The sequence below is a fragment of the Danio aesculapii genome, chromosome 24, assembly GCF_903798145.1.
Source record: "Danio aesculapii chromosome 24, fDanAes4.1, whole genome shotgun sequence".
Lineage (NCBI taxonomy): Eukaryota > Metazoa > Chordata > Actinopteri > Cypriniformes > Danionidae > Danio > Danio aesculapii.
Window position 1 is genome coordinate 41281056 of NC_079458.1, and position 288358 is coordinate 41569413.

General features: G+C 36.9%; 3 protein-coding genes across 5 annotated transcripts in view; 2 read left to right on the forward strand and 1 right to left on the reverse strand.

Annotated features, from left to right (window-relative positions):
* Positions 1 to 34316: 34316 nt before the first annotated feature.
* On the forward strand, positions 34317 to 176924 carry nrp1a (neuropilin 1a). 2 transcript variants are annotated; one of them, XM_056450351.1, is made up of 17 exons: positions 34317 to 34927; positions 37239 to 37413; positions 80879 to 81060; positions 103841 to 104068; positions 111774 to 111929; positions 120311 to 120477; positions 138572 to 138727; positions 145137 to 145281; positions 154536 to 154867; positions 156799 to 156943; positions 162648 to 162758; positions 165193 to 165249; positions 170332 to 170475; positions 172559 to 172836; positions 173307 to 173403; positions 174070 to 174123; positions 176436 to 176924. In XM_056450351.1, exons 1-17 carry the CDS (start codon positions 34861 to 34863, stop codon positions 176720 to 176722), a joined length of 2781 nt encoding a protein of 926 aa, XP_056306326.1. In that variant the 5' UTR covers positions 34317 to 34860; the 3' UTR covers positions 176723 to 176924. The 2 variants fall into 2 exon arrangements, with proteins under 2 accessions (XP_056306326.1, XP_056306327.1); XM_056450352.1 differs by having other exon boundaries at positions 34318 to 34927; positions 162648 to 162737.
* A 12568-nt stretch (positions 176925 to 189492) lies between these two features.
* itgb1a (integrin, beta 1a) lies at positions 189493 to 237727 on the forward strand. Of its 2 annotated transcripts, XM_056450192.1 has the most exons (17): positions 189493 to 189756; positions 215072 to 215138; positions 215395 to 215480; positions 216837 to 217056; positions 217242 to 217412; positions 217731 to 217969; positions 218706 to 218861; positions 220532 to 220627; positions 221115 to 221204; positions 223224 to 223364; positions 223550 to 223752; positions 224401 to 224639; positions 226601 to 226823; positions 229165 to 229397; positions 229914 to 230080; positions 232580 to 232657; positions 234403 to 237727. In XM_056450192.1, the coding sequence occupies exons 2-16, from the start codon at positions 215072 to 215074 to the stop codon at positions 232655 to 232657; spliced, it is 2409 nt and encodes an 802-aa protein (XP_056306167.1). In that variant the 5' UTR covers positions 189493 to 189756; the 3' UTR covers positions 234403 to 237727. The 2 variants fall into 2 exon arrangements, with proteins under 2 accessions (XP_056306167.1, XP_056306168.1); XM_056450193.1 differs by lacking the exon at positions 232580 to 232657.
* A 7673-nt stretch (positions 237728 to 245400) lies between these two features.
* The window catches only part of si:dkey-192l18.9 (F-box/LRR-repeat protein 7), a 49401-nt gene continuing 6443 nt past the window's right edge, over positions 245401 to 288358 (reverse strand). Inside the window, exons 2-4 of the mRNA XM_056450342.1 lie at positions 285375 to 285464; positions 251826 to 252392; positions 245401 to 247955 (exon numbers count right to left, since the gene is read on the reverse strand). Of these exons, the coding sequence (XP_056306317.1) occupies positions 247219 to 247955; positions 251826 to 252392; positions 285375 to 285464 (1394 nt within the window). The 3' untranslated portion in view covers positions 245401 to 247218. The remainder of the gene's footprint in view (positions 247956 to 251825; positions 252393 to 285374; positions 285465 to 288358) is intronic.

The window sequence follows — 288358 nt, forward strand, 5'->3', positions numbered from 1 at the left end:
GGAAAACAGGCAGGTGTACATCCAGATCCCCATTTCTTTATCTCTCCTGTGCCCCAAGAGATGATGGGATCGTGCTTCACCAGCCACGGGCGCCCTAGAATGATGTCCATATTTGCACCCTCCAGAACCAGAAATTGAATCCTCTCTTGATGTAACAACCCCACTTGAAGAAGGATGTCTTCGCATTGTCGATGGATACGGGTCGAAGATCGAGTGCACTGGGTTATCGGTTGTATCTGGTATATATGCGAGGACGCCTCAGTACGGAGGTGGAGTTGACGACAGAGGGATTGGGAGATGAAGTTCCCTGCTGACCCGGAGTCGATGAGGGCTGTGACAAGGAGAGAAATAGAGGCAGTAGTTATTTGTACGGTGGTAGTAAGTGGTTTACATTGTTCAATATTCGTACTGAATACACTCACTGAAGTCCGAATGGGACGAAGGGGACACTCCATACGGGTGTGTCCACTGACACCGCAGTATAGACACAGACCCCGGGTCAGCCTCCTCTGTCGTTCCGCTGATGTCAGTCTTCCAGACTCTATTATCATGGGTTCTGGTTCTGGAGAGGCTGTTGACTCAGGCGATTGGAGGAGTGCAGACGAGGGGGTGATGGTGTCCTGTTGATAGGAACGGAGACGATCGGAACATCGGAGAGAATGTTGGATGAATCTCTCCAGACCCATTGTATCATCTAATGTGGCCAGTTGGATTCGGAGAGTGGGTTCCAAGCCGAGCCGGTACGTGGTCAACAACGATCTCTCATTCCATCCACTTGCAGCTGCTAGAGTGCGAAACCGGAGAGCATATTCCTGTGTAGATAGAGTACCTTGCTTTAGATGATACAGCTGCTCTCCAGCGGCTACTTCCCCATCAGAACGTCCAAACACCTCTTTGAAATACTCCGTGAAGGTAGTGATGGAATTCATGACCGGCCCGGCTTGGTTCCAGATCGTCTCAGCCCATTTAAGTGCAGGTCCAGAGAGTAGAGATACGATGTAGGCGATCTTCGACTTATCTGTGGGATATAGAGAAGGTTGCATTTCGAATATGAGGGAACATTGTAACAGAAAACCATTGCACTCCCCCGCTCCGCCTGAGTAGGGCGCTGGTCGGGCCATGGGACTGGAAGGAAGGGCCGAAGAAGAAACTGTGGAGGCGGAAGTGCTCGGTGCTGGTGGTGCGTTGGAAAGTGGAGCTGGTGGCTGTAGAATCCGCTTCAACTGGTCCACCAGCTCTTGAAGGTGATCGGGGGTGCTCATGTTGTCGTCGTTAAAGGTCCGGGCTTCTGTTATGAAGCGGACAGGAGACAGAGGTAAGGAAACGTTAGGGTGTTTATTAAATGACAACAAGGAGCACATGAAGGATAGCCAGGAGGATCAGGAATGATGTTGGGGTCTTTTCCTCCGTGGCTGGGTAACAGGAATACACGAGGATGGACAGCACACACCAGATACAGCTGACAGAGGATGACACAGACTTGGAAGGACTGGAAGACAGGACGATTCGGGAGGACCAGGAAGACTAGGAGGAATACAAAGAGAACAGGTAAGTAAATCGTTTGTTTTAGCTGAGGATGACTACGCTGAGTGGTCGCTCAGTTGTCCGCTTTCGTCGAGACGAGCCCGGACAATGAGCGACTGGAGTGCTGTGCTTTTATCTGGTGCTCGTGAATGTGATGCAGCTGTGTGCTCATTAGAAGTCAGGTGATGGTGATCTTCGTGAGTGGGGGTCGTGAGAGCCTGACCAATCCATGACACCTGTGGCCTATCTAAGTTTCAGGAACAGCAAATAATAACTTGACTTCTAGTTGATGATTTGGTATCAGAAGTGGCTTATATGAAAGGTAAAGGCCTCTAGATGCTTATTTGAGCACAATAAAATCTGATCATGTCTTGATTATTAATGATTTCATCAGGACAGTAAGGTCTGACTCTGCTTAGACTAAAGTCTCATCACTGAACCTTCAATAATGTCCAGTATAGAATATGTGCTCATGCTGCAGTGGAAACAGAATGAATATTGTGTCGGACTCCATCATGAGCTTGGAGGACTGCATCCATACATCTCTGACATGACTCAAATCACTGATTAATAAAGTTTTCTGGAATGGCAAAGAAAGCGTTCTTGCAGGACTCCCAGAGTTCATCAAGAGTCTTTGTGTTCATCTTCAACGCCTCCTCCATCTTACATCAGACATGCTCAATAATGTTCATGTCTGGTGACTTGGCTGGCCAATCCTGACCTGTGCTTTCAGGAGCTTTGATGTGGAGGCTGAAGTATGAGAAGGAGCGCTATCCTTCCTTGAGAAGGAGCTGCCCCCTCCTTGCACGCCCCCATACTGAATGGAACCCCAAACCATGATTTTTCCTTCACCAAACTTGACTGATTTCAGTGAGAATCTTGGCTCCATGTGGGTTCCAGTAGGACTTCTACAGTATTCAGTTCAACAGATGATTCATCAGAAAAATCCACCTTCAGACACCTTTCCAAATAATTAACTACAAGTCAAGTTGACAAGACAACTGAGATCCACGACAAGACTTTTTTTTTTTTTTTTACTATTTTTTGCGATCTATAAAGTCAGTTCTATGAATGATTCGTTTTGCTCTTTTAACAAGACTACAGTTTTTCATTAACCATTAAACTAAAATAATATTTATTGAAAGACTCTAGTAACACTGCAGGTACACATTTATTAATTAAAAATAATTGGCATAATAATATAGGGCTATTTCATTATAATTAAGATACTGTAGTTCTTATTAATATTTAAATACATTTTTAAGTATATTTACTAGGTTTGTTTTCATTTAATTACATGTGATTTTATTGCACATTAACTCAAATCAATACATATTCTAAACTAATAAATATTATTTTAGATTATTGTGTGAAAGTGTGTTATTATTGTTTTAATAAAACCCTGATGTAAAGAATCTTAAAGAGTCTTCAGAAAATGTTCAAATGCTGCTCCGTTTTCTTTGTTAATCAGGGGGTTTAATTATGCTGTTTCTGAGGAACGGCTGAAAGACACTATTGTGAAGCTGACCAGATATAAGATGTAATGTCATGAGTATTTAATAATCATCAGGCCATCTGTGAGGGAGACTGAAGTGATGAACACCTGCTGCACATTCCTCTCATTCCTCCTCTGAAATATGAGCAGCAGGTTTTTTCTGAAAGTAGCATCTAATAAAATCTTATATGAACATATTGATGACTTCCCAGTAAGGTAGGAGACCATAACTTCTGCATCTTTGAAATCAGTGTTAAAGGGGACCTGTTATGCTCCTTTTACAAGATGTAAAACAAGTCTCTGCTGACTCTAGAGTGTGTGTGTGAGGTTTCAGCTCAAAATAGAGTTCTCTAACTCTCTGATACTGCCCCTTTTAGGCTTTGAGCTAAATTGCGCTGTTTTGGTAATTGTCGCTTTAAGTTCAAATGAGGTTGTGCTCTTTTTGAAAGAGGGCGGAGCTACAAACACCTGTGTGTCAGCATAGTGACAGATTCAAAATTAGGACTGTCTATCTGTGTGAAAAGTGGAAATGTGTGTGTCAATGTGTCAGAATGCATCATGGAGACACCGCTGTTTATGCTAATGAGGTAGAGATGGTCACTAGTGGGCGGGGCTTTACACTCTAATGACACATAAAAAAGGGAGAATGTCAATCAAAGTGTTTCTGCAGACTGTGTTTATCAAGTCTGATTATCAAGTCTTTATCAAGTGTGATTGCATATGGTCATACACCAAAAACGCTTAACAATCATGAGGGGGGGTCTCTCCACACCACCACCAGTGTACAGCTCCACTTGAATGATGCGACGGTAGCCACAGGTCAACGGCGCCAGTGCTTCACCACACACCAGCTACAGGTGGAGTGGAGAGACAGTGATGCAGCCAATTCGGTGGATGGGGATGACTGGAAACCCATGATGAAGGGAATTTGGCCAGGACACCGGGGTTACACCCCTACTCTTTACGAGAAGTGCCATGGGATTTTTACCAACCACAGAGAGTCAGGACCTCGGTTTAACGTCTCATCCAATATATATCTCGTGCATGTGTATATATTGTATTTAAACACTTTTGTTTTGTGCAATCTGATCACAAATGGACGACTCTAAACACAGATTGAACAGGGAATCAAATGTTTTTTTCTAATTTTGACCAATTCCAGAGGTGAAATGTATTTGCTTTTGTAGTGTAGTAATATTCAAACTTCCACAAAAGACCACATACTCTCCATCTACCAAACATGTGATCGTTATTTGTGGAAGTATTGTGAGAAAGCCATTAAATCAAGAGGTTCCTATTTGTCTACATTTGACCAAAACATGTGGATTATATCAGAAATCGTTCTCTTCATTTACGTAATTTTCATTTGTATATAAAATATCATTCGCAAATTAAACGTAATTCTTATTCACTTGTTTTATTGCTCATCGTAAGTTTTGTAATGGGTTTTCAATAGGCAGAAAATGTTCAGTTTCCTGGAATTAACATAGTAAAATACTTCTGTGAGCTACTGTGAGCTACTGTGGACAAACCAGCATTTCCAGCATGTTGTGAAACATCTGAAATATTGTTTTGCTGATTGTGAAAGGCCTTAGTTGTCAGTCTGTCATCACAGTGCTTCAGTATCATTCTTCTTCTGTTGTTATTCCCTCCAGAACTGTCTTGAGCATTTGACTATGCTAGGGTTTTCACGATATTGGAATTCGGTATCAATCGATACTGAAATAAAGCGCTGTTGAGCGCATTCATAAACCGCGCTGATTTGCCATTGGGTTCACATGCTCAACAGAAGTGACTGTGATTGGCCGTGAAGGTCACCAGGTTACCAAACTCACCGCTGTTTACTGAGTGTACCACAGATACAGTGGACACCGGAGCGTTTTTAAAGTCACGTCAATCAGCTGGTTTGTCTAAAAGCTGACATATAAGCGATCCGCTGATGAATCGCGACATTGTTGCTATATCTGTGGTTACACTCAGTAAACAGCAGTGAGTTTGGTAAACTGATGACCTTCACGGCCAATCACAGTCATTTCCATTGAGCTCTTGAACACGATGGAAAATCGACGCTGTTTAGGATCACGCTCGATATCGCTTAATTGTTAGCGGAAAATTGATGTTTTAAAATTAAAGTATCGATTGATACCGAATTCCAGTATTGTGCAACGCTAGTCTGCACTCCCAAAGAGTGTCTCACACCTCTAAAAGCCACCACATTCAGCGCGTTCATTGCATTTCGTCTTCTGAGGCGCAACTCATTTATTAGAGGAGAACAAACACCACAGTGGCAAATCCCAACGCATTAAACTACACTTCTCTCAGCAGTATCTATGACAGTGAGGATTTAGTTCTGTTTTGTTTCTCATTGGATGGAAACAGATCTTCAATCGCTAATCCTTAATGCGATATTCCAGTTTTCTGCATAAATCAAATTCACATCTTTGGACGGAAATCTATTTAATAACGAATAATCCTTTTAACATTACAGAAAGATCATTTGTTCATAGCTTGGAAAGGTATTCCCTATTAAATGAGTAACCAGAAAACTTCTCCATTTCTCCACTGAACACCCAGAGATCACAGGTCGTGGATCAGACAGCAGCTTAACCCTTGACCTCCGTTTGTGAATCTTTAAAACTTCCTGACCTGCAGGTAAAGGTGTTGCAGTGAAGCTGGATCTCCCTCCAGTGCATTAGCGCATCTCAGAGAGCGTTTAATGTGGTTTGGCTCTTGTTTGTCAGTCTGCACCTGTGGACTGCAGCTTTAGGAGATGTCCTGAAGTCTTTAGCGGAGCACAATTATCTTCTGGAAACAGTCATGAGTTCAAAGCCGGCTAATCCTGGCTTTGATTAGCATTCTCCTCTGTTTGACTTCATACCTGCCTGCCGTACCAGCATCTGTGCACACTAAACACTCTCAGTAACACCTGCAGCATCTTCTGTCCAGTTCAGCTCCTTCATCACGTTCAGACGTCTGTTTTCAGGGTTTTGAGAAGATCATCCAACTGTTCCACATGTTGCTATTGAGATAAGGCAGCGGTTCCCTGAGTAGGGGTCGAGGGGGTTGCTTGGTGATGACCAAAAATCAAATAAACTTTAACTATTAGAATTACTGTTGGTTGTTGGTTGCTAAGGTATTGATGTTGGTTGCTAGGGTATTGATATACTGTTCTGTTTGGTTGCCAGAATGTTAATGTGTGGTTTCTAGGGGGCATTTTGTATGTTCTGGTTGTTAACTCGAGTTTTCAGTTTGGTTCCTATGGTGTTGCTAAGCTGTGCAGTTGCCAGAATCTTGAAATGTTGTTGCTAAGGTGCATGTTTAATGTTAATTGCCAGACTGTTACTATACTGTTTTGTTTAGTTTGCATAATGTTGATACGTGGTTACTAGGGTGCATCTAGGATGTTCTGGTTGTTTAATAGGGATTTGCAAGGGTTTTCAATTAAGTTGTCATAGTGTTGTTAAATTGTTCTGTGTGGTTGTCAGAATGTTGTAATGTGGTTGCTAGGGTGCATGTTCTGGATAATTATGACAATGTTGCTATACTGTTCCATTTGGTTACCAAAATGTTGATACGTGGTTGCTAGGGGGCATCTTGGATGTTGTTGTTGTTGGTTGCTGGGGTGTTATTATACTGTTCCATTTGTTTGCCAAAATGTTGATATGTGGTTGCTAGGGGGCATCTTGGATGTTGTTGTTGGTTGCTATGGTGTTGTTATACTGTTGTGTTTGGCTGCCAGAATGTTGATATATGGTTGCTAGGGGGCATCTTTAATGTTGTTGTTGTTGTTGTTGGTTGCCAGGGTGTTATTATACTGTTCCATTTGTTTGCCAAAATGTTGATATGTGGTTGCTAGGGGGCATCTTGGATGTTGTTGTTGGTTGCTATGGTGTTGTTATACTGTTGTGTTTGGCTGCCAGAATGTTGATATATGGTTGCTAGGGGGCATCTTTAATGTTGTTGTTGTTGTTGTTGGTTGCCAGGGTGTTATTATACTGTTCCATTTGTTTGCCAAAATGTTGATATGTGGTTGCTAGGGGCATCTCAGATGTTCGTATTGGTTGCAAGAGTGTTGCAATACTGTTCTGTTTGGTTGCCAGAATGTCGATATTTGGTTACTAGGGTGCAGCTTGGATGTTCTGGTTGTTTACTAGGGGTTTGCTTGGGTTTTCAGTTAGGTCGTGATGGTGTTGTTGAGCTGTTCTGGGTGGTGTGTGTCTATTTATGAATTAATGAATTGATTTATTTTCCTCTTCGTGTTCTCCGAGCTCCTCAACCATCCTGTTTTTTCTCAGGAGGTTAGGAGGTTATTCGCTCCTCTGAGCCTGGAAATATTTGCCCTCATCGGCATGACAATACGCACAAAAGAAACAATTATTCCATATCTCTCTATTGAAAATGACTTCTGATGCGTTCGCTAATTAAGCACATCCAGCAGGTATTAATGAGTGCTTTGTTAAGCGTCATTACAGTGTTTCCACACTAGTGGCTCTTCAGTCTATGAAGAGCTGCTGGCTTCTACATCACAGTAATGGAGCCAATCATTTCCCAATCTGCAGAGCTCTTCTCCTCCAGACGCTGTGATGGATCGTTCAGGAAGTGTCCCATAATGCATTGCTGCTGCATTTCTGCTTTAAAGGTGATCTGATGGAGCGGCTCTTCAGGCTCGCAGCAGGACAGAAGCGAAACACTGAGGAAATTGGCTGATGTGAAGAGCATGTTCAGATGATTGCATGATTACCAGTGTGTCCTCCTCTGTGTTTGTCATCTGGCCAATCATGAGCTCATTCTGTAGTCACTGGCTGTACGCTATACACTGACAAAAAGGATTCCCTGAATTTACTCAATTCTTTTCACTTCAAGTTTATTTGTACAGTGCTTTTCACAATAATTATTGATTTAAAGCAGCTTTACAGAAGGTGCACATTACTGCATTACAATCCAAATCAGAAAAGTAAAGGTTATTAGCTACCATACCTTTATTAGTTACTAATAACTTTAATTAACTAGTAAGTTGTGGTTAATTAGTAAGGGTTTTGTTGATTGTTAAGGGTGGTTTATGAGTTGTAATGTCAGGTTTAGATGTTTAAAAGTGTAAAAGTTACAGATTATCAACCTGTTGACCCAGTTTTGGACCTGTTAAAGATCCAGTTGGGCCGTATTGAAATAATACAAATCCATGCTAAGCTAATTCTGGTCATTTTTCCAGCACCCTGCTCTAACTCATAAATGAAACCAGTTTCATTCCAGTCTCCAGTTTCACATCTGCTATTTTGCTCTTACTTCTGCATGTGTGATGTGCCAGTCTGTCTGGGTGATTTTGGTCATGTACAGTAATTATGACAGCACATGGTAATTCACTGTAAGCTGTAAGAGTGAGCAGGACTCAAGGAGTAAAACTCCACTGCAAGCTGAGACTTTCACACTCAATTAGCGAACGCTGTCTGTCTTTCAGAGCTCGTTCATGGATCTAGTGTTTGTGTTTTCGAAACACTCGAGTGTGTCGTGCAAACATCGACTTGCAGAGAGAAGATTAGACTAAGAAAAAGACTAGATGTGCGTGAACGTCTTTATGACATCTGGATTTGATCTGCTAGCACTTTGTGCTTTGACATTTACGCTGATTTGTATAAAAGCTTCTGCTCAGTGAATAAAAGTAAATGCATATGAAGGGTTAATTTGCTTTGTTTTGATACTTTCCTACTTAATGGATTTGATTTAGTGTTGTTGTTCTGGAGAACTTTACTGTTTAACCCTGATAAGACATTCAGATCTGTTATTTTAAAAGGCATTATGTTTATTAGACGTAACCCTTGAAAAAGCAACACAGATGTTACATGTTTAAGTCAATTTGGACCCTGTATGTGTGAGTGAACATAACGTCAAATCTATGAAGTTAAGACGAAAACAGATATGAGGATTATATATATATATATATATATATATATATATATATATATATATATATATATATATATATATATATACTGTTAAAGTCAGAATTATTAGCCCCCCTTTGACTTTTTAGATTTCTTTTTAAATGTTTCCCAACTGATGTTTAACAGAGCAAGAAAATTTCCACAGTATGTCTGATAATATTTTTTCTTCTGGAGAAAGTCTTATTTGTTTTATTTCGGCTAGAATAAAAGCAGTTTTTGATTTTTTTTAAACCCATTTTAAGGTCAATATTATTAGCCCCTTTAAGCTATATTTTTTTCGATAGTCTACAGAACAAACCACTGTTATACAATAACTTGCCTAATTACCCTAACCTGCCTAGTTAACCTAATTAACCTAGTTAAGCCTTTAAATGTCACTTTAAGCTGAATACTAGTGTCTTGAAGAATATCTAGTCTAATATTATTTACTGTCATCATGGCAAAGAGAAAATAAATCAGTTATTAGAGATGAGTTATTAAAGCTATTATGATTAGAAATGTGTTGAAAAAAATCTTCTCAGGGGGGCTAATAATTCAGGGGGCTAATAATTCTGACTTCATCTGTATATATATGTCTAGCTGATTTTTCAACAATTATTTTTATAAAATTACTCATTTACTGAAAGAAACAAACAGTTTTGAATAACAAAAAGAGGTAAAGGCTGTGATACTGTGCTAAAAAATGAAAAATGTGTATGTATTTTTATTTATTTATTTAATTTAATTTAGATTAGTTTTATTTTACTTTACTTTTTATTTTTTATTTAATTAAACATTTTTATTTAAATTAATTAATAATTATATTATTTTTTTATTTTTAAATTTATTTTGATTTATTGTATTTTTTTAATTTGGTTTAGTTTTATTTTAATTTAATATAATTTATTTTACTTAATTATAATTTATTTTCTTATTGAATTCAACTTATAAAATAAAATAAAATGAATTATTAATTAATTTAATACAATAATAACTTTTATTATATTTTAATTTTATTTAATTTATTATAGTTTAGTTTATTTTTTACATTTTATTTAGTTTAGATTTATTTAATTTAATTTATTTATTAAAGTGGGCAAGGTATGATTAAAATGAAATAAAAAGGAAAATGCACAGAAATTATGCATTTATATCTTGGCCGAAAGTCTCATGACCTTTTGTCTTCAATTCCAGGTTAGACAGCGTGGTGAAGGTCTCTGGTTCTCCACTGGCACAGACTTCTGACAGCGGGTTTATTTGGGCAGCGTCGGGCCACAGATAAGCAGGGTCTGCTCTCTGGAAGGCTGACAATAACAAAAGGCCTCTGTCAGTCAGGACTCGGAGCAGTGTCACCGTCAGACGTCCAGCAGATAACAGCACCGAATAAATGGAGCATTCTAACAACTCCCTCACTCAGCCCTTCCCACAATCCTTCAGTGCCAGGTAAGTGAATGAAGCGTTCACAGAGAAAACATCCAGCTGACATTTGAGCTTCCACTGGTTCATTTCAGTGGCAGTGTCCAAAATATCACTCCAAATTGTGCCAAACACATCCTTCAGAGTTTTATTCGGTAAATGATTCACTTATTCAAATGATCCATTTAAAGTAAGTCTCCGGTAAATGATTCACTTTTTCAAGTGATCCATTTAGAGTGAGTCTCCAGTAAAAGATTCACTGATTTAAATGACCCATTTAGAGTGATTCTCCAGTAAATGATTCACTGATTTAAATGGTGCTTTTAGAGTGATTGTCCAGTAAATGATTCACTGATTCAATCTGTCTGTTAGAAGTGATTCTCCAGTAAGTGATTCACTGATTCAGTGGTGTGTTTAGAGTGATTCTCCAGTAAACGATTCACTGATTCAAATAATCCATTTAGAGTGATTCTCCAGTAAATTATTCACTGATTCAAATTGTCTGTTCGGAGTAAGTCTCCAGTAAATGAGTCACTGATTCAAATTGTCTGTTCAGAGTGAGTCTACTTTGATTTATGGTTTTCCCATCATTCCTATCATCCAAACACATCATTCAGAGTTTTTATAAGTCTCCAAGAAATGATTCACTGATTCAGATGTTCAGTTTAGAGTGATTCTTCAGTAAATGATTCACTGATTTCCGCAAATGCAGCCTTCACTTTCTCCATAATGGATTCATTACTGGTTCAAATGATCCGTGTAGAGTGAGTCTCCAGTAAATTATTCACTGATTTAAATGATTTTTTTTATCGAGTCTCCTGTAAATGATTCATTGATTCAAATGATCCATTTAGAGTGAGTCTTCAGTCAATGATTCACTGATTCAAATGTTAATTTTATCAAGTCTCCTGTAAATGATTCACTGATTCAAATGATCAATTTAGAGTGAGTCTCAAGTAAACAGTTCATTGATTCAAATGGTCAATTTCGAGTAATTCTCCAGGAAATGATTCACTGATTCAAAATATCCATTTTGAGTGAGTCTCCGGTGAATGATTTATTGATTAAAATGATCCATTTAAAGGGATTCTCCAGTAAATGATTCACTAATTCAAATCATCCGTTTGACTGATTCTTCTGTGAATTATTCACTTATTCAAATGATTTGTGTAGAGTGAGTCTTTAGTAAATGATTCTGATTCAAATGATCCGTGTAAAGTGATTCTCCAGTAAATTACTCACTGATTCAAACTGTATCTTCAGAGTGAGTCTTCAGAAAATGAATCAATGACTCAAATGATCCTATCAGAGTGAGTCTTTAGTAAGTGATTCACTGATTCAAATGATCCAGTTTTTCCCAAATGTTTTCCTATCATTAATGCAGCATCAATAACACATTTCATAAATGGCCCTCAAACATATTGGCGCTCAAGGATGACAAACGTCCACACATGAATCCTCATGAAACGCAGCCTTCACTTTCTCCATAATGGAGGTCAGCACATCCATCTCGCCCGTCTGCAGCTCATCAGACATATGTACGACATACATTACAGCTCGTTGTGTTTTTCCTCCGAGCGCCGCTGCCATGTGTCACTGTCAGGACCCGAGCCCCGAGTGATCAATAAAAGTCATGTTTGCTGGGTCAGTCAGTGGCCGGAGTACAAATGATGACGAGAGAGACAAATTAAGAGACTGTCACGGCTGCGTCTCCCTCAGATGAGCATGATCTGCAAAACAAAGGGTCACATTCGTCCTCATTTGTACATCGATTCAGAGTATATCTCAAAGATAATGAATGGGTTAACAGGGCCCGCATCTGGAGTCAACAACACACATGCTTTAGAGAACGCAAGTCTAGACTGATAAAGCTGACAGAGACGTATCGCTGAGTCAGAGGAGCATGGGCAAAACAAATGGGGTCAAAGAGGGTCAACAGCATCACTGTGTCAATCACTGCTGACGTCTGACTTCACTACAGACATGATTCACTCAAAGGTGAACATAACCAAACACCCGTCAGTGCATTACAGGGGTTCAGATATTAAAACAGTCCCTTTAAACCAGTCTCTCAGGCTTGTACGTGCAGCTACTGACCTTTTTTTTAACTGTTTACGGAGATTACGATTAATATTTATATTTGGTAGCACCAGTGAAATTGTGTCAGACAGACAGATAGGTATGTAGACAGACATAGATGGATAGACAGATGGATAGATGGATAGATAGATAGACAGACAAACAGACAGATAGATAGACAGACAGACAGACAGACAGACAGACAGACAGACAGACAGACAGACAGACAGACAGATAGATAGATAGATAGATAGATAGATAGATAGATAGATAGATAGATAGATAGATAGATAGATAGATAGATAGATAGATAGATAGATAGAACCATAGATAGATAGATAGATAGATAGATAGATAGATAGATAGATAGATAGATAGATAGATAGATAGATAGATAGATAGATAGATAGATAGATAGAACCATAGAGAGATAGATAGATAGAGAGATAGATAGATTGATAGATAGGCAGACAGACACATAGATAGACAGGCAGGAAGACCTATAGACAGACAGACAGACACATAGAAAGACATAAACAAATAGACAGACACACGCACACACATAGACAGGCAGGCAGACAGACACTTATACAGCTAGATGGACAGACAGGTAGATAGATATATAGACAGACGGGACAGCCAGACATATAGGTAGACAGACAGGCGGACAGACACATAGATAGACAGACAGACAGACAGACACATAGACACAAAGGTAGGTAGATAGATAGATAGATAGATAGATAGATAGATAGATAGATAGATAGATAGATAGATAGATAGATAGATAGATAGATAGATAGATAGATAGATAGATAGATAGATAGATAGATAGATAGATAGATCGGAACAACGGACGGAAAAAAACCAGACAGACTGACACACACACATAGACTAGCGGGCAGACAGGCAGACACATAGACAGCTAGATAGACAGACAGATACATATATAGACAGACAAACACATATACAGACAGAAAGATATATAGACAGACAGACAGACACAGGCAAACAAGCAGGCAGGCAGACACATAGACAGACAAACACATATACAAACAGATACATATATAGACAGACAGACAGACACATAGGCAAACAGACTGTCAGTTGGACAAGCAGACAGACAGACATATACAAACAGATAGATATATAGACTGACAGACACACACAGACAGACAGACAGGGAGACAGACTCATAGATAGATACATAAACACATAAACAGACAGACACCTAGATAGACAGACAGACAGATCCCACTGCTGTCAGTATTCCAGCCGCAGATCTCTGTCAGTGTAAGAGCAGCTTCAGGCTCCGTTCCAAACGATGAGGCTTTTTGACACAGTGACACACAGACTGTTGGCCAGCGCTCTCATATTTCACAAAAGGCCCTGTGAAGCCCCTTCTGAACCGTAAAATCACAAACGGGACGCCCTGCAGTGGAGTCAGACGGCCGAGTGTGCATTAGAGACGCAGCCTGAGCTCTTATAATGTCAGAACACGAGGAGCTGATGGCCTTCAGACAGAAACTCTCCTTGTGCCAGTTTCTCTGACGTCCTCATAATCCACTCAGGCTTTAGTAAAACACACTGACTCGTCAAACGACTTATAATTGGGCGTAAAATGTGACGAGGACGCAGAAGTTGTTCAGAGAATGAAGCTAAACATGCAGAAAATTGAACTGCAGTGTGTGTAAATCACAGCCACTGAGTGACCTTTAACCCCATCGCACTCATTCTACATCTTTCTCTCTTTTACTTGAGCTCACTCACTTCAGTCTCTCCTTTTTTCCTCTCTGCTCACCTCGAGACTTTGTTGAAGCTGTATTTTATAAAACTGTCATAAGTTTAGAAATTTCAATTAAAACTTTGTGTGTGTGTGTGTTCCCACAAGTATAGCAATACCAGTACATTTTGACCTTGTGGGGACTTCTGTTTTTGGGTTATAAATAAGACGGCTCATAAATCAGACAGAATCAAGTTTTTGGAATATGTAAAAATTCAGGTTGTTTCGTGTGAGGGTTGGGTTTAGTAGTGCGTGTGTGTGTGTAGATGGGTGGATGAATGGATGAATGATTCGATAGGTGGATGGATGAACGAACGAATGAATAAAGAATATGATTGGTGGATGAATGATTAGATGGATGGATGAATGAAGGATCTATATGATGGGTGGATGAATGATTGAATGAATAAATGAATGAATAATACGATTGGTGGATGAATGATTAGGTAGATGGATGAATGAATGATGGATGGGGGATGAATGGTTGGGTGGGTTGATGGATAAATGAATGTATGAATGAATGAATGATTGGATGTGTGAAGGAATGAATGGATGGGTGGATGATTGAATAAATTATTGGATGGGTGGCTGGATTAATAGATGGGTTGATAGATGAATGAATGAATTGGTGGATGAATGAATGAACTAACAAATTAATTAATGGTTGGATGGGTGGATGAATAAATGATTGGATGGATGGATGGATGAATGAATGGATTGGTGGGTGAATGAATGAATGGTTGGATGAATGAATGATTGAACAGGTGGATGGATAAATGAATGAATTAATTAATTTATTAATTAATGGATTGGTGAATGAATGAATGGTTTAATGGGTAGGTGGACAGATGAATGAATTAATGAATGATTGGTGAATAACTGAATGGATGGATGGATAAGTGGATAGATGGATGAATGGATGGGTGAATGAATGATTGAATGAATGAATGATTGAATGGATACGTGGATGGGTAAATGAATGGTTGGATGGGTTTATGGATGCATGGATGAATGAATGGGTTGATGGATAGGTGGATGAATGAATGATTGGATAGGTGGATGAATGAATGAATGAATTGATGAATGAATGAACGAACAAACAAACGAATGAATGAATGGTTGGATAGGTAGATGGATGGATAAATGGATGAATAAATGAATGGATTGGTGAATCTATAAGTGAATGAATGGTTGGATGGGTGGATGAATGAATGAATTTAAGGGTGTAAAGTGAAGTTTAATTCTCTTCCTATAAATGCTTCATTTCTCAGGGTTTAATATGTCTGTCCTGTGTGGAATGGCCTGCAGTGTGTTGTGAGGGTTCAAACAGGCTGATTAGTATTTGAAAGTCATGTGTGTGTGAAGTGAAGCGAGGCTGAGGAATAATAGACAGGCGGCTGAAACATATTCACAGCTGAAGCGCTCTGACATTACGCTGCCACATTCAATCTGCTCCGGCCGCAAGACAACAAACACAGCAGATACTGAACACTCTCTGAGGAGCACTGCAGCTCTGCCTCTGCTGATAAACCAACCTGTATGTGGGGGTGTGGGTGTATGTAAGTATCAGTGTGTGTTTGTGTGTGCGTGCGTGTGTGTGTCTTCAGGAGGGTCTGCATGTCTTTGTTTGTCTGTCCGGGTGTGTTGTTTGTCAGGGGGGGTTTGTTTACTCAGAGTCTGCTGTAACAGTAACTGTAGACATTCTGACTACCAAGCTGCTCTTACTGTCAGGGTGTACTCACACTATGTACAGTTGCCTTGAACCGGGCCGAAGTACACTTGTCCCCCCTCCCGTCTCCCCCGATGGCCCTCACTCACATTGCATTTGCACGCTTACGTCATCGATGATGCGCGGTTCAGTAAGACGTGCTTTCGCTCAGCACAGTGGAGATTTCTTTATATTGTTTTAGTGGTTTGAGATGCAGTGACACACAGTCAGATATTTCACCCAACAGATCTGACACTTTTGACGCTCATTACCAATCAATAAGTCCTCGTGCTGCTGGAATTAGGAGGTTTGCTTAAGGTGCAGCTGCCATGCAGTGAGGGGTTTGCGTCTTTAATCTGTGACAGTTTGCGCTCATTGAACAGTAAGAAGGATTAATAAACACATATGGAACTGTCTCTTAAAGGTCACGTCTCGTCTCGTCTTCAGTTTCAGGTTCAGGTGTGCTTTGCACTCACACTACAAGCGTACCTGAGCCCAAGTGAACCACGCTCTGGCACACCTCCGGGCCAGAGCCAGCCAACTGAACCGCACCTGAGCCCAATTCAGAGCACTCACGCTTCTCAAACGATCCCGGAAAACGGTTTCGTATAGCATAGTGGGAGTGCGTCCTGAAATCTTCTGACACTGCCAGAACTTCATCACAGGAAAAATCTGATCGCAACGTAATGTGAACATGTCAGACCAACGATCAGAGATCACTGATTTTAGCCTAGGATTTCAGGAATCTTTTAGGATTTCCCAAATTTGTCTCGGATGACAAAATGGTGGCTGAAATCTCAGTAGGGCTTTAGTTGAGATGACTAGTAAAGTTCATTTAGTTCAGCTATAAATGTTACACAGCTAGATGGTTTTACAGTTTGGTGTCATGGATTTGCAAATGTGATTTATAATGGAAGTCAATGGGACAAAAACAGCCACTAACATAACCAAAGGTTTTGAACAATACACAAGGGTTAACTTTTAACCACTCAAAACACACACACACACACACACACACACACACACACACACACACACACAGACGCACCTAAACCCCCTGGTGATTTAATCAAGTTATCTCCTCCATCTGATGTAAGCGATCTCTCAGTAAAACAGTGGCTGATTCTCATGACCTGCGACAGAAAGCCGACAGGAAGGGATCAAACATTAGCCGAACCCTGAGCGCCGGGGGTTTGAGTTCTCCTGTTTCAGCTCTAATCTCTGCTGTATCTGTTAATCTGTGCTCTCGGAGACTGTGGTCAGTGTGTGGACTGTGATGTGGTCAGGCTCGGACACCTGCTGTGATAATGACTGAGTAAACACACACATGCTGGACGGAGACAATGAGAGACCGGCTGCTGATCTCAGGACAGCACAGTCTCTCCAGAGCAGAGTTATTTTAGTAAAGCAAAACCAAAGTTGTTGGTCATATTGGCATTTTTATTTGCTGAAATGAAAGCAAAAAGTGACAATAAATGAAATGAAAGTAACAAGAGTCACTGGAAAAAGTGACTGAAATAAAATTATGATTGGCATAAATAAATAATCACATTCAGAAATAATAAGCACTCGTTTATAACCTGCGGCTTTTTATAGACACAGACGAGCTTTTACAGACAAACAGATCAGCAGGATTATATATATTAAAAATATTCATACATTCATTTTCCTTTAGCTTACTTCCTTATTTATCAGAGTTTGCCACAGTGGAATGAACCGCCAACTTATCCAGCATATGTTTTACACAGCGGATGCCCTTCCAGCTGAAACCCAGTACTGGGAAATACCCATACACACTCATTTGCTCACATACACTACAGCCAATTTAGTTAATCAATTCCCCTATAGTGCATGTGTTTGGACTGTCGGGGTAACCGGAGCACCCGGAGGAAACCCACACCAACACGGAGAGAACATGCAAACTCCACATAGAAACACTAACTGACCTAGCCAGGACTCGAACCAGCGACCTTCTTGCTGTGAGGCCGCAGTGCTGACCACTGAGCCGCTGTGTCGCCATTAAAATGTATAATATTATATTAATATATATTTATATATATATATATAAATTATTCTATATAAACTTAAAACATGCTTTAGTCTTTTCTTCATTTGCCAAAAGATTATAAACATAACTACATTAACAGTGTGATCTTTAATATGAAGCAATTCCTGGTGAATAAAATTAATAATACTATTATTCACATTGACACTACAGTTCTGAATAGCTCTGTGTAATGTTACTACTACTAATACTATTACTACTAATAATAATATTCATTTGTTTTCCTTCAGGGAGACACAGCAAGAAGGTCGCTGGTTCGAGCCTCAGATGGGTCAGTTGGCGTTTCTGTGTGGAGTTTGCATGTTCTCCCTGCGTTCGCGTGGGTTTTCTCCGGGTGCTCCGGTTTCCTCCACAGTCCAAACACATGCAGTACAGGTGAATTGGGAAGGCTAAATTGTCCGTAGTGAATGAGTGTGCATGGATGTTTCCCAGAGATGGGTTGCAGCTGGAAGGGCATCCGCTGCTTAAAACATATGCTGGATAAATTGGCGGTTCATTCCGCTGTGGCGACCCCGGATTAATAAAGGGACTAAGCCGACAAGAAAATGAATGAATGAATGTTTTCCTTCAGCTTAGTTTCAGAGATCACCACAGCGGAATGAACCGCCAACTATTCGACTGCATTTACAGCATATGTTTTATGCAGAGGATGCCCTTCCAGCCACAGCCCATTACTGGGAAACACCCATACACACTCACATTCATACACACTCATACACTACAGCCAGTCTACTTCATACAATTCTCCTATAGCGCATGTGTTTGGACTGTGGGGGAAACCAGAGCACCCGGAGGAAACCCACGCCAACACGGGGAGAACATGCAAACTCCACACAGAAACTCAAACCAGTGACCTTCTTGCTGTGTGGTGACAGTGCTAACCACTGAGCCATCATGCCGTCTATAATAATAATAATACTAGTAATAATAAATATTATTATTATACATTGAATCAATTCTATAATATGTAATTTTACATACACTTCTGTATAAATTAATTTAGTTAATTAACATTATCTGTTTTTTTCTTAATCCTCTTAAACGTGTTGATACATTAGTCTGTCCTCTGAGCGCTTGGTTCAGTCCTTTCTCTCTGTTGTCTCTGTCTTTCGTCTCTTCTAGCTTGCACTTTTCTGAGTAACTAAAACTTTTCAGCACAAGTTATGGTTGCCTGATTTATCTCTTTGGATGAAGGCGTCAGCTAAACACATACATATAAACATCTGGATCCGCTACTGGTCTGGTGTTTGGAGGGTTTAGTTTTGATTCCTTTTGCATAGTAAAGTAGATGAGCTGAACTTCTCCACTCCCAAATATCATACCCATTTCTTTCTGACTTGAAGAAAGATCAAAAGAGGATCCGTCTCATTTGCAGCCCGACTCTGTCTCCTCCATGAGGGAAACGTTCAAAGGCCGACGCTCACAAAGTGATGCTTCACACTCCGAGTCGGACGGATCAGCAACAAAAAGCCACGCATCTCTTCAATCTGAGCTGAAACTGCTTCATCTCAGCAGCAAACCTCCGACATCACACTCTCCTGTCAGACGCACCTCTGCCGCTCTCATATTTATGAAGTTTCTTTTGACTTTAGCTCTTGCATACGGATGTGTGAGTGGAATATTTCACTCCCGTCTGTCTCTTTTCATACGTGCAAAATGTCGACGAGTGTGCCGAAATGTTGCAATGAAAGCAATCCTCCATTTCATGTTGAGGTTTCGACTCTGCTATCCAATTAAAGGGAAGGTAAAGCTTGTGCGGTGTAATCCTTTGAGCGCCGATCGTTCCTTTCAGCGTCAATCATTTGATTAGGCATCAAAGTTTTGCTCGATGAAGACAAACTCCATGACAAAATCAGGTCATTTGAGTCAGTGGGCGCTATCGTGTAGCCAGATGCAACACTAGTGCTGTTAATTTTTTTTGCTAGTATCAGGCTGGCGCAGGTATCGTTTTCACTTTCCGTGACTCGTTGTTTAAATAGCAAATACATTTGCACCTCTTTGTGCACCAGTGGGTTTGCTGGTCTGATTAGGAGGTGTGTTAAGGTGTATTGTTGTTGCGTTTCTATTTGGAGTCAACTGAAATAGACTGTTGACCAACTAAGAACTGCTCCAAAGTCAAAGCTGCAGATTTGAACAAGTATTTTTAATTGCATTAGTGATAAGCTGGTCCAAAATGCACATGCACGTTGCTTATTACACATGCAGGGATGCACAGCAGCACAGAAATATCTTTATTTTCAGATGCAACACAAGTGTTTGTAGCTAGTTTCGTGCTGGTTCAGGTATTATAAATGCCTAAATAGCTAATATATGTGCACCTATTTGTGCACCAGTTGATTTGCTGGTCTCGTTGGGAGATGTGAAAAGGTTGTTTTTTATTTTTTAGTTAACTGAAAAGGACTCCACCTTTGTCCAACTAAAAAGTGCTCCAACGTCAATGGCGCAGATTTTAACAAGTATTTTTAATTGCATTAGTGATAAGCTGGTCCAAAGTGCACATGCACGTTGCTTATAACACATGCATGGATGCACAGCAGCACAGAAATATCTTTATTTTCAGATGCAACACAAGTGTTTTAGCTGGTTCAGGTATCATAAACCATTGTTTAAATAGCTAATGTATTTACACCTATTTATGTACCAGTGGATTTGCTGGTCTGATTAGGAGGTGTGTTACTGTACGTTCACACCAAAAGCGGTGAGAGCGTCAAAGTAGCCGGAAGTCATTCATTTTCAATGAGAGCCGGCGGCGATAAACGGTGAGGAGCAGCGCGGCGCGTCTTCGCCGGTGTGGGCGTCGAGGAGAGTTGAAATCAAGTCAACTTTATGGTAATGAGCTATGACACGGTTCGGCAGCAAGCAATCAGAATGAAGAAGTCCAGCGCTTGAGAGGAGTTTAGAGAACACAGACTTGTGAACTTTGGTTCCGACCACAGTTGTTCCCAGGGGTTTGATTATTGCGGTTGCCGGATTTCTAATTATTTACAATGTTTTCTTACAGGAACATGCATTAAATAAGTTACTGGTGAGTTACTGATGTGCATTAATATATATTTAACTTTAAAAAAGCGGAAATCTCACGCGACAGTACAAAACAGTATAGCTGCTTTAGTATATTTCAGACATATGGACACATTGGATAATTAAGTGGAGCAAAACCGCACCACATGCAACTTGATCTTCCATTGTTAAATAAATTTGATAAGAAGTGCGCAACATTTTAGAAAGCATGTTTTATGCAGGAATGTAACTGATATGCTGCAACGGCTCCTTTAAATATGAGATCAATGTAGCGAATTTTGACGCTCTCGCCGTGCAGCGTTGTCGCCAGGGCGGCCAGAGCGACCTTGAATGCTCTCACCGCTTTCGGTGTGAATGCACAGTTAAGGTCTATTGTTGTTCCATTTTTATTTGGAGTCAACTGAAACAGACCATTGACCAACTAAAAACTACTCCAAAGTCAATGCCGCAGATGATTGTTATACATTTTTAGTTGCATTACTGATGCAAATCAGTACAGGTGCAAATGTGTGTGCATCTTGCATATTACACAAACAGGGATGCACAGCAGCACAGAAGTATCTTTAAATATGAAAAATGTAATGATTCCCAGCAGATTAACATCAAATTGACATCATCAAAAGACACGTCAAAAAGCTCGTTAATTTGGTGTCAAAACCTTGACGTCTGTTTGACATAAACACATTGATGTCCTTTTGACCATCAGAGATTGACAAAAATTACCATATTTTCCGCACTATAAGGCGCACCGGATTATAAGACGCAGTGTCAATTACGGGGTCTATTTCTGTACTTAACCCATACATAAGGCGCACCGTATTATAAGGCGCACGCTAAAATACACTGTCTGCAAAAAAAAAAAAGGTAATGGAAGCAAAACAGTTTAGTTGAACTTTATTGTACTATTTAACAATACACTCACATTATTTTTTTAATCAGTCTTCTCCCACAAATCCATCAAAGTCCTCATCTTCTGTGTCTGAATTGAACAGCTGGGCAGTTTCGTCATCAAACACGCCGGGTTCTCTCTCATCATTGTCTGAGTCAGTCTCATTGCCGGGTAGCTGTTCAGCAATGATGCCGGCTTTTGCGAAAGCTCGGACAACAGTTAAAGCAGACACCTTAGCCCAGGCATCCACAATCCATTCACATATGGTGGCGTAACTCGCCCGGCGCTGCCTACCAGTCTTAGTAAAAGTGTGTTCGCCGTCTGTCATCCATTGCTCCCACGCAGCTCGCAACTTCACTTTAAACGCCCTGTTTTGATTGGTTTATTGCTGCTGCGTACGGAGTGTACGTTTTACGTCTCTGTGTCGGCGGGAAATGCTCCGACAGCCAATCAAGCGGAGCGCTTTCCAAAATCACACAACAACATTTTTACAGATTTTTGAACTCTGTGCACACATAAAGCGCACCGGATTATTAGGCGCACGGCCGTTTTATAACAAAATTTAAGGCTTTTAGGTGCGCCTTATAGTGCGGAAAATACGGTACAAATATATAATACATGTAAACTACCTTGATGTCAAAACGACATGTAACATTGGCCTAAAAAATTTATTACAGGACTGTCCTGTAATCAGTTTTAACATGTTTCTTGTTGCCAATGTTAGATGTCAGTTTGATGTCATTTTTAAGGTAGTCAATTGACATCAAATCAATTAGCATTTTTGGCGTGTTTTTATTGTTGTTTTGGCATCAAGGTGCAGCAGAGTTCTGATGTAAAACATTAGTATTATCTACATAATAAAAAAATAGCTACCATCTCCTTCAGCTCAGGCTTTGATCTGTTTCCTCACTAGTGAAGCGTTCAGTTTTTCTGCTTATGAAGTCCGCCATGTAAATAGCGACTCCACCATGGCACGAATGTAACTCCTCTTAAAGGTAATGAGAGGTGAAACTCCGAGTGGTTTAATGCACATTATGTCCAAACACACTTATATCTCATGCGCCTGGTACGTAGAGCGTTTTTCCTGTTTTTAAAATAGTAAAAGTGTAGTCGGACACACCCTAAGTACATCTACAGCGTGCGCTTTAGACCGTGTGCTTACACTATTAAAATAGAGCCCAGTATTTCAACTGCAGTGAAACGTGCATCAACTGTGAGATTCATAGCAGTCGCCTCGTTACTGCAATACCACGGTAATGGTGATGTAAAACAAAGCACACTCGCGCTCCCTTCATTTCAGCTGTGTTTCTCTCTCCGGATGCCCTGATTTTGTGAGCGCCGCTCTCCGTCTTGATCTGCTGGGGTCCCAGTGGATCAATAGACTCTGGAAGTTTTTTTTTTTTCTCGATCTCTCTCTTCTCTTTTCTAATCAAGGGATTCTCGGTAGACTTCGCATCTACGCTAAGAGCAAAAAGCTGAGCGGATGAAAGGAAACACCAGCCTCTGTGTGGATTTTACTGATAGCTCTGATGAAGCCCTTAAAATAGCTCTTGGAAGTTTGTGATATTAAATGAGTTTGGGGGATGTTTGCCGAACTCGGATCACACAGACGCGCGCACATAAACAAACCTCTGACAAAAATGTAATTAGAGTCAAGTAGTGCAAAACAGTCTTTTTCTGCTTTCTGGAGACAGCGCAGTGATTTCTGGCTGTTTCTAAATGGTTTTATTTGCAGAGTAACTTCATACTACAGAGCTGTTGAATGCTTGATTCTGATTGGCTGATGAGAATTCTGAGGTGCGCTGTTATTGTCAGTTCCAGCAGGTTTTGAGCTCCATATCACTACACTGACTGATTTATTTGGTTTAATGAGTTATTTCAGCTACAACAGTCCAAAATCACATCAAAACCCAACTCAAGGCTTTAAATTGGATGTGTAAGGAACTATTCCTACACACAGGAGCAGTTTGAGGACAAAATCCTGACAAATTACGTCTCAAATACAACAACTAAACAGTGGAGAAGCTGTAGAGACCAGAGTACTTTTGTAAGGTAGTGTAGATTAATATTGTGAATGTGTAAGAGCACAAATACATTGAGCAACATGTGCAGACAATTAAAAAAAGCATTTATTATGAAAATAGCATGATATCATCAGCCACTGCTTTTATTATAAAAACATAGCGTCTACTATAAACTTCTAATGAATCATTTTTGGGATCTACTTCAAATGGTGTATTTAGAGTAGCGTTTATTATGTTTACCAGTTCAACCGTTTTATTGCAATAGCGCACCAACTGTGGTGTCTTAAATAAAACATTTCTGAAAGATTAGGAGAAAATCTGAACATTTCCGAATACTCCGAGGTCAAACATCCTGCATGTCAGATGATGCCAGTGCTGTCTGCCAGTCACTTATATTAGCTTTTATGGTGCCGTTTCAGCCCAGATGGAAGTGAACATTAGAGACTTCATGCGGTAAATGCTATTTCATTAGCAATGGCGGTCCAAAACCTCAAAAACAAACAAACCCGGTATTTGATGTGGCTTCGGCATTGGCAGATATGGGGATCGGCACACCCTCTCATTTAGAGGCTAAAATTATCACCACTTATTAAGAAAATTGACAACGATTCAAATTGTGTGGCCGTTTTATTGCAATGCCAATTTTTCCAAAACAAATCACCGCACTTATGCGTAAAATGCTAAATTAATACAAGGTTAGGGGCGGCATAGTGGCTTAATGTTTAGCACTGGCCTCAAAGCAAGAAGGTCGCTGGTTCGAGTCCAGGCTGGATCAGTTGTCATTTCTGTGTGGAGTTTGCATGTTCTCCCCGTGTTGGTGTGGGTTTCCTCTGGGTGCTCCGGTTTCCCCCACAGTCCAAACACACGTGCTATAGGGGAATTGATTAACTAAATTGGCTGTAGTGTACGAGTGTGTGTGAATGTGAGAGTGTATGGGTGTTTCTCAGTGCTAGGTTGCGGCTGGAAAGGCATCCTCTGCATAAAACATATGCTGGAAAAGTTGGCGATTCATTCCACTGTGGTGACCTCTGATAAATAAGACACTAAGCCAAAGGAAAATGAATGAATAATACGAGGTATTTAGTAAACAAAAACTAGTAAATATTTATTTAAAACAGTGAGTAAAATGCAAAACTACACTAAAAAATGTTTGCTGTTTGTTCAAACTACTCATTTAAAATGAGTTGAAACAACACAGTTCATTTTTGTGGGACAACTTAATTGTTTTATGTCCAGTCAACTTAAGTTTGTAAAAACTAAAAAGCTAACTAAACTAAAAATTTCAAAAAACAATTATGAAAGGAAATAAGCTAAACTGAATTACAAATAATAGTATTAAAACTAACAGCAAATTAAAAAATGCAAAACTATACACTAAAAAAGTGAGTTTCTAAACAATTCATTTATGTTGTCCCAACACAAACCTGTTAAGTTACCTGGTTTTGATCAATTTAAGTGGATTGAACATGAAACAATTAAGTAGTCCCAAACAAATCTCAGGAATTGTGCTGTTTCAGCTCATTTTAAATAAGTAGTTTGACCAATTATGATTTTAATGTACACTGTAAAAAAGATCATGACAAAAAGTCAAGATAACAAATACATTTATGTTGCTAATTTTTTTTTAAAGCTATACAACGTTAAACTTAATATTTTTAGTCTGTTTGACTGATGTAAGGACATGTTCTCCCTTTGTTGCTGTTGGTGTCCTCTGGGTGCTCCGGTTTCCCCCACAGTCCAAACACATGCGCTATAGGGGAATTGGTGAACTAAATTAGACCTAGTGTAAATGTGTGTGTGTGTGTGTGTGATTGTGAGAGTGTATGGGTGTTTCCCAGTACAGGGTTGCAGTTGGAAGGGTATCCGCTGTGTAAAACATATACTGGAATAATCTGTGGTTCATTCCACTGTGGCGACCCCTGATAACTCAGTGACTAAGCCGAAGGAAAATGAATGAATGCATGACCGATGTAAGTTGAGATGACGAGTAAAGTTATTTGATTCAACTAAAACATTTAAGGCAATAGTGTTTTTACAGTTTAGTCATCTTAAGTCAGACCAATGCCTATTTTTGTCCTTTTGAGTGGTCTCTTGTGAAATGAAAGAAAAGATGCATTAAGCGAACCCAAATGCACTCAGACAGAAGGAATGTGTGCTTTTGTTCTGTGCTAATTATTCCTCAGGAATGTATGAAAGATAACTCGGGATGGGAAAGAGCAAATTTGTTAAATGGACTCTCTATTGTTGTGCGGAACCGCCAGCGTTTTAGATACGGCAGCCGCGGAGTCTCTGAAATGACTTGATCTTATTGTTGCAGAGCCTTTATTACCCCCTGGAGAATAGACTTGAGTCAAATACAATCTTATAGAAAGGCTTCCTCACTCATTCTCCTTCTGGAGCGTCCGCATAAGTGCCATGCATTGCTAATAGTGATTGGTGGTAAACTGATGAGGTGCCTTTGTTTAAGAAACATGTCATTAGATAAGTGTGCAGTCCTTAAATTGAAGTGCTTTCCCAAATCTTATCAGAAAATAGACTATATTAAAAATGGCAATGATAAAGAACTGTAAATATGCTACAGTAAAAAAAAAACTGAAAAGACTATATGAAAAATATAATATATATATATATATATATACATGGTGAATAACCGTAAATTAATTTTCCCAGAATTCCCTTCACTTTTTCTGCTTTTTTGGCATAAAGTCTAGAAGGGATACAGCTGTGGATACTCGCATCCATATTTTAGCATTAGATAAGTGCTTTCCCAAAATCTTATCAGAAAATGGACTTTATTTTATCTTCATTCAGACACACTGTGCACTGTACAAATTTAGACGGTAAAGAATGGTAAATAAGCTACAGTTAAAAAAAAAAAAAATATATATATATATATATATATATATATATATATATATATATATATATATATATATATATATATATATATATATATATATATATTAATAAAAAGTGTAAATAATTCTCATTAACTTCTGGCCACAGCTGTATCTCTTCTAGCAACACTTGCTTTCTTGTTGACATTACTCTGCTTACTTTTATTCTCTTAAATTCCCGTACCCTGAGAGTTTTCACATCTAATTTTGATAAATGAGGATTTGCTTTAATTTTATGTGTGTGACTGTGATGTTTAGTCTATATATATATATGAGCATTAATTTACATCACTGTATGCTTGTGCTCAACACATCGTTGTTTTTTTGTTGTTGGTGTTACAAAGTTATATTGTGTAGATGTTGGTACTTGAAAATATTGGTGTATGACAAAAAGCATGAATGAAATACAGTAAATCACCATAAAATGTTCTTCAGTGTGATTTTGCTCTTAATATTAATCGATATGTGTATTAATTCACACCTTTGCCAGCCTTAGGTAATTGGTAAAACATTTAACACGTGCACAAACCTACATTACAGCTTTAACTGATACACACTATTGCCTGTGGCGTGTTTAATGGAGGCATTGATAATCACTTCTGTTAAACCAATTTAAATGCTAAATCTATTGTGAAATGTGTTGTGCAAGAAACATGAATCTTGCTGGTCAATGATGGAAAATGCAGGATTAAAAACACTTTTAGCAACAACAACATGTCACTGATAGTTTGATTGAAATTTTGATAAAAATAGTTTGTTTGTTCTTCATTTTGGGTTTGAGTTGAAGAATACACACTCACTGATTGTCAAAATGAGCCTGATGTGATCAAAATGTTTGTAAAGTCAACGTTTCCTTCTGTGTTGGCTGATTAGCACATGCAGAGTAATGCATTTACACTTCCTTTTTTCATAAGTAACAATAGGTCAGTGAACTGGACGAATGTGGCCACATGAGCGCTAAAATTCAATTCATTTCATTTTCTTTTCAGCTTAGTCCCTTTATTAATCTAGGGTCGCCACAGCATAATGAACCACCAACTTATCCAGTATATGTTTTACGCAGCGGATGCCCTTCCAGCTGCAACCCATCATTGGGAAACACCCATACACTCTTATTTACACACTTACACTACGGACAATTTAGCTTACCCAATTCCCCTATAGCGCATGTGTTTGGACTGTGGGGGAAACCGGAGCACCCAGAGGAAACCCACACCAACACGGGGAGATCATGCAAACTCCACACAGGAATGTCAACTGACCCAGCCGAGGCTCGAACCAGCAACCTTCTTGCTGTAAGGTGACAGTGCTAACCACTGCACCACCACACTGCCCCACAATTAAACTGTGATTTAAATAGATATTTAGTTAAATTTATAACTCTAAATATGTATATAGATATTATTTTCTTGAGTGGATTTAATGTATATTCCAGACAACAAAACCCTTTATTTTAAAAACCCTTAAATTATTATGACAAATATTTAGTTATATTGATGACATTTAAAAATAGTAAATATTATTACTCATAGTAAGTTCATTATTTAGAATCATATATTATTATTATTATTATAATTATAACTTGGTATGCCAGAAGTGAGACCTTTTGTATCATTATTATGGCTCAATATCTAATCATTTCAACTTGAATAATAATTGTACAATTTTATTTTGAATTTTAACTCATATTTTTGACTTTTTGTCCATTTTAATTGATGGTTGTTCATTATTATTTGTATTATTATTTACTTTGTGCCATATTATATCTTAGTATATCATAATTATGATTTATTGTTTAGTCATGATCTTGGTTTTTATTTCAATTCAAACATTTTGTCATAATTTCACTTTTTTATTTAATAATTGTTTTATCTCTTGTATAATTTAGATTTTGTTGTATTTTTATACATGAGATTTATATACGTATTCTGTCATTATTTGACATTACTTTGATTTCCTTTGTTCAATATTACAACTTTAGATTTCAGAATCGAGGCTTTGTCATGACAATTTATTTCTCTCATAATTTGATCATTTATTTATATAATTTAAAACATTCACATAGAGCTATTAAGTCATGTTTACTATATCACATTCTTGTCTCATAATTCAAACACTTTGTCATAATAGGCCTATAACATTAATAACATAATTAAGAGGGTCATAATTATGATTTGCCAAAGCCTGATGGTCTATATCATGTGCACTTCTCAGTATGCAGTATAAAGAAGGCTAGTGTTGCCTTATTGCCTTTTCACCTTGTTATGTTGAAGGTTTTGACTTGTGAATATATTTTTAATTATTACAATTTTTTGATGCTTCAATAACAAACATACAAAAATCGAACCTTTATTAAATAAAACATTAGTAATAACTTAACAGAGCAAGTTAATATAAATACACTGATAATACTGATGAAATAAATACATCTAAAACAGTAGAGAATAAAATATATAGATAAATCAATCAGTCAATCAATCAATCAATAAATCAATTACAGAGGAAAGACTCATGGATCAGTGATATTTCCAAAATAATTATCATAGTATACTTAGATTCTCTCACTTTACTTGCTATGAACCAGTCTAAGAGATTTAATAAATACATCAATATCAATTCATAAAATGTGAAAAAGAAGGCTGCAAATATTTGTTTGTTAATAAAATGTTTCCCGCCATGTTGAAGGTCTTGACTTATGAATATTAATTCGTCGTGACTGGACGCTTCACAGGGGTTACCAAGCAACGTCAGCGTGGCCTGATTAATATTCATGAGCTCAGCCCTTCCCTAGCCCTTCCCTGGTTCCCTAGCGGTGTGAGCGGAGCGGCACACCGGGAGAAAGTGCGCACTGAGCAGCTTGCGCTTCCATCCAGCACCGCAGTTCCCCTACGCGAACCATCGGAGTCACGAAGCCCACTTTTGTGTGTGTTATGTGGCTGTAACTTATCTCAGAAGTCTGAAATGAAAACGCAACCCTGCAGTGAGAGGAATTCGGCCAGCAAAGCAGCACATATTTCATGAGATTTTACATTTGTCTCCCAGCGTTTGGAAACTTCTCATTGAGCTTATAGGCTTACCTAGTGGAAAATATCAAATCCGATTCAATGAATTAACACTGGGTGCATTTTCATGCAGAATTTAATAGACTCGGAATAGAGAAGTTTGATGGACTTGTCTGTCACTGAAAGTTTGTGGTTTAAAGACGTGAGAACACTGGTGAATAGTGTCATCTGGCAGTGCGCTGTTTAATGAATATACTCTGTACAAATGATTACACTGATGCAAAATAAAGCATAAATCACCACAGTTCTGCTTTGGAGGGAGATGTTAGTAGCTAATTTGAAGCTTCATATCATAATCACATATATAGTAGCTCATAATTATGATTATACTTTGATCGTTTAAATAGTAATTAGAAATAATTTAGATGTTGTTATTATTACACTGTAAAAAATACTGATTGCCTTAAACTCTTAAGCTAAATCTAATTAACCTTATGAGTTCATTGAACTTATATTATGCTAAACTGATTTTAAAAAGCTTGCGTAAAATTACTTTAGTACTTGATTAACTTAGTTTAATAAGTTACAATGAAATTAAAACATATGTTGTCATGACTAATTGAGCAAATAATTTTTTTACAGTGTACTTTGTCAGTATAAGTACATTTTAACCCCTAATTTGTCATCGTTTAAACATTTTCTATCATTATATAAAGATAAAACAGATTTGTGCTGCTAGTTCAGTCTACTTATTTATAATGAGCTGAATCAACACAATTCTTGACTTTATGGGGGGCAACTTAAATGTTTTATGTTCAATCACTTACATTTGTAAAAACAACTTAATCATTAATATAATATAATATAATATAATATAATATAATGTAATATAATATAATATGCTGTAATATAATATAATATAATTTAATATAATATAATATAATATAAATATAATATAATATAATATAATATAATATAATATAATATAATATAATATAATAAAATATAATACAATATAATATAATATAATATAATATAATATATTATAATATAAAATAATATATAATATAATATAAAATAATATAATATAATAAAATATAAAATAATATAATATAAAATAATATAATATAATATAATATAATATAATATAATATAATATAATATAATATAAAATAATATAATATAATAAAATATAAAATAATATAATATAAAATAATATAATATAATATAATATAATATAATATAAAATAATATAATATAATATAATATAATGTAACATAATATAATATAATATAATATAATATAATATAATATAATATAAAATAATATAATATAAAGTAATATAATATAATATAATATAATATAATACAATATAATATAATTTAATATAATATAATATAATATAATATATTATAATATAAAATAATATAATATAATATAAAATAATATAATATAATAAAATATAAAATAATATAATATAAAAAAATATAGTATAATATAATATAATATAATGTAACATAATATAATATAATATAATATAATATAAAATAATATAATATAAAATAATATAATATAATAAAATATAAAATAATATAATATAATAAAATATAAAATAATATAATATAATAAAATATAAAATAATATAATATAAAAAAATATAATATAATATAATATAATAAAATATAAAATAATATAATATAAAAAAATATAGTATAATATAATATAATATAATGTAACATAATATAATATAATATAATAAAATATAAAATAATATAATATAAAATAATATAATATAATAAAATATAAAATAATATAATATAATAAAATATAAAATAATATAATATAATAAAATATAAAATAATATAATATAATAAAATATAAAATAATATAATATAATAAAATATAAAATAATATAATATAAAAAAATATAATATAATATAATATAATAAAATATAAAATAATATAATATAATAAAATATAAAATAATATAATATAAAAAAATATAATATAATATAATATAATAAAATATAAAATAATATAATATAAAAAAATATAATATAATATAATAAAATATAATATAAAATAATGTAACATAATATAATGTAATGTAATGTAAAGTAATGTAATATAATAATTGAAAATAATTTAATTGATTTGTGTTGGGACAAAATGAAGGAATTGTTTCAAAGCCAGTATGTTTTTTACAGTAGTATGACTTGGCCAACTTCATTTCAGTTTACATCATAATTAAGTTTTTTTTATTAATGTTCCAGCTCCATCAAATAAGTCCTCACACAAGTCCATTTGATAATCATCTAGAGGTTAAAGATTGACAAAATGACCACAATACATGGCAAAGTGCAAGTAGAAGACATGGAGGACTAACAATAATAATAATACTATTAATAATAAAGGCTATTAAAAGTGCATATTAGCAATCACATGTAAACTTCTGTTTTCTAGTAATATCCATTCTATAGTTGACATTTATTATGATTCATAACTTTGTCTTTGAAGGTGTCCCAATGCCTATACATGCACTAAATCCACGTTTAAGAAACAAATAGGAGACAGTGCTATAACCTTCAGTGACTGATCATTTATAAGCCAGCATAAAATCATTAGCAGGGCGGATCTTCCATCATGCGCTCTCAGAATGAAAGCATCTTTAATAATAATGACTGCTATATTTGATTGTCCTTTGATTAAAGGCAATAACTTTTGCTGAACCCACCGTTTACAGTGTGAATATACACGCATAACAAAATACAGGTCACAATTCATGCTATTAACTCTGGCTTATTACTTGCCTATTATTAATATATTAACTGTTTACTATTAGTTCTGCATGCATTATCCATACCAAAAAAGTAACCCATCTTCTACCTTAATAAACAGCTAATTAGTAGATTATTAAGCTAGTTAATGGATTGTAACCTATAAAGTGTTACCAAAATACGTAGGAGCACTCAAATAAAAATAATCTGAGTCGTCATAATGCAACGTTGGATCAAATACAGACAGCATTGGGTCAGATATGGATAGCATTGGGTTATTATTTTTGTAAAAATTGGTCAATAAGGTTTTCATTAGCTAATGTATTTACTAACATGAACTAATAATAAACAACATTTATACAGTATTTATTGATCTAGTTCAACATTTGCTACTGCATTATATTAAAATACAAATGCATGATTGTTAATATTAGTTAATGCACCTTAACTATGTTTGTTTATTATTTTAATGTATTGTTTATTGTTTGTTCATGTTAGCAAATACATAAACTATCACTAAATAATTCAACTTTATTATAGTGTAACCAAAAATAATCTATTACATTTAAATGACATCTTCTTTAATCCAATGTTGGCTTGATTTGACCTCATTGGATAACAACAACCCAGCATTTTAATAGTGTGAGTTATGATTTTAACTCCTGACTGTTTTATATTAATCTGCATGCTTTGGTTTTTTTGTGGAGAGAGGATAGAGTGTGCTGTAGGCGGTATTTTTTGGCCGGGGCAGCCTCGCGGAACAGGGCGTGATACGGAGCATGGAGCCCGCGGAGATCGCAACTTCTCCCGGATTCCTGATGAATGAAGCCCGCTGTCCGCCTTTTCTCCGGTGCTTGAATATCCACTGCATGAGCGAGTGCGCGGTCATTACAGCAAAATCTCAGGCTGACTCTGTACTGCAGGACCCTGTGTTTGTTTCCTCGCGCTGACCGCTTGGTATCGCGTAAATGACGGATACAATGAGAGTTGCTGAACGCTGAGTGTTATTCGGAGACGCTGATGTTTATGGATTTGACTGGAGATAACGGCGGTCAGCGGATCGTACTGTATTACTGCTGGATGTTAACGGGGGTGACAGCTTGTAGGCAAGTGCTGATTGTTTGTCTGAGCAGAAAGGACTCGGTTGAAGTGACAGGCATAATCAGTTTAGCATGAAGAAAAATCGATGTACGATCAACTTATGTAGAGTCTCACCGCGCAATGCTGTAATTTGTATTTGTGCATAAACTGCAGTGGTAAGCAGACAAGATTGCAACAGATTTCAGTGTGAAAGGTCTTTATAATGCAGAATGCCTGGCATATTTCCATGTTTCGCATTATCTGCATCATGTTAAATGAAGTTCGGGAGTAAAACATGCGGTAATAATACGAAATATGTGCATGCGTTTGCGTGAAAATGCATTGGGAAATAATGTAGATACAATTCAGAACATAAAGGTGCACATGCTTCAATCTAGATAGCTGATCTAGTAGTTGTTGCAAACTAGTAGTTGTTGCGTGTATTAAACGTCCATTGTTGCACCGCAATCTCAACATAAAGAGCGCTTCCAGTGCGCGCGAGGGTTGGACGGTGTCTCGCGGAGAGCTCGGGGTCTCTGTGCTCTTTTATACGGGAGGCTGGGCTCCATATAGGTCGGGCTTTTGCATATGTGTAATCAAACCAATGAGAATCCCCTGCGCGTCTGGCACACGGCAGAGCAACAAACTCTAGGAAGAAGAGAAGCGTAATTTAGGGGGTGTATCCCTTGTTTAAGACGCTGTTATGGCAAAGCCAATCGCCAGATGTTTGTGTTCCTCACTCCGATTTTGAGACTAAGCAGAACGCCGGGTTACTACGCGGAGGCTGAATCTCCTATCCAAGCCTCACTTTTTTTTAGCCAAAGTCTAGCGATCTCTCTTTGCTTTGCGCACAGGATTACTCGTCTATTTCGCGGAACTGCAACCATTTTTTCCCTTTTCTGTCATTCTTTAACAGGGTGAAGGAAATGGCAAAGGAGAGAGGATCGGGTCTGGGAGAGCGCAGAGGAAACCAGAGCTGAATGGCAGGATGCGAGCGACCTGAAGACGCACAAAACCGCACATTTCTACAGCTCTCAGACCCTTTTTGCGCGCTCTTTCGGTTTCCTTCCTTACACGCGAGAGGAATTACCCCAACACGACCATCTGAGGATTGTCTCTTGTTCTTCATTTTTTGCACAATTTTTGTTATTTTTTCCGCACTCCGAACTCTAGGATTCGAGGATGCATTGTGGATTAGTGTTGATCCTCTTTTCGGGAATCTTTCTCATCGTCAGTGCTTTCAAAAATGGTGAGTGTCGGCTGAAACTGACGGCTGTCTATAATGACTTTTTCTTGGGATTAGATGAGGGGAAAGCCTTTAAATGAGGGGTTGCGACTTCGGGCTGGTCACCTGCTCTCACCTGCCGCCGCTTTCTGGCACTGGATGACCAGACAAGACCGTTTCACAAAACCGCGCTGAGATCCAGCTCTTATTTGTTTCGCCGTACAACAAAACTCGCGCTCTGATTGTGCCCAAACATTATCGTATGATGCATATATATTTAATTAAGATAGTTAAGATTTAAGAAATAGTTATTATTATGTTTTATATCATTCATTTGACTTGTTTTATTACATTATGGGTCTGAAATTATGAAATGAGCCCATAGTGTGCATGCGATTTGATATTTAAAATGTTAGACACTCGTATTTTAAAGTATAGGCTACAGTATAACCTCTTTATTTGTAATACAGATCTGCTACTCAGTAGTTTAATGTTATAATATGTTTAAATTAGTAATTTATAAAAAAAATAGATAGATAGATAGATAGATAGATAGATAGATAGATAGATAGATAGATAGATAGATAGATAGATAGATAGATAGATATGTATATTTATATTATAAAGTGCTACCTAAAGTTTTCTGTTTCTCTGAAGTTTAATGTTTTTGACCATAATCTTAAGGAAAAAAAGCCACATTAAAACACAAAATATTCCAGAGAATCATAATAATGCTGCAATAATACATTTTTAATTAGTTGTGAATGTAGATGTAATAACATTGTTAACTTTAGTAAAGTTATGCTATTATTGACTAGGCTATTTTAGATGTTTTTATATATGAAGTCCTGCATTTTTCCTCTTATTTTTCTGTTCCTGTATCTGATTTGTGCGCCTGCATTGCTAAATCAGATAAAGTCTGTATCTTTATCATGCCTGTCCAGACTAAAAAGTCCTGAAGAGTTTCTACTGACTTTTTCTCGGGTCACTTTAATGTAGATTTGGACACAAGATAGTCGCCAAATCACTTTAAGCACGTGGAATAAGTCATGCATGTTTTGCACTACATTATTAAATTAAATGAATGATTAAATATACCACATTTGGGCTTTAAAAGTTGTTATAGATATTAATTCACTTTTTGGATTATTAACCTCCTGTTAAAAACATCTAAGGATTATTCATTAAAGTATATATACATTTATTCCTGTTGAAATAATGTTACACTTTACCTAAAGTAATACATCTGGATCATTTATGTACTCTTAACCTAGAAACTCAAATATCTTGACATGTTTTTTTTTGTTGTTGTTGTTCTTGCTTGTATCATTTGTTGACAATTTTGGACAATAGATAGTCACCAAACCACTTTAAGCACATGGAATAAGTCATGCGTGTTTTGCACTACGTTATTGAACAAAATGAATGATTAAATATACCCAATTTGAGCTTTAAAAAGTTGTTATATATATAAATTAACCACCGATTAAAAACCTCTAAGGATTACTCACTAAATAATATACATCTAATACATTTATAATTCCTGTTTTAACATGTTACACTTTGCCTAATGTCATACATCTGAATCAGTTAGTTATCCTTTATGTATTCTTAACCTAGAAACTCAAATATCTTGATCTGTTTTTATTGCTTGCATCATTTGTTCACAAATTTACATTGAATATGTTCATGTTTATTCTGACAAAGTGTTTGTGTGTGTAAACATCTCCATCAGACCTCGAGCCATGCGCTTACTCTGTACGTTTGTTTGTTGTTGATGGATATGAGGAAATTCAGTGTTGATCCACTGTGGAAGGGACCAAATAAATGAAATATGTAAGAGACAAAGGTCACGCTTCCCTCCCACATAATGACATTAAATCTAGGCGCAAATATCAAGCCTTTATTTAGTGCTCAGAAATGGGTCAGAAATGACTAGAGGAGATTGTATCTCTCTTAGCGAATATTTGGAGAGAAGCCGGCACAGTCATTCTTATGTCAAACCACAATAGTGCTATTGTATGAGGTGTTACAAAATAAACCATTCAGGCAATGTGATGTTGAACATGCAATGTGGGAAAGAGATACTAGAACAAAATACAGTGTTCAGTGTGTTAAAGAAGATGCTTCTATTATTGTAGGTCCTAACTTTAAGTATGAATTATTGGTTGATAAACAGATATAATCATGTGCAGTAGTGAGACTGATTTAATCTTTCTCAGTTTCATTGTAATACTGCATTATAAGGAAAATACACCTCGTAAAGCATCCAAAAAGCAACATGTTGGTATTGTATTTCAGCATGCGTGATATTGTGGCCTTTCTGTTGTTTCAGACAAATGTGGGGACAATATCAGGATCACTAGTGCGAATTACCTCACCTCGCCCGGCTATCCTGTCTCTTACCACTCGTCTCAGAAATGCATATGGGTGATTACAGCTCCAGGACCCAACCAGAGGATTTTGATCAACTTCAACCCACACTTTGACCTGGAAGACAGAGAGTGCAAGTGAGTGTTGAGCGTTCAGTATTTTGTGTGGAGCTGCGCCACCTGCTGGTGCTGATGGGGTATATGTAGGACATTCATGTGGTGGAGCGCAGAGAGACTCATGTGTGCGTGGTGTTGGTTAGGGATAGTTCATCCAAAAATTTATTCTGCCATCATTTACTCAGAACAAAACACAGTTGTTATACTTGTACCTAATTAACTAATTTAAGCCTTTGCATTGTATATTAAAGAGATAGTTCACTCAAAAATGAATATTCTGCCATTATTTACTCAAAACAAAGCCATTGTTGTTAAACTTATATCTAAATAACCAATTTAAGCCTTTGCATTGTATATTAAAGGGATAGTTCACACAAACAATAAAAATTCTGCCATCATTTGCTCAAACAAACCACTGTTGTGCAACTTGTACCTATTACAGCCTTTAAATTGCAATGTTAAAGAGATAGTTCATCCAAAAATGAATATTCTGCCATCATTTAACCACTGTTAACTTGTCTAGTTAACCTAATTGACCCATTTAAGCCTTTACATGGCACATTAAAGGGATAATTCACCCAAAAATGAATATTCTGCCATCATTTAACAAGAAGAAACCACTGTTATCTTATCTAGTTTACCTAATTATCCCATTTCAGCCTACTTTAAAGGGATAGTTCACCCAAAAATGAAAATTCTTCAGTCATTTGCTCACCCGTTTAAAACCTACTTAATATTTCCATATTATTGAAGTCGGAAGCATTCTTCAAAACATCTTCTTTTGTTTTCAGCAGAAGAAATAATCTAATAAGGGTTTAAAACCACACGGGGGGAAATAGAGAATGAGGCAGTTTTCATTTTTGGGTGAACCATCCCATTAAGTTCTGATTTCACTCAGATTTGTCACTTTATTTTAGGGGTTCAATTCTCGCTATGAGCAAACCATTCACTAGGATTGTTAGCTAAATAAACTCATATTTATCTTCTTATTATTAGTCATTAATGGAGTAGTTGGGTTTAGGATTAGGGAAATAGAATAAGATCATACTTATATATAGTAATAATAATCAGCAAATATCTTAATAATGAGCAAATAATGCTTAAACAAAATAATTACCATTAAAAGCATTCTTCAAAATATCTTCTTTTGTGTTCAACAGTTGAAATAAACTAAAATAAACAAGTTTAAAACCATATGAGAATAATAAATGAGGCAATTATCATTTTTGGGTGAACTATCCCTTTAAGTGCTGATTTAATTCAGATTTGGCACCTTTGACATGTTTATTTCTCCATAAATGTGTTAAAGGGACACAATGTGAGTTTCCTTTCACACGTTGTCTTTTAATAGTTTTAAAACAATGAGGTATTGAAAGCTGGTTTCTTATTTTTGCGTCATGATTCAACATGTGGTTTGGTTACTGTAACTTGTTTTTCACTGAGTCCCATTTTAATTTCAATTCTATGTATTAATAAACCCTTATGTATGACTTTTAGCTCAATAAACTGCTCATTTGTTGCTTATTATTAGTTATTAAAGTAGGTAGTAGTTAGGTTAAGTTATTGGGAAAGATCAGGAATGAATAACATCGTATTATATAAGTAGTTTTAAACAGTTGATATTTTAGTATCAAAGCAAGTGATACCCCCATAGTAAATAGTGGGTATATACCTGAACTTAAGTGTTACCTCTATTTTTTCTTCTATAAACATGTTTAAAATAAACGAGCTTCCTTTCACACATTGTCTTTTGGTAGTTTTGAAAGCATTCTTCTAATATCTTCTATTGTGGTCAACAGAAGAAATAAACTAATGAAGGTTTAAAACCAAATGAGGGAAAATAAATGAGGCGATTTTCATTTTCAGCTGAACTATCCCTGATTTCATTCAGATTTGGCATCTGAGACATTTTTATTTTTCTGTTAATGTGTTAAAAGTGACCTTGAAAACCACATGAGGGAAAATAGATAACGAGGCAGTTTTTATTTTTGGGTGAACGATTCCTTTAACTGCTGATTTCATTCAGATTTAGCATTATTCTTCTATGAACGCGTTTAAAGGGACACAATGTGAGTTTCCTTTCAGAAGTTGTCTTTTTGGTAGTTTTGTCAAGCGAGTAGATAAAACAATGAGGTATTGAAAGCTGATTTCTTATTTTTGCATCATGATTCAGCATGTGGTTTGGTTGCTGTAGCTTGTTTCCACTGTGTCTTGTCTTTTTTTTGTCATTTTATTTTATGGTACAATTCTTGCTATTAATAAAGAATAAATTATGAGTTTAACTCAATAAACTAGCTTGGTTTAGTTTTGAAGGTTTAAAAGAAAAGGTTTAAAACAGCATGAGGGAGAATAGATAATGAGGCATATTTCATTTTTTGGGTGAACTACCCCTTCAACTGCTGATTTCATTCAGATTTGGCATCTTTGACGTGTTTAATTTTCTATAAATCTGTTAAAAGTGGTTTGGTTGCTGTAGCTTGTTTCCACTGGTATTGGGAAGGATGTGGGATGATTAAGATCATACTTTATAAGCATTAATAATTACTTTATAAGTACTAATAAAAAGCTAATACGCCATTAGTTAATAGTGGAAATTGGTTTGTAAACTAAAGTGTTACCTTTATGTTTCCTACTGTAAACGTGTTAAAATAACCCAATGAATATTTGTGTGTTTCCCTACACTAGTTGTCTTGTAGTAGTTTTGAAAGCATTCTTCAAAATATCTTCTATTGTGTTCAACACAAGAAATAAACTAATGAAGGTTGAAAACCGCATAAGGGAGAATAAATAATGAGGCAGTTTTCATTTTTAGGTGAACTGTCGCTTTAAGTGCTGATTTAATTCAGGTTTGGCATTATTTACATTTTTATTTTACTATAAATGTGTTAAAAGGGGCGCGTATGAGTTTAATTTCACACGTCGTCTTTTGGATAAAACAATGAGGTATTGAAAGCTGATTTCTTATTTTTGCGTCATGATTCAACATGTGGTTCGGTTGCTGTAGCTTGTTTCCACTGAGTCACATTTTAATTTAAGGTGCAATTCTTTTAATAACCCTTAAGTTCGACTTTCTGCTCAATAAACTACTCATCTGTTGCTTATTAATAGTTATTAAGGTAGCAATTGAGTTGAGGTATTGAGAAGGATCAGGGATAATTAAGGATCATACTTTATAAGCATTAATAATTACTTCATAAGTACTCAGAAAAAGCTAATATCATAATAATAAACCAGTACTATGCCAGTAGTTAATAGTGGGACTTGATACTTAAACTAAAGTGTTAAAAAAGAGTTATCTCATATAAACATGCTAAAATAAATCAATAATTATTGGTGTGTTTTTATTTGAGATTCATTTCGCATGTTGTCTTCAAAATGTCTTCCTCTGTGTTCAGCATAAGAAATAGACAAGTAAAGGTTTGAAACCACATGAGGGAGAATAAATAATGAGGCAGTTTTCATTTTTAGGTGAACTATCCCTTTAAGTGCGCATTTCATTCAGGTTTGGCATTATTTACATTTTTATTTTCCTTTAAATGTGTTAAAAGAGACACAATATGAGTTTCATTTCACACGTTGTCTTTTGGATAAAACAATGAGATATTGAAAGCTGATTTCTTATTTTTGCGTCATGATTCAACATGTGGTTCGGTTGCTGTAGCTTGTTTCCACTGAGTCCCATTTTAATTTAAGGTGCATTTCTTTTAATAACCCTTAAGTTCGACTTTCTGCTCAATAAACTACTCATCTGTTGCTTATTAATAGTTATTAGGGTAGCAATTGAGTTGAGGTATTGAGAAGGATCAGGGATAATTAAGGATCATACTTTATAAGCATTTCCTATAAATGTGTTAAAGGGGGCGCAGTATGAGTTTAATTTCACATGTCGTCTTTTGGATAAAACAATGAGGTATTGAAAGCTGATTTCTTATTTTTGCATCACGATTCAACATGTGGTTTGGTTACTGTAGATTAATGTATGTTTGTGTGTTAGAGTTTCCTTTCAGACATCGTCTTTTAGTAGTTTTAAAAGCGTTCTTCAAAATATCTTCCCATTTTTGGGTGAAGTATCCCTTTCACTGCTGATTTCATTCAGATTTGCCATTATTTTTCTATAAATGTGTTAAAAGAGATACAGTGTGAGTTTCCTTTCACACGTTGTCTATAAAACAATGAGATATTGAAAGCTGATTTCTTATTTTTGCATCACGATTCAACATGTGGTTTGGTTGCTGACCCATTCTGCTTCTGGTTGCGTGTGTTTCCTTTGTTTAAGCCGGCGGGTCTGAGGGACGTCATTGTGCTGTTAGAGTGTGTCCGACTCTGTTACTGTATCCCCTCCACCCAGATAGTCTTCCGCCTGGAGTCTTTTGTGTTCACTGAATGCCTGGTATTAATGGCTCCGTTTATCAGGATCTTTACCTTTTTATGGCTCTGTAAACCTACAGAGATTTACAGCCCCAGATGACCCCGCGCTGTCTGCTCATAGGGGGTCCGTCTCTTCTGAGAGTTCAGGTTTCGCTGCCCAGAAACGAACAGAACAGACCCCCCTCCGGTCACACACACACAAATCTCCAACCAGGGGACACTTAGAGTGAATGGAGTGTGGATAGACACATGGTGGGGACATAATGAGCCCTCCTAATGAAATTATCCTGCAAAGGTTTGGCGAACAAGACAACTTACAGAATTGCAAGTTTAGCTCTCGAGGCAGGACGTGGATATAAATGAGTTTAACGTGAGCTCTTTAAACATGTGCTCTGTTTGGGATTATGAAGTCTTTCCTGTTGAGTTTGTAATCCCAAACAGAGCACACTTTAAAAAGAAAGACTTCATAATCACAGTGCTTTGCATTATTTTTGCACAAACCGGACACTCAGTTAGTTTGTGTTTAGGTCAATGTCTTCAGGTCTTCAAAATCCATTACAATGCATCTAAACCAGCTCTTATTTGGGGCCTGACATCGTAAATCCTTCAGTTTAGCTACTCCTACCCACCAACCATTGCAACTGGATTTAAATAACTTTTCTGCTGAAAATATAAGGCCCTTACCTAATATTTTCAGCAGAAAAGTAGTTTAATTAAAGTTACAATGGTTGGCGAGTGGGAGGAGCTAAACTAAAGGATTTACTTTATTGCTTAATTTAATAATAATTTCATTACAGTTACTAATAAAGGACTTGCCTTAAATACTGTACATGTCTTTATGCATGTATATGTTGTTGTTATTGACATATATTAAATAATAACCCTATTTTTGAACGAAACAAGGTTAGATTTGCCAGATAATTGCAGATGCTTAGGAAACAATCAAATGAGTAAGACATTTGTTATATATCAAATGAGTATTTTCATATTAGTCAGTAATATTACTGTAATTAATTTAAAAACTGAATAAATATAAATGTACACACATTTGCACAAGTAAATAAATAGACTTAATGATAGGCTAAAAATCAGCGTAATTCTGCATGCGCAGATTCGGTGTGGGCCTACTATTCAGTTACTTTCCATACCTAAAGTTACTATTCAATACTTTTTTCAAAGCATAGGATAAGTCATTTAAATTCACTTTCAATGATTAATAATTACTAACTTTAAGTCATTTACCCAGCAGTCTATTTTTAAATGAAAGCGATTTTGTGTTTACATTTTTCCCTGCATTTGTAAAAAACATAAGTGGTTTCATCTGTTCTCCAGAAACGCTGTTTGTAGCGTTCGCCAAATGTCCGTGCATGGTTTTGCATTATGCCTTTACATGTGGTCACGGTTCATAAAATAGCAGTGCAAGTTATGTTAAGTGCTAACTTGAAGACACTCATGCCCTCAGTGCTGCGTTTTCTGCGGGAACTCTGCTTCAGGGCTTTTTTTTTTGCCATTCTAAAACGTGCTGCGGTTGTATTTCGTCCCTCAAGGCAACATATGCTGTTCACTGGGGTTCAACACCACTCTATAATCTCTCCACTTCAATCTGTCATCCTGAACGGCTTTTGTGGCCATTCAAACAAACTCAAAGTGGTTTAGTCATTTGGTTGGTGATTGGCTGAAAGTTATAAGTGATATAGATTGACGCTATATATGGTTTTAGCATCGATATCGCAATGTGATCATGTAAACAGGCAGATCAGATTTATTGAGGCATTCCGTTTTGGATGTCATTAAACTGGTCAATGTGGTACTTCTCCGCAGTTTAATGATGTAGAAAGAAGAGTGTGTGTGGAGACGCAGACACGGTAAACAACAACAACAGAGGAAACATGGAGGAGGAAAGTGGTCAGTGGTCGACGGCAAAAGTTACCTGCCTTGCAAAAAGAAATCAGTCATTAGAAATGAGTTATTAAACTATTATGATTAGAAATGTGTTGAAATAAAATCTTCTTTGCGTTAAACTAAAATTGGGGGGGAATATATATAGGGGGCTAATAATTCTGATTGACGCCCACCGCCACAACCTCTATCGCTAATTCGATTGCGAGAGCAGATAGACATCTGCTGGGTGGATCTGGTTTCTGCAGATTAGGCGGTGTGTTCTTGACTCCCGGATTCAGCTGGACACACATTAAGGGTTTCGTGCATAATGGAAACCGTTGATGGCCGAAATGGTTTCTTTATCAGATGGACCGCGGAGCGAGGGAAGCTACAACACACGCTTCAGTGCGCCGCTCGCAATCTAATTAGCAACAAATGCAACGCACATGCTCAGCATAACATGTCCGTTATCAACAAAGCAAACAAGAAATGCTTCATGTCCACTTGTGGAGGAAAAAAAACAGCTGGCGGATCCGAGTGCTGCACGTGTGGGATGTCAGGATCGTCTTGTTTGCAGTCGGAGTGAATCTTTGATTGAGAGAGGATTTAGTATATATGTGGACCACAACATCTGTCATAAGTGTCCATTTTTGGAAATTGTAATATATAGGGTTTAAATTAACATATATATATATATATATATATATATATATATATATATATATATATATATATATACACACACACACACACACACACACACACACACACACACACACATATATATATATATATATATATATATATATATATATATATATATATATATACATATATATATACATATATATATATACATACATATATATACATATATATATATATATATATTTATATATATACACATGTGTGTGTGTGTGTGTGTGTGTGTGTGTGTGTATATAATTTAAAGTGCATATAAAGTTATCTAAATCAAGTTCTTAGCAATGCACAAAATTAAGTTTTTATATATTTTCTGGTCCGTTACAGGCTAATCTTTAAACAATCAACAAATAATCAACAATTTAATAATCATTAAAAACAATTATAATTTACTATTGACAAAAATATACTAGATCAGCATATGACTGGTTAATATATATTCATTCATTCATTTTCTTTTCAGCTTAGTCCCTTTATTAATCTGGGGTCGCCACAGCGGAATGAACCGCCAACTTATCCAGCACATGTTTTACACTGCGGATGCCCTTCCCATCACTGGGAAGGTTTATTTATGTGTATATATATAAATCTGAATTATTGGCCCCCTTTTTATTTATTTTTCCCAATTTCTGTTTAACGAAGAGAAGATTATTTCAACACATTTCTAATCATAATAGTTTTAATAACTCATCTCCAATAACTGATTTATTTTCTCTTTTTATGATGACAGTAAATAATATTTGACTAGATATTCTTCAAGACGCTGGAAATAGCAGCATTTAGACGCCATTTTAGCTTTCTCTACTATAACATTACAGCGCCTCTGGCCACGCCCCTTCACTGCAGGGTGTATGTGCGTAACCTGAAGGGTTTATGACATCATTAACCTGGATGTATTTTTTGTAATCCTCAAACTTTGTTCGCTGTAGGCTTTGCTAAGCTAACTCTGTAAAAGCCAATGTCTCGATTTGCATTGAACTTTAAGCGTCTTACATTCAGAGATGTTGTTTATGTTCACACAGCTACATTACACATTAACTACAGTTTAACATATGATATCATAGCGGACCACCCCTTTAACACATCTAAACTGACTTAAACCACTTTAAATCCTCATTTGAGTCATAATCATTAATAAATACATTCACATTTATTCTGCTTCACTTTTAGGAAGGTTTCATGCAAACTGTGTAAATCAGATTATTGCATTTTTCCTGAAAGGATAGCAGCATTGTTGATTATGTCACACTGGTGTATTTAGTGTTATTGAAGCAGATGGACTTCAGTGAGGTCATGGTGTGTGTGTGTGTGTGTGTTGTGTCAGAGGCCGCCCTCTGCAGATAACACATTCCTCTGACAGCACTATGAATCATTGATGCGCCCCAATCCGCTGACCAAACAAAAACTGGAAACATGTCCTCCTGATTGTTAGATTCCTGTCTTGAAGCATCGGATGGAGGAATTGTTGAAACGTGGCAAAGGACAGAATGCAGCTTTTTGCTCATGAAAGAGATAAGAGCTGCTGCTTGAAGCTATGTTCTTTGTACCTCATCAGAGAACGCACAACAATAGCCAGTCAGTTTGAGCTTGTGCATGTGTGTGTGTGTGTGTGTGAATAGTAAACATGGCATTCAGAAAATGCAAGCTCAAGAACACTCCCAAAGGAGGTCAGTAAAAGGTCTCTGCAGTAACCCTAATCCTGAAAGCACAGCTTTACAGTGAGCAACCTTCAGCGCCGCCCTGCTGGGTCAATCCACAAAGTGCCACACGTCCTGCAGTGAAAGCAAACACACTCAGGGCTCGATAAACAAAGCACACATCCTGTATCTGTGCTGCTTGGAGACTCAGACAAAGCTGATTAGTCATGGAGACGCTAACAGTAGATGCCTTTGATTTACATTAGCAGGCAAAAAGTTGGAAATTTGTGCAATTAGCATGTGAAAAACTGGGATTTTAGGTATGAATAGGGTTCATTTGGGTTTTAATGTGAATTATATGATGAGCACTTGTGTTCGTTGTTTTGTTTTACTTGTCATAGCCTGACAATATTAATGGTTTTAAAAAAAATCCACTTGTGGATAATAAAGTCAAGTCAACTTTGGAAACAATGCGATCATTTTTACATAATGTTTCATAATAAGATTATTTGTACACAACCTACACACATAAAGTCTGCTGAAATGATCATTTTAAAGTGATATTTCAGATGGCGTTTAGAGGCTTTTGCATCTGAACTCTTCATTTTTAAGTGTATTTCCTATAGAAACACGCTCAATGGCTCTGATGCCACTCTATGACTCCGATGCCCTGCTGTTTCTGTGAATTAATATTATGACCATGAAACCAAGGCGAGAGGAGAAAGGCTAAAACTGTAGATCTCACTGCTGTTTAAATATCAGTCCACTGAGCAAGGACGGGATCCATTGTTTTGTGTGGGCTCCAGTGGAGCAGGGGCCCTCGCGGGTCTCCTCTCCCCCACCGAGAGGCACCATAGCTGGGCTGGGAATGGCTGCAACTCCCCCTCCTTCTTCCAGATACCCAGTGGTGCGAAGTAACAAATTACAAATACTCAAGTGACTGTGTCTGAGTAGGTTTTGTCAGGAAATGTACTTTACCTGTAGTTTTAAAAATGTGTACTTTTACTTGTCTACATTTTTAGTGTGGTTCTTTTACTCCACTATTTACCTTCAACCTGCAGTCACTAATTTCTAATACTGATTTCTTTTCTCTTTGCCATGATGACAGCACATAATATTTGACTAGATATTCTTCAAGATACTAGTATTGATCTTAAAGTGCACTTTAAAGGCTTGACTAGCTTAATTAGATTATAGTTATAATTAGGTAATTAGGCAAGTCATTGTCAATGTTTTTTGTTTTTTCTTGTCTATGGTGATTGGCTAAAGTAGAATAATTCCCCTCCAATCAAATGGCATCATACAGAATAACCCCAAGACACAAAATCAAGTTACACGCAATGACCGAGAGACTTTAATGGACTGCACTGATGAGAAAATGACGATTGTCCTGAAAGATTCACTGAATGACTACAGAATGTTACGTTTTCACACACTCATATGCACAAATTGCATGTTAACGCATCAACCTTTTGCAGTGTAATACTCTGTTAAAAGCTCTATTTTTTTAGTCAGACTTTTAACAAAACCGTAATATTTACAACAGATACTTTTACACTACTTGAGTAATGCTACTTTTTCTTGAGCATGATCTTTCAGTACTGTTTCCACCGCTGCAGATACCTGACACTGACCCTCTCCACTCCTCCACAATGAATAAACAGAAAGTCAAGCGTATGAGCATGAGCATCCGTCAGCGGTTGTCATGGAGGGGAACACTAAAGAAGTTTGGTATGCAATGGAACTCCTTTCATCCTCAATGATGAGGGTTTTAATGCTTTGACCTCTGGGCAGCGGAGGAGGCTTGAGCTGACAGAGATTGTTTTAGATACTTATGGCTCTTGTTAACAAACATAAGAACAGTGATCCATTCTCAGAGAGGGTAACAGGGATGCATTCGTAGGATCAAAAGCGGCGTTGGCCATTTATTGAGTTGTTGAGGAGTCTCTGGCTCATCTTTTTTAATTAAAGAATCTAAAATTAAAATGTATCACAGTTTCCATGAAAAAAAAGTAACGTCCCTGGTTGTTGTAGGAATTATTACTAGTGATTTTCAATTTTCCTTCTTTAGTAGACAAAGCGCAGCTCTCTAAACATAATCCAGGACATGGAATGGAGATAAATTGAGAAATATATTGAGTCACCTCCACCGCAAATTATTGTACCTCCTCACACTCACACACACAATGGACCTTGTATCTTATTGCATTTAAAACAAAGATCAGGGATATTAGGGTTGAATGTATTTAATCTTACAGGAGTAATATAAGTTCTCATGACCCAGTCTCAATCAGTAATTCAGTTTGTATTCCAGTCCTCTTCTGGAATATCCATGCACAAAAACGCATCTTAATACGAAGTGCGCTGCTGAAACAGGTGTAGCGCTCCTGTTTCATTTCACAAAGATGCCACTTGTCCCCTTTTACAGTTGATGTGCTTTGTGTCAGACAGAAAGCAGAGCGCAGAGCAGGGATTTGGCCATCACGCTGAGATGTTTGCTGTGTTGGGAGGTTGTTTCTTGTCCCTAGACTGCTTCTAAATCACATTTGTTCTGGCTCTGCATTGAATTGTGGGTATGCAGGCGAAGGAGGCGGCAGCTGCCACATGAAGAAAGAGCGAGGTGGTGTTACTAAAGGCCAGTCCAGACAGAGAATGAAGCATAAACATTGGAAAACACACACACACGAAAAGTGCCCACATGCTGTTGCTGTATAACGATGATGTGTGTGTAATTTCTCTCATTGGGAAGTTTACACTACAGTGATGCTTTCAAAACATTGCTGAATTTGGTCTAGCCTAAGATAGCAACAGCACATGCAGTAGTGCGGTTATTTGTCTGTTTAGCCAATGGCAGAGAGTGGGAGTATCTGTGTCAAACCTGTTGGAAAACAGCAATTATTACGCCATCTCCTTGAGGCATGTGCATTTAGAGGTGATCTTAAATATACTGTATGCATTTAGATTTGAGATACAGTCAGGTTTCAGTGGCTACTGTATGTTTACATGCATCAGTGTTCGTCAGTCTAAATTAATTGAATCTGATTGCAGATCTGTTTAAATGAACTCTAAACACTGTAATCTGATTCAAATCTACGTTTCAGTTAAAGCATTCGTGTTTAAGGATGGTTAGTATGTTATAATAAAATAAGCTTATTATTTTAAGATGTTTAAGCAGACAATAGTGTCTTAAAATAGAGATATTAGTTTTGATTCTGCACGCGAGTTTTCTTTATACACATTAATAAGAACAATATTTAATCAGTTCCTCTAGAATTTTGCAAAAAAATATCAGATTTTTTTGTGACTAAAATGATCAACCCAGGCTAATTATGGATATGTACCCCAATATACATTTCTGGAGAGCATGAAATGCATATCAGGAGCTACGTTTCTTTGCAGTTTTTGTTTTCACGAATCCACCAGAGGCCGCTGTGTATGCTTTTTGAGATCTTACATTTCTCTCGCGAGTGCCATTCGCGCCTGCTGTTCTCCTGTAAATCCACCAGAGGCCGCTGTGTATGCTTTTTGAGATCTTAAATTTCTCTCGCGAGTGCCATTTTCGCGCCTGCTGTTCTCCTGTAAATCCACCAGAGGCTGCTGTGTATGCTTTTTGAGATCTTAAATTTCTCTCGCGAGTGCCATTCATGCCTGCTGTTCTCCTGTAAATCCACCAGAGGCTGCTGTGTATGCTTTTTGAGATCTTAAATTTCTCTCGCGAGTGCCATTTTCGCGCCTGCTGTTCTCCTGTAAATCCACCAGAGGCTGCTGTGTATGCTTTTTGAGATCTTAAATTTCTCTCGCGAGTGCCATTTTCGCGCCTGCTGTTCTCCTGTAAATCCACCAGAGGCTGCTGTGTATGCTTTTTGAGATCTTAAATTTCTCTCGCGAGTGCCATTCATGCCTGCTGTTCTCCTGTAAATCCACCAGAGGCCGCTGTGTATGCTTTTTGAGATCTTAAATTTCTCTCGCGAGTGCCATTCATGCCTGCTGTTCTCCTGTAAATCCACCAGAGGCTGCTGTGTATGCTTTTTGAGATCTTAAATTTCTCTCGCGAGTGCCATTCATGCCTGCTGTTCTCCTGTAAATCCACCAGAGGCCGCTGTGTATGCTTTTTGAGATCGTAAATTTCTCTCGCGAGTACCATTCGCGCCTGCTGTTTCCCCGTAAATCCCCCAGAGGCCGCTGTGTATGCTTTGAGATCTTAAATTTCTCTCGCGAGTGCCATTTTCGCGCCTGTTGTTCTCCTGTAAATCCACCAGAGGCCGCTGTCGCCTGACTGACTGACTGACTGACTGAAGAAATACGTTTCCGTTAAAAACGTTTCCGTTAAAAACATAAAAACGCCTCTTCATCCACATGAAAATGCAAAAACGCACTGTGATGCATGTTAAGAGCACGCCAAACCAACAGGGGGCGATAATCACACTTCTATGCGGGGTTCACACAAACCAGAAATGAACTATTTGCGTGAACAGAACCGGATTACCGTCCTGTGGGCGAACAACATGAGATCAGTGATGCGTTTGCTGTGAATGTGCAGATTTTTGACTCATTTGTGTCTGCCGCGTTTTGTTTGAACCCAGCCATGTTGGCCAATCAGAAAGGAGAAAACAGCACATGCTGATGTCGTGGGGCGTATATGTGAAGTTTATTTATAAACTAATTTCGAGAGGATCATGTGCTTATGATTAATCACGGCTCGTCCCACATCAGCTCAAGATTGATTCACAAATCAGATGATTCCTAACGCACTATAACTAACTTATCTCAGTATACTTACCTTGAAAAATCCCCCCTTCCACCCCTACTCTCCCTGTTTTCCAGATGGGCGACATGGCGGCCCAGTGATTAGCACTGTTGCCTCACAGCGAGAATGTCTCTGGTTAAAGCCCCTCCTCCCACAGTCCAAAAAACATGCAAGCCAAGTAAATTGAACATACCAAATTGATACCATAGCTAAGCTCTTAGCAAGCCGTATATCTCTTCTTAGCCATCCTATATCTGTCATTTGCCAGAAATTAATCGGGGTAGTTGATTGAGATCTACCTGAGCTCAAACTCCCCTCTCACCCTGCAAACGGGAGGGAGCCCAGAGCTCGAGGATCTCATAAGCTCAGTGCTCTCTCCTGGGACAGCATGCCAAGCAAGCTTTATTATCAGTCATCAGCTAAGTGTGAACTCTTGAATGTATTATAGCATCCACACGAACTCTCTGTGCCTGAAGTTTCAGCGAATCTACAGTGTGTTTTTGTGTTTACAAACAGCGAAGCAGCATAGGAAACAGTGTGGTTTTAAAAATACCCGTGTTCATGTGGACAGGGCCTTAGCGTGGATGTACAGTAGGAAGAGAAAAATATGCATTTTTAAATGAAAACGTGTTCGCATGGACATAAAATGGTGTGTGTGTGTCAGGGCGAGGGGTTTTCCGCCGCTAAAGCACTTCACCTTGGCCCGTGTGCTGGAAGGACAGGCTGATTGAAACGCTCTCTCTCTGGGTGACATCTGCTGTCCTCCTGCTGTTCTGTCACTGGCTTGATTCATGTCCTCCTGCTTTTCTCGCTCTCTGAAAGCCTGGCCACTTCAGCTCAGCGGGAGCTTATCTATGAGGGAGGAGAGAGGGATGAAGGAAGAGACGAGAGAAGAGTGTTAGAACGCGAGTAGATCAAGAGGCGGAGGGCGGACCGGATGAAAATGGGGGAGTAAAAAAATATCAACAAGTATAGGATATATGGGTTGTTGACATTACTGCTCCGGTTGCAGTCCAAACTCATGAGCTGTAAGTGAATTGGATGAACTAAATTGGCCGTAGTGTATGAGTGTGTATGTGAGTGTGTATGGGTGTTTCTCAGTACTGGGTTGCAGCTGGAAGGGCATCCGCTGTGTAAAACATATAGGAATAGTTGGCGGTTCATTCCGCTGTGGCGACCCCTGATATATAAGGGACTATGCTGAAGGAAAATGAATGAAGGAACACGACAGTACATTGCACGACACATGAGAAAAATGAATGTAATTAGTATCTATTAGTAATTAATATGTCTAATATTTCTAGTATTAGTATTTTCTTCAGTGGAAATCTTGTTATAAAAAGTGCTGTTAGTATTGATTATTTTATTTATTTGTGTGGATAATCTCAAAGCTGTCCTATAGTTTGACTGACTATAGTGTAGTTCAGCTCTTATTAATAACATGGGAAATCATCAAGTCATTATCATCATCAATATCTCAGGCCTGATATTACTGGTGGCTGTTTTAGTAAATGACAGTGTGTGTTATTATTTAATCTATCTATTTCTAAAAAACATTTACAGTTGGGTATTTTTATAAATGTTTATGAGGATAATTTGGTAAGAAAAGTAATCTTGTTTTTTCTTTGACATAAGATTATTTCTCCATTGGCAGATTATTTTGCTTGTCTTAAAGAAAAACTCACTTAATTTCGACTCATTAACTCTGAAAGCACGACAATATTTTTGTGTGTCTAGAAAGTGCTTCTTCTTTTAAGAATTTGCAGATGTTTGGACTAGAAACAAGACAAAAACTCAAAGTAAGAAAAGCATTTTTGCTTTGTAAGCACCACTATATGGAGGATAAGTGTCCAACAATCAGGATAAATCACTCTCACAGTATTTTTATGGCTGTTGCTAGATCAGATAATGTTGCGGCTGCAAGTTAATGAGAATTATTGATATTATTTATTGTATTTTATTAACGTCCACCCCTAGCCTAAACCCAACCATCACAGTAATGTAAAATAGTAGTTGTACCGAGTATTATTCAGGTTACCTATTAAATTACCCAATAAATTGTCATTTTTAACGCATACAACCCTAAACCCAGCCGTCACAGTACTGTAAAAATATTAATTATTGTTATACAGTGTCATAAAAAATTTTCCTATTATGATGTACATATCGCACTTCCGGTCAGCCACGTATCTGATCCAGACTTTACCTATTATTATATTATTAAGAGTTGTTTTCCTTCATTTTTGCTCTCATGCCATAGGATATTTTTACAAAACAGCTCAATAAAAAGTTGTGTACACATGTGAAAGAACTGAAGTTATGATATATATATATATATATATTTAATCAAACATCAGTCTTTAAATGACATAAACATAAAAATCTTTTCATTTTTGCTGCCTATTTGTCAACTACCCATAGACAAGATGTGATTGTATATATGTCTTAGACTTAATTTGGAACATGTAAAAAAATTTAATAAATAAATACTGCAAATAATACAACTCAATACAAAACAAATTGAACTCATACATGTCCAAACAATACTACATCTACATCAATGATAAATACCAGTCCATATCAATAATAATAACAACAATCCATAACAATAATCCACAAAATAATCCTCAAATTAACTCTACAGTTTTGTCATTTATAAATAACTAAATAAATCTTCGAAGAAAAGCAGTGATAAAAATCAATCAGGAATTAACAAGGGAATTCCCGCATCACATTAAAGCACGAAAAACATGAGCAAATCTCAAAACTCCCCCAGTGACAGAAGAACGATGAGGCTTATGAGGAGAATTTGGCAGAGACTTCCTGAGCTTTCAACACAGAGGAAAAAAGCTGTCCGAATATGGAAGTTTCTGAGAGCCGTCACAGCGGAGACAATCCTGTTGCTCATTTCCTTTTTTGTTCCAGCTCAGATGAGCTAAAGCAGGTCTTTATGAGTTGCATGATTACAGAACAATTTGTTAATCTCGACGCCGGATTAAGATTTTAAGACTTAACTTGGTCATATGATAAAAAGCTGATAAGGAGATCCGTTGGCGACGAGACCCTTTATGGACCGCTGTTCTCCTAAATGTATATAAATATGTATTTAGTTTGTATATTGATTTCAGGAATAATACTCTCCTCACAGCAAGAAGCTCGCTGGTTCGAGTCCCGGTAGCCAGTTGGCATTTCTGAGTTTGCATGTTCTCCCCGTGTTGGTGTGGGTTTCCTCCGGGTGCTCTGGTTTCCCCCACAGTCCAAACACATGCGCTATAGGGGAATTGGGTAAAACAAAATTGGCTGTAGTGTATGAGTGCATGTGTGAATGAGAGTGTATGGGTGGTTCCCAGTATTATGTTGCAGCTGGAAGGGCAGCCGCTGCGTAAAACATATGCTGGAATAGTTGGCGGTTCATTCCGCTGTGGCGACCCCTGATAAATAAGGAACTAACCCAAAGGAAAATGAATGAATGTTTGATTTATGTACAATACAGTTTGTAAAGTAATATTTTAAATGTCTTTTAGGGGATAAACTATATAAGAAACTTACTTAAGACACGGCAAGTGGATCTATATGGATTTGCATTGTAAATCTTAGTTTTTATTTTTATTTCATGTTATATTTTTAGTTACTTTTCTCTAATTCTGAATTCTAATTCTATAATTCTGCATAAATCCACTGATTTATTTATTTATTTATTATTATTATTATTTATTTATACTAAATACTGTAAAAAATGCTTATAACTATGATTATAAGTCTTATAATCAGGCCCAAAGAAACATTTTCCTTTAATTCTACACAGAAATAGCAAAAATAGTTTATTTTTTCCACTGGTTGCTAGCCTTTATGTTTCAAGAACCAATAAAATATGCATGACTCTTTAAGCAGGAGATGAGACCATGAGCAGACAATGGCATGCATGTATTTTAATACTCTTTTTAATCTGATAAACTCACCTCCCTATTACCATCCGGTGTAAAGTTCAGAGGAGGAAAAAACAAAGAGCGCTTTTAATGAGCATTAAATATTCTTAATAACACATTCTGAATATAAAAAAAACATTATATATTTTAAAACACATCTGAAATCACTGATAATTTCCCCCTTTTTCTATCTTTTTCCCAACATTTACCAATTTAACACCAATTTCCCTGAGTCACATACAGTCACCAAAGCCCCTGCAGTGCCCCATTTACTATTCAACATAAAGAAGATTATTAACATGTTTATAATATGTATGTTGGATCACTACACACGACTCCACTAAAGATTTAAACATGTCATTGTTTATATTTTCACCAGTATTTTTACATTGGTGAGATTTTAAAATCATAAGTTTAGCTTGCCCAATTAAACAAAAAGATAAGTGTACATTGTTGATCATATGAAAGACATTGTCAAGAATGAGGCAACACAAGCACATTTAAATAGCACGTTTCATGCACAATGGTAAATCATAACAGGAATAAAATAAACATAAACAACAAGGAATAAACATAAACAATTATTAAAAACAGATTAAAATGTGTTAAAACAGGTTTTTACAACAGGAAAACGAAAAGAAAGACACAATAGTGCTGTCTGTCGGACGTAGCACAGTGCTCATTCAGTAATATGGGGAATTACCAATGCTTATGAAGCAAGAGATTGTAAGATTGGTTAAAGATCTGATTTCATGACAACCTGTTTTTTGAAGCTCCCCTAGAGAACATCAGAAGAGCCTAAGCTTTAATTGATGTGGTCCTGTTGGAGAGCTAATGCAGCATGTCTGCACACGCTGGCCTTGTTTAGTTTGCTGCCAGAGCCGCAAATGGCCCTTTATTTGTGATTGATGGGGCTCCTGGCCAACTATGGTTCAGCCCACACCGCTCTGAGCTCAAGGGACTGGTTGGATGGGGAGTTGGGTTTGACAGGGTTCAGCTCTACTCGGGCCCCACGCTAAGATGGTAAAGTGAGTTTTTCCAGGTTGTGTTTTTGAAATTGTTTATTTGAAAATGTATATTTTATTTCAATCCAGAATATATTTCTAAATATATTTTAGAGTAAAGAAAATATATTTTCAATTTTACTGTAGAATGTGCAATGAGATCAACGTATTTATTATTTCAAATGTATCTAATGTGTAATTAATTATTATTATTATTAATAATAGTGACAATATCAGTAAAATATACATTATTTTAAGTATGTTGATTGGTTGATGTGCAAATAAATATTTTCTTAATGTTACATATGAGATTATTTTCTTGGATTTAAGTATTTGGAGGGTGCAAAATATTTTAAAATAATTTTAAAATGTATGTATTTATAATATATTTTCAAAATTTATTTATATATTTTTTATTGTATTTAACAACATGTAATATAATATATTTCGTAAATTTTTTATTTATTTCTATTTTTTAAATAAAAGTAAATAAAAAAATTTTATATTTTAAAATAAGTAATTAAAAATGTAAAAAAAATTGTATTTTAAAATGTATTTTCAAAAACTTACTTATAAAATTGTCATTTTATATTTAAAAAAAAAAAAAAAAAAAAAAAAAAAATATATATATATATATATATATATATATATATATATATATATACACAAACACACACACACACACACACACATATATATATATATATATACACAAACACACACACACACACACACACATATATATATATATATATATATATATATATATATATATATATATATATATATATATATATATATATACATATATATGAGTCCCTATGTGTGTGTATGTGTGTATATATATATAGAGAGAGAGAGAGATAGTTGAAGTCTGAATTATTAGCCCCCCTGTTTATTTTTTTCCCCAATTTCTGACATAATTGTTTTAATAACTGATTTATTTTAGTTTTGTCATGATGACAGTAAATAATATTAGACTAGATATTTTTCAAGACACTTCTATACAGCTAAACTGACATTTAAAGGCTTCACTAGGTTAATTAGGTTAACTAGCCAGGTTAGGGTAATTAGGCAAGTTATTGTATAATAATGGTTTGTTCTGTAGACATTTTTTGTAGTACTTTTGTACTACAAAGTAATTTTGACCTTAAAATGGTTTTTAAGAAATTAAAACTTTTATTCTAGCCAATTTAAAAAAGTATTAAAAGAAATAAAAAAATTTAATTATACTTTTTTACCTTGTGGGTTAGAGGAACTCTGTTGTTGTGAATTTAGACTGTGTGATCTTGTTTTCAACTAAACTTTCATCTCATTCTCATTGGTTTACTCCAGTCCCTCTTGGTTTTCTGGGTGTCAGTGTTGGTCGTGAGTTTGATGGCTGGAAAGAGACAGTGATGAATGGGGCAAAGGCTCTCTGATTGAGTTGAAGCAGTTCACACGCCGCTCGCTCACTCGCCCGCCCCTTTCGTTTGCTGTTCTCTTAGTGCTGTCTTTCAGCAGATCGGTGTGTGAACTGGGGGTTTGTTTGTGTGCGAATGTGGTATTTTTCTCACACTCTAATTTGCCATTAAATAGCACGTCTCCAAAGCTGCAAACTGACCTGCTTTTAAATCAACCCCTCAGTGGGATATTTGTGGTCTTGTAATGTTTCAGCCTCAATGCCAGCTTAGGTCTGTCAGTCCCTCTTTTTTTAGCATGCATAGTGAGCTAATTATCTTTCACGAGGTCTCCAAGTTGGCAGCGGCGGTGAAGGTTTGTGAATGGAGGGGTCATTTTGCCCTCCAAACTTTGGCATCATCTTTTGGCATCGGCGCTTTGGTCAAACTGCAGACACCACACGTATGCCTGCACACACTTTGACACCAGCACATTGTGCCCGGGCCACAACAGAATGCACCGCAATTGCAATGGAAAGAAAACAACACACCACCTGCTTGTCTCAGTGTGTGCCCTCTGGAGTGTGCAATTCCAGGAACTTACTTCCTTTTTGAGGAGAACGGATGCCCTGTTGGGAAGTGAAGGAGATAAAGTAAGAATGTGTGTGATAACGACACACAAAGTGTAAGGAAACTTACTTTAAATCGGCTCATTGTTTAATGGGTAAGTGTTTTGGTATCACTTTACAATAAGGTTGTATCAGGTAAGGCCTATATTAAAATGAACTAACAATACATTTATTAATACAGTATTTGTTCATTTTAGTTAACATTAGTCAGTCAGTTGTTCAGTGTTCGTTCATTATAACTCACAGTGCATTAACTAATGTTAACAAGCATGAGTTTGGATTTTAATAATGCACAAGTATTGTTCATAATTAGTTCAGGTTAGTATATACATTAACTAATAAATCCTTGTTGTAAAGTGTGACCCATGTTTTTGACAAATTTGTGACTAGCAGAACGGATAACAACATTTAAACTTGCATCCCCCAACATTAGCATTGATTGGGGAGGTTCTTTCGTCTCCCAGGGATGAATCTACTTAATATGCACGGCCAGTTATACCTTGCAAACAAAAAAAGAACTGGTTTATATGTATAAAAGTTGTATTCCTGCTTCAGAAAGTGTGAATATATATTTTAATGACAAATTTGTTACAAGCAGAACGTATGATAACTTTTAAACAAAATTGTACTGCTGGCGATACGAGCTGTCTTTTTAAAGTCTTTGCATCTCCTTCTTTCTCCAAACATTTTTTCCCAACATAAGCATTGGTTAGGGAGGTTCTTTTGTCTATGAATCTATTAAATATGCATGGCCCGTTATACTCCTTGACACGACTGTATAGTAAATATTCTAACTATTCCAGATCTTATTAAGAAATATTTAGTATGTGCTTCGTTTCTGTGACTTTTATTTCCCTAAAACATATTAACCACACATAATCTTCATTATTTTTTGATGACAAATTTGTGACAAGCAGAACGTATGATACCGTTTAAACAAAAGTGTATTGCAGGCCATACAAGCTGCCTTTTAATGTTCATGCATTTCTTTCTTTAGGCATTTCTTTCCCAACATTAGCGTTGATTAGGGAGATTTTTTGTCTCCCGGGGATTAATCTACTAAATACACTTGGCGCATTATACCTCACAAATAAATAAAAAAAACAGTTTTACAGGTTTAAAAGATTGTATTCCTGCTTCAGAAAGAGTGAATATTTATTTTTAATGACAAATTTGTGACAAGCAGAAAGTATGATAACGTTTAAACAAAATTGTACTGCAGGCTATACGAGCTGTCTTTCCCAACATTAGTATTGATTGGGGAGGTTCTTTTGTCTCTCAGGGATGAATCTGCTAAATAAACATGGCCCATTTTACCTCCCAAACAAACAAAAACTGTTTTGCAGGTTTAAAGGATTGTGTTCCTGCTTTAGAAAGAGTGAATATATATTTTTAATGACAAATTTGTGACAAGCAGAACGTATGATAACGTTTAAACAAAATTGTATTGCAGGCATTACAGGCTGTCTTTTTTAAAGTTCATGCATTTCTTTCCCAACATTAGCATTGATTGGGGAGGTTCTTTTGTTTCCTAAAGATGAATCTACTTAATATACATGGCCATTATACCTCACAAACAAACAACTGGTTTAAAAGATTGTATTCCTACTTCAGGAAGAGTGAATATGAAGATTTTCACACAACTGTATAGTAAATATTCTAGATATTCGATATGTTATTCAAAAATATTTAGTATGTGTTTTTCTGGCCTTGTCTCTGTGACTTTTATTTCCCTAAAACACATTAACCACACATAATCTGCATTATTTTTTAATGACAAATTTGTGACAAACAGAACATATGATACCGTTTAAACAAACTAAAAAATTACTCAACAGCAAAGGTGTTGAAATGAATATCAGACCATCGACAAAGCAAAGATCTCTCTTTTGTCCTTTCCCTTCCTCTTATGTAATCAAAAATCAGCATCTGTGTGTCTCAATTCCTCATGTCGCTGTTGACCACTGTTCCCTTGAGATATGATGCTGACTTGGCCTGCTGTCTGCCGTCATTGTACACGTCTGGATGAGGAGGAAAAGGGGGGTGTGGGCAAGGAAAGCAAGTTAATTGAATTACTCCCAGTGCAGTTATAAGCACAGTTTGCTCTGGAAGAACGACTGAGCTGGAATATGAAACATTAGGGGGAAACTTGAAGTGACCCAGGACACAGACCAGGGGGACCTCATGCACTCATCCGTGAGCCCGTAGCTCATTTTCTCTCAATCTTTCTCCTCCAGTCTAACTCTCTTTCTTTCTCTCATGGACGCCACCCACTGGTTTACCTCTAGTTGACCTCCCTAAGCATTCAGTTCACTACTAACAAGGGAGCATGTATTAGTCTGCGGTATGTAAACGACCGATTGTCCTGTGTCATTCTGAGCAGTCATTATTATTCGGGTCTGATTTAAACTCAGTATCTTCATCATCTCATTCTGGCTGTGGTAAATTGGATTTGTGGCTTGTTTTATTCAATAATGCACTTAGATATACATCTATAATAACTGTCTGTTCTGTCCTCCTTTTTGCTGTAAGACTGGTGACACGGGTCAGACATTCTAGCCTGCGGGATCTTGTTATATATCTCCAAATAATTAGTATCGTAATTAGCATAGCAAAAGGTATTACCTTAAAGTTGACCCCGCACAGAGCAGAATTAGATTCAGTCCTCATTAGCCTCACTTTCTAGCACTGCAGAATCAGCCCAAGGGTGCGAGACATAGGGGTTGACTGGGTGGGGGTATTTTTAATGAAAGACGGTGCACATCTGCCCCCTGACCCAAACCAACCACCTCCCTCCCTCCAACTCAATCCATGTCTTTTCTATAGCTGGACTTTTCATCTTCTTAACCGTGGTCTCATCTCCAGGGGGCTGGGGCCACTCTGGCTCCGTAATAATACCCCCTATCAGATGTCAAGGTGGGACAAATGGTGGCTATTCTCTTAGTAATGGCCAGTGAAATAGGCTCCTGACAGAGACCGAATGAAGACCTGTGTCCCCTCAACACCGTATAGTGCAATTTCTTTTTCCATTGTCCTATTCATGAACTAAAGTGGATTTTTTTTTGTTCTCGCTTGAGGAATGATATTGATGAAATGATGTGATGTTTTGATACTATGAAATTGGATACACACTGTAAAAAATAAATATTCGTTACGCTAAAAAAATGATGCATTGGATTTATTACTATTTTTAAGGTAAGTGGTTGCAAATCATTTATATGGGCTGAATTGAAACAAACTAAGTTTTTAACATTACTAAATTTAATTTGTTTAAATTCAGCCCATATAACTTGTTTGCAACCACTTACCTTAAAAAAATAGTAATAGTAAATCCAATAAAAGTGTCAGAAGGTGGATTTCTCTGCTGAATCATCTGTTGATCTGCATCCCAATCATCACCAATACTGCAGAAGACCTACTGGAACCCACATGGAGCCAAGATTCTCATGAAAATCAGTCAAGTTTGGTGAAGGAAAAATCATGGTTTGGGGTTCCATTCAGTATGGGGGCGTGTGAGAGATCTGCAGAGTGGATGATCAACATCAACAGCCTGAGGTATCAAGACATTTGTGCTGCCCATTACATTACAAACCACAGGAGAGGGCAAATTCTCCAGCAGGATAGCGCTCCTTCTCATACTTCAGCCTCCACATCAAAGCTCCTGAAAGCAAAGAAACTCAAGGTGCGACCAGATTGACCAGCCCAGTCACCAGACATGAATATTATTGAGCATGTCTGGGGTAAGATGGAGGAGTCATTGAAGATGAATCCAAAGAATCTTGATGAACTCTGGGAGTCCTGCAAAAAGGCTTACTTTGCCATTCCAGATGACTTTATTAATCAGTGATTTGAGTCATTGCAGAGATGTATGGATGCAGTCCTCCAAGCTCATGATGGAGTCAGACACAATATTCATTCTGTTTCCACTGCAGCATGAGCACATATTCTATACTGGTCATTATTGAAGGTTCAGTGATGAGACTTTAGTCTAAGCAGAGTCAGACCTTACTGTCCTAATCAAATCATTAATAATCAAGACATGATCAGATTTTATTGTGGTAAATCAAGCATAATCTAGAGGCCTTTACCTTTCATATAAGACACTTCTGATACACAATGATCAACCAGAAGTCAAGTTATTATTTGCTATTCCTAAAACTTGGATAGGCGACAAGACTTTTGTCAGGCAGTGTGTTTGATGATTCATGGTAGTTTCTGTTTATTTACAGTTACGAATTGCATTATGGGACATTTAATCTCTGTTGATTTTTGATGATGAAAGTTCAACTGTGCAGTTTAACTTTGATATTTTAGTAGTTTGAACCAACATACAGTATTGCATAAGGAATAGTATATAGAGGATTAAGTAGGGGAAATAACAGAAAAAAGCACTGGCAGGGTTATTACCAGGGTGTTGAACCACAATTTACAACACCAGCACCGACAATATATCACTTCAAACTCATAAAAATGACAATAAACGTCACTTTTCTAAACTTTTCCACATTAAAAGTTGCTGGAGGAAAGATCAAGGTCCTATAATGCAATTCAAAAGCAACAATATACGACTGAAAACTGTTTATTTTAGACTGTTTATTCATTCATTCATTCGTTTTCCTTCAGCTTAGATTTATTAGTGGTCACCACAGCAGAATGAACCGCCAACTGTTCCAGTTTATGTTTTATGCAGCCATACACTCACATACAGTACACACACATACACACCGGGCATTTTAGTTCATCCCAATTCCCCTATAGCGCATGTGTTTGGACTGCAGGGGAAGCCGGAGCACCCGGAGGAAACCCACAAGGAGAACATGCAAACTCCACACAGAAACGCCAACTGACCCAGCCGGGACTCAAACCAACAACTTTCTTGCCGTGAGGCCACAGTGCAAACCACTGAGCCACTGTGCCGCCCTAGATTAAACATTAATGATATGAAATATATCTTTAGCTGAAAACTATTATAAGATCTAAAATCATACAGCATTGATTTTTAATTCCTCTGATCGATTAAACAATGACCCAACATTGCGTTCATCTTAGCGCTCATATAGCCGCAGCTTTTACATATTTCATGAACCATTCAACACCATTTAAACTCTCATCCAGCTCATGACTTATTTTTCCAAAATTGCAGCAAGTTTGCAGCAGCTTCCTTCACCATGTCAGTGTTATGTTGAGGCTAAATCTCGGAGGTAAAATTAAGCCAATTTAGCTCAGCTCCTCATCATATCCTGTCAGTGGATGATGATACACAGATATCCATCCTGATGACAGAACTTCCTCGAGCTCCTTCAGCTGTGTTTATACTCAATCATTTGGGATTGGTACATTAGCAGAAGTGTGGCACTCTGATGTAGCCTAACCGAGCTCTACGCTGCGGCTCGCTTAGTGTACGCGTTTCACTTAATCAGTAAATGCATATTAGCCATCTTGCCCCCTGGGCAGAACTCTAATTAATTGCTCTTGCTCCTTCCTCAAAACGAGAACAGGATGTTGGAGTCTAAATGAGGGCATTTTGTGGGCTAATATGCTTTCTGTGTTTCTTCGAATTCCAAACTATAAAGCTTTCTGTTTTCCAGCAACATTGCTTTAATGGACAGTGGCGGATGATGGAGTGAAAGGAAACTGAATAGTTTGCTGACGTGCATCATTGTAGAGGGGAATTAATAATGTAGTGGTAGCACCACAGTGTCCTCTTTGTCTTGTTGCCTTCTCCTCGCTTTTCCTGACCGAAAATTAACATGTTTGGATTTAGTCAGAAGGGAGGACAACACTGGAAACAAAAATCAAACATTTTCTAGATCCGGGGTGCCCAAACTTGTCTTATCAAGGGCCAAAAACTAAACTTGAATAATAGTGGTGGGCCAGAGCTAAATACACCAAACCGTTAAGTTGTCAATGTAATTTACTAATTTATTATTATTATTAATTATATAATTCATTACATTATTACTTTAACACTATTATTACTATTATTTCCCTAATTTAGCCAGGAGATCACATTGAGACCGTACTGTCTCTTCTTTCAACGAGAGCTGGTCAAGACGGCAGACAGCACATAAAGTTTCACACAAAAATCATACTAATTTATTTAATATTAATTTATTATATTTAAAATACTTGAATTTTATTAAAATTATGCATTTTTGTACATTTTATAATTAAAATCTTACAATTTAAAACATGAACAATCCCATTTATAACACTAAAAATATGCTTTGCCTTGATTCGCTTGCTGATGTCTTCTGCAATGTCGCTATGCATTAAGTTTCTGTATTTCATTTTTTATATCTGATTCATTCATAACATTTAATTAAAACTTTTAATTTCAGTTTGTTTTTTGTAGCTCAGCAGTTAAAAAACATAGTTATGTTAAATTAGAAATGACAATCTCTGTTAAAGACATTCCCTCGGAAATTCCCCATCGTGCTCCCACTCTTCTCAGATAGTATGGAGGGCCAAATCAAAGGTTACCGTGGGCCAACTTGAGTCTGCGGGCCCTACTTTGGGCATCTCTATTCTAGATCATTCAAAATACTGGTTTGTTTTCAGAAAAAAAAAAACTGAAATGAAAGTTTTTCCTTTAAAGATCCCATTAAGTGCTTTCAAATGTGCATTTTTATTTGATGTTTGACATTATCTCAACCGGCGGGACATAGTGTAGCTCCTCCCCTTTAAAAAAAACAGCCAATAGCATTTTGTTTCACTGCTGTGCTAGTGAGAGAGGTTGAGGTCAGGTGCATTAAATGCGAAGCATCTTAAAGGGGGCGGAGCATGTCAGACACTACAGAGCATTTAATTGGTCAGAAGATGTAATGAAAAACTCAAGGTATGAGGTGACGTGAATAAACCCTTTGATCTATTTAGGTGGGAGTGACAAACTACAAGCTTTACATGTTTAAATTAGTTTTATGTCTTCTAAATTTTGGTGTGCACTAGATTATAGATATCATAAAAACAAACAATACTGATACTTACATCTTTATTTTAATTTCATGTGACCTTTAAGCCACTGAGGTCTTCTGTATCACAGACAATATGAGCTGTCTTTTTTTAAACTTCTCACATTACTTCCTTCAGGCTAGTGACCACCTCCTACCCAACATTAGCATTGATTGGGGAGGTTCCTCGGTCTCCTAAGGATGAGTCCCCTTGCATACTCCCCTCGTGACAAAAAAATGGTACAAAAACATTGTATTCTTGCTTCAGAAAGAGTGAAATTAAGGATTTTTACATGATTTTGTTGTAAATATTTTAGCCAAATATTTTTTTCCAAAAGTCTATTAATATTTAGTGTGTTTTTTGCTTTGTTTCTGTGACTTTTATTTCTATGAAGCATACTAACCATGCATAATCTTCATTATTTTTGGTAATGCAAGCATATACATCCATCTTTGTTGCATATCATTGTGGCAATAAGCACAAATGTCAGAGCATATCCAAAGGCCCCCAAATCCTCTTAGACCCCCAGAGGGTTAAACAAGGATAATAATCAGTCAGGAATAAATTCATCTTATTTCAAGCCAAAAACAAGATTATTTTGTTTACCCAATTTGGCAGATTATTTAGCTTGTGTAAAGCAAAAACTCGATTAATTTTGACGTGTTTTTCTGAAAACAAGACAATATTTTTTACTTGCCCAGAAAATGCTTCTTGAATTAAGAATTTTTAGATATTTTGATTAGAAACAAGATAAAAAGTTGAAGTGTTTTGGGGTTTTTTGCAGTCAAGTGATTGTCTCAGAGGTATGAACAAAGAAAGAAGATCTTTGCTAATGCTGTTTCACTTCTGATTGCAATTTTCAAAGCTTCAACTAAAAAGTGCTGTAATAGCGTTCATCTTTTGCTGCTGTTTTATTTCATCCTTTACTGCTACCTCTTCCACAGGGATATTTTCCTAATAAAGCCTGTAGTGAAACTGCTAGCGGTGCAGTATTGCAGTAATTCCCTCAAAATACTGGAATTCATTAATGTGATTGTTGGGAATCCGCGTCTCTCTCTCTCTCTGTACAGCCTAATTAGCAGTGCTAATGAAAGCGGACACACTAAATCCATCACTGTTAATCATAATTGCCGTTTATGAAAGCGTGTGGCGTGGTCTCCTGCACCGCACCCATTTCAAATTGATTAGCATCTAAAAATACGTCTGAAAGATTAAGCGTGATGCCCGAGACCTCTCCAAGATTGTGGCTACTAGGGCTGGGCTGCTGTAATTTACTTTTGCAGGATTGAAAAGTATTGAACCGCTGGACATGTCCACACCCTTTACCACCCTTTTATAAATGGTGCTATTCTGATCATTTAGGGTCAGGAAGAAAAACTACACTGTAAAACAAATGCTGTATTTAAGTTGGGAAAACATGTACAGATTAAGTTGACTTGTACAATTCTGCAAATGTAAGTGGATTGAACATAAAACAATAAGTTGCCCCTCCAAAAACCTCAAAAGTTGTGTGGTTTAGCCTCATTTTATATAAGTGGTTTGAACAAACAGGATTTTTCAAGTGTAAATAATCCTCGCTGCTGCTGTATCCCTTCTAGCAGCAACCAAAAGTGATGCCCTTTTCAATAGAGCGAGTTTCTCATTAAGAACATCATAGTGAAAAGTGCTATACAAATAAACTTAAACCTGTTTCAACCAGTCATTTCAATAGAGACAGGCCAAAATAAACAAAAGCACCACTAAGCCGTTACTCGGTTATCATAAAGCTCCAAACTGCCTTCATAGCAGTAGCCTGCAGTCATAGCCGTCCCTCTGCACGCTGCAGTAGTCACATGTAAACTAATAACTCCATCAGGGACAGTTTTCATTCTCTGTACTGTTGTAACGGACTCTGGTCTCAACCCCAACTCCTTTTTGTGTGTGTGTGTGTGTCGGTCTCACCAGCGTTTTGAGTGACAGCAGCGAGGTTATTATCCTTCCAAACGCAGCTTGCGGCTGCAGGAGCCTATTACCGTTGGCTTGGTTAACGCTTGTCACATGCTATGGAGAACGGTGGACAGTTTTGGTGAGCGAGCTGCTGCCTTGTCCCCTAAAGGCTTGTGCTGTTAAAACAGAAAAAATCCAGCTAGCTTCGTGCAAAACGTTAACCTTGCTCAGCATGGGTGTCTAAGTGACGGTGTGTTGGGATTTTTTTTGCACATGATTTTCCTGTGTCAGAGTCCCTCAATGGTTTACAGCCTCACAGCAAAACAAGGGCTGCTTCTCAATTCCAAGAACGCAGAGAACGGACTTCTTGTGGAGATTAGTCTTGCCAAGTTAGAAGCCTTGAAAGAACTCGGGAGACTGTGAGAACACAGAACACGTCCTGTGAGAAATTCACAGATAATCATGTAACCTTCAGGCATGTTTAATGGAACAATTAATAAAACAATACAGCTTTAATACAACGATCAGTTTCTGTATATATAACATGCAAAAAAGCCTTACAAATAGACTTTGCACAAAACTAATAAAACAGATTTTAATATGAAATTCAGTAAATAAACACCCTAATGCAGGCATGTCCAAGCTCGGTCCTGGAGGGCCGGTGTCCTGCAAAGTTTAGTTCCAACCCCAATCAGACACACCTGGGCTAGCTAATCAAGCACTTACTAGGCTTTTTAGAAACATCTGTGCAGGTGTGTTGAGGCAAGTTGGAGCTAAAATCTGCAGGACACCGGCCCTCCAGGACCGAGTTTGGACACCCCTGCCCTAATGTGTTTATGCTCTTATTATGATTTTTTTTTCATGTTAATGTTTACTTTCACCGTTTCATTTAGGGAAACTCTTGAGATAAATAAGAGATGTCTTGGAACTTTAAAATTAAAAATACTGCACTTCCCACCTCCTTTATTCAGCTGCAATGACTTGTGGGACTTCTAGCGTGAGTACTGAAGTCTGCATCGATGCATCTTCAATATTAAGAACGCATCAGGGTTCTGTCGTGGTTTCTGAACTGGTAACCATGACAGAACAAACAAACGTGCATGGTATTGGAACTGAACGGTTGATGATGACTACATGAACACGAGGATGCAAAATCACTTAAGAATGCATATTAAGAAACCGTCAATGCCTTTGTTAATTAGAGGTTCTGTCTTGTAATGGTGGCTTGAGAAAGGTAACACACACTATGTATAGTGTACTATATTGGATGCATCCACACTAGGCTATCCGAATTGTGCCTGGGTGTGTATCTTGGTTTGTTTGACAAGTGTGAGTGTTCCGAATCGGGCCCAGGCGTGGTTCAGTTGGCTGGCCATGAGCTGGTTGGAAGAGGTGTGCCAGAGCGTGGTTCAGTTGGGCTTTGGCATGCTAGGCTTGTAGTGTGAATGCAAAGCATGGCTAAGCCTGAAACTGAAGATGCGGCATCACATGTAAGGAAATATTTGATATGGATTTATTAATCATTCTTACTGGTCAATCAAAGTGAACTGTCGTAGTTTATTAAAGACACAAACCCCTCACTGCATGACAGCTGCACCTTCAGCAAACCTCCTAATACGTGCTGAGGACATTTATGCGTTAAGCGTCAAAAGTGCTGGATCTGTTGAGCTAAATATTTGACTGTTACTGCATCCCAAACGACTAAAATAATACAAAGCACTATAACTAAAGCATTGTCCGCCATGCTGAGCGAGAGCACTTCTCTTCCTGTTAAACTGAACAGTCACATCATCGATGATGGAAGCGTGCTCCGGCTCAGAATGTAAAATGCAATGTGAGTGCAGGTCATTGGGGGAGAGGGGAAGGGGGACAAGCATGCTTCGGCACAGTTCAAGGCAACTGTACATAGTGTGAGTACACCCTTGTATTACATAAATGTCTTCTTCTGAGACTAATTTCTAAACACATCTCCTCCTAAACTGTTCAAGCTACAACTAACTCCAAACAGGTCTGACTCTGGTTGCTATAAAAACGGATGTGACTTGCGGTTTTCCAAAAAATGACCTGGAAAAATCAGAAAAGTCCCATAGACTTAACATTGGACCAAACTTTCTGACCTTATTACTTTGCACCAGACCATCACACAGACTTCAGGCTGGGCTCATTTAACTCAGACTACCAATCTGCCAATCATGGATGACCTTTCAATTTAGTAGGTAATGTTTGGGTAATAAGGGGGTAACAACAATATATTCAGCACGCAATGAACCCTGGAAGTAAATAGAATTTACAGTGTACTGTGCACAGTTTATTACAGGTTATTATTACACAAGCATTACAGTTTGTACCCTTATACCTGCACATATGTTCTTTATACTTATACTATACTTACAGAGAAGTGCAGTTAGCGTGTTGTAATCTAAAGCGTTACCAATTTGTGTGTATGATTGATTGGTGAATGAGACTCATTATGTTTTACTCGTCAACAAAAAGCTTCTTGATTTAGGAATTTTTAGATATTTCGTCTAGAAACAAAAGAAAACTTCCAAAATAAGAGCTCTACTGCTATCAAATGCTCTTTCTTTAGGACAATGATGACTTGAACATCCCCTCCTCTGAAAGGAAGAGATGAGAAAAGAGTGATTGTTTGCAAAAGGGCACGTCGAACCCAATCTTTCCCAGTAGTGATGGATAAAGTGATCTGCTCTATTGTAGATCATGCCAGAGATTGGCGTCACCTTGGTCATATTTCATTTCCTATGCTTATGGGGTGTAGGTAACAGCGCTGTGAGTCTATGATAAATTGTTAGCTTGTTCTTGATTGTCTTAACCCCAGGCGTGCAAATAAGAGCTACTTTTCCCATCTGACTGTTCTGGATTGCGTGGCCATTACTATCCCTGCAGACACACTTGTCTGCTAACATTGCGAGGCAGTGAAGCGAAGGGCTCCGAGAATTAGATTCATCCTTTTTGGTTTAATTTCCCTCTTGGATTGGCAGGCTATTTTCACTACTATTATTGTGTGTGTGTGTGTGTGTGTGTGCCTTGTATTCCAAATGTCCCCAAAGGTATAGCAATACCAGTTAATTTTGACCTTTTGGGGACATTTTTTGGTCCCCGTTAGGAAAGTGGCTTATAAATCACAGAGAATTAAGTATTTTGCAAATATAAACGTGCAGATTGTTTCCCGTGAGGGTTGGTTTAGGAGTAGGGTTGAGTGGGGAAGAGAATATACCGTCTGAGCAGTAAAAAAAAAAATGGTCTATGGGAGGTCCCCATAAATATATCTGTGTATGTGTGTGTGTACTTGGTTTACGAGGAAATTTGTATAATGACATGGGTATGACCTAGTTGTAATATATTAAGGTGGTTTATGAGGACATGACTGGTTGAATGTCCTTATAATTCGAGATACATAACATTTGTATTTATTTAATTAGTATAGAGGTAGAGCCATATAACCAACTGTCTTTTACTGTATAAAATGTTACACCTGCGGAGAGTCCTTGTAAACCACCAAAAACAATGTGTCTTTGTGTGTGTGTACTTGTTTTGGTGGTTTATAAGGAAATCTGTATAATGACATGGGTATGACCTGGTTGTACTCCATCCATACTCCAATCATCCTGTAAGGTGGTTTACAAGGACATGACTGATGTGCTCATAATGCAAGATATTTAAAAATTGTATTTAATGGGGTCTTTTGACAGTCATATTTAGCCAGTTTTATATATGTTATGCCTATGAAGAGTCCTTGTAAACCAAAACCAGTGTGTGTGTGTGTGTGTGTGTGTACTTGTTTTGGTGGTTTACAAGAAGACTGTATAATAGCATGGGCATGACCTAGATGTACTCTATTAGGGTGGTTTATGAGGACATACCTGATGTCCTCGTAATTCAAAATGCTAAAAAATCATATTAAATTGTGTCTTTTGACCCAAAATCAAATCAAAATTGGGCTGGGTATAGGGGGTAAGGCTATATAATAAGCGTTTATTACTGTATAACATGTTACACCTATGGAGAGTCCTTGTAAACCACTAAAACCAATGTGTGTCTACTTGATTTAGTGGTTTACAAGGAAATTTGTATAATGACATGGGTATGACTTGGTATACGAGGACTTGCCCAGTGTCCTCATGATTCAAGATGCTTAAAGATATATTCAATGGGGGCTTTTGACATTCAGATTTTGAGGGTTGGGTTTAGTATAAAATACATTAGGACTATAAAGAGTCCTTGCATGCCAATAATACCATCGTGTTTGTATGTGCATGTGTGTGTATTTGTTAGACGGGGCCTCACAGTTCCTAACATCAGTCCAGTTGTGTATCCCGAAAGATTCTGAACAGTCAGTGAGGTCGAAGGCAGAGCAGACAGACAGAAAGGGAGGGAGGACATTAAAAGCAATCTGTCTGCTGTCTCTTCTGGGGTCATAAAACGAAGCAGGCGGAGACCGGGTGGAGCGAGAGCATGCTTATAGACCCGCGGCAGGTGGAGAGGTGTCTGCTCTGAGAAATTGGGACTCTGTACTTGATGAAAATGCTTTACACCTTTCTTCTTGGCTTCAGGGGCCAAACTCCATTTTAAAATTGGTCCCTGTTGCTTTACTTGCTCTGTTAACAGCAAACTCCATCTCGCAGATCCAGACCCCCGCAACTTCTCAAAGAAATAGATGAACAAATACTGTTCTACACAAAGCACTCTGGGAAAAAAAAAAGTCTTTTGCTGGATCTGAAATCACCCTCATTCACTATCCCCTACATTAGTCCCCTAATATAGTTATCTTAAAGGAGTGAATGTAAACAAGTGAGGGAATTGGAGCACTACTGAGTGCACTGAAGGGATTTGATTTTGTTTGATTTGTTGGTTGATAAATCCCTCAGATGGGTTGGATTTTACACGTCTTGTTAAGACTCTGTGATATTTACTTAGCAAGATGTCTATTAGTAATGAAACAAAGTATTTTGATTTCTGTGTTGCTAATTTAATAATTAAATAATAATTTGAGTGTAGAAATAGTGCAGAAATGTACACTAGCTATGTTTCCATCCGCGTATTTTATGCAAATTTTGATCAGTCGCATTAAAAATTGTTAAATGTAAACAACAAGATGTGCATACGCATAAAATACACATAAAAACGTATGCGCACAACTGAGTAGAATACACTTTTTAGTCATTTAACGCTTTCTATTAGTAACGAAACAACATATTTTGATTTCTGTCTTGTATACAACATATACACTTTAATGAAATGATAATTAGAAACGTACACTAATAGGATTCCATTGTATACGCCATCTAGTGGTTAGACACAGAAATTCATTCGGCGTGTGAAATCTTAGTGCATTATGGGTATTTTCTTGCTGTTGAGTGTACATGGGTTACACACTTGTTATTGCAGTGCATTGTGGGATTGATTGAGTTCACTTCAGATCATCCACTACGCATTAGGACACCATTAGAAATGGTTGCTCCCTCAAACAGTGCGCTATTTAAGCATATAGGGGAGTGATTTCAGATACGGATTTTTTCTGAATGTAAAATACCCTTTGCAGTCAATCCCATAATGCCCTGCAGATGATTAAACAGGGCCAAGTTGGCGCTCAGCATCCACTCAGTTTACAGAATGAAAGCCTATGCCGAGTAGTCTTTAAAAACAGGAATGAGAATGTGGCTAGCATACTTAAAGCCATTTTTTTTTTTGTAAGCAGCCTTGAGGCGACTACTGCAGCTCCATCTGCATCTTCTTCTAATACCTCCCACTCCAGCTTTACAAGGTCCATCTGTGTTAGGGAACAAGTGCCGCGCCTGAACAAAAACACAAAAAAACAAGATTTCTGAAAGTGAAAAGACTTTACATGCATGTAAAGAAGAAGCCTGGCGCTTTTCAAAGGGACAGTGAAGAGGATGTCGTGTAGTACGGTATAATATTCCCTCCGATGTGACTACGGTTGTGTGATTTTCAGACTGACTGCTGAAATCTGATAACACACCTTTGATTCTCACGGCACCACTGAGGAGGAAACCACTTCTTAACCCCCCCAAATCTTTGGCTGGATAACGCCTGCATCAATTTTTCAAAAGTCTGGTCACGCTTGGGTTTACCTGGGTGGGATTTAAAGTAGAGAGAGAGAATATCTGTGTGTGCGTTTGTGAATATGTGTGTGTCATTCAGCTAAACATAAGAGCGGGGTGAAATTACCAGAACAGACGCATCTGAACAAGACTGATGCTCTCCATCTTGAGCTGGGACGCTACTGTCAAAGATCTTCACACATTACTGCACCTTTCCCAGATGTATTCGCACCAATCCTCCATTCAACATGCAAATGCACGGCTTTTGAAGAGTGAGTTTGGTTGGGACTTGGATGTTCTTGCTTAGTCAAGTAATGCTGATGCTACACAGTGCAACCTTTTGAGTAATGTTGCTGGCTAACTTTGGGAAATGATGCTATAAATGAAAAACCAGGTGAGACACAGGACAAGTAATTAGGGCAAAGGTTTACAGATACAATATTGTTGTCCATTTTTAATAGGAAAGAAGGCAAAATTGCCTAGCAATATTGCTCAAAAAGTTGCCTTGTGTATCATCAGCATAAGAGATTTTGATATTGAGGTAGCACTACAGTATAGGGACCAATTCTCTTTATTACTTAGTGGCTTATTACCTGCCTGTTATTAATATATTGTCTGTTTATTAGTACTGATTCAATCCTAATTTGATTAAAAATAATTCCTGACATTTATATAGTGTTTTCTGGACATTCAAAGTGCTTTACACATTGGGAGGATCTCTTTATCCATCACGTGATGGCAGCCATATTGGGCCAGACCGCCCCCCACACACCAGCTGATTGGTGGAGAGGAGACAGAGTGATGAAACCAATTATTATATGGGAATGGTTAGGAGGCCATTAAGGGCAAATTTGGCCAAGCTGCAGAGGTTAAACCCCTACTTTTTTTCGAAGGACATCCAGAGATTTTTAATGACCACAGAGAGTCAGGAGCTTGGTTTAACATCTCATCCGAAAGACGGCACTCACTGTGCAGTATAAAGTCCCCATCAATATACTGGGGCATTAGGACCCACACTGACCGCAGGTTGAGCGCCCCCTGCTAGTCTCACTAACACCACATCCGGCAGCAACCTAGCTTTCCCATGTGGTCTCCCATCCAGGTACTGACCAGGCTCAACCCTGCTTAGCTTCAGTGGGTGACCATGAGAGAGTCCCTAATCCTACTTAATACCTAAACCCAACTACTGCCTTATTGACTATTAATAACAAGGAGTTTATTGAGGCCAAAATCACAGTTAATGTTTCGTTAAATCAAGAATTGCACCTTAAAATAAAGTATGGCCAATGTTGTATATACTGTATTGGGTGGCTGTAACAACATTCCTACGAGATGTGATAATCTACCTCTAAAATCAGAGAGCAAGTGCTTGCTTGATAAAGTTGTTACAGCTCTACATCACAAAATAAAGGCCTTAAGACTTTTAACACTCTTTACGAAGACCACAACTCCCATGATTCCACACTCAGTCATTGCTTCATCAAACTAAGTTGTTGTTTGTTGTGAATACACGCCCTCTAGTGGACTAAATCACATACTGTGCCTTTAAAGTCTACAAATTGATATCATATTTCCACATAGTGCATATTTTTGTAGTCTGCAATGTAAACAGTGGCTCAAAGACTAAATGAAATGAAATTAAACTTGACAAATAAGACTCTACATTCTCACGGTGGTCTTAAAGGTACAAATTAAATTAAATACGGTAAGAAATTCTGGTACCATTCATTTCTACATCTGGAACAACCTTATTTGATTACTGGGTTAGATAGATATAAACACCCCACATGGAATAAATACTACAGTAAAGTACTTGAATTATTGTGTTGTGGTCTATATATAGTTACCATGGTAACATAACAACTACAGTAATATAAACAAATGACCCAATACTGTAGTTTTCTACAACTATAGCGTATATTATACCACAATACACCACAGTTTACTGTAGTAGACACCACATTATAGTTCATCAGTTCGCTATATTTAATACAACAGTATGCTGAAGCATTAACAAAGAGTATGAAACACTGTAATACACACAGTATATTACACTATACAATAGTATAGTTCAAAAACACTATAAATTACTATAGTATTTTTTTCACATGGGTACCAAATTGTATTTTCACTCTAATGGTAGTGACCATGTAGATTCATTTGGACTTTGGTTATATGTGAACTGATCTAACATAATGATCTTGATGATCAATCTAAACTTTTCCCTCAGATCTCTGTATCATTTGACCTGTGTTAGGTTACTCAGGCTTAGCAGAATCCTAGGCAAGCCAGGATGATGACAGAAAACAAAAGAAGTCTTTGGGAGAGTTAATGACTGTGTTTTATGGCCACTGTGCTGTGAAGGCAGTGAGTAAAAAGCCGTAAGTGCATTGGCTGGATTCCTGTGTAAATGTAGCATGATGAGACTGAAGGTACAGACTGATAAAGCAGAAGAGGAGAACAGAGCTTGTTTGTGTGGGTGCATGAGTTCTGTTTCCACAGCTGGCCTTAAGAGGAAGAGGGCAGGGAATAAAAAACAGAACAGCAGGCAAAAAAATGGCAGCGAGCACAAAACGGTAGACCCAGGCCAAACAGAGTGAGGTCATCACGCCGCAAACGTCATGTTGCTTGAAAAGGCCAGTGGGGCTGTTTGTGTTTGCACGTGTGTTTGTTTTTGTTATGCTCATGTTTTTCTGAGTCACTAAAAAAGAATAGATGCATCAATATTTATTTAGAAATGGAGTATTTGTTTTTAATATCTGTTTATTATTTTTAAAGCATTATATGTTAACGTTATTCAAGTATAGATTTTTAAACAAAAATGTAGACAGTGGCATGTGTTGTAGTACTAGTAAAGTTAAAAAAATGTGTGTTTACACAATAAAATCTAATATAAAATCAAAAATAAATACAATATAATTATTTTTATTTGCTTTATTCCCCCTAAGGGTGGTCCAATTGATTCAAACTAGCCTTAACCATTATACACTGATATATTTACACTGATAATAAGAGTCATAAGGGTCTCCAGTTAAGTGACCTCAATTTAATTGAAAAGAAATCTGACCATGCACAGATCTAAATATAATGACACGAATGTAAACAATTTCAGTTCAATTTAAATAGCTCTTTTTAACAAGGTAGATGGGTTTGTCCATGTTTGACCCAACTATTTGGCTAGAGACCACCCAGTATTTTTTCATAAGTTTAAGTTCAATCGTGCAGCATAATTTTGCTCCCCTTTATCTTACATTTGTGTGCCATTTTTTGATCATTTCAGTGCTCAGGTACCCATTAATTCCCAACTGTTGGATCTATTTCATTCATTATAATCAATTATTTGGCATTTTTGGGCGTTCTGTACACTCTAAAAATCCTGTGTTGTTTAAAACCCAGTGTTGGATAAAAAGATGGACAAGCCCAACATTGGGTTATTTTTTTCCTCAGTTAAATTTAAACCACACTTTTTAACACAATATATGCATTTGTCCATATTTGACCCAACATTGGGTTACAAAAACACAGCATTTTTTAATAATGAAGTTCACATTTATTATTAAGTTTAATTCTAACTGTGCAGCATCATCTTGTGCCGTTTAATTTTAAATTTGTGAGGCATTTTTGTTAATTTCAGTTCTCATTTCTCATTTATTTCAGACTCTGATTGCATTTATCTAATTTTTAATAATCAATTATTTGGATTTTTTTACTTTACATTTCAAACCCAGTTACAAAATGAATTCCTTTCAATTCAATTTAAATGAGACTTTTTTTTTATATAATTATTTTTTGTTGAGAGAGAACAGGTTACAGACAGGAAAATATTGGGAGCAGAGAGAAGGGAATGGTCGGCAAGGCCGGTTCCCTCAAGCCGGGAATCGAACTCTGGTCGCCGTGAGCACCATGGTGCTAAATGTCAGTGCATTTAACCCCTAGGCTATTGGTGCTGACTAAATGTCTATTTTTAACCCCAACAATTGGGTTTCCCATATTTTTTAAGAGTGTAAATGCCAGCGCAGAGTGTGGTGTTTTACTCCGGCATGGCCTGTCTTTACCTGTCCGCTTAAATGTGTGTGGAGTGTATGTGTAGCATTAGAGCGGTGGCGTCTCTCTTCTGTGCTGTGACTGATGGAGTTTCCAGCTCTCCTCCATCAGACCAGCCAAGCGCAGAGACACGGGTGAAGTCATCTCTACATTACCGGCCCCTCAGGGGACACAATTTCAGAGCGGCACGCTTCTCATATTCGTCCCAACCATTCACACACACACGCACACACTCATGCCGTCCCCAACGGTGTGAAACAAACCCACCTTTATAACACTGAACGCACAGTATGAGACGTGGCCCAATTTTAACGCTTCCCGTAACCCTCTGGACACACTGACACACAGACATACATTCTGCCGTCTGCCTTCATTACAGTTTCACACATTTCCTAGCCCTCCTGAATTATTATTTTCCCCGGATTTCTGTTTATCAGAGAGAAGATTCATTCATTCATTTATTTATTTTATCTCTACCGTGATGACAGCACTTAATATTAGACTAGATATTCTTCCAGACACTAGTATTCAGCTTAAAGTGACATTTAAAAGCTTAACTAGGGTAATTAGGGTAAAGTTAGGGTAATTAGGCAAGTCATTGTATAACAGTGGTTTGTTCTGGAGACAATCCAAAACAAAAAAGTCTTCATCCACGTCATCTTCACAATAAAACAACAGCATGTCCAATAGATGAATAAACATCACCATATTTTAAAAGATCATGCACCCATTGGCTAAATTCTCCATCAGTCATACTGGAAAGTAAGTTACTGGCTAAATTCTCTGACAGCATATGCAGAACATTAAAACACACGACTGCTTTGTTTAGATTTTAATAACTATAACTGACTTTTTATTCAGTTTGTGGTCTCATTTTGTTTGTGACACTGTACGCTATGACATTGTCAGACTTTTTTACTAGAAAGACACTATTTTTGCCCGTGAGTAACAGTAAACAATGTAAACAACAGGTCTAGGGAAGAAATGATGACATAAACAAATGAATAACCATTCATAATTCAACACTCGTGTGATGGTGGACTAATGTGTTTGATGGGATGTTATTCTGAGGATTCTTACCTTTCGAAATGAACCCTTATCACTTACAATGATAAGTATGTACTCCATATTGGGCTGGGAGATATGGCAAAAACGCAATCTCGATAATTCTTTTCCATAGTGATTGATAACTCTATATATATGCTTAGAAATAAGTTGGTAATGCTTCTAGATTTAAAAGAGTACCCCAACAATGACTGAAGCCACAAAATTTAGAGGGTCCATTGAATAGGATAATATTTCCGGGCAATACTTTTCGGTGGCCGAAAATTCAACACATCTCCAATATCAACACACTTTCAGATTCCCATTGTTTTTAGATTCCCATTGTTGTACATTTCTGCTGTGTGATCGGCTCTTAGATCAAAGTCCACAGCTCATCATTGTTATCGACATAAATTTTATGGCGATTCGATATAATATCGTTTATCGACCCAGCCCTTACTCCATATCTGATGAGTGTTTTCTGTATGACTTACACAAATTTAGCAAATACATTCTCTCATTGAAAAACAATTAGCTACAATGGCTGCTTGAGGGTTGTAGCTTTAGACTGATGTATAGTTTGTCAAGATTACTCGTGCCGTTTTTGATGTAATCTATTCTTAAACACTGACATGTACAAAAACAGCGCCCCAGTGCATCCACATCCTGACGCTGGTTAATTAGGGTAAAGTTAGGGTAATTAGGCAAGTCATTGTCTGGAGACAATCCAAAACTAATATTGTATAAGGGGACTAATAATATTGACCTTAAAATGGCTTTAAAACAATTAAGAACTGCTTTTATTCTAGCCGAAATAAAACAAAGAAGACTTTCTCCAGAAGAACAAATATTAGGGGAAATACTGTGAAAATTTCCTGAATCTGTTCAACATCATCTGGTAAATAGTTGACTGTATCAACTGTATGTGTAGCAGGTGGAACAGTCCATTTCCCAGAGCGGGGGGGTTTTCATATCATGCACATAAATCTGTTGATCAGTGTTGTAGCGCTCCTCTCCGTTTAATGAATTGATATTATGCATTAGCCAGATTTTGGTTTTGCATCCCTGATGAGTTTCAAGAAACCAAACCGCGATTCTTTGAAAAGAAATAAACCGTTCAGCTCCCCATGATGCTTTGCTCCCCTTTCCTCCCGCCGTTCCGGGTGTCAGGGGTGATTAAATGCCATGGAAACAAGACCCTGCTGTCAATCATCCCGCGCTGGATTGAAATGCAGCATTATTTGATCAGTATGCAGAGTGTTTCGCACAAACAGACTCAAGACAGACGGGAGTTCACTTCAGCTTTAGGTTTTCAGCTGAGGCAGGACCACCCACCCACTCTCGTCTTGTGTTACAGACACAATATTAGCATGTGTGTGTGTGTGCATGTGGGTTTTTGTGTGTGCACGTGCTGCAAACTGTCGCGACTCTATTATGTGGCAGCACAAGCCAATAGCTTTAGGGTTGAAATTCTACTTTGAGGACAACTGGAGCGTGTGTGTGTGTGTGTTTGTGTGTGTGTGTGTATAAGCAACACCTACTGTACATCTTCTCATAATATAAAGGTTGTCTAAACAAGCATATTCTGTCAAATGTATTTGAGTATTAATATCTTCCAGCATTCATATGCTGCAATTTATCTGCTCGGTTTTTAGCAAACACACACACACACACGTTAGTTTGTTTCAGTAACAATTAAGTATAGTCAGGTGGACTCACTCGTCCACACACAACCTAGTGATTGTTTTTAGAATGGTGGCTCAGTGGTTAGCACTGTTGCCCTACAGCAAGAAGGTTGCTGGTTCGAGTCCTGGCTGGGTCACTTGGCATTTCTGTGTGGAGCTTGCATGTTCTCCCCATGTTGTCATGGGTTTCCTCCGGGTGCTCTGGTTTCCCCCACAGTCCAAACACATGCGCTATAGGGGAATTGATCAACTAAATTGGCTGTAGTGTGTGTGTGTGTGTGTGTGTGTATGGGAGTTTGCCAGTACTAGGTTGCAGCTGGAAGTGCATCCACTGTGTAAAACATATACTGGAATAGCTGGCGATTCATTCCGCTGTGACGACCTCTGATAAATAAGCGACTAAGCCGAAGAAAAATAAATAAAAAATATATATTCCTGAAAATGTCCATAACACTCTAGGTTCACTCTTTCAACTACTGTCAAGCATTTCTCACCATAATACATGTTTTATCAAGACTACGGCTGCATCCGAAACTGCCTACCACTCAGTAAGAACTGCGTTTGAATTTAAATGTACCGTTATAAAAGTACTTTCTATACAGTATGAATGGAATTCAGACGTACTACATCTGCCATTTTGTCACGATCACGTGACCTACCCGCATCAGTTGCATCGCTTCACTCTCATTCATGAATTCTTTCGTGGGGCATCATGGTGTAGACATGATTATAACACTGAGAGCACGAGGATGGATGTTTTTAAAAATACATTGGCAGGAGGCACTTTATATTGAACTGAAGATCATATCTAATGTTTTAAATCTACATTTTTTAATGCATTTTTTATCATCTCTTATGGGCCCTTTTTACAAGACGGTTATGATGTGATTAATGATCATCAGCATCTAAAATGCTTTAAAGTTTAAAGGTTGTCCAAACATGCGTATTCTGTCAAATGTTTTTGGGTATTAAAATCTTCTAGCATTCATATGCAGCAATTTTTCCGCCTGTTTTTAGCAAACACACACACGTTAGTTTGTTTCAGTGACATTTATGAAGAATTTGAGCTCTTAAGACAGCATAAGGATAGTCAGGTGCAGAGGTGGAAAGTAACGCATTACGTTTACTCACGTTACTGTAATTGAGTAGGGTTTTTTTGTGAATTTGTACAATTTGTAGCGCTTAAAATCTGTAATTTTACTTTTACTTAAGTGTGTTTTGCCTCAAGTATTGTACTTCGCTACATTTTAAATCATATCCGTTACTGTGGAAAAAATAATTAATTAATTAATTAATTAAGTGAAAAAGTAATGCAACGGGGGAGTAGTAGTACTTTTACTTGAGTAGAATATTTTACTCTTTTCACCTCTGGTCAGGTGCACGCACATGCACACTCACACACACAGTTCCCCAAACAACCTAGTCACTGCTGTGATGGTAAATGTTCAGATGAATGACGATGTGTGTGTTTCTCTCTCTGCAGATATGACTATGTGGAAGTGAGAGACGGTGTGGATGAAAGTGGGCAGCTGGTGGGCAAATATTGTGGAAAGATCGCTCCGTCTCCGGTGGTCTCTTCGGGAAACCAGCTCTTCATCAAGTTTGTGTCCGACTACGAGACTCATGGCGCCGGATTCTCCATCCGCTACGAGATCTTCAAAACGGGTACGGAGAAAACATTCACAAACATCCACTTTATGAGACGAAAGAGGCCTATTTAAGTCCATCATGAACCGAAAGCTGCGACTGTATTTATTTATTTTTAATTTTGTGACGCAGTTCCTAAAGAAACAGAATTTTAAATAAGAAAACAGTGGCCGTGGCATGTGGAAATGAAGAGTGGGTTGGGGGGTGGGAGTTCCAGTGGGCCCCTAATAGTATCCCCCAAAACGGCGTGGGCCCTTAGAATTGTCCTGCGCCCCTGGTTGCAGAGAGTAGGGTTTACAGCTAGTGGTTAAACTAGGTATTGCAGTCCAAATTCAAAACATTGTATGTTTTTTTTCCACCTGGAACCCTTTGATAATGACTTGACATGCACACATGTTGCCAGATTGACGACATCAACATATAGCAAGCATGCCTGTTTATCGAGACCTACCTAGTGGTTGAACCCAGTATTGCAGTCTGAATTCAAAGCATTGTACGGGCAAGGTTTTTGCCAGCAAGGTTTTTGTTCACCCAGCCCTTCTGACGACAATAACACTAAACATATGCAGGTTGCCAGATTGATGACACAAACAGGAGCAAATGTGCTTGATGATCAAGTGTTACACTGTAAGCTGCTTTTATGTTTTTAATATCTATATTATTTGCCAATTAAAAGCCACCTAATGTGCATTTTTATAACTCGGTCGCATGTTTGGCCACATTCATTAAGAGCCTTCATGACTGAAACAAAATACACTTTGTTTTACATCATGGCAACCCGGGCTGCTGAAATATTATTGGCTAAAGTAGTAGTGGGCGGAGCTACAGAGATCAAATCAAAGACAGACAATGAAACGCACATCCTCAAAGCAGAATAACTGACTGTAGCATTGTTTCTCAGATGAACAAGGATGTTAGCATGTTTCTGAAATATCTGCACACACATGATAGTGTTTGAATGCTTTAGAAGAGTCAAAAACATATAAGGAGAGACATGAGCGAGGGAAAGCCCTTTCTGTTTCTCTCTCGGTCAGAGGACAGATCAGCTGATAACACTTGTAGACCTTCAGGGTCTCTCGTTCGGCCCCCAGAGACTCACGCTGGTCTTATCTGGAGATGTCACGGCAATAAGCAGACATTTCCTGTTGTTCAGAAGTGTTTCCTGTGTTTGAGGTGAACACTCGGAGAGAAAGCATGTGAAAGTGTGTGTGTGTGTGCGTGACCCTGGACAGGTGCAGTCCATCATGGGTAAATATTGACCCTGAGTGACCCAGAGTCTGACCTCAGGATGAGACGGATGTCCCATTTTAATCTTTATTGTCCGTTTGTGAGCAGTTATTCCCATAAAAAAGAACAATTGCAAGTGAGATCGCTGCGGTATTATCCCAATTGTTACTCGGGAGTGAAATTATTTAGAGAGCAAAAGGAACCAATTGAACAGTTCCAAAATCAGCTTTATTTTCCGCTGTCTTTCTGATCACCAAGGCTGTATTTATTTGACCAAAACATGCATAATACATAATATTACAATTAAAAATAGCCGTTCTCCATTTAGATGCATTTAATAATTTAATTTATTCATGTTTTTCAATGCTGAATTTATGCCAGTTTACTCCATTATAGTGTTATGTTCAATCAGAAATACTCTTAATATGCTGATTTGATGCTCTCTTCTGATTATAATATACGTTGAAACAAGTTTTATTTACCTTTCACAAGTCTGTGATGTATAGAAAGTCATAAAAATGTCATTTTTGGTCAATTTAATAGATACTTCTGAAATAAATGTCCTTAAAAATAAGCAGTATTTCTCATTAATGTTTGAACAGTACTATATGTGATCAATTATTGAACTTATTAGCCTTTACAGAAAATCCCCATTGCCTTCACACAATGCAATCACATGTTAAAGTCAATTAAAAAAAACACACCCCTTTCCTATATTTCAATAAGGATATTAACATATTTTTTTACAGTTATGGAAATTATTTTATTATATGTATTTGGTCTTTAACATATCTTCTCTTTTGTGAGCAGTTATTCCCATATAAAGAACAATTGCAAGTGAGATCGCTGTAATATCCCAATTGTAACTCTTAAGACAGCAATGATATTATTCGGAGAGTGAAATTAATTTATTGAATAGCTTTCAATGTTATTTTTCTGATCACCAAGGCTGTATTTATTTGACCAAAAATTCAGTAAAAACTGTAAATATTATTGCAATTTAAAATAGCAGTTCTCTATTTGAATGCATTTAATAATTTAATTTATTCATGTGTTTCAATGCTGAATTTATGCCAATTTATTATTGTCACATGATCTTTCAGAAAGCATCTTAAAATGCAGCTCATTTCTGATTTTAATCAATGCTGAAAAGAGTTTTTATCACTTTAATGTACTTAAAAATATGCAGTACTTTGTGAAAAGTTTGAACAGTAATATATATATATATATATGAGAAATTATTCAATTTATTAACCCTCACGGAAAATCCTTTGGGATTTTGTAACATTTTCATGTGAAATGAAAGTGATCATGTTTACACAAACGTCCACATTTGTTCACTTGTCAGATAAATTAATTAATAATAATAATAATAATAATAATAATAATGCATTACAAAATACAAATACAACTTCAAAATAATAATAATAATAATAATAATAATGCATTACAAAATACAAATACAACTTCAAAATAATAATAATAATAATAATAATAATAATAATAATAATAATAATAATAATAATAATAATAATGCATTACAAAATACAAATACAACTTCAAAATAATAATAATAATAATAATAATAATAATAAAAATAATAATAAATATAATAATAAAAATAATAATAGTAATAAACACATTGGCTTCAAAATCCACCCATTTCCTATATTTTACATATGATTATAACTGTGATTGTACATGTGAATTAAATGCTTTTTTAACAGTACAGGAAATTATATTATTATATAGACTTCTTATTTAACATATCTTCCCTTAAGCGATTTTAATAGAAACATTTTCTGACAAAGTTGAGTCCTGTGAAGTCTAAAAGAGCCTCCTCTGAGTAATAAATGTTCCTGTGGGTTCCCTTCCCCCAGTTTTACCCCACACACTTTGGCTCATCAATAACATCAATACGTCTCCCACAGTATTCCATTATCTCAGTGCTGGTTTTCTTAAACTCATCTTCCTGATGTGTCTGATTGGAAATAAGGTTCCTCTGGAGGGAGCGCAGTCGTCTGAAACATATCGACTGGGGCTCGGCCAGACTCTTGGCCCCGTGTTGGGTGTGTTCCTCCAGCAAATACACTGGTTTATCAGCATGGGTGGCCGTAAAGTCCTGTGTGAACAACAAACAGATCAGATGGAGGGATTCTCTGTGACGAGCAGTGGTGGAAGGAGTAAAATCAAGTGCAGTTAATTGGCAATAAATGTAGTGCAAAACATTAAACATATCTATTGTAAACACTATTCAAAGTATGAGTAAAAGTAGCCAAAGAGTAGTGAGCACACTGTAAAGAAATGCAGGTTTCCACACACTTCATTCACATTGTCCCAACAAAATTAAGTTAATTGTTTTGACAAATTTAAGATGATTGAACATTTAAATTAAGTCGTTCAAAAAATTCTCATTGTAAATCAGCTCATTTTACATAGATAGTTTGGACAATTATTATTATTTTTTAGTGTAGTGAGTATTACACTGTAAATAATACACAATTCCTTCATGTTATTCCAACACAAATCGATTAAGGTAACTTAATCGTTTTTACAAATGTAAGTAGATTGAACATAAAACAATTAAGTTGTCCCTCCAAAAAACTTAAGAATTGTGTTGTTTAACTCATTTTAAATAAGTAAGTTCAACAAGTCATTTTTGAGTGAAAATGACTCCTCTTTATACACTGCAGATTAAAAATGCAGCTTACACATTTTAAGGGTGTTTCTAAGTGTAAGTTAAATTATTTGCCATTCATGGCTGAAACATTTAAAATTTGAGATTAATTTAATGTGAGAACACTTAAAAATAATCTTATAAAGTAGTGACTGCTGGTTGGAGGAAAATATCACAGTAAAAATACAGATACAGCGAACTCAACTAAGAGCGAGAGTGCACAGTTTTAAAACTACTTGACAAAGTGCAATTTCAGCCATCAAAAATGAGCTAAAGCAACACAATTCTTGAGGTTTTTGGGGGACGACTTAATTGTTTTGTTGAATTCACTTAAATTTGTAAACCAACAAGTTAACTTAATCATTTTTACTAATTTAGGCAGATTTAACATAAAACAAATAAATTGTTCCACAAAAAACTGACAAATTGAGTTGATTCAGCTCATTTTAAACAGGTAGTTTGAATAAGGAGCAATGTTTTTAAGTGCCTTGAAAATTACTCCTCCTCATTCTCTGCAGATTAAGAATGTAGCTTACATCAGTGCCATTTTAGTGGGTGTTTCCAAGTGTACATTACATTATTTGCATTCATGGCTGAAACATTTAAAATCTGAGATTAATTTAATGTGAGAACACATAAAATAAACTTATAAAGTAGTGTCTGCTGGTTGAAAGAAAATATCTCAGTAAAAATACAGATACAGCTCTAAAATGAACTCAACTAAGAGTGCAAGTGCGCAGTTTTAAAGCTTTCTACTAAGCAAAGTACAACTCCTGCACTCAAAAATGATGTTTGCTGTTTGTTCTTATCTAAATTGAGAAGAAACAACACAACTCTTGACTTTGTTTAGGGAGACAACTTAATTGTTTAATGTTCAATCTACTAAATTTGTAAAAACTAATAAGTTAACTTAATTCCTTCAAGTTTTCCCAAAACAAATGGATTGTGTGAATCCCAGCATTTTTAAGTGTGAGAAAATCACAGTAATTTGTGTATTTGTAACTCGCACACAACTCTGCAAAGCGTTCAGTACCTTTCTCAATTAGCAGACAGCGAAAAAACAAATGAAGGGATCTGAATGTAATGGCGAAGAAAGAAAAAGTGATTTAAAAGCCTTGTCAGCAGCATCTGATCTACATACGACATGCAAGCAAACGTGATTATGCGCAGGTGTTTGAACAGGTGTTCAGGTATTCAAATCAGCCGTCATTATAAGACTGTAACACCATTTAAAACTTGCCATTATACTCATTTTGGGCTGCTGCGTTCGGAGAGGTAAGCTGTGGATTAGAGCGGGTTTCACACACACATCCGCAGCGTGTGGGCTGATTCGCTGGAAGCAGCATTACAGTAGAATATCTAATTAAAGGTACGCTCTGTGTCTTGTGTTTTATGGAGCTCTCAGATGGCGAAACTGATTTCAGAACAGGCATCGTCAACTTAAGCAGCTTCGGTATGTTTTTAAAGCAATTAGCCATGAGAGACAGGGATTTAATGCCACCCTGTCTGTAAGAACAGCGTTTTATCATGGTTAAAGCACTTTAACACACATCTAAAGTGGATTATTATTGTTTGTTTGAAATGTCAGCGACAGCGATATGGAAATAATAAGACTGCAGTAGTCTAACCATTTTGGCTAGCAATATAGATGATAGAATAGTTTTATGAACTGATAGATCGATAGTAGATGGATAATAGATAATGTAATCATGGATTAATGGATGTATGAATGGTAGGCATGGGACGATAACCGTTTTCAAGATATACAGTATCTCCATCAGAAAAGATATTCAAAGATGCCATTTTAAATTGTAAAGAAATCAGTGTTTTTGAAGCTAATGAAGACAGAAGAAGTCAATAGTTTATTTGAATTATTTAGCCTGACATGTTTACTGCTCCAAAATATTATAAATATTTCTCAAAATAAAATCTATTGTGTTCAAAGGGGGAAAAGTATTTTTTTTTTTTACCCAGACATTAAGAAAGAATATACTTTAAAGCAGTAATCACAATACCGTCAAATCCTGAAATCCTGAAAATGATATTTTTATCCAAGGTTATCATACCGTCAGAATCTTATACCGACCCATGCCTGATGGATGGAGGGATGGATGGATGGAAATGAAAATGCATTTTGGAGTAGAGTTGAGTGGTTGAATCGATGGATGGATGGATGGATGGATGGAATGATATCATAAAATAATCATGGATGGATGGATGGATGGATGGAAATGAAAATGCATTTTGGAGTAGAGTTGAGTGGTTGAATCGATGGATGGATGGATGGATGGATGGAATGATATCATAAAATAATCATGGATGGATGGATGGATGGATGGAAATGAAAATGCATTTTGGAGTAGAGTTGAGTGGTTGAATCGATGGATGGATGGATGGATGGATGGATGGATGGAATGATATCATAAAATAATCATGGATGGATGGATGGATGGATGGATGGAATGATATCATAAAATAATCATGGATGGATGGATGGATGGATGGATGGATGGAATGATATCATAAAATAATCATGGATGGATGGATGGATGGATGGATGGATGGATGGATGGAAATGAAAATGCATTTTGGAGTAGAGTTGAGTGGTTGAATCGATGGATGGATGGATGGATGGATGGATGGATGGATGGAATGATATCATAAAATAATCATGGATGGATGGATGGATGGATGGATGGAAATGAAAATGCATTTTGGAGTAGAGTTGAGTGGTTGAATCGATGGATGGATGGATGGATGGATGGATGGATGGATGGATGGAATGATATCATAAAATAATCATGGATGGATGGATGGATGGATGGATGGAATGATATCATAAAATAATCATGGATGGATGGATGGATGGATGGAATGATATCATAAAATAATCATGGATGGATGGATGGATGGATAGAATAGATTTTGGAGTAGAGGTGGGGTGATAAATGGAAAGATGGATGGATGGATGGATGGAATGATATCATAAAATAATCATGGATGGATGGATGGATGGATGGATGGATGGAAATGAAAATGCATTTTGGAGTAGAGTTGAGTGGTTGAATCGATGGATGGATGGATGGATGGAATGATATCATAAAATAATCATGGATGGATGGATGGACGGATGGATGGATGGAATGATATCATAAAATAATCATGGATGGATGGATGGATGGATGGATGGATGGAATGATATCATAAAATAATCATGGATGGATGGATGGATGGATAGAATAGATTTTGGAGTAGAGGTGGGGTGATAAATGGAAAGATGGATGGATGGATGAATGGATGGATGGATGGAATGATATTATAATATAATCATGGATGGATATAAAACGCATTTTGGAGTAGAGTTGGGTGGTTGAATTGAAAGATGCATGGATGGATGATGAATAGAATGATATCATAATATAAACATGGATTGATGGATGGATGGATAGAAAGAATGGATTTTGGAGTAGATTTGAGGGGGTGAATGGAAAGATGGATGGTTGGATGGATGGATGGATGGATGGATAGAAAGAATGGATTTTGGAGTAGAGTTGAGGGGGTGAATGGAAAGATGCATGGTTGGATGGATGGATGGATGGAATGATATAATAAAATCAGGGATGGATGGAATGATTTAATATAATCATGGATGGATGGATAGAAAAAAAACATTTTGGAGTAAAGATGAGTGGATGAATCGAAAGATGGATGGATGGAATGATATCATACTATAATCATGGATGGGTAGTTGGATAGAAAGAATGGATTTTAGAGTAGAGTGGATGAATGGAAAGAAGGATGGATGATTGATTGATTGATTGATTGATTGATTGATTGATTGATTGATTGATTGATTGATTGATTGATTGATTGATTGATTGATTGATTGAAAGGTTGTATGTGTTGGATTGATAGAAAGTACAGTTTTAGAGTAAAGTTGGTTGGATGGATAGATGGACGGACGGATGGATGGACAGATGATAGTCATAAATAAAACTTGATATATAAGCAGTATTTACATTTCTCTTTGCCTTCAGATGGAATGTTAGGTCTTTTAGTTATGTTTTAATGACTAATGAGGATAAAAGTAATGAAGAGAATGAGAGAGCTGATGTGAACACCACACGAGGAGGAGAGAATAAACAGAAGCACAAGAGGAGAGAGGAATCTATTCAGGAATAAAAAAAAAGTGTGAAGGTGACAAAGAAAGTGAGGGAGAGAAGATGAGGTGAAGAGAGGGCGAGAAAGCCTGGAGCTACACACACACACACACACACACACACAGGGAAAGATAAGAGATGAGAATCTTTCCACCACAGCTATCTATGAATGCAATCAAGCCTGACCCAAGCACTAACCCACAGTGGACAGCATGGATATCTAACGAAGAGCTGTCCTCCCGGGCTTACACACACACACACACACCACACCATGTTCTTTCTCTGAGATTCCTCACACCAGCCTTAACAAGGGCTTTCAGAAGAATTTTAGAGTCTTGCGTATCCCGTCCGTAAAAAAAGAGGAGTCTGTAGTTATCATGTCATCCTGCCATGCCATGGCATCCCTAAAATGGCCTTTCTTAGGGTGGAGGGAGACGTGCGTTTTTAGCGAACAGCTCTGCAATTTTGACTGTGAAGAGATGCTGTGGTGTCACCAGTGAGCTGGAAGCTGTGGGTGTGGGATAAAAAGATGGATGAGTAAGTTACACTCTCACCAAGACACAAAGGTAGTGTTTCCACCTCAGAAGGAGAGGGTTTGCTCAGATCTTTAAATCTGTGCATACATTTATATAGAGTGAAGTTAGCCCACGTTAACCTTTGATTTTGACGTTAATCTTCCAGCCGCAACCTTATCCGATCTAGCAACAACCCTATTGTTATGTTTAGTTTCTGTTCGTTGGAGTTAGTTTCCCGTTTATAGTTTGTTTCTATGGTTACTCATGGTGATTTGTTGATTATGTTCACCTGTGTCTGATTTAGTTATTTAGGTCTGACTCACAAAGAGACGTGCTTAGCTGTATACACATATATGGATAATGCTGAAAATGATGCCTTGTGTTTACATGTGAACAGCCACTATGTATAATTTGTGAAGCGATGACATCATCAGCTCGTAAATCAGATTGAATAACTGAACTTAAAATGTTTACATTACTATTACTCGAAATGATTGAATATGCCGATGCTAAAATATAATATTATTCAATATATAAACATTTGCTGTGCTCATACTTATTAGTGTTTAATTGATTTGAAAAGCAGTCCTCAAATGTTTTGATTTAACCTAGCTTGTCGGGTATTACAGTGTATATATTACCTGGATTAGCCTGTGTTATTAATCAATTTTACTGTTTGTTATCAGGGAATAGATTAGATGTTGCGGTTGACCAATTAGAATCAAGTTTATTAATCAAAATATTCCAGTAATAGTAATTGATTGATCTTGCCTTGTTTATTTTAGTGTGCAATGGGCTATATATGCACAGCTAGTGTTTATCAGCCAACAATAAACTTCCGGTGAAAGGTTGATGTGATTATTTTCAATTTCATACGGTTTCTTTTACAGCATCGATGCTGTAATGTAATTAAAATACAATCCATTGAAATAGACTTAAGCATTCATTTAGTTCTTCATCAGCAGCAGCAGGCGAGCACAGAAACTCCATTGAAAACTGGGGTTAACCAAATTTCCACTTTTTTTTTTAAGAAATAGCACAGAGAAATGTAATTTAATGCAGTGCTTTTTGTCCGGTCTGAGACCTACTTTATATCGTATATAAATCAAGCAGTGAAGATCACTGAGTTTTAAAGAAATCAGGTCTTAAATGGAGAAGTTTTGTAGTGGTGCAACAGTTAACTGGAAGGGCTTAGACTGGCTGACTGAAAATGAACAGTCTCTGCTCATATATACCCCATTGCAGGCGTATTTTTGGACTTCTGCCAATAAAAAGGCCTGTTTTCCCACGTATTCCCGAATATGGTGCGGAGTGAACTGGCGAAAGTCTGTGTCATCGTCACTAACTAGCCCATTCATCATGAAGATGTTATCTGAAGGTCTTTACGATGGCACCTGTGTCAACAGCGCAGGACAAGCATTGCGTGAGGAGGAAAGTTTGCTCATTGTGTCTTTTATAAGTTTAGTTGCTTTACACAGACCAGTGGCATAGGTCACATCTGGCCCAGTATGCATGACATTCTACAAGGCCTTCTTTTAAATAGCTAATGAAATCCAAGGCAGAAACTGTCTTTCTACATGCTGACCATTGATGTAGAGTCGGGCAAAGTGTAATCCATTACTATAATGAGTTACTCTCTTTCTAAAATAGTAACTAGCTGCATTATTTAGTTACTTTTTATGGTAAGTAATGTTAATGCATTCGCTAACATTTACTAATTAGACTTTATTATAAACTGTTGTCATTACTTTACTAGTTAATTTGTTAAAACATCTATTTACTTTGAACATGCTTATACAACAGAGTAATACACTAAGGTTTTGTTTTATTAAATAGTTTTATACCTGTTAAAAGAAATCTTTTCTGCAGCTTAGGTCAATATTGTGATAATATCAGCAATATTAATGCTTTAGTGATTAATCGCAACAACAGCATTTCATACCGACAGAAGCCTAGTCAGCATCTGTATAACACACTGCAAAAAAATGCTTTTCTTCGTTTTTGGTCTTATTTTAAGTCCAAATATCTCAAAGTGTTAAATCAAGAGGCGTTTTCTAGACAAACAAAACTTATTTTCTTCTTTTCAGAAATAATGTGTCAAAATGAAGTGATATTTTTTCTTTAAAACAAGCTAAATAATGTTGTTTTTGCTTTGAAACTTGATTATTTAGCTTGTTTAAAAGAAAAACTCACTTAATTTAGACTCGTTTCTGAAAACAAGACAATATTTTTTCTTGTCTAGTAAATGCTTCTTGATTGAAAAAAATTGTAGATATTTGGACTTGAAACAAGTCTAAAACTCTAAAGAAAAGCATGTTCTGCAGTGTAAGCGGTGTGTTCTGCGTAACACACAGCTGTGGCTCCAGATTAATGTGTGCGGGAAAGTCTGGCCAAATTCTACTTCTCAAACTCTCATCGCTCCCATTATGCCGTCTTAGTGTAGCCACGGGGGTAAACGGCAGGGAAAGGTGTGTGTGTATGTGTGTATGTGCGCCCAGATTAATTATTCTCCCTCCAGATCCAGTATATGGAATATAAACAACAGTGATTAGCTCACCAGACCCACAACACCTTAAGCTATTTAGTTTCTGCTTCAGTTTTAACTCGGACATTTGCTGAGGGATCCAGCAACTCAAATCTCAGAGCGTTAGCATAGCTGTGTCAGCGTGGGTTTGCAGAGCTGGGCTAACAAACAAAACTTTAGCTTTTATGGAGAAACAATACCAAGCTTTAGCACATTTTTGAAACCTTAGGGAAGCAGTTTCTATATATATATAAGGATATAGAGAAACATAATGATAATGTCATTGTTTCTTAGGATAGTTTATGTACACTGTAAAAAAAGCTGGGTTCCACACAATCAATTTGTGTTGGCAAAACATAAAGAAATTAAGTTAACTTATTAGTTTTGAAAAAAATTAAGTGGATTGAACATAAATAAATTAAGGGTCACCCTTTATTTTGATGGTCTGTTTGTTACGTTGCATCTACATGCCAACTAATTCTCATTAGATTATCAGTAGACTGTTGGGGTTAGGGTTAGTGTAAGTTGACATGCATTTGCAAAGTTCCTTATAGTCTGTAAATGCCTGTTGAAGGAGCAGAATTAGCAGATATTAAGCAGACAGTCTACTAATACTCAAATGGACCATCAAAATAAAGTTACCCAATTAAGTTGGTGTAAAAAGACTCAAGAATTGTGTTGTTTCAGCTCATTTGAAATAAGTAGTTTGAACAAACAGCATGTATGTGGGTAATAAATACACTGTTAAATTTAACCTGGTATTTTTTTTTTTACATAATTGACCAGTTTTACCCATTAGCCATCAGGTCTTAATTAATTTTAAATCAAATCCAACTCTGCAGGATCACTACTTTTGTATTTTTATATAAGTAGAGGTCAGAAAATTGACATAAATATCGGCTGAATGATGATGGGATATTATTTCATCCATATCATGACAAATATTATCATAATATTTATTTTCATATTTTATTTTATAACATAACTTTCTATCCATATTAGATGTGCTATAGCTAAAATCACACTTGCAAATGTTATTTTATGTAGATTTGAAATGAGCGTTTACTAGCTTAATATGCTTTATGGTTATTGTGATATCATTATATTCAGTTGTTTTTTATTAGGGAATTTTGACATTTGTTTCGGTTTAATTGATATTTTTCTTAATTTTATCTTCTTTTTTATAGATTTTTTTGTCATTTTTTTCAAAACAATTCAGAACAAAACAAACAAACAAACATTTTCAAAGGAACGTGGAAACAAAAAAGACTCACAACACAAGCATCGGTCACCGAATACAATCTCATTTACATTCATATTAATGGTTGATGAAATGTTGCTATATAAAATTTTGTTAAGGGTTATGTATCAAAGATCAACATAAACAAAAGCACCCCAATGAAATTAAAACATAACATTTCTTCTCAACCATTTTCCCCAGTATGCAGAAAGTTTATAGGTTTGTTGTCTCAAGGAAAGTGTCAGTACTTCCATATCATACACCTCTTTTACAGTATCATGCCATTCACCTATAGATGGAGAATCTTCTATATTTTTTTGTCTAATATTTGTTTTATTTCAGTTCATGAAAGTAAACTATAGTTTTACTTAAAAAAAACTAGACGAATAGAATAGAATAGAATAGAATAGAATAGAATAGGGTTACCCCCATGTCCAGCCAAATTCCCTCCATTGGCCCTTACCCATCATGGCCTCTCAATCACCCCCATCCACTGAATTGGCTCTATCACTGTCTCTCCACTCCCACTATAGCTGGTGTGTGGTGAAGCACTGGCACTGTTGTCCTGTGGCTGCCGTTGCATCATCCAAGTGGAGCTGCACACTGGTGGTGGTGTGGAGAGACCCCCTCATGATTGTGAAGTGCTTTGGGTGTATGGCCATACACGATAAATGCGATATATAAATACACATTACATTACATTATAGAATAGAATTTAATAAGAACTTAAAATAATACCAATATAATATCTACTTTAGTCTCAAACATATGCATGCAGCTTCAGCACAACCTGGATCTAATTAAGTTAGAAGTTTACTAAAATAAACGAGGAGGATAATTTCTAAATGACAGAAATGTTTGGACATGTCGTATAGTTACATATGCACCACCGGGGTCTTTGGGACCCTAAACATAACAGCAGTAAAGCTAATCTCAACAGAACATGAGGATTAAATCTATGACACTCGGCCGGGTTTGTTTGCACTAAACTGAGACCTGCAAGCCGTCTTTTTAACAAGCATTGCCTCTGGCCTGTTAAATAAACTCAGCGTATTCCACAGAGACCTTCACCACACGTTAACATATATCTGTCAGTGCAGAAAAGCTAAATAAACCATGCAGAGTTCCACACAATTCATTCATGTTCTCCTAACACAAATTGATTATGACAAATAAATACTTTATACAGGGATTAAACAAAACAGTGTGTGAATATATCCAGTGTCTATTGGTGAATGCATTAACTCTATTTAGTTTTGTCAGTCTGTAGAAACACTGTGATTGACATTCTCCCTTTGTACGTGTCATCAGAGGAGAAAAGCCCCGCCCACATTAGAGTTTTGAGCTGTATTACCGATCTGCTATTGTCTAGCCATCAATCCATCCATCTGTTATTCCATTCGTTATTCCATCCCTCCATCCATTATTCCATCTATCCATCCGTTATTCCATGCCTCCACCTGTTATTCCATCCCTCCATCCATTATTCCATCTATCCATCAGTTATTCCATGCCTCCACCTGTTATTCCATCCCTCCATCCATTATTCCATCCATCCATCCATCTGTTATTACATTCGTTATTCCATCCCTCCATCCATTATTCCATCTATCCATCCGTTATTCCATGCCTCCACCTGTTATTCCATCCATCCCTCCATCCGTTATTCTATCCGTTATTAAATCCGTTCATCCGTTATTCCATCCCTCCATCCATTATTCTATCTGTTATTATATCCATTCATCCATTATTCCATCCCTCCATCCGTTATTCTATCTGTTATTATATCCATTCATCCATTATCTATCTATCTATCTATCTATCTATCTATCTATCTATCTATCTATCTATCTATCTATCTATCTATCTGTCTGTCTGTCTGTCTGTCTGTCTGTCTGTCTGTCTGTCTGTCTGTCTGTCTGTCTGTCTGTCTGTCTGTCTGTCTGTCTGTCTATCTATCTATCTATCTATCTGCTATTCTAACCATCCATCCATCCATCTGTTATTTCATCTATTCTTCCATCCATCCATTTTTTATTCCATCTGTTATTCCATCCCTCCATCCATTCGTTATTTCATCCATCCATTCCTCCATCTGTTATTCCATCCATCCAGCCTATATTCTATCCGTTATTGCTTCCAACCATCCGTTATTCCACCCTTCCGTTATTCCATCTGTTATTCTATCCATCCATCCATTATTCTATCCATCCATTATTCCATTTGTTGTTCCTTCCCTCCATCCGTTATTCCATTCGTTATTGCTTCCATCCATGCGTTATTCCATCCATCCATCCATCCATCAATCCGTTATTCTGTCTGTCATTCTATCTATCTATCTATCTATCTATCTATCTATCTATCTATCTATCTATCTATCTATCTATCTATCTATCTATCTATCTATCTATCTATCTATCTATCTATCTATCTATCTATCTATCTATCTATCTATCTATCAGTGACTAAGAAGATTATAAATGTCGTAGGTGAAGCACAAATGAACTTTTTCTCTTTCTTGTTTTTGATTCTGCCACTATGCTGACACACAGGCGTCTGTAGCTCCACCCTCTTCTGAAAAGAGCAGAACTCATTTGAATTTAAAGTGACAGTCATCAAACGCCACAATTAGGATCAAAGCCTAAAAGGGTCAGTTTCAGAGAGTTTTAAAACATTATTTGTGCGATATTTTCAGCTGAAAAAAGTCAAACTAACAAGTTAACTTAACAAATATAAGTAGACTAAACATAAAGCAATTAAGTTGTCCCCAAAAAATCTCAAAAAATTGTGTTGTTTCATCTCATTTTCAGCAATTCTCATTTTGAATGCTTGCCATTAATGTCAGAATTAGCGCTTAGCTGCTATCAATCAACCCAGCATTGTTTTGTTTTTGTTGTTTCCCCCAAAAACCACTTCACTGCTCTCCCATAAATTCTGGTGTTTAAGTGTAAGTTTAGTTCAGAAAGGACTTGAAAGTGTTTGTGGTTGTGAGGAGGGGAAAGAACGCGAGAGAGAAAGCTGGATGGCTCTCACAAAGCTTTATTTGTTTGGCTGGAGTTTACAGGCTCTCCCGTTTCTCGTCTTAGTTTCCGCTAGACGTTCTCTTGTAAAGTTTTTCCCGACTACTTGCAAATAACTGCAGAAATAAAGCGAGGGACGGTGAGCGTTTGTGGTGTTAGCAGCAATACCAACATGCCTCTTCAGCCTTATGATATGCACATAATCACAAAGACACATGTACACACAAATCCTAAAATCCCAGCACAATCTGTACACAGCAGTGGAGCGTTACGAAGCCAGACACAGTGGAGAGAGGAGAAGATACTGACAGATTAGCACAGTTTGAGTTATAGTTGAGTTTATACATATTGTTATGGCTTTTTTATTCTCGTTTTTTTATCTAAGTTTGTATCTACATTGTAAAAATTATGTAAAATACAGATCAACTTATTTATTTAAGTTTTTTGGTTAAATTATGGTTAAAATACATAAAGTGTGTATTGAGTATTCTTTGTATCTTGAAATGTATTTGTTTGTTTGTTTATATATTAATTGTTTATTTATAGATGAATTAAATATTAATTAAATAACTAATTTGTTTATCTATTTATTTATTTATTTATTAAATTCCATTGTACATGTTGCAGAACTTGTCTAATGTTTTGAAGGAGGATTTTTGCATTATTTTAGGTAATATTCTAGAGCAGGGGTTCCCAAACTTTTCAGCCCGCGACCCCCAAAATAACAATGCCAGTGACTTGCGACCCCCGATATCCTCTGAGGTGGCTATAAATACAGAAATCTTGCATGCAATGGCGCACTCACACCAATAGACCCAAGTCTATTCTTCGTTAAATTTTTTTAAATGTATGTCAGTGCTGTAAATATGCCAGAAAGTTTAACCTGGTATTATAATATCTGCTGCATCTGACGCTATTGCTGTGTCTTTAATATAATGTAATTACCTCAGGGCTCGCAATCCAATAGAACTAGTAACTATAAGCTACTATAGTAACTATATAGTAAATAGTAACTATAAACAACTTTTTTTTCAGTAGGTTATGGATAAAATATGTTAATACTTATGGTTTAATAAAAATAAATTGATTTTTGGAAATCACCAGGCGACCCCGCTTCATTGTCCAGCGACCCCTCGGGGGGTCCCGACCCCCACTTTGAGAACCACTGTTCTAGAGTGTAGTTTAAATGAGGGGATATAGTACCTATGTTTTTTTTATCTCTTATTTTATTGTATATGTTATATTACTGATGTTTTGTTATATAATATGTTTTTGTATTCTCCGAACAGCAGATGAAATTGAGCTCTTTAGCTAATTTTGGGCTCAGTTTTCTAACCAAGCTTTTATTATAGATTTGCATTTGTGTTTATTTTAGTTTTAGTTTTGCACATTTCTATTTAGTTTTTATATATTTAGATTATTTTGTCTTAGAAGTGCGTCTAAATATTATGTTTTGGAAAGACACTACTTTACATACTGTGTAACTGTAGGTTAATTGTGTTTATATACTGCCAAACCTTCACAAAACTCCTTTACTTTTCTGCTTCTGACTGTAATGTAATGATGTGCAGCTTTTGTGTTGCTGCTTTGGAACCATAATTACTGTGAAAAGTGCTAAACTTGAAGTGAAGTGAACTATAATGTATGTATTTTGGTGATCAATTATTTATTTAAACAAACTTTGCTGACTTCCAGAATTTTTATAATGTTTCGAAGGAGGATTTTTTGCATTATTTTAGGTGATATTTGGGAATAATTTTTAAATAAAAGGATATAATGCTTATAATTTTCGGGGGTATTTTATTTATATATATAATATCGATTGTTTTTGTTACGTAATATGTTTTTGTATTCTCCTTTCTAGGGACAGCAGATGCAATTTAGCTCTGTGGCTAATTTGGTTTTAATTTGATGGTTTTATTATAGTTTTGCGTTTCTGGTGATGTTAGTTTTAGTTAGATTTTTGTTTTTTGTTTGTTGTTGTTGTTGTTGTTGTGGTTATTATTAATGCTACTTATAATTTAATTTTAGTTTGTTTTCGTGACGTTTATGTAAAAATAAATAACATGAAATACTGGTTGACCTAAACACTCTATATTCTAGCCATCCACAAAAAAGCGCTAAAACTACAACATATGCAGAGAGCAAAGTTAGTTAGTTAGATCTATCCATCATCCATCCATCGTTCTATACATCATTATATCTATACATACATCCATCCATCCATCCATCCATCCGTCTGTCTGTCTGTCTATTCATCCATCCATCCATCATCCATATATCTATCTGTCGTTCTATTTATCATTCTATCCTTCTATCTATCACTGTGCATCCATCCATCCAACCATCCGTCCGTCCGTCCGTCTATCTGTCTGTCTGTCTGTCTGTCCATCCATCCATCCATCCAACCGTCCGTCTGTCCGTCCATCTATCCATCTATCTATCTATCTATCTATCTATCTATCTATCTATCTATCTATCTATCCATCTATCCATCTATCCGTCTGTCTGTCTGTCTGTCTGTCTATCTGTCCATCCGTCCGTCCGTCTGTCTGTCTATTCATCCATCCGTCTGTCTGTCTATTCATCCATCCATCTATCTATCTATCTATCTATCTATCTATCTATCTATCTATCTATCTATCTATCTATCTATCTATCTGTCTGTCTGTCTGTCTGTCTGTCTGTCTGTCTGTCTGTCTATTCATCCATCCGTCTGTCTGTCTATTCATCCATCCATCTATCTATCTATCTATCTATCTATCTATCTATCTATCTATCTATCTATCTATCTGTCTGTCTGTCTGTCTGTCTGTCTGTCTGTCCGTCCGTCCGTCCGTCCGTCCGTCCGTCCGTCCGTCCGCCATTCTATCTGTCGTTCTATCTGTCGTTCTATCCTTCTATCTATCACTATGCACTAAAACTACAACAAATGCAGAGATAAGCAAAGTTAGTTAGTTTAATATGTGTTAGCTCTAATATCATTATATTGTACTTATTTTTCGATTCAACTACTAATAAGCGTAGGAAACATTGAGTTTGTGCTCCTGCTCCAAGTGTGTTTTGGTCTTTTGTACTGAAAAGATTATATTCTAGCATTCACTTTTTAAATAAAGTAAGAAATAGCAGCAGATGAATCTTATCTTGCGAAAAGGAAAAAATGCAATTGCCTCTTGCCTCTTGGAGCTGCACAGAAGATTATCTTAAGTCTACAGAATTCAGTGAGCAAGAATGCAAAAACTAAAGATGAAAAAGGTTTTTGGCTGCATCATCAAATAGCTCTTTTATGAGCCTTTTAGGTTTAATTTCAAAGTTTTGGACACTGATTGCTGACCATTCAGTTGACAGCTTTCAACCCTAAACCTTAAAAAGTGTTTGTGCAATTACCTTGTCCAGGCCGCGTGACATATTCTCCCAATAGGTAATAGCAGACACCTGTGGATCAGAGTGAAGGCCTATAGGGTTTAGGAAGGCCACACAAAGCTTTTTATTTCTTATGTATGAAAGAAAATGTAATATAAAATGTCTGGGATTGTAAAAGCTCTCTGTATAATGAAAGGACTGAAAGTGTGGAATTTATGTCCTGCTGTTTAAAAACCAACCAAGTAGTGCACTAAATGTCAACTCACTTTAGCTTCAGATTCCTGCGCTGGTCATTTTCTTTAGAGCACAGAAGAAGTGGAAAAAAGAAATAATAAAAAAGAAGCTGCGAACGGATTTGGTGGTAGAAAGTGGTGCTGAAGAGTTTTTGATTGCATTAAATTATGCACCCAACAAGTTTCTCCAAATAACAAAGAAAGAAGCTCTTTAAAATACACTTAAGGATGCCAAATTTGAACAACATGGTGTTTTTGTCATTCTGTTCTAACCGTTTATCCTTTGATTACTTGTTATTTTACACAAAATCTGACCAAAAATAAAAATGAAGACACACAGCACATCAAGCCAAAACCTATACACTGTCAGAAAGTGATTAGTTGACTTTACTTTAAAAAAGTGAGTAAATCTGTGGTAACTGAACTCTTAAGTAGACTCACCTTAATTTTTTGCACGTAATTATTATAATTTAATATATATTGAATTTAATTAAATAAATGTAATTATGCACAAAGTTTATTTACTTAATACAATGGATTTTTTAAATTAATTACAAATTTTAAATGCTGGGACAACATGAATGAATTAAGTTAACTTATTAGTTTTTACAAATTTAAGTGGATTGAACATAAAACAATTAAGTTGTACCAAAAAAACTTAATAATTGTGTTGTTTCAGTTTAATTTTAAATAAGTCGTTTTAACAAACGTTGTTTATTTAAGTGTACTAGGCTTAAATGAAAGAATACACTGTAAAAAATGCTGGCTTCCACACAATTTCCTGATGTTGTCCCAACACAAATTTACAAATGTAAGTGGATTAAGCATAAAACAGTTAAGCTGTCACAACAAAATCTCAAGAATTGTGTTGTTTCAGCTCATTTTAAGAAAGTTTGATCAAGCAACAACAAAAACAAAATTCGGTGTAGCTTTAGGGCAATGGGTTTTTTAAAATGTGATGAATTCTAAGCTTAGCTTAATTCTAATATCTCAGTAGAAACTTCAAGTGTAAATATGACATGACAATTTTTTATTTAATTATGAACAGTCAGGATAAACTGCCATGGTACTGTATAGTTCCAATGTTAAAATGATTGAAACAGCTTTTTCCCATAAGGAATACATGTTCGGTCAGGATGAGAGTGGCTTTTTTATTCCTTTTCATTTTTTCATTCTATAAATCAGTTGAAAATCCTTCAGAAATAAGCTTTTGCGTTCCCCTTAAGTCATTAATATGAGTTTGGAAGCACATGATTATTATTTTTGTACATATTCGTAAATTAGCGGTTTTCCATATTTTGTGATCCATGTTTTTTTTCCCCATTTATTTCTGCTTTTGATTTGCATTATGGGATCTTGATGTTTCTTTAGGCAACTTTTAACCTTGAAAAGTTGGCTTTTTCTGATCATTTGTAATAGTTTGCAGGGCTATATTGTCTGTGTTGGTGCTACAGAAACCTACTAAACTGCATTACATTTTCTGTTATTTTACAGACTTATTTCTCTAGATATTATTTCTTATATTATTTAAAATGACTAAAATGTCAATAAAAGTCACTTTGTTAAACTGTAGAGTTGAATTTTCAACATTAGAAGTTGACAGAGCAGAGATCAACATCCCATAATGCACTTTACCACCATAAATAAACACTTAAACTACAGAAACTGTTTATTAACAGATATTTTTACAGTGTATCCACAGTGACATCATGATTAGTCATCTCTGTTCTGGTCCATGAGCTCTCAACTTTTGCACCCGCATTAATAACCACACACCACACTACGTTAGGGACGGTGTAAATATAATGTTGACATTTGGATGTTGATGATCCAGGGGTGATCTTATGTGCATCACTCTTTAACAACAGTGTATTTACTCTGAGCGCTGAGGATATTCATCACACAACAGCTTTAGCTAAGCGGACGTCATGTAAGTGCAAAGTAGTGATGTATGTGTGAACATCAACAAAGCTAGTCCACCTGGGACTTCTGGGTAAATGTTTTGACTTGCCTGTATTTAAAAGTGTGTGCGCACTTCAATGTTTTTATAGTTTAGCATTTTTATTTTATTTTAATACTATTGTTAAATTTGCTGTAAATTTTAGTTTAGTTAAATTTTAGTTTCATTCATGCATTTATTTTGTTTAGTTTTTATTTTGTGAACACTTTTCTGTTTCGTTTGTATGTATTATATTTACTTTCAGTTTAGTAATTATAGTTTAGCAGAGTGTCTTATAGTATTAAAAATAAAAAACAGACACTGAACTGAATAACAAAATTAAACTTAATTATATATATATATATATAAATATATAAAACCTATGTAAATATATTAAGCAAAATTAATTCTGTCAGACTTTGGTCAAAATACCTCCAAGTTTAATTTTATTTTTGTAATTAGATGGCGAATAGATTAACTTATATGTATACGTTTTCTACCTCACCTGATTTATATCCACTGATTTATATGTTAAGCAGTGGCAACCCAAATATTAATAGAACACTTCAATTTTATGACTTGCAAACTGAGTTAGCACGCACAGAAATAAAGCAACGATTACATAGCGGAATCATTAAATGCCAGACTCCCATGCAATCTGTCGGACAGTGTGATGGGTGTGTGGTGCGTCTTCTGGGCTCAGTACCATGTCTTTGATGGTGATATTTTCCACAGTACGGGCAGTGCGTCACACGCCACACAACATACGGATCCAATGCGATCAATTTTTCCCAATAAGTAATTAAATCCACCTTTTTGTTCAGTTTTTAGTCTGAAATGTACGAAGAAAACATGAAGCACTGTAGCTTTTAGTTCTCGTAAACGTTTGATCAAACGCTTCAATCGAAAACAGCATTTTTATTTAAGCCTTACGCAGCTAAAAATAAAACGTCATCATTATGACATCGCCAGGGAAAGTAAATAAAAGGATTGTTCTAATGCACAGATTGAGCTGCTATTTCTGTACAAAAATTTAGTTATTCTTATTCCTGTAATACGATAAGCAGTTTTATTTTTGTATGATATAATATTGCTTGGTTTTTTGAGACACTGTATGTGTGTGTGTATATATATATATATATATATGTGTGTGTGTATATATTTATATATATATATATATATATGTGTGTGTGTGTATATATTTATATATATATATATATATATATATATATATATATATATATATATATATATATATATATATATATATAGGGACATATTTTTGAAACAACATCATAATAAAGATAAAACATGCCAAGTGTTGCTTTTTTTGAGCAGATGAAGCTAAGATGAGCATATATTAATTCAGAAAACGATGAATATTTCGTCTAATTTTCAGTGAATGTTGTTCATTTCATTTTAGTTTTTCATTTATTGTGAATATTGTATTTAATTTCAGTTAACGAACGTGTTTTTTAACCAATAGTTTAAGTTCTTTGTTTACTGAAATATCCTTGATGCACTTTAAATCCAAAGTGAGTTTTATATACAGTATGATGGAGATATTTCACTATGTCTTAATCATGTTGATTCAAGCACCAGTCACTTCATCGAGTGCATATAAAACATTTAATAAGAACAGCCTCATATGTGCTTGTGCTTTCTTTTTGGTTTCATTTTCATCATTAGCCCACAACACACCCAAAAAAATCAAGCATTAGCCATATCCCGAGCAGGGTGGGCCTCCAACCATGGCCCATAAACCCTGCAATCATCCAGCGAAACAACACAGACCACCGTGTTTCTGCTTCAGTGTTTGTTTTTATTCCCCTTTACTCCGTCTGCCCGAGTGAACAAACAAGAAAACTCACTTTTTCCTTCCTCTCTGTGTCCACCGTAGGTCCAGAATGTTCCAGGAACTTCACCTCCAGCGGCGGAGTCATCAAGTCGCCCGGATTTCCAGAGAAATACCCCAATAATTTGGACTGCACGTTCATGATCTTTGCTCCCAAGATGTCAGAAATCGTTTTAGAGTTCGAGAGCTTTGAGCTGGAGCCAGACACGCAGCCGCCCGCTGGAGTCTTTTGCCGATATGACCGCCTAGAGATTTGGGACGGATTCCCTGGAGGTGAGTCAATGGGGAAAACTGGAGCTCCAAATGGGAAAATCTGAATGCTTAAACTTAAAAAAATATCATTTAGCAGATGATTTTTGCACATTTATTCACTAATATTCACACTTAAATGGAATAGCAGCTATAAAGGTTGATGATTTTCATATAGAGATGTGCGGAAACACAAAAATCATATATGACAACAAGAATCTGGTAAGAGTTTAGTTTAACAGTGCAGAGTGTAGGGCTGACAACTAGTGGTTGGACTAGGTAGTGCAGTCCAAATTCAAATAATTGAAGTAGTTTTTTTTTAACCTGACACTCTCCAATAGCTGAAATAAATCAAATAAGACTTTCTCCAGAAGAAAAACTTATTATAAGGAACACTAAAAAATGGCTCTGTTGAACATCATTTGGGAAATACTAGAAAAAGAAAACAAAATTCATAGGAGGGCGAATAATTAAGGGCTCTATTTTAACATTCTAGGCACAAAGTCTAAAGCTCATAGTGCAAAAGCATTAAGGGCGTGTCCGAATCCACTTTTGTTATTTATGGACGGAGAAATACGCTCTGCACCCCAACACATGGTCTACAAGGGTTGTGCTTATTCTTATTATGAGTTCTGGGTGTGTTTTGATCATAACGTGCAGTAAACCAATCAGAGTCTCAACTCTTGTTCTCTTTAAGAAAACTGAACACTTCACTAGCAAGAAAACAGTTAAACAGAGCATCTGCAGCGCGAGGATAAAGAACGAGCCTCCTCCATTCAGCCTCTTTACTTTCTCTTTACTATACTTTTACTCTTTACTCCTTTACTTTGGTGGAGTGAGGAAACGGTGGAAACTCACTCCACTGAACACATCCATTAGCACACATACTTAATTTCCTTTGTTAACTATTTCTAAATTCAGTTCTAATGTTCAGTAAAGGAATAAATGAACAATAATAATGAAGTGTGGTCAAAAAACTGAGTTATATCCAAACACACGTCCTGTTCTAATGGCCGATATGGTGATGCAGACGTCTCCAAACCCCACAGGTGGACAAATCTAAACTTGTCTTTATTTAAACAAATATAAATATGCAGATAATAAATGCTAATAAATGCTACTGTGATAAATAATAAATGTGGTTTTTATATTAATGTTTATTTATATTTAGGTGTAAAATAATAATTTTGTCTCATTTTATACCTTTAATTGTTTTCATCTGTAAAGATATTTGTGTATTGCTGATCATCCTGTGTGTATTCAGCAGTGTGTAAGCGTTTGGACCTGCATAGGTGCATAACTAACATGCTCAGCTGGACTTTAGAGCAGCTTTTAGTTGGTCAATGGCGTGGTCTATTTCAGTTCCTCAGAATACCAACGCTCCAACACTGCACCTTAACACACCTCCTTTATAGACCAGCACACACACACGAGTCCACAGAGTGGTGCAAATGGATTGGCTATTTAAACAATGTGGTGTAAAACGGAAAAATTAGGGTTGCGCTGGTCTGAAAATAGCAACTAATCGAACCACACACGTCTTGTGCCTTATTGCGCCGGTGTATGATAAGGCTCATTGACTTTAACTGTACATCGTTGTACTGAGAATGAAACAGTGGCCAGAACAGCAGTCAGATTAAGAGGCTCATCTGTGGCCTCCTGAAAATGCCTTCTAACAGAGAGCACAGACGCTTTGACTGAAGTCTGTTTGATTGATCTCTAGGGGAGGACAGATTTCTGTCCCCGATCCATTTGCCGGATTCACAAGCAAAACAATCTCTCCTGGCCAGTTGTCAGTGTTCAAGACTTACACACAAACTCTTACCAGTGGCGTATAGCAGACAAGCATGCAGGACACATGCTGCAGTGTGGGGACAACTGATAAATCAATAACCAAATAAAGAGATTGTTCAGTATGGTTTAATGGCCAATAAAAGTGCAATAATCCATAAAATAAATAAATCCGTTTAATAATTCATACATTAAACATGAACAAAACCTGATTTAAAAGGAACTGTGTGACAGACTTCACCTCAGAGCGCATCCCAATTCTCTCTCTCATAATAATGTTTGTTAAATAAAAGTTCTTGTACCATTTTTAAAGGTTAAATGCTCGATAGATTCTTTAACAAGCTTTTATTTTTATCATTGAGTAGTTTAAATGTAAAATAAATGCATTATTTCATTGTGTTCTCATTTGAATAAATAATTATTGTTAGAGCAGTCAATAATGCAAATGCAAAATAAAATAATGTAGGCTGTATAACATAGAAGTAAGTTACTTTAACACGTGTTGTGTGCATTGTCTCTTCTTGTTGAACCGCCAAACGCCTCCTCAGTTGTAAGTCACTTTGGTCAAAATCGTCCACTAAATGACTAAATGTAAATAACATGGCACTCGTACACACTGTTTTGATTATGCAGCCCCGTATTCACTCTTGTGGCGGTCCTACAACGTTTGTGCTATGCCACTGCTTGGCAGAGTATTTAAGAGATCCGTTTTTTCCTGTTAATATGGGTTTGTCTCAGGCAGTTTGGGGTGAAAGACTCAGGAATGTAGACTGTTGTCATAACACCTAAAATATTCCATTCTTCAAGATAATTGCAGTTTATATTTGTGTGTATTTGAGCTGCATAAACACACCCAGCAGCCCAACAGGAAGATGCCAGCTCAAAGCCAGGAAGGAAGTCTGAGGACCAGAGATCTTACTCTGTTTCCACTTCATTATCGACTGTTTTCTTCTTCTTCGTCTTAACAGAAAACGAAGCCGTGAATGAATGGCACCTTTGATCTGAGATGGCGTCTTTTGAGCCTTCTCATCAGATATCAGTTTTAGCATTAGTTTCAGCAGGTTGAGAATCTAGTTATAGTGAACCAATAGCTGTAATTAGCATAATTGTTTTAGAAATATAATGACAGATTTTGTTTTTGTATTTGTTCTGCTCAACGAACATTATGAAAGATTTATATATATATTTTTTTAATTTCCAAAAACATGTGTTATTTCATCCATAAACATGAGTCCTGTAGGATGATTCCACAGTCATCAAAATACACCTTTGTTTGTTGTAAATACACACCCTCCAGTGGCCAAAATTGCATACTTTGTCTTTAAAGGGACAGTTCACCCCAAAATTTCAATTTACTCACTATTTATTCACCCTCAAGTGGTTCCAAATGTGATATTTTGAAGAAAGCTGAAAACCTGTAACCATTGAGTTCCACAGTAGGAAAAGCAAATACTATGGAAGTCAGTGATTACAGCTTTCCAGATTTCTTCAAAATATCTTACTTACAAAATTAAAAAAAAAAGAGTTAAACATGTTTGAAACAAGCAAACAATGAGTAAATGATGGCAGAATTTCAGTTTTTGAGTCAACTATCCCTTTAAAAAAAAGACTTTTGCTGCTTGTTCAAGCTACTTATTTAATATGAGTTGAAATAACGCAATTCTTAAGATTTTTTGGGGGGGCAACTTAATAGTTTTATTTTCAATCCAAAAATATGTAAAAACTTAATTTAATTAATTTGTGTTGGGACAACATGAAGGTATTGTGTGGAACCCAGCATTTTTTTTTACAGTGATTGAATACACAATAAAATAATAATAATGATGTGTCAAAACTTCCTGAAAAAATGAAATAAATGCAATGTATTTTGTGAATGCATTTTATATCCAGCCCTGAGGGAGCTGTAGAACCAGGGACAAAAGTAGCATGCATTTTGGACATGAAAAGCATGTAATTGGTGAATAAATTAACATTTTAGGGTGAACTACCCCTTTAAATAAATGCAATAAATTAAAGAAGTCATTAAAACTGTCTGAACTATCCCTTCAAATAAATACAAAAAAATAAGGATGTGTACATATATACATATATAATACATATATAAATATATTGTGAATACAAATTCTATCCAACCCGAGGCAGCTGTAGAACCAGGAATGAAGCTTGCATGCATTTTGGACTTTATTTACAATGAAAAGCATGCAATTGGTGAGTTAATAAAAATTTTGGGGTGAACTATCCCTTTCAATGAATGCAGTAAATTAAATAAGGTGTTAAAACATAATCAGCAAAAGTAAGAATAAAAGAAAGCTACATCTTTTTGTGAATGCAAATACTATCAATCCCTGAGGGAGCTGTAGAACCAGGGACAAAAGTTGCATGCATTTTGTTTACCAAAAAAAAAAGTCTACAATGAAAAGGTGCACAGACAAAGAGCCAAAAGGGAGGTTTAAGACAAGGCTTTAAAAGCAAGACACTGGTGCTCAAGGGCTTCAGTATAACTCCTCTCTCCGCTTCAGACACTAGCTGCATTACCTGTGGAGCCACACCAATCAATAAGTGCATTAGTGTGGAAAGGCTGCGAGGCATGAGACAGAAGCTTCAGTGGCTTCAAGCCCCCAAACCCACCCCTCCATCACCCACCGGACGCCCACTTTGAGGCACTCCCGGCCTGGCAGAGTCTATCCTTCAGACAGACTGGACGGATATTCATGGAAGAGGCTCTTTAAAATTTCATAGCGCTGTTGAGTCATGCAGATAATCCGGATAGTTCACCACACCCAGAGCCAGAGTCTTGGCACACAATTATACACACTTGGATGCACCTGTTTCTACATTCTATGAATACTTATGAAGATTAATGTAAAGCCGCAGATCTGTTTTATGTTGTCGAACACGCACAAAGCTGCTTTAATCTCTGCTGGACTGTCAGGGGCGGATTGCTAAAGAGCCAATCACAGAGTTTCTCTTAAAGGGATAGTTCACACAAAAATTGTCCTTTTGACTTCATTATTTACTCACGGTTTAAAGTCAAAAGAAGATACTTTAAAGCAAAATGGAAGCACGTTTAGCTTAGCTTAGCATAGATCATTGAATTGGATTAGACCGTTAGCATCTTGCTCAAAAATGACCGAAAGTGTTTGGGAATTTACCTATCAAGATTTTCTTGAAAGTCTTGCAGCCATGGAAATGTTTGTCAGAGATGATTCAGAACTATTTTCAGGGGCTACATTATATCATAATGCATATTATGGCACGGCAGCAAAGTTTCTTGATTATTATGCCAGAATGAGAGTATAGCTCGTAGCCATGTCAGCCTAGAAACAACTTTTCAACTCTGTCAACCTGTCAATGATGTAACTACAGAAGAGTCGAGCTTTAAATAGGAACATTTTTAAAACTCTTTGGTCATTTTTGAGCAAAATGCTAATGGTCTAATCCGATTTAATGATTTATGCTAAGCTAAGCTAAAAGTGCCAAAGTGATGGATTGAATACATTAAAAATGATCTGTTAACTTGCTGAAAGACAATCTTTTTGTGAATGCATATGCTATCCAGCCCTGATGGAGCTGTAGAACCTGGGAAAAACGGCTACATGCATTTACAAACAAATTAAAAATTACAATGACAAGTTTCTTGATTATTACGCCAGAATGAGAGTATGGTTAGTAGCCATGTCAGCCTAGAAAATATTCAGCTTTTAATTATCTGTCAATCTTAGTACACAGTGTCTACTGAAGAATCAAGCTTTAATTAGGAACATTTTAAAACTCTTCGGTCATTTTTGAGCAAAATGCTAATGGTCTAATCCGATTAAATGATTTATTCTAAGCTAAGCTTAAAGTGCTCCTGCCAGACTCTAGGAGAGCTGTTATATGAGCATATTTCCCAATAAAAAGTGGAGTGTTAATTCCTTTAAAAGAAACAGCAAACCTTGAAATCTCTCATATTAATACTTTCAAGACTTTTACATTTTTTCCTCATATTTTAGCTTAATACAATACTAATCTTCTGCTTATTTATTGTTATTAAGGTAGTAGTTGTGTTTAGGCATTAAAATAAGATCAAACTGTGTAAGAACTAATAATCAGCCAATATCTTAAATGAAAGCAGGTAATAAATTAGTAGCTAATAGTGATAATTGGTAGTTAAACTAAAGAGTTACTTACACACGTACACTTAATACACAAATATACTTCATTAAACATGTACACATTGATATCACCTATATACTATATAACTGAGGGTAACTATGCTTACATATGATAAGTTTAACTGTTAAATCTATTAGTTACTAGGTAATTAGTTAAAGTTATGGTAACGTTCACTTTTCAGCATTAATGCATTAATGTGCACTTTTTGTAAAGTTGCTTTGAAACAATAATCATTGTGAAAGGCGCTGTACAAATACACTTGAATTGAATTGAACTACCATATAGCACTCGTCCTCACATTTACTAAGGATTTGACTTCGTTTTTTTTGTAAAACATGGGTTAATCTTGATATTTAGACTTTCAACCCATTGATTTTTGAAGTCCAGTATGCAAAATATGCACAAAAATGTGCAATTTCAGTGTAATTCAAGTTTCTGTGGCTGCACAAGCTCATGAATAATTAATAAGGCAAGCACTGAAGCTGTTTACGATTGGCTGCATGTCATCAAACATTGTTCTGAAACGTTGCGCAACCCAGAGTTTAACAGCGGCCTTAACCTGGAAAGACGTGACATCGTATGAAAAGCCCTCCTTTCAGTACAACTTCACAACATTGATGTCTCTCAGCCAAACGCACTGCATACCTCTCAATTTACAGCCTTGGTTGTGTTCAGTTTCTTTCTTCCTGTCCCCTACAACTCCTACACGTTATTTTCTCTTTTAAAGTGGCTTCTGGGAAGTCACATCAGAGTGGCCCTGGAATGAACAATACGTGCTGGAATTTATGATCGCCACTGAAAACACAAAGCCAAGGTCACAGACACACACAAAACACACGCACACACACTGCCCTTTTCATTTCCATCAGGAGCACGGTGTAGAGAGAATGTTTTGTGCAATCAACACAATGTCGCCGTCCTTGACGTTAAAACACTTACAGTATCAGATGTGTGCTGTTAGGGATGTTTTCATCCACTCCGCAGTGGTTTTGAGCCTTAATTTGGCCACAACTTTCTCTGTGTTTTAGCAAATGGAATAATTTTTGGTGACAAATCCAATTATTTTCACACATACAGCAGGGAAAATACGTATTGAACACTTTATCTTATCTTTTTCTATGGATAATATTTCTAAAGGAGCTGTTGACATGGAATTGAACAAGATTTTGGTAAAAACCCAAACAATAAAAATAAAACAAAACAAAAATGCATAAATAACAATGAAATGACAGAAGGAGAAAGCTCTGAACTACTGAAATGAATTTAGATTAGATTCATTAGATTAGATTCAACTTTATTGTCATTACACATGTACAAGTACAAGGCAACGAAATGCAGTTTAGGTCTAACAACCTGTATATAATGTTCATAGTACATCCATCTGTAAATATTACCATAGTTTTTCTATAACTGCATTATATACAGGTTGTACTAGCTATGAACCAATTTATACTTTATATAAAAGTTTTTTTTGGTGCCTCTCATATGGAGAATGAAGTCTCATGCATTGCTCAGGTGTGAGTTTTTCACAGACTTCAACAGAGTGTCAAAATCTTGATGGTTCTGTGGGTCTCATCTATCAAATCTGAGCTTTATAACACATGATTATATGCTGTCATGGCTTTGCAATCCAAAAATGTGATTATAATGAAAGTCAATGGGGCAAATAGAGCCACCAACATAACCAAAGGGTAGTCAATTTAAAGAGTGCGCAAAGGTTAAATACTGGATTATTGATTGAGTGTATCTAATCATGCTTCTCCGTCTTTGTCTCTGTTCACAGTTGGTCCATACATTGGCAGATACTGCGGACAGAATAGTCCAGGACGGATCATATCCTACACTGGAATTTTGGCGTTGACAATCAACACAGATAGCGCTATTGCTAAAGAAGGATTTTCGGCTAATTTCACTGTGCTGGAAAGGACGGTTCCTGATGGTAAGTCAAAACAGCAATGAGCAAAGTAGTTTACAAAATTAGTATTATAGAGTTTGTACACTCACATTGGGTTATTTTAGTGGTCAGTCAGTAGTCAGAAATGAATGATATGACTTTTCTGCCGGCATTTTTTTTAAAGTTGCAGCATTGTTGATGGTTTTTCACTTAAACATCACAGACCTCAATATCAGATTAATTTATGCTAAGTGTATATGAGCATATTATATATCAAAATAAAGAAGCAAACCTTTGCTTTAACCAAAAAAAGCATTTTATTCTATCTTCGTGATGTGTTCATGTTTTATAAGCACATGATTACAGATAGATTTCATAAAAAATCCAACATTTATGACAAAAAAAACTGAGAAAAATGCTTTTTTCTTTCCCAAAGTAGTGCATTTTCAAGATATATAGTATATAATGCACAAACACACACATGCACACCCTTACCATAATATACCCACAACAATGATGGCCGTAAAAACTTGTCAAAGATTATAAGTCTTGTCTCTTTAATTGATTAGATGTCTTGGTAATGGCATGCAAAGAGTTAATACATTCAAAACTCTCTTTTTTTACTGCTTGTTCAAATTACTTATTTAAAATGAGCTGAAACAACACAATTCTTGAGGTTTTTTTGGGACAACGTAATTGTTTAATGTTCAGTCAACTTAAATTTAATCAACTTATGTTGGAACAATGTGAAATAACCCAGCGTTTTGACTGTTCGTTAAGCTGGTGTTAATGACATTTTGAAAAGTTTCAACTTAACATGTATAGTCGGGTGGTGGCATGGTGGCTCAATGGTCAGCACTGTGGCCTCAGCAAGAAGGTCACTGGGTCAGTTGGTATTTCTGTGTGGAGTTTGCATGTTCTCCCCGTGTTGGTGTGGGTTTCCTCCGGGTGCTCCGGTTTCCCCCACAGTCCAAACACATGCGCTATAGGGGAATTGATGAACTAAATTGACCGTAGTGTATGAGTGTGTGTGTATGAGTGTGCATGGGTGTTTCCCAGTACTGGGTTGCTGCTGGAAGGGCATCCGCTGCGTAAAACATACGCTGGAGTAGTTGGTGGTTCATTCCGCTGTGGCGACCCCTGGTGAATAAGGGACTAAAATGAATGAGCATCAATTGTTTGACAGTGCCGTTTTCAGAACAACACAGGAATGTTAGAGAATGTTTGCTCTGAATGTCTACACAAAGCTGAAGCATTTCCTGATGGGTGGGGTAGAAACCCATATCCCACTTTCACACGCACACACACACACACACACACACATGATGTAAGACGGGAAGCTGTTGAATCAGCTGTGGCCCTCTTTCATTAAGTGATTGTGTTAAGAGTCACGACCCATCTGCCCTTCTTTGTGGAGGCTGGTGTGCTCTCTTTTTCAACCCAAAACTTGCTCACCCAAAGGGTCCACCTCTTCACCCCAATTTGAGAAATGCTCCGACTAAACATTTAATTTCAGGACACACCAGTAACCCTCACCCACAATCATGCAGTGCATGCAAATCTATCCCTAGACACACTGTCTGTCTCCTTCTGTTTAGTATAAACCCGCTCATAGGTTATTAGTGCTTGTGGATCAGTACATTAAAACTAATCGCTGTTGTCATGCATCCCATATGAAACAATACTATAGTGTTTTAGGATTTTTAACCATATTGAAAAGTCCTAGAGTTAATCATCTGTGCTAATTCTACAGTATGGAAACATCAAATGACCCAATGCTGTACACTACCTGACAGAAGTGTTGTCAGTTTTAGGAATAGCAAATAATAACTTGACTTCTAGTTGATCATTTGGTATCAGAAGTGTCTTATATGAAAGGTAAAGGCCTCTAGTGACGCTTATTTGAGCACAATATAATCTGATCATGTCTTGATTATTAATGATTTGATTAGGACAGTAAGGTCTGACTCTGCTTAGACTAAAGTCTCATCACTGAAGCTTCAATAATGTCCAGTATAGAATATGTGCTCATGCTGCAGTGGAAACAGAATGAATATTGTGTCTGACTCCATCATGAGCTTGGAGGACTGCATCCATACATCTCTGACATGACTCAAATCACTGATTAATAAAGTCATCTGGAATGGTGAAGAAAGCCTTCTTGCAGGACTCCCAGAGTTCATCAGGAGTCTTTGTGTTCATCTTCAATGAGTCCTCCATCTTACCCCAGACATGCTCAATAATGTTCATGTCTGGTGACTGGGCTGGCCAATCTGATCGCACCTTGAGTTTCTTTGCTTTTAGGAGCTTTGATGTGGAGGCTGAAGTATGAGAAGGAGCGCTATCCTGCTGGAGAATTGTCCCTCTCCTGTGGTTTGTAATGTAATGGGCAGCACAAATGTCTTGATACCTCAGGCTGTTGATGTTGATCATCCACTCTGCAGATCTCTCATACGCCCCCATACTGAATGTAACCCCAAACCATGATTTTTCCTTCACCAAACTTGACTGATTTCTAAGAGAATCTTGCGTCCATGCGGGTACCAGTAGGTCCTCTAAAGCCTCCCCTAAGGCTTCAGTATGCTGGAGCATTCATTAACAAATGTTATAATATGGTTCATTATATTACACTATAAGAATTAGTATTTTAATGTATTTAGTATATGCTGGAGCATTCATTAACAAAGAGTAGTAAATACAATAGTATATACTAAAGTATAATTACTATAAAAACACTATTTGCAATAAATCACTCAAGTATTTTTTGTTCACGAGGGATATTTCCACTAATACTGTGAACTGATGTACCATGTTATCTGTATGCTCCCTGAACATATGAAGGTGTGTGTCTGTGTGTGTGTGTGCTACATCTAAAGCATCCCAGCTCAAGAATATATTCGGTGTGTTCACAGCAGGGGCTTTGCCCAACAGTCGCAGTCTATCAATTATTTATTGCCTCCATAAATTTACATTCTGTGGCAGCTTCCCTCGCAGTTCGACATGTTTACCAGTATATTGTGCTTCGCAGGAAAGGAAGGATATGGCCATTGGCAATAAGTCTTTAAGCAAAGGATTTTTGTCAGAGAAGCGTCATAGATTTATGGTCTCTGTCGAGCGGGACCAACAGTGACGGATGCCAGATGTAATCAGAGCACAGATCTGCTTGTTTTCAGTCATTGTTCTAAAGAATGAAAGGGTGGAAAGTGGATAGATGGCTGGGGGAGATAGAGAGATATAAAAGAGCAGAATCAGTAATCATGTTAAGATTAAGTTTTTCAAGGGTAAAAGAGAGAAATTCATGAGACACACACATGAAGGACTTCTTTTGACTTTAATGTAATTTGCTGTTAGCTGTTGTGGATAAGAAAACACTGGGATTAGCTAATCGATTGCTTTCAAATGCACAGCAGACACAAATACCTTTACAAATAGTCAATAAAGAGAATTGACAAGTGGAAAATTACAACTATTAAAAAGTGTGATCAGTACATGCTAGAAGTACCGTCTATATGACTATCAACTCATACACATATTAAAATCCAGATTTATTCACATCATTTAAAGACTTTTTGCCATTAAAACAGCACTGTCTGCATTTACTGAGCATGCACAGCAAAGAATAGCAATGAAAAAGTGTGGAGAGCTATTTTTTAAATCATACTATTGTAAAGTCCTAGAATTTATCTGTTGTGCTAATTATTATTCAGTTGCTTTGGTAACACAACAACTAAGGTACTTTAAACAAATAACCCAATACTGCAGTTTTCTACAACTATAGGGTAAATATAATATAACTACACTATAAAAAAATCCTGGTTGCCTTAAACTTTTAGGCTGAATCAAACCTTATGAGTCCATTGAATTTAAGTTATATTAAACTGACTTAAAACAGCTTGCACAACTTATAAAATTAAGTTAGAAGATGATTAACTTAATTTAATAAGTTACAATGACTTAAAAACACATGTTATCATGAATAATTGATCATATAATTGTTTTACAGTGTACAGGGCAAAGAATAGCAATGTAATGTGAAAAGCTATTTTTGCAGCTGCCCCTAATTAATATGCATTTGTAGGAGTTCCCCACAGTCAGATGCAAATTTTATGGGAGGAGAGTATTTAAATGAATCACAAAATGATTTACTAATGCTTGAATTACTGGTATTTGCGTCATTATTTTACGCCTAAGAAGTATAAATGCTGTGCTTAAAACGACCTGAGGACACTGTATTCGAGTTTGTCCACATGTATTTATTGTATTAACGCCAGAGGAACACATCACCTGAATGTATTGTTTGTCAAATTTCATTTTTAATTTGCTTCAGGAGTTTACAGACAAATTGGAGGCACTTATAATACAATTTTAGTTCCCTCAGACAGCGTATGATTGGTTCTCCTTGCTTCTGAGCTGTCAAAAACTGTTGTTTGTGGGCACTCTCACATAAATACAGTCACATTTTGCTTACTGTAAATGAATATAGATAGATAGATAGATAGATAGATAGATAGATAGATAGATAGATAGATAGATAGATAGATAGATAGATAGATAGATAGATAGATAGATAGATAGATAGATAGATAGATAGATAGATAGATAGATAGATAGATTTTAAGGTCATGCCACAGCATCTCAATTGGGTTCAGGTATGGACTTTGACTAGGCCACTCCACGCAAAGTCAAGATGGATAGATAGATAGATATTGTGTCAATTCTGGTCATTGTAGGTCCCCTTATTAACATTTCTCTTTATTTATTATGTCATTTAAGATAATCGTATTATTAAAAACAATGGTGACTCTTATTTTATCCAGAATCATGCAGCCTGTCAGCGTACAGTACACTCAGGGATTGGTTTATTTACTATAAAATCAATGTAAACTGATAGTAGCAAGTATATTAGCAAAAAATATTTATTTATTTCTGTTCTGGCTGACAGCATGCAATGTTTTCAGAACAAGGCTAACAGTGTCAAACAAATTAAACAAATAAAACTACTGTCTGTCAAACACACACATGCTTTCTCCATCTGCAACCTATGTTTAGGTCTGTATGTTTACTGTAGGCTCTGTTGTATGTATGTGTGTGTGTGTGTGTGTGTGTGTGTGTGTGTGTGTGTTGTGTGTATCTGACCTGTATGCACTTTTCATTGTTATATTAGGCAACATGAGCTCACACTGTTTCAGCATCTTTACATCTGTGTGTTTGTTTGGTGTCTGTGACCTCTCGTAAATAAATTAGCATGTCTCCTAAATCCTGTGCCGAAGCGTCTGGATGAAGGCCCCCGGAGGTCAAAGCATGAGTTTTGCTTGTTTCAGACACACGGCCACACAACATCACAAAACAATCAGCAATAGGCTAATTCTGGGTGGCATGGCATGTGGAGTGATATACAACCTGCTATGCTATGCTATGACAGTCTCTGATTTTCCATTTCTATAAACACTGACATTGGGGGAATAGTTTTCCCATGTGCTATTTAAAGGGACAGTTCACCCAAAAATGAAAATGACCTCATTGTTTACTCTCTCTTTCTCTCTCTCTCTTTCTCTCTCTCTCTCTCTCTCTCTCTCTCTCTCTCTCTCTCTCTCTCTCTCTCTTTCTCTCTCATGTGGTTTTAAACCTTTATGAGTTTCTGGTCACACTTTAATTTAGTTTTATAGCTTTAAAGTAAAATTATTGCTATTAACACTAAATTAACTAGGGCTTTTAGCACAATAAACTTCTAATTTGCTAAATAGTTATTATTGGGACAAATGAATAGTGAGTTTCAGCAACCTGCATTTTTCAAAATATCTTCTGTTGTGTTCAAGGGGATAAAGAAACTCAAATAGGTTTTGAATAATGACAGAATTTGGATGAACTTTAAAGGGATAGTTCACCCAAAAATGAATATTTACTCACTATTTACTCTTCCTTGAGTGTTTCTAAACCGTTATGGGTTTATTTCTTCTGTTAAACACAAAAGAAGATATTTTGAAGAATGCTGAAAACCTGTAACCATTAACTTCAATAGCAGAAAAAACAAATGCAGTGGAATGCCAGCATTCTTCAAATTATCTTCTGTTGTGTAAAACACGATAAAGAAACTCAAGTAGGTTTTGAATGATGACAGAATTTTCTTTTTTGGATTGAACTGTCCCTCAAAAATGAAAATTTACTCACTATTTTCTATACTCACTATTTATTTAGAGTTATAAACCTGTATGAGTTTCTTCTGTTGAACACAAAACCTGTAACCATTGACTTCCATCAGGAAAACAGTCAGTGGTTACAGGTTTCCATCATTCTTCAAAATATCTTCTGTTGTGTTTAATAAGATAAAGAAACTTAAATAGGTTTTAGATGATGACGGAATTTTCTTTTTTGGATGAACTTTAAAGATTAAGTTTTACTCACTAGTTACTCATCATCAAGTGTTTCTAAACCTTCATGAATTTCCTCTGCTGAACACAAAATGAGATATTTTGAAGAAAGCTGAAAACCTGTAACCATTGGCTTAAATTGTAGGAAAAACAAATGCAATGGAAGTCAATGGAATTCCAGCATTTCTCAAATTATCTTTTTTTGTGTTCAGCAGAAGAAAGAAACTTCTGGGATAAACTTTCACCAAAAACTGAAATTTTACTCATTATTTACTCTCCCACATGGAAGTCAGTGGTAACAGAATTCCAACATTCTTCAAAATATCTTCTTTTGAGTTCAGCAGAAGAAAGAAACTCAAATAGGTTTTGGACGATGACAGAATTTTCTTTTTTGCATGGACTTTCTAGAAAGTTCTAAACATGTATGAGTTTCTTCTGTTGAACATAAAAAAAATATTTTGTAGTAAGCTGAAAACCTGTAACCATTGACTTTAATAGCAGGAAAATCAAATGCAATGGAAGTCAATGGTTACAGCTTTCTTCAAAATATCTTCTGGGATGAACTTTCACCAAAAAATGACATTTTACTCATTATTTACTCTCCCACATGGAAGTCAGTGGTAACAGAGTTCCAACATTCTTCAAAGTATCTTCTTTTGTGTTCAGCAGAAGAAAGAAACTCAAATAGGTTTTGGACGATGACAGAATTTTCTTTTTTGCATGGACTTTCTAGAAGGTTTTAAACATGTATGAGTTTCTTTCTTCTGTTGAACATAAAAAGTATTTTATAGTAAGCTGAAAACCTGTAACCATTGACTTTAATTGCAGGAAAATCAAATGCAATGGAAGTCAATGGTTACAGCTTTCTTCAAAATGTCGTCTAGGATGAACTTTCACCAAAAAATGACATTTTACTCATTATGTACTCTCCCACATGGATGTCAATGGTAACAGAATTCCAACATTCTTCAAAATATCTTCTTTTGAGTTCAGCAGAAGAAAGAAACTCAAATAGGTTTTGGACGATGACAGAATTTTCTTTTTTGCATGGACTTTCTAGAAAGTTCTAAACATGTATGAGTTTCTTTCTTCTGTTGAACATAAAAAGTATTTTATAGTAAGCTGAAAACCTGTAACCATTGACTTAAATAGCAGGAAAATCAAATGCAATGGAAGTCAATGGTTACAGCTTTCTTCAAAATGTCGTCTAGGATGAACTTTCACCAAAAAATGACATTTTAATCATTATTTACTCTCCCACTTGGAAGTCAGTTGTAACAGAGTTCCAACATTCTTCAAAGTATCTTCTTTTGAGTTCAGCAGAAGAAAGAAACTCAAATAGGTTTTGAATGATGACAGAATTTTCTATTTTTTGGATGAACTTTCAAGAAGGTTCTAAACATGTATGAGTTTCTTTCTTCTGTTGAACATAAAAAAAATATTTTGTAGTAAGCTGAAAACCTGTAACCATTAACTTTAATAGCAGGAAAATCAAATGCAATGGAAGTCAATGGTTACAGCTTTCTTCAAAATGTCGTCTAGGATGAACTTTCACCAAAAAATGACAATTTACTCATAATTTACTCTCCCACATGGAAGTCAGTGGTAACAGAATTCCAACATTCTTCAAAATATCTTCTTTTGTGTTCAGCACAAGAAAGAATGTCAGGTTTTGAACAAGTGAATAATAGGTAAATAATGACAGAATTTCCTCTTTCAGCTGTGCACTTCTTTTATAACCTCATGACTTTTCATGCTGGACTTAAGAGCTTAAACTGAATGTTTTATGAATAAAGCGTTGCGTCTTAATGTGCCACACTTCCCACTTCCATTTAACCTTCTTTTCCTGTAAGGAGTGAGAGAAAGAGGAGTGTGCATCTTTTATTCTGGTGCTAAGAGATGGAAACCTGTGGTACTGAGTGGCTCGTTCCCAAGAGAAAGGCTTTTTAGCTTGGGCTGTGATCTGATGTATTCTTTATTTAGATCATGAAATGACTTTTTAACAACTCTCCCCTTCCCCCCCTCCATCATCTTTTTTGCTCTGTCTGCTTTTTCCAGACTTTGACTGCACCGAGCCTTTGGGTATGGAAACTGGGGAAATCCATTCGGAGCAAATCGTGGCCTCGTCCCAGTACAGCAACAGCTGGTCTGCAGAACGATCACGACTCAACAACCCAGAGAACGGCTGGACGCCTTTGGAGGACACAAACAAAGAGTGGATTCAGGTATTGAACCATTCACATGCACACTGTAGATAGCGGTATATTATGAATGAGCAGTGGAGGATTTTGCTGGGATTATTTTGAATAAAAATAGGGGCAGCAAGGTGGCTCAGTGGTTAGCACTGTGGCCTCACAGCAAGAAGGTCGCTGGTTCGAGCCCCGGCTGAGTCAGTTGGCATTTCTGTGTGGAGTTTGCATGTTCTCCCCATCTTGGCGTGGGGTTCCTCCTGGTGCTCCGGTTTCCCCCACAGTCCAAACACATGTGCTATAGGGGAACTGATGAACTCAATTGGCTGTAGTGTATGTGTGTGTGTGAATGTGAGAGTGTATCGGTGTTTCCCAGTACTGGGCATCCACTGCGCAAAACATATGCTGGAATAGTTGGCGGTTCATTCCGCTGTGGTGACCCCTGATAAATAAAGGACTAAGCCGACGCAAAATGAATAAATGGCTGGAAATAGGATTGTAGTTTCTGCATTGTTGAGCTCTATGCTATATCCACAGACAACAGTGTCGTCCTCTGTTGAAGACCAGCAGCAACATCTGCTGAGTTTTGCCCTTTGGTCGTCAGCCAGGGAATGTTAAAACCCAAATGCATTGCTTTGCTCTGGCCCCAGTGAGTCTTTCTGGCCAACAGATGCTTATAACCTCAACAAAGACTGTTGTATGAGCTGCGTCTGGAAGAAACTAACATGATCCTAATGTCCGAGAGACAATAAGAAACCCAAACCATGGCCACACACCACAGTTGACCTTATTCTTCATATACACACAAGTGGGCGCAGGCGTTGGAATCATTCCCCTCTCATTCACTTCCATTGATTTGAATTCATTCATTTTCCTTCAGCTTACTCCCTTTATTTATCAGGGGTCGCCACAGTGGAATGAACCACCAACTTTTCCAGCATATGTTTTACACAGCAGATGCCCTTTCCAGTACTGGGAAACTCCCATACACACTCATTCACACACACACTCATACACTACAGCCAACTGAGTTCATCAATTCCCCTATAGCACATGTGTTTGGACTGTGGGGGAAACCGGAGCACCCGGAGGAAACCCACGCCAACATGGGGAGAACATGCAAACTACACACAGAAATGCCATCTGACCCAGTTTGACCGATTATGACTCCTAGTCATTTCCCCCATTGAAAACCATTACAAAATTGAGTGCACTTCCACATTGTAGTATAGGCTCACATGCAGATTATTGGTGCATGTCTATTTTGGTCTGTGAAGAACTCTTGGCAGCTGTCATTGTGTTGATTACTCGAACACTGTAGCACCTCTGCAGGCCTTTTCTTGCACATTGGGTCTTTTCAGTGACCCAAACCCCAAGGGTGCCCTGAAAACCCAGACTTGTTTTATAATCTCTGCCTGACTGGAAAGGGCCACAGAGACTCCTCTGGGGGCTAATAACAGACGTGACCCACAGCCAAATATTTCTAAGGTGCAGGTCTGTTAGGCAGATTTGTTTTTATAGTGCTATCAAAATATTGTGCTGAGAAGATAATTAAATTAAAGGAGGAGCTCAACCAAGCAGTGGTGGACACAGTAACACATATATTTACTTCACCAATTTACTTATGTACGTATTTTAATTTTTTTCTTCTATTTATGTGTCAACAACTCACTGATTCAAATAATCTGTTCAGAGCGAGTTTCCGTTAAACAACTAACTGATTCAAATGAACCATGCAGAGTGAGTCTCCATTAAACAGCTCACTGATTCAAATGATCTGTTTAGAGTGATTGTTCGGTAAATATCTCATTCAAATTATGCGTTCCGAGTGAATCTCCAGTAAATGATTCACTGATTCAAATGATCCATTCAGATTGAGTCTCCAGTAAACAACTCGTTCAAATGATGTGTTTCAAGTGAATCTCCAGAATAAGATTTACTGATTCAAATGATCCATTAAAAGTAGTCTCCAGTAAACAACTCACTGATTCAAATGATCCACTGAAAGTGAATCTCCAGTAAACAACTCACTGATTCAAATGATCCACTGAAAGTGAATCTCCAGTAAACAACTCACTGATTCAAATGATCCACTAAAAGTGAATCTCCAGTAAACAACTCGCTGATTCAAATGAATCATTCAAAGTGAGTCTCCAGTAAACAACTCACTGATCCAAATGATCTGTTCAGAGTGACTCTCTGTTAAACAGCTCACTGATTCAAATGAAATAAGTAAATGATTCATTGATTCAATTGATCTGTTCAGAGTGAGACTCCAGTAAATGATTCACTGGTTCAAATGATCTGTTCAGAGTGAGGCTCCAGTAAATGATGTTTAGCATGTGAATATGATTTCACGTGTTTTTACTCAGATTATAATTAGTTGTAAATAAATAAATACATTATTCCTGTTTATTTGTAAGTCGCTTTGGACAAAAGCATCCGCTATATGACTAAATGTCAATTAAAAACCAAGTAAAGACTTCTGCTGGAGTAAGATATAAGGTCATCTGTACTAGATATATTAGGGCATCTGTACTTTTACTCGAGCGCCTGATTTGTGTGCTTCTAAGAAGAGGAACTGTGATGTTTAATTTTATATATTTCATTGTGGAAGCAAGACATGCATTTCCTCAGGAACTAAAGAAGTTCCCTTAAAGAGGCCGCAGAGTCTGATCTATACCTTTTTAGGATGTCTTTTTTCTTGTAAAGCTCATAAAGCAGAATCTGAATAATATGCTGACTATGACTGTTTCATCTGATGATGTCTCAAGTGCTCTTGATCATGGTAATACAGAGTTCTTTGAGCTCATTATGCTTATAGATTACCGCTCTCTGTCAATACGGTATCGACTGACTGTTGTATAGAGTACAAAGAGCTATACTAACTCTCTTCCAGGATGGAGTCAATAATTAGCCTCCACTCATTTCACAGACCATCACTTCAGCTGAAGCATCCTCATGTTCATCAGATGACAGCATATTTGTGGATGTTACCATCCAAACAATATAAAGTCTTCAACACGTATTCGAGTCTCCGAGATCAGATGAAGAGAGAGAATTTGTGCCTAAACCAATCGGTTCCACATCATTTCACAGTTGCCACTTCATATTTTATTCAGGATAATTAAGTAGACTTTGCGAATGTTCACCCTCCTGGCTTGCTGAACTTGTTTAGTCATTTCAGATATTAATGAAACCCTAAATGACTTGCCTCCCACCGTGCAGTATCGAGCACAAGCGCTTGGAATTCTCTAAAGAGTATTGATTCGAGGATGGGTACTCTTTTCGGGAGGAGGAATTTCAGCAAATCAGATGTATTCTGTTTCAGCCCTCGTGTGCCGTGCCCCTGTCAATCCCTTTCCGCCAATCAGATGTCAAAGTTGAGCCCCGCACATCTGTTTCCAAGGGAACAAAGGCGGAACCCTGCCGAGGATGAATGATTTATAATTTGGAGACGTCCTGCGCTCGTTTTCTCTCTCTCTCTCTCTCTTTCTCTCGTGCCCAGCACTTGTGGAGGAGTTTAATTATAACAAGCGTTATTAAAAGAGTGGAATTCTTCATTTGGCTTCCATTAAGCCACACAACAGTCTTTCTCCATCTAATGGCACAGTCCGCTTGGCACACACAACTCGCTCTTCCTGTGTCCTCCAACGCATATTATCAGTTCATTATTTATTGCGTTTACACTCTCAAATGTAATTTACAGCAGACACTCATATTATTCACAGAAGCCCGGCTCTTCCTTGTTAAAACACCACATTTCTTGCAGGGATTTTTCCTTCCCCTCTGGAAGGTGTCAAAAAGACAGCGTTTGTCATGCATCTTAATGCGGCTTCAAATTAGATTCAGGGTCGAACGCTCTCAGCTTGGCACTCCTGATAATTAGTCAAGGGTCAGGAGATATTGAGCTAAGCTAGTAAGCTACAGAGGCTAGTGTTCGCTTTGTATATTTATGAGCGCTTGTCCCATGCTGACAAACAAATGTAGGAGGAAGAAGGAATGCATGATTGCATGTGCAATGTCTTACAGAATTCTGATTTAGGCTAATCCTCACAATGTTATTGTTTATTATTGTTAATATTGTTTTGGCCTTTCATCCTCATGACAGCATTGTCTGTGCGCTGAAACAAACTTTTATGGATAAGGGTTTACAGAGTGGGAAAATATCAAATCTCTCAGGAAAAATAGCAATTTTTTCTTTATCATCTTTAATCATCACACTGTAAGAGAAAACAGATTAATAATGCTGTTAATAACTAGCTTAGAGCACCGTCTGCAGATGAAAAAAACAGTAAAGAGCGCCATCTGCTGTTAGAAAACTAGCTTAGAGCGCCATCTGCTGTTGGAAAACTAGCCTAGAGCGCCATCTGCTGTTAGAAAACTAGCCTAGAGCGCCATCTGCTGTTTAAAAACTAGCCTAGAGTGCTATCTTTTGTTATAAAACTAGCCTAGAGCGCCGTCTGCTGTTAGAAAACTAGCCCAGAGCGCCGTCTACTGTTAGAAAACTAGCCCAGAGCGCCGTCTGCAGTTAAAAAAATGGTCTAGAGTGCTGTATGCTGTTAAAAACCACCCTAGAGCGCCATCTGCTGTTAAAAACCTGCCTAGAGCACTATCTGGGGTTTAAAAACTAGCTTAGAGCACTATCTGGGGTTTAAAAACTTGCCTAGAGCGCTATCTTGGGTTAAAAAACAAGCCTAGAGCACCATCTATTGTTTAAAAAAACTAGCTTAGAGTGCTATCTGCTGTTAGTAAACTAGCCTAGAGCGCCATCTGCTGTTGGAAAACTAGCCTAGAGCGCCATCTGCTGTTGGAAAACTAGCCTAGAGCGCCATCTGCTGTTAGAAAACTAGCCTAGAGCGCCATCTGCTTATAAAAAAATAGCCTAGAGTGCCATCTGCTGTTGGAAAACTAGCCTAGAGCGCCATCTGCTGTTAGAAAACTAGCTTAGAGCGCCATCTGCTGTTAGAAAACTAGCCTAGAGCGCCATCTGCTGTTTAAAAACTAGCCTAGAGTGCTATCTTTTGTTAGAAAACTAGCCTAGAGCGCCGTCTGCTGTTAGAAAACTAGCCCAGAGCGCCGTCTACAGTTAAAAAAAAATGGTCTAGAGTGCTGTCTGCTGTTAAAAACTAGCCTAGAGCTCCATCTGCTGTTAAAAAACTAGCATAGAGCGCCGTCTGCTGTTAAAAACCAGCCTAGAGCGCCATCTGCTGTTAAAAACCTGCCTAGAGCACTATCTGGGGTTTAAAAACAAGCTTAGAGCGCTATCTGGGGTTTAAAAACTTGCCTAGAGCGCTATCTTGGGTTAAAAAACAAGCCTAAAGCACCATCTATTGTTTAAAAAAACTAGCCTGGAATACTGTTTGCAGTTTAAAAAACTAGTCTAGAGCACCGTCTGCTGTTAAAAATCAGTAGAGAGCGCCATCTGGAGTTTAAAAACTAGCCTAGAGCACCATCGACTGTTAAACTCTAGCCTAGAGTGCCTTCTACTGTTATAAACTATCCTAGAGCGCCATCTGCAGTTTAAAACTAAGCTCAGGATTGATTCCAGAGACTCTCAATGCATTTAAAAATGTAAGAATTAATCCATGAATAACAAAGAATCAGAATCAGAAAGAGCTTTATTGCCAGGTATGTTCACACATACGAGGAATTTGTTTTCGTGACAAAGCTTCTACAGTGCAACAGGATTACAGAGACAGGACAAAAAACAGATAATAAATATATATATTTTTTAAAAATAGAAGTAGTGAGTGCAAATATACAGATATACAGATTGACAAGGCTCGACGTATCATCCTAGCCCTAGTATTAACCCAGTTTTTCCCCTCTCCACATAAACTCAGACATTCCTTGAAGTGATGTGTGCATAGATGCAAAATTTTTTGAATCCACAATAGACAAAAGCACCGTGATAGCCATGATGTGCACACAGTCTTAAAGACCTCTTCCAGTGCAGCATGTTTAAGGATACAGCCTGGTTTCAATCGGAAGACTGTGTTAAAGCGTGACAAGCTAAGATACCTACATCTGTACAACACATTGGACTCTCACAAGGAAACACTTCCGATTTATAGAAAACCATAACCTAAAACAAAAGACACTGTGAAGCTTCTTATGGAAAGCAGATTTTTAGCCTCATGGGAAACACTGGCATAGGAAAGTGTATATATATATATATATATATATATATATATATATATATATATATATATATATATATATATATATATATACAGTTGAACTTTAAATTATTAGCTCTCATGTGAATTTTTCCCATGTCTCCATAATGATGTTTAACAGATTCAAGAATATTTTATTTTGGCTAGAATAAAAGCAGTTTTAATTGTTTTAAACCCATTTTAAGCTCAATATTATTAGCCCCCTTAAGCAATATTAGTGTTGGATTGTCTCCAGAACAAACCACTGTTATACAATGACTTGCCTAATTACCCTAACTTTACCCTAATTACCCTAGTTTAGCCTTTAAATGTCACTGTAAGCTGAATACTAGTGTCTTGAAGAATATCTAGTCTAATATTATTTACTGTCATCATGACAAAGATAAAATAAATCAGTTATTAGAGATGAGTTATTAACACTATTATGATTAGAAATGTGTTGAAATTAAATCTTCTCTCCATTAAACAGAAATTGGGGGAGAAAATATACAGGATAATTCTGACTTCAACTATAAAAATAAAAATCTGATCCTGTTTTGGTAGACAAGCGGACTGCTAGTGATGCCATAAATGCACGCTCATCCACTCCAGCAGCATCAAAGCACTTTTTATGAATTATGCATTTTGATCTTGGAGAAAGTCAGCAGTTGAAAGCTCCCGTCTAGCTTCTAATGGTCCAGCAGAAGCATCTTATTATAGATCATGTTTTGTTTCATTAATCTCAGCCTCGCAATCCTTCTCATCCACCAGCAGCAAATTACAAATACCCAAATGACTCTAATTGATTATTTTTTCTCAGGAATTGTTTTAACTTTTAATACTTTAACGTTCACTTGAGTATATTGTTAGTGCTGTATCGGTGCTTTTACGCCACTATTATCCTTTAACCTGCAGTCACTGCAAAGACCTGAGGACAGGTGTGATGTGCTTGATTTTCTGGTTCTACCAGACAGACCAGGGAGATGAATATTATATTGAATAACCCCCCTGGACATGGCCAACCTGGTGGTGATGGGAGGATGGTGGGTGAACTACAGTGTGTTCAAAGCACCACTTGCGAAAATGCATGTTGTTTCGGTAGACCTACGGATGACAATGGCGAAAAGAGCACTGAAATATAATAAAGCATGTAGTGCAAGTAGAGTTACTAGTAAAGACCAAAGACCAAAGGAATCAAATGAATGGACAGCTCATATATTCCTTGAGTCTCGTGGCTATTGGTTGGAACTGATTGTGATAAGTGACGTGACATTATGGGCCCTATCATACACCTTGCGCCATAAGGTGCATAGACGTGTTTGGCGTGATTTTTTGCTATTTTCAGACCAGTGCAGGTGTAATTTTCTTGGTTTGCACCACCCTGTTTAAACAGCAAATCCTTTTGTGCCACTTTGTAGACTCGAGGGTTTGCTGGTCTGTTAAGGAGGTGTGTTAAGGCGCATTGTTGGAACATTGCTATTTTGAGGAACTGAAACCATCTAAGACGTCTGCATCACCATATGGGCATAAGAACAGGACGTGTGTTTGGATATAACTCAGTGTTTTGACCACACTTAATTATTATTGTTCATTTATTCCTTTACTGAACATTAGAACTGAATTTAGAAATAGTTTTGACACAAATCTTTGAGCTTAACAAACTAAATTAAATCTGTCGGCTAATGGATGTGTTCAGTGGAGTGAGTTTCCACCGTTTCCTTACTCCACCAAAGTAAAGGAGTAAAAGTAAAGTAAAGAGAAAGTAAAGAGGCTGAATGGAGGAGGCTCGTTCTTAATCCTTGCGCTGCAGATGCTCTGTTTAACTGTTTTCTCACTAGTGAAGCATTCAGTTTTTACACTTACAAAGTCACCATGTAAATTGCAAATGCTTGACGCAACTGACTCTTAAACGGAATGAGAGATAAGACTCTGATTGGTTTAATGCATGTTATGCTCAGAACACACCCAGAACTCATTAAGAGAATAAGCACAACCCTGTTAGACCATGCGCTGGGCACAGAGCTTACTTCTCCATCTTTAAAATAGCAAAAGTAGATTTGGACATGCCCTTAATGCTTTTGCGCCATGTGCTTTAGACTGTGCCTAGATCATTAAAAGAGCTCAAAGTCTTGTTGGTAAATCTAGTGCTAAAAGCTACATTTCTGAACAGAATCCTGGCCGCAGCGTTCTGTCTGAGCTGCAACTGTCTGACTGTCTTTTTGGGAAGGCCAGTGAGGAGTCCATTACAGTAATCCACCCTGCTGCTGATAAAAGCATGAACAAGTTCCTCTAATTCCTCATTGGGGACAAAGCGTCTGAGTCTTGCAATGTTTTTTGAGATGATAGTATGCTGATTTACTTACCGCTTTGACATGATTACTGAAACTTAAATCATACTCTAGAATAACACCAAGACTCTTGCCCTTATTTTTTGTTGATTGACCCTTAGAGCCAGGGTACGCATTCAAATGCAATGACAACATCGAATAATCAGTCCTGTGATTCCCATCCAATGAAATCACTCGTAGAAAAATATCTTCATATAGAACAACCTCAAGACAAGTGCACTTGATAAACGTGTGCAAAGACTGAGTGTTTAGATGATGATGAAGATGTATGAGGACTGAAATCACCAAATGGCCTTAAACAATCACTAATTCCCTACAGAATGTTACGTTTTCACACAAGTTGCATGTAAACGCATCAACCTTTCACAGTGTAAAACTCACCACTCTTGAGTACTTTTAAAAGGGCTACTTCTTACTCAGACTTTGAGTAATATTTACACCTGATAACTCTACTTGCACTGCATTTTTTATTATTTTTCAGTGCTCTTTACGCCGCTGTCACCTGTAGGTCTACCAAAACAACATGCATTTTCGCGAGCGGTGCTTTGAATACACCGTAGTTCATTTATTTAGACGCTGTATTCTTCTATCCCGCTGTTCAGCTAAATAGGTTTTGATTCACAGGGATGTGAGGGCTTCTCTCTTTGGCATGTTTACCTTCATCTTGTTCATTAAAGCATCTCTGGCAAGAGGGCAGAGCGTTCGAAACAATAAAGCCATGTTTTCACGCCTAAAACTGTGGAGTGCCTAGCAGGTTTAGTGTCAGGCGGTTCAACGGGAAGCTGTCGGCTTGATTGATGGAGGTGAGAAGGAAATGTGCCAGGGCTGGAGATGGAAACAATGATTGAGACGCCACCGCTTATTCTTATCCGCCGTGCCAATGCAGAGTCGCCGACCCATTTTCACTACAAAAACAGGTCGGAATTCCAGGGCACTAATTACAGACTTCCTCTGAGGAACAAAATAAATAACAAAAACATTTCTCTAAAGCTCTTAAGTGGACTTTTATCTAGGAAGGTTGAACATGAATAGTGAGAAAGAGGGAGAGTTTGGAGGGAAATGTCACTCCTGAAACAGCCAGTGGTGGATGGAGCACTACAAAATCATTCTGAAGTAAGAGAACAATTACTCGGCAAGAAATCTAGTGCAAGTACACAATGAAAAAAATATGATTCATTGGATTTACTTGATATTTCTGTAAGTTAAGTGGTTGTAAACAATTTATATGTTTATTTTTTGTCAGTGGAATAAAATTATCTATTGTAAACACTACTCAAAGTAGCAATCAGACAGCACTGACGGATCCACAATTCAGTTCGGCAACACTTGACGTCACCCATTCAAAGTGAATGAGAAGCGTTGACACGGACGCCCCGTGTGAAGGTATAATAACTGCTGGGTTAATTAAACCCAAATTAATTTGGGAAAAATATAAACTAACTCAAACACTGGGTTAAATTTGGTCCTATTATTTTAATTCAGCAGTTGGGTTAGTTCCTATTACACCCAGAATTAAGTTAAAATAACTCTGCATTTCTTAGAGTGAAGTAAACATTTGTAAAACTACTTCATAAAGTACAATTCCTAAGAAAAACTATTTAATTAAAGTAATTTGAGTATTTTTAATTTGTTACTTTACACAAACACCATATTTGGCCGTATCTTGTTAGCATGTCATTTACATATGTTTTTAATTAGCGAGGGTCAATCTAGATGTAGATATGTCCGCTTTAAAAACACAGACACAGCACTAAAAATCTACTCAAGAAAACGCTAGCACTTTATTTTATGTCACAAGTAATGCTATAAACAAACTGTTTACTAAGAGTGTTAGCTCAATAAACTGCTGATAAGATGCTTGTTAATAGTGAGGTGGAAGTTGGGTTTAGGTATTGGGTAGGGTTAGGGGTGTAGTAAAAAATCATACTTTATAACTACTAATAACAGTTAATATAGCAATAATAAGTAGATAATAAATCAGTTAATATCAGGAATTGTGACAAACTAAAGTATTACCAATACCTGATTCACACGGGGCTTCAGTGTCAATGCTGGACAGAGGATCTGTCTGAAGTTGGGGCTGACGCGATCATCATAGCAGCATCAGCCAATGAAATTAGTCCGCAGTTACTGCTACTGTCTGAGCTAGGGTATTTGCATAAAGCGATCTGATTGGCTGACGCTTCCATTGGCGCTTTAATAGTTGAAAAATTCTCTATTTCTGTAGCGAGTGACGCTGACAGATCCACGAATCAGTTCGGCAACGCTTGGCGTGACCCATTCAAAGTGAATAGGAAGCGTTGATGCTGATGGCCCATGTGAATTAGGCATAAGACATGCTGGGTTATTAAAATGCAAATTAATTGGGTAGAATATAGACTAGCCCAAACATTGGGTTAAATTTGGTCCTGTTAATTTAATTTAGCAGTTGAGTTAGTCCATCTTACACCCAGCATTGGGTTGAAACAACCCAGCATTTCTTAGAGTGAAGTAAACATCTGTAAAACTACTTAGTAAAGTACAACTCCTGAGGAAAACTACTCGTAATTACTTAGTTATTTGTAGCTACTTGTGATTTGTAGCTTTAAATCACTAGAAACAGCCCATTTGGCCGTATCCTGTTTGCATGTGGTTTACATGTGTTTTCAATTAGCGATGGTCAAGACGTAGCTATGTCCGCGTTGCATTGTTTTGCTTGGATTTTTTTTCCTCTCTCTCTCTTCAATTAAAGGATTAGCTGCTGCTATTTTGAGCCGGGCGCTGTTCTCCTGCCAGCTGATGAGTAATTAGACAGTGGGACTGTAATTAACATGAGAGTCTCTACTGACAAAGCCTGCAGAGCTGGTGTCAAGCTAGGCCACCCTGCTAGCATCACACCTGCGCTAGGTACATTCTCATGGTTTTGATTTTAAACCATCTTCAGTGCCTACTCGTAATTAGCTTGAAGCGGATAAAATGTCTTGTGTGTTATATTATTTTCTGGCAATTAAATATGAGTCCAGGTGTATGAGGGATTGATAAGCTCTACTGCTAATGTGGAAGAGCTACAGAGGTTAGCAACTTAGCATTTACGCTACACTCATGTCAGGGGAAGTCCATTCCTCAGACCGACATCATATTTTATTCTTTTTCAGAGGTTAATGTATTTTCCAGTAATGCTAGCTAAACAAGACTGGTAACAGAATTCTAGAAATATAGCATGACCAGAAATATAGTAGAGCATTCGCTCCAGAATGTAATCATACAGTACAGTGAGAAACAACTTACAGATATACTGCACTTGAATCATGTTACATGCATATACAGTTATTAGCCCTTAATATTTAAGGGTTGATTATTGTATTTACATTAATAATTAAATAATAACAGCCGCTGTGTTATAACTTATGCTGGATAAGTTGGTGGTTCATTCCGCTGTGGTGACCCTTGATTATTAAAGGGACAAAGCTGAAAAAAATGAATGAGTGAATGAGTTATTTAGCAGGATATAAGTTTTCTGCTTAAAGTGCAATTTAAAGGCGTAATTAGACTAAGTTAGATTTATTAGTTGTCATTGGACAACAGTGGTTTGTTCTGTGGTCAAATATATTATATAAATATATATATATATATATATATATATATATATATATATATATATATATATATATATATATATATATATATATATATATATATATATATATATATATATATTCTTAAGGGGACTAACTATATTGACCTCATAAATTATTTAAAGAAAAACTAATTACTGTCAAACTAACAGAAATAGGACTTTTTAAAAATGAAAAATATATATAAAGGGTTGAACATCACCATCACTTTAGAGATATTAGAAAAATAATCTAATTTTATTAATTTATTTGGCCCCATTTTATATATCACATTTTTACATTGTACTTATACTTGAGCACATACATGCATATAACTACATTTGTAAGTATTTTTGTAAATACATTTATAATTACACTGGTGATCCATCCCTTACACCTTAACCCACCCTTAAACCTACAAATACCACCAAACCTGTCTCTAAGCCTACCCGAATTCCACCTTGAGATCACCACAAGTGTTCTACAATGCTTTATGAACAGAACTTAAGGACACTTAAAGTAAAGTGAGACAATTTATTTGTTTATTTATCCACGACAAAGGGATTCATTCCTCAAGGATGTAAATGTACCCAAATAAGCCTAAGTTTCATTGCTAGTTCCTTTGCTAGATGTTGTACACCTAAAAACCAACAGAAATTCAAATTAAAAAACAAATCTCAAATATTGAAACAAACTCTCGCAAATGTACATTTCAGCATTTCCTAAACTTATACTTAATTGAATTATTATGAATGAAGTGAACATGTAATAATTCAAATATGCATACACTGCTGAAAATGCTAAAGAAATTCTGACTTAGAGTTTCTGTCTTGTTTCCAGTCCAAATATCTACAAATTCTTAAATCAGGAAGTATTTTCTAGACAAGCTAAAAATGAGTCGTGTTGTTTTCAGAAATAATGAGTCAAAATCAAGTGAGATTTCCTTAAAACAAGCTAAATAATCAGCCAATGGGGGAAGCAAAATAATTTTTTCTTTTGACGTTTTATTTCTCTTCTCCCATTGGCAGATCATTTTGCTTGTTTTAAGGAAAATTTTACTTAATTTTGGCATATTATTTCTGAAAACAAGATATTATGTTTAGCTTGTCCAGAAAATGATTTTTTATTGCAGAATTTTTAGCTATTTGGACTAAAAACAAGACAAAACTCTGAGTAAGAAAAGCATTTTTTGCAGTGTGTTTAATCAGAATGTAATGGATTAGATTGTAAAAATGACCACAGGAGGTTGAAAAACAAAACAAGCTCTTCCTTCCTCCATTTTTAGTGTTGTTTTTATATCCGCTCCACTTCCACCCCAATCCTCCCCATTATATTAGTCCAGGTCATTTGACTCAAGAAGAGAAGTAGATGATCACCACTCAAGCGACATGCATAATTTTACAAATTAAAAAAGCTGGAAGAGCTAAAAATAACCCCAACTAACTCCGCCAGGTAAATTGGGTGATGAATGGGAGGTCTTGGAGGAGCCTATAGATCTCTCAGCTGGCAGTAATACAATTTTCATGAAAATGTGAATTAATTATACCTGCGCTTAATGGAATTTCAGAGGAGCTTTCGGAGCGGGCAGGTGTCGTGGGATGGGATGGTGGGAGGAAGCCGTGGGTTTTGATGGATGAAGTAGAACTTTGCCCTGCCAAACCTGCCGTCCCACATTTGTGTTTGCTTTGACTGGGCCGTCCCGCATCTGTCTGGTCTACGTCTTAGTTCCTCCTCAGTAACCCGCAGCAGATGGTGTTTGAGCCTTAGATACACAAGAGCAGTTGCGGATTAAATGACTGACCAGTTTGTGGATTTTTGTTGTCCACTAATATGCGAGACGAGGGTAAATGAGACAAGAAAGCATGCAGTGCATCCGGAAAGTATTCATAGCGATTCCCTTTTTCCACATTTTTTCATGTTACAGCCATGGTGATTTCGGGTCCATGCCGTTATCCACGAGACTGCCGCACACTCTTTCTCTCTCACACACACAGACTCTGATATAATAAAACACACACTCTTTGTAAATGTAATTAGCTCTGAGGAGTCTCCACTAAGTTCTGCCCTTCACAGATGGACTGTGGGTAAAAAAATGAGCAGGTTTTAACACAGCAGATCTTCCCCGTGACACAATCATCCAAACACACTCACACTTGGACTCTCGCCAGCCGGATAAATGAATGATCTGCTTTTATTTAATATTGCATTTCAGATATTAACTGATATGATGAGAACAGCATTGTTTTATCGCAATCTCCCTGAACATTTCCCCTTACATAACCTGCATCACCCCCTAAAAACAGCAGAAACCGAGACGACCAGAAAACAGCAGAGTCAGCTGGCTCCAGGACACTTCTCCTTCCCCTCCAGAGATGCTTGGCTTTCATTTGGGACACTTTCTCACAGTGATCGCAGCAGACTTTAAATTAGATTTGCTGCTATAAAACTGCACATTCACACTAGTGGCTGACACACACACACACTTGCTCTTATCCTCAAATGTCAGTGTGGTTTCAACGCTCGGGATGTTTCCTTACCAACATAATGACATAATTCATTGTTGTTTGTTTTGCGGTGGTGATGCTTCTGATGAAATGCTGGCGTGCTTTCCTTATAAGAGCAGGACCGTGAGGTGCATTTGGAGCCGGTTGTTTTCTGGAAGCTTTCTCAGGCAGGGAATTCCCACCAGGAGTCGGGGCTTTCCCTTAATCTCCTGTTTGTATTGCTTTTAAAGGTGAAGTGTGTGTTTATTCCCCCTTGATGTTAAAATATTTTCTCCAATCCCGTCTTAATATGCAGAGACACCTACAAGTGAACAATTCATAGGTTGATTTCCCTGGAAAGTGACTGATCAAAACATTGAGCTGCTGCTTGGAGATTCCTGAACAGCCAGAAATTGCGAACTAACTAACTGACCAATAACAGCAGATACAGCTCAGCCAATGGAGTGAGTTTGAGATCAATCTAACTGACCAATAACAGCAGAGACAGCTCAGCTAATGGAGTGAGTTTGAGGTCAATCTAACTGACCAATAACAGCAGATACAGCTCAGCCAATGGAGTGAGTTTGAGGTCAATCTAACTGACCAATAGCAGCAGATACAGCTCAACCAATGGAGTGAGTTTGAGGTCAATCTAACTGACCAATAGCAGCAGATACAGCTCAGCCAATGGAGTGAGTTTGAGGTCAATCTAACTGACCAATAGCAGCAGAGACAGCTCAACCAATGGAGTGAGTTTGAGGTCAATCTAACTGACCAATAGCAGCAGATACAGCTCAGCCAATGGAGTGAGTTTGAGATCAATCTAACTGACCAATAACACCAGATACAGCTCAGCCAATGGAGTGAGTTTGAGGTCAATCTAACTGACCAATAGTAGCAGATACAGCTCAGCCAATGGAGTGAGTTTGAGGTCAATCTAACTGACCAATAGCAGCAGGGACAGCTCAGCCAATGGAGTTTGAGCTAGATCTAACTGACCAATAGCAGCTCAGCCAATGGGAACCAACTGACCAATGACAGCATTGTGTAACCCCGTTTGAAAGCATAATTAATTTTGCATTTGGCTGTGCTCTTTTATGATTATACAGACAGATTTGATTCTCTGTACTGTAAAATGCAATGGAAATCTTCACTTTTTTCCTTTATATATATTTATTTCTCCAGTTTGATTCACCCCTCCCCCACTATACTTTTTTAAAGCAGAAAGTGGTTAATAAATCACAAGGCGCTCATTAGTTCTGATCTGTGATCAGCTGGTGTGGGCGAACTGATCCACACTGTCTTTTCTTCAGCCAAGCTCTCTGATCTCCAGTCGCTGGCCGCTGCACAGCTCTCTCATCTCCCGCCATGGAGATTTGAGCAGAGCCACATATCAGATCTGCAGACCTCAGAAACAAAGAGCTTATTTGTGTAATATCAGAGCAGTGTTCTGCACAATATTGAAGACCGAGTTTGCAGTTAGCTTGTTCTTTGATAGAGTGCATTAATGCCAGTTTCTGGAGGGAGAAATGTATCTATCGATTTCAGAAATACATCCATTTCAAAAACTTACCTTGCGATTTTGGCTTCTAAACATTGCTGGGTTGTTATAAAAAAATAATCTGTCAAATTTATGCAAACACCACAGCTGGGTTAAAAATGGTTTCAATTTTTCAATTTCAATTTAACTGAAAAAATTAACCCAATGTTGGGTTATGACAACCCATCATTTTTTATTGAAATGCAAAAATAAATAAATAAATTTATGGTACGGTCAAATCAATTACAGAATAAATTAACCCATTATAATACAAACGTGTTATCTTGCAGTTTAGATCAGCACCCAAAATATATATATTTTTGTTCAGACGACTTGTTTAAAATGAGCTGAATCGACATAATTCTTGAGTTTTTTTGGGGCAAACTTAAATATTTTATGTTAAAATTGTAAAAACCATTACGTTAACTGAATGGATTTGTGTTGGTACAACATGAAGGAATTGTGTGGAACCTTGTTTTTTTATCTTCTAAAAATGCTGGGTTTTCGTAACCCAACGTTGGGTAAGTTGTGTGCAAACCCAACATAATATTCAATTCTATTTTAATGATACTTTTTAACCTTTTTTTTTTTACCTTTAATTTTTTTGGGTTGGGTTTGTCCATATTTGACCCAATGTTGGTTTACAACAACCCAGCACTATAGAGTGTATTGTAAACCAACGTCAGGCCCAAGGGTGGTTGAGAAATAAAAATAGGCAGAATGGAAGAATGTTGGGTCCCCCAAATGTTGGGTGACCCAACGTTGGTTTATGACAACCCAGCATTTTATAGAGTGCATTGTGTTTTTTAGTATGCAATTAGCAAAACCTTAGCACAAAATAAACATTGAATTTCATCGAACAGCCAGTTATATTACAGACATGCATTGGTGTGTCTAATATACAAATATACATGCTAATCTGTCTAGTTTTAGCTTCTGAAAAATGCTGGGTTGTGATAACTCAATGTTGGATCAATTGTGGACAAAGCCAACATTGGGTTAATTTTTTCATTTAAATTTAAATTACATTTTTAACCTTTTTTTTTAATCTCTAACCTTCTTTTCTCTTTGGTTTTTCTATATTTGACCCAATGTTGGTGCATTGAAATTCAACGTTGGGTCAAATATTTGGACAAAGCCAACATTGGATTAAAAAGTGTCATTTAAATTAAAGTGAGTTAATTAACCCAGTGCTGGATTTTAGATTTTGACGGACAGCAGCTTCTAAAAAATCCAGGTTGTCATAACTCAATGTTGGGTCAATTGTGAACAAACCCAGCATCGGGTTCATTTTTTCAATTCAATTTTATATTATGTTAAATGTTTATATTAAGACATTACCTCGCAGTTTTGCCCAGCTTTAGCTTTTACAATAAATGCTTGGTTGTTGTAACCCAACGTTGGGTCAAAAATATAGACAAACCCTACATTGGATTGAAAAGTGTCATTTAAATGAAATTGAAATAAGGATAATCCAAAATGGGTGGATGGAAGCATGGCTATTGTCAATGTGCTCAGTGTTCCCTCTTGATGTACGCAGATATCGCATTTCTCCATGCAATCACTTTACATTCTTTTGCATTAAGAATCCTCCATTGCCGTCTACACACTGTACACATTGTTTAATCTCCAGTAACCTTCCTCCTGACCGCCTCTCTTGCCTCGAGCTCACAGCTCACAGGAATGACATCAGAACTCATGACTACTTTATGAAGCATCCATTTTTCAACACACGTCTGAAATACACGTTCCCTTTCAAACCATTTCTTCTTTTTTTTTGCACTAAATATCCTTCCTCATCCAATAAGCTCTTGTCTCCCGTTCAGGAAATTAAATCGTCACGTCGACTATATGCTTTATTAAATCGGGATTCATTAAAATTAATCTTTCATTCTAATATTCACCTGGGGTCTCAATATGTGACATGCGATAAGCCCCTTTTAAAGCGATACTCCCTGTGTTGTATTTTAATATGGCAATAATACGTTTTATTTTTTCTCCTCAGGTTGATCTTGGATTCCTGCGCTTTGTCTCGGCCATCGGCACACAGGGAGCCATTTCTCAGGAGACCAAGAAGAAGTATTATGTGAAGGAATATAAGGTGGATGTGAGCTCCAATGGAGAAGACTGGATCACTATTAAGGATGGCCCAAAACAGAAGGTGAGCTTTATTTGTGTGATCTTTCTTAAAGGTGCAATGAATCCTTCTGTTGTTTTAGTAACACTTTCTCTCATACAACTGATTTAACCACATACCGTTCAAGCCCCCCTGCTAAATGTGAGTTATTTAATATTTTCCCCAAATTCTTTTCAACACATTTCTATCATAATAGTTTTAATAACTGATTTCTTTTCTTTTTGCCATGATGACAGTAAATAATATTAGACTAGATATTCTTCAAGACACTTCTATACAGCTTAAAGTGATATTTATAGGCTTAACTAGGTTAAATAGGGTAAAGTTAAAGTAATTAGGCAAGTCATTGTATAACAGTGGTTTGTTCTGGAGACAATCCAACACTAATATTTCTGAAGGGGGTTAATAATATTGACCTTGAAAAAGGTAAAAAAAAAAAATTTAAATGCCTTTTTTTCTAGCCAAAATAAAACAAAAAAGACTTTCTCCAGAAAATATTAGAGGAAATATTAATATATTAACATAGTAATAATATATTAATATATCCTTGCTCCATTATTTATTTATTTATTTATTTATTTATTTTTAAATGTATTTATTTTTAAATTTATTCATTTATTTATTTTTAGAGTTCTTTATTTATTAGTTTGTTTATTTGTTTATTTATTTTCAAATATATTTATTTATTAAGTTATTTGTTTATTTTTTGTTTATTTATTTATTTATTTTTAAATGTATTTTTTTTACATTTATTTATTTTTTAATTTATTTATTTGTTTGTTTGTTTATTTATGTATCTGTTTATTTGTTTATTTATTTATTTTTTATTTATTTGTTTATTAAGTTGTTTGTTTGTTTATTAATTAATTAATCAGTTAATTAATAAATTTATTTATTTATTTTAAAAGTTATTTATTTATTTATTTATTTTAAAAGTTATTTATTTATTTATTTATTTTAAAAGTTATTTATTTATTAATTATTTGTTTATTTTAAAAGTAATTTATTTATTTATTTAAAAGTTTTTTTGTTTATTTATTTTAAAAGTTTTTATTTTTAAATGTATTTATTTATTTATTATTGGTAATTTAATGCAATATTTATATAGTACAAAGTATAGCTTTATTAATGTATATACATTTAAAAATAATCTAAAATAAATATTTAAAAACGTCAAGGATTTAAGATGCAGATGAAAAGGGACTATTAGAGTTCTTGCAATTTTTTATTTTTATTTTTAATCAAAATAATTGTGTGTTAGAGTATATGTGTTTACTTCTTAAATATGTGTATATGGTTCTTAGCATTTTTCTGAACTTGAGGGTTTTATTTATTATTATTTTTTTTTTTATATTGAGTTAAGGTGTGGCGCAGTGGGTAGCGCTGTTGCTTCACAGCAAGAAGGTCGCTGGCTTGAGCCTCGGCTAGGTCAGTTGGCATTTCGTGTGGAGTTTGCATGTTCTCCCAGTGTTAGTGTGGGTTTCGCCCGGGTACTCCGGTTTCCCCCACAGTCCAAACACATGCGCTATAGGGGAATTGATGATTGTTTGTAGTGTATGTGTGTGAATAAGAGTCTATGGGTGTTTCCCAGTAATGGGTTGCAGCTGGAAGGGCATTCGCTGCAATAAGCGTATTCTGGAATAGTTGGCGGTTTATTCCACTGTGGCGACCTCTGAAATAGAGACTAAGCTGAAGGAAGATGAATGAGTGAAGGAATTTTTTAGTGTAATTTTCTTATTTTTCACTTAGCATTTATTTTATAACAGTAAAAGTGTTGTATTTTACATTAAGGCATGTAGTTAGTTGACCTCCACTGTAATTGCATTAGTGTAAACGCACGCTTTGTTTATTTTCCAAACCATGCAACAACCAGTAATAGGATTATCTGCGTTAACACAGCCATCTATACTTATCCCAGACCTGGAACAGTCCCTAACCATTACATATTTGACATATGACAATGAAGCAGTGTTATATAGTCCAGGTTTGGTTCCATACAGCTCATTTTCCACTAAACGCTAAAGAAACCCTTGTATTTTTCCAGTCTAACATGGAAGTAATCCGTGAAGAGCTACATTTCCAGAGCTCACTGGCAGGAATCCCTGTAAACATCTTCCTCATTGTAGCTCTGTCACCGTGGGTTTTTACTCCAGACGTGTGTGTGTGTGTGTGTGTGTGTGTGTGTGTGTGTGTGTGTGTGTGTGTGTGTGTGTGTGTGTGTGTGTGTGTGTGTGTGTGTGTGTGTGTCTCTCTCTGACTGCATTATGTGCTCTGTGTGGTATGTTAATCCGCCCTCTTAAAAGACTGAATCTGCAAGCTCTGTGAAACTCCAAAGACACCACTCATTTATTCTCTCTCTCTTATAGGACTGATGTCAACATTTGTGGTGTGGCTTTTTTTTCTTGAAATGAAAGAACAAAAGAGTTAATAAACAGAGAGTGGCCAATGAAGCGAGCGAGAGGCATTCTGGGAAGGTTTTTCAGGGTTTGAGTGTTTGAACAGCTGGTTGGATGTATTTTAACACGGGACTGATTTAGGAGACGCTGATCGCCTTGCCATCGGGTAATTGGCATTAACACGTCCCCTCAACACAGAACGGTTAAATATAGGTAGACATGTGTAGTATATGCCGCTGGAAGGGCATCCGCTGCGTAAAATACATGCCAGAGTAGTTGGCGGTTCATTCCCCCGTGGTGACCCTGATAAATCAGGGACTAAGCTGAAGGAAAGTGAACGAATGAATGTGTAGTAGTATATTTGACACTTTAGCCAACTATTAAATTATAATTCAAGGGAAAATAAAAACTAAATATTAATGGATGGATGGTCATAGTGATGGATGAATGAAGAGATGGATAGATGGATGGATGGAGAGATAGACAGATGGATGGATGGATTGAAGGATGGATGAATAGACATGGATGGATGGATGGATGGAGAAATAGACAGATGGATGGATAGATAGATGAATATATGGATGGATGGGTAAAGTGATGGATGGATGAAGAGATGGATAGATGGATGGATGGAGAGATAGACAGATGGATGGATGGATTGAAGGATGGATGAATAGACATGGATGGATGGATGGATGGATGGATGGATGGATGGATGGAGAAATAGACAGATGGATGGATAGATAGATGAATATATGGATGGATGGATGGATGGTTAAAGTGATGGATGGATGAAGAGATGGATAGATGGATGGATGGATGGATGGATGGATGGATGGATGGATGGATGGATGGAGAGATGGACGGATGGATGGATTGAAGGATGGATGAATAGACAGATGGATGGATGGATGGATAGATGGAAGGATGGATATATAGATGCATGAATAGATGGGGGGATGGATAAATGGAGGGACATAGACACTTTGGCCATCTCTTAAATCATAATTCATGCTAAAATTTAAAGAGGAATACAAAAGCCTAAAATATCAATAAATGAATAAATATAGATTTTTAATATAGAATTTATAATATTTTTATATAATTTACAGATGATAAAACGTAATTTGGTATAACCGTATTTTACAACAAAAGTATTTTCAGCAGGAAGATTTACATTAAGAAATACTAAAATAAATAATAATACTAATAAAATAATAATTAATTAAAGTCTTTATACATCCCCCTGTCTTTCACTTAATTTTACCCATTTGTAGTAAAAATAAATAAATAAATAAAAAGTATGATAAATATTTATTTAATCCACCTTTACCTATTAAATATATAAAGAAGTGATTATTCTAAAAGACCCTTTCTTGCAAATTCTTCCTGCTGTTTAAACCTCTCCTGATTTCCTGGTATTTCTCCTGTGGGCAGCTTTTCATGGATTTGAGACTCTTCCAGAGTGTGAAGTTTATGGCTGTGTTTTATTCATTTGCGAGTTCAAGACGTGTCCGCATGCATGTTTATGTGTGCGTGGCAGACTGGCTCTAACAATACAAGGTTTGAAATAGACCTGTCAAGCTCTGCAAGCCAATTAGGTGTGTGTGTGCGCATATGTGTGTGTGTGTGTGTCTCTATCTTCATGCCTGAAAGTAACAGTGAGCTTAAATATACCCAAAGGCCCAATTTCAGTGTCGAGCCTCAACTAAAGTACACTGTTCTCTTTTTCAGAGCGTGCATTTTTAAGGTGCGGTGCCTTGTTTCTGTCTGCCGGCCTCTAAAGTGCTTTTGTGAGGCGAGGGCCCATTTACAGACTGCTGAAACTGCAGTTCGGCGGTGGGCTTGTTGCACAAAGGAAAGCCTTTTTACTACTTAGAGCAGTAGAGCAGAGCATTGGCGTGACATTTAAAGATAGTGGACGGCTTCTCGTGTGTCTCCCGCCCAGACACACACACACACACACATACACACGTACACACACACGTTTGGACAAGTAGAGCCTAGGGACACGATTAGCAGCATGGATTCTGGGGTGGACGGATGGCTGTGTGCTATGACTTGAACTTAGCAGCGCTTGGTCATCCTGTATGACTTATAGCTTGACCTTGTCTGGTGTTGAATTCACTGATTTTAAAGGTGCAGTATGTAAGATTGACACCCAGTGGTTGGACTAGGTATTGCATGCCTGGTTCAAAACACATGTTAGCGCAGGTTGCCAGATTGAAGGCTAAAAAGCGTATGTGTGTGAATAAGAGTGTATGGATGTTTCCCAGTGATAGGTTGCAGCTAGAAGGGCATTCACTGCAGAAAACATATGCTGAATAAGTTGGCGGTTCATTCCGCTGTGGCGACCCCACGTTAATAAAGGAACTAAGCCGAAATCAAAGTGAATGAATGAATATTACAGATACTGACTGTACCAAACTGATACCACTGTACCATGACAGTTCGGGAGGAATACATATACCGTTACACCCCTAATATGCACTGATATAACCACAACATCCTTTATTAGTACATCCAGTACAATGACACGCTGCTGTCAGCAATCACAGTTCATAGTTTGTCAGTTATGTTGACAGAATAAACACAGAAATTGAAGAAGTGAAAGAGAGAAGCCTCTGACCTTTATATAGTGACCAGTGAAACACCATGCTGTGACTAACAGGGTTGCTTTCATTTGTGTTTCTTGGAGGAGCTTCACCTTTCTCTGACACATTCCTGGATCCTCCCATCAGCGAGAGCATGTGCAGACTGTCAGCAGGAATCTGTGTGCATGGACGAAACATGATTTGATTCATTGCAAAAACAACAGAGAGTATTGTGTGGCTGAAGCGTCCCAAACATCAAGCTGTAGCTCAGACTCTGACATCACAGAGTGGCTTTTGTCCTGCGACGCATTTGGCTCCAGAGATAACTCAATTCAAGGTCTATTTAGGTTGTCAGATTTGAGGACGCTGATCTAAACACATTCCTGACATATGTGTGTGTGTTTCTGAGTGTTAGGTGAATCCCAGTCTCGCATTGCACAAAAATTAAGCAAGGAATTTTTCACAGTATTTCCTACAATATTTTTTCTTCCGGAGAAAGTTTTTTCGGCTAGAATAAAAAGCAGTTTTAATAGTTTTAAACCCATTTTAAGGTCAATATTATTAGCCCCCTTCAGCAATATTAGTTTTGGATTGTCTCCAGAACAAACCACTGTTATACAATGACTTGCCTAATTACCCTAACTTTACATTGAGATAATTACACTTGAAGATTTCTTGAAATAAGAAAACATACATAGGTTTAAGTAAAGAGAAAGAAAGTCTTAAAATGAGTCTTATAACACTTATTTTAAGCAGTGTGTTTAGGCAGATTATCAGCAAACTAGCTTGTTAATTGCTTTTTTAGACAGTTTGCTTTTCTTATTTTGTGTGTAAATAAGGTCTTAACTAGATTTACTAAACAGGAATATTCCTCTTCATTTTAAGAATCGTCATTATTTATTCTCGTCTTCAAACGAGCCAAAGCGTTTCAACTTAAAACAAGATTATTGTATTAATTAAATCAGGATCACACTTACATGCGTATTGTCCACAATTTTTATTCAAATTAAGACTTGACAATATTATGATGCAAAATTATTCTCGAAATGCTGAATCTTACTCCAAAAAAACATAATTCTGTCGCTAAAAAAGCAAGTAAGAGTGTGATTGAGAGGTTTTAAATGAGAAAACTTGAGTTGTCACAGCTAAAATTAAGTCTTAAAAATACAAGGCTGGTCTTAAATTATGCATTTGATTGTCATTTAGCTAAATCTGCATGTAAAATACCTGAACTTTAAGCTTTACTATGTAAGAAACAAAGATAAACAATCATATTAAATCTTACACAGTCTGATCTTCATTTTAAAACATGATCAATGTGATTTTTAGGCTAGAAATAAGATTGTAACTCCTGACCAGATAAAGAGTGTCAACACACTGTCCTCTGTGGCCCCCTTAAACAAACCTAGTTCATAATTCATGTGTTTGTTTTATGTTTCTCAGATTTTCCTGGGTAACACCAACCCTACCGATGTAGTGAAAGCCAAGCTTCCAAAGCCCACGCTGACCCGATACCTGCGGATCCGACCCACTAACTGGGAAACTGGCATCGCACTGCGGTTCGAGGTCTACGGATGCAAGATCTCAGGTTGGTGTTATTTTTTTACGTATTTTAATTGAAGAAAATAACATTGCATAGAGTACAATACAGTGTAAAAGCTTTTGAATTATTAATATTATTATTTTTTTGTATGTTAGTCCATCAATTTCTAGCTACCATAATGGCTGTAAATACAAAAAAACATCTTTAGAACACATAAAAGAGGAAAGAAAAAATAAATAATAATAAACAACTATAAATAAATGAATAAATAAAAATAAATAAACTAAATTAATTAATTAATTAATTAATAAAAAATCTAAATAAATAAACAAATAAATAAACTAAATAACTAAATAAGAAAACAAATAAATATATAAATAAAAATAAATTAATTAATTAATTAATTAATTTAAAAAATAACTAAACAATAACTAAATAAACAAATAACTAACTAACTAAATAAATGAATAAAAATAAACAAAATTATAAATTATTAATTAAATAGTTTATTAATTAAAAAATAGCTAAATAAATTAAGAAAATAAATAAATTATTAATTAGATAATTAATTAATTATAAATAATTAAATCAACTAGCTAAATAAAAAAATCAACTAACTAACTAAATAAATAAATAAATAAATAAATAAATAAAAAGGGATAATAAGATGGATAAAATAGAGAAAGAAAGGAGTAAACTAATCTGTTTTTATATCAAATGTAATAGTCAAGAGAGCTTAAAGTGCTGCAATTTAAGAAAACATATGCAATTGCAAAAAACTGTAGCAGATTAGGAAAAGATCCTCATCGGTTTGACAGCAGATGTGTCGCAAATCCTCACAACACAAACAAACTTAGAAAACACCTGCATTATCTCACAACAAATGCAAATAGCACGAAACACAATGGAACTGTTTCAAGGGGAGAAATATTCAACTCGCCCTTCAAATATCACCTACAGCTTCACTGAGCAATAGTTACGGCACAATAAACAAAACCCAGGTGGGTCTGTCATGTTTTCGGGCCCTTTTAAAACATTCAATTCAATTCAAGTTTATTTGTAAAGCTCTTTTACAGTAATTATTATTTTAAATCCACTTTAGAAAGGAGCACATTATTACATTACAATCAGATTAGGTTAAAGTTACAATCAAATGTTAGTTATCATATATAAACACAGTTAACCTGCAGTTTTACAGCATATAGGGGATGTCTATGTTCAATGAAGTATATTTGCATATTTAAGTGGATGTGTTGTCCTCGAAGTCCTTTATGGTTGGCTTCATCTCTTCATCTCTTCTTATGTGTTGTCCTAGAAGTCCTCGATGGTTGGCATCGTCTCTTCACAGGTCTTGAATCACGATCAATGGCGCAGCACAATCTCTAGAGGCCTCGGGATGAGTATCCCCAGGTGGAAATAGAGAACAAAGAAAATAATTAGCGTAGCTGCTGTTCAGTGTATTTAAACGAGAGATATTAAATATCAATGTGAAAATGAAGTGCAATAAATGAAAATAAGAGATATATAAACAAACTTATAAAGCAAACACGTATTTCTAACAAAATGCCTGGTGCATTAAGACAGGAGGAGTGTATCCTACAGGTGGATTATCAAGCCCACTCACCTGCATGGAGCACACTCATGCATCATATCGTAATGGGATGCATGGTGTGTATGCTTTACTAAAAAGATAGGTCTTTAATCTAGTTTTGAACTGCGAGCGTGTGTCTGAGGCTCGGACATTATCCGGAAGGCTATTGCAGAGTTTAGGAGCCATAAATGAGATGGCTCGACCTCCTTTAGTAGACTTTGTTAAACGCTAAACATCTCTGCTGTGCTATTTGCATGTGTTGAAGATGTGCTGCATGTAAGAAGATGCAGGCATTTTTTAATGTGTTTCCATTGTGGGGATTTGCACAACATATGCTGTCAAACCCATGAGAATATTCTCTTAATCTGCTATTGTTTTGGTAATTGCATGCCTTTTCTTAAATCGCAGCATGTTAAGCTCTCTCAGGCACCATATAAAAGTCTCAAACCAAACTGTCAACAGCACAACTGGGATAAATCAAAGATTCCCTTCTGCATCAAAGTGTTGATTCAGATTCAGAAGCCGTGTTTTGTCAACACAGCACTCCATCATGATCTCTCAATTAGACGGTTTACGTTATGCTGGCTTTGGAAGCAGGCGTACAGAGAAGTGTTTATTCATGCCCCTGAAAGCCATGTGTGAACGGTGCGATAGAAGAGGAGCTAATGCATTATAGACAAGTGTTCACATCGACGGAAAGGACCACGCATTCATGTTTCCCCACGTTTGGATGTACTTCATTCAAAATGAATGGCGTGCACAGCATGAACTGCTGCAACCTCTTCACTTCAACCCCAGTACTGCCTCTATACACTCCTCCCCTGAGCCTTAACCTCTCACACATACACATACAAACACAGATGAAGTCAAAATTATTCACCCTCCTGTGAATTTCTTTTTCAAATATTTCCCAAATGATGTTTAACACATTCAGGATATTTTCAGAGTCGCTGGTTCGAGCCTCGGCTGGGTCAGTTGGCATTTCTGTGTGGAGTTTGCATGTTCTCCCCGTGTTGGCGTGGGTTTCCTACGGGTGCTCCGGTTTCTCTCACAAGTCTGAACACATGCGCTATAGGGGAATTGAATTAACTATATTGGCCGTAGTGTATGAGTGTGTGTGTGAATGGGTGTTTCCCAGTACTGGTTTATGGCTGGAAGGGCTTCCGCCACATACAAAACATATGCTGGAATAGTTGGCGGTTCATTCCACTGTGGAGACCTCTGAAACAGACTAAGCTGAAGGAAAATGAATGAATGCATACTGTAAAAATGTCCTTGCTCTGTTAAGCATCGCTGGGGAAATAGTTAAAAAGCGAACAAATTTGACTGGAGGGCGAATAATTTTGACTTCAGCTGTACATATTGCACATGCAAATGCACACATTGAGATCCCCACCCACCAGACGCACTCAGGCCCAGCTGGCCACGGCCTCATTTGCATACTCATCTGCATGTTTTGGCATGGCTCCACCCTACGGAGCTTTGATTGCGAGGGCTTTCATATCATCAGCGATGAGAACATTTCCTTGTGTGCAGGAGGAAGGCCAAAGTGCCGTCGTGCATCAGCTTTATATTCAACATGAAGTCAGAATTATACGCCCTCCTGTGAATATATTTTATTTAAAATATTTCCCAAATGATGTTGAACAGATTCAGGAATTTTGCACAGTATTTCCTATAATATTTTATCTTCTGGAGAAAGTCTTATTTGTTTTATTTCGGCTAGAATAAAAGCAGTTCTTAATTGACCCTATTTTAAGGTCAATATTATTAGCCCCCTTCAGTAATATTAGTTTTGAATTGGCTCCAGAACAAACCACTGTTATACAATGACTTGCCTAATTACCCTAACTTTACCATAATTACCCTAGTAAAGCCTTTAAATGTCACTTTAAGCTGAATACTAGTGTCTTGAAGAATATCTAGTCTAATATTATTTACTGTCATCATGACAAAGAGAAAAAAAATCAGTTATTAGAACTATTGTGTTAACAAATGTGTTGACATTAATCTTCTCTCTGTTAAACAGAAATTGGGGGGGGGGGGGGAATATACAGGGGGGCTAATAATTCTGACTTTAACTTCTCTGTGTGTGTGTGCACAGATTTAGCACTGGTTGTATATGCATGTGTGTGCGGTACGCCTCAGTTCTGGGGCGCAGCTGTTGCAGTCATGTTTTGGATGAGCGAACAGGCCACATTTCGAACACATCACAGGAGAGGATGCCTCCGAGTGACATCATCAGAGTGCATTGGGCTCTCTTGTGATGATGCCGCCATCCTGGCCAACTTATTAGAAAAGACTCTCCCCCATTATTTCACTTTTGTTATTATTGAAGTTTTATTTGATTTTAAGAAGGTCGCTGGTTTGAGTCCCGGCTGGGCCAGTTGGCATTTCTGTGTGGCGTTTGCATGGGTTTCATCTGGGTGCTCCGGTTTCCCCCACAGTCCAAACACATGCGCTATAGGGGAATTGATGATCTAAATGTATAAAAACTAAACAGAAATGTGAAACTCATTTGCCATTAATCTCAACAATAAATGAATTGCAGGTCAATTAAAGGGCTAATATGCTTCCGATGAGCAGTAACTCAGAAAACAAACTGAGCTATTTTTTTAGGAAATAGATTGGTCAGGACTTTACCTACTGTAAATAAAAATTAAGTAAATATAGGCTATATGTGGAAAAAATTAAGAAAAACAATAATAATATAATAATAATAATAATAATAATAATAATAATAATAATAATAACTCTGTATGAGATCCCACTTTATTGTGCGTTTTCCCTTTAAGAACCAATATCCAATTTGCATTTTGCATTACGCTCGTCTTTACATAACACAGCATGAGTTGGAAACAAATATCTCTCTATATTATAGTGAGTTGTATTAATTTGTTGTTGCATGCATTTGTGATATAGATGTAATTTCACATACATTCCAACCAAAATACATCGTTTGATAACACACACACCACCCCCTCCCAGTCAACAATAAATTATTGATAAGAAAACCAGTGCTATGATAAAGGTTGCAGACCCCTGGATTAGGGCATAGGGATGAGCCCTTATATTAGTGACTTTCAAGTTATATAACTTCCCATCAGTACACTGTACAAAATTGATTTGTGTTGATACAACATAAAGAAATTAAGTTAACCTATTAGTTTTTACAAATTGAAATGGATTGAACTTAAAACAATTAAGTTGTCCCCAAAAAACTCAAGAATTGTGTTGTTTCAACTCAATTTCAATAAGTAGTTTAAACTAACATAATTTTTCTTTTCCATCAGTTGTAGTCGAAGTTGCCAGTTTTGAGCACTTTGGTTTGGAATAGCACTTCAATACAGCTGCCATGATTGTTTTCACTCCAAAGTGCCCTTCGGAGGGCAATATATCTCATTTTGGAACGCTCCGAAAGCCTGATAGGCTTTCAACATCTACGCAGCCATTAATAAACTTCCTCCCGCTGTTTGTAAATAAAACCATCTGTGTGTGTGGTCATCCAGCCTTTATGCGCTGTGCGCGGTCCAAACCAACAGATGAAACGCGTGCTGCACATGGTCCAGTCCACCCTCGGGGTGTGTCCGTCAGGGTCTACCACACTAGCAGATTCTAGCAAGCATCACCATCTGAGATCCATAAACAGGTCCTGATGACAGTGCCAACAGGCAGATTGAAAATAAACTTGGTCGACTTCCAAACATCGAGTACCAACCACCTTAGCGCAGATCCTCTTTTCATCAGATCCCAGAACAGTCTGGCTAACATATATATCACAAATTACACCCAGAAACATCTTTAAAATCTGGTGAAGGCTTGAGAAACCCAACCCTGGTCATACATTTACTAACAAACAATCTAAAAATCAAAGCCCAAGATAAAAATGAGATGATTCTGTCCAGCGCTTAATTTGTAAATGAATAATTCCCAGAACAAAACCAGGAAATAGAAGTTACTGTGAATGACGTTCACCAAACAATTTCAGTTTTCCCGAACCTTGACGTCATTAAACGGTGACGTCGCAAAAAAGAGCATCACATGTCTGAACGGTCTTTAATTATTTTGTGCCATAAAATGTGTCAAATGAAAAAATAATAAAGAAATGAGCACACAGTTGCCTCTTCTGTTATGTTTTCTGTCTGACCCGAGATGGTCTCCCACTATTATATATATATATATATATATATATATATATATATATATATATATATATATATATATATATAAATTTCAAATTGTCTGCAAATTTCTAGGAATTACCACCACAAAACCAGCCATTTTATCACAAAAAATAATCGTGAAAAACTAGGGTGTCTGTTTAGGGATTGAAGACACAAAGGTGTAATTTTGTCAACCCAGGCTCATTCCGAAAACGTAGTCCCGAGGACGTTTCTGGACACTGCTAATTATGTAGCCGGAGGTACGTATGGCTGCATTTTGTTTTTTAAGCGAACGCTGCGGGGCGGTATGACGCCGTTCCTTTTAGCGCTCGCCGGCTGACCGCTTACCTTCATGTGGAGGGCTTTCCCGCCGCAACCAGTTTGTCCGGTTAGCTCGTCCTGTGCGTCGGCGGATTTGAGACGCAAGAGAGGAGCTGACCACGATGACGACGAGCGGGTTCGAGTCCGGGGAAGAGTGGTTCCAGAAATCAGGTAAGACTAAAACAGAATGCGAGAAATAAAGCGAAGAGGTTCAGAACAGGGTGAGAGTGTGGTAAAATCCGAAAACGTGGTAAAAAAAAAAAAAGAAAATCGGACCAGGGCTTTTCTTTTTCTGGACGGCTTTTGTAAATCGTTGGTTGGGTTTAGGGCGGGCGGGTCAATCGGTAAAATTGGTTGGGTTCGGGGAAGGAGGAGAGTGGGTCGGCCAGCTGATTGGCCGGTCGCCCAGTCAATCATTCAGCCAGTCGGACAGACAGATGTTCGTTCGACAGCGGCCTCTGGTGGGTTCACGCGAGAACAGTGCGGGCACGAACGGCACTCGCGGGAGACGTCCGAGAAGCCAAAAAGGCCACACAGCGGCCTCTCGCGGATTCGCGAAAACCAAAAACTGCAAAAATACGTACCTCCCAGGACGTATTTCGCGGTCTCCAGAAACGTCCTCGGGACTACGTTTTCGGAATGAGCCTGGGTGGAATTTTGTCCCATTCTTCCTGCAAAGAAGTCTTAAGTTGGGCAACTGTACGGGGTCTTCATTGTCGCATTTTGCGCTTCAAAATGTGCCACATTCTCTATTGAGGACAGGTCGGGACTGTCGGCAGGCCAGTCCAATACCTGTATCCTCTACCTCTGCAGCCAGGACTTTGTAATGTGTACAGAATGTGGTTTTGCTTTGTCTTATTGAAATATGCATGAGCGTCCCTGGAAAAGAAGGCAGCATACTGTGCTCCAAAATCTCTGTGTACGTTTCAGCATTAATGGTGCATCACAGGAGTGCAAGTTACCATTGCCAAGGGCACTGACAGAGCACCATACCGTGATAGATCCTGGCTTTTGGTCTTGTTGCTGGTAACAGGCTGGATGATTCTTTTCCTCTTTGGTCCTCGAGCACACGGCGTACATTTGTCCCAAAAACCACCTGAAATACTGCTTCATCTGACAACAGTACACGTTTGCACTGTGTGATGGTCCTTCCCAGATGCCTCCGAGCCCATAGATGTCGACGCTTCTGGACATATACCATAAGAACAGAAGACTTTAGCAGTTTTAAAACCTTGACATGACGGTAAACTGGTTTTCTTCCCATGTCTAGTCCTGGAATTTGTTGCTTTAGGAGCCCGGAGCTTACATTTGGACACACAGACAAGTGCTCTTTCCGTTCCCAAACTACAGAGGAAGTTCCCCACATCAGTACAAAGGCAGTGTTGTGAATGAAAACTCTGTTCTGGTGGTATTTCACGGGACATTAGGTCCATCTGTGACTAGTCCGAGATTGTCTCCCTGCTCCACGGGTGCTGATCGTAGATTACGGTATCACTGGCAGGTCACGAATCCCAAAGCGTTGGAGAAGGTATGACAGGCAACACACAGACAGAACTTGCATGTCTGATAATTTCCTTCAAACTCAACCTGTCTAAACGTAGCAAAGCGTGTAATATCTTATTATCAACGCTGGAAACCAAGCAAGACAGTTCGGAAAGATGAAGACCGATTGCAAGAGGGATGAAGCAGTAGGTCTGAATAATAAAGCAGATGAGAAACAAAAGGAAAAGGAGGGTAGAAATGAAGCTTGAGAGGCGAAAGCACTGGAGAGGTTTTAATTAGGTGTAGCTTGAGGAAAAGAGGCAGGAGAGTTAATGCACAAGGTCGGGCGGTGAAAGGAAGACGGAGAGAGAGAAACAAAGAGAACAAGAGGTATTTTATCTCTTCTGTCCACTTCATCCGTCTTTCCTGCACAGTGAATGTCTTTCCGTCTCTCTTTGTTCGGCCTCTTTATGGCCTGTGACCTCTTTAGGTTGTTGGTAAGAATGTTTCCCAGCTCACCGAGCCAAGAAGGTTGCTACATGTTTATCAGTCACTTGCTCTTATTCTCAGACTCATCCAGTCACAGCTAATCTAATCCTTCATAGACACATTCATTCAAGTCTATTGGTCCTAAACATCTCTCTTTATCTCCGTCCTCGTGTTTTATTGGCATGCCAAATAATAATGGCGCATTTGTTTGCCACGACAGTAAGCAATGCATCAGGGATTGGCTGCTTAGCAAGGCCCTGCTCTTAAAAACATGAAATGTACTTATATTTTCTACTTCTTTTCATTGCTTACACTAGACACAACGCACCTTGTCACTAGCTCTGGTTTACTCATGCACTCTCAGAAATAAAGGTACGTGATCTGTCACTGGGGTGGTACCTTTTCGAAAGGTACAAATTTGTACCTTAAAGGTCCATATTAATACCTCAAGGGTACATATTAGTACCTAAAAAGTACAAAAGTGTTCCCCCTAAAATTTTTAGGTACTTATATATACGTTTAAGGTACCAATATGGACCCTTCAAGTACAAATGTGTACTTTTTGAAAAGGTACCACTGCAGTGACAGCTCGCGTACCTTTATTCTGAGAGTGTGGGATGTTTTTTGCCTTGCACAAATGATTTGCTTAAATTCAATTATTTGTTTTTGTGCGGTAGATGCGTTTGAGAAGATTTACTATGTTTGCAGCATACTACATAAATCAATTCAGTATAATTTACTTCAATTTTAACTGACTTTGTTTGGAAATTACTTTTTCTTACTATTTTTGTCTTGTTTCTAGTCCGAATATCTACAAATTCTTAAATGAAGCAGCGTTTTCCAGACAAGCAAACATTATTGTCTTGTTTTCAGAAATAATTTGCCAAAATTAGGTGAGTTTTTCTTTATAATAGGCCAAATAATTGGCCAGTTTGCACTTTTGAATTGACTTTGTATGTTATTTACTTGTGCACACTAAATTTTTTTAATTAATTTCTAGTCCAAATATCTAAAAATTCTTGAATCAAGAAGGATTTTCCAGACAAGCACAAATTATTTTCTTGTTTTCAGAAATAATATGCCAAAATTAATTGAGTTTTTCCTTAAAACAAGCGAAATAATCCGCCAATGGGGTAATAAAAAGAATCTTGCTTGCTTAGACATAACATTATTTAGTGTAGTGTGAATTTAGCATTCATTGGTGAACCATTTGAAATTTCCCTCAGTCTAACACTGTCTTTGTCCCTTAACAGAGTATCCGTGCTCAGGAATGTTGGGAATGGTTTCAGGCCTGATCGCAGACTCTCAGATCACCGTATCATCCCACATCGAGCGTACCTGGGTTTCAGAAAACGCTCGTCTGCTGACCAGCCGTTCAGGATGGATGTTACTACCACAGTCGCAACCTTATGCGGACGAATGGCTGCAGATAGATCTGGCCGAAGAAAAACTAGTCAAAGGTTTAATCATCCAGGGAGGCAAACACCGGGATAACAAGGTGTTCATGAAGAAGTTTCGTCTGGGATACAGCAACAACGGATCAGATTGGAAATTGGTGATGGATGCTACCGGCAACAAGCCCAAGGTAAAATAAAGGGACATAAAGTGCATGAATTGTTGTGAATAAGTATCAGGTTGTACTGAACTGCTGCTCTCTTCGTTTCTAGGTAATTACTTGGAGAATATGGAGCTATAATGTACTTTTCCCAAAGCCCTCAGAAGGGATGGAGAAGAGATTAATAATAATTAAACTAGTGCTATAAGCACAATATTGGGGAGAAAAATAGAGAGAGTGATACGAGAAATGTAGAAACAAGCACAGATACATTATGTAGGAAATCAATTAGCTAGATCAACAGTCAATTATACAGGATAGATGCAAACAAATAGACCCTTTTTGTCTTGTTTCTTGTCTAAATATCTAAAAAGTCTCAAATCAGGAAGCATTTTCTAAAGAAGTAAAAAAATATTGTCTAAATCTGTCAAAATAAGTAAGTCTTTTTCTTAAAAGAAGCTAAAACAATCTGCCAATGTGATAAGCAATGTTATTGCTTGTATTTTGCACTGTCTGGAGCCAGCACCTAAGCTTTTCACTCATCACAGTACACGTGATGCTGAAGATGTGACAATAAAAGGGATTTCATTTGATTTGATAAGCAATATTATAAATTGTTATACAAGTAATGTTATAATATGTTATTTTAAAGCATAAGCAAGATTATTTTGCTTGCTTTAAGGAAAAAACACACTTAATTCTGACTTAATACTTCTGAAAACAAGACAATAACTTTTACTCTCTAGAAAACTCTTCTTGATTTCAGAATTGTAGATATTTGGACTTGAAATGAGACAAACATTTTAAGTAAGAAAGTCATTGTTTTGCAATGGAGTGATTGTGGTCACCATACATGAAACTGGAATATTAATGAAACATGAATTACATTTTTATCCCTCATTAGAATACTAGAGACCCCATAGAAACTCCTTTATATCTGTTCCTTAGCTTCAAGGACAAAAGTCGATGCATTATCTAAAAGTCGAGGGGCATTAATGTTCCTTCATGACTGCTTGTCTTGTTCTGAACCCTTATTTTCCTCTGGCAAGTGTCTTTTTCTTAGTCTGTCTCCTGTAAAACCTTGTGTCGTGCTTGTAAGACTTCAGAAGAACACTTTAGTGCATTTTGCTCTATGTAATACTCTGTATTAAAGGAAACGTTTGGATTTTACTGTGTCTATAAATCTGATCTTTAGTTGTATTTTCTACTGGATTCAGCGCAGGTGTTTAGCTGGTCATTCTAGCAGCTTTATTTTCTTTCTCTGAAACCAATCGAGTGTTTTCTTGGCTGTGTTTTGGATCGTTGTCTTGCAGAAATGTCCACCCTGGTGTCATGATCATCATCTGGTAATGGAGATGTTGCTGAAGCAGATAATATTCATTTACAGTGGTGACTTGCTGAATAATACTGAGAGATTTCAGCTGCTGTCTGGGCTTTCCATCCCTTTTTACAGCTTCCTTTCTTCATGTGTTCAATTCCTTTTTCCTGTGACATTTCATTTTATTACACACAACTTCATATCTTAAATAATTAGTGTTGTTTTCTTTGTATGTATGGATTAATTTGGGTTTTTCTTCTGTAGAAGCTTGTGTCTTGGTTGTAAGACTTCAAAAATGTGAAGTCAAAGGCGGATGCTTTTGTGCATCTTGCTGTCGTAGACCGCAGTGTTAGCCTGTAGCCCTTTCCTTTTTTGCGCCAGCTCAGCCGTGCAGTGTCAGAAGCTGAAGTCTTTCTTTTCTCTAGTGCTTTGTTGCATTAGAAATACAGCGGCGGCGCTTAAGTTAAGAAAGGTGCGAGCTGTGTGCCCTCGCACTTGTTCTCTTTCATTAAAGCTCTGTGCTTTGCTTTCCCTGTCAGACTTTGAGATACTCTTAATAAATCCTTCCCCTTTATCTTTTCCTTCTTTTTCTCTCTGCTTGACTGCTAACTACTGTCTCGGTCTCTGTCGCTGTTCTCTGCAGATTTTTGAGGGGAATTTGAACTATGACACCCCAGCATTGAGGAAAATGGAGCCTGTATTGACCCGCTTTGTAAGGATTTACCCAGACAGAGGCACTCCTGCTGGAATGGGACTCCGACTGGAACTTTTGGGATGTGAAATGGAAGGTAAGATGAAAACTGATTCACACACACACACGCACACACACACACACACACACCTATAACCACACACCTGGAGGAGGTAACGGTTACTCAGCTGTTATAAATCAGTTTAAATTTAGGTCAGAGTTTTATATTGCAACTGTAGTATAACATTTCTGTATGACATCCTGGAGTTTTTGTCTTGTTCATAGTCCAAATATCAAATTATTCTTAAATCAAGAAGCATTTTCTAGACTAACAACTAATATTGTCTTGTTTTCTTAAGAGTTTTCCTTTAAAACAAGCAATTATAAGTTTCAGTGGCTGTTTGTGATCATTAGCTGTTTATCAATGCAAATAACACAGAGAACGGACTCACATTATTTACAATATATATGTCTTATCAATATATATATATATCAATATATATAACATGCACAAAACCCTTACAAAATTCAACAATATAAATTAAACAGATTTTATTATTAATTTCTACAAATAAACACCCTTAATGTGATCATGCCTTTATTAAGATCGTCACATGAATGTAACTCCAGAGATAAATAAGTTAAATCTCTAAACATTAGCAGTAAATAGTTATATAAACGCTCCTTTATTTAGCCGCAATGACTTATGGGACTTCTAGAGCTAATTCTGTGGGTAAAGTCTGCTTTTGATGTACCCTCAATATCAAGAATGCATCAGGGTTCTTTCACGTGTACTTCGTTCTTGCGGTCTTAAGTTTTGGAAATGAGGTGGTTGACGTTTATCTTACATGAGAACACAAGATTCCCATTGTCTTGCTGAAATGTTTACCCTGGTGTCATCATCATCTGGTAATGTAGGTGTTGCTGAAGCAGATAATATCCATTTACACTTGACGAGTTGTTGAATAATAGTAAGAGATTTCAGCTGCTGTCTGGGCGTTCCATACCTTTTTACACCTTCCTTCCTTCATGTCTTCATTGCTTTTTCCCTGGGCTGTTTTGTTTTATTACACATAACTTGATTTCAATATTATTTAGTTTGTATGGATGGATTACTTCAGTTGTTACTGACATCTGGTGAAAATTTTAAGTCAACAGCACTCTAATAAATATGATTTCCGAGAAAAAATGGTGACATATTCAATACTTATTTTACTCACTGATTAAATTCAATTCAAGTTTACCTGTGTAGCACTTTTCACAATAATAATGATAATAATTCCTTGCATTATTATAGTGCTTGTTTTAGACACTCAAATCGCTTTACACGTTGTGGGGAATCTCTTTATAAACAATCATTCCAAAGCAGCTTCACAAAACATGCACATCATTACATCGCAGTCAATAATGCATCATCTGAGTGCACTCAAAAGACATATTGTCTAAACCAAGTGAACAAAAGACAAACAAAATCCTAGACATCTGATCTTGAAAGCGAGTTTGAAGTGTGTGGTCTTATTAGTACAGATGCTTTTTTATTTAATTTGGACTTATCCACTGTAGAGAGCAGGACAGGGTACGGCTTAGCTTTCTGAGAGATTTTAGCTGCTGTCTGGGCTTTCCATGCTTTTTGACACCTTCCTTCCTTCATGTGTTCAATGCTTTTTTCCCTGTCGTTTTAGTTAATTACACATAACTTCATTTCAATATTAATTAGTATTGTTTTCTTTGTATGGATGGATTGCTTTGGTTGTTCCTGACATGGTGAATATTTTATGTCAACAGCATCTTTAGAAATATGTTTTCTGAGAAAAATGGTGACATTCAATTCTCATTTTACCTGTTAATTCAATTCAATTCAAGTTTACTTGTTAAGCGCCTTTCACAATAATTATAATTCCCAAGCAGCTTCACAAAAGGTGCACATCATTACATCGCAGTCAATAATGCATCATCTGAGTGCGCTCAAAAGACATATTGTGTAAACCGAGTGAACAAAAGACAAACAAAATCCTAAACGTCTGATCTTAAAAGCGAGTTTGAAGTGTGTGGTCTTATTAGGACAGATGTTTTTATTATTGGATTTGGACTTATCCACTGTAGAGAGCAGGATAAGGTACAGCTTAGCTTTCTGAGAGATTTCAGCTGCTGTCTGGGCTTACCGTGCCATTTAATACCTTCCTTTCTTCATGTGTTCAATGCTAATACTCTGTCATTTAGTTAATTACACATAACTCTGGTGGAAATTTCATGTCAACAGCACCATAAGAAATATGTTTTTAGAGAAAAAGTCATATTAAATACTTAATTTAGCTGAATAATTAAATGCAATTCAAGTTTACTTATAAAGAGCTTTTCACAATAATCATAAATCCAAAGCAGCTTCACAAAAGATGCACATCATTACATTGCAGTCAATATTGTATCGTCTGACTGCATAAAGACAGACAAAATGACAGACGTTTGATCCTAAAAGCGAGTTTGAAGTGTGTGGTCTTATTAGTACAGATGCTTTTTTTATTGAATTTGGACTTATCCACTCCAGAGAGCAGGATAGGGTACGGCTTAGCTTTCTTCATAATTACTTGTCCCATCAAAGGATGTCTCCTACACAGAAACGCAGGGACACTCCTAAATAACAGCTGGAGATAATCTTTGGTCCACCTGCCTTGAAGGATTACGGAAAGGTCCTTGATGTCTTCCCCTCTGTCTTTATTCTGAATTAGTTTAGCTCTGATGGTGTGTGTGTGTGTGTGTGTGTGTTTTCTGTTGAGGCAGCGTTAAGTGGATTTACATATTGGATTTCTGAGAGACTGTGAGACTTGCTTGTGTAAGCCACAGCATCCCATCGGGAGCTTTAGTCGGATGATAATGCTTGTTTTCACTTTTAATGCCAGCAAACGCACATGCAGTCCAACACTTGGTATACACCACCAGTCAAACGTTTGAGCAGATTTTTTTAATGCTTTAAAAGAAGGCAACTCTGCTCAACAAGGCTGCATTTATTTGATCCAAAATACAGTTACATTGTGAAATATTAGTATAATTTTAAATACAATAGTTATTTAATTGAATGTAGTTTCAAATTTTATTTATTTCTGTGATTCAAAGCTGAATTTTCATCATCATTACTCTGGTGCCACATGATCTGTTCAATTATGATCAGTTATTATTGGGACAAAATGATCAATAGTGAATCTTACAATTATCAGTGCTGGAAAAAAATAGTATCATGTAAACTGTGATACATTTAACTTTTAGGATTCATTGATAAAAAAGAAAATCTCAAAATAACAGGTTTTATTTTTTGCATTATTTTATTTTTATTTTATTACATTATAAATGTGTGTTTACTTTTAGCAAAATACAATTTGTTGTGATGAACAAAAAATACAAATACATGGTACTTTTGAATGATATTGCATCTGTTTCCCACATTGACAACAATAATAATAATAATAATAATAATAATAATAATAATAATAATAATAATAATAATAATAATAATAATAATAATAATAATATGATGATGATGATTATGATGATGATGATGATGATGATGATGATAATAATAATAATAATAATAATAATAATAATAATAAAAAAAAAATAACAATAACAATAATAATAATACATTTTTCTTTATAAGCAGGTAATAATTATTATGTGACAGTGAAGTATAATCATACTTAAAATTCAGTTTTAGACCACAAGAATTAATTAAAATTTAAACTACATTCAATAAAAACAGTTTATTTAATATTGCTTTAATATTTCACATTTTCACAATTTTTACTGCATTTTTTAAAACTTATTTATAATTAACATTTAAAACATACACTGCAACAAAACAATTCTTAGAGTTTTTGTCTCGTTTCTAGTCCAAATATCTAAATATTCCTAAATCAAGATACATTTTTAAGACAAGCTAAACAACATTGCCTTGTTTTCAGTTATAATGAGTAAAAATTAAGTGAGTTTTTCCCTTAAAACAAGCAAAATAATCTGCCAATTGGGTAAGCAAAATAGACTTATATCAAATCAAAAACAAGATTATTTTTCTTACACTGTTTGCGTATTATTTAGCTTGTTTTAAAGAATATTTCACTCATCTTTGACTCATTATTTCTGAAAACAAAACAATATTTTTGATTTAAGAATATTCAGATATTTGGACTAGTAACAAGACAAAACAAGCAGTTTTTGCACTGTACAGATTCCCAACTTTTGACTGGTAGTGTATAAAATCACCCCCGTACAAACACATACACACTCCTAACAGCAGGGTGCCGAGTCCTAGCAGGGGTGTGTGACCAACAATGCTGTCCAAGCCACCACAATGACCTCTGCATGACCCTTCGGCTTTAGAGACTCTCTTAAAAATGCCCTCAGATCACCCACACAACTTCCACTCCAGCTCCCGTTTCCCCCTCTCCCTCCCTGCTCATTTTTTCCCCCTAATTCTATCTCGGGAAAACCCTGCAGGCTTAAGGTCGGCTCATTACAAGCTGAGAGTAAACACAGGGCTTTAGGCAGATGTAGGCAAAGGCCACATCCAAAGGGGGCACGGGCGGCCATAATGAGAGGACACAACCATCTGTACGGGCCCAGGGTGGAGCGTAAAATCCAAAACCCCAGCACCCAGAGTCACGCACAGGCCTGCATCAAATGCTCACACACTTGGAAAGACGACAGATTGAACATAATCGTTAAGATGATTTGTAGATGACAAACAACGACAAAAAAAAGCTATGGTTTTTGGACGTTCAGTAATCACCTACTTTAAAAATTGGACTGTGCCATGATTCTGTCGTGTGCATGTAAGGGGTGTCAAAATTAATTGTTTCTTCAATGCATTGTGTTGTATATGTCTGTATCAGTTAGTTATATAGTAATAGATCATGACTATAGGCACACAGATTTCCACAGAGCTTTTTTTTTAGCCCATCACTGAGTTCATTTATTTAATTACTTATGTAAATGTGTGTAAATGTATATATTTATTCAGTTTTTATGTTAATTTCAGTAATATGTTTGACTAATATGCAAATGTTTTACATGATTTATTTGCAATACAGTTTGTAAAGTAATATCTGTCTGTCTTTTAGTAGATAGATGTAAAATATGAGAGATTTGCTTTGTTTACCAAGTGGATCTAATTAAATTTACATTATAAACCTCAAATAACAGTTTAAAGTTATGTTTTATTTTATGTTTTAAACGTGCCATTAAATTAAAATAGCGTTTTAAGATGTATGTTCATTTTTAGGATATCTATAGTCTAGTCTAAACAGTGACCAAATTCACTTTAGGAGATACAAAACTGATATAAGCAGGTAAAGCTTGTAGTAAATGGATCAACATTTTTAATCACATCACCTCAGACTTCAGTTTCTCATTAAATCTTCTGACCAATCAAATGCTCTCTAGTGTCTGACATCATCAAATCTTCTGACCAATCAAATGCTCTCTAGTGTCTGACATGCCCCACCCCCTTCTTCTCATTGGCTGTTCATTTGATGCGCTTGAGCTCAACCACTCTCACTGGCAGAGTGGTGATAAAAAAACACTATTGGCCTTTTTTAAAGGGAGGGGCTACACTACGTCCCACCCTCTCTTTGTGTTTGGGTTAAGATTACGTCAAACATCGAATAAACATGGACATTTCATGGGACTTTTAAGTTTATAGTTACTGTACTCCCAAAAACATTCCAAAACTCACAGATTTTTATATATATACATGATATAAATACACCCCTTGTAAATCTGTCTAATATCCTAATCTCTATTTGTGTGTGCAGTGCCTACAGTGCCGCCTACTACTCCCGCTTCCTCCACCACACCATCAGACGAGTGTGATGACGACCAGGCCAACTGCCATAGTGGAACAGGTGATGACTACGACCAGACAGGTGCTAACACCCGCCTGCAGAGACTGCACACTTACCTGCTGCATCTTTTGCATTGCTAATCCCACTAGACCAGCGGTTCTCAATCCCGGTGCTCACGCTCCACTGCTCTGCACATTTCACATGTTTCTCTCTGATGTTTGCTCTAATTCGATCAAAAGTGCTCTGTAAAGTGGATATCCCACCATGATTTTAGTTTAAAAGCAGCAGATGTGTTTCATTTATTTTATGGCATTTTAATAGAGTTTATATGTAATTTTATATTTTATTCAGGATTTATCAGACATTTTTCTTAATAAAATGCCATGACTTTTCCAAGACTTTCAAATATTCTTGACATAGCGTTTCATGTAATATCTAAATATATTTACATATTAAATAAGAAGAAACACAAATTTATTACAGCATAAAGTAAAATATATGACAATCTGTCATTTATAATACAACATTAATGTATTTATAATGCTTGCACAACACTATCAGTCCTTTAGGGAGAGGGAGAGAATCATTTAGGGTGGGGTTATCAGTTATTTAGGGAGAGACTATCAGTCCTTTTGGGGCGAGGCTATCATTAACTCAGGGAGGAGCTATTGGTAATTTAAGGCGGGGCTATCAATAATTTGGGTAGTGGCTATCAGTCCTTTAGGGCGGGGATATCAGTTATTTAGGGAGGGGCTATCAGTCATTTAGAGTGGCGCTATCAGTAATGTAGGCGGGGCTATCAATAATTTGGGTAGAGGCTATCAGTCCTTTAAGGCGGGGATATCAGTTATTTAGGGAGGGGCTATCAGTTATTTAGAGTGGCGCTATCAGTAATTTAGGAGGGGCCATCAATAATTTGGGTAGAGGCTATCAGTCCTTTAGGGCGGGGATATCAGTTATTTAGGGAGGGGCTGTCAGTCATTTAGAGTGGCACTATCAGTAATTTAGGCGGGGCCATTTGTCCTTTAGGGCGGAGCTATCAGTCTTTTAGGGTGGGGTTATCTCTATGTCTCGTTTCTACTCTGCCTTGATCCATTCGTCAATCTTCCAATGATCAGTTGCATGTAGATCACAATATGGGAACAAAGGACAATCTTAACTTCCATTCCATGGTGACTTTAAATGAAACAGACGTGAAATATGCAGTGGTGGGGTGCGAGACCAGGATTGAGAAACACTGCACTAGACTATTTGTCCTTCTTGCTTCTGCAAATAAATCTTCTCTTTTTGGAAATACTTCTACACTAACCTCTACAGACCCTAATCATCTGCTCCTCCATAACCACACTACCATACTACTCCTACTAGAACTGAAGTGTACTGTGCATGGTATGCAAATTCTCTATATGCATCTAATATTGAAATAACCTCCTACATTTGCCAAATGCGCTCCACTTGACCTTCCATTTCATTATAAAAGCCAGACAGTGATGAATGAATGGCAAGGCGTATCAAACTTCCACTTTGTGACTTCGGGGACTGCCAAAAGTTAGGATCATTTCAGACAAAATTGGATTAAAAATGCAAATTCACTCAATTTATTTCTGAGTTGTCTCACTAATGTAAAACTGCAGTGTAGCAAGGTCAAACCACAACAATGTAGCATGCTTTACTTTATGTTCATATATGATTGAATACTACATGGCGACATGGTGACTCAGTGGTTAGCACTGTCACCTCACAGCAAGAAGGTTGCTGGTTCGAGTCCCGACTGAGTCAGTTGGATTTCTGTGTGGAGTTTGCATGTTCTCCCAGTGTTGGCGTGGGTTTCCTCCGAGTGCTCCGGTTTCCCTCACAGTCACACATGCGCTATAGGGGAATTGATCAACTAAATTGTCCGTAGTGTGTGTGTGTGTGAATGTGAGTGTGTATTGGTGTTTCCCAGTACTGGGTTGTGGCCGGAAGTACATCAGCTGCATAAAACATATGCTGGAATAGTTGGCGGTTCATTCCGCTGTGGCGTCCCCTGATAAATAAGTGAATAAGCTGAAGGAAAATGAATGCATGAGTATTGTATAGTATGTAGCATGCAGCATGTTATTAAGATTCGTTCCATTTCATAATCACACAGTTTCTCATTAAAAAAACAACAACAACAGTATGTCCACCTCAGTAGACACTTCAGCGGTGTTTGTGTTTGATTAGTAAACCTTCTCCTGCTTTCCAGCTTCTTATACTAACACTACACTTAACATTCTGCCTCTAATCTCCTCTGTGTTCACTTCAGTGCAGTCTCACAGAGTGTGTGTTGCACAGAATTACACTCCTCTCTGTTAAAGGCTAAAAGCAAAGGTTCCACATGGACGGAAGTGTATTTGCATGTCTCATCTGGGCAAAGCTCGTTTTAAAAATGCCAATGCAAAGAGGGGAATTAGCACAGTCAGATCCATACCTCCTGATTATACCCAAACAGAAAATGACTCTTCAGCTATTTATGTTTATCTTTATACTATAGGTGGAACCACTGCTACAGAGACGACCGTGGAGATGAGCACCGTTCCAGGAGAGAAAAGTATGGAGTTTATAGTACTTTCTATAATGTCTTTAATAATCAGCTAATGCACTCTTTCTTACATTAGCTCCGTTCTTTGATTACAGTTCAGAGACTATTAGTGAGTGAGCCTATCATAGCTCATTTACCTGGATTGTCTAAAACTTACATTACAAATATACACTTACCGGCCACTTTATTAGGTACACCTGTCCAACTGCTCGTTAATGCACATGTATAATCAGCCAATCACATGGCAGTAACTCAATGCATTTAGGCATGTAGACATGGTCACAACGATCTGCTGCAGCGAGCATCAGAATGGGGAAGAAAGGGGAACGTGGCATGGTTGTTGGTGCCAGATGGGCTGCTCTGAGTGTTTCAGAAACTGCTGATCTACTGGGATTTTCACGCACAACCATCTCTAGGGTTTACAGAGAATGGTCCGACAAAGAGGAAATATCCAGTGAGCAGCAGTTCTGTGGGCGCAAATGCCTTGTTGATGCCAGAGGTCAGAGGAGAATGGCCAGACTGGTTCCAGCTGATAAAAAGGCAACAGTAATTCAAATAAGCACTCGTTACAACCGAGGTCTGCAGAAGAGCATCTCTGAACACACAACACGTCCAACCTTGAGGTGGATGGGCTACAGCAGCAGAAGACCACACCGGGTGCCGCTCCTGTCAGCTAAGAACAGGAAACTGAGGCTACAATTCACACAGGCTCACCAAAACTGGACAATAGAAGATTGGAGAAACGTTGCCTGGTCTGATGAGTCTCCATTTCTGCTGCCACATTCAGATGCTCGGCTCATAATTTGGCCTCAACAACATGAAAGCATGGATCCATCCTGCCTTGTATCAGCGGTTCAGGCTAGTGGTGGTGGTGTAATGGTGTGGGGGAGATTTTCTTGGCACACTTTGGGTCCATTAGTACCAATTGAGCATGGTGTCAACACCACAGCCTACCTGAGTATTGTTGCTAACCATGTCCATCCCTTTATGAGCACAGTGTCTCCATCTTCTGATGGCTACTTCCAGCAGGATAACGCTCCATGTCATAAAGCACCAATCATCTCAGACTGGTTTCTTGATCATGACAATGTGTTCACTGTACTCAAATGGCCTCCACAGTCACCAGAGCTCAATCCAATAGAGCACCTTTGGGATGTGATGGAACGGGAGACAAATCTGCAGCAACTGCGTGATGCTATCATGTCAATATGGAGCAAAATCTCTGAGGAATATTTCCAGTACCTAGTTGAATCTCTGCCACGAAGGATTAAGGCAGTTCTGAAGGCAAAAGGGGTCCAACCCGGTACTAGTAAGGTGTACCTAAACAATTAGGCGGTGAGTGTACATGCAAGCAACCATTTAGAACATTCTAGCTACCAGTCAGTGTATCCAAGCAAGGCCCTTTCATTCTGTCATTGACAATGGGGATTTAAATGTTTTTTTTAGAAAGATTTCAGCAACACAAATTGCAAACAATTGAGCAATTCTGTTTGGTACAGCAGCACAGAAAACACTGCGCCTTTAGGAGAGAGCATTGTCATTGCATGTTTTCTTTGTTCTGTTTGCTTGTTGAGGATATTCGATTATAAGTGTGTAAGCTCAAAGATGAGTGTGTAATCTTGTTTCTGAAGTGTTCTTCTGGAAATCTATAAAGGCTCTTTCTGATTTGCTCATTCAGCATAATGGCTGATTAGCCATTCAGGACTGTTCACTAATGGGCAAATGAGAAGTGCCCCTCAGCTGACCTTGCCTAATTAGCCTGTGTGTGTGTGTGTGTGTGTGTCTTGCATTTCTAACATTGTGGGGTCCAAATGTCCCCATAAGTATAGCTCTACCAGTCAATCTTGACCTTGTGGGCACTTTTGTGGTCCCCATGAGGAAAACAGCTCATAAATCAGACAGAATAAAGTATAAAAATGTAAAAATGCAGATTATTTTTCATGTGAGGGTTTAAGTTTAGTTATAGAGAGAGAGAATAAACAGTTTTACAGTATAAAAATAGTTACGTTTGTTGTAAATCCTTATAAAGATAGCCGTGAGTGTGTGTCTTGTATTCCTAATATTGTGGGTTCCAAATGTACCCACAAGTATAGCTCTACCTTGTGGGGACATTTCTTTTGGTTCCGATGAGGAAAACAGTTCATAAATCACAAAACATTAGGTATTGTGAATATGTAAAAATGCAGATTGTGTCCTGTAAGGGTGGGATTTAGGGGTAGGGTTGGGGTAGAAGGATATAATATATAGTTTTTACATTATGAAAACCATTACATCTATTGTAAGTAAGATAGTTGTGTGTGTTTGTGTGTGTGTGTGTGTGTGTTTTGTATTTCTAACATTGTGGGGTCCAAATGTCCCCACAAGTATAGCTACACCAGTACAATTTGACATTGTGGGGACATTTCTTTTGGTCCCCATGAGGAAAATGGCTCATGAATAGGACAGAATGAAGTACTTTGAAAATATAAAAATGCTGATTGTTTTTCCTGTGAGGGTTTAAGTTTAGCAGTACGGGGAGAGAATATGTGTCTTGCATTCCTAATATTGTGAGTTCCAAATATCCCGACAAGTATAGCTCTACCTTGTGGGGTACCTTTTGGTTCAGATAAGAAAAACAGCTCATAAATCCCAATAAAACTAGGTATTTTGAATATGTAAAAATGCTGTAAGGGTGAGATTTAGGGGTAAGGTTGGGGTAGAGGGATAGAATATACCGTTTTACAGTACAAAAATCATTACGTTTATTGTAAGCCCTTATAAAGATAACTGTGCATGTGTCTTGTATTCCTAACATTGTGGGGTCCAAATGTCCCCATAAGTATAGCTATACCAGTCAATTTTGACCTTGTGGGGACTGTTCTTTTGGTCCCCATGAGGAAAACACAAAACATTGAGTATTTTGATTGTAAAAATGCAGATTGCTTCCTGTAAGCGTGGGATTTAGGGGTAAGGTTGGATTAGAATATACTATTTTTAAAGCTAAAGCTAGTAAATTTTAACCTTATAGGGACTTTTTTAGTTCCCCAAGAGGAAAACGGCTCATAAATCAGACAGATTGATGTAGTTTGCAGATTGTTTCATGTTAGGGTTGGGTTTAAGGATAGGGGAGAGAATATATACAGATTTTATTGTACAAAAATCATTATGTCTGTTGTAAATCCTTATAAAAATAGCCGTGTGTGTGTGTCTTGTGTTCCTAACATTGTGAAGCCCAAATGTCCCCTCAAGTATAGCTATACCAGTAAATTTTGACTTTGTGGGGACTTTTCTTTTGGTCCCCATGAGGAAAACAGCTCATAAATAAGACAGAATGAAGTATTTTATATAAAAATGCAGATTACTTAGGGTAGAGAGAGAGAAAGTACAGTTTAAAAGTATAAAAACCATCATGTCTATTGTAAGTCTTTATAAAGATAGCCGTGTGTGTGTGTGTTTATATGTGTCCTTGTATGGGCGTCAGCAAAACAAGTGTACAGAATGAAGGTCCCAATAAGCATGCGTCCTTGTGTGTGTGTGTGTGTGTGTGGTCTTGGTTTGTTAACATCGAGTATATGTGTGTGCGCTTTCTATTATTGGATGTGGTTTATTTGCTATGACAAGCATTCGAAGCTTGTAGAGCGTTCCGGACTGCGGTGGAGCGTATCTGCGCACTGTCCTGCACTGCGACAGGCCCAATCCATTTCAGGATGGAAAAGAAGAAATAAGTTCTAATTGGAAACTGGCATCTTGCGCAGCGGCAGTGGCTGCATGCCTGAGCTGCGGCTTTTAATGGGAAATTCTTTCCTCTGCATTCAGTGAGCAAATACCCTGTGAAACTCGCAGAGAATCCTGGCATTATTAAGGCTTGGCTTTATTAAACTGTCTCCAAACGCAGAGAGGCTGTGCAGGCACTGGCGTATATCTGACATCCGAGACGTGCTTCTGCTTTTCTGTCCGTCTCAATTCTCTCTGCTTTCTCTCTTTGGCTTTCCATCTCTCACTCAATCTAACATCGTTAAATCTCTTCCTCGTTTTTTTTTTCACGTCAATCTCGATTTCAAAGCTCCATTGTTTCACATGTTCTGCATTCTCTCTTAAGACCCTGCTGTATTTGGGGTATGAATGTGGATTTGGCTTGGACATAAGAGAATTTGGAAGTGCTAGTGCATAAATGTTGGGGTTTTCTATGTGAAATTTAACTCTCTATTGCCATCAAGTGGACAACAGATGGAAAACATGTTGCTGAGGCGGTCAAATCAATCATAAGATGGCATTAAGGATGCATTTAAATGATTAGATGTAATGTTAGAAAAGTGTTTGATTCTGTACATAAAAGAGTTGCAGCATATTAAATGATTTTTAAGAATCATACGACACTTAATACTGGAATAATTTCTCTAAAAATGTATATTTGAATCAGTTATAAATAACATTTCACCATGTATTACAATAGAATATTTATATATTTCAAAATTTTGCTGATTTCACTGTATCTTTGACCTAATAAATTCAGCCTTTTTAATGACGTTCTTCATATACTTGTCACTTTAAAGCAGGGGTCACCAAACTTGTTCCTGGAGGGCCGGTGTCCTGCAGATTTTAGCTATAACCCTAATCACACATGAACAAGCTAATCAAGGTCTTACTAGCTGTTCTTGTAACATCCAGGCAGGTGTGTTGAGGCAAGTTGGAGCTAATCCCTGCGGGGACACCGGCCCTCCAGGACCGAGATTGATGACACCTGCTTTAAAGAGTTTCATTAGTTAATGCATATGCTAACATAAACTAATAATAAACAATGCTTGTACAAGATTTACTAGCGCATTATTAAAGTCCAAAATCATGCTTATTAATATTACGCCGTGAGTTAACAGTGAACTACTTTATTTTCAGTAACTAACATTAACAAAGATGAATAAATATCGTAATGATTGTTTGTTTATGTTAGTAAGTACATTAACTAACTAACCTTATTGTAAAGTGTTGCTCATCTAATAACATTCTTTATAAATCTTAATCATAATATAATAATAATTGTGAAATATGCATAATATTTTAGTAATGCAGATCATGTGTTGTTAATATTTCTCTATGCGTCTGCTCTCTCTGTAGCGTTCCTGTGGTTTGCTTGTGACTTCGGCTGGGCAAATGATCCTTCATTCTGCGGCTGGATCTCTGAGGACAGCGGTTTCAGGTGGCAGATTCAGTCCAGCGGGACCCCGACTCTAAACACCGGCCCAAACATGGACCACACAGGTGAGAAAACACAATGAACAGCATGCACACTCTGAAATAAAGCTATAAATGCTATCACTGGGGTGATACCTCTTTAAATGATACATTTTGGTACCTAAAAGGGTCTATATTGGTATCATAAAGGTATATTAGTACCTAAAAATTACACTACGGTACTGTAAGGTACTGATATGTGCTTTAAAGATGCTGTATGTAAGTTTTTGACTCTTCTAAAGCATAAATATACCATATTATGTGTGCAGATATTTGAGAAACATGCTAAGTGAACTTTCTTGTTTACCTGAGAAACAATGCTGAAGTCAGATATTCTGCTTGGAGAATGTGCGCTCCGTTTCTGAATGTCTGTCTTCGTTTTGATCTCTGTAGCTCCGCCCACTGCCAGTTTAACCAATTATATTTCAGCTACCTGGGTTGTCTTTGCTGGAAAACTGTATTTCATTTCAGTTATGAAGGCTGCATCAATGTATGCAGACGCAGTCAAAAATGTGAACTCTGGAGGACAGCAGCAGCCTCTGAAATAAGAGACAGATTTAGAGTTATAAAACCCTCACATGAGTTGTTTTTAATTAGCAAATAATACAAATATTACAAATGTAAACATTAGCTGGTTGTCTTGCAAACTCACTCCTGTTTGTGTCATTAATCTGGCAACGGTTTGTTTTAAGTCTTTGTTGGAGCGGTCCAGTGAAATAAAACCCTCTCCAATATATTGAATTTAGACTGCAATACCTTGTACGACCACATGAGTTTTTTTAGCAAATAATACAAATATTACAAATGTAAACATTCGATTAAGGCTCGATCTTCGGGCACACTCGCTCTTGTTTGTGTCATTAATCTGGCAACCTGCTTGTGTTGAATCTACGTTGGAAGGGTCAGTTGAAAACCCTCCAATGTTTTGAATTTAGACTGCAATACCTAATAAGACCATTAGGTGTCAGTCGACATGAGTTGATTTTTAATTAGCAAATAATTCAAATTAGACAAAGGTAAACATTAGCTGATCTTAAGGTTTGATCGTCAGGCACACTCGCTCCTGTTTGTGTCATCAATCTGGCAACCTGAGGGCTTGTGTTGAGTCTTCGTTGGAGGAGTAGGGTGAAAAACCCTTCAATGTTTTCAATTTAGACTGCAATACCTTGTACGACCACTTGGTGTCAATTGACATTAATTGTTTTTAATTAGCAAATAAAACCAATTTTATAAATGTAAACATTAGCTGAGCTTAAAGCAATACCTAGTACGACCACTAGGGAGTTGTTGTTGTTTTTAATTAGCAACTAATATAAATTTTACACTTAAGGCTTAAGCTTAAAGCTCGATCATCAGGCACACTTGCTTGTCAATCTGGCAACCTACACTTGCATCATGTTATCTTCAATCTTAAACCCCTCTCCAATATTTTGAATTTGGACTGCGATACCTAGTTCAACCACTAGGTCATCAATCCTATACTGCACCTTTAAAAGGGACCTGTTATACCCCTTTTTACAAAATATATAATAAGTCTCTAATATCCCTAAATAATTTAAATAAGATAGACTATATATAATACTATAAATAATGTTTTGAAACTGCCCCGTTTTGACCCTAATTGTGCCATTGTCTGTCGCTTTACATTCAAATGAGATCTTCAAAGAGAGGGTGGAGCTACAAATGCCTGTGCGTCAGCATAGTGGCAGATACAAAGACTAAGAGCCTATGCTAATGAGATGGAGAGATGGGCACTAGTGGGCGGGGCTTTCCCCCTCTGATGACATGTGCAAAGTGAGAATGTCAATCAAAGTGTTTCTGCAGACTGTTTTCATCAAGCCTGATTATAATCAATAAAAATTAACACATGTTTACCATTAGAGGCTGGACATATTATCTGTGTGCAGCCACACAACTGTGCTTAAACCCCTTATAAACGTGATTTTAGCATAATAACTCCCCTTTAAGTTACTATTATGGACTCTTTAGGTACAAAAATGGATCTTTTAAAAAGGTACCACCTCAATGACAGCTCCCGTATGTTTACTTCTGAGAGCGTGGTGAAAATAAATCCTCCAGATCTCATCTTCGCTCTATTGCTTAAATACAGGCGGATCAGGGAACTTCATCTACACGCTGGCAACGGGCGCTCAGGAGACAGAAGTGGCCCGGTTAGTGAGTCCATCAGTGTCGGGCCAGGACTCGGACCTCTGCCTGTCGTTCTGGTATCACATGTTTGGCTCTCACATCGGCACGCTGCACATTAAACAGCGCAGAGAGACCAGTCAGGGCTCGGCTGATGTGCTGCTGTGGACCGTCAGTGGACATCAGGGCAACCGCTGGAGGGAGGGACGCGTCCTCATACCACACTCCAACAAACCCTACCAGGTACACATGCACACTAGCTAGAAGAACAATGAATCACAATATACAAGCTGTTAGTTCACTGATATTTGTACAGTGTCTTTGCCAAAATTTAAATGGTGATATATCATGCTTTCCAAAAGCTTTACTGAAGACTGCAGTAATGATGGTGAAAATTCAGATTTACACGTGCTGTATTTATATCAAATAAATGCATCAATTGTTTTTGAGTAATCATAATATTGTTGTACACCTTATACATTCTGAAGATAAATGTACTTAAATCCCATACACATATACATAAATCCCACAGAATGAGTTTAATCAGAGAGTAAAGCTGCACACAGTCTCCTGTGATGGTTGGGTTTAGGAGTAGGGTGGGGTGAGGGCAATACAATATACGGTTTGTGCTGCATAAAATGAATGGAAACCTATGTAATGTACCCACTTTTCACAAAAACAAACATGTGTGTGTGTGTTTGCAATGATTTCAGGTGGTAATTGAAAGTGTGGTCGAGAGGAAGAGTTGGGGAGACATCGCTGTAGACGACATCAAAATCTTAGACAATGTGAACTTGGCCGACTGCAAGGGTGAGTTGAACTGTTACAGAGTTGAAGGTTGAGTTGCTTTATTAAAATATGATTCATTTCCATGAGTTCTCTTTGTCTAGTAGTCACACTTAAAATATCCATAGGCACTGAAAAAGTAGAGAGACAATTAGAAGTAAAAGTCACAATTATTAACAAAGAAACAGCATAGATAAGACATTGAGTTAAACAAACATTTGAAGAAGAAAGACTTGAATAGATTATTGGAGTACACTGAGGACAAGTTAACTTAAAAAGTTAACTAACTAATTTCACACACACACTCTAAAACTTTGGGGAAATGCCAGCTTTGTTATCATTCAATGTAATGTAATAACTTGCTGTAGGTCTTAAATAATTGTGTATATTATTGGAGTACAAAAAATATATTTACTAAATTCTTACACACACACACACACATGCACACACACACACACACACACACACACACAAAAACAATCACACACACACACGTGTCTATACATTCATTGTTTATTTAGGGATTTCAGGATCGTAAGAACTTTAATTACAGTCTTTACTTGCGTCTTTGTTTTTAATATTTTATTTCAAATACAATCTGAAGCCATCACGCATCCGTAAAGTTGAGAACTACTGACTCAATGACTAAATGTGTATGTGCATTTTATATAAACGTGTGTATTTCTGCAGACCCAGATGTCCCAGCAGAGCCGATACTGCCAAAAGACAAATTCAACGAAATCAGTGAGTTCCTTTCTCAAATCTGCTGCACTCAAATGCTGGAGAAACTTTGAATAAATCTCCAGATTAGGGATTAAAGGAGGATCTTTAATGTTTGGAGAGAGTTTACATTACATTGATGTTTTACCAGATTACACCGGTGGGGAAAAAAGACCTCAATATTTTCTGAATTGTTTTTAAGTTGTGAATATTATTTAATGCCACAAAATCTTTATTGGCCAAAGACAAAAGTAATTTTATCAAAAACAATATATACATTAATGTTTACTGTGAAACGAACTGATACTGATGCGAAAATTCAGATTTTTGTATCATAATTAAACAACAATCTTATTCCAACCTGCACCTTAAATTGGATTATAAAAGTGATCATGCCAAATTGTATTATATTTTAAACTATTAAATAATGATCTATGTATGATCAATCATTACGGAACACCACAGATTCTCAATTGGGTTTATGTCAGGACTCTGGCCAGGCCACTGCAAAAAAACTAAAATCTAAATACTTTGACCCTAACACATTTTTATTTATTTATATACACATATATATATATATATATATATATATATATATGATAAAACCTGAACTTATCTTGAAAAACTACATATAATCTGCGTACATCATCTAGAAATTTCAAGCGTGAACTTAAAATATGGGGTGAAAGTTGTGTCATATAGAAATGGAACTGGTTTAAAGGTAGCAGTTCTTCCTCACGTGTCGTATCTGTGTTTGGCAGTCGTGGACGTCACAGATACATTAATACATATTAATGTTATAATACTTTTAAATAACTAAATAATAAGTATTATTCAAGTAATTAGAATTTTTTTTTTAATGGGCCTAGTAAAAATCCTTAGGGTTTAGCCCTGTGTAAGTCTGAAATTTCATTCATAGTAGTCTTAAAGGGCCATGAAACCCCCCTCTTTCAGTTCAAGTCTACCTCCCTACCTAGATGAACGTAGAGCAGCGCTGTGAGCTGAGGGAAGAGTGAGCGTAGCCGACAGTGCAGAGGGAAAAAGTGGAGCGAATGACTAGCAGTTGGCTCACAAAATGAGACACAAACCATGAGGAGACCCATGATTTTATAGTTTACAAAGTTAAAATGCAAAGAAATAAACAGTAAGCAATTTAGTGTCCTGCTAAATGTGTTATTCGTAATTTCATACACACATAAACAATTTGTTCTATCATCATAAAGATAATCGTGCTTATATAAACACTATAAATGAGGATATCTCATATCTCTCCTCCTCAATCTGGGTCTGAATGCAGACACAGTGGATAGCAGTGCAGCATGTCTCCTGCCTTGTTTATTCCAAACATTAGTCCTGCCGGTAATCTGGAGGATTTTATACATGTGGGAACACAGCAGCACAGATAAAGGAGATGTTTCTCAATAGTAACGAACACCATTGATAAAGCACAAAGTCCGCCATTGTGCAATTCTCGTACAGCTCTTCAGACAAAAACACTTGCTTCAAACCAACAGGCCCGGACAGCATCGCGGGGAAAAAACATGCAACAAACTACGTGGGTCATGGAAACAAACACATATGACCCGTGTCTCACCCAGTCATTGGGTCTCCCAGCTTGGCAGGTCTGCTTTGCCTTTGGAAAGCATGCACTCATGAATAATTAAGAAGCACGGTCTTCTCATAGGATAAGAAAACTCCGCTATGAATAATAATGAGAAACCGACGCGTCATGACTCCACTTGCAGTTATGGGCTACGTTACTGATTTTGATCCCATCACAAAAATTATTTTAAACCTGGAAGATGAAATTAGCTGATAAAAGCTCAAAATTATCCAGTTAAATTATCCAAAATTATCTGTACATTTTTTTAAAAAGTACCCCAAGGTTTCTTAAACCTTTATGAAAGTTTTTAAAAGTCTTAAATTTGACTTACACTGTTAAAGGTATCAGATTCTACATAAAACTTACTCTCGCATGTGTCGTACCTGTTGTGTTTATGACTGTCTGAGGTATTGGGCGTGGCTAACATACATAACCACACCCCTCCAGCTGTCAGCTATGACAACAAACAGAAATGGTGAGGAGGAGGAGTCTGTTAGCTTGTTATAACTCTGCCCAAACCCTTTTCTCAGTCCTGCTGAATGAAAGTACTCTACTACATTCAATCAGCTCGCAGTGGAAAAAGCAAGCCACGCCCACTGTTTACTCATTTAATATTCAGTTTCTCTTGGAACTGCATTCCAACAGGAAAAAAGCAGCTGCAACGTCAGGTTCATGTGGTTTATTTAGTTTAAGGTAACACACTCTCACATGTGTCGTACCTGCTGTTTTGCAGTGGTGGACATCACAGATTTCCCAGAGATCGAGGGGAACAATGAAATGGGCGGAGCTGGAAACATGCTGAAAACACTGGACCCCATCCTCATTACCATAATTGCCATGAGCGCGCTAGGTGTTTTCCTGGGCGCCATCTGCGGCGTGGTGCTGTACTGCGCCTGCTCTCACAGCGGCATGTCAGACAGGAACTTATCGGCCCTGGAGAACTATAACTTTGAGCTGGTGGACGGCGTCAAGTTAAAGAAGGACAAGCTCAACTCACAGAACTCGTACTCAGAAGCGTGAGGCGCCGACCAATCAGAGGGAATCTCTCCTCAGGGGGGCGGGGCTACATGGACTGCCGATGCCATCCGATTGGAGGAGGACAAGGCTCTGTGGTTCAGTGAACCAATCGGAGGAGGACTGGGACTGAGCCGTGCTTTTCTCAGGAGCTGCAGTGAATGGAACCTACCAGTAGGGGGACACTGTGTACAAAACATTGACAAAACACACACGAATATGTACAGATGATTGAAATTATTATTTTAATTATTTTATTGTTTTGTATTATTTTTTTGGTTGATCGTTTCTACAATCGGATGCTGGTGTTGAGACCAATATATAATAATGTTATAAAGTATTTATCTTTTCTTTCTTTTCTAGGAGGAATTTATTTTTATTTTTTAAAATAAAAGATCATTTTGCGCTTTAAGGAGATGTGTAAACAAAAACAAACTAAAAAAACCCAAATGAACCATATATACGGCCAAGGGAAGGAAATTAGGATCAAAGGGGTGGAATATCATCCAGCCCTGTTGCATTCTGGGTATGGTTCGGTCAGTGCCTTTGGTACATCTTTTTTGGCCTCCTCTGTTGTTTTATGGCGTTTTCAACCCTTTAGTTCTTTAAAACAAAAAAAAGGCTGAAACTGCAAAACGAATCCCGGGGAAATTCATAGCGCTTTAATGTCGAAATCATGCATATTGTACATACGTTTAATATATTTTAATGCCCTTTTCAAAGAAACGAGTAAAAGGACAAAAAAAGAGAGCTGCAGTATCCCTTTTTTCTTGGGTTGTATGTTGTAAATACAATCGTCTGAGTGTTTCGTGGAAGTGAAACGTGTGCTTTTCTCCGTCCTGTTGGGTTATTTTTGCTACGCTCCCAAAAGATGCAGCCCTTGTTCAAAGCAGAAGTCCATCACAGGATCCGCTGTCTCGCATAAAGCTGAACATCGTCATACACTCTTAGAAATGAAGACATTTATTATTGTGCGAAGAACAAGTTAAATTGCAGTAAAGTGGAGAAACGTGTATCTTTAGATTATTAAAATTCATATGAAGAAACTAAGGATTCTTATGGCTGGTTTATAGTTCTGTGTGGAGTGATCGGCGTAACCCACTGCGCCTGGCTTGCATGTAGCCGTGCATCTATACTTCTGCTGCTGTTTGCGTTGCTCTGAAATAACACTTCCCAAACGTTGGGAAGTTGGATTAATGTTCCTCTGTGTCGAGTTTCTTCGCTGGTGTTTCGTTTTTTCTGCATGTTACCTTAATGCACAAGTAGCTCAAACTCACTCATTTAGATGCGGGAACTGTCGGATGTGCAACTTTAATTAGAAAGTGAACACAAAACAAAAGTTTCCATCTGGAGCTCCTTCACGGGAGTCAAAACTTGTAAACAATCGCTCCATCAGGCTCGCGGCTCTCAGCACCGCCCTCCCTCGTCACCGATACCAAACCGACCAATCACAGAGCTTGCGCTACGTGTCTTTGCGATGTGTAGTTACATTTTTGAGAGGTCGACGTCAGCCATGGCGAGGGGTATGCAACCGCACAAAGGCTGCGCCGGACCATCTGTATGCATTTGATGCAGAAGTCTAAATCAGCCTTAAGGGTCCACGCCTTTTTGGGGCCCCCAGAGTTACAATTAGGGGGCTCAATCAAACCCGCGCTTCACTTAAATCCATGTCCAACCCCAACCGCCCAAGAACGTTGTCATAGGGCCCATACCGGCCAGTGGCACCACTGTGAGAAAACCCCAAAACCCTACCCCACCTTCTTGATTTGTGCGTCCACGACCACCACCACAATCCCTCCCCCGCTCTTCACATTCGTCCGCAATAACCTCCCACTCCCCCCTTCGTCGGCTTCAGCCACAGCGAGGGGTATGCGACCACGCGAAGGCTGCATCGGACCATACGCGTGCGCTTGACACAGAAGTATAAATCAGCCTTTAGCGTTCATTAACAAACAGAAAATATCAAGCTCTAATTTGGAAACTTTATTTTTAAGAGTGTATCTCTCACACCCCACATGAAAAAATAATATAGTGATTTATAGGAAATACTATAGTGTTTCAGAACAACAATACTATAGTAAAGTGTATTATACTATATATATTATAGTATTTATTAATGAATGCTGCAGCATTAACTATGGTGACTGATAAACTAATAAATACTGTAATATAATTTAGTTTACTACAGTAAACAGTGGTGTATTGTACTATAATATACGCTATAGTTGTAGAAAGCTACAGTGTTGGTTTATATTACTATAGTTATTGGTACCATAGCAACTGTAGAATCGCCACAACAGATTGAATCAAGTATACAAAACAGTCTGCGTCCCAAATGGCACACTATACTCTTACACACTCAACAGCATAGTATATAAATGTAGTGTCGTCCCAAATGGAGCACTAACGTTTTTTACTAAGCGGAAATTCAAACCGTTTTGCTGATGATGTTTGACGGTTGCCAAATTAGCTGAATAAATGACCAAACTAATAATACCTGCTGTGAGTATGACCGCATTCACCATCAGGAGGCGCTATAATCATAATAAAGCTCTGATTCTTCCGCTATGTGAGCGAAGCAGCAGCTGTTGAGTGCGTCAAGTGTCCAATAAATGCATCATCTGGGTTTTTAAACATTGAATAAGTGCATCATCCGGGTTTTTAAAGTGCACTTATTCTTTTTAAAGTCCTACTTACACTATTTATACTTCAAAAAGGCATAGACTAGTGCATAAGTATGTGATTTGGGACGCATCTATTATGTTTCTGTTAATATATAGTTACATTTTTATACAAACTTTGGCGACACGGTGGCTCAGTGGTTAACACTGCGGCCTCACAGCAGGAAAGTTGCATGTTCGAGTCCCACCTTGGCCGGTTGGCATTTCTGTGTGGAGTTTGCACGTTCTCCCTGTGTTGCTGTGGGTTTCCTCCGGGTGCTCCGGCTCCGGGGAATTGATCAACTAAATTGTATGAGTGTGTATGGGTGTTTCCCAGTACTGGGTTGCAGCTGGAAGGGCATCCGTTGTGTAAAACATATGCCCAATATAATATTCTGATAAATAAGGCATTACACTGAGTAAAAATTAATGATTACACATAATTTTACTTGATCTTTACAGTCAGTTTAATACTCAGTGTAATACTAGTGTAATACTAGTTCAAATAGTATCTGTCACATACACACAGTATGATATGCAGGGAAATGCTTAACCGTTATGATAGTAACGTCATAGTTATAGTCTTGACTATTAATTTTTAATAGCTTAACTTCCATCAACAATGATTTGTTACAATGCACTGTACTATAGTATAGTTAAAAACACTATATACACTGTAAAAGATGCAGGGTTCCACACAAATCGATTAAGTTAGCTATTAAATCAAGTGGATTGAACATAAAACACTTAAAAATATCAAGAATTATGATGTTTCAGCTCATTTTAAATAAGTAGATTCAACAAGCGGCACAATTTTCTCTTTTGAGTGTAGTATTTGCTAGTATAAATGACTACAGCATTTATTTCTTCATGTGGGGATTCAGAATGTGTCTATCCAGCATACCAAAAAACAAAAACATCATCATTGCCTTGCTTTGATTTGCCTACAGTTAGAGCTCATGAAAGATTATCATTAATGTGGTCTGGATTAAAGCTGTCGGTCACTTTAAGAGTGGTGCTATCATTACAGTCATATCTGCAGAAAGGTTTGTGAAGTCGGTCATTGGCCTTGTGTCTCTACCAAAGGACTGTTGCCTCAAACTGCAGGGTCCAATCACCACAACAACAACCAGCCCCCATAAAAAAACAAAAACATACTAAAAATGCTGGTTTCTTCTTCATCATCATCATCATCATCATCATCACTACTGGACTGACCTACACATGTAGTTTAACCAATAACAGGGCTTCACTGCTGACAATACTAATGTTTTCTACAGGTTTCTTGGTATGTTCATGTACTGTGTTGTATACTGTGGCGAACACTTTTTTTGCGTTTCTTTGGACGACATGAATCCGCGTGTCGATGCTACATGTGTGTGTCTGAAGCTGGCGAGAAAGCATATACTGTAGCATTAACTAAAAGAAACATTGTTGCACTGATCAATATATTTGATGATGAAGTTTATGTGTTTATAGCGTTCATTTGTATAAAAAAGACAACTGAAATAAAATAAAAAAGACGGCGATCATTTTTTTTTTTAATATAGTTTCAGAATGTGCAGTGCCGTTCTGAAATGCTCAGTTTATCGAGATGTTTTCATTATTGAAAAAGCTATACAGATTTCCTATAGTAAATTCTCCTATTTACCTGACCCCGTTCTCTTTTTGGTTTTGTACTGTCGTTTCTTTTGTGCTGATTTTTGATTTAGTTTGTTTTTTACGAGAAGACGCGGACGCAAATGATCACTTTTATTTTCAATACTGCCTCTGTAATTTGCTGTTGTAGGAAAGAAGGAAAAAAATATGAATAAAGACAGCAAGGCCTTAAAATGGATATCAATGTTTTGTATTTGAAGCTCTGCATCACAGAATAAAATCTCTACATCAAACCAGATCGACAGCTTTCCAAAGATTCAGCTCCAATAAACCTTTTCTGAAACTAATTTTCTTTCTTTTTCAAGTATTTTTTAGTTGTAATCGTGTAATAGTCTGCATGAAATCAGTGTTTATTTTACTAGTGCACATTGTTAGTCTTAAAGTCAACAATTAATCTGTGCAAATTAATCCACTGGGGGAAAAAATGAACATCTTTAATCAAAATCTAACCTTCAGCTTCAGCTCTGTGCAATAGCAGTTTTTCTCTGATGACGTCAGTTTGACAAATTAGTAGAAATATGCATAGCCACGCCCCTCTGACTGTTAGTTTGCTGAGAGTGTAACGGTGTGACACCAGATGCAGATGAAACATCAAGCACGAGTGATTTACATGTTAAGTCAATGCAAAGATGCTAATAGACATCCTGTGGCACGATTCGCGTGAATGAAGCCGTGTGAGTTTTGTGCGTTTGACACGCGAATCGCTTGAGTTGAAAATCTGAACTTCACCAGACATTAGCGCCACATTAACCAATCAGGAGCTTGCTCTTGTAGGGGCGTGATTATGACATAACGCCTGTTGTTGGTGAAATCCTCCTGCCAACACCAGACAACAGTTCATCAAACTGGGCTAGCCTAAGTCTGAAGCACAGCTGAAAGCTTCCATCATCCAGGTACACAAAGCTCATAGAGCTGGGTGTACCTCTGAAAGCCTCTAGTGCACTCAGACACGGCGCAGAACGAATATACGCTGTTTATAAGTCTTCCTACACACACAAACACAGCTACTCTCAATATTTTATGTTATCCATTTAGCAAGGAAGCTAAAGTCACTGCGAGTAAACTCAAAATGCTCACGCGTCTAATTATGCGCAAATAGCACGATTTATTCGTGCGAGCCGCATCTGGTGTGAACACAGCTTTAGATCAGCAAAAATAAAGCCCCGCCCCCTACTCAATATTCAATTTTGGCTGTAAATGCATCATCATATCGCAATAAAACTTCAGCAACTTTTGGTTCATGCTGACTTTTAAGCAAACAGTGATTAACCCTGCTGGTATTAGAGGGGGTTTGGCCATATCCAGGCTGGTCTAAGCTGGTCAGGCTGGAAAATAACCAGTCTGATTTAAGCTGGACATAGCTGGTTTTGACTGGGCTCCCAGCCTGTCTAGGCTGGTCAGGTTGGTTTTAGCTGGTCATCTCTCAGCCTGAACAGCTAAGTTATGGCTGGAAACCGACCTGGAAATGAACAAAACCCCTCTAAAACCAGGCTGGTCGACCAGATAAAACCAGCCAGTAAGCATAGGCTAGTTTAAGCATTTTTTTCAGCAGGGTGTGTGTGTACTGTTTTCAGTCAAAAATGGTAAGCCTCTAAAGGGTTTTGCCTGTTTGATTACACAAAAACAGCTTTTTTGTGACTAAAAATGTATAAATGTGAATACAGGTTTATGGAAAACCCCTCAGTTGTCGTGTCAGTGAAAACAACTGAAAACGAAAGTCTGAGAAAACGATGACGTCACTCGCGCGCGCAGTATACAGGTGTAGGGAGGTGTCGGTTAAAGGCAAACAAACACACAATGATGGCGGAATATGTGTTAGTGCTGCTGATGCTCAAATGTTCCCTACCTGATTCCCTGAGGAGAACAGGACATTACTTTGTTTTTTAATACAAATCCATGATAAGACACAGTAGGTGGCGATAGTACTCTTAGAGAGTACTGAACTGTCAGTAAACAAAGAAGAAGAACACACAGCAATGGCGGAGTACACGCTAGTATCGTTGTTGCTCGAGCGTTTGCTAACGATTTATCAGCAAAGTGTGGATTTACTTCACATCACAACCAACAGCGGAGGCTCATTTTACAGAAGCGGCAATTTCAAGACGTACACCAACGCCAAACCGCCGACGACATGTCTTCAGTTTCCTACAGGTAACGTTACTGTTTACTATGAAGGTACAGCGCCGAATACTGGCCTGACATGGTTAATACAGCGCTATTGGATTGGGGTAAAGTTGGTTTACATGTGCACATTTGGACTTTCTCCTTCATAATATAATTCCAGAAAAGTATTGTTTGCAAATTCCAAATAGGGAAATCGTATTATTAGCCAATGACTAACAAGGTACAACGTCGTTCACAATCAATGAAATGGTGTTAATGTTGTTTGGAGTCATGTTAACATGCGATTTCAGACCCAATGTTAAAAGTAGTGTGATTAATAATATGGGGACTGTGTCACTGTTCAAAAATGAACTAATGAGCGAATATAAAACCAACTTGTAATAAACTCATAGACTCTAAAATGTGTGTACATCTATGCAAATGTGAGTTTTTGTTTGTATGTTTTGTAAAGGGATACAGAAAACGTTATTTACTACCACATAGTGTTGTTTAGATTGATATGAATGTGGCTACGATACATGGTTGAACGTATAAATTCCTTAACACTCAAATACAATTAGACATCACTGCCAAATAAAATATATGATACCTTAAAGTCATACATGCTGTTGTACGCTTAAAAAAACAAGCTAGGACACTAAAATTGCGGTTTAAAAATAAATGATAATGTTTTGAAAATTAGTTACAGAATGTACATTGTGAAGAATTATGTTAAATTAAACTGTAAAGTATTATAGGGAAAATATTGTAAAGCGTAGCCTTATTCCGCATTCAGGACAGCAGAGGGCGCTGTTCAGCAGGCGCTTACTAATGTGTCATTTCACATGCATTTAAATATAAAACATTCAGATTTCAACAGAAATGACATTAGGTAAATGTGAATGCAGGTTTAAAGTGGTGTAAATTACAGCTTTGGTATTCATTTAATTTGTAGGAATATTGTGAATGGCCTTTATTTGTGTCTTGCTATATGTAAATTGCGACTATTGTCATATAATATGTACACTGAATCTCTTGTTATCATCATCAATATCTTCTCATTCCCATCATTTTTATTCCCGATGATCTGCCAGTTTGAGCATTATTATACTATGCTGTTCATGAGCTTGTAACACACATCAGTGACCACAAGAGGGCAGTGTTGTCTTTATAATAACAATTACAACTAACTACACGAATGAAAGGACACTTCACCAAAAAATGTATATATTCTTTCATCATTTGCTCATCCTGTTTGATATATATAAAGGTCTGAAATCTATTGAGGGCCAGCCTAAATGCTGAGTACTTTTTATTTTTGTGTGAACCATCCCTTTAGAGCTCTTTAATCTTGATTTTAAAGCATTATTATGGACTTTTTGAAAATAATATAAGTTTAGTTAGTTTAGTAAGATCCCACTGATGCTAAACGAGCAAATATGGCTGAGAGTTTGATATATATATATATATATATATATATATATATATATATATATATATATATATATATATATATATAAATGAATAGCGATGAGTCCAAAAAACTTCCATTACGATGCATTTTTTTATTTTAAAGCACAAGCTGCTCAGTTTCCAGTGTAAAATGTGTGAGTATTAAGAGAGGATCTGGTTGTGAAAGCTGCATCGCCTCTTTTGGGCGTCTCTTTCTCTGGTGCTTATGTAATCATAGCAACCCAGACGTTCTGGGTCTGTTTTCTGCACATAATTCAGGATCTTTCCCCTCATTCTTCTCTGTAATGCATCCACCCAATACTCTCACTATCGTTAAATATGCTTCTCAGAATCTACTACTGTGTCACTTCTCTCTTTTTTGACTTTTCACTTCTTCTTTTCCCGTGAAAAGTTATACTTAGGAACCTTATACTTAATTTAAAGGTATTTTTCCACATGCAAAAATATAGAATCATTTATAGCTAATAATACTGTAGTGTTTTAAACCATGCTACAGTAATACTTTAATAGTATGTGGTCATTCTGCAGTTGCTATGGTAGCACCACGACTATAGTGATTGATCTGTTGTGGTGATTCTACAGTTGCTATGGTAACACAACAATTATAGTAATTAATCGGTTGTGGTGATTCTACAGTTGCTATGGGAACACAACAATTATAGTAATTAATCTGTTGTGGTGATTCTACAGTTGCTATGGGAACACAACAACTATAGTAATCGATCTGTTGTGGCGATTCTACAGTTGCTATGGTAACACAACAACTATAGTAACTGATCTGTTGTGGCTATTCTATAATTGTCATGGGAACACAATGACTAGATTAGTATAAACAAATGAGCCAATACTGCAGTTTTCTACAACTATAGGGTATATTATACTACAATACGCCACAGTTTACTGTAGTAAAATTAAAGTACACTACATTATTTATTATAGTTGATCAGTTCACTATAGTTAGTGCTACAGTATGCTGCAACAGTCATTAATAAAGTGTTTACACTATAATACATACAGTATGCTTGTCTAATGCACTTTACTATAGGATGGTTCAAAAACGCTAAAATATTTACTATAAATTACTTTAGGATTTTTGTTTTGTTTGGTTTTTGTGTTGCTTATCTAAATTTAAAGAAGCAATGTGTTAGTTTTTTTTTATCATAAGTCACATTCTGAATCTGCTTTCTAAAGAAAAAACTATGTTTCAAAACATTCATTCGTTCATTTTTTTTCGGCTTAGTCCCTTTATTAATCTGGGGTTGCCACAGCGGAATGAACCAGCATTTGTTTTACGCTGCGGATGCCCTTCCAGCTGCAACCCATCTCTGGGAAACATCCATACACACTCATTCACACACATACACTACGGACAATTTAGTCTACCCAATTCACCTGTACCGCATGTCTTTGGACTGTGGGGGAAACTGGAGCACCCAGAGGAAACCCACGCGAACGCAGGGAGAACATGCAAACTCCACAGAAACGCCAACTGACCCAGCTGAGGCTTGAACCAGCGACCTTCTTGCTGCGAGGCGACAGCACTACCTACTGCCCCACTGCGTCGCCCCTGTTTCAAAACAGTAGCGCTAATATATTAGTAATTATTAATAATAATTGGAATTTCTAATTTAGTCACTGTTCTTAGACCTGTCATGATATCTATTTTCTGTTGTACAATTGCATCTAAATATATTGCGATACACAATATTATCGTTATTTTAAGACTGTCATTGTTAATGCCTGTCATTATATAATGCCAGAATGAATATAATATCATCACAATGCAAGTGCACTCTTCCAAAGAACACATCATATTTTATTCTTAAGAATATTTCTTTTAATTATAATCATTTTAGCTATTTAATAATGAGGCATTGGAGTCAGGATGTGAAACGCATATCCTAAATAAATAAATGATAATAAATGTTAACACAAAAGTGCGAGGTAAAGAGTAACAGAGGCTGTGATATCTGCTACCAGATATACTTCCAGCTGTCAGACACCCACGTGAGAATATACTACAGTAATTTATAGTAAATACTATAGTGTTTAATAACACTGAGACTAATTGATAGAGATGTTGCACAGCCAGCTCAAATGCTGCTAGAATTGGTGTTCATGTATGGGTGATATATATTGCATCAGTAAAAATGACTGAGCTCATGTCCATGTGTTGTGCTGTAAGTCCATATATTGATTATTGAGACAGGCCTAGCTGTTATTATTACTCGTATGTCAGGAATAAATATGCATAATGAACATATTAGCTCAGCGACATCTAAGATTGTATACATGTTGCATTACCATTTATTTTCATAGGTTTTCAAATGTATATGGCTAGTTATTTTCTTTTGTTTTAGCTGTTTTTTTATGGGTCTATAGTTTTTAATTGTTTTATTTGAGTTGTTTTAATACATCAACTCAAACTAAATGGAAATTGAAATATTTCCTTCCCAACTAGCCAACACATTAAATGAGGATTTATTTCAGGATATGTCTGTTTGAATCAGTTAACAACAGCAAAGGTTTTAGTTAACTGTTATAAGCCCTGCAGTCGCCCTCAGGTGTTCTAGGTGTGATTTCTTGAACCTGCGGTGCTTTAAAGTACTCAGTTAAGTGTAAATAGGGTCTTTGTTTGTTTCTCAGGAGTGTGTTGTAGTGCACAATCACTGCTTGTTTCTGCAGCTTGTGAAAGTGGGCTTGACGAGAGCCTCAGCTGCGAAAAACAACAACAGCTAAAGTTCTGAATGTTAACTATTGTGCTCATTATTAAGCCAAAAGAGGCAGTGTATTATGAGGGTTTATTAATTATTAGGAGGGGCGACACAGTGGCTCAGTGGTTAGCACTGTGGCCTCACAGCAAGAAGGTCGCTGGTTCGAGTTCCAGCTTGGTCAGTTGGCGTTTCTGTGTGGAGTTTGCATGCTCTCTTGTGTTGGTGTGGGTTTCCTCCGGGTGCTATGGTTTCCTCCACAGTATAAACACATGCGCTCTATGGGAATTGATCAACTAAATTGATAATTATGTATGAGTGTGTGTGAATGTGTGTATGGTGTTTCCCAGTACTGGGTTGCAGCTAGATGGCCCTCCGCTGTGTAAAACTAATGCTGGGATAGTTGGCGGTTCATTCCGCTGTGACGACCCCTGAAGAATAAAGGGACTAAGCCCAAAGAAAATGAATGAATTATTAAGAGTATAAGAGCAATTTCTGTCATTTGAATAATAATAAACGTTTACCCCGAAGTTATGCACATCGCTTGTCATTGTTTTATATATATATATTTTTTTTACTGTAATAATTTTAGTGTTGGAATTAGACAAGTCATGGTTAAATTGGTTAAATGCATCATTGATGGGTTTATATTTTATTACTATATAGAGATATTTTCCCAATAAAATGCTTACATTCCCTAAATATTCTGTTTATAATTGTATTTTCTGGTTTATTGTATTATTATATATGTGTTTTGCCAATAAAATGTTTACATTGCCTACATTTTCTGTATCATAATAACAAATGATAAACAAAATAATAATAAACAAAATACCAACATAAAACAACTATTGTGCTCATTATTAAGGTTTTAGTGGACTGAGCAATTTCTATAATAATAGCTAAAATATATAATAATAACCAAAGTCAAATCACAATTTTGACTCTTTTTTTTAATGTAATCTTTTTGTAAACAAGTCATTGACAAGTCATGCTCAAATTATTTATATGTGAGTACTATTGATGAATTTATTTAATTTTCTATTTTATTAATTTATTATTATACATGTGTTTTGCCAATAAACGTCTTACTAATCATTCTGTATCATAATAAGTCATTTACAAACTATATATAGATATAATAAACAAAATACCAACATAAAACTTCAATTAAATCTATTTAAATTTAAGGAAATAATTTAAAAAAGTTTATTTAAATATTTAAGCTTAAAGTTATTTTATTACATTAAACATACCTAAACGGCTTTTGTATGTCATTAAAAAGGAAGCTTTATATTAATATATTAAACTAGCATCAATTAAATTGTCATGACTTATTTGACTTGTTGACTTACATGACTTGTTAATTATTTTGTGTATATGTGTGTGTATATATATATATATATATATACCAACTGAACTAATGTAGTTTTTACAGAATTTACATGTGATATTACTGCTATATTTCATATTACTTTATATATTTTAATTTGGGGTAGGCTACAATGTTATGTTTTAAAACCTCCTGTTGTTGATAAGAATTGTTAATGCTCTTGAGCAGTTCTTTTTTTATTATTATGCGAAACGTAAGAATATACAATCACGGTACATTATAAAGAAACTGGAAAGACAAAAAGAAAACATTTTGAAAAAAGAAAACAACAACAAACAAACAGAAGGGGTAAATACATCACACAATAAAGAATGATTATATCATTTACAAATTTAAGTTGTTTTTAAAGCCTTTTTTGTTAAAGAGTTAGACATTTCAAAGTAATATTGCATTTCAGTAAGCAAATTATTTAAAAAAAGGTTTGAAATTTTTAATTTATGGATATAAAATTTTGTAAATAAGATTAAGAAAAGCTTCTGTTTTATATTTAACATAACCAAACAAAACGTTTTTCCCATAGTAAGAAAGTTTTTATCAACATTCTCAATTACAAAAAGAGACAAATCTTTTCCAAAGCGAATTAGAAGAACTGCATTGCCAAAATAAGTGAAATAGGGACTCAGGGTGTTGCTTACAAAATGAACAATTAGTATCAACATCCTTTTATATCTTACTAAGAGAGTATTCACCGGGTAAGTGCGATGAATAATTCTAACTCGTGTCGTCAAAAGGCATTATGATGACGTGGTCCGGTGTTTTCTCTAGGGGCGGGGTCTGCGCGCTGACGTCACTACTCCACTAGCGCAGTGGTGCGCGTCCAGCCGCTCTTCACTAATGCGAACAAACACACGATAATATAACCTGGAGTACTTAATTTCACACCGACGGACGCAGGATGGGTTTCTCCGTGTGATAAGTCCAGTCTGGAGGATTTAAAGGAAGATCTCAGAGGGTTAAAGGAAAACTAAAGGATACACGTTGACAAAGACCCGATGAGGCTTCGAAAGTGAAGAGAGAAAACTAGTAATCAAAGCCAAAAAGGTAAAGTTACCGCGAAAAATACTGTTCCTCGAATGAAAGATGGCTGTGTTTTTCGGTGTTTCTTGTTGGTTTTTGTTTGTAATAACGCTGGAGTGCGTTTAAGGCAGATGTGAGTGACATAAAGGCAGAAATCTGAGGTAAAGTTGCTTGTGTGGCTCGAGTAACGGTCCGGCTCGCGGATATTTTGGGTGGTTTATAAAAAGATGTTGTTCTTCGGTTTGGTTAGCCCGTAAGCTTCTCACAGACACGTCAGTGCTAGTTTACGTCGTTGTCCTGATTTCTAGCACAAAACGGAGTAAATCCGTGCTTTTATTGTCACTTCTTCGGGTGTTTAGTTTTCTGCATTCCATCTGTTTTCTATATCAATATACAGTAAATCTACACTTGTTGCTAGGGAGAATAGCAGTCCTGTTATTTGACGTTTGAGTTAATTTAACATACACACACATTCAAAATATTGACTTTGCTGCTTGTTTAAACTACGTATTTAAAATGAGTTAAAATAACACAATTCTTACGTTTTTTTATGGGACAACTTAATGTTTTTATGTTCACGTAAATTTTTGATTCAGTTTACTTAATCGATTAGTGTTGGGAGCATTTTTATAGCACAGAAAGCATATTAAATGTGAATTAAATGTAAATTAACAATAAAAAAGTCTGAAATGTCGAAATATGGGTGAAATAGAGTTCTGCTGACATTCAGTAACTCATTAAAGTACTGTTCGCACCAATTGCTGCTTATTAACCAGCCTATTATTAAAATGTGACCTGTTTATTAGCACTTATAAAGTTTGATCTTATTGTACATCCTTAATACCTAAACCCAACAAATACCTTCCTTATTATTAAGCAGCTAATAAGTAGATCATTGAGTTAAAAGTGTTGGTTTGATAATACTGTGAATCATACATTAAAATAAACTGACTAACCAGTATATTTATATCAAGTTTACCTTTTCTAACCTGTACTTACTAAAATATACATATGAGGATGTGACATCGCCAAATCTTATAGGCTGTGATCTTTAAATAGAGTGTTGTAATATTAAGTCATTATTATCATAATTCTTTTTTGGTTTTTGGTCAAAGAAATTCTAATGCATTGGGGAAAACAATAATATTGTATTCAAATTGACATTAAAATGTAGCATTTATTTCAAGCTCTTCATATTTCATGTTATTTAATCATCAAAATTACCAAGAAAAGTACATTATTGATACTATTCTGGCTGATTTGTATGTTGATTCTAATCAGGAGCAGTCATGTTTCATTTAGTTTGTTTGTATTGTGTATTTACCATGGTTTGTGTTTTTCTGTCATTTCAAAATGTCACTATTTTCACTTTGTGCCAGTCTTTCAATCAGTGTGTCAGTGGGACAGTACAGTAGGTTACGTGTGTGTGTCAAACATTTTGGAGAATAACATTTGTTTGGGTTGGTTATGTATTTGAAAGAAAGAGCGAATGTTGACTTTAGCGATGACGGGGCTCCATTTAAATGGCACAGAATGCCGTCTGACAACAAGGGGAAAATGCCTCACAGTAGTGGCTTTCTATCCCATTAGATCGCATTTTCAAAAATAGTCAGTTCAGCAGGTGGTGCTGATCGACAGAGGTATTAGTTCAAAGATGTTAAAAGCAGGTAAAATAGATTAAAACTATCATTTCAAAGCTGTCCGAATGTGACTCTTAATGCGCACCAGCTGCTGACCGGAAGTTCTTAGCATCCTCCTTGTGCATACATGCAAAGCATAATGGGTAATTTCAGCCTGATCTCATGAGAAAATGTAGGTATTTTACGTTTTGACAGTTTAGTGGCTAATTCGTACGAATTCGTACGAGTTCAGTCGTACGAAATGGTACGATTTTAAAAAGGAGGCGTGGCACCTAACCCCGCCTCTAAACCCAACCGTCACTGGAGGATGAGCAAATCGTACTAAATTGTACAAATTAGATCGTACGAATTAGCCACTAAAAAAAGTTACGAATTGCCGTGAGATTGTGTTGGTAATTTTGCGCTCTAAGAAAAAGGTCTATTAAAACAGCGGAACTAACGGCGATATTTTTTTAGTAAAGAGTAATTAGGAGTCTCCGTTTCCCCCGTTACTACAGTGTTACCATTACTGACAATAAAATGCGTGTTACTATAATTGAGAACACTGAAGCGTCTCTCTCAGCCATAGGACCTCTCATTGTCTGGGTTGTGTTTGTGTGTTCAGGGCGTGTAGATTAGTGTACAGTGTTTTAGATTTATTTTATAGTCATTTGACAAATTCAATTTTATTTTAAGTAACGCAAAATTGACTTTCCCTGGTAATTAGTTACTTTTATAGTTATGTAACCCAGTTGTGAGAAGTAACTATAACTAATTACTCTTTTAAATGAACGTTCCCAACACTGGTCATAAAATGATGACAAGAGATAGTTGGACATGTAGTCTATTGTTACTCTTGATGACATTTTAGTCTTCTGTAAATAATGGTAATAATAAGAGTCTCTCTTTTTTTGCTCTGAAATTGCATGCATGGATACAAGTGTGTAAACAATCTAAAGCTGGATTACAATTGTATTGTTTTGATGATTAAAACACACTCTCTGTCTTTGACCCACATATTGGACACAAATGGAAAATATATAATTAGAGGCAAAGAAAGCCTTTCATGGTTGTGTCTCAAACATGAGCAAACCGAGTCTGCTTCCTAAAGCGTACAGATGTTCTTTGAAACGTCAATGCTCCAGGAAACAGACTGCATTGATTAATTGAATACAGTGACACCCTTGTACCCCTCTTAATCTGAAGAGGAACGCCTCGCTCTTTTGTCCTAGAGCAACCTTGTGTCTGACAGCAGAGGAGCTTTTTTAATCAGCTAAATGGAAGTAAGACTCCAGTGAAGGTGGAGTAAATCCGGTGTATGTGCTCGGTTATATCGGTTGTTTGCTGATGGTACGATGACCTTTAACCTTTACAAGAGCTGCTGGACAGAAACTAAAGTTATTAGATTGATTCTTTTGGATGTATTAGTGCAGGATGATGCAATCACTGCGGAAAATTACATTCTTGGAGGTTTTGTCTTGTTTCTAGTTGAAATGTATAACGATTCTTAAAACAAGGGACTTTCTTTACTTGTTTTAGAAATAATGTCAAAATTAAGTGAGTTTTTGCATAAATCAAGCAAAATAATCAGCTTTTAGTTTGAAAAAAGATTATTTTATTAGTCTCACGGCTGATAAACCTGACTTACTCTTAATTTAGGATTTCTGAAAGCAAGACCATTTTTAACTTGTCAAGAAAGTGCCTCTTTCATCTAGAAACAAGACAACCTCTAATTAAGAAAGGCCTTTTTTTTTAAGTAAAAGGGTTAGTTCACCCAGAAATAAACTCTTGTCATTAACTACTCAACTTCATACAAACTAGGGCTGCACAATATATCGTTTTCGTATCGATATTGCAATGTGTGCGTCTGCAATAATCACATCGCAGGATGTTGAAAATATGTTGCCGTTATATTTGAGCAAGAGCCAAAGAGCAAGATTTGTGGATTTTAACGTTTATCATCTGCATGTAACTGTGCATACAGCCACAAGTAATTGTATCATTCGTAACTTTATTAAAGGTTTATTTAATTTAACTTGATACAATGAATAATATACAGTGTTATTTTGATTTGATTATTGTTTGTGTACCTATGGGGTGTCCAAACTCAGTCCTGGAGGGACGATGTCCTGCATAGTTTAGCTCCTTCTTCCTTTAACACACTTGCATGAAGGTTTTAGGATACCTACAAAGAGCTTGATTAGCTGGTTCAGGTGTGCTTAATTGGCGTTGTAACTAAAATATGCAGGACACCGGCCCTCCATGACCGAGTTTGAGCACTCCTGGTGTATCTGAATACTGTTTGACTCCCCAGAAAACCCTAAAGCAGTGTTTCCCAACTCTGTTCCTGGAGGCACACCAGCAGTACATATTTTGGATGTCTCCCTTACCTGCCCCGTTAACAGGTTTTGGAGTCTGTTCTAATGTTAGTTGATTCAGGTGTGTTTGATTAGGGAGAGATTGAAAATGTGTACTGTTGGTGTGCCTTTAGGAACAGGGTTGGGAAATACTGCCCTATAGCACTATATATTAAACTTTTTTTCTCTGCTCTGTTGTGTTTGTTTATCCTTTTAAATTGTTTATTATATTTTATGCTTGATTCACACCTAGAATAATCTCAAGTCAGTCTATATTAATGAATTCTTTCCAAAAAAGCTATTCAAGATATCTGGTGAAATTGTATTCATATTGCAACATGTATTGCAGAGAAACAAAATATTGCAATGCCAGATTTTCCAATATTGGTAGGCCTATTACAAACATGTGTTCATCTTCTGAATACAAATTAAGATCATTTAGAAATTCGAAAGCCTCCGTAGACGGCCAAAAACAAACAGTCAAAACAGTCCATGTGTCATCAGTGGTTCAACCATAATGTTATTAAGCCTTGAAAATAAGTTTGTGTGCAAAATAAAACAAAACCAATACCTTTATTTAAGAAAATGATAAGAAAATGAAGCCGTCAGACCTAAATCTTGAAGCATGCATGGCTGGGGGAACTTCCCTGTCTTAATGCTATGAAGTAAATGGATATTTGGTATTATTTGATGGTCTGTTTAACAAATTGTGTTGATTGAAGAAGTTACATTGCAGCTACATGCCATCTAAATATCATTATACTGCAAAAATACTAATCTTCCATAGAGTTTTTGTCTTGTTTCTAGTCCAAACACCCAAGAGGCATTTTCTAGACAGGTAAAGCAGAATGTCTTGTTTTCAGAAATGAGTCAAAATTAAGTGAGTTTTTCCTTTAAACAAGCAAAAATAATCCGCCAATTGGGTAAGCAAAAAAAGCTTGTTTCAAAGTTAATGCATGTTTATTGTACTTACTCCAGTGGCAGATAATTTGACTTATTTTAAGATAAAAACTCACTTAATTTTGACTCATTATTTCTGAAAACAAGACAATATTGTTTGCTTGTCTAGAAAATGCTTATTTATGTAAGGAGTTTTTGATATGGATTAGAAACAGGACAAAAACTCCAAGTTATTATTATTATTATTTATTTATTTTTTTGCAGTGTAGAGAAGTAGAATGTAAAGTTAAGGTTGGTATACTTGCAATAACTTGTACTCTCCTCATATATAGTCTGGAAAAAAATCAGCAGATATTAATAATTAAATGACTTGTAGTTGCAATGCAACTTATAGTCAACAAAACATGCAAAAAAGACCATGAAATTAAGGGGATGCATTCTCTATTTCCTTCCAGACACTTGACTTTTAGAGAATTATTGCTATTTAATATTCACTAATGTTTATATTTTACCTTATAATGAATTTTAAATATATTTATTTTCTCTAAATGATTTAAACCAGCTTTAAAACTGACCCCCCTGCTGATTTCATGTCATGATGCAGGAGTCCAGAATGTGTGGTGTTGTTAATATGTCTTGTTTGATGTTGGTCTGGAAAACAGGACGTCTAATCTGATCTCCTTTTGTCTCCTCCCTGTTTCCTATTCATTCCTGTCTGATCTCGAGTCTCATTACTCTTACCGATCAGCCAATGAGAAAGAGCCCTTCTTCGCCAGTGTACAATGTAAGCAGTATTCATGTGAGCCAGCGGAGGTCACACAGTAAATTAGCTTGAAATTGACCTGCAACGGCTGGTGTTCAATGCTGCATTGTATAGCTGCTCTCTCTCAGCCACTATAAGCGATGTATTATACAAGAACATCTTATATACAAGTTGTTGTACATGCTTTAAAGGAGAAAACTAAACTAGTTTGCCAGAAATTTTAGGCAAAAGACCAATGCAGTAAAATGCAGATGCTAATTATTTACATATGTTATAACTAAGTAAGGGATAATGTACATCCAGCTGGTTGTTATCGCAGAATAAAGCCACACAGGTTTATCAGCAGCTGTTGTGTTAGATTGAAGGGTAAAAATAATCAGCTAGATGTACATTACCTTACTCTTACAAGACTATCTGCCACAAAACTAAACTATTAAACACAAAACTTTCATCTGAGCTGTAGTAGTATACTAGTAAGTCTTGTTCTTAAAGGGATAGTTCACCAAAAAAAATTAACATTCTGTCATCATTTACTCACCTTTCACTTGTTTACAATCCTTGAACTGTGTAAAATCTTAAATCTTAGAGTTATATATGTCTGTTGATCACAAAAGAAGATCATTTCAAAGTAGCTGGAATCCTGTAACCATTGATTTCCATAGTATTTGTTTTTCCTAATGGAATCAGCTTTCCTCAAAATATCTTCTTTTGTGTTCAGCAGAAAAAACAAACCCATATAATATATAATTATATTAAATATTAAATGGTCAAGATGATTCGCAGTACCTGGATGTTATTAGATTAATAGGTTGTTATCAGGGAATAACATACCTTGGAATATCATGATTGACCAATCGGAAACAATTATTCCATTTTCCAGTACTGGGTTGCTGCTGGAAGGGCATCCGTTGCGTAAAACATATGCTGGAATAGTTGACAGTTCATTCTGCTGTGACGATCCCTGGTAAATAAGCGACTAAGCTGAAGGAAAATAAGTGAATGAACCAAGTATTCCAGATAGGGCTGCACAATATATCGATTCAGCTTTGGTATCGCAATGTGCACATTCGCAATAGTCACATCGCAGGATTTGTAATGTCATGTGTGGATTACAACAGATGGAAACACATCGAATCTGCGGAGTAATTACAAAGTTTGACCATAAAGCTACCAAACCGTTTATCACTTGTATGTGTTTTTAAGGCATGTGACTGTGTGAGCGTTTCAAGACAGTTTAAAGCATTAAGAAATTCTATTATGCATGTAAATTTAAATTGTATTTATGTATATATTTATGCTGAAGTCTGCACAGTGCTATTTTACATTTGATTATTTGATTTGTTTACCTGAATACTGTCAGACAACGTAAAATTTAGTTTGTTTTATTTGTAATCACCCCTTTGTGCTCTACTTTGTGTAACTGTAACACAAGGAGTTGGGGTGCAATGGAGTTGAAGATCCACGTACAGATTTATTAAGAGAATAGTCAGGCAGGCATTGGTCAAACAGGAACAAACAGTAATGTCAGCGTGATCCAAAAGCGTAGTCAGCAAAACAGGCGAATGGTCAGGACAGTCGACAAGACAACATGAACAATAAACAAAGAAAAGTTAAAAAACCATGAAAGACAAGGCAAGGAAAACACTTAGAAATGTTACAGGGGAACAAGACTCAGCAATGTGTATGAGAATGTGAACAGTCTGTATAGTCTGTCTAATCAGTCTTTGAGCTTCCAACTGTGTGCAATCATCAGTGATATGGAACAGGTGTGTGTGTGAGGTGGATGTCGGGAGTTGTAGTTCTCCAGCGATCTGCAACTGCTCGATCGCTGGTGAACATAACAGTTGCTGTATTTATTGATACTTGTGATTGGTTTATTATATTTTATGCTGATGTGCTTCCCTACAAAAGCATCCTAATCAATCTAAACTGAGTTCTTTCCAAATAGAGCTATTCATTTCATCTGCTGAAATTATACCAATGTGTATCACAATGTCATTTTTTTTCTTAATATCATGCAGTCCTAATTCCAGAGAGCTGTGTAATAAGTTTTATTACTCATCATCTCAAGTACTGGAGCGTTATTCATACTTCTACAATGAGCGTGAACTAATTTGTTATGGTCTTTTGGAAGTTTGGGAAAGTGTTGAATCAATTCTACACGGTGAACAGCTGGTGTTACAGCTGTGGTAGGAATGCAGAGCTGTACCTAATCTTCTGTCAAAAAACACTAGGAAAAAACTATGCAGTCACTAAACCTTGATGCAGTTGACCTCATGTAAACCACTCTCGGGTCAGTCTAAAGTAGCTGCATTGAAAAGAAATCAGTTATTGACTAATAAAGAGAGAGGTTTTGTGCTTGGAAAGTTCTTGTTGTTTAAAACAACGATTGTTGCTTTGCTTATTTAATTATACAGCCAGTTCTGATAGTTTATAAGTTCATATTTGTACAGTATTATGTGTTGTGTGTATTTACGTAATAGGGACTTTTTTACATATATATGTGTGGACTAAAATTATCTGTCCCACTTTACATTTCGTGGACTTAACTACTATGTACTTGCATCAAAAAAATAAATACAATGAAATAAAAATAAACACTTGTGCTGCTCTTGAGGTGGAATATGGATAAGGTTAGGGATGGGTTTGGTGTTATGGGTAGGTTTAAGGGTGGGTTAAGATGTAAGGGATGGTCAACAGTTAATTTAAGATGCAATTACAGAAATTAATTACAGATGTAATTACATGCATGTATTTAATCAATCATAAGTACAATGTAAAAACATTTGCACCACAAGTAAATTGAAATAAATTATTAATTTTAATGTTAGTACATATTAGTTGAGGTCCTTAATATAAAGCGGGAGCAAATTATCTTTTTTCGAAACTTCAGTTCTTGTGTTTTCCTTTTCTGATACTTGCAAAATCCTGGAGGATACTTTATTGGATGTTTTGGGTGATAGTTATTGTCTACTATACTCTGCTAATTGTTGTTTTAACGTGCAAGCTGACATTATGAATTACATAAACAAAAATAGGTTTCAGGAGAATTGACTGCAGGATTAAGCCTTGTATTAGATTGTAGTCAGAATCCCATATAATAATAATAATATGCCTGTTTGGATTCATGTTTTTATATTTATAAGATGTAAAATATGTCACCAAGCAAATGAAAATGAATTCATGAATATTAACACTTGACCTCCATCGCAGATGTGATATTGATATTGTGGATAACACAGATGTTATACAACAGATCAATGAACAAAACTTAACATTCAATATTGTGGTGGTACGGTGGCTCAGCAGTTAGCACTGTGGCCTCACAGCTAGAATGTCGCTGTTTTGAGTCTCGGCTGGGCCAGTTGTCGTTTCTGTGTGGAGTTTGCATGTTCTCCCAGTGTTGGCGTGGGTTTTCTCTGGGTTCCCCCACAGTCCAAACACATGCGCTATAGGGGAATTGCGTAACATATAACATTCTGGAATAGTTGGCGGTTCATTCCGCTGTGGCGACCTCTGAAATGGAGACTAAGCTGAAGGAAAATGAATGAATGAATATTTCAATATTGTCTTCCTTTTTTGCCAATGGCAAACATTCAACTTTCGAAGCTAGACCAGTACAATTGTTGTGTTTTTTTACTCAATGATTGATTCTTAATAGCAGTCACTTGTTAAGTTTCTAAATGAATCAGCCGTTGTGGATAAATCAATTGAATAAAGGATTTAGTTAATCACTTTCAATAAGTTTAAAAAACACAGCAAATCCTAATCAATTAATTGAGAGTTCATTGTACATATGTAAAGTAATAGGTAAATAATTATATTTGACTTTCTAGCAGTGTGAGAACTCTTTGTATCAATGCAAAACTAGAACCACATTTTATAAATAAACATTAAATCAGGTTTTTTACTCAATGATTGGTTTAAAGTAGCAGTCATTTGTTCAGTGTTAAATGAATCCACGTTTGTGGGTAAATCAATTGAGTTAATGATTTAATTAATAACTTCCAATGGGTCAGCTGTGTTTATTAAAAAAAGACAGCAAATCCTACACGCGTATAGTTTTAGGATGTTTTTGTCTGTAGTATCACTTTCTCTAATTACATTTATTCAATCGTAGATTAATTGAGAGTTCATTGTACATCTGTAAATTAATATGTAAATACCCCATGTTTTACTGGTATTCTTCAAGGCCAGTGCAAAATTAGTACACGACTTTGTGAATAAACATGAAATCACGCTGAATAACTGGTCAGTATTTTCAGTCAGTGGTTCAGTCTCTAGCTTTGTAAACGCTAGTCTAAATAAATAAATGAAAATGTGTTGTTTTAGCTTCCCAGATGAATCAATTCCCACAGCTATTTTAGTTTGTAATTTCATCTTGTATCCTATTTAGTAGGGTTTCAAGATAAAAAAGACATGCATATATTTCATGTCACAGTCTTGATCTCACTGTTGGCTTTATTTCGTGATAATGACCTGCTGACTGCACCCTTGCTTGTTTAGTTTTGTTTTACGGGATGAAATGTGGCCCGCCAAGAGACCAGTACAAATCTAAGATAAAGCTGTTCATTTCCTCGAAACTACCAAAAACCTTCTTATCTATAAGAGACTGATCTGCTGCGCCTGTAACGACATCACTATATAAGTGTCTGTTCGTTAACATTAAAGGAAACCTTATATGCAAGATAACACAGTTGTGTGAATATAACAAGCTTCTAATGGTAAAAATGGATTATTTTTCTTTTTTATAATCACACTTCATAAGCAGAAACACTTTTGACTGACATTTTCTCTTTGTACATGTCATCAAAGGAGAAAAGCCCTGCCCACTTGTGACCATCTCACCCTCATTAGCATAAGACACTAGTCTTGTTTTTGCCACTATCTGCCACTATGCTGACACACAGGCATTTGTAGCTCCACCCTCTTTTGAAAAGAGCACAATCTCATTTGAATTTAAAGCGACCATATCAGATATAAAGCATTATTTGTGTGGTATTTTGAGCTGAAACTTCACTACATACACTAGGAACATCAGAGACTTGTTTTACATCTTGTAAAAGGGGGCATAATGGCTTCCCTTTTCTGAATGTAATCTTTTAAACAAGCTAACATCAACAGTACTACACCACCTCTACTGATCTTGCCTATTGTCTGCATATACTTCCCAAGGTGTTTAAATTCAGTTAGTTTATTTATTAAGAACCAATGTGAATTTACTGTGACTATTCAATATATACTATTCAATGCTAGGGCAGTCTGAAATCACATTAAAACACTACAGAAGACTGTGGATGAGATGCGTAGGAAACCAGTGCTACACACAGGAGCAGTTTGAGGACAAAAAACTGACAAATGTCTCAAATACAACACCTCAACAGTGCTAAGCCATAGGATAAGCTGAATAAGGTCTGTCCTCTGAATCAACCCTTCCATCATAGTGAATGAAGCAGATCCAATAATAAAAGTGACGGATGAGCATGTGACTGTACCGTTTTCATAGGTCTTCAATCATACAAACAACCAGCGACGCATCAGCCACGGTCAGAGCCGGTGGAATATGAATCAGATATGAATATGAACCAGAGGGGGGATTCAGAGGATGGTTAAATTCCCATTCCTGGCAGGACCAATTCTCTATACCAAAAAAACTGTACATAAAACTGAATTAAATGTAGTAAATTCATTGGTCATGAATATTATTGCATCAAGGAAGACACTGGATAAAATTGCATAGAAACAAATTAAGTAACAATGGATTAAAAGAACAAGCAAAAAAGGGACTAAATGCATCAAAACAATAAAAATAAATACAAAAGAATTAAATAAATATTTTTGCAATATAGAATTTATTATTTATATATAATATAATATATTATTTTAAATATATATATATATATATATATATATATATATATATATATATATATATATAAAAGCTACTTATTGTCGGCGCCAATAGCCTAATGGTTAGTGCGTCGACACATGGCACTGAGGTGCTCACGGCAACCCGAGTTCGATTCCCGGCTCGAGGTCATTTGCCGGTCCTTCCCCTTGCTCTGTTCCCCATACCTTCCTGTCTGTAAATCTCCACTGTCCTATCAAAAATAAAAAATTATACATAAACAAAACATGGCAAAGGAAATGGGACAACTGCATCAACAACAAATTATATGAAATTAATCCGAAAATAAATGAAAGACATTTAGCAAATTATAATTTCGAAACCAGGCATGATCAGACGGTCTACACCAGATGTCAAATTGGACATTCAAGGTTGACACATTCATATTTATTAAATAACGAAGAATCACCTAAATGTAATATCTGCCAGACTGCTCTCACCATCAAACATATTTTGTTGGAATGTAGAAGTTTAGATTCCGTTTTTATAAACTATTCAAAATAGGATTTTTATAAGGAGAGTACTTTGATGGACATTTTTAAAAACGTACCACCAGGAAGAGTTTTACATTTTTTATCAAAAATAGAACTGAAAAACCATATTTAACTTTCAATAAATTTTTTGTAAATTTTATCTATTTATATTTTATATATTTGTCTAAGTAATTTATTTATTTTTTATATAATACGAATTTGTTTTTATCATGTAATAGTTTAATGTATATCCATTTGGCCACGAAATAGCCATAAGTTGCTGATGTGGCAATAAATATGTAATAAATAAATAAACTATCAAAAATAAAGCTGAAATCCCCTAAAAAAAGCTACCAATTGTGAGCTGTACTTATTTATATAAAACATTGTCACCTATTTTATTTGCACAAAAGTTAATTGAAGCATTAGCACAGACTTGCATTTAATATGCTTTATAGACTTGCAAACTTGCATTTAATATGCATAAACTTTCTTCAGTAATCTGATGTGAACACCAAAATTCGATATCCCATCTTTGACCGATGTACAGTATAAAATGTTACCAGTACAGTAATGTAACATGATGTCAAAATGAAACATCCAAATAAGTTTCTGATCCACTCATGTTGCTGTTTGATGATTAATTCAAATTACATAATTAAGATCATTGCACAGTACACTTACAGTGTTTTATTCTACACTTCGTGAATGTGCTATAACACACTTGGATGCACTGTGAAAAAAGAGTCACTTTGCAATTGAAAAGAGCTTAAATAATGGAAAATAAATTGATTTCTGACCCCCATATGGTCCTATAAGTGCTTAGTGTTGGCTGAAGGGTCTCTTTGGCGAGGTCTCATTTATTATTTTTTTAATGTCGAGGGTTTTCTGGCTGCTGTCCAGTCTACATGCTGGTTTCCTGTATGATAGGGGGAGATTCTTGTAACGTGAGGGAGAGAAAGCCAACGCGACGGTTAAAAGGGACTAGTCAGGCAGAAGCAGTAACATCATGACAGCCCCAAACCCATAATAATGTCAGCTACAGCTCTCAGAGGCCTAATATATCATGTTCAGTGCGGTCTATGCATTAAATGTGTGCTTTACAGAGAGCTAACTCTCACCCAGCCTGATTCATTTGAGTCGCATTTGACTGATACTAACAGAGATGCTGGGAAGAGCGTATAAAAGCCTTTGTTCTGGTCACAGGGAAAACACATCTCAGGGATTCCTGGGATGTTTTTTTGGAGGATGGTTGAGTTTGTGGTTTGCTCCAGAGGGTGGAGAAGATGAAATGATGGGGTTGGAGTGAGGGTGGAACCAAACTAGATTAGTTCAGCTGTATATTCAACCCAGCCTCATTAGTTAAATGTCATTGCAATATAATGTGGCCAGATTAGCATGAATCTGTTTTGCATAAAGTGTAACACGTTATTATCACCGTTGTTACACTGAAACATGCAAGACGCAACCTAAAATACAGAAATTCACCCCATGGCGTGTATATTTTACCACTGAGACAGGGTTGCATACATTTGCTAAATCAATTTAACATCACACCAATTGCTTGAACAGAAGATTGTGGGCAGTTTGTGCTTTTTTTCTTATTCATTTTTAGGGATTTCCACTTAGTCAATAATCATTTACATCAAAAGAGGAACCCAAGTCTCATCTGGACACTTAACATGTAGCCAGAAACACTGTAAAATCACAGTACAATAGTAAACACTCTGGCTTCTTAAATGAATGTTTTGTGTTAGCAAAGGTAACTCACATTAGTTTCTGGAAAAGCACATGTCTAGTTGCGTTTGTAATAGCCTGTACAGTGTTGTTTTGTTATCCGGGTGTCTTTCTGCTGCTCGGTGATTACATACATCTTGTTGTGTTTGTGTCGTTGTTGAATTGCGGTTGACTGAGTAATGTGCAGTACAGCAGAAAGTGTTATTGATCCCGGATGACTGTGAAGGATGGAGCTGAACTTGAGCATTAGCCTGGTCAATATTCCCCGTTATAAAGAAAGAGCATTACTCTTTTAGCCATATTCACAAACAAGTGCCTTATTTTCAGCAGAATTTCCCAAAGTTCTGTCTCTTCAGATGAACTTCACTGATGTTAAATAATTGTTATTAATTCTGATTTACAACATACACATTTCTCATTGTATGCATGGAACATTAGGGCTCTTTACATATATATTTGAGTTAACAGTGCAATTTATCTAGCTATAAACCTATTTTTATTATTTTCCTTCCTTTTTCTTTCCTTCCTTTCCTTACTCCTTACATTCTTTTCTTTCTTTCCTTCCTTGCTTCCTTGCTTCCTTCCTTCCTTCCTTCCTTCCTTTTTCTTTCCATCCTTTCCTTCCTTTCCTTCCTCCTTACCTTCTTTTCTTTCTTTCATTCCTTGCTTCCTTCCTTTTTCTTTCCTTCCTTTCCTTCCTCCTTACCTTCTTTTCTTTCTTTCTTTCCTTCCTTGCTTCCTTCCTTCCTTTTTCTTTCCTTCCTTTCCTTCCTTCCTCCTTACCTTCTTTTCTTTCTTTCTTTCCTTCCTTGCTTCCTTCCTTCCTTTTTCTTTCCTTCCTTTCCTTCCTTCCTCCTTAGCTTCTTTTCTTTCTTTCCTTCCTTGCTTCCTTATTTTCCTTTTTTCTTTCCTTCCTTTCCTTCCTTGCTCCCTTCCTTCCTTTTTCTTTCCTTCCTTTCCTTCCTCCTTACCTTCTTTTCTTTCTTTCCTTCCATTGCTTCCTTCTTTTTCTTTTTTCTTTCCTTCCTTTCCTTCCTTGCTTCCTTCCTTCCTTTTTCTTTCCTTCCTTTCCTTCTTCCTTACCTTTTTTTCTTTCTTTTCTTCCTTTCTTTCATTCCTTCCTTCCTTCCTTCCTTTTTCTTTCCTTCCTTTCCTTCCTCCTTACCTTCTTTTCTTTCTTTCCTTCCTTGCTTCCTTCTTTTTCTTTTTTCTTTCCTTCCTTTCTTTCCTTCCTTGCTTCCTTCCTTCCTTTTTCTTTCCTTCCTTTCCTTCTTCCTTACCTTTTCTTTCTTTCCTTCCTTGCTTCCTTCTTTTTTTTCTTTCCTTCCTTTCATTCCTTGATTCATTCCTTCCTTCCTTCCTCCTTTCCCTCCTTTCTTTCTTTGCTTCCTTCCTTCCCTAATTTTTTTCTTTATTTCCTTCCTTTTCCTTGCCTTCCTTCCTTCCTTCCTTCCTTCCCTTCTTCCTATTTTTTCCTTCATTCCTCCTTTTTCCTTTCTTCCTTCCTTGCTATGAATAGGATTTGTTTAATTATGCGTTGTGTTTTGATCTGATGAATTATATTTTGTAAGTGTATGATTTTTGAGACTGATCTGGCTCTAAACAGAAGCAGCGGCTGGCTTCAGATTGTTGAACCTGGACTTCATTACACACTGCTTTTTAAAAGGGATATGATTAAGGCATGGTTGTGTTTGGCCTCAGTTTCAGGACGGGGCATTTGTTCTGATCCCAGTCTGCAGTGGAAAAGAGAAGAAAAGACAGAGGTGGTCTGAAGTTTAGTTTCTGAGCTGGAGGAGGTACTTCAGTGTCCCGCAGCCTTTTCCTGTTTTTCTCTTTGCTCCTTTTTAGCCTCTCTTTAGTGTTTTACTATTTTTTTTGCATATACAAATGCTTTGGATGTTATCTTTGCATCTTTATAACATGCCAAAGGAAATTACAGCAGGATTAGAAGAAAGTTCTGTAAAATCGACTTCCTTTCTCATTCCAAAAGAGCAGACATTCAGCGTTTCTGGCTTTGTCTTAGACATGTAGTTATGTAGATAGCGGTGAAATTCCCATGATGCTCTCTGTTCAGCCTCCCCCAGCATTATTGAGTCCAGCTGTGAAACCTCAGTGAACAGAACCCGAACAGCGGCTGTGTTAGTTACTTCATTTTGTCACCCAAGATGGTTTATGTTTACACTCTTAATAAAAAACCAGAATCTGTTTTTCTTGGGTGGATGAAACAAACATTGAGCGCTGACCAGGCTTATTTGTTTTTTGTTGAGTGGAAGTAGTCAGATAAAAGGCAGGGTAATGTTTTTGTCTTTAGTGTTGCATTGAAGGAGCCAAGTTTGTTTTGGTGTTTTATGGCAATTTGTGAAGTTTTAGGTCATTTTACTATATATATATCTATATATATATTTATATATATATCTATAGGGCCAGGGCTGTGCAGTTTTAAGATCAATATCATTACGTCACTGTAGAGCTAGTGTTTGAATGATTCTCTAGCATAATGTCTAAAGTGATGACAAAACAAGTGATTTTGCTCACATTTTAATATTATAAGGCTGAACGGCATGAAATGTCATCAGTCTACAGAGATTTCCCAGTATTTCTCTGTTGCAGTAGAGAGATCACATTATTACTATGGTGTAAATACAGTGTATTACACAGTTATTACTGTGTAAATACAGCACTACAACATACAAAAGAGAGAGATCGACTTATAATGATTTGATCAGCTGTAATTATAAATTACGCTGTTTTTCTCTAAGGGCTTATTATGCAGTCTTTGTCGCCATCTTGGGGATGAACTTTATCAACCGTCTTTGCTCAAAGTAGTAAAAATAGGCACTATCCTTTTAAAATAGGCACTATCCTTATAGATAAACTGCATAGTGGCAATCTAAACAACTACATTCTCACCTAAAAAAGCCTCAAAACTACATTATGTTGTCCAACAGCAGCAATATTTGTCAAACTGTAGTGTCCTCTGCTTGTTGATGTATATGGGCAGAGTAATACACAAGGGTAAAGGGTTAAGAGGCTGGACGAGTGCTGTTATTTGCAGAGTATTGCACGGCTATCAACCAATCAGATTCAAGATCCAGACAGAATTTTATTAGATTTTTTGTTCTATTTATTTTTAATTTTTAATACAACTGTCTAAAGTCATTTGCCGTTATTGTAACTACATGCCTGCATAATGCATTGTTAAAATATAAATGTCATGTTATGGCTTATTGTGATTTAATAACTCCTACATGCTGTAATAATACATTATTTTAATATGCATTGTCATTATGCAAATGAGCTAAAAAAAACAACTACTATATTCATTTTTTGCTTTAAAATAGTGCTATTTAGATCATCCTTTTAAGCCAGAAAACAATATTTCAGTCTTCATTATTTTGCATTAAATTCATTGTGTCATTTGTTATTTTTTAGATCAGTGTTGAAATGTATTTTAGTTTTGTATACCGTTTTCAGTTTATATCTAAACATCAGTTTTTTCTGCATCTCTAATAGTAGCCAAAAGCTTTGGTGCTTCAGTCAGACCTCAAAGATCTAAACTCTCAGTGACACACACACAGTCTAATCTGGTCACACTGCCCGACATGCTGTCTGCACACTGAGTGTATAAACGGCTCACTGAGAAACACACACACACTTGTACAGCTATCTTTATGGGCTCTCCTCTTAGCTGTTTCTACTGTACATACTGCATATTCGGTCCTCTACCCCTAAACCCAAACTTCACCGGAAACAATCTGCAGGTTTACATTTTCAAAATACTTCATTCTGTCTGATTTATGAGCCGCTTTCCTCATAGGGTCCAAATGTCCCCACAAGGTCAAAGTTTACTGGTTTTGCTATACTTATGGTGGTCCCCACAACATGAGGAATTCAGGGTGCACACACAGAGAGAGAGAGGGACAGACACACAAAAAGAAACAGACACACTCGCACAAAAAGACACACACCTAAAGAAGCACACACAGACACTCACAGAGAGACACACACATAAGCATACACAAACACAGACACCTAAAGGAGCACACTCACACTGAGAGATACACATACGTACACAGAGAGATACAGACACACACATGTAAGCAGACTGACAGACACACACACCTAAAGGAGCACACAGACACTCACAGAGAGACACACACATAAGCATACACAAACACAGACACCTAAAGGAACACACTCACACTGAGAGATACACATACGTACACAGAGGGAAACAGACACACACACGTAAGCAGACACACACAGAGAATCACATGCAGGCATTCACAAAAAGACACACACACACACACACACACACACACACACAGAGATAGAGAGACACACCAAGAGACTGACAGACACACAAATAAAGGAGCACACACTTACATAAGCAGCATACAAAGACACACACGCACAGAAGCACATATAGACACTCAAAAACACAGAGACATATGTACACACACACACACACAGAAGCATACAAAGAGACACGCATATATATATATATATATATATATATATATATATATATATATATACATACACACACACACACGCACACACACACGCACACATCGAGGCAGACTGAAACTAGGGATGCACCGATCACGATACTTGGATCAGATATCGTTTGAATACCGCATATTTTTGCTGGATTGGGATTGGATCTGCCAGCTGGTACCGATCCAAATCCAATCTTGCATGTGCGCTATATTCTGTTTATTTATAAGCTAACAAAAGCCACTGATGTAGCCTATTATAAGGCACTAGAAAGTTGTGATGTATGCCTACTCTATCCCAAATGTTCTGAAGCCGTTCTACAGTTTAATGTGAAGCACAGATGAATATTCAAGTGCTTAAATTCATGTTCAGCTCAGCGCTTCCCTCCACTGCGCCTGTCAGTCATTCTCAATTCAATCTCAATTCAAACTGCGTGTCGAGGTCATAACAACTCGAGAAACGTTCCCCAAGACTGTTTGTTCCTGATAATATAAATAATCAGTGGAGAAATGCGTTTAGTTTTGCATTAAATGGGTTTTTTTTGACCTGCTGAGTATATTGCTGTTTCTAAATCATGTTGCGCTGTGTCTGTTAGATCAGCAGATCGCAACACTGGAGTAGAGAGGGTTACCTGAAATTATCAGTTAGAAAAGGCTCAGTCGGCACCAGTGGTGTAGTGGTTTGTGCGTCGACACATGCACTCCGAGTTCAATTCCCGCCTCGCGGTCCTATGCCGATCCTTCCCCTCTCTCTGCTCCCCATGCTTTCCTGTCAATAACCTCTACTGTCCTATCAAATAAAGGTGAAAACCCCAAGAAAAAATAATTATAAAATAAAAGAAAAGGCTCATTAATACACTGGACAGATCCTCAACGCACTCATTTTTTCCCTTTTTCTGCTGTTTTGGCAGCGGAAATGTCCGTAGATCCCGGAGGGCTGCGCGCTGTGTCTCAGTGGTGCATCAAGCGCTTCTTTCATACACCGGCTGCGCAGACGTGGCATGCATCGCTCTGTGTATTATTTTCACAATAAGTTTCTGTTCTCTCATCCTTCCGACTGAGTTTATTCTTCCAAGGGGAATACTTTCAGTGCTGCGAATAGTTTGTGAAGCCTGGCTCATTGTGGTCAAAGTAGTTGATATAATTAATCAAAGTGAAACTGATGGGCGCAATATGGACAGTCATTAACAGAAAGGGAATGTGTTTTAGAAGGAAAACTGGCCTCAGACACTTTAGTTTAGTCTGCGTCAAACCTGCAGGAGAATATCAGGCTTTGCTGAAAGGCTGGTTATTTTACCAATGATTACTGTCAATAGTGGTAACCCATTACAGATTTCAAAGAAAATCTTAATATTAATAAAGGAAACATAAGCTGGACCACAACAGATTAATGTCATAACGAATGCTCAAATAATGTAGCCTAGTTTACAGCAAGCATCATGTTTTATTTAGTTTGTGTCGTCATATACAGTAGGCCTAAAGGTCTGTTATTTTTACTTAAAAAGATATATTATCTGAGTTTAGCACCAGAACTATAGAAACTGTATTATGGTTAAAAAACAAACAACGGCACAGTATCGGGATCGGATCTGTATTGGTTGATACTCTAAATTTTGGGATCGGATCGGTTCCAAAAAATGGCATCGGTGTATCCCTAACAGTAACACACTTCACCCAAAGGAGCACACACATACTCCCACAGAAAAACACAGACACTAACAGTACACAGAGATACACATGCACAAAGGAGCACAGACAAACACAATCACACAGACACACACACACACATTGACATTGACCGAATTACCCAGGACTTCATCTACTGCGAGTCTGCCTAACATGTTTGAGAGGTGTTTCTGAGCTCCTCCTGATTGAATCTGCTCCTCCACAGAGTTCCCACAGAGCCTCGCTGTACTGTTAAACTGCTGGAATCCTCCCGCACCTCATCTCTGCCCATTCACTGTAATGGAAACCACATGCAATACGTTCAGCAAGGAAGTAAAAGGCATTTCAGCTCCACTCTGGACGTCCCGCACGGCCTTCTGCTGCTTTTTTCTTCACTCAGGCCTCTTGTGTTTGTGATTTCTGCAGAGCTGCCATTGCTTTGCTTTGTGTAGTGTTTAGTGTAGTGCTTATTGTAGTGTATAGTGTAGTATAGTAGTTTAATCACACAGCTCTTACATCACACCAGTATCATGTTATAAGCGTCTGTCAAACCCTTTTGGATGCTGATATACTCTGATGGATGCCAGAGTGTCTTATTATTGCATCAGGTTTGTACATTTTTGCTTAGTGTGCAGAACTATTGCGTAACTTGAAAGACGAAGTAGATGATTCAAAATGATTTAACTGGAATATGTGGCTAAATCTGGTGGCTCAGTGGTTAACACTGTCACCTCACAGTAAGAAGGTCGCTGGTTCGAGCCTTGGCTGGGTCAGTTGGTGTTTCTGTGTGGAGTTTGCATGTTCTCCCCATGTTGGCGTGAGTTCCCTCTGGGTGCTCCGGTTTCCCCTACAGTCCAAACACATGCGCTATAGGGGAGTTGATGAACTAAATTGGCCGTAGTGTATGAGTGTGAGTGTGAATAAGTGTTTCCCAGTACTGGGTTGCAGCTGGAAGGTCATCCACTGTGTAAACATTCCGGAATAGTTTGCGGTTCATTCCGCTGTGGCGAATGTTTAACTTGTGAATAATTGTTAATTAAAATCTTAACTATATTTAAAATATGTACCCTCATATTATATAATAATTTATTTAAATGGTACTTAATTGAAATGTAAAGGAGCTATCATACGTGCACTTTTAAATTGTGCATTTTGCATTACATTTAGTATTTTGTTATAATGTCAGATCATTTTAATTTAAACATTTAATATAAAAGTATAAATAAAATATAAATAAAATAAGTAAAAAAGGTTGTGAAGCTTTAAATAATTAATCACATGTGAATTACCCTGTAAAAAATGCTGGGTTCTGTACAAACCTTCATGTTTTCCAACACAAATCGCTTGTTAACCTATTTGTTTTTACAACTTTAAGTGGATTGAACTAGTGCAGAACAATATATCGTTTGAGCATCGATATCACCGTGTGTGTATCGTCACTTCGCAGGATTTGATTATTTAATTAGAATTTTAAAAATTATTATTTTATTTATACGATGATGATCATGATTTTTTACGTTTGATTGTTGCATTTCTGTATTTGAACACTGTTAGACTCCCCAGAAAACCATAAAGCTCTGTTTATTTATTCAGTTTTGCTTGTAATTTATTATAATTTATGCAGATTTTTAGTTAGTACTTTAAACAAGGAGCAAAAGTCATTTTTGAGTTTATAGTTGGTTATTAGCTATTACATTTAGGGCCTATTCACACTAGGCCCCTGAACCGTGCTGAAGCTGGCTTGTCCCCCTCCCTTTTCCCCCAATGACCTGCACTCACATTCCATTTTACCTTCCGAGCCGGAGCACGCTTCCATCATCGATGATGTGACTGTTCAGTCTAACAGAAAGAGAAGCGCTCTCGCTCAGCACGGTGGACATTGCTTTAGTTATATCGTTTTGTATTATTTTAGTAATTTGCGATGCAATAACACAGTCAAATATTTAGCTGAACAGATCCAGCACTGCTGATGATCATAAAAGTCCTTGTGCTGCAGGTATTAGGAGGTTTGCTGAAGGCGTACTTAAAGTTTTGGCAGCGGTACTTAAACATATTTTAAATATTATAATATTTAAACACTTTTTTAATTTTATTGTTAACATTTTTAATTGTGGTTAACATATTTAAATAAACATTACATTTATTTATTTATTTTATAATTTTTTTTAACTTAACGAACATTGTAATTTACCATAATCGCATGTCAGTATGCATCTGTCATACTTTTACCATATTATAATAATAAGTAATTATTAACTCTTAAATATCCACTTAAGTCATATATAAGTGCAACATGACATCTGAAAGTTCAGCTAATTGCAAAACAATTGAATTAATTAATTATAACCATACTACATTAATTTAATTTAACAAATTGTAATATGAAAACAAATATTTTTACAGTGTGTGCATCGTTTGTCACTCCACCCTAGTGTTAGCCCATATTTCTAAAATAAATCTCACTCTGCTGAAGCTATCGGTGCATCAAAAGTGCTTCACTTACACGTGGAGCCAAACAGAGGATCATTTATTAACCAGACACAACACACAGTCTCACAGGACACACTGATCAATACTACTTTACCTGGAAGATCAGCCATTTCTGCTTCCAGCAGGCAGAAGTGCTCTGAGTCCAGTGAGAGATCAGTGTCTTACAGGAACTACACGGACTATTGAACACAACATTTAAACTGGGATTTCTAATAATAATAATAACCATAATAGATCAGAGTAATCTTATTACGAGCCTTTGTGTGATCAGTATATTTCTCCATCGACTACACACACACACACACACACACACACACACACACACACACACACACACACACATTTCCCTAAATGGTTTTTCGGTAACCATTTATTTGGTCGTACTTTACAATAAGGTTTCATTAGCTAATGTATTTACTAACTTGAGCTAATAATGAACAATACTTGTACAGCATTTATTTATTATAGTTCAACATTTACTAATGCATTATTAACATACAAATTAAATAAAACTTTTCATAAATTTTAACTTGCATACTGTAATAAATGTATCATTCATTGTTTGTTCGTGTTAGTAAATGCATAAACTAATGCAACCTTATTTTAAAATGTTACCATTTGTTTCAAGTCACAATTCATGCTATTAACTAAGACTGCTAGCTCAATAAACTGCTAATAAGCTGCTTAATAGTTATTAAGGTAGATGTTGGATTTAGGTTTCGGGTAGGATTAGGAAAGTAGAATAAAATCATATTTTATAACTACTAAAAGGCAGGTAATATTGCAATAATAGGCAGACATTATGCTGGTAATTAATAGCAGGAATTGACTTAACCTAAAGTGGTACAGAAGTTTCTAGTGTTCTCCTGTAGGTTTTTAAATATATTGTTTGTCCGCTGGAGTAACACCTCTTGCCAAAAAGAGTCAACACTATTTCTGACAAGGGGCAGGAGCCACTAGGAAAGGGTTTGACTGGTGAATGGTAATTAGTTTTACCCAGGAATGCTATTTGAGAGGTGGTATTTAAATCAGCTCATGGTTCCTCTTGCAGGAGCTGAGAATAGACGAGCCCTACTGCGTGAACTAGAGGTCATCACTCTACATATCAGCAATAAAACACCTTTTCAGCCGTTCAACCTCAGATCAAATAGAGATGCTTATAATCTACAAGCAATTGTGGGCCCTATGAAAAATATAGGAGATTGGTCCTCCTTCCTCACCCAACGCAAACCAACCTATCTATTCAAAATCTTAGTCTTATTGCAATTTAATAATATACTGACCACTTAATCAGATAGTATTAGAAATGGTTCGCCAGGAACAAAAGAGTAAAAATGATAATAGATAGATAGATAGATAGATAGATAGATAGATAGATAGATAGATAGATAGATAGATAGATAGATAGATAGATAGATAGATAGATAGATAGATAGATAGATAGATGTATAGATAGATAGATAGATAGATAGATGTATAGATGTATAGATGTATAGATGTATAGATAGATAGATAGATAGATAGATAGATAGATAGATAGATAGATAGATAGATAGATAGATAGATAGATGTATAGATAGATAGATAGATAGATAGATAGATAGATAGATAGATAGATAGATAGATAGATAGATAGATAGATAGATAGATAGATAGATAGATAGATAGATGTATAGATGTATAGATGTATAGATGTATAGATGGATAGATGGATAGATGTATAGATGGATAGATGTATAGATAGATGTATAGATAGATGTATAGATAGATGTATAGATAGATGGATAGATAGATAGATAGATAGATAGATAGATAGATAGATAGATAGATAGATAGATAGATAGATAGATAGATAGATAGATAGATGTATAGATAGATAGATAGATAGATAGATGTATAGATAGATAGATAGATGTATAGATAGATGTATAGATAGATGTATAGATAGATGTATAGATAGATGTATAGATAGATGTATAGATAGATGTATAGATAGATGTATAGATAGATAGATAGATGTATAGATGTATAGATGTATAGATGTATAGATGTATAGATGTATAGATGTATAGATGTATAGATGTATAGATAGATAGATAGATAGATAGATAGATAGATAGATAGATAGATAGATAGATAGATAAATGGATGGATGGATGGATGGATGGATGGATGGACGGACAGACAGACAGACAGACAGACAGACAGACAGACAGACAGATAGACAGATAGATAGATAGATAGATAGATAGATAGATAGATAGATAGATAGATGTTTTTAAATTGTACAAAAGATTGATTAAATACCTGCATGTACTTATATCTGTAAGTACACTTAATTGTAGACTGTTGATATCCCTTAAACCCTTAACTAAACCTGCCACTAACCCGACCCATATCCCACATCAACAATGCATTATGAACAAGTACATTAAGTATATTGTTTTTTTTTTTTGGTACAAATTAATATTAGCTAAGACCACCTAATATAAAGCGGGACCCTCGTTTCCCATGCCGTACTTCTAATTGCACATTAACAAAGGCTGATAGAAGCCCAGCTGCTGATGGTTCTTATAACATCACTACTGTAGATCCTTTCTATTGCATAAAAAGCCTTTGGAACTCAACAGTTTGGACATTTAGATGCAATTTTAATAATATAAACACTTTTCAATTGTTTTCCAGCATTGATTTCATTGATTGTTTTGTTTTTTGATAATGCATGTTTATTTCCCTCATTTAAAATAATAAATATGTTTACAGATTAATATTTTTCTGATCACACAGCTCTTGTAAAATGTAAACTGATGTTTCAGTATAATGTTGTAAAATGCTTTCTCTGTGAATGTATGCTATGAGTTTTTACTGTGAATGTCACATCCGTAATGCTCGAATGTACTTCTTATGATCGTTCTCTTTCTGTTCTAGATGGACCTGAAGCTACTTTTCATATCAGCATTATTAGGGATCATCAGCTGCAGTCGTGCACAGCAGGGTAACGTAAACCCCCACATCTTTCACTCTTCTTCTGTCCTGACATAATGAATAAATCTCTGACAAAGCGAGGATTTCTCTCTCTCGCTCCGCAGTTAAATACTGACAACATTACTCAGAGTCGCTCCACCCAGCGCGGTCGGAGCATTAACCATAATGGAAAAACTTAGAGTAGTCATCTCTGGCTCCAATTACAGCGATGCAAATGAATCGACGCTTTGCTGCTCGCTGAAAACTGCTGTCTCTTGTGTTCTCAGAGGGCAACGAGTGCATTAAAGCCAACGCTTTGTCCTGCGGCGAGTGCATACAAGTGGGAGCCAAATGTGGATGGTGCACTGATGCGGTGAGTGTGTGTTCATAAGCCTCAGTCATTCCTGTCTTTAAAGCACACATGAAATCAGAACTAATTAACCTTTTGCTGGATATTACTCAGTATATGAATGATGTTTTGTTTAGGATTCGTATTTTACAATCAGTGTTTCGTAAATATACTACAAGTTAAAATATCACCAATGTTACAGGTTAATACCTAAAGTGGCGAAGAGATCTTAACATGTATGGAAAGTCTCTTAAAAAGGTCTTAACTTTCTAATTCCTGTGTATACCCTGTGTACAGTAAGGTTTCATTTGTTAATCAGTTAATTTAACTAAACTCATAATGAAAACTGCAAAAGCCAATGCTCTAATTCATTACATTTCATTACATGTTTTGATTGCAATTTACTGGGTGACTATTAAATATTGAAGTACTGAGTAATGTTAATTCACTTCATGCATGGTCAGGGAATGGTTTAGGGTTAGTTGCATGCATTAGTACATAAGTAAGTCATAGGCAATGAACACTGGAGTCATTGTGCTTTAAATGCAGCTTGCTGTAACAGAAAAAAAGACATTGCACAGTATTTTGTTTAGAGAAACTGATTTTTTAAGTGTTTTTTACTGTACTTTTGATCAAATAAATGCAGAATTCATGAGAATAAGAGTGATGATGCACAGGATAAATTTTAGAGCAGACTTTGGGTTGCTGGGTTATTCACATTATCACTGGGCAACCACATAAACACAGGACCAGATATAATTGTTGCCCATTTGTTTAATAGTAAAGTGACCAAGCATCATTGCTCTGTAATATTGCCCAACAACATTGCTCAAAAGGCTGCCCCTTATATTATCAGCTTCTTTAAATGATCAAACATGCACAGCAAAATGTTAATCACACACTATAATTTGCTGTTTTACTCTATAGGACTTCATATAAAAGCCAGAAACTTTTTTGTACAGGCCTATCTAAAGGGTTAATGCTGCCAACTGATGATCAACAGTAAAAATGACAAGTTTTTCCTATTACCAACAGGGAAAACCACCAGCAATCATGAATGCATGCTTATATGCTGTCATGGCTTTGCAATCAAAACTGTGATTATAATGGAAGTCAATGGGGCAAAAACAGCCCCCAACATAAGCAAAGGGAGGTCAATTTGAACAATACACAAGGGTTAACAGAGTGGCTTTCAGTGACTTTTTGTAATGTTAACACCAATCCAGACAATATATACAGTAAATTCAAACTATTAAAAAGACACACTTTCTAACTTCAACAACTAAAGTTACAGGAATAAAGGTCAAGATCCCATATTGCTGCCAAAAAAACAACCTTTAATAACCTTCAAATAACCAACTTATTATTTGCTCCCAACAGGAGTTTCTGAAGCAAGGAGAGCCCACATCGGCGCGCTGTGATGAGCTGGAGTCGCTCAAGAAAAGAGGCTGCACTGAAGCTAAAATCGAGAACCCGCACGGCAGCCAGAGGATCCTGAAGAACACACCAGTGACCAATCGCAAGAAAGGAGCAGAGAAACTCAAACCTGAGGACATCACGCAGATCCAGCCTCAGAAACTCAGCCTCCAGCTCAGATCTGGTGTGTGTGAAAGTAACTCCATGCCGTTTATAATGACTGGCGTTGCATTTAGAATTTGCATCAGCACTGGTATACCCATGTCATATAGAGTTGAAGTCATAATTATTCGCCCTCCTGTGAATTTTTTTTCACACACTTCCCTGCTGGTGATTTGGATAATACTAACACCAGTGTTGTTGCTGTAGGAGAACCTCAGAATATTAAACTGAAGTTCAAGCGGGCTGAGGACTATCCCATAGACCTGTACTACCTGATGGACCTGTCCTACTCCATGAAGGACGACCTGGAGAATGTCAAGAACCTGGGCACGAGTCTGATGAAGGAGATGTCCAAGATCACCTCAGACTTCAGGATAGGTCAGAGTTTAAGCTGGACATTCATTTATGTGCCAGGATTTATATATTATATATTTATATATATATATATGTATATGTATATGTATATATATATATGTATATATATATATGTATATATATATATATGTGTATATATATATGTATATGTGTGTGTGTGTTTATAATAATAATGATTAATAATTAATAATAATTGATAATGCTAATACTAAAATAAAGAGTCACAATCACCGCTAAAGCTCAAACAGAGAAAATGTGTTTATTTATTTTTAATTAATTTATTTTTGTATCTGATATGCTAATTTGTTCATTTGGGGCCAGGCTTCGGCTCTTTTGTGGAGAAGACCGTCATGCCGTATATCAGCACGACTCCAGCCAAGCTTCTAAACCCCTGCACTGGAGACCAGAACTGCACCAGCCCCTTCAGCTACAAAAACGTGCTCAAACTGACCAGCAACGGGCAGCGCTTCAACAGTCTGGTGGGACAACAGCAGATTTCTGGAAACCTGGACTCTCCTGAGGGAGGATTCGATGCCATCATGCAAGTGGCCGTCTGTGGAGTGAGTATAAAACTAAACCAGGAGGGTTTGCCCTAGATAGTGAACTTGCATGTAGTCTAATGTGTGCGTGGCGTGCATGCGTGCGTGCGTGCATGGTATGCGTCTTTTTTCTCTCTCAGGAATAGGAGTACGCTTGTGTTGTTTTGCTTGGATATTTAGATAAATTTAGATAAAGTGTTTAAGAAGTGCTGAGGAAGAGCTAAATAATAAGTGTTTGATTTTGACCAATCACATCAGACTTACGACCAATCAGAGCAGAGTAGAGGTGGAGTTTAGAGAGTCAATGACAAAAAATGAAATATAATTTTTCTTAAATTAATTGCATAATTATTACAGTTTAGCATTTAGCTAACTATTTATATAAAATGTTTATTTATTTTTTATTTATATGTCTCATTAGTGACATTTGCTTGGTTCTGTGATTGAATCTCTGTAGTTTTTAAATGTAATCCATCCATATGATTTTGACCAATCAGAGAGCACGTTTCACTTTTTTACTTGTATGCATGTAAACTCGTCATATGAGACAAAACTAAACTAGGAACATTTTTAATAATAAAATGAGAGCCCTTTAATATGTGGTTATTTTCAGTAGCCCTAACAGTGGAAAATGTACTGTAATATGGCCTCATTTGTGTCCTCAGTCTGTTTTTGTACTTTCAGCTCATTCTTTGTATCCCTTGGCCTCATTTTTTTCCTCTTTCTTCATGTGTGTGTTTTTTCTTCTCCTTCTCAGGAGCACATTGGCTGGAGAAACGTCACCCGTTTGTTGGTTTTCTCTACTGACGCAGGTTTCCATTTTGCTGGAGACGGGAAACTAGGAGGAATTGTGCTTCCCAATGATGGGAGGTGTCACTTAGAAAACGACATGTACACCATGAGCCATTATTACGTATGTATATGATTGAGCTCATACACTGTCATTATTATAGCTAGCATTTTGTTTGAAGGAATTAAAGAGACAAAGGGTTAACATGGAAGTAAAATAATGCATTGGATCTATCTTTTATATCAACTGAATATATATATGTGATGTAGTGAACCCAGAGTGGGCCCACTAGGACGCGTGGGAGGCCTTAATACCACAATAAACCCAAAACAACACAAAAAAAAACCCAATGGCAAGAATCCAAAACAAAATGGCCTGACCTGGAAGTGTAAAAAAGGTGGTATTTATTTACAACGATGTGGAGGATATGTCCAGTGCAAAATATATATATACAGTGTCCATAAAAAGTCCAAAAATATTTATACAAAAATACAAAGTACCAAATCAACAAATTAAATATAAAGACTAATATATATAACACAAAAACAAACCAAAGAAGAAAAAAAAAAACAATCAAACGTAACCACTGTATACCAGTATCCACTCACTCAGAGAATTTGCTCACGGCTCTGCCACAGCACGCTCGCTAGCCAGGTAAACTGACCCTGAGCTGGAGTCTGGCGTCCTTCTTTATACCCCAGACTCAGTCTCACTTCTCCACAATATATATATATATATATATATATATATATATATATATATATATATATATATATATATATATGTATATATATAAATGTTATTTCTTTTTTTCGTTTAACTGCAAAACCAATCATTTTTCAATTCATTCAATTATTAGTGATAATTAATGACTTTTAATTGTAAGTGGTTTGTATTGCTTTTTTGTTCTAGAAGCAATATCACTGCTTTTGCACACCAGTGCATTATTAAAAATGTATTGTCATTAATTTGTGTTGATATTAAACATGCACAAATAGTTTTTTCAGTTTTTTTTTTCAATTTCTTTGCAATTTACAAAAAAATAATTAAGTATTTATTATTTAAAAAAATTGCTAATATTAATCATGCACAAATAGTTTTTTAGTCAGTTTTTTTATTAAAATTCTATTGTAATTTGCAAAATAATTTATTATGAATAATAAAATTTATTATTATACATTTTTGTGGATATTGATCATGCGCAAATAGTTTTTTTCTGTTTTATATTGTCTGTTTTTCATTACAATTTGTTTTTCATTTGCATAATAATTTATTATTATTAATTTATTATTAATTTTTGCTAACATGCACAAATACTTTTTTCCATTTTAAATTGTCTGTTTTATTTCAATTTTTTGTCATTGTAAAATATAATATAATTATTAAATACATTTTTTGTAATTTCTTTTTATTTGTATTGTATTCTTGTTATTTGTATATTTGCTTTTTAAATATATGTATGTAATTTTGTTATTTTTTTGTTTTATTTTAATTATTTTGGCACAATTAAAAGACAACTATTTCCATATAACAGAATATAGTCAGTTGATATTTAAGATAATTGAAATATTCATTTCCCAGGTATCTTGTAGGTTAAGTATATCATATTCAATTACAAATTAACTTATTCAAGTTAATATTTTGGGCTGTTTTAATTGTCTACCTTTAATACTTTGCATGATTATTGCCTATAATGTTTACTTCCCCGTCTTCAGCTAATTTTAATACCAGACTGTTGGATGTTTGACAGATTCAGCATAACTTTCATTTCTTTTCTTTGCTCTCTCGACTAGGATTACCCCTCGATTGCCCACTTGGTTCAGAAACTAAGTGAAAACAATATTCAGACCATCTTCGCTGTTACAGAAGAGTTTCAGCCTGTTTATAAAGTAGGTCCACTGGTGATTATCTTAATGCTGTGTAGGGATTGCATGTGCTGGAGCAGAAACACTCATATTTATGAATGTCTAGTTTATTTCCCTCGGAGAAAGTCTTTTATCTTGCTTGTTTGTTTTTTGAGCTGTCCATTTAAAGACAGACCATTTTAGAAAGAAATAGTGTTTCGCATAACTGTGAGTTCAAAAAACTGAAAAAAACAAAACTCAAATGAATGTCATGTCCCTGTTAAAAAGCTATTATTGAATGTTTTTACTATTGTGAGCCTAAAACTCACCAGGCTGAATCCGGCTTGTCTGTATTTGGAAATCCACAAGCTCAAAAATAGTTTCCCAGTTTGGACTGATCTGAATGCCAAAGCCATAATTTAGAGTTCCTGTCTGCAGTTTAGAGGACGGTTGTAAAACAAACACCCCGAGTCCCTGTGCTGAAGATCCATGAATATTTTCAATGTTTTTTTTTTCTCCCCTTTTTCCACAGGAACTCAAAAATCTGATTCCAAAGTCTGCAGTCGGCACGCTTTCAGCAAACTCCAGCAACGTTATCAATCTCATTGTTGATGCTTATAATGTGAGTACAGGTTTTTAGGCAGCACTTGAAGGGGTGTTTATAATACCTTTATGATCATGACATGACAAGTGGACGTGAATGAGATTTCATGCATGCTCATGACAACTGTTATTAAGTGTCATCTGCTCAGTTATGGCATTTTATATGCAAAGATGACACTGTTTGTTAGGCCAACTTGACATTACCAAGACCATGTCATAAATAGATTTTATAACAGCATCATTAATGTTTGTTTTGACCTCAACTACAGTAGTACAAGCTGAATTTGTCATTAAAATGTCATTAAAAAATAATGACTAGGGCCGTCGTTAGTCCCAATTTACTGGTGCCCCAGTAAAAATTGCCAGTGCCCCAGTAAATGCTTTGAGATATGATTTACTTCATATGCAAGTGTATTTATTAAGAGTGGTAATTCTGAAACAACCAAACCAACGCTGGTGAAAGCAATGTAGTTTAATCAAAAATCAAACTGACATCCATACCCGCGCACCTCTCACACCGATTCTGCTGGACCCTGACGCGCTGCTCTTCTCCGTGCGTGCCTCAGTAAAGCTTTATATCTAGCAATGCCCCTGTTAATGACGCTGTTAAAATGATTTAACAGAGTAATGGCACTTTTAAAGAGACATTTTAATAACAAAAACAGTGAAAACATGATCCGTAAAATATTCATGACACAATAATGACAAACATGTTTATGACAGATTTAAGTTGTGCTGTCTTGTTAATGTCATCATGACAAAGATGAAGGCTGTTATGTATCTGTTTGTCACAAACAATGTCATCTTTCCATTTACAAATGACATAACTGAGTTTATGACACTTAATAACAGTTCTCATAAGCATGCATAAAATCTCATTCATGTGTCATGTCATAATTTTAAAGGTTTTAAAGCCGTCGTCATAATAGTAGTAGTAGTAGTCTTCGCCGTTGTAGTAGTGGAAGTAGTGTGGTCGTTGTAGTTGTTGTCATAGCAATTGTCGTAGTATTAGTAGTAGTCTTCGTCTTCATCGTCATAGTAGTTGTCGTAGCAGATGTTGTAGTATTAGTAGTAGTCTTCGTCGTCATCGTCATAGTAGTTGTCGTAGCAGATGTTGTAGTATTAGTAGTAGTCTTTGTCTTCATCGTCATAGTAGTTGTCGTAGCAGATGTTGTAGTATTAGTAGTAGTCTTCATCGTCATAGTAGTTGTCGTAGCAGATGTTGTAGTATTAGTAGTAGTCTTCGTCGTCATCGTCATAGTAGTTGTCGTAGCAGATGTTGTAGTATTAGTAGTAGTCTTCGTCTTCATCGTCATAGTAGTTGTCGTAGCAGATGTTGTAGTATTAGTAGTAGTCTTCGTCGTCATAGTAGTAATGCAAGTTGTCATCGTAGCAGTAGCCGTAGTCATAGGAGTCGTAGCAGTAGTCATAGCAGTCATCGTCGTAGTCGTCGCATAGTTGTAGTAGTAGTAGTCATCGTCGTGGTAGTAGCCATCATCGTAGCAGTAGCTGTAGTCATCATCGTCGGAGCCATCATCGTAGTAGTTGTAGTCGTCGTAGCAGCAGTCATTGTCGTAATAATAGTAGCAGTGGTTGTCATTGTCGACGTAGCTGTCATTATCGTCGTAGTAGTAGTAGAATGGTGTCGTCATAGTAGTAGAAGTTGTCGTCGTAGTCATAGTAGTAGTCATCGTCATCGTAGTCATAGAATTTTTAGTAGCCATTGTCGTAGTAGTCGTCGTCGTGGTAGTAATATTATTATCATTATTATTATTATTATTATTATTATTATTATTAGTGCTTTTGCGCCATGCACTTTAGATTTTGTTCCTAGATCGTTAAAATAGATCCCATTGACTGATACTAGCTTCGGTCATGCATAAAGCACGAAACCAATGCCATTATGTGCCATTAATCTTACAACAGCTGGAGGGCGCTTGACTCAACTGTAGGATTTTAATTTTAGTTTGCACAAATGACTCTCTTTTTAAAATATAAATATGCTCGATTTGAAAAGCAGCTGGTGTTTTTGTGTCAGTCTCTTTCCTCAGAGGTGATCCTGGAGAACAGTAAGCTTCCTGAAGGAGTGACCATCACGTATCAGTCGCGCTGTAAGAACGGCGTGGTGAACGAAGGAGAGAACGGAAGGAAATGCTCCAACATCTCAATCGGAGACGAGGTGAGGCCAGATCAGCAGTGTTTAGATGCACCAGGGCACAATTGCATAAAAGTTGCTCTGTTGCTCTCCCTCAGCAATACACCTAAGCCAAATTACATTTGGACTTTCATGCAACCGGGCCCTGACACCAGCAGCCTGTCATTTCTGAGTCTGTACAGTAAGTCTGTTTTGATTTATATATCCAGGTATCGTTCAACATTAACATCACGGCTCAAGGCTGCCCTAAGCAAGGCAAGACGGAGACCATAAAGATCAAGCCGCTGGGCTTCACTGAGGAGGTGGAGATAACACTGAGCTTCATCTGCGAGTGTGAATGTCACAAACACGCCATGAAGAACAGCCCGCTGTGCCACAACGGCAACGGATCCTTTGAGTGCGGAGCCTGCAGGTGAGAAATACACACGTCTTTGGTCAAGTTTTAAAGTACAGTTGAACACAATACTATAAACCGCTAGCTGCAGAATCCAGACTAATGTTAGCAAACCACCAAGAAGAAGATCCACATCCAACAGGAGGAACTGTGGACACAAGAGGAAGCTGTCTGAAAGGTATATCCGGCTGCTTAACCCGATTGTATCCGACTCGACTCGCTGCAGAATTAAATGTGCACCTCAACTCCATCGTTTCCAGCAAAACTGTTGGTCTGGAGCTCCACAGGGTCAATAAACATGGCTGAGCGGCTATAGCCTAGCCTTTGGTCACTCATGCCAAACTCAACGCCAGTTTCAGTGGTGCCAGCAGCAAAAATCTTGGGCTGTGAACAATGTGAAACATGTATTGTTCTCTGATGTGTCCACCTTCACTGTCTTTCCCACATTCGAGAGAGTTACGGTGTGGAGAAGCCCCAAAGAAGCATCCTACCCAGACTGCTGATGCCCAGAGTGAAGCATGGGGGGGATATTAGGATGATAATCAACCAATACATACAGCAAGACTGGTGACAGAGTATATATGATGTATATGGACAAATGATTTACTTTAAAATGTTTAAACATTATATAATATAATGTGAGTGTGTCTTTGTGTGTGTGTTCAGGTGTAATAAGGGCCGTGTGGGCCGTCAGTGTGAGTGCCGGAAAGACGAAGTGTCCACTGAGGATCTGGACAAGAACTGCCGTAAAGACAACGGCACTGACATCTGCAGCAACAACGGCGAGTGTGTGTGCGGGACCTGCGAATGCAAGAAGCGGGAGAATCCAGAGGAGCGATACAGCGGGAAATACTGCGAGTGTGACAACTTCAACTGCGACCGCTCCAACAACAAACTCTGCGGAGGTACAGAAACACACACACTCTCCTGTTCACAGAAATACATGCAGCGCTGGCCGAGTGTGTTGCAGAGTATTCATTTAAATACATTCATTCATTCATTTTCTTTTCGGCTTAGTCCCTTTATTAATCTGGGGTCGCCACAGCGGAATAAACCACCAACTTATCCAGCACGTTTCACCTAGCTGATGCCCTTCCAGCTGCAACCCATCACTGGGAAACATCCATACACGCTCATTCACACACATACCTGCACCGCATGTCTTTGGACTGTTGGGGAAAGCGGAACACCCGGAGGAAACCCACGCAAACACAGGGAGAACATGCAAACTCCACACAGAAACGCCAACTGACCCAGACGAGGCTTGAACCAGCAACCTTATTGCTGTAAGGCGACAGCACTACCTACTGCGCCACCGCGTCGCCCACATATAAATACTTATCATCTCAAAAAAATTAATCAAGGGAAGAACTGTTCATTTTTTGGTCATTTAATTACAGTTACTCTTTATATACCTACCGAATGAATTGGGTTGGCTAAATTGTCCGTAGTATATGTGTGTGAATGAGTGTGTGTGTGAGTGTTTCCCAGTGATGGGTTGCATCTGGAAGGGCATCAGCTAGGTGAAACGTGCCGGATAAGTTGGCGGTTCATTCCGCTGTGGCGACTAAGCCGAAAAGAAAATGAATGACTGTGATGGCTAAATTGACTGTTTGATTAGATGGTTTACAGGAGCTGGATTCACTAGTCAGGTGAGCTAGAAATGCAGCACACTGAAGACATCTGCTGGTTACAAGGGGTTAATGTGACAAAACTAAACCGTTCGTCATTGTTTGCTGTGTGGACACAAATACAGTAATCATTATGTTCATAGCTTTAGTTATCATCCTTATAATTATCATCAGTGGTTTATACTTTAATTTTGATTTAAGATAGAACAATTTGGGATTTCAGTGGACTTAAGCTTTGGTTTCATATTTATTGAAAGTGACTAGTGACAATATTTTTGATGATAAAACATTTTGAAAGAATGTGTATTTTTAATATGATATTAGATTAGATCTTAGAATGATATTAGACCATTTTTAAAGACTTTTATGTTTATATACTTTTATTAATAAAGACTTTTATGAGGAAATATTTAATCAGAAAGGTGTCTTCTGGAGGAATATTAGAGTATTTATAATTCAAGAGTTCACACTTAGCTCACGATTTATACATAGCTTGTTTGGCGTGCTGTCCCGGGAGAGAGCCCTGAGCTCAAGGTATCCTCGAGCCCAGGGCTCCCTCCTTTCACAGGGCGAGGGGAGACTGAGCTCAGGTCGATCTGAAACTCCCCCGCTGCTGAGGCCAAGGTGAACTTCCTGAGAGTAAGACATTAGAAAAAAAGATTTAGGCTTATTTTATCTATAATATAGAGCATATTTGGATGGAACCCGGGGGAAACCCACGCGGACACGGGGAGAACATGCAAACTCCGCACAGGAACACCAGATGGCCCAGTGAAGACCCAACGCCATTGGTATTCTTGCTGTGAGGCAACAGTGCTTGTCACTGGGCCACCGTGCCGCCCATTCTGGATAAAGGTGGAAGAAGGGGAGGAGGAGGGCTTCTTCCAGACGAAGATATTTGTAGAGAGGAAATGAGGATATATATAGTGACTTGGGATTGGAGGATCATGATTAGCCAATGTCGACCAGCTGGGTCAATCATGAGCACATGCTCCTCTCGAAATTAGTTTAAAATTTAAACTTCACTTAATCAAAGTAAGAGATTGTGTATGACTCTTTTCAGTGTTGTTGTCATTTGAATGTTTTTTTTTTTTGTACAATGAATGTTTATTAAGCAAACAATATGGTTGCATGTTAAATATTGCATATTTAGATTTTGCCATGAATATAGCCAATGTTGCTGATATGTCATTAAAACATAAGTGAAAATAATAGCGGTGTTGTTTGTCCTGCAGGTCACGGCCGCTGTGAGTGCAGGGTGTGTGTGTGCGACGCCAACTATACGGGCAGCGCCTGCGACTGCTCCCTCGACACCTCCACCTGTCTGGCCTCCAACAAGCAGATCTGCAATGGCCGGGGCATCTGTGAGTGCGGGACCTGCAGGTGCACCGACCCCAAATTCCAGGGGCCCACCTGCGAGATCTGCCCCACCTGCCCTGGAGTCTGCACCGAACACAAGTCAGTGCTGATACAGCTAATACACCACCGCCGCAGGCAAATAATCAAACACTGTACATGCTGGCAGACGTGTGCGTGCGTGTGTTTGTTCATGCGTGCGTGCGCATTATGTATACATTTACACGAAAATAGAGAAGTTTATATATTTAGCAGTATTATATTAATGTAATTGGATTTCTTATATATTAAAAAAGTGTATATCTATACACACATGCTGACTTACATTTGAATGTGTTCGTATATATCCAAAATGAATAATTAATGATCATAATGTTAAATTATACGCTATCATCATTTATTATTCATTTTAAATATATAAAGTAAAATGTCAAATATTAATTGCATAAAAAAAGAAAAATGACCATGCATGTGGGTACTCAAACATTCGTTTATTAGATTAGATTAGATTAGATTCAACTTTATTGTCATTACACATGTACAAGTACAAGGCAACGAAGTGCTAGTAAATTGAACCCCCCCGACTGTACTCAAACATCACAATTCCAGGGGAAGACAGGTCACAGGAGGTGGAACAGGAAATAAGATACATTTCAGGAGAGAGAGGCAAAAAAAAAACTCCCTCTCACCTTGCTCTTGAGTTAGAGCAATGTGAGATCAGAGAGAAAGAAAAAGCCCCAGCAATCTAGCACAAAAAAAACACACCGACAAGACATAACATTGCCACAGGGGATGGGAACAGGGGGTGTGGATATAGTCTGGCAAGGGCGGGCAGCCATGGAGGCGCTTATGTATTTTATTATAAAATATTGCACACCTGAGGTGGTGATGCTTTCCTGATAGGTGTTCATTATTTTTATATTTATATTACAAATATAGTTTAAAGCTAAATTATTCACACTCTTGTAAATTATTCCTCTTTCATCATTTCCCAAGTGATGTTTATCAGAGCAAGGACATTTTCACAGTATTTCCTATAATATTTGTCTTGTCTTGTCTTGTCTTATTTCCCTAGTTTGGCTGGAATAATAAAACAAGTAAAAAAAGGTCATTATTATTAAGATTTTTATTTGTTTTTTATTACAAAACAAGCCACTGATGTTCAATGATTTGCCTAATTACTTGCCTAGTTAACTTAATTAAACCTTTAAGGCTGTTTTTACGCCTGTATATCGATTGTTTTGTTCAAAAACGGGGATTAAAATTGTTAAATTGATGCTGTTTGCCGTGTGAAAGCGAACCGCACCAAGAACAAAGTTTCTAAACGGACCAAAATAGCTAAAACAAGTCACGTGCGAGTAAACTCTGCACACATTGGTCAGAGTTTCACGGTTTACCCTTCAGAGTCGCTCTCATCTGTCATGCGTCTTTATTTTAATATATGCCGATGAGCGATAAGAAAATCTGCGCTTCAATTTTGAATGCTGACACCCACAGACATCGTCACCAGATGTAAAGAGGTAGGACTTTCTCATACATTGCCATTGGCTTATGCATTATAGGCTTTACATTATAGAGACAAATAACAGACAAACCAAGACTGCTGTTCAGTCAGTGTTCCTAACAGATAAACAGCTCTCGTTAATAGTTAACATGCTTTCACTTTCATATTTGACTTGAAACGCACATTTACCTGTAGGAATGACATCCCACCATACTCACCATTCTCTCTTCATGTAGCCGTGTGTGCCTATTACATATCCATTATACCCTGTGATATAACTGGTCGGTTCACTACAATCGATCTGCTCCAGAGTTTGTTTCAATCGAGCCGAGACCACCACATTCAGATGATCTCGGACCGATTGTTTTGATGCAGTGATTGCTAGATATACATATGCCAAATGAACCGTGCTAACTGCGGAAACATGCCAGGTTCCGAAACAAAGGTCTATGTGTGAAAGCACCCTAAATATCTCTTAAAGCTGAATACAAGTATCTTGAAAACTATCTAGTTAAATGTACTGTTATCATGGCATATACAAAATAACTAGTTATTAAAACTGTTGTGCTTGAAAAAGACACTAGTATTCAGCTTAAAGTGACATTTAAAGGCTTAACTAGGGTAATTAGGGTAAAGTTAGGGTAATTAGGCAAGTCATTGTATAACAGTGGTTTGTTCTGGAGACAATCCAAAACTAATATTGCTGAAGGGGGCTAATAATATTGACCTTAAAATGGGTTTAAAACCATTAAAAACAGATTTTATTCTAGCCAAAATAAAACAAATAAGACTTTCTCCAGAAGAACAAATATTAGAGGAAATACTGTGAGAAATTCCTGAATCTGTTCAACATCATTTGGGAAATATTTAAAAAGAAATGCACAGGAGGGCGAATAAATGTGACTTTAACTGTATTTAAATGGTTCTTCTGGTGTTCAGGGAGTGTGTTCAGTGTCGTGCGTTCGGCACCGGAGAGAAGAAGGACACCTGTAAGCGCGACTGCAGCTACTTTAACCTGATCGAGGTGGAGGATCGAGACAAACTCCCGCAGCCGGTGCAGGCCTTCCCCCTGATGCACTGTAAGGAGAGAGATGCCCGAGACTGCTGGTTCTACTACACATACGCCGTAAACAACAACACTGAGAAGGAGGTGCATGTCGTCAAGACCATGGGTGAGATGCCACCATGCTTTACTGTACCTAAAAACATAACTCAAGTTCCCCTGAAATCAAAATTAGAGTGTGTTTGAAATCAAAATGAGAATCCTCTGAAATCAAAATAAAAGTCCCCCTGAAATCATAATTAGAATACCTCTAAAATCAAAATTAGGGTCGCTCTGAACTAAAAATATGAGCGTCCCAGTGAAATCAAAGCTAAAGTTTCTCTGAAATTAAATTTAAAGTCCCTCTGGAATCATAGTCAGAGTCTAGTCAGTGTCCAGTCAAGTTTGTGACTCTTCTAAAGAATAAAAATACTGTAATATGTTTGCAGATATTTTAGATTCATGTTAAGCCAGCGTACTTGTTTATCTGAGAAACAGTGCTAAAGTCAGATATTCTGCTTTTGAAAATGTGCATTCCATCCAGAATGTCTGTCTTTGTTTTAGACTGCTACAATCACTATTCCTACATTAACAGTAACATTAACATTATTAATAATAATAAGTGGTGTGTTTTGTGATTGTCCAGAGTGTCCGCCGGGTCCAGATATCATCCCCATCGTGGCCGGTGTGGTGGCAGGCATCGTGCTGATCGGTCTCGCTCTGCTGCTCATCTGGAAGCTGCTCATGATCATACACGACCGACGTGAATTTGCCAAATTCGAGAAGGAGAAGATGAACGCCAAGTGGGACACGGTAGGAGAGATATCACTGCTTACACTGGAGCCAGAAATGACCAAAACAAACCATGCTACTACTGAAAGTTAAAGTTTTAGCTCAAAGTATCTTCTTAAAGTCAGCATGAATGCAGTTCCTAGAGAAACAGAATATTACAAGGACTCCAATATTACAAGCAACTATACTCTCAATCTGGCACAATTAATAAAAATACTATTATCAGGTAATTCAGTAAATAATAGAGTTATAATTACTGTTTTGACATTAATATGAGGGGCAGGTTTAGGGTTGGGGTGGATGTTAATAAAATATAATTATTGAATAATTTAATATATAATATAAACAATTCTCATTAACTTCCGGCCCCAGCTGTATCCCATCTAGCAACAACCGTTCAGTGTGTCGAAAGTGACTGTGTTCAATCAGGGACACACTACTGCCCTCTGCTGGTCACTATCAAGACCACAGCTGAGTTTACTGTCCTCATGATCATAACACTAACACCGTTTACTTTTGTCAGCACAGTCTTGGTGATTTAAATGCACAATCTGAAGATGGTTATCCTTAACAAGTCCTCTCCAAATGCTAGTTTGCTGCAGGTGAGAGTTGAAGAGAAGAAGCGTTAAAATAAAAGCCAGCTGTCTGTTCAGTATTCAGATTCAGCTAGAAATAATACACCGTACTGAAGCTGTTGCATGTAAATAAAGCACATTACATAACACTTGGTGTTTGCAGATAAAATAATGTTCCTAAAATAAAAGATGGCATAAATGTACTTTTAAAGAGAGACTGTGTGTTTCTGAACACCTAATCACACACATTTCAGAATGAAGTACCTTTTAAATCCAGGAGGTGGCTCGGTGTTTAGCACTGTTGCCTCACAGCAGTGCTCTGGGTGCTTCGGTTTCCCCCACAGTCCAAACACATGTGCTATAGGGGAATTGAATAAACTAAATTTGCGTGTGCGTGCGTGCATGCGTGTGTGTGTGTGCGTGTGTGTGTGTGTGTGTGTGTGTGAGTGTGTATAGGTGTTTCTCAGTACTCGGCTGGAAGGGCATCCGCTGTGTAAAACATAAACTGGATTAGTTGGCGGTTCATTCCGCTGTGGCGACCCCTGATAAACAAGGGACTAAGCTGAAGGAAAATGAATGAATTTAAATACACAACATCAACATTTCAGTAGAAATAAACATGAAGGTATATTGTAACTAATTATAAATGTCTTAGTTAATTTAGCAGTAACTTTAAAAACATTGCAAAGGCAGTAAAATAATTATGGAAATACAAATAAAGATGTATTTAAGTGCTTAAAAAGCACTCAAAACTATATAATAATAATAATAATAATAATAATAAATGTAACTGATTATAATTAAGTAATGTCCAATACATTCTATTCAATTTGCATGTACTTTACTGTTTTAAAGTATATAATTTGTGTAATAACACGTGTAGTTTTAGCATTTTAAAGGTGTACATACTTTAACACTGTACTTCTCTTCTCAGGGGTGTTTTAGGCTCATGCTACTAATAAAATTACAGGATTTGAGTCTGTAACCTTCCACTAAATGTGTATTAAATCAACCTAATTCAGTATTTATCAATAAAAAGGGTTCATTTCAGAATTAAGTGGTGACTTTCAGGGTTTTGGGTGGCTATCAGTACACTCCTGAACCTTTTTTTTTTCAAATGTTTTAATCTTATTTGTTTTATTCTAAAACCCTTGTTTTCATCCTCATATATATATATACATACTTGATTCTGTTATTGATTTGATCTTTCAGCTTGCATGATTCTCCTCACGCCTTCACCTGTCCATCTTCACTCTTGAAATGAAAGCTTCTCTTCTGACATTGATGATTTCATAAAGCAAAGTTCACACTGTACGGTTCTCGACTGTAAAACTGTATCCATAAATTAGCAGTTTTCAGTATTTTGTGATTGGTGTTTTTATTTCCCCCTGTTTATTTCTGCTGTTGAATTGCATAATGTGATCTTGATCTTCTTTCCAACACATTTTAACCTGGAAAAGTCTGAAAAAGTGACTTTAATTGTCATGTGTAATAGTCTGCAGTGCTATATTGTCTGTGTTGGTGTTGTATATTACGCTACAGAAACCTTGTAGTAAACTGCAGCACATTTTCTGCTATTTTCCACTCTTATTTCTCTAGATATTCTTTCACATACATTATATTATTTCACACCACTAAAATGTCAATAAAAGTCACTGTGTTAAATAAAGCTGAATTATCATCATCAGATGTGGTGAGCAGAGATCAACATCCCATAATGCAATTGACCACCGCTAATAAACACATGTGAATCACTAAATACAGAAACGGTGTATTAAGATATTAAGATTTGTTTACAGTGTACTATGGTATAATCGAGGAGGAAGCTTTATTTTGAACAGTCCCTTTCCCTTTTCCATCTGTTTATTCTCCATGTGTTGTCCATCATCATTTCTGCTCTTCTTCATCTGTTCTTGATCTGTTTTCTGTCCTCCTCCACTCTCAGACAGAGAATCCAATTTACAAGAGCCCCATTAATAAATTCCAGAACCCAAACTATGGACGTAAAGCTGCGGCTCTATGAGTTTGTACATCTGTCCTCTTTCTGCATGGCCTTTCTTCTGTTTCTGTGTGTGTGTGTTTGCGTGGGTGTGCATGTGTGTGCGTGTATGATTTTGTGTGTGTGTGTGATTGTGGATGTGTGCGTGCCTGTGTGAGTGCAAGTGTGCGTATGCGTGTGTGTGTGTGCGTGCGCGTGTGTGTGTGTGTGTGGATGTGTGCGTGCCTATGTGAGTGCAAGTGTGCGTGTGTGCGTGCGTGTGCGTGTGTGTGTGTGTGTGTGTGAGATTGTGGATGTGTGCGTGCCTGTGTGAGTGCAAGTGTGTGTGTGATTGTGCGTGTGTGTGTGTGTGTGTGTGTGTTTGTGGATGTGTGCGTGCCTGTGTGAGTGCGTGTGTGTGTGTGATTGTGTGTGATTGTGCGTGCGTGTGCGTGTGTGTGTATGTGTGTGTGTACATGCATGCGTGTGCGTGCCTGTGTGAGCGTGAGTGTGTGTGTGAGCTTGTGTGTGATTGTATGTGTTTGTGTGTGTGTGTGTGTGTGCATGCCTGCCTGTGTGAGCACGAGTGTCCATGAGTGTGTATGTGAGTGAGTGGTGTGTGACTGTGCGTGCACGCTTGGGTGTGTGAGTGCGTGTTCACGTGTGTTTGCATGTGTGTGATTGTGTGTTCACGTGTGTGCGTGCATGTGTGTGTGTGTGTTACTGAACCTGTCATTCTTCAATCATTTCCAGTTTTCAATCTTAATTTTTTTCCAATTTGTCAGCAAGACATGTTGAATAATCTAGACTCTAGTAACATGTTGTATCTTCACTTACTCTTGCATATTAATTAGTACAGGTCAGAATGAGTGTGTTGTTCAACCTTTACATGAATATGTGTGTTACACTGAATATAAATGATGCATTATTACACGCTTTTTTGGACATTTTTAACAAAACTCATTTGAAAATATAATAATGGTGTCTAGACAGTTGAAGACAAAGTTATTGATCCTCCTGTATAATTTAAATTCTTCCCATATTTCCCAAATACTGTTTAACGGGGAGCAGATTTCTTCAACACATTTCTAATCATAATAGTGTTAATAACTCATCTCTAATAACTGATTTCTTTTCTCTTTGTCATGATGACAGCACATAATATTAGACTAGATATTCTTCAAGACACTTCTATACAGCTTAAAGTGACATTTAAAGGCTTTACTAGGGTAATTAGGGTAAAGTTAGGGTAATTAGGCAAGTCATTGTATAACAGTGGTTTGTTCTGGAGACAATCCAACACTAATATTGCTGAAGGGGATAATAATAGTTTAAAACAATTAAGAAACTACTTTTATTCTAGCCAAAATAAAAGAAATAAGACTTTCTCCAGAAGAAGAAATATTATAGGAAATACTGTGAGAAATTCTTGAATCTGTTCAACATCATTTGGGAAATATCTGAAAAAAATTTACAGGAGGGTGAATAGTTTTGACTGTATGTCCATGGTTTAAGTATTAGTTAAAAATTCCTATTCAACTACAGCATGAGCATCTGACGGTGCTGCGCAATATTTAATCAGCGTTTGACTTCATATTTTGAAATAGTAATTTTTCTATAATATTTTTGATATGCTTAATATTTCTGAAAATCACTGTTCACCACAAAATAAATCAAGTTATCTGCATGTGTTGGTGTTTTCGGTGTCATTGCACTCGAGTGTGTTGGATTTAATGATGTTTTGAGATTGAATTATCTTTCTTATGTTACACTTTTGGTTTGTCTGGCAGGGAGAAAACCCCATCTACAAGAGCGCCGTCACAACTGTGATCAACCCCAAATACGAAGGCAAATAATGGCCACCAGAATCACTCACCAGGATGTTTGGCAAGGGATGAGTGTGGGGGATTTCCTCCCGTTTGCTTTATCTTTTCATTCTTTTAGCTCAGTATTGCAGTTTAAGGAAGTTGTATTTCATGAAGGACTGTCCGCCTCTCATCCCTTGCAAACCTGTACAGTCTGTATAGTCTTATAACTTTCATTGGTTTTTCCTCTTTTAAACCCTGTGTACATTCACACATTTTCTCAATTTAAAACCGAAAGATATTTGTGCCTTTGCATAAAGCTTTATTGGAAAGGGATCTTTTCAGCCCAGACTTATTGGAAATACATGCCTACATTTTTACCAAATATGAAATACGTTGCTCCGGGTACATTTCGCTGTACGTTTCAGAAGACAAATCCACTAGAGGGCACTGTCTAGATTTTTGCAAATCTGAAATACATTACTTTTAATGCCACAATAAAGTTACGTTATTTCTAGATTTCTAGCACATTACTGACATGAACTCAACCAATAGCAGATGGAGAGAAAAGTGCACTGCGACCACATAGCTTTAGCTTGATTTTACATTAAAATAATGCTTTATTCGTCAATAATATGTCTCTCAATTCAGAACCGACTGATATTTGTGCCTTTGCATAAAGCTTTATGAGTTTCATTTAATGTGAAGGTGATCCTTTCAGCTCAGACTTGATTGGAAATATGTGCACAATATAAAATACGTTGCTCCGGGTACATTTTGCTGTACATTTCAGATGGAAAATCCACTAGAGGGCGCTGTCTACCCTTTTACAAATCTGAAATACTTTACTTTTAAGGCCACAATATAGTTCGATTTCATTCTTAGTTTGAGTGCAAAAATAAGTTTGTGACTTTATAATGATTTCTAGGAAATTACTGACCTGAACCCAACCAATAGTGTTTTTAAAAGCAGATGGAAGAGAAAAGTGCACTGCGACCACATACTTTTACCTTAATTTTTACATTAAAATAATGCTTTATTCTTCAATAATGTCTCTCAATCGACAGATAAAATGAGTGCAAAATATGAAATACATTGCTCCCATTACATTTTGCTGTACGTTTCAGATGGAAAATCCACTAGAGGGCGCTGTCTACCTTTTGCAAATCTGAAATACTTTACTTATAAGGCCACAATATAGTTCGATTTCATTCTTAGTTTGAGTGCAAAAATAAGTTTGTGACTTTATACTGATTTATAGCACATTACTGACCTGAACCCAACCAATAGTGTTTTCAAAAGCAGATGAAAGAGAAACGTGCACTGCGTCCACATACTTTTACCTTAATTTTTACATTAAAATAATGCTTTATTCTTCAATATTATGTTTCTCAACCGGCAGATAAAATGAGTGCAAAATATTAAATATATTGCTCCAATTACATTTTGCTGTACGTTTCAGATGACAAATCCACTAGAGGGCGCTGTCTACCCTTTTACGAATCTGAAATGCATTACTTATAAGGCCACAATATAGTTTTTTGTTTATAGTTTGAATGTAAAAATAAGTTTAAGTAACGTTATACTGATTTATAGCACATTACTGACCTGAACTCAACCAATAGTGTTTTCAAAAGCAGATGGAAGAGAAAAGTGCACTGCGACCACATAGCTTTACCTTGATTTTACATTAAAAATGATGCTTTATTCTTCAATAATGTCTCTCAATCGACAGATAAAATGAGTGCAAAATATGTAATATATTGCTCAGATTACGTTTCGCTGTGGACAAAAGCATCTGCTAAATGAAAATGTAAAATTAATGTGAAAAGGCTGAGTAACCTTATGATTTATAGAAAATTACTGACCTGAACCCAACCAGTAGTGTTTTTCAAAAGCAGATGGAAGATAAAAGTGTGCTAATCACAGTTTTACCTTGATTTCACCTCAGAATAATGTTTTATTCATCAATAATATGTCCCTGTAAATCCTATTTAGCGTGAAAAGGAAGAAACGCTGTTATCATATCGCCCTCTAGTGTTCATTTTACCTAGTATATATGAAGTAGATTTTTATGGTTTCCTGAAGGATGTGTTTCCAATGATCCTGTGTTGAATCCTTTATTATTACCCAAAAAAATAATAATATAAGCTCATCAAATGCAATTTTAAGCCATCGTGTAGATCTTTGTTTTTATTCTGTCCTGCTTTATCAGTCAAATGTTGCTGTATGTGTTTTTCTGAGCTGATGAATGTTTGGTTTGAGCATCTATGCATACTGGTTTACCCTCAGATCTCGCATTTCATGCCAAAAAAAGCCTTGTTTTTTTAGACGGTGCAAAACAAATAAGTATTTCTCTCTTATTGTTGCTCTTAGAAGATCATCTCGTGGTCATTATGTGTATTTTACATGTTATGAAGGATTATATGTTGAGTTATTATGTGGCTCTTGATGAGTACAAGTGTAAATCCTGTCATTTTGTTTACCATTAAGTGTAAAGTAATCCAAATATCCTTTTAGTCTTGTTAGAAAGGAGTATGATTGTTGACCATTACAACTAAAGGAGGACAAAATTAAGTTGTAATTTGCATATTTCGAGTCAGATGAAGCTACAAAATGCCTTTTTGAGGGTTGTAATCTGGAAAAAATGAAGAATTCAAGTGTAATTTTGTTGAACTGTTTATATAATTTACTCAATGGTACATCAGCCCTTTATCTTTACTTATTTTAATAATAATAATAAGTGAGTGCTGCTCACTTTTTCACAGATTTTGGTTCACGAAGTATTTCATCCATTCATTTTCTGTTCGACTTTGAAATATTGTTTGTTGTGATCTAAATATATACACATACTGAAGTATTTTGATGATATAATAAGATTCAATTGCAGCGCTTCATGGAAGTGGGCGGAGCTTAAGTTCTAATGCGACTGATTGGTGGACTTGCACGCACAGCATCATGGGTAATGTAGTTTTTTCACCTCAAATTCTACTATTGAACACAGTGTTAATTATTTTAAGAATAAATTGAATTCATGTGTACAGATGAGTATGTAAAATCGACCAAGAACTAATTAATGGTTTCCTTATGGAGAAAATGAATGGAGGATTAGCTTCAGGAACCAGACTCTTGTGCTCTATTGAACATACGAGCAGATTCAGGCATTTAAAACCCGAATCACTCACAAAATATGATCAATGATAAGATTACCTGCCCCAACACCTAATGTATTAGCTTGAGGATGTTTAAGTGCCTTTTCTTCTCAATATTGCAGTTTTTGAATTTATTTATTAAAACAAAATCTAAATAACTGGTGTTATGTCTCCTTCACACTGTAGTGGTAGACACCCAACAAAGATCAAGATGCATACTATATATGGATGATAAATGGACGGATGGATGGATGGATGGATAGAAATGTGGATGGATGGATGGATGGATGGATAGAAATGTAGATAGATAGATGGATGGATGGATAGACAGAAGTAGTTTAATGGACGGACTGAAGGATAGATAGATAGATAGATAGATAGATAGATAGATAGATAGATAGATAGATAGATAGATAGATAGATAGAACGCTTAACAGTTAGATGGATGGATAGAAAGATTTTTTTCCCCATTAAATGCATGTTAATTAACATACCTGCAACCTCAGGCTCTCACAATTATATAAGTATGTTTGAATACATGTAATTAACATTTAAATAAACACAGACGTATACGAATTTCATGTATGAAATATTATATTCTAGGAAGTATCAATATAGCAAAGTAAGCGGTGCATATGGGCTATATATCTACAGTCTTTAGCCATTCTGAGAGTGCATCAACAGGCGTGGACCAACAGAGGGCAGCAGCGGATAACCAATACAGGTAAAGTCTAGATGGGATACAGCTCACATCAAGATAACATCATTTTGTGACCCTGTACAACAATCATTCATATTTTTGCATTGCTGTTAGGGTGGGGGTAGGCGTTAATAAAATACTATTTAATGGGTAATATTTAATTAATAGTGTGAATAATTGTCGGTATAATTTTTACTGTTTTTACATGCCTGTAATGGCTGGGTTTAGAGATGGGGTAGATATTCACTTCACACATATGAAAACTAGCAGACATTAGACGGGGGAAAATACATTTGAGCTGGGAAGGTATTTTGTTTTTACTTCGATTATTTTTGGGTAAGCAATCTCTGATTTGTAGTTAAACTCATTAAAGTAAATGCGGACTTTTAATTTTAAGTCATCCAACTCAAGCGCTTCCGGTAAGCTGTGGTTTTAGATATGTTACGCCAGGTTTAAGATATGTTTAAAAATCACAGATCCTCCGTGCCTGATGGAGATATTATATACAGGAGGTCTCAGACCGTACAAGAAGCCCTGCATTAATGTACATTGCGTCATGTCTTTATAATATGGACAATTATTTTACCACAGCATTTTCAGCGCTCGCCTGCTCTTCATGATGGTGCTTGCTTTTAAACCAAATGAAAACTCGAGTGTGTTTTAATTACACCATCGATGCTGTAAAAGGAACCGTGTGAAGTTGAAAATAATCACTTAAACCTTTCACCTGAAGTTTATCTGTAGCTAAAAAACACTGGCTGTGCATAAAGCCCAGAGATAGCTCTTTTGAAAGCATGTTGGTGTTAATGTTTGAGCTGTGAGGCATCAAACTCGATTCCTGGAGGGCTGCAGCTCTAATTAAACACACCTGATCCAGTTAATCAAGGTATTCACGACTACCAGGTGTGATTTGGAGCTAATGTGGGCCTCCAGGAGTTGAGTTTGAGATCACGGCTTTAAGGTAAGCAAATTCATGATTACAAGACTCTGGGTCAGTTCTTCTGACAACAAAACTCTTCAGCTCTAACACGAGTAAAGGCCTACCACCAACCCCAAGCAAATTTATCTATTGATAGAGTCTAACTTAAGTATATTTAAGTCTTGAAAGCAGTTCTGGTTCAGTGTTAACTTAAACAAATAGAGTTTCTAGAAGCTGATGTCCATTATATTCAGCTTTGTCATTTTTATATTATATTTCTCTCTGCTGGTCTAATCTAGGGCTGACTGTAAAATATCACTCCAGTTTGAAATCAAACCATGCTGCAACAATATTTATGTTGTTGAATAGATTTAATTCGTAACTTATTTTAGTTGACATTAGGAAATGTACGCACAAAACATAGAAAATTAAATTAGTCATGGTGTCCTGTACAGCTAGACAAGCAGCTGAAAGTGGAGTTTAATAATTATGGAAAAAGAGTAGCTTTCATTAGGTGGTTACTATTATTTGCTTTTGTAGTTATAAATGAACAACAATAGTTAACTTAAATTACAGTTTAAATACGTTTTCTATTAAATATCTATTATTGAATGTAAGGAAATTACAGAATTTTTTTTATAGTGGCATATTTAAGATATTATATTTAATTTTGAAAACATGCAATGAATTTACACAAGTTAATTTTTTTAGGTTTCAAACTTAAACCAAATTTGCACAGTTTTGCTCTGACGCTAATCCAACACAGCTGATTCAAATAAAAGCGCTCATAAGTAGTCTTGAACACTTTAATTAGTTTGGGCAGTGTTTGATTAGGGTTAGAGCAAAATTGGGTAGAGAAATTGAGTTTGTAACCTGTGCATTACAATTAAATAAGCTTAAACAATTGTGATCATCCTGGATTGCTCACACCAGCCATATTGAAGCAGCAGTCACAGCCAATCTGGAAAAGGGATCAGATGAATGTTAATTTTTCCTGGTCAATTTACTCTGATTTTGTAACAGTGAAGATAAGTCGTAAAAAAATAAAATAAAAGGTTGACAGTTTTCAATCTGTATTGGTAAACATCCTCCAGTGCATTGTGAGAAGTTCACAGCATGATCATGGAGATGGTGTTCTGCTAAAACTGGAGAATTAATTGCCAAATATTTGACCTAATAAATTTGCAGCTTTTTCGGTCTCAAAACAACAATTTTATATTTACCCTTGTTAATTGGAATCGAGAACCAAGTATTGGGGGAAAAGAGCTGCAGATTAATTTGGCATCTCAAATCTTGCTCAATTACATGCAGGTCAACTCTGGACTCAATTGTATTGGCTTCCACGGATTTGTCTTGGTTACTTTACCAGCCAAGTCCATGTACAGCAGTTCCAGAGCCTCATCCACCGTAACCATTAAATTGGAAACACATTTAAAACGGTGCACAAATCTTTAACTTGGCTTTCATTTACACTTCTCCCCTCAGTGTTATTGAGGAGATGTGGTAACGTTAACCATCTATTGAAGTCACCTAGTTAGTACAACATTAGCATGCGTTCAAATGTTCGTCACTGCTGCTTATTACAATTAAACAAGTACAGCAATAGTTAATCCTTTGAGCATGAATTGTCCACACAAGCCATTTGGAATCAGCCCTCACAGCAAATCTGGAAAAGGGATCAGAAAATAAATGTTAATTGTGCTGGTCAATTTACGGTCCTCATTTGTTACATTGAAGATTAGAAGTAAAAAAATAAATAAATAAAATTTTATATATATAATAAATAAAGGGGTTTACATAGTCATATTTACCTTTTTATTAAATGAAATTGAGTATCAAGTATTGTGGAAAAGAGCTGCCGATTAAAGCATCTCAGGTCTTGTTCCATTACATGTAATGGTCAAAGGATAATTGTATTGGTTTCCACCGGATGTCCTGATGACTTGAACTGCCAAGTCCAGTTCCAGCTGTTCCAGAGGTTAATCCACCTGAACACGGAATTGGAAGGACATTTAGCAAAAATAATATTATATATACATTCTCACCTCATTGTCGTTTTGTGGAGATGTGGTTAGGTTGACCATCTATTCAAGTCACCTTGTGAATACAACATAAGCAGCAGTGAAAACATTTGAACACAAAAGGCTTCTTATTACAGCAGTTAAAGACAAGCAATAGTGATCCCTTTTGTGGACGGATTGCCCACACAAGCCATGTGGAACCAGCACTTGCATGTAATCTGGAAGAGGGATCAGATAAAATAGCGTTAATTCTACTGGTCAATACGTGGTCCTCATTTTGGAAGTGAAAACAAAGTTATCCAAAAGCACAACAGCATGCAGGTTTACAAAGGCATACCAGATTGATGGAGAAGTGTTGGAAGTGATGTCCAAATCTGTATCAGTCGACATCCTCCAGTGCATTTGAGAAGTTGATTATGAAGCAGGTGTTCTGCTAATACTGAAGAATGGAGAAAACTGGCAAGTATTAGACCTAATAAAAATACCAAATACATTTGCAGCTTTTTCAGTCTCAAAGAAACAACTTGATATTTACTTTAATAAAATTGAGAACCAGGTGTTGAAGAACAGAAGCTGCAGATTAATTAGGTGTCTCAGGTCTTGCTCAGTTAAATGTAACAGTCAACAAAGGACACAAATGTCCATAAGTTCCAGAGGCTCATCAGTCTTTAACATTAAATTTAAGACATTAAAACATTTATGAGTTTAAAACCCATGCAGAAATCTTTATATTTCTACTTCTCACCTCAGTGTTGTCTTGAGATGCAGAAAAGCTGACCATATTGAAGTGGCCTTGTTAATGCAACATAACCTGCAGTGACAAACTAACATTTGAATTGAAAGAATAGGTCCATTTAAACCTAACTAGATTCAAACTTATCAAGAATTTCACTTCACAGCATTTCCATTAGTCCTCTCCTAAAGCTTGAGCATCTACACACTACAGTCCCTCTGTCATCCTTTAAGGAACAGCACCTGAACATGCATGCACTGTAGTCAGCTCCTCCAGCAAGTGCAGTCCTGCAAAAGACAGTGCTCTCTCCATCTCCTCATTTTATAACTGAGCTATTTAATTGATTAATTGATTACAGTGGAGTTGAAAGGATTTAGCCTGATTGTGTTGCCTAATTACAATTATAACATCATGATCCACACTTGCATATTGTTTGCAGGCATTGTTTGTAAAGAATAACAATTTAATATTGTTTTTTTGGAATATATAGCCAATGTTTAATCTTGTGCCAATAATATGGCATAAATTTAATGTCATATATTATTTATTTTAAATATTTCAAATGTAAAATATGCTAATGTATCAATAAGTTAGACACTGTTCAACTAAAATAGTAAGTAAAATGTATTATTGCTGTGCGCTAAAACATTATTACAGATTTCGAAAGGCTTGTTTGTATAGGCAGATTTATGATGCATAAACATGAACAGATCTTTCATTTGAGTGTGATTATTTTATTATGTTGCAGTAGAGCAAGGCATTTGAATGTAGCGCTAATGCATTTGTCCCTTTTCTGTTTCCGTATTTACAGTTGTAGTTTGGTGTATTTGCGTTTACAGGCGCTATGAGCACGTTGCCAAATCTGTAGTTTTTCCACGGAGTTCCAACGTACGTTGAATCATTGGTTGGCCGCATTTTTTAAGCAAACCTGGCAATCCAGTCAGCAAACACACGCGCTGTCATTTATGACGCTCATTAAGTGCAAACGCTGGTTTGCCGCGCCAAATTCCAAAAATGAAAAGAAAGCAATATGGCGGCACCAAAAGTTGTTTGTTAACCCAAAACAAGAATACCCACTGTGTGATTAGCAGCCTATGGCAAGCTAACAGCATTAAACAATGGACAAACATATAAATGGGGCATTAAAAATGAAAAACTACCCCAAATACACAGTTCTGTCAGTTCAGTGTGTGTCTTCTGTGTCAACTAGTAGGAATGAACTGATGTCAAAGATGAGACAGCACCATGTCGTAAAACAGACTGTCAGGACTAAACACCATGGACACCGTGACTGAATTTGCTGAAAAAAGGCCCTGATGAAGAATACAGCTAAATGAGTGAGTAGCTTTGGGCCGCTGCGGCTGTACTGTTTATGTTTGGATGCTGTTAGTTTATTACAGACGTTGGCCGTTTGAGGTAAATTTGGTTGTATATTCGTCCAGTGACAACTTGTGATGCGCCTTATATTGTTTAGTGTGGTACGTTGAATATTCAGACTGAAATTACATGTATGGCTTCAAAACAACATTAGCATTATTCAGTGTTGTACTTTAATGCTGCTAACAGGAGTTCACCATTCAGAATTTGCAGTGAATACTTTTCTGAAATGATATTATTAAGGAGACAGTTAGGACATGGTCAATATGGCGGCACCAAAAGTTGTTTGCTAACCCAAAACAAGAAGACCAACTGTGTGATTAGCAGTCTATGGCTAGCTAACAGCATTAAACAATGGACAAACATAAAAGTGGGCATTAATAATGAAAAACTACCCCAATAATCAGTTTTTTAATGTGTGTGTGTGTGTGTGTGTGTGTGTGTCAACTAGTAGGAATGAACTGATGTCAAAGATGAGCAAAACAGACTGTCAGGACTAAACACCATGGACACTGTGACTGAATTTGCTGAAAAAAGGCGCTGAAGAAGAAGAATACAGCTAAATGAGTGAGTAGTTTTGGGCCGCTGCGCCTGTACTGTTCATGTTTGGATGCAGTTGGTTTATTATTGACAACAAGGTAAATTTGGTTGTATATTCGTCCAGTGACAACTTGTGCCATGCTCCCTATATTGTTTACTGTGGTACTTTGAATATTCAGACTGAAATTACATGTATGGCTTCGAAACAACATTAGCACTCAGTGTTGTACTTTAATGCTGCTAACGGGATTTCACCATTCAGAATTTGCAGTGAATACTTTTCTGAAATGATATTATTAAGGAGACAGTCAGGATATGTGAATTTAAAACTTTACCTCAGTCATTGGTGGGCTTTTTTTTAACAGTTCCTTTCTGGTTTTGATACACAACAGTGAATGTCCCTTTGGTGGAGCTAAGGGTTTGGGGGCCTCACAATGTTTTATTTTTTGCATATTGTCCCAGTAGCTACTGCTTGACTACACAACTGTGGTAAGTTATCATGGTTATCAATAGGGCTGCACAATATCAAAGTCCCTTTAAGGCGTGTAATTTCACTCGGTGGCCATCTTTGAAATGCTTTTCAGGCAGTATGCTCAGGTATTCTGTTTGAATGGGGAAACATCAAATTCTCCAAAACTATTAGCCAAGCTTTCAATTAAATGACATATTTGGAACCACCAATACAATTAAACAACAGCGGTCTCATAAGTTTAGTTTCTAAACGTCCAAATCAAACAAAATCGGCATATTTTCTGGTTGCCCGAGCTAATGCACATGCACACTCAAAAGGAATGCGATCACGACACCAACCTCATTTATGGCCGTTCGACACATAATCATCCTCTAGATAATGATCATCAGATCGCGCTGCTCTTCTGAAGTAATCCACAGCTTGGTCTTGATGGTGAATCTCCTCCAGAAATGACAGCGACTCTTTGTTTACAAGTTTGTGAGCGTTTGAGTGGTTGCTGTCATGTGATGTGCATTTGACAGGACGGACTGTACCTCACGTTAGTTTCAAACAGATTACAAAACCAAAAAACGTTTGTTTTCAGGTGCACTTGGTTCATTTAAAAGCCCAGATGTCAAGCTGTATGTGGATATATTTCTCTTGTCTGTGAAGCAAGTATTCACTGAGATTCCTGTGTGTTTGTGACCCCCAAATTGTCATGAAAGCAGAAGCTGATTGGAGCTTCTCTGTCAGTCTATAGTGATCGATGATTGGCTTCTGTACTAGTAGGCGGGGCTTTATTCGCCATATTGACCGTTACACTTTTCCCCATTCAAAACTATACGAGTGACACGTCTTGTGTATTCTAGAGTCTGAGAATATATTGTTTCAGCATAGATATTGCACTGTGATCATTCAATAATCACATCGACAAAACCATCATGAGTGTTTTCAAAATGTCAATATGATCTAAAATATGTACATTGATCAAAGATGCTTTCCTTTTTTGTCTGTCTGAGCAGTATACCTTGTTTATGCTCTCAGATACAACAAATGAAAGGAAACATTTCATTTTAAATAAGTAGCCCTTTATTTAATGTATTTAGCAGCAAGATATTGCTTTCACGTAATAAAAAATACTTAATCATAAATCATTGATCTGGGATATCCAATAAAAGACTTTTAGATCTCGGAGACGTCATTCTGTGATTGTCATTAATGCCCTTTAAAGTGCAAATGCCCATATTTTACTAGTTTTAATGAACCAGGCTGGTCTCTTGAATTCAATTTTGGCTTTCTGAAGGAAACTAGGACAATTTCATATATTTAAACAAATATATATATGTCACCTCTTGCTTTAAACCTGTGGGAAAACACAATCACAATATTACTAAAACGTTTAACCATGAAACTGACCGATGGACAACCGGCTCTTAAGCAAAATGTGAATCAATCTAAACGAACACAGCTCAGACACAAAGAAAAACGCCAGCAATGTACAGTGACAATGTACAGGTGATAATATACATCACATAGTTCTTTAATTAGCAAGAACATGGTACAGCTCTGCAAGAAGCAACATTGTGCAGCGATGTGTCTCAAAACCTCAAGAAACTGGACATTGTATTGACCTGAAGAGCAAGAGTTAAGCAGAAAATTACATCCTTCACAGATTAGCTCCAACCCAAATTAAACTCATCTGAAAAGGCTAATCAATGCTCTTGGGATCTGGGAAATTTGGGGCCAGTGTGTTAGAGTTAAACTACAGAAAGATGTCGCTAAACTTGCCCCCTGCAGTAGTAGTAATTGTAGACAGCTAGTCAACTTACTACAGTATGTCAGGGAGGTCTGATGCTATGTTTACATGATAACAGAAGTTTTTCCCATTTGTTTTAAAAAACCTTCTGATATTCATGACGTTTTCAAAACTCTCCATGTTTACACATATCTGCGTAAATGAGTAAACCTGTATTACATATACCAGGCCAGTATTTGGCGCTGTCGTCTTGTTAATTATCAGTACATTTGGGGAAGTGATGATGCTTCATTGACTCTGTATGATGTCTACTGTGAAACATAGCTATGGACAATGGGGTCGTCGTAGGCAGAGGTTTATTTATGAATTATTTATGAATAATAATTAATCAATCCATGACGAATTAATTATTTGTAGCCATTTTTACCCAGACATTTAAAAAGAAGATATTTTAGAGCAGTAATCACAATAGGGTGTATGCTGAAGCATGCTAATAGGACTTTGAATTTGCTAGTAACCTGGGTTAAGCGCTTCCGGTCAACTGTATGCCAATGCAAAAATCGGCGCATTTAAGGTCTGTTTTCTTTAAAAATCAGCGGTCTCAACTGGCTGAGTGATATCTGATATAAAGTGGGTCTCAGATTGTACAAGAAGCACTGCATTAAATTACATTTCCCCCACCATGTCTTTATAATATGAGCATTTATTTTACCCCAGTGTATTCAATGGAGCTTCTGCGCTAGCCTGCCGATTCTGACGAGCGCGTGCGAGTAAACGGCTTTTTGTCTTGTTTTATGCTTGAACAACTACATGAATGCCAAAGTTTATTTAACTGAATGTATTTTAATTACATTACAACATCAATGCTGTAAAAGGAATCGTATAAAATGGAATATATAATATATATTCCGGTATATATAATAACAGGTCACCGGAAGTTTATCAGTATAGGAAAAACACTAGCTCGGCTATACCCTATTCCATGAAACTATGATATTTTTATCCACGGTTATAATACCGTCAGAATCTTATACCGGCCTATGCTTAGTTTTGAGACATATCTGACATGTTGCATCTTTTCAGGCAGTCGTATATAGGAATGCATAAAATATACACATCTGTTTTTCAGAGGTCTATACCCCTGGCGTCCCCTCAGTAGAAAGCAGGAATGGTGTGTTCAATCACACAGCGTCTGCAGTGTTGTCTGACTAGTCGAAGTGCTTCAGGTGGCACGTCACACTCTTGTACATTTAATAATTGCAGTTCAGGACATCCTTCTGCTAGTGCCATCAATCCTCGTCCCGTCAAACTCTCGCATCCCCTCAAACTCAGCCTTCGGAGCGTTTTACAACAGCTTGCTAACACTTCCAGTCCAGCGTCGGACACCAGCGGGCAGCGTCCCGCGTCAATGGACCGCAATCGAGGGCAGTTTCGAGCTAAATAACTCAAACCCTGATCCGTCAGTCCTTCACATCCCCGTGCATTCAGATAGCGTAGCCGCGGACAGTAGCGTGCTACATAACGCAGTCCAACATCTGTTATCCGCATACAATGTGCTACACTTAAATAGCGTAGACGGCCCTCCAGACGAGCGACTTCACGTAAACCAAAGTCTCCCACTAGATGGCAGTCACTAAGGCTGAGCTCGCGTAAAGCTGTGCAATGCAGTGCTAGCTGGCGCAGGGATTCGTCTGTTAGTCGGATGCAGCGCCGCAAGTATAAATGTGTGAGACGCGGACAGTGAAATGCAATGGTCTTCAAGCCTTTGTCTTCGAGTGAAACGCAATCCGTCATGTTGAGATATCGTAGACCGATCTGTTGTCCGTGTAGAGGTGTGTGTTGGACAGATTCCTCCTCCGTCAGGCTGATACACGTCACTTTAGGACAGCCTAAATGAAACAAGATAAGATTTTAGCAATGGTAAAATCAACCCAGGCTCATTGCAGATACGTGCCCAGGTCTACATTTCTGGGGACCGCAAAATACCTAACCGTCTGCTCACAGTTTTTGCAAATCCACCAGAGGGCGCTGTGTATGCTTTTTGATGATTTAAATTTCTCCAGGCAAATCCTCTTCTCGCATAAATCCACCAGAGGGCGCAATATACACTTCAGTCGACCAGGCCAGCTTGCTGACCCACCCCTGTCCCTAAACCCAACCGATAGTGTTTTCAAAAGCAATCTAGAAAAAGAAAAGCTTTTGGGGTCGTGTGATTTCACCACGTTTTCAGCTTGTTGTTTGTTTATTTATATATTAATACATTTATTTATTTAGTTTTACCTGGTTTCTTGAACCGTTCTTCACTCTAACCTGGCCATCGCTGTTCACTCCTATCCACATCCCATTCCTAAGTCCATCAGTGTATGTGGCGAGCTACTAGGGAAACTGGTAACACCGGAAAAGCAGTCGACACAGAGGTAAGGGCTCAGCTGGTAGCGGGAATATGAACAGAAGCTGTTGGCAGCTCCATACCGCCCCATAGCATTCATTTTACAGATGAAATGGAGCCGGACGTACCTCTGGGTACATATTTCGCAGTCTCCAAAAGTGTAGACAAGGGTACGTATCCACAATGAGCCTTTGTTGGTTACAATTGAGAAAAATCAATGCCTTCCACTAACTGTGTATGTGCATTACAGTTCTGAATGATTCTTAAGATGTAAAACACTAATTAACAATGGCATGTGCAATACTGGAAGCAATGCTTTTGTGGATTTTATTATATATATATATATATATATATATATATATATATATATATATATATATATATATATATATATATATGCAACTCTTCTTTCAATTATACAGAGGATGAAAGAAATTGTATTGATGGCCATGTTCAGGACCATGTTACACTGTAAAACATACCTGTTCATGAACAGATTCTGTATTGTGTGTGTTTTCTGTTTATTAGCGGTGGTGAATTGCATTATGGGATCTCTGCTCTGTCCGCTTTTGATGTTGAAAATTCAACTCTACAGTTTAACAAAATGACATTTATTGACATTTTAGTAGTTTGAATAATATAATGTATAATACACAGGACTCAACAGTAAGGACTGCCCGATGGCTTGGGGCCAGCAAGTGGGATGCTCAGGACAGTATACAGGATGGTTACTGGCCCAATTAGCCCAGTGCTGCCTTGTCACTAAAGTTTAATTTGGCTGCAACTGTTTGTCAATTGTGTGCAAACAGGATGCTTTCACACCTAGACATTTGTTTCAGAACCAGTCTCGTTTGCCCAGTTAGCGCGGTTCATTTGGCATTTGTGAATCCAGCAATTGCAGCTATATGAAGAGAGAATTATGAGTATGGCGGGATGTCATTCCTACTGGTAAATGTGGTTTCATGTCGAATACGGAAGTGAAAGCCTGCTGAAACATTACTGAGAGCTGTTTATCTGTTAGGAACATTGTCAGAAATTACCATCTGATCATTTGTCCATATTTTAAACTTCCAATATTCTGTATTAGGCCTATTGTTCATTTCTGCACTGACACCTGGAACGAAAGATCAGTATTGATCTGCTTCATGATCTGACTGCAGTCTCGCTTCATCTGTTATTAAATATTATTATTTATTTATTTATTTTTGCAAATTGTTAAATTGTCAGTTGTTAAATTGTCAAGAAAAGTTATGCTGAATAAAAAATGTATGTATACAATTGTGTTTGGCCTTTGACACAATATTTAAAATATTATTTTTGCTTTCGCCAGTGAAAATTTTGGCAGGGCAAGTAAATATCTGAACCACTGGCCCGATTGGGTCATTGGAAATAATCCTTAGCGTTGAACACTGAAAAATAATATATGTAGAGAATCGTAATATATAACCCAGACAATATAGCACTTTAAACTATTCAACATGTTTGTAAAAGTCACTTTTTCCATTTTTCTTTTCATGGTTAAAAGTTGTTGGAAGAAAGATTAACATCCCGTAATGCAATTATAAAGCAGAAATAAACAGAGGCATTTATAATCATGAATCATGAAATACAGTAAACTGCTGACTTACAGCTATTTTTTACTGTAGGTCAATTTTCCTATTTATTACCTTGCAATTTTTGCAATTTTTGCAATGTTTCCACATAATACTTGTTAATCTGTGGTTTGCACTTAATTTCACAGTACCTGTACACTAACAATAATAATTATATTATATTCTATGATGAGAAAGGTACAGTTTATCATGTCAAACTTTAAATATCTGGCTAAACCTGACATCACATGCCACTATTTCTAAATCCAAATCAGATTCCCAGAGCAAGGCTGCCAATTAATCAATAAATAAATACAATGTGCTATACTACTGTAAGAAAAAAGCGATGATTGTGATGTCCCGGCTTGGACTCAGTAGTAAAGGCACTTATTTACTCTTATAACCACCTTTCTTGTATTTAAACCATTACCAAGACCCAAGACATCATTAAATGTGCACATTTCATAATAATTCCAGCTGTTTTGATCCACTTTCAAACAGAAAATCAAATCGTGGGAAGCAGGAAAGAGTCAAAGTAAATGACCTGACAATTTGGACTCGACATAAGGTTTTCAAATGGATAAAATAGCGAATAAAGGCCAGAGAAAATAAAAAGGACCAAAAGAAATAAAATCTGCAAACCTCACATGGAACAAAACCCAGGCAGTATCTGTTTTTGCTCCCTTTACAGTTATACTACCTGCTTTTAAAAGTGATTGTAACCACAAGATACTTTTGCAACAAAGGCTGTATTACTTGTGGATGGCAGAATACACGCTGTGCCCTGTGCATGATGAATAACTGTACAGTGTGTGATTGTGCAATGAACTCAGCAGACGGACTCTTGCACTGCGCTTGAGGTTAGCAGTCCATCTTTTTAAAAGTGACTGGCGGCGATTCCTAGATCCCGTAATGTTTTTCCCAGCCTTCCCAGGAAAACTTCAGCATTGTGAATTACTCCCTGAATAAATCCACAACCGAACATCGTATTTTGATGCATAATGACAGCTAATCCATCACAGGAGCTCCCGAAAATAATCAAGACGTAATGTGTTTTCCTCATTGACCATAATGTATGTGCCATCATGCAAATACACGTTTACTGACCACCTGGAGTGCAATACTTGGACTTTTGATGCTTTAAACTCTAAAACAATGTAAAGAATAATTGAAGGCGACCTATTGAATTATTAGAAAATAATGCACACCCGAGAAGGCCATGATGTGAAGTCTTCTGTTGTGTTTCGATGTTTATTTTGACTGTTGTAGCTGTGAAATAATCATTCAGCATAGTGATATGGAGCTTTAATGAGCTCAAAACCTGCCGGAACTACTTTAGCTGTCTGTTTATCTGAAAATAACAGCACATGTTAGTACGTTCATCAGCCAATCAGAATCATGCATTTAACAGCACCATAGTATAAATCAATAACAATGCATAGTGTAGTATTGCAAATGTCACCTAATATTCATTGCAGTTGCATATCTGCTGAGGTTTTCAGTCATTTTTGGTGTTTTAAAGTCTAAATATTTGCACTTTGACAGCTCAGACAAAAATATTGATTACCTGTGTATTTTAGTATGATCATAACATAAATATATAGTTTTAAAAATTGCTAGTAGTTGCAAATTAGTTATTGCAACTCACAAAAACAATTTTACTTATTATTCCAGTCTTGTTCAGCCTAAGACTATTATGACATGACGATTCACTGGTCCACATGTATGGAGTCCAGTGCCTCAACCTAATTAATAAATGTTCACATTGGTCATATTACCTGATACGTCTAAATGTTCCAGATTGGGACACTTGGAGACGACATCAAACACTGCGTCATTGGACACATTATAGCAGCCTGAAACCTCCAAACACCTCAGCTCTGGACAGCAGCGGGCGATCACTCTTAGCCCACGATCGGAGAGTCTCCTGCAGCCGCTGGCCACCACCGTCTCCAGGGTCAGACACACGTTTGGAGTATCCTGACACAACCGATGAGTGAGCACTTTTAGGGCCCGATCAGCATTTAGCAGTTCTCCGTTTAGACGAATGGTGCTCCAGAGACGCGGGTCCCAGGATAGGTTATACCAGCGGCGGCAAACTCGAGCGCAGCAGCACAGGTGAGGAGTGGACAGGTATGAAAACACATGGAGTAAAATAGTATCCGGAAGGACGTCGATTAAGGAAGTGTGAGGGGGCTTTGTAGACTTTGAGCGAGTGGATGGAGGAGGGTGAATTAATGCCACTGTTTCCCCCAGGGAGGATTCACGGCCGTTGGGGACGGTTTGAGGAGGGTTTGGGTTCAGGATGAGGGCCGGACTGGGAGTTCTCATGCTCAGGTCTGAATCTGAAAGGGAAAAGAGAGAGAGAGAGAGAGACGAAATCTAATTTATTTCAATGATATTTAACAGAGAGTCAAGTCTAGGGCTGGGATGATACATTATTTTATTGTGATTTGATGGATGAATTCTTAGCTTTATGAAGGTTTAATTCTCTCTGGAATCAATTCTGAGCTTAGTTTTAATCAGCAGATGGCGTTTAGGCTAGTGCAGTGGTTCTCAAACTTTTTTCACCAAGTACCACCTCAGAAAAAAAAATAGTCTCTCCAAGTACCACCATAATGACCAGTATTGAAATACAGTAGGCCTAATAAAGCAGCTGATATCCACTGATAACGCCCATTCAATCGAGTGATAACATCCGAAGCGGGTGTTTAAACTCGCTTAAAATATTTGCACTGGCTTTAAAAACACAAGGAACTGATAAGCGTTCACTTTATTATGGTTAAACTGAAATGACTGTTGTACCTGCTCGACTATAATCCTGACTCCACTTTGCACGTCCTGTGATGTGACCATTGCATGTTCACACGTTGCGATGTCGATGCTGAAATGATGTGTTTGCTTTATAGCTTGCTATTTGTCAGTACAGGAAGTCAGAGTGCACTGAGACCATTGTTTTATAGAACCAAATCAATCCAATATCAAAACTTCAATATACTCCAATTTAGTCTGATCATAATTCTATTCTATTTTAACAATCACAGCTCAATTTAAGCATGTTGTTTCATTTTACATAAATATAGTATATCTGTTGAGCTAGATCATTATATTACCCACATTCGGGCATTTATATATGGCATTAATATGACATTTGACACTATGCCAGCATTAAATATGCTTACTATGCATAACAAATCACTCTTGTAAATTTAATTTAGCCTTCAGCCCATAAATAAATATTGTAAAACCTGAAAACACAAACAGTTAAGTGTAGATTACGCAACCGATGACTTGTCTTTGACTTTAACTACAATCTTTTCTGCGAAGGTCATGGCGAGGATGAAGGGTTTTACTGTGTGGATTTCCCTTCAGGAAAGCGGTTCATAAGCCTGTCATAAAATGAAAGATAATGAGACGAAATATTAAGGGGAAAAACAGTTTATAATAAGCTCTGGTCTTCCCTTCCTCTGTATTTCACGTCTTTTGTCAAGCCTCCTCCACAAAAATGAGCGCAAAGCATAAGCGAATGAGTGTAAAACATTTCCAAAGCCTGTCCTGAGGATTCATGCATTCCCTTCCCTAAAATCTTGATTAATAGCTCTTTGCTAAGCTTCAGGACGGTCCTGCTGAGGAACTGAGGTTTATGTGCAATGCTAAAATTTTCTTAAGCGAAGAACTCATGATGGATAACCATAGAGAGAATTTCCCTCTGCAAGCCACGTTTTGCATGCAATATTGCATTCACCAACGCTACATTAACAGTCTTCAGTGTGTATTTTTCATTACAGATGAAGCAATGCAAGAACAATTTACAGTAATACGCACCGCACAGCCAAAAGTACAGTACGTGCAGCTTTTTCTGATGTATGAGTTTGGCTTCTTTAACCACATGTAGAGTTTTAACAACAGGTGCATCAGATCAGGCATCAGTCACAGTCTGCTTACACTAACATTTACAGTAGAGGAACACAGAGTATCCAGACATTTATTAATAGAGCACGATTACAGGAGGGATGGGGGATTCAGCAGAAATAGCAGCTTTAATAGAAATATCTATTAAAGGAGACCTCTTATGCCCCATGTAAAATGTGTCTTTGCTTTCTGTAGATTGTGTAGTGAAGTTTCAGCTGAAAATAGCACACATATAATCTTCTCTAACTCTCTGAACCTGACCCTTTCAGGCATTGAACCTAATTGTGGTGTTTTGGTGACTGTCGCTTTAAATTTAAATGAGATTGTGCTCTGTTCAAGAGAGGGCGGAGCTACAAATTCCTGTGCATCAGCATAACGACAGATGTAAAACAGTGTGCTTCAGTGTTAGTGTGTGCTTCATGCTTCTGTCAGTCTATGTCGCTCCTGTTCATCTAAAACTCCACATCTATAATCCTCTTAGTCTATGCTGACATTATCTTCAGCAGCTCAAACACTCTAATGGCTAATGGACAGACAGCTGCTTCTCACTCAGGGCTGCTGTTTATGCTAATGAGTGAGAGATGGGCGGGGCTTTCCCCCTCTGATGACACATACAAAGGGAGAACGTCAATCAAAGTGTTTCATTCATCAGGTCTGATTATAACAAACACAATTAATTCATGTTCACCATTACAGGCTGGAGATATTCACACACTGTTGCCTGTGTTTAAACCCCTTATAAAAGGGATTTTTGCATAATAGGCAAACAAACAGTAGAGTAAAACAAACATTAAAAAAAGATGATGAGCGATTAAAGTGCAGTGGAAAGCAGAACCAATAGCCTGGAAGAGTCCTGCACGCTACACATCTTTAGGGTAGCTCAGCATGAATGGACCACCCAGAACTGAGGAAAAGCATGCAAATCTGCTGAATTCCCCCAGCGCCTGAATCCTCAATCCTCAATCCTTCATGCTGTTTTCCTCCTGAATCTGATTGAATCTGTGAGCCGCTCAGAAAAGCCTGTGCTGAAGGTCACAGGAGGAGAAATTCAGACCCCCTTCAGTCAGATGTGTTTACTCGCTCTGTCAGCGTTATGTTCAGTGATATTTATATTTAGTATCGCACAATCACAACAGACCATGTGTTATTCATTCATTCATTTTCTTTTCGGCTTAATCCCTTTAATAATCAGGGGTCGCCACAGTGGAATGAACCACCAACTTATCCAGCATATGTTTTACACAGCGGATGCCCTTCCAGTTGCAACCTATCACTGGAAAACATCCAAACACACTCATTCACACACATACACTATGGCCAATTTAGTTGATCAGTTCCCCTATAGCGCATGTGTTTGAACTGTAGGGGAACCTGGAGCACCCGGAGGAAACCCACACCAACACGGGGAGAACATGCAAACTCCACACAGAAATGCCATCTGACCCAGCCGAGGCTCAAACCAGCGACCTTCTTGCTGTGAGGCCACCGTGACATCAAATATTTATATTTAGTGTAGCACAATCAAAACAGGCCTTGCGTTAATATATGAATATTATGCAAAGATCTCAGCCTGCACTGCAACAAATGCTTTTCTTACCTTAAGTCCAAATAGCTGCACAGTCTTGAATCAAGAAGCGTGTTCTAGACAAGCAAGAAATATTGTGTTGTTTTCAGTAATAAAAGCAAGAATCCTGTTTTACTTTTCATTAATATTATTTTGCTTTTACTCTTTGGCAGATTATTTTGCTTCTTTTAAAGAAAAAAACTCTCTTAATCTACTTTCATACATTGATACCCTTAAAATAATGAAAGTGTGTGTGCAAATTAGTTTGAGTGTGTGTCTGTGTGTATGTGTTTCAGTCTATGGGCTCTATTTTAACGATCTAGTTGCGTAATCTAAAGCTGTCTGTTTATCTGTGACTCTATATACGTGTGTCTGTGTGTGTGTGTGTGTCATCATGATCTGTCTGAGAGTCAAACTGTTCTCAGGTCAGGTCTGGAATTCACATCCCCTTGACTTACTGCACTTACAAACACACACACGCACACACACAGACGTTAAAAGGAGACAGTAAGACACAAATCTGCCGAGCGCATCATTCATTCTCACATGAAGACCAGCAGAAGCGGCCCGTCTGTCTGTTTACACACTGTAAATCACGGTATGAGTCTCACTGTCTGGAGAAAAACCATACAGAGACACTTACAGTCAGAAAAACACTGATCTGAAAACAGCCTCGTGTGCAATAAACTCTCCATTTAGTCCGGTCAGCTTTCAGTGTCACTGTCTAGGCCCAAGTGACCTTTTATTTGGCCCACCGCTGATGGGGGAATGCCTTTAAATGTTTGGATCATCATGAAATGGATTATCCTACAAAATGGATTGCACGGTTGTAAATTTAATCTAGTTTTCCCATGAAATAGTCAGAGAAGCTGATATGGCAATACATTAAAAAATCTTGTTATAAATTATACAATACATAAAAAAGAAAACAAGAATAGATCTGTAAAATAATTAAGTAAACAGGTACATATATGTTATATATAAAAACATATAAGTAAACAAAATTTATAATAAAAGAGATAAAAGTATTTAAGACATCAAAAAAATAATAATAAAGAAATTAAATAATTAAAATAAATAATAATAATAATAATAAAACAAATAAATAAATGATAATAATAAAATAAATTCAGATAAATAAAAATATGAAGATAATCTCTTTCTCGCTCTCTCCCTCCTTCTTTAATTTTGATAGCAAAATACATTCAAATAAGGAAATTATTCATAAAGAAAGATTTCAGAGATTCAAGATTCAAGCCACGATATATAGAAATAAAGCCTTCCAAGCGAAGCAACACTGGCCTTCATACTTCAGATTCCTGCACCAAAAAAACCATGATGATGAGCGTCCTTGTGTTTATTCAGTCTCTCCATAAATAATGGAGCAGCGTTTGGCTAATATCCAGTGTTTATGGACGTGTCCTTTGTTTAGGCAATGAACTGACCTCCGTTTATTCAGACTGGATGAACATAATGAACCGCTTTCTCTAATGCCGTTGGTTGAGCTGTCACAGAAACAGCCCATATTTATCCTTATATAACAGTATGTTTATATATGACGGACTTCTTGAACATTAAAGTTATATAATATGACAACCTGTTGTGCTAAAGCCCATACTGAATCTGTAAATGTAAAACAGGTAATGAATGTATATTTGTTTATACAACAAACTCTGAGATGAATGGGGTATTAAATTAAGAAGTTGATTATTGTTTTGAAGATATGATATTGTTCACTCGTGAGAGTCTGAAAGGGAAAGGATTTATATGAGAGTTTCTTTCCTGCAAATCATATTTTAATACAATACTCTTTTAAATGACATCAGACAATATTTGTATTCAAAACCTATTAATTGACCTTTTTTCCCATCAAATTTTTATTTTATTTTGTATTTTCAAACACAGAAAAACATGCTGTAGACAATCAGCATATAGCAGTGCGCGAAGATATACATGTAATAACCAATGTACAGGTTGTTAAGTAATAGTATTAATAATAGTGCCAGCAATAACAACAATAGTGTCAATAAAAAGGAAAAACTGAAGAGTAATGACAAGTTACATACTAAAACAAATAAAAATAATCAAATAAAATAATTTATAATTAATTGACCTTTTAAAAATCATGAACAAACATGAAAATAAATAGTAAATTATGACAATAGTTGCTATAATTTAGATTTTTTTCAGCTTTATTTAAATTATACATATTTTCAAATATTTTTTATTTATTTGTTCGTTTAACTTTTAGAACTTGTAGTATTTTTTTTAAACTTATAGTACTTTTATTTAAATATATATATATATATATATATACATATATATATATATATATATATATATATATATATATATATATATATATATATATATATATTAATATCTATATATATATATATATATATATATATATATATATTAATATAAATATATATATTAATATAAATATAAATTTTAATATTATTTTTATGCAGCTTTCGTTCAGATAATTAAAAATATTTTAATGTTTAGGCAACTGTAATTAAGTAAAAATGTAAACGCAATTGAAAAATGATAATAAAATAATTGTATTTTTAAATAATTTAATTTAAATATAATTACTTAATTATTAATAAAATGAAAAAGGATTTACAACAACAAATAAAAGATGGCATATATACATTTATTTTGCATTGATTATTATCTAAATTTGACTAATCAGATGGGGCCTTACTATCCCTAGCCCTGCCTCTCCAATAATTTCTGTCCTGCTATTGGCTGCAGCGTATATGTGCTTTAGCAAAAACGAGTTTAGATCTGTCCAGCTGTGGGGTTTTGGAGACGTCTGCATCACCATATGGGCATAAGAACAGGACGTGTGTTTGGATATAACTCAGTGTTTTGACCTTACTTCATTATTATTGTTCATTTATTCCTTTGCTGAACATTAGAGCTGAATTTAGAAATTGTTTTGACATAAATATTTGTGCTTAACAAAGGAAATTAAATATGTGGGCTAATGGATGTGTTCAGTGAAGTGAGTTTCCACTGTTTCTGTACTCCACCAAAGTAAAGGAGTAAAGAGTAAAAGTAAAGTAAAGAGAAAGTAAAGAGGCTGAATGGAGGAGGCTCGTTCTTTATCCTCGCGCTGCAGATGCTCTGTTTAACTGTTTTCTCACTAGTGAAGCGTTCAGTTTTTACACTCATAAAGTCCGACTTGAAACAGCAAATGCGCCATGACGTGACGCAAAAGGACTCTTAAATGGAATGAGAGACGAGACTCTGATTGGTTTAATGCACGTTATGCTCAAAACACACCCAGAACTCATTAAGAGAATAAGCACAACCCTGTTAGACCATGTGCCAGAGCGCAGAGCATATTTCTGTCCTTAAAATAGCAAAAGTGGATTCGGACTCTAATGCATTTGCGCCACGAGCTTTAGACTTTGCGCATAGATCATTGAAATAGAGCCTTAAATGTTTGCATCTTTACAGTTTTTTTTTTTTTTTTGTCTGAATTAGAATTAATTAATCTGAAAATATATATTTGACCAGTTTATTTTAACATCATTAAATTAATAAATAAATAATTTAATACATAGCTAATAAAAATAGCACCTTCAGTTTTGAAGGGAAATGTTATACTTGAGAAATATCGCATATCACATAATTTACCAGTATCTTCCAGCCCTATTTTCAACACTATATAGTAGGGAGCAGCAGAAAGAGAGAAGATACTGATGACGTTAACCCAAAAAAGATGCACTGGAACTAATAAATGCAGTTTTTCTTAGCGTTTCTAAAGAACTGTTGATTGCCAATGCACTATAATTACATGTGTCAGCGATCAAGGAAATGTTCCATGTAAAGCAAAGCAGACCGACTTAATTAACTTCCCCTTTTCAAACGAATTTCAATTGAGTCGCGGTTTTCCCTTTCATTCTCTCCGCCGTTTGATCCAGAAACTGGGATCAGCTTGACTCGTGGCGGACTCATGTTGTGTTGGGTTTGGAGTCGGATTCAAAGCTCGACTATCTGTTTAATTCCAATTGTGAAACCTAGACTAAACTGTGCACCAAAACAAATACACACTCGCTAGACGAAACACGGAGGACGAGCCAACATAAATCAGACAAAACATCTCTCAGGCCTGGAAAAGAGTTTTATATTTAGCTGGCGGTTCTCAGAGGCAAAGCATTACAGGAAGAAGTGAGCCGCTTAGAACTTTCAGAAGCTTGCACAATATTTGAATGCAGCTGACGTCAAAATTATTAGCAATTCTGTGAAATTATGGTTCCTCAGTTTCAAATATTACCCATATGATGTTGAACAGATTCAGGAATTTCTCACAGTATTTCCTCTAATATTTGTTCTTCTGGAGAAAGTCTAATTTGTTTAATAAAGGCGGCTCTTAATTTTTTATTAAGAACTTGATAGTTTTAAATGAAACTATTTTAAGGTCATTTTCCCCCATTGTCTCCAGAACAAACCACTGTTATACAATGACTTGCTTAATTATCCTAACCTGCCTAATTAACCTAATTAAGCCTTTAAATTGCACTTTAAGTTAAACACTAAAAGGGCTTTTTTTCGATAAACGATTTACAATTTAAATCAAATGCATGGAGTTAAAGGTTATTAACCAATATAGCTGTCATTTAAAGAGCAAATTTAACTACATGTATTTGCAAATGCATACAATTATTTTAATTATAATTAATTATATTAATAATAATATTAATATTAATAATAATAATAATAATAATATTCATTAATTAATTTTCCTTCGTCTTAAGTCGCTCATTTATCAGGGGTCGCTACAGTGGAATGAACCGCCAACTATTCCAGCATATGCTTTACACAGCGGATGCCCTTTCAGCTACAACCCAGTACTGGCAAACACCCATACACACACATTCACTCAAAAACACACACACACACTCACACACACCCACACACACACACACTATGGCCAATTTAGCTTAGCCAATTCCCCTATAGCGCGTGTGTTTTGACTTGTGGGGGAACTCGAGCACCTGGAGGAAACCCACACCAATACTGGGAGAACATGCAAACTCCACACAGAAATGCAAACTGGCCCAGCCGGGACTCAAACAGTGACCTTCTTGCTGTGAGGCCACAGTGCTAACCATTGAGCCTCCATGCCACCCTGCTTGGGAAATATTTTTTAAAGAATTAAAGGGTTAATAATGCATTTTTTCCAATCAGTTTCTGAGTGTATAATTAGCCGGCTATCTCTTCCAGCGGTCTGACCTTGTCGTGAACCGCCTGCAGTCTGCATCTGGAGCAGGAATGGGCAGATATAGCAGAAACAGGTGAAACATCTGCTCTTCAGCTCGGACCGAGCGTATGAAAGCAGAGCTTGTGCATTTCAAGCGGGAAACCACAGTCAAGTCTTTCAGCTGAAGTTATTCCCCAGTGATGGACAAAACAGGACTCGCTGAAGAGTTCAGAAGATGTGATCTGTCATTAGCTAATCACTAAACGCTGTGCGCATTTACTTTTGTCTTACAGCGCTAATTATTCATTCAATTTCCCTCGGCTTAGTCCCTTAGTCATCAGGGGTCGCCACAGCGGAATGAACCGCCAACTGTTATAGCATATGTTTTACACAGCGTATGCCAAGCCTCAACCCAGTACTGGGAAACACCAATACACACTCATTCACACACACTCGTACATTACGGCCAATTTAGTTCATCAGTTCCCCTATAGCGCATGTGTTTAGACTGTGTGGGAAACCGGAGCACCCGGAGGAAACTCACGCCAACACGGGGAGAACATGCAAACTCCACACAGAAATGCCAACTGACCCAGCCGGGACTCAAACCAGAGACCTTCTTGCTGTGAGGCCACAGTGCTAACCACTGAGCCACCCAGACATTTTATTATTCTCTAAAAGAAAAACTATAGTTCTAGTTTCTTCATCATTCATCACAGAATCACAATGTGGGCAGGATAGGCTGTAGTTCAATAGCTACGGTTGGGGTTTATAACAACCCCCTACCCTAAATCTGAGCAGTAATAACAGTGATTCCTGCCTCTACAAACAGCACTAAACACACACTCTCTGTGAAAGCCATCACCTGCACATGCTGTGAGGAAACACAGGACTGAATGACAGAGCAGGGAACAGAACAAGTCAGCGCTCATTATTAAGAAACGCTCATGATGAAGAAGAGGGAACGGGCTACTTTTGGCACCTTCAAACTTATTTTCCCAAGCTTCAAGCTGCAGTGAAAAACCTGTCAAGTCTTTCAGATGTGCTTGATCTACACTTTGACCCAGTGCTTATTATAGAAGGACATTCTGATTATACATATTCATTGAGCAATGAGCAGTGCACAACAGAAATTCCTTACTTATGATAACAGACATAAAGCTGTTATTATTGTTCTGAACAAATGTTAATCCTCCAACTGCTGAACTGTGCCTAGACAATATTAAAGTTAACTTCGCTCACTTACGAGCAAGTGACATCTTATCCAGGACGTCCTCACTGAGCGCAGCCTTGACTTTTTGTGTCTAACTAACACTTGGCAACAACCCAGTGACTTTACTCAACTCAGTGAATCCACTCCTGGAGGATTTGTTTACATCTGTCAATCCTGGGGTCCGGTCATGGAGGAGGTCTCGCGAGGATAGTTTGAAAAATGTCTTCCTTCATTCATTCATTTTGTTTTCGGCTTAGTCCCTTTATTAATCTGGGGTCGCCACAGCGGAATGAACCGGCAACTTATCCAGCACATGTTTTACACAGCGGATGCCTTCCAGCTGCAACCCATCTCTGGTAAACATCCATACACACTCATACACTACAGACAATTTAGCCTACCCAATTCACCTGTAACGCATGTGTTTGGACTGTGGGGGAAACCGGAGCACCCGGAGAAAACCCATGTGAACGCTGGGAGAACATGCAAAACTCCACACAGAAACGCCAACTGACCCAGCTGAGGCTGAAGTTCTCTGAATCCACACCTGCATATGTTGCCCTAATTTATCGTCCTCCAAAACCAATGACTTTCTAAGCAACTTTGCTTCTTTTTTAACACACCACCACCCTCTTACCATATATAGTTTTAGGAGATTGTAATATTCATGTGGTTAGTATTAATAACTCTCTTACCTGTCTTGAGAGTTTTGGACTTCAACGACATGTCAATGTCCCCACAAACTCTCACATCCTTGACCTCATCTGCTACTCTGGTGTCTTTACAGCTGATGAACTCCCAATAACTGATCATGTTCTATTCGTAACATAAAACATAGGATCCTTTTCTGCTAGTATTGACTCCCTTCTTGACACTACTAACCCTGGTTTTTGAACTTGTTGGTGGAAACAGTCTGGATGATCATTTTCTTCTTTGTTCGGGAGCACACGGCGGCCATTTCTCCAAAACAATCCTTAGTGAAAAAACCAGCCTAGGCTGGTTGCCTGGTTTTAGAGGGGTTTTGGCCACTTCCAGGCTAGTTTCCAGCCCTTTCCAGCCTGGTTTTAGCTGGTCAGGCTGGGAGATGACCAGCTAAAACCAGCTTGACCAGCCTAGCCAGGCTGAGAGCCCAGCCAAAACCAGCTATGTCCAGTTTAAACCAGGCTGGTCAAGCTGGATTTAGCTGGTCATTTTCCAGCCTGACCAGCTAAAACCAGGCTGGAAATGGCTGGAAACCAGCCTGGAAATGGCCAAAACCCCTCTAAAACCAGGCTGGTCAACCAGCTAAAACCAGCCAACCACCTTAGGTTGGTTAAAGCTGTTTTTTTTCAGTAGAGATATCTGAAATACTGATTCATCTGACCACAGTACACATTTCCACTGTGTGATGGTTCATCCCAGATCAGCCCAGAGAAGTCAATGGCACTTCTGGACACTCTTAACATAGGGCTTCCTTTTGGCACAGTACAGTTTTCTCTGGCATTTGTGAATGTAACTACGTATTGTGGTACTTGACAGGTTTGCCGCAGTAGTCCTGAGCCCATGTGGTGATGTGACATATAGATGAATGAGGATTCTTGATGCAGCGCTGCCTGAGGGATTGGAGATCACGGTTGTTTGTCAATAAACATTTCAATAATTTTCTCACCTATATATTGTAAACTTGCGATCCCCGGGCCATCTTCGCTCCTAAAGGACTAGACGTTTCTTGGTTGCTGCTTTTGTACCAAATCGTAATTACAATCACCTGTTGACATCACCTGTTTCCCATCACATCAATATTTAACTAGTTTACCTGATTCCTAGCTCTAAACTGCTCCTGTCACAACTGTTTCTGGAATGTGTTGCAGGTCTAAATGACTGGAAAGGATGTTTATTTACAAATCAAGTGAAGTTGACAAATGAGCATATTTTGTGTTCATATTGTCTGCAATGAAATGCAAATCAAAGTAAATTTGGAAACTGCTACTATTTTAATTTGCGTTTTCCATACTGTCCTAACTTTTTCTGATGTGGGGTTTTATTCAACAACAAAAAAATCTGTTAAGTTATTCTTCAGGGAGTCTGGTGATGAGTTAAAGTTCTGGAGCCAAGATGGAGGGCGGCCGGTGCTTCGCAGCTGCCAGTAGCTTTAATGCAGCGTTCAGGAGCTTTACTGATGAATTCTTCCATCAGGTCTTTCCACATGTGCAGATCGGCCAAATGAAAAGTGCTGCTGCTGGGCTGTGAGAAACACTCCACTGTTCTTTACTACGTTGACATTGGCTAAGACATGCCAGTTATGAAAAATGAGGGAAGTACATTGTCTGGGACATAAAAGGTGAGTGTAGCAGCAATGATTGAAAATCTTTTCTACAGAAAATGAAGTCATTAAAGGGATAGTTTGCCCCATTTACTCACCATGAATATGAATTTCTGTTGAACACCAAACAGGATATTCAGAGGAACGTGTTGGAAAAGCTGTCATTGACATCCATAGCAGGAACAAAAAATACTATTGATTTCATTAAAGTCTTCAGTTTATCTTCCTTTGTGTCCAACAGAAGAAATAAAATCAAGCAGGTTTGGAGCAAGTGTAGGATGAGGAAATAAAGGGACATAAAGGGATGGACATGGTCAGCAACAATACTCAGGTAGGCTGTGGTGTTGACACCATGCTCAATTGGTACTAATGAACCCAAAGTGTGCCAAGAAAATCTCCCCCACACCATTACACCACCACCACCAGCCTGAACCACTGATACAAGGCAGGATGGATCCATGCTTTCATGTTGTTGAGGCCAAATTCTGAGCCGAGCATCCGAATGTGGCAGCAGAAATGGAGACTCATCAGACCAGGCAACGTTTCTCCAATCTTCTGTTGTCCAGTTTTGTTGAGCCTGTGTGAATTGTAGCCTCAGTTTCCTGTTCTTAGCTGACAGAAGCGGCACCCGGTGTGGTCTTCTGCTGCTGTAGCCCATCCGCCTCAAGGTTGGACGTGTTGTGTGTTCAGAGATGCTCTTCTGCAGACCTCGGTTGTAACGAGTGCTTATTTGAGTTACTGTTGCCTTTCTATCAGCTGGAACCAGTCTGGCCATTCTCCTCTGACCTCTGGCATCAACAAGGCATTTGCGCCCACAGAACTGCCGCTCACTGGATATTTCCTCTTTGTCGGACCATTCTCTGTAAACCCTAGAGATGGTTGTGCGTGAAAATCCCAGTAGATCAGCAGTTTCTGAAACACTCAGAGCAGCCCGTCTGGCAGCAACAACCATGCCACGTTCAAAGTCACTTAAATCCCCTTTCTTCCCCATTCTGATGCTCGCTTTGAACTGCAGCAGATCATCTTGACCATGTCTACATGCCTAAATGCATTGAGTTGCTGCCAAGTGATTGGCTGATTAGAAATTTGCGTTAACGAGCAGTTGGACAGGTGTACCTAATAAAGTGGCCAGTGACTGTATATAATTTTTTTAAAACATTAACTTTACCACTAACCATAAATTACCACTAAATTAACAGCTAATTTCATTAAGGTAAGTGGTTGCAAACTATTTATATGGGCTGAATTTAAACAAATTAAATTTAGTAATGCTCAACTTTGCCTGTTTAAATTCAGCACATATCATTTCTGTGCAACCACTTGGTAAATCCAATGAATCATTTATTTCAGTGTATGCATGGGCATCTACATGCGATGTTTGCACTGTGACATCTACTTCAAATCAGACTATTGTGTTTAACTGCCCTCTCCATCAGTATTTCAGCAGATCTCTTCTGTTTTACACCTAATCATTAGCTTAACACCTCCAACCCCATCCGATTTCCATCGCAGCACCACACTATCATTTATCTCTCTGAAATACAGACCGTTCCTGTGGAATCTTAAATGAGTTCCCTGAAATAGACTGAACTTGCTGTCATCTCGTCCAACATGTGCACAGCAGACTCGCGCAAATCACATGCAAACACTGGTGATGGGCTGCGGGATGCTCTGGAAGGCCCCCTGGACTATATAGTTATGACAAGAAGCAAATTGCGGTAACTGCTGTAATGTGGCGGCGGCGCACATCTGGAGGGCTGACTGAATGATCTGGAAGCAGAGGGATTGATGAGGTAATGCTGCGGGGTTTAACCAGAGAGAAAGCTGTGCTCCAACACTGCATGAACTCTTATCCCCCAAGCACATCATAAAAAAAGCTGTTGTTTAGAAACATCGCTGTTAAAACGGCGAGCCAAGAGGTGGTGAATCGTTGATTGTGAACGGGTCAGGAGCTGTAAGGGTCGCCCCTAACTTGGCTTTATCCTCAGATCCTGCTTGTGTGAAGGGTTAGGTAGAGAGTCAGGAGTTGTGCTTTTTTATGATTGAGAAGTTCAATCAACAGGGAGTCTCCTTTGAGGAGAGACCAAACACAACATAAGCCGGTGAAACACAGCATAAACAGCAGCCCTGAGTGAGAAGCAGCCGTCTGTCCATTAGCCAGTGTTTGAGCTGCTGAAGATAATGTCAGCATAGACTAAGAGGATTATAGATGGAGTTTCAGATGAACAGCGACAGGAGCGACATAGACTGACAGAAGCATGAAGCACACGCTCACACTGAAGCACACATGCACACCTGGCCAGCTCTGATAACGTTAAGTGTTTGTAGATCCGCCCTCTTTTGAAAAAGAGCACAGTCTCATTTGAATTTAAAGCGACAGTCACCAAAATTGCACCATTTGAATCAAAGCCTAAGCAGTTTGATTGCTAAAACATTATTTGTGTGCTATTTGGACATTAAAATTCACTAAACACTCTAGAGACAGCAGAGAGGCATTTGGTAAAAAGGGACATAGAGGTCTCCTTTAAAGAAACAGTTCACTCAAATCAAATAAATAGTTTATTCTCCCTTAAGTGCTTTCAAACCTTTATGATTTTCTTGTTTATGTTGAACAACACAAAAGAAGATGTTTTGAAGAATGCTGGTTGCTGGCACCCATTGACTTCTTTTGAAGGAAAAAATACTTTCGATGAGAATGGGAGCAAGCAGCATTCTTCAAAATATCTTATTTTGTGTTCAACAGAAGAAAGAAACTCAAATAGGTTTGGAACAATTGATGGCAGAATTAATATTTTCCCAATTTTAAGTTGGTGTGAATGTAGGAGAAACTAAGGAAATGATATTAGACCTAAAAAGACTAGACTAGGTGACTACTACCACAGTAATGTGATCATTAGCATTACAAATATAATTTATACCTGTACCTTTAGGCATTATAAATTGTAAACTACCTTGATTTTAATTTATTTATTCCTAATATGATTTAGGATTATGGTTGGTGTTGTTAATGTTACGTGTTGGCGATACTCTACTGTAGTTATATGGGGACTGAGTTCAAACCAACTGTCCTGCAAAGGACAATAGAGCTGCACAATATATAATTTCAGCATTGATATCAATTCAGTTCAATTCAGTTTTATTTGTATAGCGCTTTTACAATGTAGATTGTGTCAAAGCAGATTCACATAGAAGATAGTAAATTGAAACGGTGTAGTCCAGTTTTCAGAGTTTAAGTTCAGTTCAGTGTGGTTTAATAATCACTGATGAGAGTTTAAACACTGAAGAGTAATCCATCCATGCGCAGCTCTACAAGTCCCGAACCATGCAAAGCCAGTGGCGAGGAAAAAACTTCACCAATTGGCGAAAGTGAAGGATGAAAAACCTCTCAATGTGCGAATCCACAATAGTCACATCGCAGGATCTGCATGATCTCAGTGAAAGTTTAAGATTTATGCATTTCAAGCATCTGTAAGACATTTGGGCACAATAAATTGAACATTTGTAGCTTAAAGTGATGAATTCTGTACAAAGATACTCAAGTAACCGGGTGAAATTATTTCATTTTACTGCAATGTGCAGCATTTTGGGTCACACTTTATTTTGATGATCCGTTTGTTGAATTTAAGTTACATTGCATGTACATGCCAACTAATTCTCATTAGATTATCAGTAGACTGTTGGGGTTAGGGTTAGTGTAAGTTGACATGTACTTGCAATGTTTCTTCTAGTCAGTTAAATGTCTGTTGAAGGAGCAGTATCAGCAGATATTAAGCAGACAGTCTACTAATACTCAAATGGAGCATCAAAATAAAATCTTACCATATTTTGTGATGTGAATTCAATGCAATCTAAGTTTTTTCCAATATCGTGCAGTCCTACAATGAAGTATAACCTTAACTCTGCTATAGTATAGTTCAAAAGCACTATAGTGTTTACAATAAACTACTAGAATTTTTTTTATGTGGATATAAACTAATTTCTGAAAATATTAAATGATGAAAACATGAAAAGTACGACTAATTTTGCACTCATTTGCATTTTACGCTCAACATTGCACTGTTTCACCATTTATTTATAAAACCACATGATTATAAAGGCCTGAAAACGGATGCAAGCATGTTTCATAGAGCAAGATTTAGAAAAAGATGCCGTTGATCAGAAACATGATTTAGTAAAAACACTGACACCATGTGCAAACATATTACATGTCAACAGCCTGTATCCCTGTAAGTTTGATGTTCTTGGCTAAAATAATGAAGGAATTGTCACAAATTCTGCATGTATACTGTGGCCTGCCCTAGCCGATAACATGTTATTATGCGATACTCTGTAAGGTTTAGCCTCTGCACTTGTCAGTGTCGCTCTGGGGAAATAAAAACAGCTCAGTCACGCGTCTGAATCTCCAACACCTGCAGCCAATCAGAATCAAATTAAAGAAAGTACAAACGAGCCGCAGTGGTGAGCTAATATTACTTTATAGTGTAGTAGATGTTTTGCCAATGACCACCACTTTTGGATGTGTGAAATGGGGATTTTTTTTTTCCATCTTCTGGCTTTCATGTGACATCTCAGGACCGATGTTGAGCGTGTTTCTGTGGGTCCATCAGTCAGTATATGAGCTCATTCTCCTGCAGCTCCAGAGCGATTATTCACATGTCATTATTCACCGTGCACATGAAGACATTTAATCAGCTCAACAAAACTCCATAATTGAGCTCTCTTTTACTGGCTTATGTAAACATGACTGAAACCTCAATATCTGTTTTCCATCAGCCCCAGCGAGCATGTTTGGAGTGTTTGAATTATGACACTGAGTTTATTAGGGTCAAGGACTCATCTTAAGAATGAACACAATGGTGAATAGGGGTGTAGTTCTGCACATGCTGCTACACTAAAAAGCAATAAGTTGACTTTACATAAAAATCTGAGTAAAACTGTTGAGTTTACTCAAACATCTGAGTAAACCTGTTGCTTTTAAAGCTATTAGGTGACTTAAGTGAGTAAATGTATTGCTTTCAAAATTATTAGTTGACTTTACATAGTGTAAACCTCTTGCTTTTAAAGCGATTAATTGACTGAAAAAGTGAGTAAACATATTGCTTTTTAAGCAGTTAGTTGACAAAGTAAACATGATGCTTTTTAAGTGGTTAGTTAACTTGACATAAGAAAATGAGTAAACCTGTTGCTTTTAAAGCGATTAGTTGACTTAAATTGAGTAAACTTGTTGCTTTTAAAATTATTAATTGACTACTTAAAAAGTGAGTAAACATGATGCTTTTTAAGTGGTTAGTTGACTTGACTTAAAAAATGAGTAAACTTGTTGCTTTTAAAACAATTGGTTGACTTAAGGAAGTGAGTAAACCTTTTGCTTTTAAAGCGTTAGTTGTCTTTACTTAAAAATATGAGTAAACCTGTTGAATTTACTAAAACATCTGAGTAAACCTGTTGCTTTTAAAGCTATATGTGACTTAAAAGTGAGTAAACGTATTACTTTCAAAATTATTAGTTGACTTTACATAGTGTAAACCTCTTGCTTTTAAAGCGATTAGTTGACTTAAGAAAGTGAGTAAACCTTTTGCTTTTAAAGTGTTTAGTTGTCTTTACTTAAAAATATGAGTAAACCTGTTGCTTTTAAAGTGGTTAGTTGACTTTACTTAAGGTGAGTAAACATGTTGCTTTTTAAACGGTTAATTGACTTGACTTAAGAAAGTGAGTAAATCTATTGCTTTTAAAGTGATTAGTTGACTTTACTTAAAACACGTTAGTGAACCTGTTGCTTTTAAAATGGTTAATTGACTTGACTTAAGTAAATCTATTGCTTTTAAAGTGATTAGTTGACTTAACTTAAAACATGTGAGTGAACCTGTTGCTTTTAAAATGGTTAAGTACCTGTTGCTTTTACAAAAGTACGTAAACCCATTGCATTTAAAATTATTAGTTGACTTAAAGTAAACAAAGCCATTGCTTTTAAAGCGATCAGCTGACTTTCTAAAAGTGAGTGAACCTGTTGCTTTTAAAGCAATTAGTTGACTTTACTTAAAAATATGAGTAAACCTGTTGCCTTTACTTAAAGTGAGTAAACATGTTGCTTTTTAAACGGTTAATTGACTTGGCTTAAGTGAGTAAATCTATTTTAATTAATTATGAATTATAAATAAATGTCAAGTAAATAAATTGGCAATTTTCTCATGTGTGCTAAATTGCCATGGGCCAGTATAAGATTGTAACTGTATAAAAACCTTGGATAAAATATCATGGTTTTACGGTATTGTGATTGCTGCTCTTAAAACATATTCTTTTGAAATGTCTGTTTAAAAAACAACTTTTTTTCCGCTTTGAACACGATGTCTGCATCTAAAATCGCATACTTCCACACTATATAGTACGCTAAAAACATTATGCGAGCCGAATAGTACGTCCGAATTCATAGAATTCAAAAAACAGTATGTGAGAAGCACCCGCATGACCTACACAGATTTCATTACAATTTAAAATGGCAAAACCTTGACTTTTCCAAACCGTGGTATACCTTAACTAAATCCAGTGCTAAATCCACTAGCCCAATTTGAGTTTTTAAAGCACTGGATTCTGTGCATGTAATTTTGGAGAGTTAAGTTAGTAGGAAGGAACAAGTAATTCCTATTATGAATAAATCATGGAATCATTGACACGACCAATTGATTCAAAACCACCGATTTCTCCAGAAATGGAGTAAGTGACTGTCTCTGTGAGTGAGTCATTGAATGATTCACTGAATCAGCTCAAAACAATTTGATTTATGGCTTGTTCTGGAGTTTAGAACCATTTTCATTGGCAGATAAAGACAACGTAGCTAACCACTATTACAAACTGAGCTGATGTACAAAGACAATCCATAATGGTGCTGGTCTAAATGTGTAATCAAAACAGTGGCATCTGTCACACACACTAATGAAGAGATGTGTTTTCACCATCGTGAGCGCTGTGTCCTTTTCACAGTCACGTCTTATACGTATATGTTTATATGTCCTTTAATTGCTTCATTTTAGATATCATTGGCCCATGTTGTCTATATTTCTCTCAAGCTGCATTAATGCACTTTTCTCTTACATTTGCATTAGAAAACACAGTTAGGTTTTGGGAAGGGTTTGCATTTAGGCTATCTGTTTGATAAGCGCCGTACAAAAAAGACTTGCATCTGAAATGCACAATAAAATGCACCCTACATAACATTCAGATTGAGTATACACAGCGCCCTCTGGTGGATTTGTCATCTGAAACGTGCAACAAAACGTATCCGGAGCAATGCACTCTACATAAAAATGTAGGCTGAGGCATGTATTTCCAATGAGCCTGGACTGAATATAAAGAAAACATCACAAATAAATGGACATCTGCAGAAAGCACACGCTCCAGCATGCCAGGTTTAACTTCTGACTTCAGTACTGTAGCTCAATCCACAGCAAAATTAATCTTCCTCCCTCTTCAGTGAAGCTGGAAGTGTTTGGCAGTGCGATCGCCCTGAATGGGAGAAGCTGATTAATAGGTTTGACTCGGGCCGAAGTGTCCAATCTGCTGTTATTTAGTGCTCGGCATCAGTAATCACTTCTGTCATTTGGCCTTCTAGTTAAAACCCCATTACTCCTCACTGCAGGTCTCTGAGGCCCAGTACAACACACTTACACTCACACCTCTATTATCTGAACAGGAGACCATCAACACGGACACACACAGACTTGTTCTTATATCTCAGTGGGGACTCTCATAGCTGTAATTTTTTAAAAGTAATATCAAGGAACAAGTACAGGCCAAATATGCGAAGACGTTTCTGTCTGTCAAGTGTATTTGAGTGCAATATTACTGTGTATTACTGAGAAGTACCTGAAGTAGATAAAAAGCAGACTGAGTGAGAAATACATTTGACCTGGTCTGACTTCACGTTGCGGGCAGCAGAAGTGTGGACGCTCCCGCTGGGAAATCTCCCATGCATTTGTTTGAGGAAGGGGAAAGTCCCAGTATAGAAGATTTACACGTTACTCCCTGTGAGAAATGCTGATTGTAATCTTGCGATGAACAATACAGAAGCTCCATACAGAGTATAATCAAATGTGTGTAAGGCTTAAATACTGGATGGAGACAATGAGGGGGAAAAGAATACACACACACACACACACACACACACACACGCAATGATTAACATATTAATTCCATAGAATACACAAAAATTACAACACTGTTAAAAAGGAAAATGTTTGGGATTGGGGTTTTACTTTCGCTTTCTAAAGTTGTCGTTATTTGCATGCGTTTTTGCGTTACCTTTTCGCAGCTGACTGCACGCACACAGCCGCGAGAGAAACATTAAATGATTAATCATTTAGTAAACGACTCAGATAAACTTTACTATATACTCTGAGAAAACAAATACTGGCTGAAAAGAATTTGTACACCAAAAGAAATGGCTAATCAGCTAATTTACCTTATTTAAATAATCTAACTTTTTATTCTGGTAATTATTAATATTTTTATCAATAATGTCTATTTTTATTCCTTTTTTTCTGTTATTTTTCATTTTCGGTATATTTTATTAATTTAATGATGTTAATATATTATATACTTTATGCACATCTAAAATGCTTTGGCAATACTGTACATGTCATACCAATAAAGCACTTTAGAGAGAGGAGGAGAGAGAGAAAGAAAGAGAGATAGAGAGAGCAGCCTTTACCTGTCAGTGGGTGCACATGGCTCCTAAGTAGCATAAAGTAAGAGAAATTGTGGATTTCTTTTTATTTCAACAGCATTTTTAAATAACTTTAACCCCACTAAAAAAGGTGTATAAACAGTGTCTTAATAAATAAACTAAAGTTAAAAAATCTATTTTTTTTAGTTTGACCATCTATTTGCTGCTGGTGTGTATATATATATATATATATATACACACACACATACACATTTCTAATTTTCTAGCCATCTCAACTTAAATCAGTCAAACTGACTAAAAATAGGGTCGCTGGTTCGAGTCCGGGTTGGGCCATTTGGTATTTCTGTTGGTGTGAGTTTCCTCTGGGTGCTCCAGTTTCCTCCACAGCCCAATCACATGCGCTGCAGGTTAATTGAGGATCTAAATTGGCCATAGTGTATGGGTGTTTCTCAGTACTGGGTTGCAGCTGGAAGGGCATCCGCTGTGTAAAACATATGCTGCAAACCACTGAAGAATAAACGACTATACCTAAGAAAAATGAATGAATGAATGACTAAAAATATTATGTTAAACTTTGTATAGCTAAACATTTTTTACTTAAACCTGATTAACTTAATTTAATATGTTAAAAATAACATGAAAGCATTTGTTGTCGTCACTTTTTGTCATAAATTTTTTTACGAGTTTATGGAAGATAAATGTGTAGTGGTTAATAAAAGTCTAAATAGTTTTTATTACTTGAAATAAACATGAAAACATTTATTAAATGCTTTATTTACTAAATACTTTATTTTGTTTTGAAGAGAATAGTTCAGTTAGTTTACATTAGTTACATTATTTTCAGTTACTTTAAAACAAGCGTCATTATTATACTAAAGATAACTAAGTTTAAATAAAAGCTATACAGAAAAAAATTCATTAACATTACAGAAAAACACAGACCAAAATTACTAAAATTAACAAAAATACTGAAATAAAACCAAATATAAAAAGTAAAAAAATTAATAGAAGTATTAATAAAACAACAATAGTTGCGTGACTGCGTAATTTTCTCACTTTGACCATTAACATTTATTTATTTGCTGATTTACTTTGTATTACACTCTAGGTATGTGAAGTAAGAAATCTGACATGCCACTACAAATGAATATCTCAGAATTGATGCCATTACACTGTTCAAAATATCTGTAAATTAGCATTTTTCCATATTTTGTGCTTCATGTTTTAATATTTCACCCGTTTATTTCTGCTTTTGAATTACATTATGGGATCTGATCTCGAACTTTTAACCTTGAAAAGCTTGAAAAAGGACTTTTAATGAGTGTTCAAACTACTAAAATGTCAATAAAAGTCACTTTGGTAAAACTGTAGAGTTGAATTTTCAACATTTGAAATGGACAGAGCAGAGATTCAACATCCCATAATGCAATTCACACTTGCAAATAAACCACTCGTGCATCACTAAATACAGAAACTGTTCATTAACATGTGTGTGTATATATATATAAGTATTCACAACTGAAGTTTTCCTACTTCCCCAATGTTGTGATTTGCTAAGCCGGAATACTGCTATATTTAAGTTGGGGAGGGAAATTTTCATTTCTGAAATGTATGTTTACCCAGCACATTAAGCTCTTTCAAACTAAAAAATGAATGCATGTCTTTGTATGAGGTAAAACTGTGCGAGCTGTTGATTTATTCACGGCTCAGTTCCTCTGTGACCAAGTGACACCACAAACACGGTTAATAATCCTGGTGCGCTAACAGCTCCGCTCTCATCATCTGTTATTGGTCCTTGAACAATCTGTAGTCAAACCACACCTCAAACACGAGTTCAGCCAAAGAAAACCATCCAGCGACCACCATTCCTAACTTATAGTGTATATTTTGAACCACGTCCCAAATGAGGAATGTGAACTTTGTGAGCTGCTTTTAGTGTTCATGAAACTCTCTCTCATACTGAAGAGTCATTTATAAGCTAAATTTAACTCTCATAAGCCGTCGCTGTTGCTTCTGTCTCGAAAAAGAGAGCTAATTCATCTTAAAGGGGAGGCTATTATGCAAATATCACTTTTATAAGGGGTTTAAACACAGTAGTGTGTCAGCAGTGTGTGAATATCTCCAGCAGCCTCTGATAACATTAATTAATTATATGTTTTATAATCAGACTTGATCAATACAGTCTGCAGAAACACTCTGATTGACATTCTCCCTTTGAACATGTCATCAGAGGGGGAAAGCTCCGCCCACTAGTGACCATCTCTCCATCTCATTAGCATAAACAGCCCTGAGTGAGAAGTAATTTCTGGATTATTTGTGTTATCCTGGCTATTTTAGGAGCATTAAAATGTATTTATAGTGCAATGCAAATTGATTTAGCCTTTATTACTTTACACAATGTCTTGCCACAAAAAAATAGTTATTTTAAACACTCGACTGGTGTTATGAGGTAAAGAGATGCCAGTAAATCTGTATTTGCAAACAGGCACCAACATGCAAAACAATCACACTTGTATTACTTTAATAATAAATCATCTTACAGACTAATTATAGCAGTTGCGAGGCCAGACATTTTAAAATGGGTGGACCTTGGTGAAATAGGGTGGACCTCAGTGTCTACTCTTAAACTAAGTGTATAATATCGACTTGCTTATATCTGTCAGTTTTGGTAATATAGTAATTGATTTAATGAGGTATGAGCTGATATATTTGAGTAAATAAATATTAGCTAGCTTGAGAAATTGTTTATTTAAATTAGATTAATCTTGTAGAACAAAATGGCTAATTCATTGTCTGCCAGTAGATGGCGCTTATTGATCAGTAATAAACCCATCATGAACACTGAGCTGCTCTGCATGGCAAAGGCAACCATGTAATCGAACACAGTAACGTGAAATCAGCTGACACACAAGTATATTGAATTAATCCCATTTATATAAATAAATTGTAGATATTTAATAACTGCAAGATCAAGGGACTAAATAAGGGTTTTTATTTAATATGCGATCCTTTTACCTTGCACACTGCTTGTTTTATTATTTATAATGTCTTTTCTTGACCAGCTAATGAGAAGTGTCTGAACAGCGCTTCTGTTTTTGTGCAGTGGAGGCTTTAAATTTTATTGCTAAACAATGACTAATGGTCGCTGTTAATCGTCAACATTAAATTTCATTCATAATTCGCCCTACATTAATTACGTGCTTTCTATTTGGGATTATCTTTAGGAGTGGGCCAGCTTTCAGTTTGAGTGGGCCAGTGCTACCCTGGCCCTTATGTAGCCGCGCCACTGAATTATAGGTTTGATCACTGTTATGATAAGTAATTTATTTATTATGGGGGGGATTTTTACAGGTGTATTGCAAGTTATAAAATATTTGAGGGTGAGTAAAATAGCAGCAAATGTTTTTTTTTTGGGTGAACTATCCTTTAAGAGGTCTAACTATCCTTCACGCTCCCCCAAGCAAGCTGTTTCCCATATAATGTGGAGATATTTGAGCATTATCTCTGGTAGGCTTAAAGCGGTTTATTAGCATCATGATGTTCTCCGAAATAAACTCTGGAATATCCCCTGAAGTTTAGATGCGCGAGGGTGGTCCATCTCCTGTTCCCTTTTCCAGATGCGGCAGAGATTGTGGAAAACAGAGCGAGACTGCAGGTGTCCCAATTCTGCGTTCAATAGCAAAGCTTTGGATATGAAGCTTACAAAACCAAGCAGCATCATCTGTCATTCGAAGAGCTGCAAAATTATGCATCGGGAGTCCAGAACTGTATGAATGATGGCAGGATGGTTGGCAGAGGGCGTTCTTTGTAATTTTGTATGGTTTGGTTTGGGCATTTTTTGGTTTGGTTCAAGACTTTCCCATGCTTTGGAAACACAGTCCGTCTTAAATGGAGAAGACACTGGATGCTCCCTGTTAATGCTTAATTTCAATTTATATGGGTTGAATTTAAACAAACTAATTAAATGTGGTCATGTTCAGCATATTTTGTTTGTTTGAATTCAGCCCATCTAAATGGTTTGCAACCACTTACCTTAATAAAAATTCAAGTAAATCCAATGGATCATTTTTTATGCAATATTCAATATGTGATACCACATTTAAAATACGTTATAACCAACATAAGTTTCATTTATATAAAAATAAAAAAGAAATGTCTGATGTTGAACAGACATGTTTTACTGTTGCATAAAATAAGATGCTCATTTAAACATTAACATTAATAATAAATGCAATAAATAAATAGATATAATAAATATCACCACCACACTGCTCCAGTGCTATAGTTTTATGTCGAATTACTTCTTGGCTAACTTGTTATATCAAAATTGTCTTGATTCCTTTGTATTTTTCAGCATCCATTATTATAATTTTTTATTAAATCACTAATTTATTGCAAACCATTGCAATGTGTATATTGCAATATGCACATTGATAATTCAATTATTTTGATATATTGCACAGCCCTATGTAGGCATGATATTCTATTTTGTATTATTGCATTAAATTTGTGCATATATACCATTTAGAAAATTATTTATTTGCTTAATACTGGCAGTATTGTCTTGATATTGTTTAATGTTAGCATTAAGTGTCTAAAGTGTAGCTTAAAGGGCCAGTCGCATCAAGAACAACAATTATGAAGATAAATAATATGGTTACTATATTAGCCAAAGCACAGTAATGTTCTGTTCATTATATGCATGTGCTACAGTTTTATCTGCTTTTGCTTTAAATTCTTTAAAGACCTAATGAACTGCCTTTATTGTCTATTTTTCATCACAATACAAAAGACAAAAGAGTTGCTTTTTAAAGCTTGGCTTAAATAAATCCGTTTTGAGACATTTATATATGTTTATAATTGACGACACCTTTAAGTAGGTGAAATATAGCTCTAAATAAAGCATTGCTATATCTTTCCACTGAGGATAAAGCTGCCAGAAGATCAGAAATCTTTTATTTATTCTTCGTATCCATTTAATTATGTTGTGATTCCTTCAGACCAGGACCAGATTAACCAATGGGCATTATGGGTACAGGCCCAGGGGCCCGTCCGCACTTGGGGCCCCTGCAAGGGGCGGAAAAATGACGATTTTGGAGTGTCTATTTAGGCTTTGTGCAAATAGTGCACCTCGTTGGAATAAACTATTTAAGCGATTCACACCCATCACCATTTGATTGACAGAAACAACATAACTAAAGAGCGCAGCAGACAGCGGCGTATCTCGTAAGGCGCATGGCTACACCTTTTGACGCGATCGATCGTGAACCCAGTTTGAATCCAGCATCTGATGAACTCATTCTTTTTTCTCCCACTACATATCAGATTTAGCCTACTCTTCATCACGAGGAAGACAAGTAGGAATCATTAATAAGTGTATGTATTATGGAGGACTCAGATTCATAGAGCTGGATTGGAGAGGTGTTAAATCCAAATCATGTGCATTATAAGTGTGTAGAAGTTATACATTAAAAATACCCTTAAATATAAATTTTAGTACTGCTTAAGTAAATTAAAATCCATTAATTTTCACTGGTTGTGTTAGTGTTTTGTTTTTCAAAGTGTGCATTAAATGCTTTAAAAATAAGTTAAATCTTTGTAGACTAGAAATATATGTACTGTATATCATTTAATTTAAAAATGAGGGCAATACATTATAGATTAATTTTATTTAACAAATATTATATTAATATAACTTCTAATATTGTACTAAATATAGGGGTGCGGCTTGTTAGGGGGCCTCCAAGACATTGTGCCCAGGAGCCTCTGGATTCTTAATCCGGGCCTGCTTCTGACACAGGGTTGGTTCCTCCATTTATATTTATTTGCATTCCCATTGTGACATTTCTGTATGTGCAAGTGTTAATTTTGGACCTTGTATTACCACAGAATCATGTGTAAATATAATGCAATCACATGATTTATGTCGATCATGTCAGTAGTAAACCCTATAAATGTAAGTCCTGTCTCAATTAATGAAGACTGATGGGCTTTTATAAACAGCACATCTATAAATACGCTCAGCTGCCTCTGTAATGTACACATATATGATTTCCCAGTCGCGTTGCCAGACGTCTGTCAGTCCCTTAGGCGTTGTGTGTGTGTGTGTGTGTGTGTGTGTTTGTGGTGTATTCATACTTGGAGAAAGTACACATGACTGCGGTGTGACGATCTCTGACGGACAATATGAAGAATCCTGACTGTTCAGACACACTCGCATGTGTTTGTTATTCTGTGGGAACGTCGTGCCACACAAGTGGACTTCATCCTTCCCTGAAGGCATAAATATAGAGGGATTCAAGGGCTTTATTTTGTATGTGTTTGTGTGTGTGTGTGTATTGTTTTTAAAAAGAAATCACTCAACAAAATGGAGATAAAGAAATATGTCCAATATGTCCAAAGAATGAGAGTTTATGGATTCACCAAAGACAAACTGACTGGAAAAAAATGCATTTAACATTGCATGGCTCAGTGGTTAGCACTGGGGCTTCACAGCAAGAAGGTCGCTGGTTCGAGTCCCAGCTGGGTGAGTTGGCGTTTCTGTGTGGAGTTTACATGTTCTCCCCGTGTTGGTGTGTGTTTCCTCTGGGTGCTCCGGTTTCTCCCACAGTCCAAACACATGCGTTATAGGGGAATTGAGCAACTAAACTGACTGCAGTGTATGAGCGTGTGTGTGAATGAGTGTGTGTGGGTGTTTCCAGTACTGGGTTGCAGCTGGAAGGGCCTCCGCTGCATAAAACATATTCTGGAATAGTTGGCGGTTCATTCCGCTGTGGCGACCTCTGAAATAGAGACTAAGCTGAAGGAAAATGAATGTAAAATATTAAATTAAAAATGTAAATAAATATCCTTGCATCTTGAATCAAAAGACATGTAATTAAACAGAATATATAAGGAAAATGTGTTATATAAAATTAAATATATATAATAAGGAACTTAAGTAGGCTTAAGCTTAAAACAAGAAGAAAAAATCCCCAAGCGGGAGCTGGAAAATAAACTTTTTTCAAAGAGGAAATGTATTTCGATTGGCAGATTATATAAATAAATAGTCAGACAACAAGACTCTATCTACTGTCATTTGCTTGATTTGTAAATACAGATTTTTCTATGAGAAAACAGCATGAAAACATGTTTAAAATAAGTGAAATTTGCATCAAAGTGTAATTATTCACTAATCACGAATTCCTTTGTCACATATAATCTTATGCCATGGTCACACACACGGTCGTATGGCGCTGTGAATAGGAGCGGGATTAAACAAGAGGATTAGACTTCTGTCCAGATATGTCATGTTTTGATCTTCTATTGGTCTTACGCAGTGATGTGATGAGATTTCGCAGGTCACAGTTCACCAAGCTTTAACTTTGCAGCTCAGCGAACTGTGAAACTTGTCGGACAAGCTTGCGTTTCCGGTCTGTCGCATGTGCAGGCGTATGAATGGAAGTCTATGGGGAGAAAAGTGCAGTGTGACCACAGCTCAACTATTAGCTCAATTTTATCATGCATCCGTTCATAATTCAATCCATTTCTGATGAATAATATAGTTTATGTTTAGTATAGTTAGTTTTAGTAGTTTAGTATTAGTGTAATATAGTTTTATATTAACGTGTGATGTTTAACAGCTGCATCTGAACTCTCTAACATTTAAAAGACCAGTGCGTTGTGTTCAACAATAACTTCATCATGTGATCACTTCATTTCTTTGTTACAATTATAGAACAAAAGTTTCCAAATTTGAACACAAATGAAGATATTTAGAAAAATGTTGTCAACCTGTAACCATTGACTTTCATAGTATTTGTTTTTCCTACTATGAATGTCAATGCTTTTTAGCTTTCCTCAGAATATCTCCTCCTTATGTGTTCAGCAGAAGAATGAAACTCATAAAGGCTTTTGAATCATGTGAGGGAGAGTAAACAGTGTGTAAATGTACATTTATGGGTGAACTATCCCTTTAAAGATAAACTCCAGGCTCTTAATATATTGATTTGAAGCTGGTTTTCATAGTCTGATGTTTGGAGCTGGCCTCATTAATGCTGGGCGTTGCTAAGTGAAATATCTGTGGATATTCACTGTTCCACCTGACGGAGCCAACAAAACTATGAAAAACTACGACTGCGACCATAATCACGGGTCACACTCAATTAGCACCTGGCTCACTCTCTTTCACACACACACACACATGCCAGATGCTCCATTTTAAGGACAATATGTAGTTGGAGCCAACTGGACTGGCGTGATGCCTGAATAGGGTGGGTAACTCAATATAACAAGACCCGTGCCAACCTGGAAAACTGCCTGGCAGAGAGCTTGAGCTGCCCGAACACACACTCTAAAAAATGCTGGGTTATTTTAACCCAATTCTGGGTGTAATACAGACTAACCCAACTGCTGGGTTAATTTTTAAATTAAGTTAATAAGACAAAGTTTAATCCCGAACACACACTCTAAAAAATGCTGGGTTATTTTATCCCAATTCTGGGTGTAATACAGACTAACCCAACTGCTGGGTTAATGTTTAAATTAAGTTAATAGGACAGATTAATCCCGAACACACACACTAAAAAATGCTGGGTTATTTTAACCCAATTCTGGGTGTAATACAGACTAACCCAACTGCTGGGTTCATTTTTTAATTAGGTTAATAGGACAAAGTTTAATCCCGAACAAACACTCTAAAAAATGCTGGGTTATTTTAACCCAATTCTGGGTGTAATACAGACTAACCCAACTGCTGGGTTAATTTTTAAATTAAGTAAATAGGACAAAGTTTAATCTAATGTTTGGGTTAGTGCGTATTTTACCCAATTTGGGTTTAAATAACCCATCGTTTCTTAGTGCATACGGACTGTACCACTGAAAGAGTCAGGCTTAAATAATGTTTGAAGGCTGTGAATTATTATGAATTCATAGATAGGGTTGGGGATAGTTTAAAAAAAAAAAGTTGACAGCGCCCTCTAGTGGATTTTTCATCTGAAACGTACAACAAATTGAACCTGGAGCAACGTGTTTTTTAATTAGCAAAAATGTAGGATGAGGCATGAGTCTGGACTGCATAAAGTCTCTCACTGCACCAAATCAAACCCAGAAAGTGTTAGTTCATACTTTATTACCTAGACAACTATAGCAACTGTTCAATCACCACAGCAGATTAATAAACGTACCTTGTGTGGTTCAAAATCGCTATAGCATTTACTGTAAATTACTATAGTATTTCTTGTGTATATTTCAGTCGAATGCATTGCACACAGTCCAGATGAACACAAACACATTGCTCAAATGTTTCCTCAACATACGCATGTGCTTGGCGAAGAGGTGAAGGTTTAGCTCAGTTCTCAGCACCCAGAACCGCGAGACTCCATGCCAAATACACAGAGAAAATATTTACAAGCTTTCTGTACACAAGAATTACGGCAATGGAACCAAGAAGGCAATGGAACCAATAAATGAACAATTTTGTTTAAACATGCGCTCGTAAATATAATAACTGGGGTCAAATGGTTTGCCAGAATGGAAAGGCTCACAAATGATTGTTGTAATCATATACAGTATTATAAAACAATAGCAGTCTGAAATCTGCAATATGTAACACAGACTCTTTGGAAATGCATGCTTCAGCCCACATTTTTCTGCACATAAAAATATACTTGTTTTTGACTGTAGATGAAATGAACACTAGGGGGCAGTGTGACGACAACAAGTTTTGTTCCTTTTCACTCTAATGATATTTACAGGGACATTACTGATGGACAAAGGATTATTTATGTGCAGATCTTCACACTACAACTAATAAATACCACAAAACAACCTAACGCTCTCTATGATTAGTAATGAATATGTTTGCGACACTTATCTATCTCCATATGGACACTTTTGTGTGGTCCGTTCACTTTTTACAGTGATCAGGATCAAGTCCAATGAAGCACACTTATACAAAAGAGATAAAAGCAATGTAAAATCAAAATGTGGTCGCAGTGCACGTTTCTCTTACATTTGCTTCTGAAAATGCTATTAATTGGGGTTAGGGAAGGGTTTGCAGTAGGTCAGTGGTTTGCTAGGTAACACTGTACAAGCACCGCCTTCTGGTAGATATACAAAACAGATGTGTATCTGAAACAAATGGCATTGAAAACAAATGTAATGCATTTCAGAATTACAAACAAATGTAGACAGTGCCCTCTAGTGGATTTGTCATCTGAAACATATAACAGAACATGCCCTAAATAATGTATTGCAGATTTAAAAAAATGTAGACGGTGCCCTCTGGAGGGTTTGACATCTGAAACGTACTACAAAATGTACCATAAGTAACGTATTTAAGATTTGCAAACAAATGTAGACAGTGCCCTCTAGTGGATTTGTTATTTGAATTGTGTAATGAACAATAATACATACCCAGACCAACATATTTTACATTTCGCTAAATTGTAGACAGCGCCCTCTAGTCGATTTGTCATCTGAATTGTACCCAGACCAACATATTTTACATTTCGCTAAATTGTGGACAACGCCCTCTAGTGGATTTGTCATCTGAAATGTGCAATAAAACATACTCAAAGCAACATTATTCACAATTTGCAAAAAATGTAAACGGCGCCCTCTAGTGGTTTTGTTATTTGAAATGTGTAATGAACAATAATACATACCCAGACCAACATATTTTACATTTCGCTAAATTGTAGATAGCGCCCTCTAGTGGATTTGTCATCTGAATTGTACCCTGGGCAACATATTTTACATTTCGCTAAATTGTGGACAACGCCCTCTAGTGGATTTGTCATCTGAAATGTGCAATGAAACGTACCCGAGCAACGTATTTTACATTTCACTAAATTGTAGACAGCGCCATCTAATGTATTTTTCATCTGAATTGTACCCTGGGCAACATATTTAACGTTTCGCTAAATTGTGGACAACGCCCTCTAGTGGATTTGTCATCTGAAATGTGTAATGAAACGTACCTGGAGCAACGTATTTTACCTTTCGCTAAATTGTAGACAGCGTCATCTAGTGCATTTATCATCGGTAATGTGCAATGAAATGTATCCAGAGCAACGTTTTTAACATTTTACTAAATTGTACTCAGCGCCCTCTAGTGGATTTGTCATCTGAAATGTGTAATGAAACGCACCTGGAGCAATGTATTTAACATTTCGCTAAATTATAGACAGCGCCCTCTAGTGGATTTGTCATCTGAAATGTACCCAGAGCAACAAATTGTACATTTTGCTAAACTGAAGAGGGCTCCTTGTGGGCTTGTCATCTGTAATGATTACAAAAGTAACTCATTTAACAATTCGCAAAAAGTCCACTGAGGCACGCATTTCCAATGAGCGTGTGCTGGGAGTCTGCCTGTTGGGGGTCCTAATAGATTGCAGTACATGAGAATCTATAATGCATACGCCAAGCGCAACTCCCATAGGGATTAACAGATTTACTGTCTACTTTATTAGCTGTTTTTACAGTACAGCGCAGGAGATACAGTGAGTAACATCCACACCGATCTGATATAGAAACATCTCGATGATGTTTTCCTAATTTCTAGAGACCCTCTAAGAAAAACAGCCACACACGCGGCGGCCCTGCAGCTAATATCCAGATATTAACCTGCCCTGCGGATTTATTTTTCCTCTCAGCTCCCTCACAAGACAAGCGGCCCACACACTAGTTCTGATGGGAACGCAGGGTTTGTTTTCAATTTCCAGGTTATCCTACCAGCACATACTGGAGGTTTACTCAAATATTAAGCACTTCATAAAGAGAAAATAGAGGAGTATATGAACATTACCACAACATTAGATCCACATACATCTGCAATTTACAGATATTTACACCACATTTTACATCTCTTACACTGTTCAATTAAGGCATAATTTGGGAGAGAACACCAGTCAACAGCAGCAAAGTCATCAACACAGAGAGTCAGCCAGTGGACAAAACTAGTCAGAGACATTATTACAAACCATCTGAACGAATGTACACTTATTTTACATTTGTATATTAAATTTATGTATATTAAATATTAAAATATGCATATCTGCATGTACATATGTATGTATATAGGTATATTATGATTTTATTCATTGCTTGTGTAATCTGCAATGCTTTGGCAATTTTAAAATAGCAGATATACATTTTCCAGGCAAGAATATATGTTAAAATTGTGACACAAATCAAATAAAGGATGAGGCACACATTCTTTTTGTCTATGCCAAATACACCAACCCCCACCCGCCCCCCTTTTTATATATTAATTAATTAATTAATTATTTATTTATTTATTTAATTTAAACAACTCAGAGTATTACATATTCTATGCATATCTAAGTGTTATGGCAATAAAGCAAATTAAATTTGAACTCAGAGAGAGAAAGAGAGCGAGCGACTGGGAGTGAAGCAGACATTTTGGCTCCTAATGAAGAGCAGATGGTTTACCTTCACTGGTCGCCACATTCTTGTGAGATTTGCTGGCTGTGTGTTCAGTGCTGGAGCTCACGTCAGACGAGATACTGGAGCTGCCTTTGCCTAGACCACAAGAAAACAGACCTTTATCAGCACACACCTTCTTGAGCTTGCTTTTTTATGTATGTTAATAATATCTCCTTTAATTACAAACACATTTAGTATGATTATGGTTAACAGTGAAATCAGCGAATCATTGCATCCCTATTAACGATATCAGTGCATTGTACAAAAGGCCTTTCTACAAACATATCCAAATGTTTTCGGCTGCTCGCACCACTCGTTTAATGTCACTTGACTCACTCTCTGCGCAGCCTTCAACTGCAGCTCGTGCTGTATTGAACAGACACACATCACTTCATTACTATGTCTTGGTCAAGCTATTGAGAGGGCCCGGAACAAACTGCCTCAGGGGCTGGGTTCGGCCCGTCAATTGAACAGCCCTGCTCTAGAGAGTTCTGGAGGTCATTAATATTATAATAACACTGATACTAAAATGGTTCAGGTGTTTTAGAAAGACCAAAACAACAGTTCAGATGTTCTACAGTATGCTCAGTCTGCTGGTTTAACCATTCACACACATTTTTATCACCACATGATCTTTTATAACAAAATCACATGACTTTTTTAATGCACATGCTGGAATTTGTTCGCTAAACGTGTTTCCATAATAGTTTATGCACATCTTTTTCCTATCGGGTGAAAAGTTATACGTTTTTAATGCGCATTTCCAAAATGTATGTGCAGTTCGGCGTTTCAATCAACCAGTTTTTTAATGCGCAAATGCAAAATGTGCATAAAAATAGGTGGATAAGAACAATCTGTCGCTATGCTGACACACATGCGTTTGTAGCTCCGCCCTTTTCTGAAAAGAGCGCAATCTCATTTAAATTTAAAGTGACAGTCAAGTCGCAGGTATAAATCACATGATCTTGTTTTTGAGGTCACACTTTGACTGCATAGATTGTGGATGATTGTCCAGCTACACTGAGGAAAAAATATTCATTGGATTTACTACATTTCTTTTAAAGGTAAGTGGTTGTAAACAATTTAAAAGGGCAGAATTTTAACAAACAAATGAAGTTGAGCATTACTAAATGTAATGTTTGTTTAAAGTCAGCCCATGTAAATTGGTTGCAACCACTTACCTTTAAAAGAAAAGTAGTAAATTCAATGAGCCATCATTTTATCAGTGTGTGGGAACACTGGTGTTTCAATGAAGGGTGGATCTCAACGCTTCCCACTGTAAGTCAATATTATAACAGATGCAATAAAAGTGAGATTGGGCATTTGCTCACTCATTCACTCGCTGAAGCGTTACTGAAACTCCTCTGGTTCCCAATCCAGCGTGAGCTCTGAGGTTTTCATGATTAAAGATTCGGAGCTGAACTCATTATTCGCTGCTCATCAGGAATGCACCGAAGCTGAGCAAAAAGCCCTTCGCTTTACTTCACGTCTCACTGCCAGTGGAAGAAAAGGACAATATCCGTGACTGGAACAATAGATGGAAGAAATTACTGTAGTATCTCCAGTACTGGCATGAGTTTGCAGTTTCGCTGTGATCCGCCAAGACAGATTTATATTGCATGCATTAGGATGTATCTGGCACCATTTGGGACTGCTTGTTACTTGCACAGTTTGTTTAAAGAGACAGTTCAGCCGATGAAAAATGAACATTTCCTCATCATTTGCGCACACTTGCATGATGGTGAATTAACTTTCTGTTGAACACAAAGTAAGATATACTGAAGAATGTTGGAGGAAAGCAGCCATTGACTTACATAATAGGAACAAAGATATATATGTAATGTTCGTACTGTAAATCGTAGTGTGTGTGCACTTGTGTGTGTGTGTGTGTGTGTGTGTGTGTGTGTGTGTGTGAACGTCTCTTTACACATCTATGGAGAAACGCTGCCAACATGCGTCCACCCTGCAGAGCTGTTGTGTGAAGCTCTTTCAAACAGACTGTCAGATTACATGATGCATCGAGAAACTCTTATCACCTCGGTCATAGCGGAAAACCAGACGGTATAATGTGAACACACAGGCTGTATCTGAAATTCACTATCCCCTACATTAGTCTACTAAAACACCAGCTAAATTAATGTATTTGTGGCTTTCTGAAATGATAAATCACGCACAAATGCAGATACAGAGTTTGCCGTACACACGTACACGCACACGGCTGAGCTGATTATGAATTACAGAGTGATTTTACCAACATTTCTTTATTACAAACAGGCTCAGATTTTCCAAACCTTTTAAACATTGTGTGGTGGGCCTCAGAATTGCAGGGATTTGGATCCTATTTTAACATCAGTAAATAAAAAAAAGACAATTAGATTACATTAGATTAGATTAGATTAGATTAGAATGTCTTTATTGTCCCCAAAGGGCAATTAGGTTTACAGCAATAGCCAACAGTTGACTGCAACAAGTCACACTCAACAATATAAAATAACAGTAAACAATACAATAATCATGGAGAGAGATAGGGAAAAAACCTTGTCGTCTAGAATAATATTTAAAGGCTTAACTAGGTTAATTAGGTTAACAAGGCAGGTTAGGGTAATTAGGCAAGTTATTGTATAATGATGGTTTGTTCTGGAGACTATCGAAAAAAAAATACTGCTTAAAGGGGCTAATAATATTGACATTAAAATGGTGTTTAAAAAATTAAGAACTGCTTTTATTCTAGCCGAAATAAAACAAATAAGACTTTCTCCAGAAGAAAAAATATTATCAGACATACTGTGAACATTTCCTGAATCTGTTAAACATCATTTGGGAAATATTTAAAAAAGAAAACAAAATTCAAAGGGGGGCAAATAATTCTGACTTCAGCTGTATGAAGAGACATCAAGTCGAGCATCTCTCTGAGCAACTCTAAAAGAGAGGTCATTTTTGAAGAATGGAAAAGATATGTTTACTACTCATTTTTGCATCACCTTAATTTA

Coding starts and splice junctions, on each gene's coding strand:
- nrp1a (XM_056450351.1), top strand. CDS start 34,861: ATGCATTGTGGATTAGTGTTGATCCTCTTTTCGGGAATCTTTCTCATC. Junction 145,282..154,535: donor CTACGGATGCAAGATCTCAG/GTTGGTGTTATT, acceptor GTCCCTTAACAG/AGTATCCGTGCTCAGGAATG. Junction 172,837..173,306: donor ACTCCAACAAACCCTACCAG/GTACACATGCAC, acceptor CAATGATTTCAG/GTGGTAATTGAAAGTGTGGT.
- itgb1a (XM_056450192.1), top strand. CDS start 215,072: ATGGACCTGAAGCTACTTTTCATATCAGCATTATTAGGGATCATCAGC. Junction 221,205..223,223: donor TCATTGTTGATGCTTATAAT/GTGAGTACAGGT, acceptor TTTTTGTGTCAG/TCTCTTTCCTCAGAGGTGAT. Junction 223,753..224,400: donor TTTGAGTGCGGAGCCTGCAG/GTGAGAAATACA, acceptor GTGTGTGTTCAG/GTGTAATAAGGGCCGTGTGG.